Below are 288358 nucleotides of genomic sequence, written 5' to 3' on the forward strand. Positions count from 1 at the left end.
CACCCAGCTTGAAGTCACAGATCAGGATTCCAATTCAAGACCAAATCTGACCCTATAGCCTAAATTCTTTCTCCTAGATTCTCATCACATAGCTTCTGGGGGACTGTTTTTTCTCTTCTCCCAGATCCTCCCTTATTCAATGATAAACTCCTTAAGCAATGGAGCCACAGGGCAGGAGAGCTGGTCCATGGTCCATGAAAGGAATTTCACCCGGAGGGTGAAATCTTCAGAAAACCTACAGAGGAAGCCTCCAGCACCTCACACCCACCCTCCCACTTCCTAGGTACACCTTTGCTCTGCCATCTATGGCAGAGCCTGGACCTTCCCTGCCCAGCATCCCCACCCAGGCCTTGTCTCCTACAATACAAACTCAGCTCCTCCCAGTTGTTCTGCCACTGAACTGGAGCTCACCTGCCTTTCCAGGGGGTGCACCTGGAAAACACAGTGATTGTGACTAGCACAGCACCCACTGCATACAAGATAAGACCCCTTTAAAGTTCAAGTACATCTCATTTCAGCCAAATCTGCAGGGGCTAGTCCTATCAATACTATAATAAAAGCTTATGTTTAACTCCCTAGTGTGATCACCAGACACAGCTGCCTTGGGCCAGTATTTCTGCCGTCCTGGGACTGGTAGAGCTTTTATAGCCACAGAAAGAGGTTAGGAAGGAGAAGCTCAGAGCACAATGTCTGTAGGTATGGATGTTTAACTTTGTTTTGTTTTGTTTTGTTTCTGGTCCTGGGTATGAAACCCAGGACCTCGTACATACTAATCATGTGTTTTACCACTGGGCTACATGCTTAGCCCTACATGTTCACCTCTTAACCTTGTCCTGGCCCTCTTCTCTGAAATTGGAGTTTTGGGAATAGCTACTGGATATGGAGCACCTATTAGGGATAGTACCTGCCCTTTTCTCATTTGATCCTTAAAACCATCCCATAAAGTAGATTGCAAACCTCTAAATTTACAGATAAAGAAAATGAGACCCAGAGAGACAAGAAAAAGTTCCTACAAGGTACAAAGTATTTGGAGGTCAGTGTATTTGCTACTACACTACACTCTCTCTAACACTTAAAATTTTCCAAAACAAAACCCAGCTTTTACCTTCCCACACAATACTGGCTAGATCGATCAGAAAACCATTTATATGCAGCAGATAGTAGAGGCTGCATATGATGTACAAGTAAACATTTGTATTCTAATCTGTGATTAGAGCTCTGCTCTCAGCTCTGTGAGTTCTTGCTGTATAATTGTGCCCGCAAATCCATTTAGATTTGCTCTTGGGATTATCTATTCTTTGCATTAGAATTGCTTAAATTTGTTGGCTTAACCAAATTTATAAATGGCAAATTAAACAAGAGATGGATGTGCTCGCATACAGGCCATATCAATTAGTTTAGGGTGACATGGTGCACAGAACAAGTCTTTTAATGTACAGCCAAACTTTCCGAAACTATTGACAGTTTTTTCCAATGCCTTTTAATAATCACGTGTCTACTCTGGCTTTTGAATTGCCTAACCTTTGGGTGGTGAAATCATAGCATGTTATTTTAATCTCTTTATAATGGACTAGAGTTCAATTCAAATAAACATGTCTCCTAAGTGCTCATAGTAGGAGGCAGGAAAGGATGGGAAATAGGTCTCATAGCCACATGGGTCCCCAAAAAGCCTGCACTACATTCTCCACCTAAAACCACCCTGGCTGGTGGACCCACTGCTCTTGTCTCTTAAACATGGCTCCCAAAACATGGTCCCCAGAACACAGCGAACACAGCAGCAACTTTCCTTGGGAAATTGTTAGAAATGCAAATTGTCAGGCTCTTGCTCAGAGTAACTCTTCTATCCACATCACTTGAGAGTGGCTTGCCTGTAGTAGCCACCTAATAAAAATCTGCTTTTGATTGAGTAAATAACACAGATAGAGGGGACTGGAGTGTTAAGGAAGAATGAGTGTTATGGAGAACTGAATGGACCCTGGATACCATCTATTTCACATTTGCTCAGGGCTGCTTCTCTTCCCCAGCACAGTGGTTCTCTAACTTGAGTGTGCATCTAAATCATCATTGTAAACACCGATTTTTGGGCTCTAATTCCAGAATTTCTGATTGGGTAGGTCTGGCTTGGGGCCAAAAAGGTGCAGTTTAACAAGTTTCCAAGTGATGCTGATGCTGTTAGTACAAGAAAGGAACTCATTTGGAAAACCTGGGCCTGACAGCTAAGATGTGTTTGTTCCCACCTTCAGCCTCTCCTTTTGACCTTGGATGGTGTTTTTAAAGTCTTCTCTCTAAACTTCTCAGAACTTGGTTTAAAATATTACCAAAGGGCTGGTCCAGAGTAACTGATAGCAGAAGAATGAATTTCTTTCTCCTTAAAGAAACAGACCTTGATAATATAGCAGTTACTTTCTTCACTCAGAAAACAGAAGGAAAAATAAAAAGGATTACACAGTTGTTAGGATTTCATGGTACTTTTTTTTTTTTCTGCCAAGCAGGTAGAAGACATGGTATCTCAATGTCTAGTTTTTTGTTTTGGGGGGTTTTTTCCCCAAAGCTTATTCCAGTCACAGGTAGCCTTTGGAGTTTGCCCAGCCACAAGATGGCAGTGCTCTGTTGACATTTAGATGAAATGTAATGCCAGCCACTAAATCCTCTGCCTCTGAGGGTGATACCCACAGCAGGACAATTAACAGTAGATGATGAATTTGATGGAAACAAAATAGGCTCATTTCCCTCCCAGGAAACATAGCATTGAAGAAATTCTCCATCTGGCAAATGCAGACTCTGGAACAATGACCTGAAACAAGGTTGCATGCATTCCATTCAGGTCTCTAAAGGCAGTCAAAATTTCCCACACTTAAATTAGGAAACACAGGGCTAACTGGTCATGTGCTAGCACAACAATGGGGCAGAATAATCAATCTGTGGACCCGCAAAACATCTTGTAGTGGTGGCCATCTGTTATAAGGCAACTGATGGGGACCTAAAAATACATATGCATTGGAAGATGCATTCACCATTTTAAATCCTAAGCAAAATGGAAAATTGTCTCAAAATACATTCTCTGATGGTCAGCCAAAACATGGTTTATTATAAATAACAGGCATTGTTTTTCCATGTCAAAAGTGGAGATTCATGGTTTGTGAGCTGGAAGACTAATGAGCAATAAGCACATATGAAATGAAGAAGCTGTCCACACATCCAGAATGTATGGGAGCTACACTATGAGTGTGAAAAGTTCCTTTCTGCCCTACCTGTTCAACCTCTTTTATAAGTGAAACAATTGGGCTTCACAGAATGCTTCCTTTGCAAATGTCTCAGAAAGTTATTCATGATTCCCATAATTTTAATCAAAATACATTTTTATGCTGGGATTATCTGGAGAATTGCATCAACTTTTCTTGGCCTTCCTTAAACGTCCTTAAATTTAAAGAAAGAATCAAACTTTGTAAGTCCCTTTCCTACATCTACTGATCAGTTGTTTCCAAACTTGGCTGATTATCAAAATCACCTGCAGCCTTTGGTTTTGAAGTGCAGATGCCATGACACACTTCAGCCTACTGATTTCAAATCTTGGGATGAAGCAATAGAACTGGAAAGTAGTTTTGGTTCTTATCAGACACAGTCATCCCTCTGTATCTGTAGGAGATCAGTTCCAGGACCCCTAAGGATGCTTAAATTCTTTTATATTTGCATAGAACCTACCCCATAGACCATCCTCTTGTTTACTGTAAATCACCTCTAAACTACTTATTGTACCTAATACAATGTAAACACTATGGACATAGTTGTTACACTGTATTCTTTAGGGAATAATGATAAGAAAAGAGTCTATGTGTGTTTTCTCCCCCTGCCCCCAAGGTTAGTTGAATTTGTGGATGCAGAACCTATCCATCCAGAGGGCTACCTATATGGAGGACTCATAACTCAACAGACAAGTTTCCAATGAGGTTTAGAGACTAGGACTGCTCATAGAATGCTGTCCTTGACCCTGGAGCACTTTCTTACACCTTCAGAATGTCCTGCAGAGAGAAAATAGACCAAGTCTTGCTTTACAGAGGAAGGAAAAAAAAGAATCTTTGCCTAGGATCTGAGAGACTTCCATAGGAAGATGCAAACTCGGGTCCTCTACATACTAGTCCCTCTTGTTCTAGCTTAGAATTTTCTCCCTTCCTATGGGAACTGCAGACTCATATTTACCACAGTCCGTATGGTATAAGTATACAAAAACCATGAAACAGCTCTTTTCGGTTGCTCCCCCACCCAGCTAGACCCTCACAGAGGCCTTGTAATCCCTCCCAGAATTCTGGCAAAGCACCATGGACAGGAAATAAGTGAAAACAAAGCCATATGAGCAAAGGGTCAAGTTTCCAGAACTCTTTGAAGGAGAGAATCAAAGACTATGGGAGGAGTTAGTTGCCTCTGCTAGGGAACAGGAGCCTCCTGAGCAGGGCCCTGAGGCAGCTGCTGGGGACAGCAAAGCAGCACTCTACTGGCATTCATGCCCACATGGACATCTGTTCGCACCCAGAGAAGTGCAGGGAGCTTTGTTTTTCTTAAGTGAAGGAAGAAGAAGGCATTTGGTTAGGGTGGGGCTGGGAAAAGCAAGTAAATTGCACAGCTTGCATTGGCCCCTCTACCCCAACCAGTCAGGAGGTTGGAGCCTGTGATTGTAAGGGTGGGGGGTCAAAGTCTGGACATTTGTCTTTTAGCAAAACAAAGATTCTCCTAGGCCCAGGTGGCACAAAGTTGGGTGGAAATCCTGTCTTAGGGTTCAGAGAAGTGGAGCTATTGTGAATGATATAGAATAGGGGTCAGATTTTATGCAGTTGTGGGAGGTGATAGAGAATTCTGTGCATCCTAATGCTTTCTGGATCTAGTGGTAAACCTGAAGTTGCTATAGGTCAGCTGGACCAGCAGTCAGGAAAGAAACCTGGATGTGGATAAGAGCAAGATAAAACAGAGACCCCTAATGATGGAATGGGACCTGCATCTGTCTCTCATTACCTCCAACCTTAATGCCCTGGCTGATTAGAAGAAATCCTTTCACCACAGAGCCGCACATGGACCTAGCCACGGACATGAAGAAGCAGAAGATCCTGGTCAAAGCTGTCCCAGCCAAAGAGCAGACTGGTGCCAAACATGGGCAAGGTGCCACAATGCCCACACTGACCAACAGAGTGAAAGAATATGATCCCACTTTCCAAATGTCTTGAAAAATCTTTTGTGAGCAACGCTAACTTGGACCTATAATGAGAAGAGAATTCTCACTTGATCCAATGTAGATCAATGACAAGATTGTTTCCTTGGTCTGGCACCTGAAACTGGTGGCTCTGAGCACATCTCATGCTTTGTTGACCTTTGTATAAACTCTAGAATTCTCCCAGTGGGCACTTTGGACAGGGAAATTGGTGCAGCTCCCTGAGCAGTAGATGTCAGAAAATGTGAGTAGCAAAAGGAAAAAGGAGCATGGCAGACTCCGTTGTGGGCACACATAGGGATTTCTATTTGGGGCCTTCATCAAATAACTAGCAAATAGTTTGGGAAAGAATCATTGAAATTTGCACATAAATTGGAATCGTGATCCCATTTTGTATTCAGGTATAGGGATGCTGGAACAAGCTGATGACACAAGTAAGTGACACATAGCGGGAATTTCATAAACTCCAAGGGGGGAAGGAATCAGAATTGTTGCTTACCTCTCTCTTATTCATGAGAATCTGTTCTAATCATGCAAGCCACTTGAAGGTCTTTGAACACGTGATGCTCTGACATGCTTTGGAACTTTTACATTTATTTTAATATGAAAAGCTCTCTGCTGCTCCTGTCCTTCCTTACCCCTTTCCCTTGAATAACATCTATTCAATTTACAAATCTTAGGTCACTGATTGTCTTGGGCCTGAACTCTAGGTAGTTTCAGCAAAGGGAACCTCTCAGGTACTGTCTGTTGTTGGCACCTTGAACTTACCTCTTTCAAAGCACCTATCTGCCACCTTACTTTTATGTAGCCTTTTTGAAGTGTAATTGACCTACACTAAACTGCCTATTTACACTGAACAATTTGGTGATTTTTGATATAAGTGTATATCCCTGAAATCATCCCCACAATCAAGACGTAAACATATCCATTGCCTTAGCTACTTTCTCATGGCTGGGACAAAATACTTGACACCTGCAACCTAAAGAAGGAGAGATTTATTTTTTTTTTTTTTAGGAGAGGTTTATTTATGTATTTTTTTAATTAATTTTATTGGTACATTTTAGGTGTACAATATAATGACATTCATCATGATTGGAGATCTGTACCTTTATATGCTATATCATCATTCTTATTTTTTCCCCATTCCCTGCCCTCCCTTCAACCCCTCCACCCCTATTTACAAAGACTTTGTTTCGATTTTTTCTTTTTCTCATATTAATTCAATGCACTTCTTTATTTTCCCCTCCCCCTTCCCTTCCCCTTCCCCTTTGGACCTTTTCTTCCTATTTCATGTTATCTATTATACATTTTGATCCTTATTTACACTTTCAGTTTCTCACACCAGAGAAACTATTCAGTATTTGCACATGTGTGTCCTATTTATTTGACAAGAATATCACCTCATTGTGCATCCATTTAGCTATAAGTGCCTCTGATTTCTCATTCTTTAAGGCTGAGCAGTATTCCATTTTTTTTTTTTTTTAAACCCACATTTTCTTTATCCAGTCTCCAGTTGATGAACAGTTGGGCTGTTTCCAAGTTTTAGTTATTGCAAACTGTGCTGCTATGAACATGGGTGCACACATATTGCTGTGGAATGATTCTTTTAATTCTTTAGGGAAGATACCCAGCAGGGGAATAGCTGGGTCAAATGGGACTTCCACTCCTAGTTCTTTGAGGTATCTCCATACTGATTTCCACAGTGGTTGCACCAGTCTACACTCCCATCAACAGTGGAGCAGTGTTCCTCTTTCCCCACAGCCCCACCAGCATTTGTTATTGGTTGATTTCATGATAGCAGCCATTCTTTCTGGGGTGAGGTGGAATCTCAGCATTGTTTTCATTTGCATTTCTTGACTGACCACTGATGTTGAACCTATTTTCGTATGTTTATTTGTTGCTTCTATTTCTTTGTCTGAGAAATGTCTGTTCATTTCAGATGCCTATTTTTGGATTGGGTCTTTAAATTTGGGAGGTCTGATCTTTTTAGGTTCTTTATAGATTCGAGATAGTAGAGCTTTGTCTGAGGAACAGCTGGTGAAAATTTTTTCCCACATTGTGTTGTCTTTTCACTCTGTTGGTGGTTTCTCTTGCCATGGCAAGAAGCTTTTTAGTAAGAAGAGATCCCACTTGTTGATTGTTTGCACTAGTTCACAGGCAACTGGGGTTTCGTTCATAAAATCTTTTCCTACAACAATGTCTTCAAGAGTTCTACCTAACCTCTGTTCCAGCTAGTTCAGCATTTCTGCTTTAATATTTAGATCTTTAATCCATTTTGATTTTAGTTTAGTACATGGTGAGAGATATAGGTCTAGTTTTAATCTCTGGCAAGTTGAAATCCAATTTTTCCAGCACCACTTATCAAAGAGGCAATCTTTTCTCCAGTGAGGGTGTTTGACTCCTTTGTTAAAGATGAGGTGGCTGAGTGTGTCTGGAGTTGTTTCTGCATCTTCTGGTCTGTTCCACTGGTCCTCAGGTCTGTTTCTTTGCCAGTACCATGCTGTTTTTATCACAGTAGTTTTATAGTATAGTTTCAAGTTGGGGATTGTGATACCCCCTACCTTGTCTTTGTTGCCTAGAATTACTTTCGTTATTCTAGGTCTCTTCTTGTTTCAAATGAATTTTTGGATTGTTTTCTCAAGGTCCGTGAAGCATGCTGCTGGGATCTCAATTGGGATTGCATTGAATCTATATAGCAATTTTGGAAGTATGGCCATTTTCACTACATTGATTCTTCCTACCCAGAAGCAAGGGATGTCTTTGCATTTTCTGATATCCTCTTCCATCTCTCTTTTCAGAATGCTATAGTTTTCAGAGAAGAAGTCTTTGATTTCTTCTGTTAGGTTGATTTCTAGCTATTTCAGGTTTTTGGATGCTAATGTGAAAGGAATTGTTTGCCCTATTTCTCTCTCAGTGAGTCAGTCTGTTATTTGTGTAGAGGAAAGCTATTAATTTTTGTGTGTTGACCTTGTATCCAGCTATTTTACTGAATTTGGTTTTTAAGTCTAGAAGACTTTTGGTGGTTCTTGGGGTTATTGGGGTCTTCTATATAGAGTACCATGTCATCTGCAAATAATGGCATTTGATATCTTCATTTCCTATTTTTATTCTTTCTATTTCTTTCTCTCGTCTAATAGCTGTGGCTAATGTTTCCAAAACTATACTGGACAGGAGTGGTAATAGTGGACATCCTTGTCTTGTTCTGATTTTAGTGTGAAGGATTTCAGTTTTTGATCATTTAATATGATATTGGCTGTTGGTTTTTCATAGCTGGCTTTTATCTGATTGAGGTAGAGACCATCTATTCCAATTTTTTGTAGGGTTTTTATCATGAATGCATGTTGGATTTTGTCAAATGTTTTTTCTGCATCTATTGAGATGATCATATGATTTTTGTCCTTGGCTCTATTAACATAGTGTATTACATGTATTGATTTGTGTATGTTGAACCATCCTTGCATCCCTGGGATGAATCCCACTTAGTCAGGGTGTATGATCTTCTCGATGATCTTCTCCATTCTATTTGCCAGTATCTTCTTAAGGATTTTTTTCATTAGTGAGATTGGCCTATAGTTTTCTTTTTCAGTTGCATCTTTCTCTGCTTTGGGGATGAAGGTGATGCTTGCTTCCAGGAATGAATTTGGGAGTATCGCTTCCCTTTCAATTTTCTTGAAGAGTTTAAACAGTAGTGGCAGTAGTTCCTCTTTAAATGTCTTGTAGAATTCAGCAGTGAAGCCATCAGGACCTGAGCTTTTCTTAGTTGGTAAGTTTTTAATTACGTTTTCAATTTCATTGATTTTGGGTTGTTTAGAATTTTTAGGTCTTCTTCATTCAACTTTGGTAATTCATATGCATCTAGGAATCTGTCCATTTCTTCTGTGTTTTCCATCCTATTGGTGTATAAGTTCTTGAAGTAGGTATTGATGATCCTCTAGATTTCTGCTGGGTCTGTTGTAATTTCAACATTCCTACTGCATGGATTTGGGTCTATTCTTTCCTTTTTTGATAAGGTTGGCTAAGGGTTTGTCAATTTTGTTTATTATTTCAAAGAAGCAACTTTTTGCTTCATTTTTTTTGGTATCGTTCTCTTAGTCTCCTTTGCATTGATTCCTGCTCTGATCTTTATAATTTCCTCTCTTGCATGACCTTTGGGTTTGTCCTGCTCTTCTTTTTCTAGAAGCTTGAGGTTCACCATCAGGTTGCGTAATTGAGCTCGCTCTGTTTTCCTAATATGAGTATTCACAGCTATGAATTTCCCTCATAAGACTGCTTTCATTGTGTCCTATAGATTCCAATGTGTTGTATTGACATGGTCACTTAATTTAGAAACTGATTTCTTTCTTAATTTCCTCTGTGACCCATTGGTTATTAAGAATTGTGTTGTTCAATTTCAATGTATTTATGAAATTCTTGTGGTTTCTTTTGCTATTGACCTCCAATTTCATTGCACTATGGTCTGATAATATACAGGGGATAAGTTCAACTGCTTTGCACTTACTTAAACATGTTCTATGAGCAAGTATGTGGTTTATTTTCTAGAATGACCCATGTGCAGCCAAAAATAATGTGTATTCTGATTTTGTGGGGTGGAACACTCTGTAAACATCTGTTAAGTTCATTTGTTCAAGAGTTTGATTGAGTTCTAGTATTTTGTTGTTTATTTTTTGTCTAGTTGATCTATCTGTGACAGTGGGGTATTGAGCTCCCCCACTACTATTATATTAGTGCTTATTTGATTTTCCATGTCTGTAACCATCTGTCTTTTATAGCTGGGTGCACTGATATTTGGGGCATATATATTTATGATTGTCATCTCTTCCTGTTGGATTGTTCTCCTTACAAGGATGTAGTGTCCTTCTTTGTCTCTCTTAATCAGTATTGGTTTGATCTGCCAAGAGGATAGCTACTTCTGCTTTTTTTCGGGTTCCTATCACATGGAGTATTGTTTTCCACCCTTTAACTTTCAGTCTATGAGTTTCTTTTTTAATTAAGGGTGTTTCTTGTATCTAGCATATTGTTGGATCTTGCTTCTTGACCCATTCTGCCAGTCTATTTCTTTTGATTGATGAATTGAGACTAGTAACATTGTTGGTTATAACTGAAACATATTGACTTATCATTGTCATGACTTTTTATTCTTGTTAGATTCTTCCTCTTTGCATTTAGTTTCTTGTTGTGCCCAATGGATTCATTCTGCTGTGCTTCATTGGGTTGTGATCCTCTTTGTCTTTTCCTAGGATATTGTCTAAAATCTTTTGGAGTGCTGGTTTGGTATTCATGAAGTTCCTCAGGTTCTCTTTGTCATGAAAGTATCTTATTTCTCTATCAATTCTGAAAGATAGTTTTGCAGGGTACATCAATCTGTGTTGGAGGTTGTTTGCCTTTAGGGCTTTAAGTATTTCACTCTAGACTCTTCTTGCCTTGAGGGTTTGTGTTGAGAAGTCTGCGGAGATTCTCATGGGCTTTCCTTTCTATGTGATTTGTTTTTTTTCTCTAACTACTGCTTGTAGTTTTGTTCTTCTCTTGGGTTTCTGGAATCTTAACCATTATATGCCTATGTGTTGATTTTTTTTTTTTAATCATGGCTAGTTGGAGTCCTATATGCCTCACTTACCTTTATGTCAAATTCTTTTCCCCTGCTTGGGAAGTTTTCTGCGATTATTTTTGTGAACAGTTTTTTTATGTTGTGTGCACTCTCTCCTGTTTCTTCTTTGACTCTGATCAATCTTATGTTATTCTTTGCATCATCTAGCAGCTGCTGGATTGATTTCTTGTGGTCCCTTACTATTTTTAAGAAAAATTTTTTTTCCTGGTCACTAATTGCAATCCTATCTTCTACAGCTGAAATTCTGTTCTCACATTGGCTAATTCTGCTGTGTAAACTTTCAGTGGAGTTTTTACTCTTCTGGAAATCTGTTTGCATCTGTTTTATGGATTCCATTTGTTTCCTATGTTGGGATTCCATCATGTTCCTCAGATCCTCTATTTTTTAAAAATCTGTGTCTTCTCTAGGTTTATTAATCATGTCTTGCACTATGGACACAATCTCTGTTGTTATCTGAGAAATTACTTCTGATTTCATTTTTCCAGATCCTCTTTCATTGCCAGTTCATTGTGTCCAGGTGGTTGAGTATCAAATTGTTCCATCTCATTTCCCTTTGGGGTTGCCTTAGGTGATGTGGAAGTATGGTTTTTGAGACTTGTTTGTGTGTTTTCTCATTTCAACAGATGCAACCTGCTGTGCCTTTGTTCAGGTGACTTTTTGCTCACCCAGTGGTCTTCAATTCTCAGCAAGCCACTGAGAGGCCTTTTCTCTGCTGCTCCCCTGCACACCAATTCCTGGGTTCAGAATGGTGGTCTTTTGGATCCCTGCACTGCCCTGTTGTCCAGGCTGGTTTCTGGCCGGGGCCTGTGCACATTTGGGATGGTATCCGGCCATTCCTCTGGCTGGCGCCTGCTCCTCTACATAGCTGTTGTCTGGGAGGGTCTTTGGCTGGCAGCTGTGCACCCTAGTCTCTGGTGTCTGATCAAGCTTCTGGTTGGGGTCTGCATGCACTTACCAAAGGTATCTGGGCAGGCCTCTGACTATTGCTTGTGCACCTGTGCAGCTCTTTTTCAGGCAGGCCTTTGGCTGGGCCTGTGGGTCCAAGTTGCTGGGGTCAGAGTAGGGCCCTAGCTAGGACCTGCACACAACAGCACTGGCCCAATTGGAGGAGAAGTATATTTTGACTCACATTTCAATCCATGGTTGGCTGCCTTCCAAGAAGAAACAGCATGGCAGAGAGGCATGATGAAGGAAAAGCTGCTCACATCATGGCAGCCCAAAAGCAGAGAGAGAGAAGAAATGAGCCAGGGAGAGAGATACACCATTCCAGGTCACACTCTACTCATCTGTCTCTTCTAACCAGGCCATGCCTCCTAACAGGAAGCCAGCTATTCCACTCCATAATCCAATCACCTTCCAAAACCCTCACCTCTGCAGGACTTCAGGGGACATCTAGACATAAACTATAATATTCATTATCCCTAAAATTTCTGCACAACTTAGGTAATCCCTTCCCTGGACTTCCCCATACAGCCACTGCTTTCTGTCACTCTAGATAGTTTTCATTTTCTAGATTTTCAGGAAATCATATAGCATGTACTCTTTTGACTGTTTGCTTTCATGCTCAGTGCAATTATTTTGAGATTCATCCATCCTGGGTGTGTATCAACCATTCAATCCTTTTTATTGCTAAGTAGTATTCTGTCACGTGGATATACCCCACTTGATGTATCCATTCCAATATGGAAAGACATCTGAGTTGTTTTCAGTTTGGGGTTTTTATAAAGAAAGCTTCTATGAATGTTTGTGTACCAGTGTCTTTATGGATATTCTGTACAATTGCTTCCTTCCTGGTACCTAGCTAGGAGTGCAATGACTAGATATATAGTTGAAATATGTTTGATTTTTTTAAAGAATATGCTACCTTGTTTTCTGAAATGATCGTACCATTTTGCATTTTCACCTGCAGTATTTGAGAGCTCTGGTTTCTCCACATCCTACCCAACACTTGATGTGGTTAATCTTTTGACTTTTAACCATTCTAATATATTAGTGGTAGAATTTCATTGTAATTTTAATTTGCATTTTCCTGAAGACTAATGTTGAGCACCATTTAGTGTTTATTTGTCATGTATTTATCTTTAGTGAAATGTCTCTTCAGATCTTTTGCCTATTTTTAGATTGGGTACTTGTTTTCTTATTTTTAACTTTTGAGTGTTCTTCATACATTTTTGACATATGACATTTATGAGATAAATGGTTTACAAATATTCTCTCTACATCTGAGGTTTGTCTTCATTCTCTTAGCAGTATCTGTTGAGCTGGGGACTTAGCTCAGTGGTTTCACTGCCTGCTGCGCAAGCGCAAGGACCCAAGTTCAATCCCCGCTACCAAAAAAAACAGTATCTGTTGAAAAATGAGTTTTTAATTTTGATGAAGGTCAATTCAACAATATTTTATATTATAGTTTATGTCACTCTTAATTCTCTAGTGATTGTCTACTCACTTCCACCAGTCTGAGAATGATTGGAGGACAAAGACTATCTTCTTTTATCTCAGTATTCCTAGCATAATGTGCAATACTTAGTACTTAGGAAACACTGAAATTATAGTTCTTATGGCTATATCATTACTCCTGACTATCATGAGAGAATCATAATGGAATGTGCACTGTATTTTTTGCCATGATTTTCACAACAATTGTTCCATTTTATGGGAATAACATTTAATCAATGTGATCATTTTTTCTTAAGCAAGGCCTGCTATGACTTCTGTATCTTCCCGGATAAGATATTTGTGTATTTGGAGAGGAGACTAAATAACAGGAAAATCCTCTCCTGAAGTCCTCTCATTTGAGAAATCTGCTTGCTTTCTCTTTTGTTCAGGGAGACCTTTTTGTTTTAAATAAGCAAAAAAATTCTCCTAATGAGGTCTCTCCATAGGCAGAAGTCAAAAGAGACTTTACCAGGAAGTACTTTATACCAATTTCACCACAAGCCTGCTGTTTTTTCCCCTGGAAAAGGTATTTTTAAAAAGTAATATCTTCTCCATAAATGAGAACCACATCTTGGAGGTTTCTTCTAGTAGACCCATGACCAGCCAGTGGCTTCACCAAGATCTTCAGAGAGCAACAGACCAGCAATGATGCTAGCTTTTTCCAATTGGCAACAATGGAGATCCTATCAAAATATTATTAAGATGTTGAACTCAATAGAAAATGAACAGTTGAAACATTTCCACATGTGTCTATCTCCAGGTGTCCTGCAGCTTTGATCTTTCACAATTAAAAGGCCCTAAGGATGAATTTCACTTCTGGAAACAGAGAAGACTAAGATACCTATCAGTGACAACAACAACAAAGCTCTTGCTTCCAAAACCAAGCATTACTAATAAAAATGATTCTAAATAAGTGGTTAGACTTACAATAAAGGAAATGTTCAAGGGCCAAAGAGTAACTAGAGTAGTAACTTAAGAGCAGATAATATTGTAGTTACTAGAAGGTGTTAATGCAATGGCTTGAGTTTTTAAACTGTAAGAGAGAAGATGTTGGATTCATGTGAGGTAGACATTTGGAAATTGAGAGCTCTCACATTGGAACTCTCAAAAATATCAACCTATGTTTTCAAAATCCACAAGAAGAAATCAACCACAGATAAAAGGTAGATCACAATATAGAGAACACAAGAACTTGAAGTAAGAGAATTACAATCTGAGACAATTTAAAGAAAAACAATAGATAGTACTTAAAAATAATTAAATGTCTAATATGGTAAATAAATAGAAATCTTTAAGAAAGCATAATAGGCAGCCTGTAGAGGTTTCAAAGAACTTGATTAGCATGCTTGATCTCATAGACACATATGAATTTCTGCACCTAAGAATGAGAGAATACATAATATTAGAACTCACTGTATTTACAGATGCCAGACAACAAATATTTCAGGATTATGTTCTCTGATCATCATTTAATAAAAGTAAAAATCTATAACAAAAAGTAACCCCTCAAATTCCAATGCATTTGGAAATAATATATGGATCAAAAAAGGAATTTTAACAAATACTGTAAAACAGTTTGCACTGAAGGAAAATGAAAATACTAATCAAAATGTGAGCAATGCAGTTTAAGCAGCACTCAGAGGAAATTTTATTGAAGACATACACAATTTAAGGAAGAATTAATGAGCTAAGCATCTGATTTTAAAAGTTGGGAAAAGAAGAACAAAGTAAATCCTGTCCCATCAAAAATTGGATATCAGGCCGGGGATTTAGCTCAGTGGTTCCGCCACCTGCCTCACAAGCGCAAGGATCTGAGTTCGATCCCCGGTACCAAAAAAAAAAAAAAATTGGATATCAAAAGCTAGAAAGGAATTTTAATGTTTTCATCATAAAAATGATAAATGTTTAAGAAGAGAAATAAGATTAATTTGATTTAAACATTCCACAAGTATCAAAACATCACATTGTAATCCCATCAACATATCCTATTTTTATGTAGCAGTTAAAAACTAAATTTAGTTTAAATTGAAAGAAAAAGTTAAATAAGAAAGGAAGTTATAAAGATTAGTACAGAAATTAATAGTAAAGAGAAACCATAAAAAATCAATAAAGCCAAAAGTGATTATTTGAAAAATGACTAAAATTGATAAACCTCTGGCAAGACTAAGGGAACCTTGATAGATTTTAAAATTATACACATGAACACACATAAATCACAAGAAAAAAATGTCAAAAGGAATCTGATTACAAATGTAGTAAAGATTTTCAGAAGTTATAAGAAAATACTACAAATAATCATATTGGGGATATTTGGACATTTAGATTAAGGTACAACATTCTAGAAAAATATAATCTTTCATAACTGTTCCAAGAAGACATGTAATTTTGGATATACGTATCATTAACAAAAAAGCTGAATCAGTAACTTCAAATGCATTCACAGGCACATACATGTGCAAACATACTCACAGAAAAACTAACCTCAAATGATTCCACGAGTAAAGGCTACCAAACAATGTAGGAACAGCTATTTTCAATTTGATTCAAATTGTTTCAAAGCACAGAAAAAGAGGAAATGCTCCTCACTCATTTCATGAGAGCAACATATTCTTGGTATCAAAAGCAAACAGGGAAGTGTGGGAACCCAAAACCATAAGCCAATTTCACACACACACAGGTACACAAAAACAACTTCTGTAAACTGTTAGAAAAATAAGTCAAGCAATGTACCAAAAAAATTCTGAAAGTAGGTTTTACCATAAAAGGTTTTAATGTTTAAAAAGCTATTCATATAATCTGCAAAATAATAAATAAGAAATGAAAATTTATAGAAACAAAAAAAGCATATTATAAATTTTTTTTTTTTTGGTACCGGCGATCAAACTCGGGTCCTTGCGCTTGCGAGGCAGGCGACAGAACCACTGAGCTAAATCCCCAGCCCCTATATTATAACTTTTCATTCTTGGGGAGAAAGTTTTTTCTTTTCAACTTTATTGTGATACAGTCAACAAGTGACACTGTAGGTATTTAAGGTGTACATGATGTTTTGATATACATATTGTGAAATGATCCCCACGATCTAGTTAATTAAAACATCCATCATCACCTCACATAATTACCATATATTTGTAGATGCAGAGAACATCTTTCAGCAAATTTCAGATGTATAATACAATATGTACTAACCATAGTCACCATGCTGTACATTAGATTCCCAGAATCTACTCATCTCATAGCTCAGAGTTTGTACCCTTTGCCCAACATCTCCCCATTCCTTTTCCCCAACACCCCAGCTCACAGCATCTACCATTTTACTGTTTATTTGCATTCAACTGTTTTAGATTTCATATATAAGTGAGATCACAGAGTAATTCCTTTCTTTAGCTTATTTCATTTAACATAGTGCCCTCCAACTCCATCCATGTTGTCACAAATAGCAGGATTTTCTTCTTTTTAAGGCTAAATAATAATTGTATTGACAGTTATCATATTTTTTCCAGTCATCAATTGACATATAGTTTCCACCTCTTGCCTTTTGTGAAAAATAAGCATGGAAATGCAATCCCTTCAAAATATGTAATATGTACTAAGAGGTGTGACTGCTGGAACACATGGTAACTGTATACTTCATTTTTAGAGGAAACTCCATACTATTTTCCATAATGCCTGTGAACCAGTTTACATCTCCACAACAGTGTGTGAGGGTTCCTTTTTCTCCATAGCCTCATCAAAACTTTCTACCTCTTACCTTTTTAATAACAGTCATCCTAACAGGTGTAATGTGGTAGGTGATTGAGCATTTTGAATTGCATTCCCTGATGATTAGTGATGTTGAACTCCTTTTCATACATCCATTTTTGTGTATTCTCTGGAAATAGTTTCTTAACTGGATCATTTCATTTTGTTGCTGTTGCATTATACAGGTTCCTTACATATTTAGGATGTAATATACATCAAGTTTGAGGAAAGAGGGTTACAGGAGAAAAAGACACGGTGAGGTAATAAGTGGGTAGATATCAATGAATCATTTTTTAGGAACTCTAAATGGATGAGAAAAAATAACCATTATTTAAATTTTGTATCTGTTATATTATTTCTTCTTATCTTCTCTATATATATCTTTTCCCATTAAGTTTACTGGTACATTTCCAGTATAAAATACAGTTACATTCATCATTGGGAGCTTATACCATTACATGAGTCTCCTGGTTGTTATTTTTTTTCCCCTTCCCTTGCCCTCCCTTCACCCCGTCCACCCTTCCCTATTAGCAAAGACCTTGTTTCCATTTTTTTTCCTCTTTTCATATTTTTTCCTTTCCCTTTTTTCCCTTCCCCTACCCCTCCCAATTCCCATAGTCTTTTAGACCTTTTCTTCCTGTTACACAACATCAGTTATACATTTTTTAAATTACAATATTAAGATCTAGGAGACATTACCATAGATTTTACAGAATTTAAAAGGATATAGAAAGCATATTACAAAAATCTTTTTTGAAATAAATTTGACAACTTCTAAGAAGTACCTTGGAAGATAAATTACTGACACTAACTCTGGAGGAAATATAAAATTTGAATAGCACCTATTAAAGAAAGTGTATTCCTAGCTTGGAAACCTACCTATATGAAAACAGCAGGCTCATGAACATTTTAACTGATAAATAATATCAAACAATTAAAGCAGAAAAAAGAAGGAACACTTCTCCCCTCATTTTAGGAACTCAACATTGTGCTAATCCTAAAACTGGATAAAGATAATAGAAGAAAAAAGTATGAACATAGATAGAAATTTGTTTAAGAAAACAAACTATTAGAAGTCAGATCTGGCAGGATGTAGAAAGTGGTTTTGTTCTAGGGATGGCAGTGTTGGTTCAGCATTGGAAGATTCACCCCCAAAAGTCATCATTTTAACAGAGGAAAGGAAAAAGCCATATGATCCTGTCACTAGTTAGAGAAAAAGTATTGGACTAAATTCTACAGCTGTTCATGGTAAAAGCTATCAGGAGCCTGGAAGTAGAACAGAAACTTCTCAACAGATTAAAGACATGTACTCCATACTTCCAGCAAGAATACCTTGTATGAATGGAGAAGATACAATGGTTTCTCCTTAAGGTGGGGAACAAGGGCAGATATGCTTACTCTTTATCTGTCCATTAAACTTTGAAACCTAGTCCCCAACAAAATAGTCTGGCAATAAAATGACACAACTAGGATAGGATTGGCACAGCAGAAGCAAAATCTTTATATGTAGATGAAATGATCATCTACAGAGAAAATACTAAGAAATCTCTAGGATCCCCTAGAACTTGTACTTGAATTTAGCAGGATTAGAAAACACAAAGTATATATAAAAATTCAGTTCTGTGTATACTTGCTATAAATGAAGAACTGGATATTGAAATTTAAAAGTTATGTAGGAGTACAAAGGACCCAGAAAAGCCAAAAACGAAAACAAAAACAGTGTTGAAAGACGTTTAGCACCCAATTTTAAGACTTCTTCTAAAGCTACAGTAATCAAGGCAGTGTTGGTGTAAGGAAAGACATATAGCTCATTTGAATAAAACAGAGAATCTAGAAAGAGAACCACACATATATTTTTCCCGATTTTTGAAAGATTATTTGAAATTAGCATTTTATAGAATATAAACTCGATTCAAGAGCCGAGGAAGAGATAGTGTTTTCAGCAAACGGCACTAGAACACCTGGTATCTGTATATAAAAAATTAACCTCAACTCTTTTTTTCCATACATGAAAATAACTTGAAGGGATCTATGAACCTAAATAAGAAAGCCTAAAAGTATAAAACTTTAAGAAGAAATTATAAGGGAAAATATTTATGAATTCAGGGTAGGCAAGAACTACCTAGGATACAAAAAACATGACATATAAAAGAAAAAAATTGATAAATGAGATTCCATCAAAATTTAGAACTTTAAATGACATCATTAAAATGAAAAGTAGTCCTTAAACAGACCATATTTACAATACATATAACCTATGACCAGAATATATAAAGAATTCTTAGAGCTCATTAATAGATAACCCAATTAAAATGTAGACATAAGAAGATGATAAATAGCCAGTATAGCACAAGGAATGGTGTGCAACTCTAGAATCAGAAAAATACTTATCAGTAAAATAATAAGATTGAATTATACACTCATTAGGGAGAGGAAGTTAAAAGTTTTAAAAGCCTTGTCATGACTTTTTCTTTTTGTTGGATTCTCCCCCTTTGCGTTTAATTTGTCACACCCAATGGATTCATTCTGCTGGGTTTCCTGGGGTTGTGATCCTCATTGTCTTTTCTAGGGTATTGTCTAAAATTTTTTGGAGTGCCGTTTTGATATTCATGAAGTTCCTGAGGCGCTCTTTATCATGAAAGTATCTTATTTCTCCATCAACTTTGAAGGATAGTTTTGCAGGGTACATCAATCTGGGTTGGAGGCTGTTTTCCTTTAGGGCTTGAAATGCATCACTCCAAGCTCTTCTTGCCTTGAGGGCTTGCACTGAGAAGTCTGCTGTGATTCTGATGGGCTTTCCTTTGTATGTGATTTGTTTCTTTTCTCTCACTGCTTGTAGAATTTTGTTCTTCTGTTCGATTTCTGGAATCCTAACTATTATATGCCTATGTGTAGATTTTTTTTGATTAAGGCTAGCTGGAGTCCTATATGCCTCACTTATCTGTATGTCAAGTTCTTTTCCCCTCCTTGGGAAGTTTTCTGCCATCACTTCTGTGAACAGTTTTTATTATGTCATCTGCACTCTCTCCTCTTTCTTCATTGACTCCAATCAGTCTTACGTTATTCTTCTTTGCATCATCTAGCAGCTGCTGGATTGATTTCTCGTGTTCCCTTACAATTTTAAAGCAATTTTTCTTTTCCTCCTCACTAATTACAATCTTATCTTCTATATGTGAAATTCTATCCTTACATTGGTTCATTCTGCTGTGCAGACTTTCGATGGAGTTTTTAATCTCCTGGAAATCTGTTTGTATCTGTTTTATGGATTCCATTTGTTTCCTATGTTGGGATTCCATCATGTTCCTCAGATCCTCTATTTTTTTATCTGTGTCCTCTCTAGATTTATTAATCATGTCTTGCATCATGAGCACAATCTTTGCTGTTATTTGAGTAATTATTTCTGATTTCATTTTTCCCAGATCCTCTTTTGTTGCCAGTTCAGAGAGTCCAGGTGGTTGAGTATTAGATTGTTCCATCTCATTTCCATTTGGGGTTGCTGTAGGTGATCCAGAAGTCTGTTTTTGAGACTTGTTTACATGTCTTCTCATTTCCATGGGATGGGGTGCTTCTGGTGCCCACACGGCTCTCCTTCTCTGCCCTAGGAGCTTGGGATGGCAGTGGGGGAGCTTCCTTCCGGGTGCTGGGACCAGCTCAGCTTCTGTGCCCTAGGATCCTCGGATGGAGGCACAGGAGCTTCCTTTGGGGTGCTGGGACCGGCTGAGCTTCTCTGCCCTAGGAGCCTGGGATGGAGGCGGGGAGCTTCCTTCTGGGTCCTGGGACTGGCTGAGCTTCTCTGCCCTAGGAGCCTGGGATAGAGGCGGGGGATCTTCTATATTTTTGAAATGTTTCATAAATAACAAAAATGTTTCAATGTGTTAACACACATTTATCCTGAAAAGGTGAAGAATCTCCCGTGTATTGCACTGGCCTCATTGAAAGTTTCAATAATCTTCCTAATACCATATGACAAACTTGTGGCTGAAATGGGGCTAAAAGTCCATTTCCCTCCACCCCAATTGCCTACTGTCTTTGGAAACAGTACAAGCCTGCCATTCTGGACAAGTTTTCAAGTTATTTCCAGTCTAAAGTGTTATATGGATTTACTAAATCAACAAAAGTCAGGGGAAAAACTTACATCACTGTCTTTGCCAACTACTGTTTTCTGCTAGTACCGATAACTTATTCCAACATAAAATCAATGTGGGTGGGGGTAAGGGAGTGAAAGTGAAAAACTTTTATTCCTTCTAAGTGCAGAATATTACTCCTGAACACCACTGGGGCATTTTCTCTGCTTCCCTTCTCACCAGGGCAAACACAGATGCCTAGGCAAACATGTCCACCTGCAGGTGCTAAGTCAAGAAAGGAGGAAAGAAGAGAGAGGTGTCCATGCAACTGGGCCTTAAGCAGGAAGCCTACCAACAAAGGAGGGAGGCTTACAACCCTAAGGGAATTAGGGAATGCAGACTCGCTGGACTTTCTTCTTAGCCTCAGAACATGAAGGGAGCAGCTTTGGCAGAGGTTGTGAGCTCAGGATGATGCAGAGTAGGTTCTGGAGACCACATAAACATGCCTTAAGGTAGCAGTTCTTAATCCTACCCCCACACTGCAATAATTGAGGGACAATGATAACAAAAATATGGAAGAACAAGCCCCACCCCAAAATTCTGATGCAATTAGTTTGAAGCAGATCACTGTTGATATTTAAAAGCACACCAGATAATTCTATTGCACAAGCTCTTCCCTAAGGATCCATAGAAATATTTTGGGAGAATTTACAGAAGAAATGATTTCCTGGAAGCTGACCACAAATGGCTTATCTGGAATCAGATAAGCCCAGGCTCTAAACTCATGCTCTGCAACATGTTATGTGATTGGAGCAAGTTATTTAATTTGACTCAACCTTGATTTCCTCGTCTGAACCATAGAGACAATAATGCCTCCCATGTAGTGATGGTAGTTATTAAAATGTTATATGCAAAAGATCACTTGATGCAAGGCTATTGTTGGTGACAGTCGTCTTAACCCAGCCTTTGTGGATGAGATTCAGAACCAGAGAGAAACCAGCACCTTACACAACTCACTCATTCCCACCCACATCTGTGAAGAAAGGCACTCATCCCCAGCACCTACCTGGTTCCTTCTGGGTCAAACATTGGTCTTTGGTTTGAATGAAAAGCCCTAAGTCTGTTAATTGTCAGCTCTTCACAGGAGTTGAGAGTGTTGGGAAGGTAGTCAAAAGAGTCACTCCTTGGGACCTGAGATGTATCACAGGTTGTGGTAGGCAAAATAATGTTCCCCTTCCTGCCAAGATGTTCACATCTACTCCCCAGAATCTGTGACTATGTTAGGTACATGGCAAAGGAAAATTAAGGCTACAGGTGAAATTGAGGTTCTAATTAGCTAGTCTTTATATGAGGAGACTGTCTTGGATTTTGGGTGGTCCTAATCTAATCACAAGAATCTCTATGAACAGTAGGGGAATGCAGAAGAGAGGAAATGAGATGATAGTGTAAGAAGAACTCAACTGGCTGTAGAAGAAAAAGGAGAAGCAGAAAGAGAAGTGAAGGGAGATGGAGAAGGAGGAGAAGGAGAAGAAGAAGAGCGGGGTCAAGAAGGTGTGGAGGAGTCCTGAGCAAAAATATGGGCAGCCTCTAGAAGTCAAATTAGGAAGAGAAAAAAATTCTCCCCCAGAGCTTCAAAAAGGAGCACAGACTGCTACCTCTTTGGTATTAGTCCATCAAGACCTGTGTCCAACTTCTGACTTCTGGCATCCCAAGATAATAAACTCGTGCTGCTTTAAGACACTAAGCTTGCAGTAACTTGTTACAGCAGAAATAGGAGACTAACAAACCAAATACTCATATAACCCGAAGGTTTTCAGGCCCTCTCCATGGGTGTCCCTGGCTAAACTAGATGGCTGCATGTTGAGTCAGGAAGCCTTCTAGCAGGAATAAATGGTACTGGAGAAACAAAATAGAAGCCCTGAGGTTTAGCCCTTCATTCCTCAAAGAGCCATTGCTAAGTACCTTCTTTGAGTTGAACAATGCAAATATCAGGTGAGTATGCCGTGGTCTCAGAATTCAAGGACATTTCCACCTAGAAGTAGGAGTCAGACACAAACAGAGAATTAGGAGTGTTGTGACCTATGGCCAGTATCAGGAAATTTTCCCAGAGAGGCAATGTTGCAGCTGAATTTTAAAAAGATGTGTGTGGAGCAACTAAATTGCCAGAAAAGAGAGCAATATAAGCAAATGCAGGGTTCTTGCGTATACAATCACTCATAAACCATTCCTGCACTGCCCAAAATCAATAGTTATGACTTGTTCTCTGTGCCATGTCCCTCAGACTGAGGCATCCCCCGCTTGACCCTCCACAAGTTCTGAAAGCACAGGACCTGGACCCCAGCTCATGCATCTTTCATACACCAGTACCTTAATAGTCTCTGAAATGTAGCTGGGGCTCATTTAAACTGTTTTTAAAGTGATGTTGTAAATGGAGAGAATGAGAAAGGGGAAGAAGGTTAAGCACTAAATTCAGATCTGCCTTTCCCTTCACTCTCTTTGTACTCTCTCCAGAAGCCCCCATCCTAGCCCTCTACATTCCCCTTCCCAACTGACCACATTCCTCAGTCCTCTCAAGCCTTCCCTCCAGTATCCTGCCTGCTGCTGTCTAGGACTCAGCACTGATGAGAGACAGAAATGAAGATGGCAGTGCCCTCTCTGGAACCTTTCTATAGCTGTGGAGGAAACTAAGTCCATATGGTAAATCTGTATTCTAATAGGTGGGAGATTAGACCTTGTTTCCAAACCAGAAGAGGCATGTTTACCCTTTCAAGGGAAGAGAACATCTCCTATCAACAGTGATGGGCTTTACACTAATAATCCTAGCTTTTAAAAACTGGTAACATGGAGTGAAGCTCAGGTGGTCCCAGCACCCGGAAGGAAGCTCCCCCATCACCATCCCAGGATCCTAGGGCAGTGAAGCTCAGCTGGTCCCAGCACCCGGAAGGAAGCTCCCCACCTCCATCCCAGGATTCTAGGGCACAGAAGCTGAGCCAGTCCCAGCATCCAGAACGAAGCTCCCCCACTGCCATCCCAAGCTCCTAGGGCAGAGAAAGTGAGCCGCATGGGCACCAGAAGCACCCCATCCCATGGAAATGAGAAGACACGTAAACAAGTCTCAAAAACAGACTTCTGGATCACCTACAGCAACCCCAAGTGGAAATGAGATGGAACAATCTAATACTCAACCACCTGGACTCTCTGAACTGGCAACAAAAGAGGATCTGGGAAAAATGAAATCAGAAATAATTACTCAGATAACAGCAAAGATTGTGCTCATGATGCAAGACATGATTAATAAATCTAGAGAGGACACAGATAAAAAAATAGAGGATCTGAGGAACATGATGGAATCCCAACATAGGAAACAAATGGAATCCATAAAACAGATACAAACAGATTTCCAGGAGATTAAAAACTCCATCGAAAGTCTGCACAGCAGAATGAACCAATGTAAGGATAGAATTTCACATATAGAAGATAAGATTGTAATTAGTGAGGAGGAAAAGAAAAATTGCTTTAAAATTGTAAGGGAACACGAGAAATCAATCCAGCAGCTGCTAGATGATGCAAAGAAGAATAACGTAAGACTGATTGGAGTCAATGAAGAAAGAGGAGAGAGTGCAGATGACATAATAAAAACTGTTCACAGAAGTGATGGCAGAAAACTTCCCAAGCAGGGGAAAAGAACTTGACATACAGATAAGTGAGGCATATAGGACTCCAGCTAGCCTTAATCAAAAAAAATCTACACATAGGCATATAATAGTTAGGATTCCAGAAATCGAACAGAAGAACAAAATTCTACAAGCAGTGAGAGAAAAGAAACAAATCACATACAAAGGAAAGCCCATCAGAATCACAGCAGACTTCTCAGTGCAAGCCCTCAAGGCAAGAAGAGCTTGGAGTGATGCATTTCAAGCCCTAAAGGAAAACAGCCTCCAACCCAGATTGATGTACCCTGCAAAACTATCCTTCAAAGTTGATGGAGAAATAAGATACTTTCATGATAAAGAGCGCCTCAGGAACTTCATGAATATCAAAACGGCACTCCAAAAAATTTTAGACAATACCCTAGAAAAGACAATGAGGATCACAACCCCAGGAAACCCAGCAGAATGAATCCATTGGGTGTGACAAATTAAACGCAAAGGGGGAGAATCCAACAAAAAGAAAAAGTCATGACAAGGCTTTTAAAACTTTTAACTTCCTCTCCCTAATGAGTGTATAATTCAATCTTATTATTTTACTGATAAGTATTTTTCTGATTCTAGAGTTGCACACCATTCCTTGTGCTATACTGGCTATTTATCATCTTCTTATGTCTACATTTTAATTGGGTTATCTATTAATGAGCTCTAAGAATTCTTTATATATTCTGGTCATAGGTTATATGTATTGTAAATATGGTCTGTTTAAGGACTACTTTTCATTTTAATGATGTCATTTAAAGTTCTAAATTTTGATGGAATCTCATTTATCAATTTTTTTCTTTTATATGTCATGTTTTTTGTATCCTAGGTAGTTCTTGCCTACCCTGAATTCATAAATATTTTCCCTTATACTTTCTTCTTAAAGTTTTATACTTTTAGGCTTTCTTATTTAGGTTCATAGATCCCTTCAAGTTATTTTCATGTATGGAAAAAAAGAGTTGAGGTTAATTTTTTATATACAGATACCAGGTGTTCTAGTGCCGTTTGCTGAAAACACTATCTCTTCCTCGGCTCTTGAATCGAGTTTATATTCTATAAAATGCTAATTTCAAATAATCTTTCAAAAATCGGGAAAAATATATGTGTGGTTCTCTTTCTAGATTCTCTGTTTTATTCAAATGAGCTATATGTCTTTCCTTACACCAACACTGCCTTGATTACTGTAGCTTTAGAAGAAGTCTTAAAATTGGGTGCTAAACGTCTTTCAACACTGTTTTTGTTTTCGTTTTTGGCTTTTCTGGGTCCTTTGTACTCCTACATAACTTTTAAATTTCAATATCCAGTTCTTCATTTATAGCAAGTATACACAGACCTGAATTTTTATATATACTTTGTGTTTTCTAATCCTGCTAAATTCAAGTACAAGTTCTAGGGGATCCTAGAGATTTCTTAGTATTTTCTCTGTAGATGATCATTTCATCTACATATAAAGATTTTGCTTCTGCTGTGCCAATCCTATCCTAGTTGTGTCATTTTATTGCCAGACTATTTTGTTGGGGACTAGGTTTCAAAGTTTAATGGACAGATAAAGAGTAAGCATATCTGCCCTTGTTCCCCACCTTAAGGAGAAACCATTGTATCTTCTCCATTCATACAAGGTATTCTTGCTGGAAGTATGGAGTACATGTCTTTAATCTGTTGAGAAGTTTCTGTTCTACTTCCAGGCTCCTGATAGCTTTTACCATGAATAGCTGTAGAATTTAGTCCAATACTTTTTCTCTAACTAGTGACAGGATCATATGGCTTTTTCCTTTCCTCTGTTAAAATGATGACTTTTGGGGGTGAATCTTCCAATGCTGAACCAACACTGCCATCCCTAGAACAAAACCACTTTCTACATCCTGCCAGATCTGACTTCTAATAGTTTGTTTTCTTAAACAAATTTCTATCTATGTTCATACTTTTTTCTTCTATTATCTTTATCCAGTTTTAGGATTAGCACAATGTTGAGTTCCTAAAATGAGGGGAGAAGTGTTCCTTCTTTTTTCTGCTTTAATTGTTTGATATTATTTATCAGTTAAAATGTTTATGAGCCTGCTGTTTTCATATAGGTAGGTTTCCAAGCTAGGAATACACTTTCTTTAATAGGTGCTATTCAAATTTTATATTTCCTCCAGAGTTAGTGTCAGTAATTTATCTTCCAAGGTACTTCTTAGAAGTTGTCAAATTTATTTCAAAAAAGATTTTTGTAATATGCTTTCTATATCCTTTTAAATTCTGTAAAATCTATGGTAATGTCTCCTAGATCTTAATATTGTAATTTAAAAAATGTATAACTGATGTTGTGTAACAGGAAGAAAAGGTCTAAAAGACTATGGGAATTGGGAGGGGTAGGGGAAGGGAAAAAAGGGAAAGGAAAAACTATGAGAAGAGGAAAAAAATGGAAACAAGGTCTTTGCAAATAGGGAAGGGGGGAGGGGATGAAGGGAGGGCAAGGGAAGGGGAAAAAAAATAAGAACCAAGATACTCATGTAAGGGTACAAGATCCCAATGATGAATGTAACTGTATTGTATACCTAAAATGTACCAATAAAGTTAATGGGGGGGATAAAAAATTGGTAACATTGCCAGGGATTTAGCTCAGTGGTTTCGCTGCCTGCTGCGCAAGCGCAAGGACCCAAGTTTGATCCCTGATACCAAAAACAAAAAAAAAACCCACAGACAAAAAAAAATTGGTAACATTTTGTGACAGGTATGATTGCCATGTCGCCACTTTTATTTAAAATGCAGTTAAATATGTCTTAAGAAAATATCATTTCTTCCTTGATCAGTAATCTAAGTAATAATTTAGCTTAAAATTCTTTCAAACAGGTTCTTACTCTCCACCCCTTTTACTACTCTATAAGATCACTGTGTCTAGTGTTCCTATATGGTCCTAGATATAAATTCTAAAGCCTGCCAAACTTCTTACCATAGAAATGACTACGAACATGGGCTGAAATTTGCTTTAAACAACATTCGTGCTTATATGCCATTACCACTAGCCACTAGATGTCTTGACTTCGCATTAGAAAGACCTTCAGAACTAACTTGGTAGATAATCATACTAACATAAAGCACTGAAAATTCAGTTTTGAAGAGTGAAGGGTACAAAAACAAGTTTTAAATTAAAAACAATGTGTATTCGACTTCACAGTAAATAGCATCTAAGCACATTAACCTATGTGTGTCATTTTCCAATATACATTATTAGAATGGTAGTTCACGCTCACCTTAGATGGGTTTAAGGAAGAAAACTCACTTATTGCACAATTTTGCTGAGGTCTGCCTGACAGAAACCACAGAAGCAAAGGCTGATGTGAAAAAGCAGGTGCTTTACGCAAACCAAGATGGAAAAGATGAATCAAAGCAGGCTTCTCTTTATTTGTATGCTTGTTTGGGGATTTAATATTTCCTTCATAACTGAAAACCAGTAGTCACATAGTAGGATGGGGGCAGGCATGACCAACAAACCCTTCCTAGTACCACCAGCACTTTCTGTGCTGTAGCTGCTCAAGGGCAGAACTTCATTTGTGGTTGTAAACATTATTTACTCAGCTAGTTCACAGCTGTCTTTCTCACTTTACTTTTTACCACTCATCCAATAATTTACTATGTGTATAAATTACATGTGCTGGGCTGGCCACAAAGGTGGCTAGCCCACTCCTGCAAATGGTTTTCAGTTGTGGAAAGTTCTTTTAAAACATGCCAAGTAGCTGCACCTCTGGGTTGTAACTGCTACTTAACTTTCAAACTGTGCACACTTCACCTGCTCCCGTCTCCAGAACAGGCCTGGCAAGACTCCCACCTATATTAGTCAGCTCTGCATTACTGTAACAGAATACCTGAGGCTACACAAGAAATTTAAAAAGAAAAAAGTCTTAATTAACTCACAGTTCTGGAGGTTCAAGGATGTACATCACGTAATGGCCTTTTTCCTGGCAGAGTCCCAAATCAAATGATATAAACAAGGACCATGCACTTGGGTCTAGACTCTATGGTCTCTCTTTTCTTGTAAAGCCACCAGTATTCAATCGTGAGGCTCCACCATGATGACTTTATCTAATCCAAATCAGCTTCCACTTCTAGACACAATAGTCAGGTTAAGTTCCCAAACTGGATTAACTGGAATTAGTGAAAAATTAGAAGTCAGAACAAATGGATTAAAAAACTTGTTTACAGAAATACTAGCAAAAAATTTTCCAAATATGAAGAAAAAATTAATATACACATAAATGAGACATATAAAGCCCAAATAACCACAATTAGGGAAGACTATCTCTATGACATATCATAGTCAAAACCCTAGAAGTCCAATACAAAAACAGAATCTTAATAGTTGTTAGTAAAAAGTGATAAATCATTTATAAAGGTAAATCCAGTAGAATTAAAGTAGACTTCTCAGCACAAACCTTAAAGGCCAGGAGCACTTAAAGTGTTTCAAGCCCTAAAAGAACACAACTTCCAACCCAGACTGATATATCCTGCAAAACTATCTTTGAAAATTGATGGAGAAATAAGGTATTTCCATAACAAAGAGCACCTTAAGAAATTTATAACTACCAAACCAGTGCTCTGAAAACTTCTCAAGGATATACTTGAAAGAGACAATGAAACAAAAAATGCCAAAAAGTCTAATGGAATGGATATACTAGGCAGGGTGAGCAGTTAAGCAAAAAAGGGAAAAAAAAATCAGCAACAGGAAAAGAATGCAACAATGGAATAAATCAAAACCTTTCAATAATAATCCTCAATGTGAATGGTTTCAACCCTTCAACGAAAAACATACAGATTGGAGCAAAACCAAAACCTAATGGTATATTGTGTACAAGAAACATATTTATTACAAAAGACACTTATAGACTAAAAATCAAAGGATGAGAAACAATATTACATGCAATGGAAACTCAAAAACATGTAGGAGTACCTATTCTATTTCAAAGCGGACTTCAAGCCAAAACTGATTAGAAGTGTCAAAGAAGGTCACTACATATAGATTAAAGGAACAGGGTGGGGGATTTAGCTCAGTGGTTTCACCGCCTGCACCACAAGTGCAAGGACCCGAGTTCGATCCCTGGTACCAAAAAGAAAAAGGAACAATTAAAAAGGAGGAGACAACAATTATAAATATACACATACCAAACAATGGCACACTCAACTTCATAAAACAAACACTGCTGAATATAAAAGATCAGATGAACGTCAACACAATTACAGTGGGGTACTTCACTACCCCCACTATCACAAATAAACAGATCAATCAGACAAAAAAAAATCAACAAAAAATATCAGAGTTGAACTACTTCAAAAAATTGGACTTAATAGCTATCTGCCGACTGTTCCACAGAATACATACAGAACTTTCTCCAAATTGAAATACATATTAGCCCATAAAGCATACTTAAGTAAATGCAAAAGAATTAAAATTATTCTATGCATATTAGTAGATCATAGTGCAATGAACCTAGATATCAATGGCAAAAGAAACCACAAAAAGCTGGGCATGGTGGTGCATGCTTGTAATCCTAGCACTCAGGAGGCTGAGGCAGGAGAATCAATTCAAGTTTGAGACCAGCTTAGGCTACACAGTGACTTCAAGGCCAGTCTGAACTACACAGTGAGACCCTGTCTAAATAAAAGGGGGGGGGGCATCTGAAATGAATAGACATTTCTCAGACAAAGAAGTAGAAATAGCAAATAAATACATGAAAAAATGTTCAACATCACTGGTCATTCTAGAGATGCAGATGAAAACAACACTGAGATTCCACCTCACCCCAAAAAGAATGGCTGACATCAAAAAAACAACCAATAGCAAATGCTGGTGGGGTTGTGGAAAGGAACCCTTCTCCATTGTTGGTGGGAGTGTCGACTGGTGCAATCACTGTGGAAATCAGTATGGAGATACCTCAAAGAACTAGGACCAGAAGTCCCATTTGACCCAGCTACTCCCCTGATGGTTATCTTCCCAAAAGAATTAAAAGCATCATATCACAGTGTTATACGTGCACCCATGTTTATAGCGGCACAGTTTGTAATAGCTAGAGCTTGGAAACAGCTCAAATGCCCATCAACTGGAGACTGGATAAAGAAGATGTGTTGCTTTTTTTTTTTTTTTATAAAATGGAGTACTACTCAGTCATAAAGAACAGGAAACTAGAGACATTTATAGCTAAATGGATGTACATTGAGGCCATATTCTTAAGTGAAATAAATAGGACACACATGTGTAAATACCACATAGTTTCTCTGGCGTGAGAAACTAAAAGTGTAAATGAGGATCAAAATGTATAATAGATAATGTGAAATAGGAAGAAAAGGTCTAAAGAGGTAGGGGAAGTGGGAGGGGTAGGGGAAAAGAAAGAAAGGAAAGGAAAAAATATGAAAAAAGAAAAAAATGGAAACAAAGTCTTTTTTTTTTTAAATAAAGTCTTTATAAATATGGAGGGATGGTGAGGTTGAAGGGAGGGCAGGGGAATGGGGGAGAAATAAAAACCAAGATATATAATGTAAAGGTATAAGTTCCCAGTGATGAATGTAACTGTACTGTATACCTAAAATGTACCAATAAACTTTTTTAAAACCCTACAAACATTATGCAAACACATGGAAATGAAACAATACATTCTTGAATAATCAATGTGTGACAGAAGAAATCAGAGAATAAATAAGACGGTTCCTTGAATCAAACGATAATGCCAGTATAACATACCAGAATCTATGGGACCTAATGGAAGCAGTTGTAACAGGGAAGTTTATAGCTGCAAATGCCCACATCATAAAAATGGGGAGAGCCCAAATAAATAACCTAATGTACACCTCAAGATCCTAGAAAAATAAGAACAATCCAAACCCAAGACTAATGTAAGCAAGGAAAGCATAAAGTTCAGAGCACAAATTAATAAAATTGAGAATAAAAAAATGCAAAGAATTAATGAATCAAAGGGCTGTTTTTTTGAAAGAATAAGAAAAATAGACAAATCTCTAGCCAATCTTACCACAAAAAGAAATGAAAAGACCCGAGTCAATGCAATTAGAAATGAAAAAGCTGAAATCACAACAGACATCACTGAAATCCAGAAGATTATTATGAACTACTTCAAAAGCCTGCAGACCAATAAATTGGAGAATCTAGAAAAAACTGATATATACCTAGATATATATGAAATGCCAAAACTTAATTAAGAAGATATTAAAACCCTAAATAATCCAGTAAGTCACTGAAATTGAAGCAGTAATTAAAAAAAAAAAAACACCAACTAAGAAAAGCCCAGGACCTGATAGATTCACTGCTAAATTATACAAGACCATCAGTGGAGATCTAATGTCAACAGCCCTCAAACTTTTTAATGAAATAGAAAGGGAAAGAGTACTGACAAACTCATTCTTGGAAGCTAGAATTACCCTGAATCCAAAACTAGACAAGGACCCAACCAAAAAGAAAATTACAGGCCAATCTCTTTGAACATAGACACAAAAATCCTAAACAAGATACTGCCAAACAATGCAACAGATCATCAAAAATATTACACATCATGACCAAGTAGGCTTCATACCAAGAAAGCAAGGCTGGTTCAACATATGCAAATCTACAAATTTAATATATCACAAAAACAGAGGCAATGCTTTGACAAAATCCAACATCCATTCATGATAAAAACCGTGAAGAAAATATGTATAGAAGGACCTTATTGCAATCTGATAAAAGCCATTTGTAACAAATCTATTGCCAACTTCATATTACTGTGTTTCCCTGAAAATAAAACCTAACCAGAAAATGAGCAATGGTAATTACCATAGTGATGGCCAGTGTCATGCAGGAAATTATACCTCACTATTCTCTTGTTCAGTGCTACTCTGTAATGACGAGTAAGGCAAGGTGGTTGGGACTGGCATTTTTTATCTCTAATTTTCCAATTAGATGTTATTTTCAAGGAAAAATGGTAGATGAGGAAGAGCTGTACCATGAACAAGACAAGGATATCCACTATTCCCAATCCTATTCAATACAGTATTTTAGTCATTAGCCAGAGGAATCAGGCAAGAGAATGAAATAAAAGAGATATGTGTGGGAATAGAAGAAGTAAAATTGTCATTATTTGTAGATGACATGATCCTTTACATAAAAGACCCAAAAAATTCCACCAAAAGACTACTAGAATTAGTGACTAAATACAGCAATCTCTCAGGATAATAAATCAACATATAGAAATCAATAAATGACTTATTCTACCAAGAAATAACTTTGGAAAGCAATACCATTTACAATAGCATCAAGAAACATTAAATACTTAGGAATTAACCTAAGCAACTACAATGGAAACTCTAAAAAAGAAGTTTAAAGAGGTCATCAGAAAATAGAAAGACAACCCCTGTTCCTGAATAGGCAGAACCAACATTGTCAAAATGGCTATACTTCCAAAACTGGTATACAGATTTAGTCCAACCCTAATCAAAATGCCAATAGTATTCCTCACAGAACTAGAGAAAGCAACCCTAAAATTTATATAAAACCAGAAGATACTCTGAATAGCAAAAGCAATCTTGGGCAACAAGAGCAAAGCAGGAAGCATCAAAACCCCAGACTTCAAGTTATACTACAAAGCTACAGTAATAAAAACAGCATGTTATGGGCACAAAATCAGACACTTGGATCAATAGAACAAAATAGAGGATACAGAAATAATCCTAGGCACATTCCGCTATCTGATCTTTGACAAAGGAACCAAAAACATGTGCTGGAGGAAAGAGAGGCTCTTTAACAAATGGTTCTGAGAAAATTGGCTATACACACATGCAGAAGACTGAATCTAGATCCATATCACTCACTGTGTACTAAACTAGAAACAAAATGGATCAAAGACCTAAATATTAAAACAGAAACACTTAACCTCCTGGAAGATAAAATAGGTAAAACTCTTGAAGATATAGAATAGGCGTAGGCAAGGACTTAGCAACAGAACTCATAATAGCTAAATTTTGGAAATTTCCTATTTTTCCATCAACAAAAGAATGGATAAAGAAAATGTGGAATTTATACACAATGGAGTACTACTCTCCATAAAGAAGAATGAACTTCAATCATTTGTAGGAAAATGGATGCACCTTGAGGCCATAATGTTAAGTGAAATAAATCAGACACACAGGCTTAACTACTACAGTTTCTTTTTTTATGGGAAAGGTGAAGTATAACTAAATGAAAAAGAAAAATAAAAGAAAGATAACAGGAAACAGGAAAATAGAACTTTTACAAAAGGGAGGGGGATCAAGAGATGGAAAAGGGAGGGAGAAAGGGGAGAGGAAGAGGTTAAAAAAGAATTAGTATACGTTATGTACTAACTCCCCACAATGAATGTAATCATTATGTACTACAAACCTGTACCAATAAAAAATAAAAACAGGGCCAGGGATTTAGCTCAGTGGTTCCACCGCCTGTCTCACAAGCTCAAGGTCCCAAGTTCGATTCCCAGTACCAAAATAATAATAATAAATAAAAATAAAACAATAATACAAAAAGTTCCTACCCTTTTAATACCTCACAATGAGGATTAAATTTCAACACTTGAACCTTTGGAAGACACACTGAAACCACATCCGAACCATAGTACCACCATCACTCTAAGGTCCCCTTTTCCAGACTGGGTTGGGACTTCATGTCTGCATTCTCTTCACGGCCTGCATCTACTTCCCCTGTCACCATTCATTAGAATGGTATAGGGGTAATATGTTTTTTATATGTTGGCTTCCATGGATGGAACTATGTCTAGCATCTAATAGGGTCTCAATAGATGTGTGAGTAACACACCTTCTGTCATTGCTGAAGCCATCAAAGAAAAATTCATAAAGTCAAGTAAGCCCCACAAGGGCCTGAGCAAATCTTGTCCAGGCTGCCCAAGGGACGGGGAGACATCCCTTTCTGAAGCCCATGGATGCTCTTCTCCACTCAGGTGAGCTGCTCTGCTTATGTTATAATAGCAAGTGATGGAGGTCTAGGTCCATTCCAGCTACTGGTATACTTTTACTTTTCTCTTTAATACAGATGAGAAAAAGATACCCAGTCTGATGGGATCAACCATCAGTTTGGGAGTAAAAGAGTCTTTTGTCCAGAGCCTCACATGTGATGCTGATCAGGTCCCATCACCTCTCTGGCCATCAGCCTATTTATTTACTTATTTATTGTGACACTGGGGATTGAACCCTGGGCGTTTGCACTGACCTTTTTAGATTTAAACTTAAACCCCCAGCCCTTTTTAATTATTGTTTATTTTGAGAAAGGGTCTCTCTAAATCACAAAGTTGCCCAGGCTGGGTCCAGGCTTGTAACCCTCCTGCCTCAGGCTCCCATAGTTCTGGGATTATGGGCATGTGCCACCACACCCAGATTCAGTTTATTTATTCTTAAAATGAAATGGCTGCCACTTCACACTCGTGAAGTGGCCACAAAAATAACAGAAAAAACCAAGTGTTGGTGAGGCTATAGACAAACTGGATCCCTACTACAATACTGGTGAAAATGTAAAATGATGGCAGTTGCTCAAAAAGTTAAACTTGGAATCTCATTCAATTCAGAAATTTCACTCCTAAGTATATGCCCAAGAGAAACTTAAACAAATTTCCAGACAAAACCTTGTACACAAATGTTCATAGCAGCATTCCTTCTAATGGTCAAAAAGTGGAAACAATCCAATGTCCACCTACAGATGAATGGATAAACACAATGTAGTAGATCTATACAATGAAGTATTGTTTTGTCCAAAAAAGAATGAAGTACTAATACATGCTACATCGTGGATGAATCTTGACAACATTATGCTTGATGACAGAAAGAGTGGGAAGTGACTGTTTCCTGGGATCAAGGATCCTTAAGGAGTTATGACATTGTTTTGGAACTAGACAGGGGATGGTTGTGCAACACTGTAGATGTACTAAATCATACACTTGTAAATGGTTAATTTTGTTATATAAATTCAACTCAATTAAAACTTTGAGTTAAAACATGTTTTAATCTTTAATTAAAGAAACTGGCCTCATGAGGCAGACTCACTGGTATCTCAGGCTTGGCAGAGCATATCAAACACCATAGGGGATATGGAGGCTGGCCAGCCTTGTGTGAGAACACATGTAGATACCTCCTGGGGACTCCAAGAATCATCCCAGTGGGCTCTGCTGAGCTTCAGTCCTGAAATGGTAGATGCAAGTGAGAGCCATAGAAATGTAAGTTAGTGTGTTTGAAGTAACCTTAGTTTAACAGCAGGCTGAGGTGGAATGTAATTAGTAACAGTTTTCAGCTGGACACTGTGCTAGATATTCTATGGGCAAAGTAGATCTCACTATTTTACAGATGAGGAAACCACAGTCACTTAGGGAAAGTATTTACTATTGAAGTCACATGTGGGGAAGATAAGAAGAGTCAAAGAATCACGCCCAAATTTGTGTGCATGACTTTTCCCATCATATCATGTGGCCTCCTAAAAAAGGTAGCATTTTTTTCTCAAACAAAAGTGTCTGAGCTGTAGCAATCTCTGAATTTTGTGCCTTCAAGCCTGAGCTCAGCTTCTGGTAACAGTCACTCTGGGCTTCCTACAGCAAACATGAGGGCAGCACCTGCCATAGATAATCTCACAAGGACATCAAACCAATTTCATAGACGATGAAGAGGAACACAAATAGGATCAGAGAAATCTGTAGGCTGTAGTTGGGGTCATTTTCTTTCTTAGCCTCAAACCATCACTGATCAATTTTACTTGAAAACTGACAGTTAATCACTTCCTGATCTCATCAGCAGATTTAGGACTTAAGTATATTAGTGTGTCAGGGAGAGAAAGCAGGTTTAGCTTCAAATAGGAAAGGGATGGGGCAGAGAGTGTTTCTCACATATTTGGCTCTTTCTAGAAAGGTCCATGAAGATCAGTGAGCTCAAGATTTGCTTGAATAAAGGTAGGGAAGGGTATGCAAATCTGACTGAGAGGGTGGCCCTTTGGGAAGCAAGTGAAAAGAGGCAGGAGCACTTTGAGACCTGATTATGTAAGCAGAGGGCCTCCCTTCCAGGCCAACACCTTGAGGCAACTTGGCTGCAGATTGACCTTTCAGAGTCTGTGCCTAATTACCCAGGTAAACAAACAGAGCCCTGGGCTTCTCTCTGGATACTGCTTTTTATTATCTTTTGCTGAGTACAGTATTTCCAAGAAAGCTGTCCTGTTGAAAAATTGCTGGGCTCTGAGCGAAATCAGCAAAAGGTGCGTATTTGTAAACAGAATCTCTAATATTCATTATTTTTCCCAGAAGGGGTAAGGCCAATTCCACCGCCAATGGATAAAAATGGCTTTGACTGTTGTGGCTGTCATTCCAATGACAAATGTATTTTTCTCTGCTGCCCAGAGCAAGTCTCTTGACACACTGTGTAAGGGGGGCAGGATCTTAAATGCTGAGCCCCAGTGATAAAAGACAAGCTTGCTAGTGATGCACATATTTTAATGATAGGGTCTGCACCAGGAGGGTTGGTCTAGAGCCTTTCTTTGTGTGACTGCCTTTTCTCCAAGGAGGATTCTCTGTCTTGTGAAAAAAAAGAGGGGGCAATTAGAAAAGAGGCAATGGATTGCTGACCTGCACAGAGCTGATGAAGAATTGTCCTGGGGAACTGGTGATTTGGGGGCAGCAGTTTCTCAGGAAAGTAGCTGTTCCAAGAATGGAGCTGGTGGGAAAGGAAGACAGGCATGTATAAGAGCAAGCTGTAAGTTAGCTGTAAAAAGACCTCTGCCTTGTTCTAGTCTCCCTCCTTCTAACCCAGTTTCCTGAACCCAACACATCCCCTCCCACTCCATGTGAGGGTGTCTCAAATCTGGGACTTTGATCGCTGGGAAGGACCATGGGGACCGTCCAGTCAGTCAGCAAATATCTCCCACACTTCCTCCTGTCCTGTGCCCAGGGCAGACATCACTAATTGATCACAGGGCTTGTCCTTTTTGAGACTAAAAGCAGCCTTAAATTTTCTTTAGCTCAGCATTCCAGAAAGCCACCAACATTGTACACCAAATGAAAACCTGTTTCCCAATTTTAATTTTGTCTACCCTCATCTCATTGTTTTAAATTTAAGCACATTTTATTTTCATTTGGTTAAAGATTATATACTATTTTTTTTTCCTCTGTCCCTAACTTTTTTGTCTTAACGATAATAAAAACCAAAAGAAAGCTTTCTTGAGAAAATCCACATGCCATAAAATTTACCCTTTTAAAGCACACGATTTGGTGGTTGTTGTTTCGGTACTGGGGATGGAAACTTAGGCTCTTGTGCTTTCGAGGAAGACCCAGCACCATTGAGTTAAATCCCCGGCTCTAGGTTGTTTTTTGTTTTTAAATATTCACAAGGTTTTGCAACCTTCACCACTAATTCTAGAACATTTTCATTATCCCCCCCACCCCGAAGTTACCCCAAATCCACCCAGAGTCTTACTCCACTCTTCCCTTCTTCCCAACACCTGGAAACCACTCTCTGTCACTTTGGATTTGCCTGTTGGGACATTTCACATAAACAGGATCATGCAGTTTGTGACCTTTTGTATCTCACATGTTCAAGTAGTTTTGCTTCTGATTTTAAAAGAAAATAAAGTGTTTTTGTGGCCCCTACAAATCCCAGATACTATGTCTGCTGGATAAACTGGCCCTGGCTCCCAATAACCTCCCATCCTCCTGGGGAGCCTCCAGTGCTGTTGGTCACCACACTCTTCTGCCACCAATTTCTGACACCTTCCCACCATTACAAGAGTTCTCAGAGTCCTCATAGGACCAAATCATGAGTAGGGGGTACTGCCCTCTTCCTGCGTCCTGCCAAGCCTTCCCTCTTCCCGGCAGTCCTGTGCATGGTGCTGACCCAACACTTAGATCCAGGCTGTCCTTGTGCTCGGCCCACACTGTGGGGCCCACAGCTTTGATCCTAAAGCCAGGGTTGTCAGCTATCCATCATTAGGGCTGAATCCTGGGCTGAGCTGGGTAGGGCTGAGCTAAAGCTGCAATATAAGCTATCTCTTTTGTTTCTATCATTACCCGTGGTCTGGCTGGGAGGTGGCTCAGAGCCCTGGTGAGGCAGCAAGTACAGAGCACAAAAAACCTAAACTTGTGCCTTTTGTCACTTTTTATGGCTCCTCCTCCCCGGTCTGTTCCCAGAAAAGTCCTTCTGTTCCCTGAGCCTGTCCAGCTGGAGGGGTGGAAAAGGAAGACTGTCAGGCCCTCCAAAAGGGCTTCCAGAAATTTGGGTGGGGAACCAGCCTTTGAGGAGAGGACCACACAACAGGGCCTCGGGGAATTTACATCTTCTGCATGTGATTAAATGGCTGAGGGAGTTAGCGGGGGAGCTGAGGGCTGGAGGCCCTGGCTGGGAGCCTGGGAATCATAGGACAGTCCCAAGGCTTGCAACTCAACAAGAGGAGGGCCACCACTCCCTGGACCCTTGCAGCCTGACTGACCCCTCTCCATGTCTGCAGTCCTCCAATCCTTCCCTGAATTTCCACTGTGTACATGAGTTAACCTACCTCAAACTGTTGCTGGACCCCTTGCAGGAGCCCAGGACACCAACTAAGAGCTTAAAGTAGCCCTAAGTAGCCCTTTGTTCATTCATTCACGTTTCCCAAGGATGGGATGTATTCAGCATCACCCTACATGCTGGAAATAAGGGAATGAGCCAGGCATGGCTCTCAAGTAACTTCTGGCTCAAAGGGATGACAACCTAGAAAACAATTCAATAAGAGGATCCAGTGAGAGGACAAGAAAGGGATGTCAGTTCTACAACTGGGGGTAGGCTGGATACTGGAAAAAATTTAGGGAGGGTACTAGTCTGTTTTGGCTGATATATACATATATCAGTTGAAAGTATGTTTGACTTCTTCTAAAGCTATTCTCCTTGGTTTACAAACATCTTCTTGCTGTGTCCTAACATGATCTTTCCTCTGTATGAGGACATCCCTGGTGTCTCTATGTGTGTTTAAAGTTCTTCTTATGAGAACACCACCAGATTGAATTAGGGTCCACCCCAACAACTTCATTTTACCTTCATCACCTCTTTATAGACCTTCTGTTCGGCCATATGTGCTGCTATAATGAAACACTTGAGGCTGAGGAATTTAGAAAGAACAGAAATTTATTTTCTTGCAGCTTTGGAAGCCAAGACGTTCAAGGTATTGACAGGTTGGTGAAAGTTTGATCTCTGCTCCCAAAATGAGGCCTTAAACACTGCATCCTCCAGAGAGGAGGGATGCACATATGGCAGAAGAGGGAAGGGTATGTAGGACAAACTCTCTCTGCCAAGCCCTTTTATAAGGGCACCTAATCTCATTCATGACCTTAACACTCCTTATAGATTCTGCCTATTAATACCATTACATTGGCCATTAAATTCCAACACCTGAATTTTGAAGGGGGCACAGTGAAACCATAGCAGCCTCTATCTCCAAAACCAGTCATCTTTTGAGGTACTAGGGGTTAGAAATTCAACATAAATTTTAGGGGAATCAATTTAGCCCATATCAGAGAGGTTATGCTTGGGTTATGTCTTGGTAGCAGAGCCAAAAATAGCTGGATGGGTAGAACAAGGAACTATTACTGATGTCAAGGCTAGCAGAGCAAAGACACAGAAACATCAAACCTCTCTCCTACAAGGAGCAGAAAGAGGTTCTCAGAGGTAAAAACCCAGCAGAAAGTAACTCAAGCATTAACAAGGGCTGTATGTTTCCCTGGCAGTTGTCTAAGAGAAGGTAAAGGGATTTACATTAAGAATTCAGGTTCTGAAGTTTCTTATATGCAAAGCAGACTGTTTGAATTAACTAAGACAAGTTTATTACACACATAGTGTTTATAATAAGCACTATCACAAGTAGTTCTTTGCTTATTTCTCATTTTCTTTACCACTTTGTGTCCTTTAGAGACTATAAATTGGTTCTAAATTTTTTTTTTAAAAAAAGCTTTAAAAAGTAGTTGTGTTAAACAGCTTTCCTTCGCTGTGACAAATACCTAAGATAAACAGCTTAAAAGAGGAAAGGGCTGGTCACAGTATTGTGTACTTGTAATCCCAGCTACATGGGAGGCTGAGGCAGGAAGATCACAAGTTTGAGGCTAGCCTGAGCAACTTAGCAAAATTGCCTCAAAATTTAAAATTTAAAAAGTTTTAAAGGGGCCATGTGTGATGGCCCATGACTGTAACCCCGGTACTCAGGAAGCTAGGGCAGGAGGATTGCCACGATTTTGAGGCCAGCCTGGGCTACACAGTTAAGACCCTGTCTCAAAAAAAAAAAAAAAAAAAAGTTTTAAAACAGCTAGAGATGTAATTCAATGCACCTTGGGCTCAAAGAAATAAAAAAAGGTAGGGGGGTTTGTTAATGGTTTCAGAGGTTTCATTTCATAGTCATTTTGGACTGTGGTGGCAGAATACATTATGGTAGGGATGCATCGCAGAGGAGGCTATTCACAGTGGTCCAAGTGAAGCAGGAAACAGTGAAGGCCCCAGCTCAAATAACTCTTTTAACACAAACATAGGAGCAAAAAGTGACTTTTAATGATGCCAGCAGCTTAGCAAGTGACTCCTGTCAGTCTCGAGAACCCTGAATAGAAGTTTGTGCCTCATATACCTCTTTTTACATCTACGAAGCTTAATTCCCTTGGAGCTTACCTGAGAATACAGCAAGCAGGATTTACATAAAGCAGATCAGTGGAGAGGGAGAGAGCAGAGTTCTGGCTTTCTGAGTCTGTTACACTCCTTTCATGACAGATTACAGAAGTTGTCATTGCTACTCAGGTACATTCAACAAAGAGCATAGTTACCTAGCTAAGCTATAGTTGGTTATAACACAGTTAACCTATAGTTGCCCAATTCCATATGGAGGTGTCGTTTCCTCTCTCACAAGAAACAAAAAAAGAGAGAAGGAGCCAGGGATCTAATATGGTCTTCAAGGGCATGCCCCTGGTGACCTAACTTGCTTCCTCCACCTGGGCCCCACATCTTAAAAGTTCTACCACTTCCACAAAGTATCATGGGCTGGGGACTACATCTTTACCACATGAGCCTTTGGGGCACATTCAAGATCCAAACAATAACAGTGGCTATGAGTCAGCAGATGCTAGAGGAGGCAGAGAGTGAGAAATTTCATACTGGGCTTAACCATTAAGAGTTGACTGATCTTAGTTCTCTATGTAGTGCTGTATGGAGGGAAGAAAGCTCCAGGCAGCCTCCTGTTGTAGCAGAAGTGTCGCAAGCAGGTACCGTGGGTAAAGAGGACTCACTCAGATGGCAATTCACACGCTTATCTTATATTATCCTAATTCATTTCAATATAATTACCACACAATATTAAGTCTGCCGATTACCACGTCCCTGTACCTGTACTGCACAAGTCCTTAACGGGAGCGCGACGTGTCCTCCTGCAGGGTCAGAGGGTCCGATCCGTAGACGAAGGGCGTCGAGTCGGCGCTAGGCTATCCTCCTCTCCGCTTTCTTCGTCCTCTGGTCTCGTCTGGTCGGCGGCGATGCTCCTCCCAGCGGGATCAGGTGTGCAGATGTCTCGGTCGGTCGGTAGTCAGATCATCAGACTGACTGGTCGACTGGTCAGTGGATGGATCGTCGACTTGCTTGGGGTGTTCAGCTTCTTTTATACTATTCTAGCTGGGCGTTCGTGGTATTGGTTCAGACTTACCACACTGTCCAGCTTGGGGCATACTCTGCCCAATTCGGGGTACGCCCCGTCCAGTTCGGGCTACACCCTTATCAGTTCCATACCACTTAAGGTTCTACTTTCATTACTTTCATCTTATGGTTGCACATCACTCTTACGATTGTACTATACTTAGGTTACAGCACTCTTAAAGTCACAGCACACTTTAGGGTTACAGCACACTTAGGGTTATACAATTCCATCTTATTCCGAGGTGTTCTCCACATTAAGTCACTGTTCCTTCTGGAATGTTCCTTCAGAAGATGAGCCCACTCCACAAGATGTTGGCAGGAGCAGCATAGTTACAATCAGCTCTCTCTCCCCTAGTGCCCAGAAGGCACAACCCTCACAACTGGTAGCTAAATCAAAGCATGAAAGACAGAAAAACAGAAATGGCTTAAAAGACCTCACAGAAAGCAGCTGAAGGCCCTGAAGCATTGTTTTTCACATAAGTTCTGTGAAGGGCTTTGGGGCTCATGTGTAAGTTTCCCTGAACCCCTAATTGAAAGCAACCTGGAAAATCTCACTTCCAGCACCTCAGAGGGCAGTGGACAGAGTGTGGGCTTTGTGCTGGAAGAACAAGATTCAGTTCTGATTTTGCCTCCTCAAAGCTGTGCATCTTTGGTGGCATCACTCATCAGTGATTCTTTTCCAGCAGTCAGTTCCTTTATCTCTAAAATTAGGAGACTACTTCCTGCCCCCACCTGTGTTAGGGCTGGGTTTCCCTAAGGATCAAATGAGGTAATTGAAGTGAATTTGCTGTGAAACCACGAAGTTGTAACGTCTGTAGACCTTTGGCCACCTCCCAAACAGGAAAGGCCAATGGGCTTCCAAAGTGGATATAGGAGGACTCTGTGGTCCCCAGGCTGCTCAACATCTAGTTGCTGGTGGAATATAATCACCCCTGGGCTCTCCAGGATGGATCCTGGGTGATAGTAGTTTTCAGCGTTCCCCAGATGATTCCAACATGCATCCAGGGTGGAAAAATAACAACTTATAGGCCAATCCATGTAATTAGATTGTTTCACTCCATAGCTATGGTGGTAGATAAAAATCATGCCTTCTAAATGTTTCCTGAGCAAGGAATCTAATCCTCCCACCTAATTTGTAAGGGCTCTGAGTCTCAAAACTAAATATGCAAAAGATTTGCCTGAGTTGCATTTTAAAGAAGAATCCAGTGACCATAGCCCCTTAGAGGATCTGATATAGTCAGCCTAAGAAAGAGCTCTCAGGAAACTCAGATTTTAGTAAAATGTGGTATAAGGAGAATTCATAGGACTTAAAATGAAGAGGAGTAATTTCATTCTTACCCTTGCTCTCATAGTAACACAATTTGGGGCTTAACTATAAACAGCAGTAATAACTGCAGTAGCTGTTGTTTATTGGGCACATCTCATATGCTTGGTACCCTAAAAACAGTATGCAGAATCCTTAAAAGATGTAAATAGGACAGACATGTGTAAATACTGAATAGTTTCTCTGGTGTGAGACACTGAAAGTGTAAATAAGGGTCAAAAGGCATAATAGATAATGTGAAATAGGAAGAAAAGGGGCAAAGGGGAAGGGGAAGTGGGAGGGGCTGGGGAAAGGTAAAAGGGAATGGAATTTACATAAGAAAATGAAAAAATGGAAACAAAGTCTTTGTAAATAGGGAGCGGTGGAGGGGTTAAAGGGAGGGCAGGAGAATGGGGAAAAATTAAAAACAAGATATATTATGTAAAGGTACAAATTTCCAATGATGAATGTCATTATGTTGTATACCTAAAATCTATCAATAAAATTTTTTTTAAAAAGAGATGTGAGATGTGGGAAAAAATCTTCACCTGCTCTTCCTCAGACAAAGGTCTACTATCTCGAATCTATAAAGAACTTAAAAAGATCAGACCTCCCAAATATAAAGACCCAATCCGAAAATGGGCATCTGAAATGAACAGACATTTCTCAGACAAAGAAGTAGAAATAGCAAATAAATACATGAAAAAATGTTCAACATCACTGGTCATTTGAGAGATGCAAATAAAAACAACACTGAGATTCCACTTCACTCCAGAAAGAATGGCTGCTATCATGAAATCAACCAATAACAAATGCTAGCGGGGCTGTGGGGAAAGAGGAACCCTGCTCCACTGTTGGTGGGAGTGTAGACTGGTGCAAGCACTGTGGAAATCAGTATGGAGATACCTCAAAGAACTAGGACTGGAAGTCCCATTTGACCCTGCTATTCCACTGCTGGGGATCTTCCCCAAAGAATTCAAAGAATCATACCACAGTGATATATGTGCACCCATGTTCATAGCAGTACAGTTTGTAATAGCTAAAACTTGGAAACAGCCCAAGTGCCCATCAACTGGAGACTGGATCAAGAAAATGTGGGTTGTTTATAAAATGGAGTACTACTCAGCCATAAAAAATGAGAAATTAGAGACATTTATAGCTAAGTGGATGCACATTGAGGCGATCCCCTTAAGTGAAATAAATAGGACACACATGTATAAATACCAAATAGTTTCTCTGGTGTGAGAAACTGAAAGTGTAAATAAGGATGCAATGTATAATAGGTAATGTGAAATAGGAAGAAAAGGGGCAAAGGGGAAGGAAGTGGGAGGGCTAGGGGGAAGGATAGAAGGGAATGGGATTAATATGAGAAAATGGAAAAATAGGAACAAAATCTTTGTAAATAGGGAGGACTGGAGGGGTTGAAGGGAGGGCTGGGCAAGGGTGAAAAATAAGAACCAAGAGAGATTAAGCAAAGGTGCAAATTTCCAATGATGAATGTCATTATATTGTATACCTAAAATGTACCAATGATTAGAATGAATAATCGATAATGTAAAATAGGAAGAAAAGGTCCAAAGGGGTAGGGGTAGTGGAAGGGGCAGGGGAAAGGAAAGAAGGGAAAGGAAAAACAATGAGAAATGGAAAAAATGGAAATAAAGTCTTTGTAAATAGGGAAGGGTGGAGGGGGTGCAGGGAGGGCTAGGAATGGGGAAAAAATAAGAACCAAGATGCATTATGTAAAGGTACAATTTCCAATGAGAAATGTAATTGTGTTGTATACCTACAATGTACCAATAAAAGAATTTAATAAAAAGAGATGTGAGGGGGTATTCTGGTTTCATGTATAGGCATGACAGTACTTGTCCCTCTGGTAATAGTCCTCTCTGTGTTAAAGAAGTGGCTGTTCCTCATTTCTAGTAGAACTGACGATTAAACTGCATGGTATCACCGCTCTGCTGAGAGCAGGGGCCAGAGAAGGGCATTTCCTTAACTCCAGCCAGTCAGGTTTCACCTCCTGAGGACCAATTTGAGTGGAGGTGGATTAGGGCAGTTGGAGTCTGCTTTCCTTGGAATGAATCTGGAGCTCAGCCCTTGCAAAGATTCAGTTGTTTAGCTCGTTCTTCCATTTCCTAAGCTACCCAGGATCTTTCCTGTAAGGCTTTTTCTTGCTTAAGTTAATCAATTGGTTTTATTTATTAAAACTAAAGAAATACTCATTTTAGAGATAAGCTAAAGTTCAGAGGACTCAAATGGCTAACTCAAGGCCCTACAGCCAGAGAATGGCAAAGTGGAACTCACTGCCAGGCCTGGCTAGTTCCGGAGGCCACAGGCCTGTCATTACCTGCCTCGCCCTGCATCTCCAGAGAGCTCAAGAATTAGGGGAAGGAAGAGTAAAAGGAACACTTTTTATATAGTACTGAAAAAGAATAAAGAGAAATTTGGAAGTTACTATTAAAAAAAAAAATTCCTCGCCCATCCTTATGTAGGTTTAAAATTTGAATCAGAGAAATAGTATAATTATTCATTTAATTTAATTCTTTTCTATTAACTATCTCAACAACCTAGTCATCAAATTATGTATTATAATATTATATATATTATATATCATATTACAACACAAAGAAGAGAGGCATAAAAAAATTAACTGTGTTTAAAGCTGGGAAGATGTCAAAGAAAAACATTCCAACAAAGTAATAATTAAAACAAGAATTCACCACCGCCTTGGCCAAGTTTCTATTTTATTTTTTAACTCATGACTTAAATTTATGGATTCTTATAATCCTGAAATCACAAAACAAAGTCTAGACTTGTAACCAAAAATGTGACCAATTCATCTTTCAAGCATTAAATTTTCCAGCTGTTGTTTTCCTAAAAGATTTCTCTTTCTTAATCCAACCATACATATCAGGAGAAATAAAATGCATAGGACAGGCATTTGGTCAAATTGTGCACATGCTACTCCATAAAGCTTCTGTGCCAGTACCAGGCAGTACTTTATTGGCAAGCCACAAATTCTACTTTAAGAAATGTAATCTAAAATATGATCACCAGTGTACCTGAATATTTAGCCCTAAGGTGATTTATATCACAGCATTGTTTATAATTGAATAAAATGGAAACAATGTAAAATTCTAAAAGTAAAAGTTCCGAGCTTATGTTAGTTGACCTGATGATTTTTTTTAGGTTACAATGGTGTAGAAGTATGCCCACACAACCATTTAGTTTTTCACTTTTAGAACAATAATCAATTAACTGCACAAGCTATTCAATACTTTATTACAAAATAGACTTTGCCCAACACATTTTGTAGGCTAAGTGTTTTGAACATGTCTAAGATAGGTTAGGCCAACTATAATGTTCAGTAGATTGGGTATTAAATGTGCTTGCAACTTATTATTATTTCTAACTTGAAATTAATGTATTCAAATGTAATGCCTAAGTCGAGGAGCATCTGTAATTAAATACATCATGGCTTAGCATTTTAAAAATCCTTTCAGAGAATAGATAAATGTCCGTACAGAATGGCTGTTTGAATATGCTTTCACACAATTGTAAAGTCAAAAAATTGTTAAGGTAAACCATTACAAACCAGGGACAGTCTATAATCTTTTCTTTTTAGACATTTAGACATTTATGTGTTCATGGAAAATGTTCATGAGATACTATTAAATGCAAAAGCTCATTATAAAACAATGTGTCCACTGTGATCAATTTTATCCTGTAATATATATAACTATATAAATATAATATTTGTACATATATATCTTTGGGGGACAATATTTTACATATAATATTTATGCATACATATATATGTATAATATATCCCCCATAAAGATTAGAAGCGTGTTCACCAAAATTGTTTCTGATAACTACAATTACAAATTATTATTTTCTTACTGGTCCATACAGCTTAAATTTAAAAAGATAAATTTTAGCAAAATATTAGATTGGCCACACAATGTTCAAAATGGGTAAGTTTATGGTTCCTCATCTGATCTGAATTGGCTGCTAATAACCTACAGTGCTGGACATTTGGATTCTTACCTGCATATCATCTGGGGAGATCATTAGAATAATTGCAAGTATTGAGAATCATGTACAAAGCTGTCAAGAAAAAGTGCAAAGAGACAAGTAAATTCAAGGCATTAACAAGTAAGAAGAAAGAAAAGGGTAAGTTACTTTAGATAAAAATGTAACACTTCAAATTTATCAATTTGCTTTTTAAAATAACAAGAAAATAGCCTGAAGTAAGAGAGTTTGGCTGGGAAAGGTGAAGACTTGTCAACCTGGAAGACCAGCTACCACTCTGGTAGCCTAAAGGGGCCTAACAGAATCTGGGAAATGAAATAATTACCTGCTTTCCCTCAGGCTCCAAACACATTCTCAAATCCACTTCTGGGCAGCTTGCAGGCAATGTTTCAAAAGATGTAGTGATTTATCTTCTTCTCTAACAATGTTTGGATATAGAGATCACTTTCATTGCCATTTTGGTTTTGACCCAAAGCAGGATACAGAGAAAGTTCTTTGTCTGTCACTCCCTACCACCAAGATACAAAGGCTCAAGGGGAATTCTTCAGACTGCAGCACCACTCCCATTCCTGTAGTGTTGTCAGCCAGTTCTTCAAATTCTCAGTGTCCATTTACCATAACCTCAAAAGGCTCTGTGTTGTGGTTAATTTCAGAATAAGCACTTCATACAAAGGCAAATGGGTATATCTATGCTTGAAACACAGCCTCAGGATCCTTAGGTACTCATCTTTTCTGTGCTTGGCCTATGGAAGAGAGCAAAGGCCAGTGCCACCCATTTAACCATTATCCTCACTCTTTTTTCCTGAAGGTACACCCACCTTCCATAAGAGACTTGAAATACCAAACTTCATTACCAGCTTCCCTTGCAATAAGGTGGCCAGTTAATCCCACATTAGCCAATAAAGGATAAGAAAGATCTGCCCAAAAATGTAGGGAGCAGGGAAAGGGGACCTTACTAGAACCTCTGCAGTAAGTCCTAGTCTCCTGCGAGCCTCGGCAGCACAAGGTGAATTACAGGAAAGGTAGAAAAATGAGACTGAGAAGAAGCTGAGCTTTGGGTCTGATCAGTGCCGCTCTGGCTGGCAAAAACGAAAGGCCCCAGCTTACCGCACCTTTTATTCAGTACATTGGGAGAAACAAATGTAACAAATGACTTGCGGAGAGTTCAGTACATCTGCGTAAACAAGATGTAACAATCCAAGAACCATGAAGAACGGAGTAGATGTTTGTTTCTCCCAGGATGTTTTCAACTCCCAGGATGTTTCTTGTCCTGGAGAATCACAGCATCACTGGGATCATTGAGGTCTCAGTTGGGACCGGAGGCCAAAATGGGATTAAGTCTCGGAATTCCATAGCTGGGCTGTAGGCAGGAGAATTAGGCTAACCAAATGATTTTACCCTAAAATTATGTAGCATTGCTCCCGACACAAAAACTCCCGGGAAAATTTTCCTTTCCTCATAAATAAAGACACAACTTTTTCCCTACCATCTTCCCTTCCTCTTTGAAATGTCATTATAAGACAACTTGGAGCTGCAGCAGCCAACTTGAAATACTGTTAACTGTGGATGGCAGGAAGAAAAAGGGATAGAGCCTGAAATAAGATATGCACCGACCCTGTATTCATTTATTCCCAACTTCTTAAGAGAGATAGGTACCTGTGTTTCTTTTGCCGAAAGTCTCCTGCTTATATATTCTGCTATTTACAGTTAAAAGTAACCAATCTGCTATAATGTGAATGTATTATGTCCCCTCCAAAATTCGTATGATGAAATCCTAACCCTCTAGGTGACAATTAGGAATTGGAACCTTTGGGAGGAAATTAGGTCACAAAGGCAGCATACTCATGAATGGGATCAGTGTTCTTACAAACAAAGCCTCCCCAAAGTACCTTACCCCTTCTACCCTTTAAGGACACAGTGAAAAGGTGCTATGTAGGAACCATGAAGTTGACCCTCACCAGAATTTACTGGTACCTTGGTCTTGAACTTCCTAGCCTCCAGAACTGTGAAAAGTAAAATTCTGTTGTTTATGATATATTTATGGTATTTTGTTACAACCACCCAAATGGACTAAGACACTACCTAATTCTACCTAGAGATTCCTAAGTCCTTCCCATGTGTCAGAGGCTCCCCAACGTCCTTCAGATGCCTTCCTATGACTCAAAGCATAATATCCAAGTATTAAATATCACTTTTGAAATATTTTGCTAACTTCTGGGCCTTCCTGAAAATAATATATGAGTATTTATTTAACTCTCTGAAAGCTTTCCTATTATTGTTTAAAAGATAATAAATGTGTATCAGTTACCTATTACTGTGTAACAAATCACTCCCAAAGCTTAGTAGCTTAAAATGACTGTTACTTATTTATCCTCAACTTTTTAGGTCAGTAATTTGGGCTGAGTTCAGCTGGGAAAGCCCATATCTGCTCCATATGATCTCAGTTGGACTCGTGTGGCATTTCCAATCTGTTGGCAGATCTCGGTGGGTCAACTGGTGGCTGGTTGGACCTGGACAGTCTTGCTCACATGGCTGACAATTGGGCTGTCAATGAGAGCACCTTGATTTTCTTCCATGGCCTCTCCAGCAGGAGAGCTCAACTTCCACATACGGCATCTGGTATCCAAAAAAATGAGAATGAAAGCTGTGAAGTCCTCTGAGGCCTGAACTCCTAGTAGCACTTCATGTTTATCACATTCTATTTACTGCTTAAAGCAAGTCACAAGGCCAGCCCAGCTTCAAGTACTGTGGAAACAGACTCTGCCTTTTGATGTAAAGAGCTTCAAATAATTTGTGACCAAGTTTAACAACCACCTGCATTACTTCAGTCCACATAGTTAAAAATTGACAGCAAATGTAAATACAATTGTCCAACAACAGAAAATTCTTTTAGTTGTACATATTGATCTCATAGCAACAGATATATTAATATGTTTTTATGCAGATGAAGATGTTAACTAATTAGGTGGGGAGGTAGGGCAGTTATTTTTATTATTCTCCTATTAGAGAATGAGACTATAAAATAAATGAAAAGTTCACAGGAAACAAATTTTGTTTTAGAAGACATGCTTTTACATACATTAGAATTATTATTCTATTTTAATCCCAGTTTGCCTTTAGAAAATGTTACAGTGGTTGTCACAATTATGACTGCCTCTTTGAATCTCTCAGAGAATTTTGTAGAAGCCTAAAACTACAAATATCCAGGCCTCAACCCTAGAAATTCTGTTGTAAATGGCTAACATTAGAAAAATTTAGGACACATCTACCTTTTTCAGGTCTCCTTAAATTCACCAAAGGATGTACCTTCTCTGATTCCCAGACCTTGGAACAGCAAGGTTTTCTTTCTTTGCTGTGGAATTCTAAGCATAACTTGGGTTCTGAGTCAAAATGACATTTCCCGTGGTCATCTGAACCCAGAATTATCTACTTGGGCCCTAATAAATAATCCTTTTACCATCCTTCTAAATCTTTATGTTTAGAGGCTGAAAATGGTGACACCTGGGTTGGAAATGACCTATGTGTGGTTTGGTTTGTCTACCTGTTAGTGGCTTGTACAACACGTGTTTAAAAATGGACAGTGGAGTTAGGTGCCCACACTTGTAAATCAGTAGATTTTACCCTAAGACAGGGTTAGGCTGCCCCTGAAAGCGCTGCAGATTTCAGAACACAGCAAAGGTAACAGGCTCCGGGGAACCCTGATCTGTCTTCAGTCTGCGGTATTTTTTCTGCTGGCTGCCTCACTCATTACTGTTTTTCTCTCAACTGTGTAAACATTTGAGATTGTCCCCTTGATTTAGTTCAACCACAGCTACCTCTTAATAATTGAAGATTTCTGAGATCCAGAATCTTGGGTGGTATGTGTGGTATTGAGTTTCTCTGCTGTACTTGGTACTACATATATATTATTTTACTTGATTTTCCTTCTGATCACTGAAGGAAGGCTTCGATAGACCCATGTGATAGTAGGTGAAACTAAAGAACTTGACCCTAGGCAAACATACATAGCTGATAAGAAATAGAGCTGATCCTCAACCTAGGTCTTGTGAGTGTAAAGCCAGTGCTATTGCTCCTCCATAGCAATTCTTGCTGGCCATGACTATTGCTGCTTTGTGCCTCTTCTCCTTCCTCACCTTCCTTTTCCCCATCATCCTATTTACCATTAACACACGACACATTTCCTGTCTCCCTTCTCTCACCTCTTATTTTCCAAACCTGTTCCTGAACTTCCAGCTGCTTATTAGTCCCAAGACCCATATTTCTATATCATACACCATATCACAGTCATGAAATAACTCATTCAGCAACATGAAGCCCAATTACAACCCTTATAATGGTTAAAAGAGCATCATTCATCTTGGTGGTTCTGGGATTGGAGGTCATCAGAGCAATCCCATTTTTTGGACATTGCCTATTTGTTTCAGCTGTAGTTTCATCATGGTCCCTTACAGATCCCAGGGGACTCACTGGAACATTTCACAAGTTATCAAATGCATGCATTAAGGATTGTTAATAGCAGCCAAGGAGCAGAACTCATTATATGAGAATAAAATGCACTGCATAAAATGAAATTTTAGAGTGACAGAGTGGAAAAGGTGATTTTTTTTTTCCCCTTCCAAGCTGTCCAATCAGCCTAGAGCTGGGGCCCAGTGGAGTTCCCATCTTGCATGGAGGAAATCTTCTAGATCCTATAAACCTGAAAAATAATGTGTCGGGAGTCCTGTTGCCCTGGTCCTTGAGCAAATCTATCCACACTGTGTGTCAATTCTTTGTGTGTCATTGTGGAGAGAGCTGGTACTTTTCTATGGAGCAGACCTCACTGATCAGGTGGAGGAGGCAAATAAGATAGCCCAGTCCTTACCATTTAAGTCAACCTACTTGGTTTATGTTTGATGATTCTATTTGCTTCCCACTACAGGAAAGATAGAAGCAATTTAATGAAAGTTTAGAAGTTTAAAAGAGATTAGAACAGAACAGAAGAGAATTTTAGAGGGAGAGTATCTAGTCCAGGGGTCCTACCTGTCAGATCTGACTCACAGATGTTTTTGTCTGACCTGCAAGAGGGTTTTGTAAAAATGAGTCAATTACTAACAAAAATCAGGTGATTTCAAATCCCAGCACACAGAAGGAGGCTCCTGGCCCGCCATTCCACCTCACCCAGGGCAGAGGAGGTGAGCCAATCCCAGCACCCAGGAGGAGGCTCCCAGGCCACCATTCCACCACTCCCAGGGCAGAGGAGGTGAGCTGCGTGGGTGCCAGCAGCACCCCCACCCCCCCACACCCCACCCCGTGGAAATGAGAAGACACATAAAAAAGCCTCAAAAACAGACTTCCAGATCACCTACAGCAACCCCAAAGGGAAATGAAATGGAACAATCTAATACTCAACCATCTGGACTCCGTGAACTGGCAACAAAAGAGGATCTGGAAAAAATTAAATCAGAAATAATTTCTCAGATAACAGCAGAGATTGTGCCCATAGTGCAAGACATGATTTAATAAATCTAGAAAGGACACAAATAAAAAAAATACAGGAGCTGAGGAACATGATGGAATCCCAATTTAGGAAACAAATGGAATCCATAAAACATATACAAACAAATTTCCAGGAGATTAAAAACTCAACTGAAAGTCTACACAGCAGAATGAACCAATGTGAGGACAGAATTTCAGATATAGAAGATAAGATTGCAATTAGTGACCAGGAAAAGAAAAATGGATATTGTAAGGGACCACAAAAAATCAATCCAGCACCTGCTAAACGATGCAAAGAAGAATAACATAAGACTGATTGGAGTCAATGAAGAAAGAGGAGAGAGTGCAGATGACATAATAAAAACTGTTCACAGAAGTGATGGCAGAAAACTTCCCAAGCAGGGGAAAAGAACTTGACATATAGATAAGTGAGGCATATAGGACTCCAACTAGCCTTGATTCAAAAAAAATCTACACATAGGCATATCATAGTTAGGATTCCAGAAACCCAACAGAAGAACAAAATTCTACAAGCAGTGAGAGAAAAGAAACAAATCACATACAAAGGAAAGCCCATCAGAATCACAGCAGACTTCTCAATGCAAACCCTCAAGGCTAGAAGAGCTTGGAGTGATATATTTCAAGCCCTAAAGTACAACAGCCTTCAACCCAGATTGATGTACCCTGCAAAACTATCTTTCAAAATTGATGGAGAAATAAGATACTTTCATGACAAAGAGCACCTCAGGAACTTCATGAATACCAAACCGGCACTCCAAAAAATTTTAGACACTATCCTAGGAAAAGACAATGAAGATCACAACCCCAGGAAGCCCAGCAGAATGAATCCATTGTGCGTGACAAATTAAACACAAAGGGGGAGAATCGAACAAAAAGAAAAAGTCATGTCAAGGCTTTTAAAACTTTTAACTTCATCTTCCTAATGAGTGTATAATTCAATCTTATTATTGTACTGATTAGTATTTTTCTGATTCTAGAGTTGCACACCTTTCCTTGTGCTGTACTGGCTATTTATCAACTTCTTGTGTCTACTTTTTAATTGAGTTGTCTATTAATGAGCTGTAAGAGTTCTTTATATATTCTGGTCATAGGTTATATGCATTGTAAATATGTTCTGTTTAAGGACTACTTTTCATTTTAACGATGTCATTTAAAGTTCTAAATTTTTGTTGTTGTTGTTCCAGGGATTGAACTTGGAACCTTGCGCTTGCGAGGCAGGTGGCGGAACCACTGAGCTAAACCCCCAGCTAAAGTTCTAAATTTTGATGGAATCTCATTTATCAATTTTTTTCTTTTATACATCATATTTTTTGTATCCTGGGAAGTTCTTGCCTACCCAAAATTCATAAACATTTTCCCTTATAATTTCTTGTTCAAGTTTTATATATTTAGGCTTTTATATTTAGGTTCATAGATCCTTTCATGTTATTTTTATGTATGGAAATAAAGGGTTGAGGTTAATTTTTGACATACAGATATCAACTGTTCTAGTGTCACCTGCTGAAAATACTATCTTTTCCTCTGTTCTTGAATTGAGTTTATGTTCAACAAAATGTTATAATGTTAAATAATCTTTCAAAACTCAGTGGACCATATATGTGTGGTTCTATTTCTAGATTCTCTGTTCTATTCCAATGATCTATATGTCTTTCCTTATACCAACACTGCCTTGATTACTGTAGCTTGAGAGGAAGTCTTAAAATTAGGTACTAAATGTCTTCCAATACTGTTTTCTTTTTCTTTTTACTTTTCTAGGTCCTTTGTACACCTACATAACCTTTAAATTTCAATATCCAATTCTTCATTTATAGCAAATATACATACACCTGAATTTTTATATATACCTTGTGTTTTCTAATCCTACTAAATTCAAACACAAGTTCTAGGGGCTCCTAGAGATTTCTCAATATTTTCTCTGTAGATGGTCATTTCATCTACATATAAAGATTTTACTTCTGCCTTGCTAATCCTATCCTAATTGAGTCATTTTATTGCCAGACTATTTTGGTTTGGGCCTATGTTTCAAAGTTTAATGGACAGATGAAGAGTTGGCATATCTGCCCTTGTTCCCCACCTTAGGGAGAAACCATTGTATCTTCTCCATTTATATAAGACATTCTCGCTGGAAGTATGGAGTACATGTCTTTAATCTATTGAGAAGTTTCTGTTCTACTTCTAGTCTCCTGATAGCTTTTACCATGAATAGCTGTAGAATTTAGTCCAATACTTTTTCTCCAACTACTGACAGGATCATATAGCTTTTTCCTTTCCTCTGTTAAAATGATGACTTTTGGGGGTGAATCTTCCAATGCTGAACCAACACTGCCATCCCTATAATAAAACCACTTTCTACATCCTGCCAGATCTGACTTCTGATAGTTTGTTTTGTTAAACAAATTTCTTTCTATGTTCATACTTTTTCTTCTATTATCTTTATCCAGTTTTAAGATTAGCACAAGATTGAGTTCCTAAAATGAGGGGAGAAGTGTTCCTTCTTTTTTCTGCTTTAAATGTTTGATATAATTTGTCAGTTAAAATGTATATGAGCCTGTTGTTGTCATATAGGTAGGTTTTCAAGCTAGGAATATACTTTCTTTAATAGGTGCTATTCAAATTTTATATTTCCTCCAGAGTTAGTTTCATTAATTTGTCTTCCAAGGTGCTTCTTAGAAGTTGTCAAATTTATTTCAAAAAAGATTTTTGTAATATGATTTCTATGTCCTTTTAAATTCTATAAAATCTGTGGTAATGTGTCCTAGATCTTGATATTGTAATTTTTAAAATGTATAATTGATATTGTCTAATAGGAAGAAAAGGTCTAAAGGATCAGGGGAAGTGGGAGGCGTAGGGGAAAGAAGGGAAAAGAAAAAATATGAGAAAAGGAAAAAAATGGAAACAAAGTCTTTGCAAATAGGGAAGGGTGGAGGGGGTGAAGGGAGGGCAGGGGAAGCGGAAAAAAATAAAGAACCAAGATACTCATGTAAAGGTACAAGATCCCAATGATGAATGTAACTGTATTGTATACCAAAAATGTACCAATAAACTTAATGGGAAAAAAATCAGGTGATTTCGATTTTTTTTAATGCTGGCTTTTCCTTAAACACACACGCACAGACACAAAGAGTCTGGAAATACTGGGCAAACTTCCTTGTGACAAGTTTGCCAGCACTGAGGAGTGCCTGTCCCCTTAGACACAGGGAAGCTCCTATTCTCCGTAGTTCACCCCAGCCCCACCAACACCTCCTGTCTCCTCCATGCTCATGCTGAGGGTACCTTCCCACTTTATCCATTTATGTATCTTTATACACACAGAAAAGCTAACTAACATACACAAGGTCATACATTCAATTCATGCAACAGATATTTACTGAGGCACAGACACTGGCAGCACTAATCTAGGTACCACAGATATAGCAGTATACACAACCAACTAAAATCCTACCCCAACTGTGGGAGGTGGGTTACATTCCAGGGAGAGACCCAGGCAGTAAAGAAAATCAGGAAAATATATAATTCAACAAGTGGTAATAAGTATTATGGGGGAAAAGCAAGCAAGCAAAGGGGAGCAGGAGTGCTAAAAGGTTGTGATTTTAAAGAGGATGATGAGGAAGTCCTCACTAAGAAGGCAAGTGGTATCTGAGCACCAGTCCATATGGATGGATAGAGGAAGCCATATGCATATCTAGGGGGAAAGCATTCCAGGCAGGAGGAGCAACATACGAAAAGGACATGACATGTTAGCACCAGGACCCGGACTTAAACTGGGGCTGGGCTGCCCTTCCAATTAGAGATGATGGTCCTAGCTATTAACTGTGGGCTGAAGTTCCCGGGTATGTCATCTGGTTTCTCATGGAAACTCAAAATACCCCAAGTGAAAATCTAGATTTATGCCAAAGATAAAAAGGAAAGGGATTATTCATTTTACCCAAGGCTACACAATAGGAGTCTTTTATTCAGGAAACTCCCTGGCACATATAAAATGACTTTTAACACTGTGATTCTCATCATTTTTCAGGAACCCATTTACTGCACAAAGGAAGGTACCCCTACAGTGCTGATGCACTTGTTTGATCCAGCTATAGGCCCTTACTGAGACCTTGATCCTCCCACCCCCACCCCCTTGGTGGGAGGTCTTTGCAAGCTTCAAGCTAACATTAGGATCAGGACCCTCAGGGAAGCCAGAGCCAAGTGACACTGACTGGGCTGGTCTCCAAGTCTTGGGCTGCTGCTGTGAGTCACTGGGCCCAGCATTCCCCACCCCCATCACCACTATTGTAATAGGTCCTGTTAGAGCTGCCCTAACCCCTCTCACCTCTCCCCAGCCCACTGGGTTTCACTCAAAGCTACAGGGATGTCTCATTTTTTATTAGCACTTATTGTTTGGGTACTCAAGAGAAATATCCAATTTGGAGGATTTAGAGAACACATTGGAGAACAAAGAACTGTTTTTGAAAACCTCCATAATCCCACCCCCAGAGAAAACCACTGGTATCCATCCTGGCTGGATCCTCATTACTGAAGTCACAGAGGTTTAGACTGGTGGTTCTCTTTTGTGTCTCCAAAAAGCTGCTGTGCCACAATGTCATCCTCCTCATGATTTCTAAAAGCAAAATATCAGGTGTGGACAGTTAGAGAAGTAGCAAGGATGGGAGTCAACTTCAAGGCTTGTTAAATTCAAGTCACAACCTTCCACGTTTATATCCAGCTGCATAGATGATGAATCTACAAGTGATGTGAGAGGATGGCTAGATCTGCAGGTGTATCTTTAGAAACTCGGCTTCAGGCAGATGCTGGGACACCTCCCCCTGTGTGGGGAGACTGCAGCATGGTGCAAGATAGAAAGAGGACCAACCACTTTCCTTCCCAGGGCCTAGTGTGGACTAAGGAACCCAGCCAATGTGCAGATCTACCTAGCTTTAATTCCTCTAGTTCTCAGCATTCCTGAGCAGTAATGTAGTACTCATGGTGGAAAAGTAATAGAGGTGAACATAACAAGTACAGATGCAAAAGGCAGCAGTCAGCCACTGCTACAATGTTGATTGACAAGCCACCCCCAAATAGAGTGCCATGGCCCCCAAAATCAATTTTCTAAAGTATCTGTGGGTCAGCTATTGATCAGGTGATCCAGGCTGGGATTAGCTAGGTTGGGCTTCTGACTGCAGGTTGGGCCCATGTCATCTCCATGTCTCTCTATTCCACAGCGGAGTGATGGACTAGCTAGATTATGTTCTTCTCTTGGCAATGGTGGAAACATAGGAGCACAAGCTTGATTCAGAAGCACATTTTACTCTTTTGCTTATGCAATATCTGATAATGTTCAATTGGTCAACTAGTCAGTTGGCCATTCCCAATATCAGTGGGATGAGGTGATACTCTGCGTCTAAGAAGGAAGACCTAAAGAGATTAGCTTCTCTTTGTAGTGGGTGTAGCTTAGGGAGGGGTGAGGAATTGAGGACAACAAAACAATCTATCATGTGCATGATAATGTCAACCAGGAGAGTTATCAAGAGTTGGCAGCAGCTAAAGTAGGACCAAGAGGTAGTAGAGTGCCAGAATTATGGAATCTATGGGGTAAAGTCACTCCAGGCTCAGGGATAGACAAGATGCAACCAGTGTGGGGACTTCTCAAGATCCCAGTACTGCCTGTCCTGATTCTCCTTAGAGGTCTATAGGATCTGTTATCCTCCTAGTTGATGGAGGCAGGAAAATTTCCTCAGTTCTCTTCTTTATTGACAGATGGAAAACTTCTGAATTTTTCACCTCTCTCCACCTCCTTTCCTATCTTTATATTCCTTTTCCTGTCTTCCTCTTCATTGATGTTACCTCTCTAATGAGCACTTAGTCAAAGCTGATGAAATTGCAAGAACTCCCAGAAGCTGGGGAAGATGTTTCCATGTTGAGTGGGACCTTCGTGGACAAAGCAGTATAACTGAACCTAAATTGATCTGACTTTGGAGTCTGGCACAAACATGGCCCAGTCTCAGTTATATGCCCTCTGGCAGTGTGATAATTTTAGTGCTACCAAGCCTCAGTTTTTTCACCTATAAAATGGATAAAGTCATTTTTTTCTAAGTATTGCTGTGAGAATTAACTATGATATTAAGTAGATGGTGGGAATTTACCAGCACATCTTTGGATTAAATAAACATTATACTGGACGTCCTTATTTTCTTAAAAATAAATCTGACCCTGAACCCCATTCTGAAGGTTGGAAGTAAGTCATTTTGGGGTTCTCTCCTGTTCAGTGTCATGATTCACTTTCAAATACTTTCATTTTAGATGGTGTGAAATACACCTTTAAAATAATATGTACATAAATTATTATTATATTAATAAATATAAATGTGTTCATGCATGGATTTAAGCTGTGCCCTAGAGGCTGTCACTTGCTTTATCATGAAGTCATACACTAAGTCTGAATAGTCGGCAAGGAATTATTAGGCCACAATCAAGAGGCAGTTACTCCTCATGTGTCTGTTATATTTGTTGTGATCTGCTAAATTTCATACTGAATATCAGAAAAGTGACTCACTGTGCAATAGTTTGAATGGTGAGTCCCCAAAACATGTGCTCATGCCCTAATCCCTGTAATCATTATTTATGAATGTGAACGTGAGCCTTAAAAGGCTCTAGGCAGATGTAATTAACTTAAAGGTCTTAAAACAAGATTATTTTAGATTATCCTTATAGACCCTAAAGCCAGTGACAAGTGTGCTTTTAAGAGAAAACCAGAGGGAGTTTATACCAACAGAGGAAGAAGAGGTAATGTCAAAATAGGTAGAGATAGAGTGACGCAGCCACAAGCCAACCAATGTCTCTAGCTAACAGAGACTAACAAGGCAAGAAACAAATGTTCCCTTAGAGCCTCTGAAGGCAACGCAGTAACTTGTACCTCGATCCTAGACTTCTAGCCTTCAAAACTGTGAGAGAATAAAATGCTGTTGTTTGAAAGCACCAAGCTTATGACAATTTCTCACAGTAGCCGAAGAAACTAATGCAATTGGTAACGTTAGTGGTATGTTAGTCTGCATAAAGATGCTAGAAATAGGCTCTCATTGGGCTGATTGAAGTACCTGAGAGATACTCCCCATTTCTACCTGAACTGAGTACCTAATAAGGGGGGTCGGGGATTTAGCTCAGTGGTTCTGCTGCCTGCCTCGCAAGCGCAAGGTCCTGAGTTCGAACCCCAGTTCCAAAAAAAAAAAGAAAAGTGTCTTATTTTCTCATTGCTGGGACAAAAAAGAACCTAATAAGGCCTCTAGCTTGAATATACAGGGATGGTGCACAGAGCTGTCCTACTATCTCCTGTTGAGATTTTGGTCTGGAAAATTCTGGTTGTCTATGCAAACCATAAAAGAACTAGAATTCTATTTCTAGTCTACCACTATGTCTATATCAAGTGAATCTTGTATACCAGGTGATGGTCAAAGCACCTAAAAGGACAGAGCTGGGATTTAACCAAGTGAGTAAGAGCAGATAGCAGGAAGAGTGTGTTTTTTGCTTGCTAACTGGTGCTAGTTCAGTGATTGCGGTGTATCAAATTAAAAATTAAATCCGATTTAGATTTTGTTCTGATCTGTAGTGAGTTTATGTTGGCCCCTGTTATCTGACAAAGAAATCTTAAGATTGGTATGTGACCAAGTAGTTTCTACGAAGGGCCTAGGAGCCTCAACAATCATGAATCCTTGGGGCATTCTGTCATCGCTCCACACTGGTCAGCAAGCAAATGCCCACTGTCAAAGTCTTGAGTCAGGCAGCTCAGTTGTTCACCTCCACAGTGGGCGTATGATGGCCTTTACTGTTGCTGACAGCACAGGCACCTTGAGTCTTCTTCTTTTGTGTACTATCAGCTTCCCACACATACACTGAGGATCCCCAGGGAGAAGGATGCAAAGCCCCCAGCTTTCTGTCAGACTTTGTTTCCTTTCAGTTCTACAGAAATTTTTGGTTCTCTTAGCTTCCACCCATTTCTCTCACACCACACTCCTCTCTCTCCTCCTCTGGGACTCTAGTCACAGTGTCCTCCAAGTTAGAATACCAGGTGACTTCTACAAACTTAAGAAAGACAGAGGGTGTCTTCTGTCAACAGAGGTCTCACACACATGCACGGGCACATCAGTACAGGCTAGCCACCTTGGGATGGGGAGAAGGGAAAAATTCTGGAAGAACACAAAAACACCAAAGGAATTAAATTTTCCTATACATTCCATGAAACATATTGACAGTTGTCAATGTCCACATGATCACAACCTGAATGAACGGTGTGTATGTAAGTTTACCCACATCTGTCTGGTTCACTAATACATCCCCAAGGTCTGGCAGAGTTCCTGGCACATGCTTGGCATTTAATACACACGGCTCATTAAAGAGTTATTACACAAATGAACATTACATAGTTTTCTAGCCATTTGTCCAAAGTTGGAGACATGAGTAGCTGTGAGGTCTACAATTTTTGTGGGTAAAAACCAAGCAGTCACTGGAGAAAAATATAACCATTTCTGTTCCTGAAATCAGAGTGAAATTTTCTCCATTTATTTTTATGGACAAATTTTCATTCTTTCTATTTTTCTGTATTTTCTAAACTATCTATACAAGCAAGTAATTGTATTTGGGGAAAAACAAATTTTCCAAAAGCATAATTTCTCTCTGACTTCCTTTCCCTACTGCTTATTTTTTCTGTTAATTTTGGAAACAGAAAAATATATATGTTCCTCCATATTATGTGCTCTCATTTGGGCTGGAAAACCATTTGCAGAGAATGATAGAAGGCAAATCTAAGATGCTTCTAATAATAGTTACTCTTTCTAATCCTCTAAAAATTCATGGGTGAAATGCAAGTAAAGCTTACATTTTTTTAATTTGTTTATTCTGAGCTCCTGGATAATAGTAATTTTTATCCCAGTATTTTTGTATCTCCCATAAAACAGTAGAGTAAATTACCTTCACTAGGAATATTTGAATGCTGTGGGCCACCAGAAGAAGCTCAGAATCTGCACAAAAGCATGACATTTAAGGTGGCATCTCATAGGCCTGCCCAGAGATTGTCTATGTTGGACAGTCCTACTGAGAGCCTGGGCACATGTCCATGAGACTGTCTCTAGAGGAAATTGTCTCAGAGATGGGGATTCTAAGAGTTGTTGCCATTTATAAAGCTTCATAATGGGAGGCATGGCTGTGAGTATCAGGCCTAAGGGACTTTGCCAGTTTCTTCCTCTACCATGAAGATCCTCAGAGGGCATCTGAGGGGCTATACTCAACTGGGATCTGTTCCCTTCTAGAAAGAATAATGTAGATTTATCAAGCATCAGAGGGACCTGTTCACCTCAGCACTAATACACTTATGACCAATTCCCCTCTGTAGTATTCTTCAGTCTCCATTGCCCTTGTGGAGTGTGTTAGTCAGATTTCTGTTACTGGGACAAAATACCTGAGGTAATCAACTTAAAAGGAAGAAAGGTTTTTTGGCTCATAGTTTCAGGCTATGTCAGATTGGCCCTGTTGCTTTGAGCCCATGATAGCACAGTACATCATGCCAACATGGATTGGAAGAGTGCCTTCTAGTGTCTGGGAAGCATAGAAAAACAAGAAGGGGCTGGGGTCCTAATATCCCCTCAGTGACCTAACTTCATTCTACTAAGCTCCAATTGCTAAAGGTTCCAGAACCTCCCAATAGGGCCACAGGCTGTTAACTAAGCCTTTAGCATGTGGGCCTCTGGTAGGTATTTAACAGCCAAACCATAACAAAGAGTAAGTAACTTACTCTTCAGTCAGAAGAAACATTTAGGTCATTACAAGAAAAACTTCCTGGTCACGTGGAAGACGCCGAATCACCCCGCTGCAGACAGGCAGGTCTGTGCATGCCCTACTGAGATCCTGAGTCCCACAGAACACACTGAATCAGCCCGCTGCAGACAGGAAGGTCTGTGCATGCCCTACCGAGGTCCTGAGTCTCATAGAAGACACCGAATCACCCCGCTTTAGACAGGCAGCCACCTGGTTCCACACTACAAAGATGCAGAGGACACCAGACCACCAGACCAAGGTACTGAGCCCCCCTGTTCCCGACCTAGACGTAGGGGCTTCTGAGCCATCGTCCCACTGCTCCTGGTCCAGAGGAAGGGGCTCCCCAGTCACCATCCCTCCCACTGCTCCCAGCCCAGAGGAAAGGGCTTTGGGGCCTCCTTCTGTCCCACTGCTCCTGGCCCAGAGGAAGGGGCTTCCAGGCCACCATCCCTCCCACCGGTCCCAGCGCACAGGAAAGGGCTTTTGGGTCATCATCCCTACCAATGCTTGCGGACCCTGGCCCACCTCACCCAGCTCAGAGGAGGTAATCCGTGCAGGCGCTAACAGCCCCCCACCCTAGTCGAAATGAGAAAACACATAAATAAGTCTCAAAACCAGACTTCCAGATCACCTACAGCAACCCCAAAGGGATATGAGATGGAACACTCAGATACTCAACCACCTGGACCCACTGAACTGGCAACAAAAGGGAATCTGGAAAAAATGAAATCAGAAATAATTTCTCAGATAACAGGAGAAATTGTGCCCCTAGTGCAAGACATGATTAAGAAATCTAGAGAGGAGCTGAGGAACATGATGGAATCCCAACATAAGAAACAAATGGAATCCATAAAACAGATGCAAATAGATTTCCAGGACATGAAAAACTCCATTGAAAGTCTACACAGCAGAATGAGCCAATGTGAGGACAGAATTTCAGATATAGAAGATAAGATTGCAATTAGTGACCAGGAAAAGAAAAATTGCTTCAGAATTGTAAAGGACCACGAGAAATCATTCCAACAACTGCTAGATGATGCAAAGAAGAATAACATAAGACTGATTGGGCTCAATGAAGAAACAGGAGAGAGTGGAGATGACATAAAAAATCTCTTCACAGAAATAATGGCAGAAAACTTCCCAAGCAGGGGAAAAGAGCTTGACATACAGATAAGTGAGGCATATAGGACTCCAAATAGCCTTGATCAAAAAAAATCTACACATAGGCATATAATTGTTAAGATTCCAGAAACACAACAGAAGAACAAAGTTCTCCAAGCAGTCAGAGAAAAGAAACAAATCACATACAAAGGAAAGCACACCAGAATCACAGCAGACTTCTCAACACAAACCATCAAGGCAAGAAGAGCTTGGAGTGACATATTCCAAGCCCTAAAAGAAAACAGCCTCCAATCCAGATTGATGGACCCTGCAAAACTATCTTTCAAAATGGATGGACAAATAAGATACTTTCATGACAAAGAGGACCTTAGGAACTTCGTGAATACCAAACCAGCACTCCAAAGAATTTTACACAATATCCTAGGAACAGACATTGAGGATCACAACCCCAGGAAGCAAAGCAGAATGAACCCATCTGTCATGACAAGAAATTAAATGGAAAGGGGGAGAACCCAACAAAAAGAAAAAGTCATGGCAATGACAAGTCAATACGTTTCAGTTATAATCATCAATATTAATGGTCTCAATTCACCAATCAAAAGAAATAGACTGGCAGAATGAGTCAAGAAGCAAAATCCAACAATATGCTGCATACAAGAAACACACTTAATTCAAAAGGAAACTCATAGACTGAAAGTTAAAGGGTGGAAAACAATAATCCATGCAACAGGAACCCGAAAAAAAGCAGGAGTACCTATTCTCTTTGCAGATGAAGTAGATTTCAAACCAACACTGATTAAGAGAGATGAAGAAGGACACTACATCTTTGTAAAGGGAAGAATCCAAGAGGAAGAGATGACAATCATAAATATCTATGCACCAAACACTAGTGCACCCAACTATATAAAACAAATATTAATGGACATGAAAAGTCATATATGCACTAATACAATTGTAGTGGGGGACCTCAACACCCCACTGTCACAAATAGATAGATCAACTAGACTAAAAATGAGTAATGAAATACTAGAACTCAATCGAACTCTTGAACAAATGAACTTAACAGATGTTTACAGAGTCTTCCACCCCACAAAATCAGAATACACATTCTTCTCAGCTGCACATGGGTCATTCTGAAAAAAAAACACCACATACTCACCCATAGAACATGTTTAAGTAAGTGCAAAGGAATTGAAGTTATCCCCTGTACATTATCAGACCATAGTGCAATGAAATTGCAGATCCATAGGAAAAGAAACTCAAAAAATTTCATAAGCACGTGGAAATTGAACAACACATTTCGGAATAACCAATGGGTCACAGAGGAAATTAAAGAAGGAATCAGACAGTTCCTTCAATTAAATGACAATGACAATACAACATATCGGAATCTATGGGACACAATGAAAGCTGTCTTATGAGGGAAATTCATAGCAGTGAATACGCATATCAGGAAAACAGAACAAGCCCAATTAAACAACCTGATGCTGAACCTCAAGCTTCAAGAAAAAGAAGAGCAGGACAAACCCAAAGCTCATGCAAGGGAGGAAATTATAAAGATCAGAGGAGAAATCAATGCAATGGAGACTAAGAGAATGATACAAAAAATCAATGAAGCCAAGAGTTGGTTCTTAGAAAGAATCAACAAAATTGACAAACCTTTAGCCAACCTTGTCAGAAAAAGGAAAGAAAAGGCCCAAATCCATGCAATGAGGAATGAAAAGGGTGAAATGACAACAGACCCAGCAGAAATCCAGAGGATCATCAATAACTACTTCCAGAACCTATATGCCAATAAGATGGACAACACAGAAGAAATGGACAGATTTCTAGATACATATGAATTACCAAAGTTGAATGAAGAAGACCTAAAAATTCTGAACAACCCAATATCAACCAATGAAATTAAAAATGTAATTAAAAACTTACCAACTAAGAAAAGCCCAGGCCCTGATGTCTTCACTGCTGAATTCTACAAGACATTTAGAGAGGAACTGCTGCCACTACTGTTTAAACTCTTCAATGAAATCGAAAGGGAAGCAATACTCCCAAATTCATTCCTGGAAGCAAGCATCACCTTGATCCCCAAAGCAGAGAAAGACCCAACTGAAAAAGAGAACTATAGCCCAATCTCACTAATGAACATAGATGCAAAAATCCTTAATAAGATACTGGCAAACAGAATGCAGAAGATCATCAAGAAGATCATACACCCTGATCAAGTGGGATTCATCCCAGGGAGGCAGGGATGGTTCAATACACAAAAATCAATCAATGTAATACCCTATATCAATAGAGCCAAGGACAAAAACCATATGATTATCTCCATAGATGCAGAAAAAGCATTTGACAAAATCCAACATGCATTTATGATAAAAACCCTACAAAAACTTGGAATAGATGATCTCTACCTCAAACTGATAGAAGCCATCTATGAAAAACCAACAGCCAATATCATACTAAATGGTCAAAAACTGAAATCCTTCACACTAAAATCAGGAACAAGACAACGATATCCACTATCACCACTCTTGTTCAATATAGTTCTGGAAACATTAGCCATGGCAATTGCACAAGAGAAAGAAATAAAAGGAATAAAGATAGGTAATAAAGAAGTCAAATTGTCATTATTTGCAGATGACATGATACTCTATACAGAAGACCCCAAGAACTCCACCAAAAGTCTTCTAGACTTAATAACCAAATTCAGTCAAGTAGCTGGTTACAAGTCAACACACAAAAATCAATAGCTTTCTTCTATACCAATGACAGACTCACTGAGAGAGAAATAGAGCAAATAATTCCTTTCACAATAGCATCCAAAAAACTGAAATACCTAGGAATCAACCTAACAAAAGAAATCAAAGACCTCTTCTCTGAAAACTATGGCACTCTGAAAAGAGAGATTGAAGATGATATCAGAAAATGGAAAGACATCCCCTGCTCCTGGGTAGGAAGGATTAATATAGTGAAAATGGCCATACTTCCAAAACTGCTATATAGATTTAATGCAATTCCAATTGAGATCCCAGCAGCATACTTCATAGACCTTGAGAAAACAATCCAAAAATTCATTTGGAACAAGAAGAGACCCAGAATAGCAAAAGCAATTCTAGGTAACAGAGACATGGCAGGGGGTATCACTATCCCCAACCTGCAACTCTACTACAAAGCTACTGTGATAAAAACAGCATGGTACTGGCAAAGAAACAGACCTGAGGACCAGTGGAACAGATTAGAAGATGCAGAAACAACGCCAGACACACTCAGCCATCTCATCTTTGACAAAGGAGCCAAACACCCTCTCTGGAGGAAAGATAGCCTCTTTAATAAGTGGTGCTGGAAAAATTGGGCTTCAACTTGCCAAAGATTAAAACTAGACCTATACCTGTCACCATGCACTAAACTAAAATCAAAATGGATTAAAGATCTAAATATTAAAATAGAAACTCTGAACCAGTTGGAACAGAGGTTAGGTAGAACCGTTGAAGACATCGGTGTAGGAAAAGATTTTATGAACAAAACCTCAGTTGCCCATGAACTAGCACAAACAATCAACAAATGGGATCTCTTCTTATTAAAAGGCTTCTGCACAGCAAGAGAAACCACCAGCAGTGTGAAGAGACAACCCACAATGTGGGAAAAAATCTTCACCTGCTCTTCCTCAGACAAAGGTCTACTATCTCGAATCTATAAAGAACTTAAAAAGATCAGACCTCCCAAATATAAAGACCCAATCCAAAAATGGGCATCTGAAATGAACAGACATTTCTCAGACAAAGAAGTAGAAATAGCAAATAAATACATGAAAAAATGTTCAACATCACTGGTCATTCGAGAGATGCAAATAAAAACAACACTGAGATTCCACTTCACTCCAGAAAGAATGGCTGCTGTCATGAAATCAACCAATAACAAATGCTAGCGGGGCTGTGGGGAAAGAGGAACCCTGCTCCACTGCTGGTGGGAGTGTAGACTGGTGCAACCACTGTGGAAATCAGTATGGAGATACCTTAAAGAACTAGGACTGGAAGTCCCATTTGACCCTGCTATTCCACTGCTGGGGATCTTCCCCAAAGAATTCAAAGAATCATACCACAGTGATATATGTGCGCCCATGTTCATAGCAGTACAGTTTGTGATGGTTAAAACTTGGAAACAGCCCAAATGCTCATCAACTGGAGACTGGATAAAGAAAATGTGGGTTGTTTATAAAATGGAGTACTACTCAGCCATAAAAAATGAGAAATTGGAGACATTTATAGCTAAGTGGATGCACATTGAGGTGATCCCCTTAAGTGAAATAAATAGGACACACATGTATAAATACCAAATAGTTTCTCTGGTGTGAGAAACTGAAAGTGTAAATAAGGACGCAATGTATAATAGGTAATGTGAAATAGGAAGAAAAGGGGCAAAGGGGAAGGAAGTGGGAGGGCTAGGGGGAAGGATAGAAGGGAATGGGATTAATATGAGAAAATGGAAAAATAGGAACAAAATCTTTGTAAATAGGGAGGACTGGAGGGGTTGAAGGGAGGGCTGGGCAAGGGTGAAAAATAAGAACCAAGAGAGATTATGTAAAGGTGCAAATTTCCAATGATGAATGTCATTATATTGTATACCTAAAATGTACCAATGATTAGAATGAATAATCGATAATGTAAAATAGGAAGAAAAGGTCCAAAGGGGTAGGGGTAGTGGGAGGGGCAGGGGAAAGGAAAGAAGGGAAAGGAAAAATGATGAGAAATGGAAAAAATGGAAATAAAGTCTTTGTAAATAGGGAAGGGTGGAGGGTGTGAAGGGAGGGCTAGGAATGGGGAAAAAATAAGACCCAAGATGCATTATGTAAAGGTACAATTCCCAATGAGAAATGTAATTGTGTTGTATACCTACAATATACCAATAAAAGAATTTAATACAAAAAAATAAAAAAGAAAAAGAAAAACTTCCTGATGCTGAGATGCTGGAAGAAGTTGGATGGAACCCAAATCCACATTCTTGGGAGACAGAGGTGGAGGTGGGGCATGTTTTAATTTTTCTTAGTGGGGAAAACTGAGCCACCTGACCAACATGTGAGTTACCCAAGTTGAAAGTCTGCACTGAAAAATGGTCTTAAACTTGAAAACAGTAAGGGACACTGAGCTCAGAGGGACAGCAAAGCCAGGGTGCATTCAAGGCAGGAATATTGATGGTCAAAGTGCCAAAGAGGAATCAGAACATTCCCAACTCTGGAGGAATGGGAGTCAGACACAAGCATCTAAGTCTGAAGACGGAATGAGTACTGAGAGCCAGAACCAGCAACACAAGAGCAAACTTGGAGTGAAAGAGTACATCAGTAAATGAATGAAGGGAAGGTATGTGTCCTGAGAAGTGGCTGTGGAATATCCCCTAGCAAGTAGCTTTCACGCTCCAGCTGAAGGATAATGACAGGGTTTTGTTCTAGCATAAGGGGTCAGCCAACATTGAAATGGCTCAGTGTTACCACCTTCTCTGGCAATGCCCTGAGAGTTCCAAGGGTCCCCTCACAAATCCCTAGGTCTGAGAGTCAAGATCCCACCACCACTGCAGTGAACAGGTTTCCCCTCAAGCTGAGAGCCATCCAGAGAGCCCTACCTTAGCAATTTGCAAATGACACCAAGGCCTGTGCACTGTTCCAACAATGGCCCAATTAGCTGCCAATTGCACTTCACCAGCCTACAGGTTAATTGGCTCACGTGACAGATATTGAGAGCAAATTCTACCCCCTTAAATTAATCTGCTCTCCGTAATGATCTACTGTGCTTCCCATTCATTCTCACATCTTCAAAAAGCTTTCAAGAAACAAGTAAAGGACCTAGGCTTAAAGAAGAGGAATAGCTTGCCATTAGCCACCCTGTCTAAAAGCCTGCCCTTTCCCCATGCCCCCCTCACTCCCCCAGCAAACACATAGTCATCCCACCACTTCCAGAACCCTGATTCTGCCCACAAATTAATCAAATGGCCTGCATTTTTGTCATCCAGTGAATTCACATTGCTTTTTAATTTTTGCTTCTCTGTGCAAATATTTAGTCCCTATTTCTGGAAGCTGTAGCTTAGGGTTTTAGTTGTTTATTTTTCTTTTTTAAAAAAAAACCCATTTAGAGTCTCCCCAAGACTCCTCAAATAATTACCAAACCACTGAGTCTAACATGCCTTTTCATCATATTCAAACACTGACTGCCCAGGGAGAAATCTATATTCCCTCTAATACTTAAGAACCTATTTCCCCTGCATAATGTCTGCCCTGCTATTTTATTCTAGGTAATATTGATCTTCCTACTCTCCTCTGAACCCCCTTGCAGATTGCCAATAATTTTGTAATAGAAACCTTTTCTTAATGGACTCCCCACAGCTTAATTTTGTTTGGATAAGGTTTTTTGATTTGTTTTTTAAGAGGAGAAAGAGAGCAACAATTGACAAACTTTTACTTGCATCAAAAGTCAGGCTGCCTGTGGAGTGTTTTAAAGAGAGCTGGAGCACAGAGTGAGTGAGAGGCACTGCCATAAACAGAACTTAAGTCTGCTGCCCCAGAGCTCTGAGTCGCCCCAGAGCTCTGAGTCACCCAGAGCAAGCAGGATGTCCCACTAAGATAGACTATTCGATTGTACCCAGAGCAAGGTGGTACCCAGGATGCACTGGGAGTGGCTGTGGGTTGCTATGTCCTATATATTTGACATGAGAAGGAGTGTATTTTATCCCAAGATCAGCCTGTACACAGAGATTAAATCAGCCTCACACAGAGGAACTGGTTTTTCCGTGTTGACCCATGTCTGTCAAAGGCTGTCAAAAGTTCTTCAGAATGAAGCTAATCAGAGTGAAAGTAATGACAGTACAGATTGTGCCCACAATCCCAGTGACCTGACCACAGGAGGAGCCACCACTAAAACCTGGCAGAGGCCTCCACACCTGCAAACCTGGGCCTCCAGGCCTCAGCAGTAGAGCCTTTGCTGCCACAGAGAGGGGTTATTTCACATTCCAAAGCAACAGCAGTTAAGCTGAAGTGACTGCATACTGAGCACAACTAGCTTCAAATTTGCTTTGATCCTAACATTACAGATTTAAGATTAAGTAGTAAGCATAAGATAACTAAATCTGCCATATGTTTTCTCCAGACATTTTCTCTTCAGCCTGTTATGCAGGAAATTACCTCACCTGGCTAATGTTAAGGCTTTTAAGGACAATTAATTAACCTAAATGGGTTGGTGGGTGGATGGGTGGGTGGATGGGTGGATGATGGTGATAGACAGGATAATAAAAGGATAGACGGTGAATGAAGGTATGGAAAAATGGAGGAGTGGAAAACAGGCAGGCTTAGATTCCAGAAAATATAGGGGGGAAAAAGTAAAACACAAGGGGATGGGATGGTGCTCAATGGTAGAAGACCGGGGAAGCATGTACAAGACCCTGAGTTTCATTCCTCAGCAATGAAAAAAAAAAGAGAGAGAAAGGGAGAGAAACTAGGAACATGAGACACTGGCAAACAGGTCACATTTTGGAGGGCAGAGGGCAGGGAAATCCATGCTACTGGTAGAGAAAAACAAACAGAAGAAAATCCTGGGAGAGACAGAACAAGCATAAATATCTTCTTCAGAATGTTGGTAATTTATTTTATAGTTGAAACCTACACTGTATGTGTGTAGTTTTACACGGTCAATTTGTATCATTTCATTCTGCCATTCATTCAACTACTGCACTAATTCCTGCCCTTCTCCCACACATGGGATGTTAAAGGAAAAGGATCCAGAAGATGCTTTCTAGTTAAAAGTGTTTAGTGACTGGGCCCATGATGAGACTGTCAGAGACTTCATTTTTCTCAAGGGTTGCTGTGGGGGCATGTTGGAGCTCAAAGACTTCCATTTTCTGAGCCTTCAACTCCTCTGATGCACAGTACTAGCCTCTTCTCCTCGGAGTCCTTCACTCCACTCATCAATACTCTACTAATGATCAGGAAAAGAAAATACACTTCAAAACCATACCATTTTGTTATTTGTCAACAGTGGAGTTAGTAGAAAGGTTAAAGAGTTGGCTAGAACGGCACTGAGGGTCAAAGGCGAGCTTCCTTATATGAGCCCCACCTCTCTGAGCAGAGACAATCCCTTGATGGTGAAGCTCTGATTAGCTTCATTCTGAAGAACTTCCAACAGCCTTTTACAATTCGTGATTGTGATACCACAGTGCAGCATTTAATTTTAAAGTAATCCTCATCTCCAGCTGTTTGCTGCATACTAAAATGTCTCACATCTTCTACATCAATACCCCCTGGTGTCTGAGGTTTCACACACTAAATGGTCTTAAAGAAGTGCTTCTTAAACCGGCATGGCCATACAATTTTGGTGGAACTAAAGTTTGGAAAATAATTTGGCTTAAGCCTCCTAGCAGAGAATATAGATATACACAAAATCATTCTCTTCCCCTTCAAAATGAATCTCTGCATTTTAGCTAGGCCCATGTCCAAGCCAGTGACCCTATTTTGTAGCATTCTGATATCTCAATGTGTGGCCATGTAGCTAAGTCCTATCGGTGAGGTGTGAGTGGAAAATTGTGCCACTTCCGGGTCATGCCCTACTAGGGAAGACACAAGTGTCCTCTTGCCACTCACCTCCCTAGTTGGTTTCGACATGATGAGAGCTAGAGCAGCTATTCTAGAATGGAAGTGAGAACTGGGTGTGGACAATGGCAGTCAACCCTCTGGTTTGGAACCACTTACTTACAGTCTGTTGTATGAGAGAGAAATGAACTTCCTTCTTGGGTAACTCACTACTGCGGGGAGGGGGTCACACTGTATTTTAGGCTTAAGTTCTTAAGCATTATAAACACTAAAATTTTTAAAACATTCTTTGGCCAACTAATTCCACTCAGGGACATGATGATAAGGAAATAACACTAACAACAATAATAATCATAAATTAGACGACTATGATTTCTCATATAAAAACTGACAGTATCCTAAATGAAGAACACTAGGGAAACTTATGCCAACAGTGCAAACCAGATGCTCTGAGCCTTACCACATCAGCCCTAACTTTCTGTATTTCTGGGCCTGAGGACTTCCTCTGCCCAAGTGCTGGCAGGCTAAAAATGTGGGGGAACCAGAGCCTGCTCTCCATCATAACTTCAATCAAAGATTTACAGGAGTCAGTGGATACAGAACATACCGTACTTTAGGAAACATGCCCCACCCTTCACATCGGAGATCACAATACTGAACCAAGAATAACTTGTCTGTGGCAAGAACTGGATCTAAAACTCTAATCTCCTGTTTTGTTGTTTTGTTTTGCTTTGGTTTTTCCTACTACTGTATATCACGCTGCAGTACTAGGTAGGGATAAATAAAGACATGCTGGAGGGTTTGTAGGATGTCCCAGAAAACAGCAGAGACCCGTAAGGGAGAACAAAGTTAAGAGAGGCATGCACAGTAAATTAAACCCAGAGTTATGTTCAGAATGCGTAAATTAATTGCTGATTCAGCCACAGCCACATATAACTGTTGTTCACACTAATCACATTTAACTAACAGGTGCAGGCCCCAGTTCCCCTATAAGACTTCACTCAACTAAAAGGACTCTCAGGGACGTTCTTCTAGAAGATCTGCTAGTAAAATTCAGGTTTACTAACGCAGCGTCCATTATCTGGGGATAAGTTAAAAGGTCACTCGCCAGGGCTGCTCCTTCGGCTTTAACAGCCTCACAAGAGTCTCCCACAAAGCAAGAGGCTTTGCTCCACCTGGTCAGATCCAGCTGTACATTAGTTTGCCCTTCTCAAGAGTTGATGTCTTGTCACTAGGAAATAAATGCCTTGTTTACATTCATCCTCAACTCAGTCCTTTCTGCTTGAGGTTCCTCTTCTCTCTCATCTCCTCTGTCGAAATGTGTGGCTGGGGAAGGAAACACGTCAAAGAGAGAACAACTCACTTGCTGTTACTGGTCCTCAGCTCTTTGCGCACAGATGCTGGGCTGGTAATAAGATGGAAACTGGGCCTCTGAGAGCAAGAGAGAAACCAGACCCAAACACCAGACTCCCACGGGCAGAAGTTTGTCTCTTCTCATTGTCTGAGTTCTGCCCTGAGTTTATATTTAGAGATTCGGAAAACTGTGTTCACATCTTGCCTACAAAGTCTCCATAAGAGCATTAAGTAAACTGTCTAATCAAGTGGAGGAGAGTCATTTAGGGAATTCAATAATTCTCAGTGCTTTCTCTCAAGCAAGAAGGGAAATACAGCTAAGATCTCTCCCGTGTTTCTTTGATAACAAAGTCAGAAGGAGACATTCGAAACCAGCTAACTGTGTATTTAATCTAAAGGTGACAAGTTTACAGAATGGCACCTTGGGCTGTCTTCATTTCCTTTATTAGTCGTTTTTGTTTTTAAAGAACAAACAGCGGTCATTTCACCAAGTTTTGTCTTCAGATACTTGAACAGCCAGGATTTTGAGAAGCAACAAAAAAAAAGTGATGGATGAATGAAAAAAGAACTATTAGTCATGAAGAGAAATAAAGTTCTGACACATGCTACAACATGGTTGAACCTTGAAAATATCATACAATCTTATAAAACAGTAAAAAACAGACACAAAAGGTCATATATGGATATAGCATAATTGCATTTATATGTGTATCAACAATACTTAAATACTCAGAGAGAGTAAGTGGGTGTCTGTAGGAGTGGGAATGGGGAGTTGACTGCTTCTTGGGTATGGGGTTTTCTCTTCAGGTGACGAACACACTTTGAGCCTAAATAAAAGCTGCACAATATTGTGAATGTGCTAAATGTCACTGAATCAAACACTTTAATTTTGTGCCATGTGGATTTACCTCAATTTAATAAAATAAAGTAACAAATCAGATAGCTGCTTCTCTCCCCAAAGACAGCCAAGACCTGCCTGGATGCTTTCAAAAGAATTCACGAAAATTTCCTAACTAACAGAACATGCTACCATACAAAAGGCGAGGCCTAGACAAGCTTCCGCAAACGCCTGACCAGAAACCTCAGATAGGTTCAGAGCAGCCTCACTTGGAGGGAGTGGAGGATCAGTTGTCTGGGTTATTTCAACTCTTGACCCAGAACTGAAACCACCCTGAGACTGATATCATAGTGCAAATGGATTCCTCCCTCCCAGGTTGCTACTTTCTAAAGACTCACCAAGTAGCATCTGGTTTGTGGGCTGGCCCCAGCCTGGAAGACCTAGTTAGCACAACTTGAAAGAGTTGTCCTCAGGTACCTCCTAGTGACTCTGACCCTGAGATAGGCAGTGGGAGCGTAGGGAGGTTGTAAGGTTGAGCCAGGCACTGGAGAGCTTCCTTAAATTGCTTCCCATCCTTGCAACTACTATTCTAATGAGGGCCTCAGCAAGTTCCTCCTCTCAGAACACAACCAGACAGGTTTTAACGGCTTGACTGGCTCATGCCCTTTGTCTAGTCCCCTCTTCTTCCCAGCCCCGCTCTGTGGCCCTCCTCACGCATCTGTGTTCCTGCAGGAGATGAGTCCAGACCCCTGGCTGAGGGTCACCCACCTCCTGGCCACCCTGTGTCTTCACTTCTAGTAGAACTATTATCTCCCCAACTCACCCCATGTATTTTGCCAGTTCAGGGTTATCAGTCTAATATCTGAAATGAGGATTTCATGCTTTATAAGGGAGAATGGATTTTTAATCAGCTTCCTCTGTGACCTGCCCACTGAACTTCTCTGCCTATCACTGCGGGTAGGGCCTGAGTCTTGTAAAATGGTGTCTCTCTCACTATGCCTAGCACATGAAGACCTAGAAAGGTCATTAACACATGATTAAATGAGTGAAATTCAGAGACCGGGTTTTATATGAAGCACTGGAAAAGACATGGAGGGTAAAAGAAGAGAAGATACCCTAATATATTGGAAAGAGCTGCTGTGTGATGTGACAGATGCTAGACCACAAGGCTCTGGATCCCTGATGAGAGAGGAGTAGCTATGAGGGTGGGCGGGGACTTTCAGGGGTAGGGGAGAATGGTAGGAGTTGGGAACCCCAGAGGAAAAACAAACTAGGATCTCAAGATGAGGACAGGACACAGGATAGGGTCATTCTTAGAGATAACTCAGCTATCATTCAAGGTCAGATCTTCCTTCCATTGAGTCCTTTGGGCAGTTTCATTTGTTCCTTTATTTTTCTTTTTTTCCCCTTTTGAAATATACAGATGACTTTCACCAATGGATATGTTATTATCTCAATGGTTTAAATATGTAGAAAAAACAATAAGAAAGATAATTAAATGGGATCTTCTTTGTTGACATACATTAAAACAATATAGACTAACATCCAATCTACAAGATACACACTAATGATGTGTTTTTTTAGATCCTATTCTCGCCTCATCTGAACATATAGGCCCATGGTGATGAACTTATGACATCCATGCTACAGCCAGCTCTTTGTTATCATTGAAAATGCTAAAAGGTTCGCCATCACTCACACAGGACCTTGAAAAGCCCTGAGGTGATGTCTTGTATGCCTGGCCTCATGTGCCTGTTACCCACCTTTTCACTCTACCCAGTGTTGAGGCAACATTCAATTACCTGACTGCACTTTATCTCAGCTCCCAAGGGAACTCTGGCTTTCTGCCCAGGATTTCTCTGCTGGCCATGCATTTCTAAAATGTGCAGAAGTAGAGGAACGAATGTGAGTAACCCCAAGGGTTATGGGGCAGCCCTTGACTAACGGAGAAAGAGAAAGAGCAGATACACTGGATAAATACTCCTCTTTCATGTCTCCTTAGCAGGAAATTCTGAGGCACATACTGTATCCTGGGATCTCATGGAAATCAAGCCCCAGTGTTCCAAAGGAATGATCAACCCACTACCTGGGTGGCTGTCCTCTTGGATTAACTTTTGCTACTTGCCCATTATATTCTTTCCAGGCCTTGACACCTGTTTTTTGGAGTCACTTCCTAATATCAAAAACCCAGATGAAAGCCCTTGTCTCATGCTCATACTTTAGGAAGAAAACTCAGATTAACATACCAGATGCTAGAAATGACCCCTAAAAGTAAGATTTTGGAATTGTACCATTCACAGTTAGAGAACAATAAAGAACCTCTTCCTGGTAGTAAGGGACATGATAATCAGCTCTGGAATGCAATAACATCACAATTATGATGACTCTCACTGGTGATCCACTAGGATGAAGTACAGATGGAATGTGAAGCACTGGCTTGTGTAGTAATGGTGGCCACTTAATGGTAGATACAGTAGTAATTTTAAGAATTATGGGGTTCTACAACTTTTGTTCAAGGAATTTGATGCTTTGAAAAAAAAGAAAAGGAGAAGCTCAAGTTAGTCAACTTTCAAATTTAAAATATTCTGTAGATGTAAAAACGGCTCTTTGGTAGTGTTTAAAACAAATAATACAGCTTGTCACCTACAGCCAGAGGGCAGGCTGTGCTGAAAATCAAACTCATAATTTAATAACAAGGGAAGCAGAGCTACAAAGAAGACTGAATATACAACTTCAATATTTTTTCTATTCCAAAATCAGACTCTTGATAGAGAAAGAATGGGATCTAGAAAGCCAGGACTGGGAGCATGAGAACTTGGGACACTCAGAATCTTCTTTTTTTCTCTCTCTTTTTTGTACCAGGGATCAAACGAGGACCTCATGCTTGCCAGGCAGGTGCTACGCTGCTGAGCTACATCCCTAGTCCAGAAACTTCTTAATCTCCAGACTAGCAAAAGACTCTCTCCTCCTTGCTAGAAGACAGCCTACCCTCACTTGGAAACAGCAATAAGTGACTTGTAAGATGATGCTTATCTTCCTCAGAACTACCTTACCTCCCCTCATTGCCTGCAAACCAAAAAATAGATTCAGTTTATACCACACCTCAAGTGAGTAAATACAATTCCTGCCATGAGAGAAAATAACATACACAATCAAAACATTGCAAGATCTGGCTGTGTGCTGGTAGAGATTGGGAGAGAATGCAAGAATGACTCTCCAGAATTGAATACAAGGCTAAATAAGGGAGAACTCTACTGACATCAGAGCCTTGCCCCTGCATCTGGCTTCACGTCCTGGCACGGTCCCAGAGAACCAGTCCTACTGTGTGTTAAGATGGCCCTTTGAAGTGCAGACACGACAGGACTCAAATGCATTAGATATGCACCAGAAAAGAGTTTCCAAACATCTCAGAATTTATACATGAAAAACTATTCCCAATACCTTAAACAAGTGGAAATGTGGCATTATTGTTTATTTCTTCCTGTGTCATGAATTTGACTGCTTTCAGAAAGAGAGACTGGTTCCCAGATGTTATGGTTTATATCTAGATGTTACCCCAAAGTCTCATGCACTCATAGGTGGGGCTTTCAGGAGGTAACTGGATTATGGGGTCATGATATTCATCAGTGGATTAGTTCACTGATAAGTTTATAGCTAAATGTGTTAGGAGGTGAAGCCTTGTTGGAAGAGGTGGGTGGCTGGCAGCATGGCCTGGAGAGGTATATCTTCCTCCCTCCTCTCATGATCTCTCTCTTTCTCTCTCTCTCTCTCTTTCTTCCTGACTGTCATGCCTTGAGCTTCTTCTCCTCTGCAATGCCCCTCTGCCATGCTGCACTGCCATGGAGCAAGCCACCTATGAAATAAAACTTCTACAAACTGTGAGCCAAAATAAACCTTTTCCCCTTAGAGTTGTGCTTGTTGGGTGTTGCATCTCAGCAATAAGAAAGTAATTAAGACACCAGATAAAGAAGAGACTATAATAATCTATAGAGGGAAGAGTAGAAATTTCTAAAGCAATGCTATACATTTCAAATATGGGAACAAACAATCAACTTTACAATGCACTTATAACATGCCAAACAAAAATATAAGCCATCCCGTATAAATCAGGCAAATTCTGTCAGACTACCAACAGAGCACAGTTTTTTTAAAACTTTGTAGACATCTTCCTTTTCTCTGGCTCACTCTCCATTAAATGAAGTTAAGGATTCCAATCATCCGCTCTTCTGCTGGAGAATATTTATGAATGCATAGATTCCCAATACTCTGTCACTAAAACAGATTTAGAGCATCCCAATCAGTAGTACTCAGACAATAATGATAAAGAATAAGTTACAGAACTGTAAGAAAATGTACACATCTGAATCTAAACCCTGGAGATTTTGATATAATGCATTTGGGAGTGCTATGAGGTCTCCAAGCAATGTGAATGAACAGACAGGTTTGGGATCTGAATCTCTCAATCTTTAACTGTGAAGTCTTAAAGTTCATTAATTGTATAAATTTATGTTGTACCCCCACACACATTATTTGGAAAAGGACAAAAGCCAATTGAGTATGTGAGGAAAACTTAATTTGTATCTCTCTTAGTCTGAATTTCACCAAATTCAGAGCCTGTGACAAAGATTAGCATTGAGGTAGTTTATTTTAGGAAATAAATCCAGGAAACATAGGTGAGCAACTAGGAAAGAAGGAAACAGAGAAAAAGGGAAAACCTATACAATGAAGAATTTCCAAGCTGGTCACCACTGTGAATACCTGGAAGTTGATCCTGCTCGGGGCTCTCTGAGAATCTTAAATATCCAACTGAAGGAAAGAACATAGGAGCATTTATTCACAAGCATCCCTGGTCAAAGGTTGCCCCCGACGGTGATAACACCCTCAAATTTCCATAGTTTTAATTTATTAAAAGGGCTGAACATAGCAGTAGTAGAAAATTCCAGGGCAGAAAGCAAGAGAGATGGGAACACGTGAAGAAAAGTGCTCTTAGGTTATTTAAAGACCAGCCAAGATGATTTAAAGCAAGGCACATACATTGTGTTACTGTCCACCCCTTATACACTGCTCAACTCTGCTCAATCATTAGTTTAAATCAAAACTATCACATAGCCTTTAAGTGTAGCCAGCTAAAATCTCTACCAAAGCCTTAAAACCCAAGCTTCGGTGGTACAAATGCTGGTCCCTGATGTAGCTGATTCTAAGGCTATATTGATATTTTTCATCTTCCTTCTCTATTGTGTGTTTTAGATTTTTCTCACCATCACCCTACACTGCAATACAGCCAGAGTTTCATGCCTGTTGTGGTTTATATCTAGATGTCCCTCCAAAGCCTCAAGAGCTCATAAGAGGGGCTTTGGGAAAGTGATTGGATCATGGGGGCATGATACTCATTAGCAGATTGATCAGTCCACTGTTGAGTTCATAGCTAGCTAAATGTGATGCTGGGAGGTGAAGTCTGGTCAGAGGAGGTGGGTCACTGGGGGTGTGGCCTGGAAAGGTATATCTCTTTCTCTTCTCTCTTGATTTCTTTCTCTGCTTCCAGCCGCCATTCCCTGAGCTGTTTCTCCTCTGCCATGCCCCTCTGCCATACCACCCTGCCTTGAAGCCAGCTGAGACTGTGGACTGAAACATCTATAAACTGTGGGCCAAAATAAACCTCCCATCCTTTATCTTGTGAGTGTTGGGCTTTTGTCCCAGCAACAAAGAAAGTAACACAATGCCCAAAGAGCCAGAAGCCTCAGGTATTTTACTGCTCTAAGGTTGTGGTTTCTACACATGCCCGTTATACTTAGCTTTGGGTTTGGAAGTTCCCAGACACCCCAGGGAATCCCTTCAATTCAAGACATATTCCTTGTCCTGTTGTGTAGTTGCAATTCTAGTTCTTCATGATAATTGGGATCAGTCACTATCACCAGTGTGGGCATCAGCATAAAGGGGCTTAAACTGATGTGTGTGTGTGTATGTGGTGGGTAGAGCTTCAGATTTAAAAATATCTTTGCTGTATCCTTCGCTAGAAAAGGATCAGCAATGCTGATCCAGCAGAGCTTAAGTTTTCTAGGAAAAGAAGTATGAACCCTACAAGTAGATCACTAGGAGTGGTGATAAGAGGGACCAATAAACTTCTACCTCTTGATTTCTGGATCTATGCACTCTAACCATTAAAGACCAGAGACACAACATTACCACATGCTCTATGTCCTATTAATTTCTAAAACATTTTATGACTTTAGAAGATTTTATAAACAAGACTCTACTGTAAACATCAGGCTCTATGAACACAGCTCTCAAGAATCTATATAAATGTCAAAAACCAGGGAAAAAATTATATTGGTTCCATAAAATAAAAATTAAAAAATTCAATCAAAATAAATGTTTAATTCAATATCTATAAAGTTGATGTGACACTAATTGCTAATTTTAACATTTATAAAAATATAACTACATTTGAAAACAATTTGTACTTTAGGTTTTCCGCTCCTATTTTAGCGTATGTGATGCCAAAGCGAGCATGGTTTTCCTCTCCTTAATGGAATTTCTAAATTACAGTATATGTGAATCATCTTCATACAGTTAGAGCCAATTATAAATAAATGTTACAAGTAACAAAATAAGTTATTTTAAAATCCAATTTATAAAAATCAATCCAGGTAAGTATATGTGTTTAATGTGAAACATGGGTGCTTTGTAATATGTACGATTTGATGTGGTAAGAGAATTCTGGGAGTAGTAATTTGGCCCATAAAATTCTTAAACAAGTCTTGTTTATAAATATCATGGCAAGCTCACCATTCCTGTAATGATGTTCTAACTTATACATATTGTTGACTTAATATGGAAATATCTTTGAAAATTTATGGCACTTCACTATATAATCAAAACACACTTGGTAAAATGTGCTGTTAAAGTTAGGCTTGTAATAGACTTATGGAAAATAATTGACCAATATATTCCCTTTAATTTTCCTAAAGAAATGCACTCTAGTATCTATTCAATGAAAGTTCTACCAATGGCAAAACTGGCCCACAAAGTTTTCGCACTGGATAATACTAATTAGAAATTCAAGTCCCAGGACTTCAGTTCAACTTTGAACTGTTTAATCCAAGAGGAACAATTGGTCTTGCCTTATATTATCATAAATTATCATCTTTTTCAGATAATTCCTAGTTCTCTCAGGAGTTAACAGCCAGTTGGGAACATATTCATTTACAAAAGGATTATGAAAACTCAATAGTTTAAAATTTAACAGGCCAACATGGCAGACTTCTCCGAGATGAATGATGCTTTAGGGGAATAAAATTATAAAAGGCACATAGTGAAGCTGTCCTGAAGATCTGTTTACTAACCTGTATGGAAGGATGATGATATTTTCTTTTGGATAACTCCTTAGGAAAGAAGGGACAAATACTCTATTTTGTTTAACTATGGAAGTCAAAATACCAACTTCTCATCAGGCAGATCAGCAGCTCCCTCCTGAGAATGGACTGTAGGTTGCACAGCAAAATTTCCCCTTTTCTTTCATTCTGTGGGATTTCACAACAGTCTCTTAGTGGCAATGCTGAGGTGCTGTAGTCATTTTTACAAATAAACCATCAGAAAAAGATACCAGTAGATGACATAGCACATTTTCATGTGGAGACTGTGGAAAGGGTGGTATTGTTTCAATACCCTCACTAAGCTTTTACACCAATGTATTTCCTGTCTCTAAATCTTCTATGCAAAATCTGACCTTAAGTTGGGCTACCAGTACCAGCTCAAAGCTTTGCGGTTTTTCTTGAATAATTTGCACAGTTTTTGAAAGTTGGGGAGAAAGACAAGAGGATTTATGTATCTGAGGCTTATGGGAACTTGAAACCCTTGTCTCTTGAGGTCTGTAGGGACTAACAGTAAGAAACTAGTAGCCTCATTACTTAACCTTTCTTAAACACCAAGTCAGATGTGTTGCTTCCTTGTTACTCATTCCTGTCTTCAAGAGATGTTCCAGCTTCCCGCCTGTACTCTTCATCCTCGTTGCATGTTATCACCTCTGGCCCTGCCACCCAGGGAATCTGTTTATGAAGCCATCTGGCTAGTCTCTGAAAGTCACAACTCTGATCCAAGCTACCAGCAGCTCATTCTGCAGACAAAAGAAAAGCAGCTTTTTGTATTTGTCAGTGAAACTAGCAAGGCCAATGATTTCTCTGGAAAGCTGGGACTACAAAACAAATGAGAAATAAAAATATATAAAGATTTCCCCCAAAATTTCTCTTCCTTCTAGTTTTTTAAACTATAATCTATTCTTGTTTATATCAGTACTAATTGCAGAAATCACTTAGAAAAGTGACAATACCAAGGACCCACTGAGTCTCTTATCTTTGTTTTAAGAACCAGTAGAGCCCACAGTGGATTTCCCTTCATACATAATCCTGCTGAATTTTAGAACCTAGTGCTGTACACAGATTGAGAGAAATTAACCCCTAAATTTTGGCAGTGCTTGCAGAGGAAAAAAGCATGTGTAATATGTGAGAATCTTGTTGGTATTCACATTTCAGAAAAGAAGTGCATAAAGCAATGGAAAAGGTAGGGAGGGCAGAGACCTGAGTATCTCCTGGGTCCAGTTTCATACTTTCTGGGCTTACTACTTTCAGCATTCTCCTGATGAAACCTAGCTGCCCACACAAAGTCAAAACAGATTTGACGAAGATTTAACAAGTATGTAGGGGAACCCCTGTGGCCACTAACTGGAAATGTGTGCCTGAGATTTTCATGCCAGGCTAGGAGCCTTGCGTGGGGAACCTCTTGGGGAATGCACAGCAGTGTCCACAGTCTGCTGAGCCTGGGGATTTCCAGAGCTGGTGGTGGATAAGTGATTTTCCTAATGACGTTCTCCCATGGCCAGGGCCCCAGGTTCTCTTTTGGTCATGGGAATGAAGCTCCACAGCAGTGTCTCTGCAGATGCCAGTCATTGGTTCTAGCCCTTATCTGAATCTCCCTGCAGGCAGTTGAATTAAGAGGGGAAGAGGAACACAGAAATAGCTCTTCATAGGAAGTTTTACCACCTAGCTGACCCTGACTCTGCACCTTAACTACCCTTCTTTTAAATGGGGTAGTAATCCCTACATAACTAGTTTTAAGAAGTAAGAGTATGTAAAAGGGCTTTAAAAATGTACAACCCCACAAGCCTCAGTTCTGATTACTGACTAGTATGACCTAAGCAACTATGAATGTAATTGTAAAAATTCCTCTGGAAAAGTCAATGAAAACTGTGAAAAACTGAACAAAAATTTAAAACTGCCAAGTACTTTCTGTCTGGTTAATATGATGCTCCACCTAACTATGTTTCCTATACCTAATCACCTGCAGTTAGTTCTAATTTAAGTAGCATCCTCCATCTTCCCCCTTTCCCACTTTGGCAGTCTCAGTTCTACTTCAGAATTTTTCCACATGATATCCTGGCTTTGAAGGAGAAATATGACTGTTCAACTGTGATCCAGGTAGTTCTATTTCTCTTCATCAAGTCTTAATTCCATGAGCAAGTGAGCACTGGATAGGGTAGTTTGAACTGTGCTGGGTGCTTAACAAGCACGACCCAAATCACTGGAGCAACCAGAATCTGCTTCCATGTTTGCAGAAATAGGTATATCCAACCTTGCTTTTAGAGCACTTCTGTTAGAGTTGACCATCCCAATTAAAGCTGTAGCCCAGATACGGTCACCTCAACTCCAGAGAGTGATGTAATAAGCTCTGTGGGAAAGACAGTTTCCAGTTCAGGTGTTAAGTAGATTGACGGGAACCAAGCTCAGAGGTATAATGCAGTCAAGCCTAGGAGCAGGGAGGGGTGGCAATGCTCAAAAAGCGAAGGGGAATACAGACAAAGGCCTTGAGAGCTCCCAATCTGCCAAGTTCGGAGCTGTCCAGACACAAGCTGGCTCTCTAAGCCAGGCGACTATGTCCTCCTCAGCATAACAGGCAGCCTGTCTTCATGCCTCTGTTCTAGCTGAGCCTTCCCTTCCAGAATTGCCATCTGCCCTCTTTTCAGCTCCTCACTTGGTCATGCAACAAATATTTCTTGGACACATTTTGTGGTGCAGCACTGTGAAAAGTACTGTGGATCTGAAAATATAAATATGATATGATCAATGTTCCTAAAGAGCTTAATACAGAAAATAGGGCACATGCCCAAGAAATTCCAGTTGCAAATATCTCATGTTAATGGGGTCAATCCCTGCTAGAGTGGCTAGGAGAAAATGAGAGATCTTTTATGACTAAAAGGACTGAGGAAGACTTCTGGAGGAGGTGGCCATGGTGGCGGTCTTGATGCAGATTCCAAAGACTAAGATTGGAATAAGGTAATATGGCGGCAGGCATTGGCTGGGCCGGGCCTGCAGACTTGGCAGCTCTAAGAAGGATGGGAAGGGATAGTGACAAGGAAGGAAACCAACATCTTTGAAGCACTGATTTTGTGCAGTACATGCTTTTACACAATCTTTACCTTTACCCACAGTTTTATGATTCCTATTCTCTGAGAGGATAAACAAAACTTCAAAGAGAGTATGACTTGCTTTAGGTTCCAACAGCTAGTGTGTAGCACTAGACTTTTAACCTAACCTGCCCAACTCCAAAGCCTATCCACTTTTTCTATACTAAGATACCTGCCTGGATCTAAAAACCTCAAAAGGCAGATTAAGGCTCTACCCTAGATAACTGAAGAGCTTTGGTTTTTCCACCCTTTACGCCTGGTTAATGCTGTCCTAGGCTCAAATCAAGCTCTCTCCTTCTCACTAGGGATTTCTTAGGCATTACCGGTCTTCTGATATTCCCAGATACTATTGACAGGGTACCCTGATGTGTAACATTCCTTACTGGTTCATGTGGGTTCATTATGAATCCCCAGTAAAGATGCAAGTTTTTGAAGAAGCAAAATAGATCTTGCCCTTCTTCCTTACTTCTAGCTAAGTAATTGTGACATTAATTATCTGTTTTTGGAGCATATATATGGATCAGTAGTAGTAGCCCTCTTCCCAGTGGTGTCTCCCTCCACCTATGTTAGATGAGTTGGTACCCCCAAATTCCCAAACCTTAGCCACAGTCCTTTGTCTTCTCTGAAGAGTCTCTCTGCAGTGGGGTCACAAGGAAACATGCCCCACTCTGTCCAGAGCAGCCAACTCAACCAGCCACTGGGACACAATTAGCCACACTTAATCATTCACCCTGGAAAAGGCTAATGGAATTTTTACTGGACAGACCTAAAGCTCTGTACCTCTTTCCCTGCCTCAATGTGTAAGAAGACATACCCAGCCTAGCAAGACAGACTGCACATATGGCTCTAGCCCCCATGTGGAAAGGCCTGCAGATGGTGCCAGTTCACAGCTTGAGGATTTATTCAGAGATTGCTGAATTTAGTGCCTCAATGGACATGTCAAAGGGTTGAAGCAGGCTTACCTGCCTACTGCTGTTGCTTTGATGGCTCTGCTCATTTACAGACCATTTAACACTTCCATTCATGTAACAGTTGATTTTCCAGGTCACAAATTTCATAGGCATACTCAACTACTTACAGGATAAATATTGATTATTTAATTGCAAGGTAAGCACCAAAGAGAAGATGGGAAAATCACATGGTAAACAATTACAGCTTAAATGACGGGTTGTTTTGACTCTGCCTGGCTAACAGTCATTTATTTTCAAAGTTAAATTTCACTCCTAGAAAAATCCCTATTTATATATATACAGATGGCCAAAATGATAAATTCATACCTGTACTAGTAATTTATTAAGTATATTCTTATTTTATTTTCCCTGACCTCTAACATGGCCATTTTCTCTCTGTGGTGTATTTCCCCCATGTAACATATAGGAAAGTCAGTCATTCAACTGGCAAAGTATTCGGGTCCATCATTTACAAGTGATGATACCTCAGGAAAGATGTTCAAAGTCTCTAGACCTTAGTTTTTCATCTGTCAGATGGTGTTGAAATGCCTTCTTCATGCAGACATTGTTAGCAATAAATAATATAGCTTATGTAATGTCCCTGTGTATAGTAATACTATAGTAATTGTAAGTACTCATATGGCGCTTAATCCATGGCAGCCATTGTTTTAAGCACTCCATGTATTAACTCAAGTCTTCACAAAACCCCCATGAAGGAACAACTATAATCATCCTCATGTTGGGGATAGGAACCTGGGACACAGAGAGATTAAATAGCTTGTCCATAGCCAACAGCTAGCAAGCATAGGGGTTAGGTCCAAACTCAGGACACTGGACTGACTGGCCCACAGAAAGTTAGCACAAGTCACTTACACTTAGAAGGCACCATGTGATGAGGTGGATTCACAGAAAGTTAGGGTTAGAGGTTGTGGTAGGCGGACGTCAAGATGGCCCTCAGAAGTCCCTGCCTGTTAGTATTCACCACCCCTCACTTGAAATGTGAGCTAGACCTACTGACTAGATTCTAAAAATTAGAAAACAACAAAAGTGATAAACTATCATTACGAAGACTAGGTTGCAAGAAGATTGTGATTACACCTCAGTTGGCTCTCTCACTCTCACTTGCTCCCTCTGAGAGAAGCCAGCTGCCATGTTTGAGCTGCCCATTGGAAAGACCCCAATAGTGGGGAATTGAGGTCCCTGGTAATCAGGCAGCAAGAAGCCGAGTTCTGTCAACCTGAACTCCAGTGAGGTTGGAAGTGGATGCTCCCAGAGCTAAGCCTAAAGAAGACTGCAGTCAGCATTGCCAGTAGCATTAAGCTCAGCTCTCAGTTTCTAAACCCAGTAATCCAAGCAAAAAAAATGGTTCTGCACCAGCAAAAATCACCAAAGATAACTTTATCAAAGAGAAAGAAGAAAATAAGTTTCTCCATTGCTTTTCTTTTCTGAATAAGGTTCATTCATATTCCTGGAAGCATAAAGAAGTGGGTAAGAGTTCTATCTGCATCTGAAGAAGACCTGGGCCCCAGTCCTGTCTCCACCTCACTCCTCTCCCTCACTCTGCACTCAACAACTGCAAAGTATTGGAAAGCTTCTGAACCGTCTCTGTTCCTGTTGTCCTACCTCAAAAAAAGGATAAGATTTAGCCTAACTGAGCAAGCATGGAAACTGAACAAGTTCATCCAGCAAGAACATTTCCTGTTCTGAACTCTAGGACTCTCTGTGATGTTATTCAGACTGTTTTGACAGCTGTATTACTGTGGTTCTCAAACTTTTTGTTTCAGAACCCCTTTTCTACAAATCTGAAGAACCTAAAGAGCTTTCGTTTATTGTGAGATAGATATAGATGTCCGTCTTCACTGTATTAGAAAATAAAATGGAGAAATTTTTAAAATATTTCTTTAGTTCATTTAAAAATAATTAAGTCTATTACACCTTAACATAAAATATTATTTTATAGAAAGTAGGCATATTTTCAAAAATATGAGAAGAGGAGCATTGCTTTTTTTTTTTTTTTTGCAAATTTCTTCAATACCTAGCTTAATAGAAGACATCTAGTTTCTAATATCTGCTTCCACATTCATTCCATTCCAATATAACATGCCATGTAGCTTCTGAAAACGCCTCTGTATTCTGGTGGAAAAATTATGCTCAATTATTATAAAATTTGTTTTGACCTCATAGATAGTCTGAAAGGGTTTCTGAAACTCAAAGGAGTCCCTGGACCATATAGAAAACTGCTCTATTAATTCTTATTGGAAATGTTAACATGTCTTCTCAAACTTTCTGCCTTCCGACTATTTTAAAAATAAAATACAAACACAGATCACACACACACACACGCCCAATAGCAATTTCCATGCTCTGTTTTCCTAAACCCTCTCTGGGAAACTGCAAATCAAAATACTAACCCTGAGCGGATCCTCTGTAGGAACCTCACTCCTCAGTGTAGGGTGTCAGCTCATCCCTCCCAAATGGCAACTTCCTGCTTATCTACTCTCAACCCAAGGAAAGAAACAAATGGCTTCTTGAGGGAGAACACTCAGCTTTTTCAGCCAGATGAAGAGCTGAAGAATTCCAAATGTTGTTTGTCTTTGAAGCTTAGGCTTCAGAAACAAATGCTCTGAGGAAATCAGCAATGACCAGGACTGCTTCAAAAGCCACAACTGGCACATACAGCCCCATCCAACAGAAAAACAGGGACCCACTAAAGCCCCTACGGGTAGCCAATTAGGAAGCAGCCCAAACAGAGAGCAAGGGACAACACAGACCAATTTTTTTTCTTTTGGTACCAAGAATCGAACTCTGGACCTTGCGCTTGCAAGGCAGGCGGTGGAACCACTGAGCTAAATCCGGGGCCCAACACAGACCATTTTATCAAAAACGTCAGAAAACAAATCCCTAGGTCTGGTCATAGTAAGTGAGCAAGATGGGTCGGAAGACTCCCAGTTAAAGGGTGTCAGCTCTGGATCTGTCACCAGGTTGGTGTCACCAAAAGCAAGTGACTTGTTCTGAAAATGACAGAACATATAAGATGAGCTCTAAAGTTCTTTTCAACTTTATCATGCTATCTTTCTCATCGGTAACACACATGGATCACAGGATGAATTTCTAAACGAAAGATAAGGTACATCTCTTGTCCCATTTATACCTGAGATATATAATTGCTTTATTTATTCAACAATTATCAAGACCACAGTTTGTTGCAGACATTGTTCTAAAGCAGTGAACAAAATAGTGAAGTGTTTCTTGTCCTCATAGATTTATATTCTAGTGAAAGAGATAGACAAATAAAATATATGTCAGCTGGGTGTGGTGGCACACACCTATAATCCTAGCACTGTGAAAGGCTCAGACAGAGGATAGCAAGTTTTAGCCCAGCCTGAGCAACTCAGCCATTTAGTAAGATCTTGTCTCAAACTATAATGTAGGCCGGGGGATGTATCTCAGTGAAAACACCCTGGGCTCAAACCCCAGTGCCATTCCTCCCCAAATACATAATATGTCAGTGGTGATAAGTGTTAGGAGAATATGGACGGATGTGTTGAAGGTTATTTGCACTTTTAAATAGACTTGTCAATGTAGGCAACTCCATAAACATGGGAATTACATAACTTTGCTTGAATTTGAACATCATACAGTCAATCAGCATCCATTCTTTCAGTCAGTCAGCAAACATTTACATGGAATGTTGAAGATTTTACTTTAGGAGTTTGGGGAGATGGCCCCATTGGCTGGAGATCAGCTTTTATTGAAGAGACATACAAGTTAATGGTTAGCCAGGAGGGCTCAAAACCAGACAGCCTGAATGTGCATCCTGCCTTTCAGCTAGATCCTGGGCAACTGACTAAATCTGTCACTCCCCTCCCTCCCCATCTTCAAAGTAGGAATAACAAAATTCCTTACTTGAAGGTGTATTGTACGATATGAGCTTTACTCACATTGGACACTGGGCATAAAACCACTCACAAATGATGGCCATCACAATAGAAATCAGAAGGGAAGACCAGGCAGGAGCTACTTGTGGGCACAGTGGGAGACTCTCTTTGGCAGATCCCAGAATTAAATGGAGTCCAGTGAGTTTGGAGGCTTATTTGGGTCTCATTCGGCTGGTAGGGACTTGGGAAAATTAGACCACAATACACTTTTTCAGTAGATTCTGCTGGACTCTTGAAGCTGAAAATAAAACAGCTCCTATTGAGACCAGAATTGCCCATTAGAACTGGCCACAAAGGGAGTCATTCCAAACAGAAGGGGCTGATTTTATAAGAGAAAGAAGTGGTTTTGCATGAAATAAGGACCAATATCCCTCTGTCTACCTGGAGCCCAGTCTTTGCCTCTACCTTGGCAAGTACAGTCAACACCAACAGGGACAAGAGCACCCCCACTCCGGCCCCCAGAATGCAGCCACCAAATTATTTTAGCCTGTCATCCTCGTTTGCATAAGAATCCTGCTCCATCTGTTAGAAGGAGCAATATCCGTTCATGCTAATCTGATTGCTCCTATCGCTTGTATTAAAAAACATGGAGGTTACCACAAGCTTCGCTCTGACCTTTGATTTTCTAATATCGCATCTGGGGTAAGCACTTCCCTTTAATCTCTATGGACAATAGGCAAAATTTCACCAAAGGGACTGTGACAGAGGCAGAGATCATAGAGCATGTGCCCATGACCCCAGGTTAGATGATTATAATAACGCTTTTTAGGCTTTTCTAATAAAGAATATGCTGAACAGGCTCCAGTGTATGTGTGCAAAAGTCTAATTGCTGTTAACATGTCACTCCCATCACAGAAATGCAACAATGTACTGACGGCTTGTCAAATCCGGAATTGATTTTGAAATTGCTTTAATGAGGTGGTGAATAAGTTTGCAGGGGCCTGGCCATCTGAGAGGCCATCAGCCAAGATCACCTGCAGTTGCTTTGTTGACTGTTCATAAATGAGCATGAGGTACACAGAGGGTTGTTGTTTGATTGCTGAGGATTTGCAGGCTTTGAACTGGGATCTCAGCCCTTGTCTCCATCTCTGAGTCCCTTGCTTTTTAGATTTGTTTTGAGGTCTACATGAGTGCACACATGCCTCTCTATCTCTCAGTCCCTCTCTGTCTCTTTCTGTCTCTATCTCTGTCTCTCTATTTGTCTCTCTGTCTCTGTCTCCCTGTCTCTGTTTCTCTCTGTGTGTGTTTCTGTTTGAGTCTCTCTCTTTCTCTCTCTGTTTCCTCTCACCTTCATTCCTCTGGATAAATACCTCCAATTGAAAGCGTTGGGCTGGGTTTTCACAAAAGCTCAAGGAAAGTTACAAGTTCCTTCTTGTTCCTCATCCAGTATGTGTGAGAAGTGCTCTAAGAGCAATGTGCCTCTCCATTTTGAGCTTTGTCCTGTCCACAATGAAGTAGCTGAATGATTGTTATTCAGACTCCAAAATTACTGCCCCCATTTGACGGCGCTGAAGGAAAAGTTGAAAAAAACAGTTTCCGATTGTCAAAGGATAGAGACCTTCACATCCCTTCTCAATACACACTCAACTGAAACCTAACATGGTGGATATGGTCATAATCGGTTCAACACAGCAACTGTCACCAGGTATTTCCACCTGGTAAGGGAACAGGGAATGCACCCTTCCAGTTGCATCCAAATCTAAAGCAGCATTGACTAATTCCCCCTTCTGATGTGGTTTTGGACACATAATGAGAAAATGGTATTTTCCTAGCCAAGAGAACTGAATAAGTTTCTCTGCTTCCTTGTCTTTCACTTATAAACAATACCAGCACTTCGACAATGAAGACAAATGTATACCCAGCTTTAAGTAAAAACAAAGAAACTGCCAGTAACACTTCACAATTGTCAATTTTATTACCTGCCTCCCCCACCTGGAACATTATTTCATTCAGAGCCAAGGTAGAGAGCCAAATCATTTTATTTTCGAAGATGTGAGTATATTTTAGAAAAGCATCTGTGTGCATTATGTTCCATGAAGCATCATCTCATTTATATTGTCCGTGTGTTGATGAGGGCATGACCAGCATCCTTAGTAGCTACAGATGCCTTTAAGAAATTGGATGTTACAGGGTCCATACATCAATGTTATGATGATGTATTTTTCATGAAATCTGTAAATAAGGTCAACAGGATAGGGATATTTTAGATGACATAATCTCTAATAGTTCTTGAGGAATGGCCTGCTTCTCTATAAAAAGTCAATTTATTTATCATTTTTAATACTCTTGCTTATTAAGCAGTCTGATGTGGCTACTTTGGTGAAAATAAAGCACCCCTCACAGCATGTTGAGATAAAGAGGCAGTTATTTTCCACAAACTAATGAGAAGAAATGAAAGCTGTTAGTGTGAAAGGGGTAGATAATTAGCACTTTTGGGTTTTCTGATATTTTATCTTTTCTTATCACCTAAAATTTTACCTCAGAACCAAGGTAATGGTCTTCAAAGAATAGAATGACAAAAAGGAAAGAAGAAAATGGTCAGGGTTGTGGATGCTAGGATTTAAAGTTCAATAATGTCATTTTTATAGCCTCAGTGAAATTGGAAAGTAATCTCAGCTTCTCCCTAGATCTCCATTTATTCTGAGTATCAAATGCATGTCAAGGTCCATTATTGTAAGAAGCGTCTGATTGGCTTTTATGTGCTGCTGCCAGCTCCCCACTCGTCCAGGGCTGTTCAGGCTGAATCAAGGCACCCAGCACTGGACACAGGTCCTCTCACATCACTGAAAACCAAAAGGCCAAATTGGGTCACCAGGAAGAAGAGACTCAGAGAGAAAGGTGTAAGAAGTGAACCACATCTCAGAATAAAGCTGAAAACTTCGAGCAGAAATGGAAGACTGGAAGATTGTCACCATATCTGCTGCTGCAGCTTGGGTGACTTATTTCATTTTTCTGAGCCCTCATCTCTAGAGCTGCAAGACAGTAATAATGGTAGCTCTGTACAGCTGAGCATGAAGAATGAAATATTAGGGCTGCAGAGAGTTTAACAAAGAGCCAGTTCTGTGAAAGAATTAAATGTTGAACTCAAACTATAAGTACAGATCCTAATCTTCTCACCATATATACATTTTTTTAGGAGTGTCTTCACCATGTGTGATCAAAAATATAGTGAATGCTGCTGCTGACTGCAATGCAAATGCAGTCTTGTAAAACATTACAGTGGGTCCTCCTTCCCATTATTCACTGGATCTGGCACCATGCAACTTCTGGCTTTTTCTCAAAGTCAAAATGACCATGAAAGGTAAATGTTTTGAATCGATTCAGGACAGTGAGGCAGCCACAGCAGCACAAATGAAAACACTCAGGTGAGAGGACTTCCAGAACTGCTTCAGAAAGTGACATAAAAGATGATAAGTATATTTGAAGCAAGGGGGAGTACTTTGAGGGAGATTGGTAGCAATGTGTCTTTTACTGTAATATATTCTTAAAATTTAAACATTCATCAGATTTTTCTATCGCATCTCATATATTAGAGAGAAATATGAGTTTTAGAGATGATAATAGCAATTTTTAATCAACTGAAAAGGTAGGAAAATGCCCTTCTTTACTAAATATCTTATTTTCTTACTATTTTTATTCTTATTAGAAGGGTAGACAGTCTCTTCCAGATCAATGAGCATCCCCTCAGGCCTAAACACAAGAGCAAAAAGGAATCCTGAGTGACAGAGCCTGGAATTTCACTTGCTCCCACCACCTGCTCTTGGGGGTCAACTGTACTGTAGTGTGTAATTACCAACCTCGTCGCTGCCTCTTCGTTTCCTCTCTCCCCCTGTCTAATTGATGGCCTTGACACCAGTGAGGGGTCAGCCCCCTGGAAACACCTTGGGCACAATCCGTACCACCCAACAGATGCTGCTCACTCACAAAGCTAGCAGTGGCCAGATCCCAGGAACTCAGTGATGGCTTGTGTTTGCTCAGAGTTGAGGAAAGGGTGATAGGGCAAAGAACAAGATTACAAATCTACTCTAGGAAAAAGGAAAATTATCCACAGTTTGAGGATGGCCTTTGCTGCAGCATTTGCTCCATTCATTAATGTATCTGTTGGCACTCCTCCAGGTGAAGGACACTTGAGTTCTGTTCTTACCTTTCTTTTAGGTCTTGTTTTCCTCTGAAATCACACACAGACAGTGAAACTGTTGCTCTGTCAAATGCCAAAATAGTCTAAGGAGTCCATGGCAATGGACTGTTCACATCTGTCCACAGCTATAAAGAGAGCACTAGAATTGATAAAACAAAATATAAATCACCAGCCGAAACCTGAGACTGTGCCTAGGTGCAGGGCCCTGACATGACCTTCCTGAAGCCAGAACCAGCCTGGTGTCCAGGCAGACTGGAGGAGTTTTCCTGTTCATCTCTGTGCTACTAGAGAACAAAGCTCCTAGCTTACTTCTTCTAGAAACATGTCTCTTCTTTATTCCTAAGCACCAAGCCCTAACTCCCACAGGAGACACAGATCCTCTGTGACATGTCTAATTTCCATTCCAAACTCTTCTCTATTTCAGCCCATTATTGTGGCCCCCAATAATGGAAAGGAAACTTCAGCTGAAAAATGAAAAGGTATTACACCAAAAATACAGGTTACAAAAGCAAAAATAAATAAATGGAACTACATCAAACTGAAAAGCTTCTGCATAGCAAAGGAAATAATCAACAAAATGAAATGGTAGCCTACAGACTAAGAAATCAAATTTTCAAACAATATATCTGATAAGAATTTAATATCCAAAATTTATAAAGAACTCAAACAACACAATAATGCAAAAATAATCTGATTTTTAAAACGGGCAAAGGAAGATTGGGGCTGTGGCTCAGTGGTAGAGTGCTCACCTAGCAAGTGCAACATCCAGATTCTATCATCAGCACTGGAAAAAGAAAAAAAGGTAAAGAACCTGAATAGGCATTCCTCCAAAGAAGACATAAAAATACCCAACAAGCATATGAGAAGGTGCTCAACATTATTAATAATCAAGGAAATTCAAACAAAACTGCTATGAGACATCACCTTACACCCATTAAGATAGCTATTATCAAAAAATCAAGATATGACAAACATTGGCAAAAGTGCAGAGAAAAGGAAGCTCTTGTACAATGTTGGTAGGGCTGTGGATTGATATGAACATTATAGAAAACAGATGAAGGTTCCTGAAGAAATTAAAAAGCCATACAAGGCAGCAATCCGTCCTCCAGGCACATAGCCAAAAGAAATGAAATCTCCACCTCATAAAGATATATGATTTCCCATGTTTAGAGCAGATATCATTCACAGTAGCCAAGATATGGAAATAATCTAAGTGTCTATCAGCAGAAAAATGGGTAAAGAAGCTTTGGAATATTATTAAGCCTTAAAAAAGAAAGTGATCCTGGGGCTGGGGATTTAGCTCAGTGGTGCCACCACCTGCCTCAAAAACTCAAGGTCCTAAATTCGAGCCCTGGTACCAAAAAAAAAAAAAAGAAAGAAAGTGATCCTGCTATTTGTCACACACAGGTAGACCTGAAGACCATCATGCTAAATGAAAAGTAAAATAAACCAGATATAGAAAACAAAATATTGCATGATCTCACATATATGTGGACTCTAAAAAAGAAAAGCCAAAACAGATTGTGAAAATGAACAATTACTAAAAATGGGACTGGGAAGGGGGAGCATATGAGGAGATGTAGCATATACGTAGGGTGAACAAGCCCAGAGCATAACGTAGGATGAACCAGCCTGGAGATCATTAACATTAATTCAATACAAGGCTTATAGGTAATAAAACTGCATGATATTTGGGATTCCTGCTAAATAAGTAGATCTTAGCTGCTCTTTCCACTAAAACAAATAAGTGGGTAACTTTAGGTAAGATGATGGATATGTTAATTTGCTTCACAATTCTAACCATTTTACTACCTATATGTATTCCGTAACATAATGTTGTATACCTTAAATATATATAATAAAATTTATTTTCTTTAAAAATAGAAGGCATGGCCGGGGATTTAGCTCAGTGGTTCCAGCACCTGCCTTGCAAGTGCGAAGTCCAGAGCTCAATCCCTGGTTCCAAAAAAAAATTTTTTTTAAATAGAAGGCGCAGTGCCAGAGCTTCTGGTCACTGAGCACCTCTGCAAACAGTTTCACACTAATAAGCAATACCCACAGCTCATTCTACCTATTAACCTAAGCTCAAGAAGCCCAACCAAATACAGGTGCTAAGACAACCCAAAATGAAGGCTTCAAAGGCAAATGGATAAAACAGATAATTCTCACAGCTAAACTTTTGCTTCTGTCACTTGCAAACAGCCCACAGGCTAAATCTGGACCATTGCCTGTTTTTGTAAATAATTTTATTGGAACACAGCTTGCCCATTCAGTTATGTACTGTCTATAGTGATGCTGGAACTACAAAGTTGGATAATTATTTCTTATACTACCACCATATGACCCATAAAGCCTAAAGTATTTACAATCTGGTTCATTAAAGAAAATGTTTACTGACCTCTGCCCCTTTGGTTGTCTTGTCTTTGTATTACCCAGTTATTGAATTACTGTTGGTGGTAACACTTATTATTTTGCCTACTACTGACTATGTGGGCTTACTGCCGTGGCCCAAGCCTGAAGATGGCCTTTCTTCTCTTCCCTGCTCCCTTCTCCTCCCTACTCCCTTTCTCCTCCAAAGATTAGACTCATATTGTAGACCTAAGATGGCACAGCCTGGGGAAACAGTTACATTGTATCCTTCCCCATTCTCTTCCTGCGCATGCCCCAGTCACTATCATGAAACAATCATGCTGTGTTCCACCTAGGCCACTAGGCCATGTAGCACTGTTTGCCCCGCCTTCTCTTTCTGTTTGCCTTCCACTATAAATAAGGAGCGCACGTAGCTCCAGGCGGCCTTTAGCTCCCGACAAGCTGTGGTTCCACCTGGTCCCAGCTATCACGAGTAATCTTGGCCTCATCTTTGCTTCATCTCCCATTGCTCTCCCCGGCTTCAGACCCTACACTTTGTGGGTCACAGCAGCTTATGACAGAAAAGCTCACTTAATCCCATCAGAAAAAAATAGAAAACTGGTGGGCACTAGATCCTGATTATAAATGGGGAAAATCTAACAACTGCACATAAGCCAAAAGTCTGGTTATTTTTTTTAAAGTGACAAGACATGAGTTGTATATTTAAATTAAGCCCATCCTGTGGTTATTGAGCAAGTGCTTCAAGATCAAGGAGTAAATTCAAATAAAAAGGACTCTACTGTCTGAAATAGAAATGAATGTTATTCAAAATTGTTGCACATTGGGCTCAATTATGCAAAGTCTACAGATATGAAAAATGAAAGAAATCTCTAGGGATTTGCATAAGAGGACCTAGATTTGCCTCAATCAAATATAATATCAACTATTAAGTGCATCTTCACACAGAACCCTTTTAATAAGAAGTGCATTTAAAAATGAGAACAAAGATCTATCCCCAGTACCAAAAAAAAAAAAAAAATGAGAACAAAGACAAAGGTATTTGTTTTTCTATGTAACATGCAATGCCTAATCTAGCATACTTCCCAACTCTGCCCCATGCCTATGGGACATTTTAGAAGACACTGCTAAACCATCTCATTGAGTCTGCTATGAAGTAGACAAGGTCCCTGCAGAGCTCAGGGTGATAGGTAACTCAACTTTATGGCAAACTTACAAGTCTACAGCTCTCTCAGTCCCACACTCATTAGAAAGAACTTGATCCAGGTCCCTCTGGTTTGGGTGGGCAAGGTGTTAAAATCTTAGCTGGAGCTGAAAAAGATCACTCCTGGGGTGACTCCAACTTTTCCAGTTGTTGGATTGTATACCAAAAGAGTCGCGTGTCTAATATCATGAGGGTCAAGTGTTTGTCTGTACTGCAGTCCAGTTGGCTACACAGATGTTCCAGCCATCTTGACCAAGCCCCTTGGGGTGGTGGGCAAATAACTTTCAACCTCCCTATACTGACTCCCTATACTGACTCTCTATACTAACCTCCCTAGGATGGGGCAAGCAGAATCAGACAGACAGCACATACCTCTTCGCCCATACTTCTCACAATACACACACAGAGTAAACCCATTTCTTGCAATAAAATACAAATCACATTGGAGAGTGAAGGGTAGAGGTCTCTCACAGATGAAAAAGGTGGGTGCTATAAGATTCATCTCCCGATAGTATGCAGGGCCATTTCTCTGTGCATTTTCCTCACTATTTTACAATTAAACCACGTCTTCTTTATATGTCTGCATTCCCGGAATCTAGCATAGTAGGTAGCAAATAGATGCTCAATAAATATTTTTTCATGTTTATTCGTTGAATTAATAAACATTTATTGACTACCTACTATGTGACAAGTGTTTTACTAAGTATAATAAAAGAATAAGACATAACCTGTGTCCTCAACATGTCTCAAATCTAGAAGGAGAGCAAATAAACAAATAATTACAATGTGGAGTGGTTGTGTTATAGTCAAGACTTCTAGAGTTGGGCAGGTAACCCCGACTTGAGATGGATGGGTGTGGGAGTAGATAGGCCTGGGCAGAGAATGCCTCCTCCCTCTGGCAATGTAGATAAATGTTGTCACATTGAGACTGTGACCTTTACAGGGTACAATGAGGAGAAGAGTTTCTTTTTGACTATTAAATCCATGATATTCACCAGCAATCACCATTCACTGTGATGTGGGCTTGCTCTTCAAAATCAGAGCAATAGAACAGTAGGCGGTCCATGTGTGAAAACATAGCCAAGATTCTTGGGTCTTGCCTTGCTTTAGGCACATGGCAGTTAAAAATAACAACAAAAGAAAAAATCAATTAGTTGATAAGATAGAATCAGAGGATCATAGGATGTTAGAATCTCTAAAAGGGCATTTAAATGTGACTAGTGTCTGTTCCATGCCAGATGATGAGTGTGGCAGCCAGTTTTATTCTTCTGTTCAATTGATAAAGTGACTGATAGGTCATTTGGGCTTTGCCAGAAGGGAAAGTCTCACAGGAAGACTTGGCATACAGTAGTCATTTGATAAATGTGCTCTGAATGAATGTAGACAAGCACCTCAGGGTGTGTAGAGGAAAAGTAGGCCTCAAAATCCAGAAACTCAAATAACAGAACCACACCAACCTTCTCATCAATCATTAATCAACATCTAACTGTGTTGTGGGAGCAGTGGAGAAAGCACAAGAAATTACACCTGGCCTCTGATCTTAGACTCATACAAACAAGGCTAAGAGCAGGCAACTTATGGATGAGAGAAATCAAAATATATGAAGAGAAGGGTCAAGGATTTAACTCAGTGGCACCACACCTGCCTCACAAGTGCAAGGTCCTGAGTTCGATCCCTGGTACCAAAATGTAATAAATATATATATATATATATATGCACACACACATATATATGAATATATATATACATATGAAGAGAAGTTCAAACTAGTCAATTATCAGGAAAAATGCAAATGAAAATATTAAGGACAGCTCAGGTACAGCTCAGTGGTTAGAGTGTTTGCCTACCACGTGGGCCCTGGGTTTGATCCCCAACACCACAAAAAAAGAAAATATTAAAAGATATTAGTTCACATCAAATAACAACAAAAAATTTAAACCAGATAATAATATCAAGTGTTGGCCCAAATGTAAGATAACAAAACCCTTCATGCATGGCTGGTGGGAATGAAGACTAGTACAGCCTTACTATGAGTAATATGGCTCTTCCTAGTCAAACTAAGTATATGTGTGACCTACACATTATCAATTCCAGTTCTGGGTATGCATGTATCCCACAAACTCATAATGGGCCATGGATGATAACACTCATTGCAACACATTTGTGATGACTACATGGAGTTGGAAGTAATCAGGGTGGCCATCCCTGGGGGATTGGACAGATAAAATCTGAAACAAAGGGGTGTAAGCCATGCTGACCTACACACACTTGGAAACAGCAGACTAGATATCCACATAAGAATATGGGCCAATCTTGAAAACATACTGATGGTTGAGAAGACTGAGAAAGTAAATGAGAGATCCAAAACAATGCCATTTGGGAAAACAAAAAAGTTTGCTCTTAAAATAAGAGTATAATTTTGTAAGAAGTCTTCACAAACACAATGATATTTTCTACATATATGAGAATAGCTGTCCCTGGAAGTAAGATGAGCAAAGGGATAAATTCAGATTTTGGTACCTGGAGTGCTGCAGGAAATACTTAAGTACGTGGAAGTGCCTTTGGAACGAGCAACAAGCAAAAGACTGGTACAGCCTGAAAAGAATTTGAGGAATAGGCTGGAGAAAGGCTAATTGTCTTGAACATGCTATTAGGAGAAATCCTGACTTTGGGGACTTTGCTGGCTAAGAATCCAGAAAAGAGAAGGGAACATGGTATTGGAAATTGAAGAAAGGGGACCTTATGGTGTACTAGCAAAAAGTACAGCAACACCCATCTAGTTATGGTGAAAGGAGAAAAAATGTCTACTGAGCCGGGAGATCTAGGCAAGGAGTGTTTCAAAAGTGTTGATAGTGCTGCCTTGTCTCTTTCTGCTACTTACAGTAAAATGCATGAGAAAAAAAATAAACTGTGTAAAAGGGAAAAGGGAGTAAGAGAGGGAGGGAGGAAGGGAGGAAGGGCGGCAAGCAGACCAGGTTTTTAAAATGTTCAACCTCTCTGGACAGCAAACAACAGTAATTAAGAAATGGCTTCCAAGCAAATATAAGATCCTAGGCACTGCCAGGAAAACACAGCCTGAAGATGAAGCTGAAGACATGAAGATAAAACTTTCTGTTAAGACCTCAGAAAGCTCAAAGATGATGCCTTAGAATCTATATAGTCACATAAATGTCCATTTAAAGAGATTGAGGATGTGCCTCATAAATCCTCTTATCAAATAAATAGTGCCCACAGGGAGTTAGAGATGTTGGACATCAGCAGTTTCAGCAATCACCCAGGCAAAAATGGGCTTCTCTCAAAGACATTTTGGGGGATGGCTTTTGCCTTATGGAGTGAACCCCAAAGAGACTTACAGCAAACCTCTAAGTTTCTTAAAAGGAATATTTTCTTAAACATTGCCAACTTGGACCAAGAGGTTCAGAGATGGTACAAAATGAAGAGATGCCATTTGGGACACAAGAATTCGACTGGCAGGAAGCAGTCTGAGAGACATGCACCTGCAAACATGTGCTGCCTTCCATGAAAAAGAAAAGAACGGGATTGAGCCTGCAGATGGATCCCTTTCTAAATAAGCCTTGAAATGACTATAGCTCTGGTGACAACTTCATCAGAGCCTTGTAAAAGACTCAGAGCCAGAGATCGCAACTAAGTTGCACTTAGATTCCAGATGCTGAGATAATGTTTGTTCTTCTAGATTGATGAATTTTGGGGTATTTTGCAGATAACTGATACAGATTTTAATCCCATAATATAGATTTGCTTTCCTAGGAGATAAAAAATTAATGTAGATGTTTTTAAATATTGAGAAGTATACTAATTGAGTAATTTACATTGTAAACAGCCCACCACAGGTTCATTCAGATAGGGCCTCATTCAAACAATTTTTATCAGATTCTATGCAAGGACATGGTTATGATCTGAATGTTTGAGCCTCTTGCCCTCAAGTAATGACGAAATCCTCAACCTGAAGGTCATGATATTTGGAGGTAAGGCCTTTAGGTGGTGATCAGGTCAAGGGGGTAGATGGAATCTTCACAGATGAGATTAGTGCCCTCATAAAAGACTCCCCGGAGAGCTCCCTCAACCCTTCTTTCTACCATGTGAGGCTACAGTGAGAAGATAGCTGACAAGGAGGATGCAGAAGCAGGTCCTCACCAGATGCCAAGTCTGCTGACACCATTATCGTGGACTTCCCAGCCTCTAAAATAGTGAAAAGAATTTTTCTTTTGTTTGTAAGCCTCCCGGTCTACTGTATTTTATACAGCAGCCTAAATGGACCAAAACAGGTATCAGGAGGTATAGAGATTTTTTTTTTAAAGCAGAGACAGAGAGTAATCTTAATATGGTTTCCAGGGCATATTAAAGCAGAATAGAACCAGGTGATCCAGACCATCACGAAGGGAAGCACAGGGTAAAATGGGAACATAAGTGCTAGGGTTTCTGAGACTTGCTGGGGTCCCTGAGAGAGTGGTATGACTCAATACCCCATGTCAGAAAAACAAGATGTCTAATTGGCTTAAGCTCCACAATTAAAAGACCGGTATTGCACTCCTGCCCAGAGAGATTTAGGGGAGTCTGGGCTCTGCTTCCTCAGGGCTGGCTTCACTCTTAGGCAGGCTGTCATCAGGAGCTGAGCTGCCAGGTGTACAGTAGTCGATCAAGACAACATGCCAAAAGGAAAGAACGATCAAGACTGTACTCATTACTGTGATGGTCTGCACAGGAGATGAAACAGGGGACAGTGCTGGCTCCCCTAGGGTTCCACTGTACCTCACAGAACAGCAACTGAGGAGGGTCAGATATATCAGAGCAGATGAGACGATTGTCTCACCAAATAGGAGGCTGCTGCCTTCATACAGATCTGAGGTGGGGACAGTCTAAGAATGGAAAATAGTGACTACTGAGTCAGTGTGGGGAAAGTGCCTTTAGTGTCCCTCTTCTCCTGAGCAGGTATCAGCAGAAGCCTCTAGGGAAGTCTTTAGCCAAGGGCCCCCCAACAGAAAGGCTTCCAAACGGAGACACCTGGGCCAGCAGTGCAAACGTGGGTATGAACATGGCTGGTCAGTGGTTCTGAATCCTTGACTGCAACCCCTCCAGAAACCCACAGCAATGACTGAGTCCCAGGTCTGGTGGGAGATGGCAGTGCTCTCCATGTGGCCTGCAAGGGAAAGCCACTATAACCACCCACAGTCTCGCCCAAGAGATCACATACAGGCCAGGAGCTGATTCCCCATTTTTATGGGGTAAGATGGCTATCAACATCCTATTCCTCCTCAGCAGTGGGAAGAGGGTGCTCTACCTCAGTTTGGCAGAAATTCTGGGACTGACTCCAACTAGACTGGCTTGGGTCTTCACCAGTCCCTGAAGCAATCGCTGTGGCCAAGAGGATGGAATTAACCAATTACCCTGGATCTCCACACCTAATCTGAGGCTGGGGACAGGACCTTCCCAAACTAAATAGAGAATGAGGGAAGAGCACTTTTGACCAGAAACACAAGCGGATCTTGAGTAGGGAAAACTCACAGATGTCCATGCTCTAGTGGTGAAGTGAAAGTGTTCATGTATTCCTTCATCCATTCAATAAATATTTACTGCACATTATGTGCCAGGCACTGTTCTAGGCCCTGGAGAGACAGCAGAATAAAAATACTGTCAGAAAAAATCTCCTGGATTACACAATAAACACAACACAATCAGTAGGTAAAATGTATAACCTGTTATAGGGATAAGGGGAAGGGGTGTGTGTGTGTGTGTGTGTGTGTGTGTGTGTGTGTGTGTGTAATATATAGCCCTATAAAGACTTTATCAGGAGAAATTAAAGCAAGAAAGGAAGATAGAAATATGGGTATAAGAGGAGTAGTGTCTAGAAAGGCCCTACTGAAGGCAACCGAAGAATGAGTGCTAGAGTTTAAATCCCCTCAAAGTCTCATGTCTTCAGAGATAGGATTTTTGGAAGGTGATTGGATCATGGAGGTGCTATATACTTATCAGTAGATTAATCCATTGATGAGTTCATAGCTGAATGTGTTGTTAGCATGTCAGATCTGGTTGGAGGTGGGTCACTAGGGGCATGACCCAGAAGGGTGTATTCTTATCCCTGGCTTCTTTCTTCTCTCTCTGCTTCCTGGAAGCCAGAGGGTGAGCAGCCTTCCTCTGCCATGCCCTTCCACTGACTATTACTGCCTCAGAGCCAGCCGACCATGGACTGAACTTACTGAAACTATAAGCCAAAGTAAACCTCTCCTCCCTTAAATTGTTGGTGTTCAGTATTTTGTCCTAGTGATGGAAAAGCTAACTAATGCAATGAGTATCTTAGACTTCTAGGTAAAGAGCATTCTAAGCAGAGGAAACAGCAAGTACAAAGGCCTGGAGATAGAATGTGGTTGGTCTGTTCAAGGAACAAAGAGTAAACATTGCCAGATATAGTACTGGATGCCCAGTTAAATATGAATTTCAGGTAAACAACAAATATTTTATAGTATAAATATGTCCTAAATACTGAATTAGATATACTTAAAATATTCATGCAATATTTGAGACATATTTATACTAAGAAATTAAACAATGGTTTACCTGAAGTTCAAATTTAGCAGAGTATCCTATACTTGTATTTGCTAAATCTAGCAATTCTACATGAGTGTGACTGAAGCAAAATAAAGGAAGAGGGTGTTGTGGATTGAACTGTGACCCTCAAGATAAAATATTTTGAAATCCTAACCTCCTATACCCGTGGTGGCAAACCTATGGTTCACTCACAGCCCGCAGAAGGCTATTTGTTATCATTGCAAGCTCAAAATGTTCACTGTCACTCACTTCCTTATACCCTAAAATATGACTTTATTTGAAAGTAAGCTCATCACAGATGTAATTAGCTAAGTTAAATAGGGTGGCACCAAATCCAATATGACTTGTGTCCTTATAAGAAAATGACCATCTAAAAACACATAGGGATAAGGCCATGCAACAAAAGAGGAACAGATTGGAGTGGCATCAGCAAGTCAAAGGATATCAAACATACTGCCAAACACATAGAGGCTAGAATAAGACAAGGGAAGACCTTTCCCTTTTAGTTTTCAGAAGAATCATGGCCCTGCTGACCCCTTGATTTCAGATTTCTAGAACTGTGAGGCTACACATTTTTGTCGCTTAAGCGATGCGCCTTTCCCAGGAAACAAAGACAGAAGCTGTTAGAGAAAAGCAGTATATGAGGTCAGAGAGGCAAGGAGTATGGTGGACGAACTTCTAGGATCTGGTCAGTCACATGAGGACTTAGCTTGCATCCAAAGTGAGATGAAGAGTTGCCTGAGAGTTCTGGAGGAGCTATCCATTTAAAGAAATGTCAGAAGAGCCCAGGGGACATCAAAGAAAGATGTGGTAGGTGACATTCCAGGAATTGTATACAGCTTAACCCTGCTGGAGTGTGAGTGAGGTAATCAGAGTGGAGGCTGGAAAGGTGAGCCACAGTCTGATCTTGAAAAGTCTTTTGGTAACTTAAAATGTAAGGATGTGCTTCCCCCTGTAGGCCACAGAAAGCCAATGGAAGACTTTGAACAGAGGGTAGGGATCAAATTTATCTACTCGCATGGGTCTTTGTTATTCATCATACTAGAGGTGAGCACCAAGGAGTTTAAGAATGACCGGACAAGGACAGAATAGCAAGTACCATGTTTGGGAGACAGGGAGATGACGTGTTCATTAGACAGGGGATCCCAGTCCAAGTCCCTCAACTCCTACTATCAAGAAAGCTGCAGTCCCATACACCCCAAGGGAAACTTGGAAGATACCTGGAGTTTCTCTAGTACATTACAGAAACACACCACTACCACCCTCCAAACGATGCACACACCAGGCTGTTGACAGATTGAGGGAGATGGATTCCCATCCTGAGTGGGATCACAGGATCTGGAGGAGCAAATATCTGCTATAAAGAAAACCACAGCAGATTTGAGCCTGTACGTTTTACATTGAGAATCTAGGAACCCATGTTTATGCCTTTCAAACTTCAGTGCTGAGGAAAAACAAACCAGGAAACTTTTGAGAATGAAGATTCCTGGGTCCTATCCCCAGTATCTTACTTAAGTAAAAGTAGTCCTGGAACTACATTCTGAGAACCTATCCCAGAAGAGGGACTTGAGGATGCTTGTGCAAGAGTGATAAAGACCACAAAGGAAAAAACATCAAATAGGGAAGGAAAAGGGGAACTTGTACTGTAGAGGGATTATGTGCTGAAATCATGTGCAATATTTTGTATATGCATTCCTGGAGAAATGGATACACAACTTCCAGTAGATTTTTAAAGAGATTCTGAAAAAAATTAGGCCTCATAGTATAGTAGGAAACAGATGAAATTCAGAACACATTTGTATTTTGAATGTCCTAATACTCTGACTTTAAACAGTGGTTCTCAGTCTTGGCTCCACATTAGGATTATCTGAAGAGCTTTAATATAGATCTTTGGGTCGCATCCCCTGAAAGTCTGATTGAATTGGTCTAGGAATGTGGTCTGGGAACTGAGATGTTAAAATCTCTCCAGGAAATTCCAATGGCAGGAAAACCTGAGACGGACGGATCTAGGTAGGGTTTCAGATGAGCCTCATCTTGTGGTAGTTACTGCTGTGAACCTAACAAGAAACTGAGACTTCAGAGAATGAGTGACTGACCCAGACTGTCACAGCTGGGTAATAATTCAAGACTGGAGACCAGGCTATGCACTCTCAGTTCAGTGCTTTGACAACCATTCCATCAGGCGACAGAGGCCAGGGGGGCTTAATGAGTGAAAGTCTGAGCATGGGTTCCTGTACTAGACAGGTCAATCCAGGCTGAGCCCTCATGGGAAGAGGAAACAGAGTGAGGGGGGTGCGGCCCCAGGCACCCGGGGGCGGGGGGGGGGGGGCAAGGTGGCTCAGGCAAACAAAGTCAAGAGCTAACCAAGTCAGTGGCCACTTAACCGGCCAATGCAAAAGGTAGGGCCTCCGAACCCATCTCACAGCAACCCAGTCAATGCCAGCCCCCAGCTGGCCTAGGGCTGAATAAAATAACAACAATAAACTCTGAAATTAATGAGGTTGACAGCTTTGTGACCTCAGGGAGTCCTGTTCTTTCCTTGTTCCTTAATACTGGGCCAGGGTTGTGGAAATGTGAGATTAGAGTGGGGAGCAAGGTCCATCCGAAAACAGTCACTATCCAGAAAGTAATGCTTCCCTCCCGTGGCTCAGTGAGATGCCTTCAACTGGAACAAAGCGTTCCGTTGTCCAAGTGGTAATTAAGAACAACTTCAAAAGCAAGTGGCCCTCAGAGAGAGACCTTGGGCAGAAAGCTCAAGGCCTGGGTTTTCAAACATTTTTAAAACAAAACCCCTTGACAAGTCCATCTTTATATATATTTAGATAGTATTATATATTACACATGTAATAGGATATTATATAGTGTGTTACCGTGATATACATAATATTTATAACACAATGTGTGTGTGTATATATATACATATACATATACATATAAAACACACCGTTACCTGACGGGTGGGAGGCAGTGACACAGTAGAATATCCCCCCTCATTCCCTTCCTTTCCCAAGCTCGATTGTCCCTGAACCGCTCAACCAAATCCTAGGATATGAGAAAGAACAGCAGGCAGAATTCCTCAATTCACTAACGATGGGTGAAGGACATACCGCACTTGGCATTGTGTTCCACGCATGGAGGAATTAAAGCCTCTGTCTTCACGGATCTCACTACTTCTAAAGGGTCATGGACAGGAAGGTGATAATTAAGCAAAATGTAATAAAGGAGGAATAGGGGACATTGCAGAACATTGCTGGAAGAAGTATGGGTCCTGAGTAGGCAGGTGGAGTAGGACGTAGCAGGGCAGGCTCCCCCAAAGAGAAGACCTCAAAGCTAAGGTCAGTGTCTTCAAAAGCAGGTTTCCATGAGATCAACGGGGGCAGAGAGCAGGACTTTGGAAATGGGAACGTGAATGGAGCAGAGCCCAATGGGGAAAAATGACAGGGTATCTGAGGTGCCAGAGACCAGAGATATCAATAACAAACCTTAATATATCACAGGATCTCAGGCAGTCCCAGTGTGAAGATCCTGGCTCTCCTAACAGGACATAAAGAAGAGATCAAAAGCCTGGTGCAGACCCACAGCCCAAAAGGGCAGGTGTGGGGCCACTGAATTGGGCAAAGGGAATTACCTTTGAAGTAAAAACATCAAAACAGCTTTTGAGAAATCAGATCTCCTTGGCTGGATTTCAGTCATGAGAGCTGGTTTTGCCAAAGCCATGCAGTAAAAAGAGAGTAAAACCTGAATAAAGCTCTGAGGGACTGTTCGGAGCTGCTCCATCACTGGGCTGTCCTCTAAGAACCCTCCCACCACCAATGTACCAGCAAGGAGAAGCACATAGGAAAGAAACGAAGGCCACAGAGATACCCTGGGGCAGGGACATTGCAAGGCCACCACCCAGAAAAACTTGATCTAAGACTTCCCGCTGCATGCACAGGCTCCCACTGCAGGAATGATTGTGTTGTTCCCCTGCTGTACTGGGGACAATGCAGAAAAGCTGGCGTGTGAGGCCACTCATCCTTCACAGGGTTTCCTTTAAAGCAAAAAGAAAGCAAAAAGCACAGGCGAGTCTAGAGTTTTTTGCTTTTATTTCTTTCCTTTTTCATGATCTCTTGTCTAGTGTTTTAAAACTGCTTTTTGTCCCTCTGTTCCTACATCCTCCTCCTTCTTTCCTGGGCCTCTCCATCCTTCCATGACACCATGACAAAGAAAAATGCCAGCATGGGCCTTGTTTTCCAGATTCAATCAAAGCTCAAAGCTTTTATCTTGTTCTTAATAGTACCTTGCACTAATAGAATCCAGCAAGGCTTTCTGGGCCTTAATTATTTCCCTTAAGATTGATTGGCCCTTTGGCCCCCTAGGCAGCAGCATCCTACAGAGTTTTTCAGATAGATGAGCTTCATCCAAAGCTGCCGAGTAGACAGAGCCCAGGCCTGCCCAGCAGAGCCTGCAGCCAGCACAGTGTGCCACTTTGTGCCAGCTGCCTCCGAGACAGGTCTGGGCTGCCCTGTTTCTCAGGTACTCCATTCTATTTCCGAACCCCCACACATACACACACCGGGGGATTTTTCAATGAGGCTGATAAGACCCATCCAGTTCACAGGAGAGGAAACCGAGGTTAAGGGGACTTCCCAGTGCCCCAGCCCAAACTGTGACCAGAGCCTGGGATGAGGATTCCCCTGCTCAGGTTCTTACCTACTCTGTCACGACTCCTCTCAGAAAGGAGCAGGAGGCTTTCATGAGACTCAGCACATTTAAACAGCACATGGAAGCCCAAGGGTAGGCTAATGACCCAGGAAAAACACAAGAGGAGCCCTGGTTCTCCATCACCTGCCTCTGCAGCCAGCACACAGGCGGAAACCACAGCTCTGGTTAAGGCTGACTGAAAAACCTGTCATTCACACTAAGAAGCAAGTCATCAAGTACCTCAACATGCCAGGTGTCATCATGAGCAATGTGCAAGCTGCAACCTACAACCCTGGTGCCCACACCTGAGTGAGGGTGTGAAATGCTAAGAGACTGAGGGGGCTCGGAAGCTGAGCCTCTGATCATCTTTACTCGATAAGAAAAGGGCATGAAGAGCAGTGTAAATTGGTGATATATCTGCTTATACTGAATTCCTCTTCTGTACTTCTACAAGAACTTTCTCTTAAACCTCATAGCTGCCCAAGATGTAGACACAGAGAAGCTGAATATCTTGCCAATGGTCATCCAGCCAGAAAGTGGCAGAGCTGGGATTTAAAACAGGCAGTGGAGCACCAAAGCCCAAGCCCCTCTAACTTCTTTACCAGGCCATTTAGCAAAGCATTAGGTTTCCTGTGCTTCATAGCAGAAGGCACAAGACAGTGATTAATTTCTTTATTTACCCAAAGCTGTTTTCCAGCCTGGAGAGGAGGCATAGCTTCTATTATCTGGGGTAATCTTTCAGAAGGTGGAGACTATGTACTTCCTGAGACAGGGGCCAGATTTAACATTTCTTTACACCTATAGCACCTAGTATAGTGCCTGAATAAAATAAGATGCTCAAAAAGTGCTGATGAAGCCAGGTGTGGGGGTCCATACCTGAAATCCCAGCACTCTGGGAGGCTGAGGCAGGAGGATCACAAGTTTCACCCCAGTTTAGACAATTTTGTGTCTAAGGGAGACCCTGTCTCAAAATAAAAAGTAGAAAGGACTAGAAACGTAGCTCACATATATATTTTGATGACTCCTGGCTCAGCCATTTATAGGCTGTGCAGCCAGAGGCAAGCTATTAGATTTCTCTGGGTGCCAGTTCCCCATTTATAAAATGGAAGGGTAATGATGCAGCCCCCAGTGTAGCTGTGTGATCAGAAACCATTTGCCTGGTACACAGTGGGTGCTCAGTAAACAGTGGCTATCATAGCTATCTCCAAAGCCAAGGTACCAAGGATGTGGTGGGATTCGATAGAGCAGTGGCACAGAAAGAGGTAGCCATGGGTATTTCCAGCAGTGTTTTCTTTTTTTTTTTCTTTTCTTTTTTTTATCCATCAGTGTTTTCAAGCAGACTTGTCTAAAAGATCTCTTTTAGGACTCTGGGCAATAAGTTGTCAAGCATCTCAAAGAGAGAACATTCTGGAGAATGTCTCCCATGCCACATAGTTTGAGGAGTGCTCCCTCTCTCTTTCCCCAACAGAACTCCAATAGTTTGCCAGTATCTACATCTCTCAGTAGGGCCTGGTGCTCCCTGGAAGCCTGGCCCAGATTGCAGAGGATGAGACAAGATTGATCTAAACCTATCATGGGTGATTTACACACCATGTCAGGGATTAGCTTAGGCATGAACACAGAGCATGGTTATGGATAACAGACAATGTGATAAAGATATTAGGCTTAATAATATCTTTGTAATATTTTAATAATATGAGGCTCTGGAAATAATTTTTCTTGTAGAACAAGGGATGCAGAAGGACAAACATTCCATTTTTTCCCTTCGGATATTGTCACTGAGATACCTGAAGCAAGGCAGCTATCTTGTACTGATAAGGAAAACAGATGTAAAGTTAAAGACATTGAGTCTGAAAGCAAAGAAAAGACTTTCCCTTAGTGACAAGCTCAAGTCACTAAACTGACCAAACCTACAACACTCTCCCTCTGAACTTCCTGTTATATGAAATAAAAATTTGTTTGTGTTCAAGGCCGTTAAGTCAATGATTTCCTTTGCTAGCATCTAAACATATTCTGATAAAATTTGACATCTTAAGGAGATAATCTCTAAGAGGAAGTAAATCTTAAATTACTCTGGGAAAAAGCAAAATACCCTGAGTTAAATGAGAACCCCTAGGCTTAGGCTCAAACACAGATACTTCTGCAAGCATAAGGTGAAACCAGTCACAATACACCTAGGTCAATGTGGTCTTGGGAAGGAGCAAAGAAAGCTTCTGATTTCAAGGCAATCCTGATTTCCTGACCAATGATCCCAAAAACCTGAGGAGCAGAACATCTGAGGAATCCATGTCCTAGCTGGAGTCCCTACCTGGCTCAGGAGGATTTTGGCTTCTTCTCAATCAAGGAGTAGACATGCTTCACACTTGGTGAGCAGATCACAAAGACTACCACAAGCTTTGGTCAGAGAAACATGCTGAGCCAAGTGTGTGACCAACACAAGACACGCAATCACAGGTTGCAAGAACTCCACAAAGCACAAAGTAGTTTAAATGTCTCCACTTTCTTGGGTTCACCAGCAGGAGAGATAGGAGCCCAGTGGGGTACGTGAGGCATCCACTCAGTCAGCACCTCATTTACTACTGGTGTCACAGGCACTGTTCTGGATAAAGTGGTTGAAAGCTTGCTGCTCCTGCCCTAGGGGAACTCTCAGAATAGGAGGATGGGTTTCGGGAGGAAAGAGAATAGGAGAACATCCCTGACGTATACTTTAGATATTGAGAGACCAGAGTGACCATGGCCTGCAGGATCAAAAGAGAGTCTGAGGAGGTCACATGGCTCTTCAGACCTTACCCACTTTTTTCAAAGGGGCTACCTAGATCTAAGGCTCACTGCTGGGTTCCCACCATCGGATCCCAATGGCACCAGTATGTATAGCAAAACAGTTCAGTCCACTGTCATAGAATGTCACAAAAGGCAGTTATGGCCCCAGGGTCAAACCCAGTCTAAAGCTTATATTTTTACTGTCCACAAGCTACAAATGGTTTTCACATTTTTACCCAGCTGTTTAAACCACCACAAAAAAGAACATGAGGCAAAGAAGCAAAGCCTAAAATATTTGGCCCTTTAAAAAAATGAGTTTGCCATTGGTTGGATTAGAGGTTCAGCTGTGGCCAGAAATATGACCTTTAGTGTCAATCAAGAATTCCTTGGAGCCCTTTTGGGAAAAGTCGGTGCCCGTAGCTAGGAGGGGTTAATTACTTAAAGTTCTTCTCCTTGTTGGTACAGGTGCTGTGGATATGAGAGTGGCTAGTTTATGGGCCAAGGATCTGGGTTTCTCCTAATTCCCCTCTGCATGCCAGCCTATTTTGGAGCTCCTCAACATAAGGATTTGCAACATTCCAACATCGCTAAGGGTGAGGGCTTCCAAGAGGAGCTGGCATAGCAAGCTGCTCATCAAATACATGCCTCCTGTTCTAGATGGGCTGAGCAGATAAAGAGAAAACGGGGATCAAATGCCTGGAGGTCAAGATCACTCTCACCTCCTCTTGCCCAGGGGACCTGGCTGGAACTCCACAGGTCTCCAGGCCCTGCAGTGTACACTCTGGGCCCTGACACTGACTGCCCTGGCTAGAAGTCCTACCAAAGCTCAGTGTTGGGGCCACAGGTCTATTCTAGGGATACTTATCTTTCACGAGAAGGCTCTACAAAGAGAGACAACGTATTTTAAATTCAATTCAAATAAGGTAAGGTTTTGAAATCTTCCAGCTGGCCCATATTTCAAACAGCAACAGAGACAGCTCTTGTATCAACCCAAAGAAGGCATTTATATCATCAATGCAACTCATATTTATATACTGTCTTTCTGCCAATGTGCAATTTAAATAATCACTTCAAAGCAATTTGTTATATAATGATTGAGTCTTACATAATTATGACCTTCCCTGAAGATGCAGAAGCCATTTTTGAGGGGATGAGTGTCAAACTTGGCTAACAAAGAGACATTTAGTTGCCTGGATACCTGGCCAGAGGCAGAATTGATGATTGGAAGGGAGAGGCAGTGGCTCTATTTGAGGAGTTATTGGCTCTTTCGCCTATTCTACCTCATTGCTTTGAAGACTCTGCCAATAATCTAAGTGCGTATTCAGAGAAATATTTATTTTTGGCAAAATGTTAGCCTTCAAAGAATGTCCCTTCCAAATATTCAATAATAAGGATGTCTTTTACGGTGGAAAAAATTACACTCTATTGAAAGAGAAGTAAGTGTGTTTTCTTCAGGGGACATTTGACATGAACCTTGCTGAAAAGAACCCTCTTTTCTGGGGGTGGTGGATAATAAGATGAAGCCAGGCTGGGCCAGCAAAATTAGTCCTGAGTGCTTAGCTGGACCCCAGCATTCATGAAAAGGCTTTGCTTACTTAAATCCAGAGAAATTTGATTCTTTCTTTCAGTATAATTGTAAAATAAAACTATACATATATTTTTAAGGTATACAATATCATGTTTTGAGATACATATATATTGTGAAATGATTACTATAAATTATTATTACAACATATGCATCAAGGAGGAATTTAATTCTTTAAGATCCACATAAGATCAGTGGGATACAGTGGCTCAGGGAAGACTCCTCTTTCCATATCTTAAAACATTTAATTTTGTCAGGAAAAACTCAGGTGAGGTTAAGCAGGTAACATGAGTGAGGGAGGTGGTCAAATAAGAGTCAGTAGAAGTTCTAGGACTGTGGCAAACTGAAGAACTCTTCTCTCTAGAGCCATGGAGTAGCCATTATTCAGCCCCAGCCAACAGTCCTTTGTGCAAGAATAAAAGGCCAATGTTACAAGATCATCTAATTACTTAATAAAAGTTAGAAATTCAGATTTTATATTTTTGTATATTGACTTATTTTTTTTAAACACCGCACAAACCAATCACAATATGACGATGGTCTATCCAACCACAGCCTCTTGTCTTTCTACCCTGACAGTGATCTCTGTGAAATGGAGGAAACAGAGAGGACACTGTCATAGGCTGGGGACTCTGGAAGCAAATGCTGGGACAGTGAGAGGTGAGAATGTTCACTAGCCACCCACACCTGTGGGAGAAACAAGGCAGACACAGGACCGGGCAAAGGGAGTAGGTCAGTAGTAATGCAGGCCTGAGAGAGCTTCCACCAGCCTGACAGAAAGTTCTAGATAAAATACTGTCAGAGCTGCCAAGATGAGGCCAAAAATGGCTGGATTTTTATAACCCACCTTGCTTGGTCAACTGATAGACTGTCCCTACGAAGGGTTTGACCCAGGGTAAGGCAGCCCTCACCAGCTGAAGCTGACCCTGACATGGCTGAGTGCAGGAAGCTGTCTGCTGAACTTTCTTAAGGAAAAGTCTAGACATTTGCACAGTGCATCTCATGTGTCCCATAGGCACACATATACACAGAGGCACAGTGTCACAGGACCAACCAGGCAAGTAACAGCATCACAGGGTCCTAGGCTACCTTCTAAAGGTCATTTAGATGGCCTGGTCTATAAGAAGGAAACCTGAACCAACAGCCCAAAGGCCTGGAGATTAATCCCAGGGTCAACACTTGATTCTCTATTTTCTCATCTTCAAAATAGAGACTGTATTCTCTTCTTTTCGCCAGCTCCGTGATAAGGATCAACTGCTATCAAACTTTTGAGGAGAGTTAAAAGCACTTTCCAAGAGTCTATGAAGAATACTTTTGAGGGGAATTTTATATAACTTTAAACTACTTTATTGATGTATGATTGACATTCAAAAAACTCTACATATATAATATATACAGTAATACCTCAGTTCACAAATGCTTTTGTTCACAAACAATATAGTTCTCAAACAAAAGCATTTGACAGAATTTTGCTTCTATTCACAAACTCCACATCAGGTGACAAACACAAATCCAGATATCTTCCCCACTACCATAAAACAAATTAAGTTTATAAACCAAAGTACCACTGTACAGTATCTTACTGAGCTAAAGGATGAATATGCACCCCTAAAACCATCAAAGCCCTTCACATATCTTTCATCTCCCAAAGTTTCTTCCCTCTCCCTTTTTATGAAAATTAGGTTAACAGGGATGATTTTTTTTTGGTATGAACACTTAATATAAGATCTACCCTCTTAGAACTTTTGAGTACACAATACAATATTGTTAACTATAAGTGCTATAGTAAATATAACATGCACCTAATGTGTATATCTTGCATAACTGAAGCATATCCTTCAATCATCATGGCCCCCAACCCCAACAATCAACATTCTACTCGCTGTTTCTGTGAGCTTGACTATTTAAAATTTCACATATGGTGAGATCACACAGTACTATGTTTGTCTCTCTGTGTCTGGCTTGTTTCACTGAACAGAGTATTCATCCATATTATTGCAAATGGCAGTTTTTTCTTCTTTTTGAAGTCTAAATAATATTCTCTTCTATGTATATACTACAACTTCCTTATCCATTCATCCTCCCATGGACATTTAGGTTACTTCCAGGTCTTGGCCATTACAAATAATGCTGCAGCTTTCCACCAGCCACAAGGACAGGGTGAGGAGGACACCCCCCCACACCCCGGGCAGGCCCACCAGCTGACGGCTGGGCCATGCGGGCGCCTCCAACATTACTCCCCCACACACACACACCGCCCTCTGGCCTTTTGGCTGTGCAGCTACTTGATTACACACTGCAGAGGCACAGGGGGACATAAAAGCCATTGTCCTGAGCTCCAGAAGGGAACAGCAGAGAGAGCACCTGTCTCAGGCTCCCTGATGAAAACAAGCCCACTGCAAAGGTGAAGGGAATCTCTGCAATAAAGGAACACCAGACCACCGTGATTGGTAAGTTGGAGGGATCATCAGCTCAAACTGGAAACTGGACTTGCTTCAGGGGAAAAGCAGCTGGAACCTGCAGTAGAAACTTGCAGAGTGCGACCCTGCAGGAGGACAGGGAGCTCAACTTGGAACTTGCAACCAGAAATCTACCTGAATCTCACGAGTCTGGACTAGCTTACTGAGACTCACTGACTCATAACTGCACACTGCTCCCCACATTGTCTATTGTGACAGCAGAGACACACCTTGAAGGAGGCCCTTTATTTTTTAAAGGTGATAGATTAATAACTACCACAAATTGTCATTCTCTGAGAGGTATTTGATGCTATGGTGTTGCTGATTGTATGACTTGGGCTAAGATGTTGTGATTGATCTAATCAGTTGTCCCTCTTGGTATAATAAAAATGAGATAGCCTTAGAGTCATTAGAGACTCAAAACCTAAAGACCAGCTATATCTGGTAGACACCTCTGAGAAGCAATCATTCAATAAGGGTTTTAAATAGACCAACAAAGATACTTACAATAAACAACTTCATAATATCAACCCAGGAACTAAACCAGGGACAGTACCAAAAACAAAAATGAGAAGGCATTTAAGCAAGTCACAAACCCAGACTTCCACCCCACAAAAGGCAATTTCTGGGGGAAATGAGTTGCAAAAGTCTGATAATCAACCACCTGGACACCCTGAACTGATAGCACAGGAAGTAACAAAACAGATGAATGAGGCTCTAGAAAAATTCAAAGCAGAAATAATCACCCAGATAACTACAGAGATGGAGAGCAGAGTGAAAGACATGATTAGAGACTCTAGAACAGAAATTGATAAAAAAAAATAGATGAGCTCAGAAACATGCTGGAAGCCAGGAATACCCAGCATAAGAAAGAAATGGAAATGATGATCGCCCAACAGAAGGAAGAAATGGAATCCATGAAACAGATTCAAACAGATATTCAGGAGATTAAAAACTCCATTGAAAGCATGCAGAACACCATAAAAAAAAAAAAGAAAGCATGCAGAACAGATTAAGAGAATCTGAAGATAGAATATCAGATATAGAAGACAGGATTGCGGTAAAGGACCATGAAAACAGAGATTTCTTAAAAATAATAAGGGACCATGAGAAATCAATTCAACAGCTGCTAGATGATGCAAAGAAGAATAACATAAGACTGATAGGAGTCCATGAAAAGACAGGAGAAAGTACAATTGACATTAAAAAACTGTTCACAGAAGTAATAGTAGAAAACTTCCCAGACAGAGGAAGAGAATTGGACATACAGATAAGCAAGGCATATAGAACTCCACCCAGGCATGATCAAAAAAAATCTACACCTAGACATATAATAGTCAAGATCCCAGAAAGCCAACAGAAGAATAAAATCCTACAGGCAGTTAGAGAAAAGAAACAAATCACCTATAAATGAAAGCCCATCAGAATCACGGCAGACTTCTCAACACAAACCCTCAAATCAAGGAGAGCCTGGAGTGAAGTATTTTGAGCCCTAAAAGAAAATAACTTCCAACCTAGACTGTTGTATCCTGCAAAATTATCTTTCAAAATCAATGGGGAAATTGGATACTTCCACAACAAAGAACACCTGAGAAATTTCATGAACACCAAACCAGCACTCCAAACAATTCTAAGCAATATCCTAGAAAAAGGCAACAAAGGTCACAACTCCATGAGGCTCAACAGAGGGAAGCCACCAGACAAGGTAAGAAACTAAAGGGAAAGAGAGAAAAAGAAATAAGAGCCAACAACAGTAAAACATCATGACAAGGATGAGTCAATATCTCTCAATTATAACTATCAATGTTAATGGCCTCATTTCACCAATCAAAAGAAGTGGACTGACAGAATGGATTATGAAGCAAAATCCAGCAATATGCTGTATACAAGAAACAAACCTAACTCAAAAAGAAATTCAAAGGCTGAAAGTAAAAGGATGGAAAATGGCTCTCCACACGACAGGAACCCAGGAAAAAGCAGGGGCAGCAATCTTATTTGCAGACAAAGTAGATTTCAAACCAAAACTAATTCAGAGAGACAAAGATGGTCACTACATCCTTGTGAAGGGAACAATCCAAGAGGAAGAGATGACAATCTTAAATATATATACAGCAAATATGAATGCCCCCAACTATACAAAACAAATATTAATGGACATGAAAAACCAAATAAGCACTAATACAGTTGTAGTGGGGGACCTCAATACCCCACTATCACAAATAGACAGATCATCTAGACAAAAAATTAACAACTGAATTCTAGAACCAAACCAAGCAATTGAACAAATGGACTAAATGGATATTTAGAGTGTTCCACCCCACAAAATCAGAATACACATTCTTTTCAGCTACACATGGGTCATTCTCCAAAATAGACCACATCCTGGCTCACAGGACGTGTCTAAGTCCATGTAAAAGAACTGAAGTTATCCCCTGTATATTATCAGACCACAGTGCAATAAAATTGGAGATCAATAACATGAGAAACTGCAAAACTCCCACAAACACATGGAAATTGAATAACACCCTCCTGAACAACCAATGGGTCACAGAGGAAATTAAAGAAGAAATTACACAGTTTCTACAAGTAAATGATGATGCCAGCACAACATTTAGGAATCTATGGGACACAATGAAAGCAGTTCTACACAGGAAATTCATAGCAGTGAATACCCATATTAGGAAAACAGACAGAACTCAGATAAATCTAATGCAGAACCTCAAACTCCTAGAAAAAGAAGAGAATAACAAACCCAAAGCCCACACAAGAGAGGAAATTATAAAGATCAGAGCAAAAATTAGTGCAATGGAGACTAAGAGGACAATACAAAAAATTAATGAATCAAAGAATTGGTTTCTTGAAAGAATAAATAAAATCAATGAACCTTGAGCCAACCTTATCAAAAAAGGAAAGAAAGGACTCAAATCCCTGCAATTAAGAATGAAAAAGGGGAAGTCACAACAGAACCAGCAGAAATCCAGAGTATCCTCAATACCTACTTTGAGAACCTGTACTCTAATAAAATGAAAAACACAGAAGAAATGGACAGATTCCTAGACACATATGAATTGCCAAAGTTAAATGAAGAGGATATAGAAATTCTAAACACCCCAATTACAATGAGTGAAATTGAAAATGTAATAAAAAATTTACCAACAAAGAAAAGCCCAGGTCCTGATGGCTTCACTGCTGAATTCTACAAGACATTTAAAGAAGAACTAATGCCATTACTCTTTAAACTCATCAAGGAAATTGAAAGGGAAGCAAGGTGTCCAAACTCATTCCTGGAAGCAAGTGTGACTTTGATTCCAAAACCAGGGAAAGATCCAACCCAAAAAGAGAACTACGGGCCAATCTCCCTAATGAACATAGATGCAAAAATCCTCAACAAGATACTGGCAAACAGAATACAGAGGTCATCAAGAAGATCATACACCCCGACCAAGTCAGATTTATCCCAGGGATGCAAGGATGGTTCAACATTCATAAATCAATAAATGTAATACACTATATTAACAGAGTCAAGGTCAAAAACCATATGATCACCTCAATAGATGCAGAAAAGGCATTCGACAAAATCCAACACCCATTCATGATAAAAACCCTACAGAAAATTGGAATAGAAGGTCTTTATCTCAACCTGATTAAGGCTATCTATGAAAAACCAACAGCCAACATCATACTAAATGGTCAAAAACTGAAAACTTTCACACTAAAATCAGGAACAAGACAAGGACGCCCATTATCACCACTCCTGTTCAATATAGTTCTGGAAACATTAGCCACAGCAATTAGAAAAGAGAAAGAAATCAAAGGAATAAACATAGGAAAGGAAGAAGTTAAACTGTCATTATTTGCTGATGATATGATACTTTACATAGAAGACCCAAAAAAACTCTACCAAAAGACTTCTGGACTTAATTGACAGATTCAGTAGAGTAGCTGGATATAAGGTCAACTCAAAAAACAATAGTCTTCTTATACACAAATAGCAGACTCATTGAGAGAGAAATTAAGGAAACAATTCCTTTTAAAATAGCATCCAAAAAATGAAATATCTAGGAATCAGTCTGACAAAGGAAGCAAAAGACCTCTACACTGAAAATGACAGCACCCTCAAAAAGGAGATCAAGGAGGATATAAGAAAATGGAAAGACATCCCTTGTTCCTGGGTAGGAAGAATCAATATAGTGAAAGTGGCCATACTTTCAAAACTGCTATAGAGATTTAATGCAATGCCAATTGAAATTCCAACAATATACTTCACAGAGCTAGAGAAAACAATCCAAAAATTCATTTGGAACCAGAAGAGACCTAGAATAGCAAAAGCAATTCTGGGCAACAGAGACGTGGCTGGGGGTATCACAATACCCAACTTGAAGCTATACTACAAAGCTACTATGATAAAAACAGCATGGTACTGGCAAAGAAACAGACCCGAGGATCAGTGGAATAGATTAGAAGATGCAAAAACAATTTCAGACATACTCAGCCACCTCATCTTTGACAAAGAAGCCAACCACCCTCACTGGAGGAAAGATAGCCTATTTATTAAATGGTGTTGGAAAAACTGGACTTCAACCTGTCAGAGATTAAAACTAGAACCATATCTATCACCATGCACTAAACTGAGATCTAAGTGGATTAAAAATCTAAATATTAAGCCAGAAACACTAAACTTGCTGGAAGATAAGTTAGGTAGAACTCTTGAAGATATTGGCATAGGAAAAGACTTTATGAACAAAACCTCAGTAGCACGGGAACTAGCAGAAAGAATCAACAACTGGGATTTCATCTTATTGAAAAGCTTTTGCACAGCAAGAGAAACCACCAAGAGAGCTAACAGACAATTTACAATGTCGGAAAAAATTTTTAGCAGCTGTAACTCAGACAAAGGGCTACTATCTAGAATATATAAAGAACTGAAAAAAATCAGACCCCACAAATTCAAACACCCAATTCAAAAATGGGCATCTGAAATGAACAGACATTTCTCACACAAAGAAGTAAAAGCAGCAAATAAACATATGAAAAAATGTTCAACATCACTGGTCATTCAAGAGATGCACATGAAAACAACACTGAGATTCCACCTCACCCCAGAAAGAATGGCTGCTATGAAGAAATCAACCAATAACAAATGCTGGCGGGGGTGTGGAGAGAAAGGAACCCTTCTCCATTGTTGGTGGGAGTGCAGACTGGTGCAACCACTATGGAAATCAGTGTGGAGATACCTCAAAGAACTAGGACGACAGGTCCCATTTGACCCAGCTATTTCCTTGCTGGGCATTTTCCCAAAAGAATTAAAAGAATCATACCACAGAGATATATGTGTACCCATGTTTATAGTGGCACAGTTTGTAATAGCTAAAGCTTGGAAACAGCCCAAATGCCCATCAACTGGAAACTGGATAAGGAAGATGTGGTTTTTTTAATAAAACGGAGTACTACTCAGCCATAAAGAATGAGAAACTAGAGTCATTTATAGCTAAATGGATGCATATTGAGGCCATACTCTTAAGTGAAATAAATAAGACACACATGCGTAAATACTGAATAGTTTCTCTAGTGTGAGAAACTGAGGGTGTAAATAAGGACTAAAAGGATTAATAACTAATAATTGATACTTTGAAGTAGGAAAAGGTCCAAAGGGGTAGGGGTGGTGGGAGGGGAAGGGGAAAGGAAAGAATGGAAAGGAAAAATTATGAGAAAAGAAAAAAAATGGAAACAAATTATGTAAATAGGGAAGGGTTTAGGGGTGAAGGGCGCACAGGTAATGGGGAAAAAATGAGAACCAAGATACATCATGTACAGGTACAAGCACCCAAAGATAAATGTAAATGTATTGTATACCTAAAATGTACCAATAAAAGAATTTAAGAAAAAAACATGCTGCAATAAATATAGGAGTGCAGAAATCTCTTCTAGATCTTTGTATCAATTCCTTTGGATATATACCTCTCATTTTTTAATAACAGCCATGCTAAAATGGGAGGTGGTTTTGATCTGCCTTTTCCTGATGGATAGTGATGTCATACACCTTTGCATGTATATTGTCATATACAGTAAAAAATTGGCCATTTGCTAATTTATTTCTTTGAAGTGATGTCTATTCAGATCCTTTGTCCATTTTAACAATTCAGTTGTTATTTAGTCCTATGAGTTCCTTATATATTTTGAACATTAACCCTTCATCAAATACATGGTTTGAAAATATTTTTCTTCCATTCCACAGGTTAATTTTTAAATTTTGTTAGTTCTTTCTTTGGCTATGAAGAAGTTCTTATTTTGTTTTGTTTTGTTTTTGTTTTGTGATGTAGTACCACTCGCTTATTTTTACTTTATGTGAAACCAAAAGCCTATGGTTTGGGGGCCACATCCAAAAAGTGACCAAGACTAGCATCAAGGAGATTTTCCTTATGTTTTGCATAGGATTTTTACAGTTCCAGGTCCGATAAGTCTTCAACTCATTTTTCAGTTGATTTTTATATATGGTATAAGGTAATATAATACTCTGCCTTCATTCTTTTACATTTGAATATCTGGTTGGTTGGTTGGTTTGTTGCAGTGGTGGGGATTGAACCCAGAGCTTCACACATGCTAGGCAAGTGCTCTACTAATGGGCTACAACCCTAGCCCATCAACACCACTTATTAAAGAAACTATCCTTTCCTTTTTATGTATTCTTGGTAGCTTTGTTGAAAATTAACTGGTTATATATGCATAGATTTATTTCTCGGTGCTCTATTCTGATCCACTGGCCTATGTGTTTGTTTTTATGACTATAATTTTGGATAACTATAGTTTTGTAACATAATCTGAAATCTGGAAATATGCTGCTTTCAGAAATACGCTGCTTTCAGTTTTTTTGTTTTGTTTTGTTTTGTTTTTTTCCTGAGACAGGGTCTCACTATGTAGCTCAGGCTGGCCTTGAGCTCTCAATGATCTTCCTGCTTCAGCCTCCCAAGGGCTGGGAGATTACAGGTGTGTGCCACCACACCTGGCTCAGTTTTGTTTTTGTTTTTTTGGTTCCAGGGATCAAACTCGGGACCTTGTGCTTGCTGGGTAGGCAGTGGAACCACTGAGCTAAATTCCTGGCCCTCAGTTTTGTTCTTGCTCGAGATTGTTTTGGCTATTCAGGGCCTTTTGTAGTTTCTCATAAATTTTAAGATTTGTTTTCCAATTTCTATGAAAAAAGTCATTGAAATTTTGATAGGAATTATATTAAATCTGCAGATCACTTTGACTAGTATAAATACTTTAACAATATTAATTCTTCCAATATGAAAACAGGACATATTTCTACTTTAATTTCTTTCATCAATGTTTTATAGCTTTCAGAATACAGATCTTTTCCTCCTTGGTCAAATTTATGCCTATTTCATCTTTTTTTTTAAATATTACTGTGAGTGTGTAGGACTGCATAACTGTAATCATAAAACTCCCCTAGCCCCAACTGTGATTGAATGTGAGTAAATAGATAAAGATGCTTCTTAGTTTCAGGGCACTAGATAAGATCCAAATCAGCCATAATTATCTAACTCTTTGTTCCAGACACCACTATCTATAGAACAATCTACAAAGTATCTGCTGACTATCAGTACATGTCAGGCTAATTAACATACAAATGTAAGACCACTAACCTTTGTTCCTTCTTCTATAAATTTCGCCTGTTAACTTCCCTGCAAGCCCCTATAAAAAGAGCCTCGGACTCTGGACTGGGGCCTCTCTAAGCTACTTTGCTTTGGGAGTGCCCTCTGGCCAAACTAAGGTCTGTTTCACTTTCCAACTTATCCAGTGTGTTCCTTCCTAGGTGTTCTTCACTGCAGTCAGCTCCTTGGAGCATCTGGTAAGGACCTTGGCCTTACATTTTGGAGGCACCACTGGGATCCCCGGGTGTGCTCCACTTCAGCTCCTTGGAGCATTTGGTAAGGCCCTTGGTCTTACATTCTGGAGGCACCGCTGGGATCCCCGGGTGTGCTCCACTACAGTCAGCTCCTTGGAGCATCTGGTAAGGCCCTTGGCCTTACATTCTGGAGGCACCGCTGGGATCTCTGGGTGTGCTTCACCATAGTCAGCTCCTCGGAGCCTTTGGTAAGGACATCGGTCTTACAAGTGGGTTTATTTTCCTACTTTCTGTTTCACATAGTCATTGTTGGTGTATAAAAATAGAACTGACTTTTTAGTGGCTTAAGACAACTTTTAAATTTTTTCTCATTTCTTCATTATATTCTGGGTCAGCAGCCTATGCTGGTTTCTTTCACAGCTCCTCCTCTGATCCCACCCCAGGTTATTCATATAGCTGCAGCCATCTGGAGGCTTGACTAGCACTAGACAACCTAAAATGCCCCAAATAACCTCCTCTCCATGACTCAGGTGGGTGCTGGCTGGCACTGGTAGTCCCAGGAGTGGAGGTCTCAGCTGGATTGGCCCTTTCCTGGTCCATGTGGCCTCACTTCATCTGGTAAAGCAAAATTAGGCTTCTTTACATAGCAGACTGGGCTGCATTCCAGAACGCAATGGTGGACTCTACAAGGTCTCTGAAGAATTAAGCTCCAAAGTTGTACAATTTACACTGCATTCTATGGATAAAAGCAAATCACAAGGTCTCTACTGGTTCAAAGGATAAGACAACAGATTGTATCTCTTTATTCAAAGAAAAACAGAAACCACGGAAGCTGAACCTAAATTGTTTGCAGCTTATTCTGACATAATCTGCTGAGTTATCTCCACAACCCACTGATCACCAATACTAAATTATTCCAATTCCACTGATAATCCACCCTCATAGAGAAAACAAGATGTTTTAACTATGATTAGAGAATATGATTTAGTACAGGGAAGAAGTTTTTGGAAAAGTGCCTTCTTTTCCACATGTGAAATATATATATATATACACACACACACACACACACATATATATATTTGCTCCCATATCTTCATAGTTTTTACCAAACTATTTCAAAGAAAACAAGCACTTTTTGCAAGTGTGCAACCAAAGTCCAAAAGGTTTTGACTACAGTATTCCAAACCACTATTGGCTGTAGAAAAAGTAAGTTAAAAATGATACATTGAGAAAGACCAGCTGGTTCCTGAACAATACTAAATGTGTTTCAGGTCTCAAGACTAGGTAATTTTTTTTTTAATTCTTTTATTCGTACATTGTAGGTATACAACACAATTACATTTCTCATTAGGAACTTGTACCTTTACATGATGCATCTTGGTTCTTATTTTTTTCCCCATTCCTAGCCCTCTCTTCCCTATTTACAAAGACTTTATTTCCAGTTTTTCCATTTCTCATCATTTTTCCTTTCTCTTCTTTCCATTCCCCTGCCCCTCCCACTACCCCTATCCCTTTGGACCTTTTCTTCCTGTTTTGCATTATCGATTATTCATTCTAATCATTGGTACATTTTAGATATACAATATAATGACATTCATCGTTGGAAATTTGCACCTTTACATAATCTCTCTTGGTTCTTATTTTTCACCCTTGCCCAGCCCTGCCTTCAACCCCTCCATTCCTCCTTATTTACAAAGATTTTGTTCCTATTTTTCCATTTTCTCATATTAATTCCATACCCTCCTTTCCTTTTCCCTACCCCTCCCACTTCCTTCCCCTTTGCCCCTTTTCTTCCTATTTCACATTAAGGACTAGGTAATTTTTTACAGTTATCCTAGAACATCATATTACAAACAGGTCACCCGCAGCCCTGCCATAGGGACTATCCAATTATTGACATAATTTCTTAGGACTTTACCACTTTACAGTCTACCAAATATCTGCAGGCTATAATCCAAGTAGTAAGTCATAGATTGAGTTGCTCAGCAGTTCACAGATCTGAAACAACTCACAAATCAAAATTGACAAGATCCAACTGTCTTATATGGTAAAAATCTTGCCATCAAATCTTCCAACTCAGAGGCTGACAGCACCTTGCAAAGGCAGACCCTTGCCTTGACACTCAGGGCAATGAGTAACAAAGGGACTCATGTTACCATCTTTGCACGTCATGCTGAGCCAGCTTTGTCAAAATTCAGATCCTCCCAGTGACACTGTGCCCAAAACACCAGCAACTTCCTCAGCCTCTTATGAAGATAATAGGGTGGAAAAATAAGTTCAGACCTAGTTCAGTTGAAATTTACCACTTCCTCAAAATTTACTAAACTCATTACCTGGACAACTTCTCTTTCTAGTGTTTGGAATTTTTTCATTTCTATTCATTAAGGAGCATCTCCTTTGAGGGTTAAACAGAAAAGAAAAGAAAAATGAGTCTGCCTTCAAAACAGGAGAAGAAAGGTTAGACTGAGTTTGCTGTTTTCATGTAGGCCACATGCCATTTTATAATACAGGTATTATTGTCTCCATCTTAAAGACTGGAAAACTAAAGCTTCAGCTGGCAAGCAAAAGCCAAGAATCAAATTCAGAGGTGAGCAGAAGGAAAGAAGCAGCATTGAGAGGGAAGATGAAACTCAAATGAGACATTCTAGGTAAAACACTCTAAACTAGAAAGGACTTTGCAAACTCTGGTGATGTAATGATGATGAGTGTGAGGCACCCATAGATCAAACAAGTGGTGAAAATCACTTTGTTGGAAGAGAAAAGTGGAAGCTGGAGTGGAAAGTCACCAAGAAAACAAAAAATGAAGACAGGGCCCAAGGACAGACCCTGAGTGAGCCTAGGATAGATGAAAGGAAAAATGCCAATCAGAGAAGGTGCATCTGAATGGTGGAAAGAGAACCAGGAGCATCCATTAACCAGGAAGCCAAGTGTATTAAGCTTTAGCTAAAAGTCAAATGCAACCAAGGGATACAGTGAAATGAGGCTTAGGAAAAAAGTCACTGGATTTTGAATAGTGAGGCCTCTGGAGTCGATCAAGAGAGACTGAAGGAAGATAGGCGATGTAGGGGGTTAGACAGAATGTGGATAATGAGGAAGTGAGGAAATCAGTACAGAATCCTCTTTTGGGTTCTCAAGGAAAGAATGAAGAAACTTGTTATGGCTTGTGTTTAGATGTCCCCCCAAAGCCTCCTGCTTCTGTCAGAGGAGGCTGAATCTAGAATGTGCGATGGTGGGATTAAGGGTGTGTGATTATTAAATCACTACCCATGAGTGATTAGTTTGGCACCACCCTAATCCCAGTACTCTGGATGGAATAAAAGAGACAGAAAGACGCTGTTAAGGCCCCTTGTGGTTTTGCTTCCTTGTGGGTGCCATGAACTGTTTCTCCTCTGCAATGCCCCTCTGTCATGTGTCACTCTGCCTTGGAGCCAGCCAATTATGGACTGAAACTTCCACAAACTGTGAGCTAAATATAACCTTTCCCCTTTAACTTTGGGTGTTGGGTATTTTGTCTCAGGAACGAGAGAAAAGTAATTAAGACAAAACTAGAAGGCAATGATAGTACGGGAGATATTAAGATCAAAAGAAGGAATGAGGTCCTACTGTCCAGAAGGAATGGGGAGTATGGACAGAGTACCATCCCCAACATTTTGCCTGTATAACTTTAGGACTGTTTGTGTAAAGAGAAATTTCTATCATTGCTTCTGTGCTTTGCCACTACCTGCACAGAGTAGGGTCCAAAGCCAGGGAAAGTGGTAGGAGATGAAGAAAAGATAAAGAAGACCAAGATTACTCTTAGCTGGGACCAGGTGGAACCACAGCTTGTCGGGAGCTAAAGGCCACCTGGAGCACCACGCGCTCTTTATTTATAGTGGAAGGCAAATGGGAAGAGAAGGTGGGGCAAACAGTGCTACATGGCCTACGTGGCCTAGGTGGAACGTAGCATGATTGTTTTGTGATCATGATTGGGGCATACACAGGAAGGGGACAGGGAAGGATACAATGTAACTGTCTCCTGGGCCTGTGCTATCCAGGGACTATAATATGAGTCAAACAGACTGCGTCTCTAATCTGTGGAGGAGAAAGGGAGCAGGGGAGAGACAAAGGGCCATCTTCAGGCTCGGCCCACAGCAGCACTTGATTAGAAATACATCTTCACTTCTTTATCCTACCAAGTTCCGTTAATTCTTCCTATTCAGTGTCTCTCAGGTCTATCTTCTCTTTTCTGCTCAGCACCTGAGAGAAAGCCTCTCTCCTGGAACTTTGTACCATCTTACTAGCTGACTTTTCAAGCCTCCTACCCTTTCCTTCAGCTTGAATCTGAACCAGTTAACCTGCCATAAAACCTAGTTTGTGAATATGAAAATCACTGCAGGGTAAAATCACCCCAATATTCTACAGTTTAAGTAAAAAGCCCCTAACCAAAAATACAAGTTCCATCAGTAATATTCATTCTTCAAAGCCAGGCTTTCTTTTTACATCTCCTATACGACTTGACCCCCAAGACTGTCCTCAACCCTGACTGCACATTAGATTCATCTGGGAATTTACTGAGATTAGATTAAAAGTACTGAGGCCCAGGCCCATTCCAGAGATCCTTATTCATTTGGTCTCCCTGTTTCTCTTCACTACTCCATGGAATAGTCATAAACTCCATTCAAAGACTTTGCTCAGCAGAGTTCCCATGTCTGAAACCTTCCTTCTTCCTTTCCGTGAATCTAATTCCCATGTTTCTCAAAGGCCTAATACATGATGACTTTTCTTGAGGAAGTCTCCCCGACCACCCCTGCCAGAAATGATCTTCCTCATCTCTGAATCCTGACAACATTTACCAGAGGGCCCTGCAAAATCCAGTATTCAATTGAACAAACATGTGCTTTCAAGAAGTTTATAATCACAGTCAGGTATGATCAGGTGGGGTGGGGGTAATGGATGTCAGTGATTTTAATACAAGGCAGAGAGAGTCACCTGTTGAAGGGCAGGTTGGCATGAAGGCCCCAGCACAGTCAGGAAGCAAACCCCATAGGTTTGGTTTTAGATCTGTAGTCTCTGGGAAGGTTCAGAAAACTTTGTATGCCAGCAAAAGATTGGATCCTGTGGGCCTCAAACTGTGGTCCCTCTTTAGTTCTGGAGCTCTGTTCTAATGAAATCCTGCAGAAGAACAGCAAGTAGGGCCCCTCCTTTCTGTCCCACCCCTTAGGCAGCTCTTCAGGGTGTCACACAAAAACTAAAGCTTTGAAATCCCTTGTCATAGGTCATTGTAGAGTCCTTGGGGGGAGAAGGCATGGGGTGTTTATGATTATTTCATGTTCTCCAATAGGTTTATAAACACTAAAGCCAGAATCCTTCTTGTTATATGTTTGCCCCCCATCAGCACCTCATCATCGTTCTGGGCCCAATGTACAATGAAGAGTTAATACATGAGCTTGAGCATAGGAGGCTTCCCACAGTCAGAAAGCATGGATAACAATTTTCAAAGGGCTATTCATCATTTTAAGATGAATTTCAACATCTAAGTGGTACATGAGGAATAGAAGTCAGGTGATTTCCAAGAACTTGGAAATGCAATTGCCTTCACAAATTGGTTGTTAAAATTTATGCACAATGGATGGGTTAGCTATTATTTAAATGAAAGAAAAAATAATCTGAATGAGTTTCTGCAAGTATATGCTTAAAAAGTTTGGGAGCACATAAGATTCCTTCCAAGATGACAGGCTTGAAATACAATTGGATTTGGCAAATGGAGAACTGATCAGTGGTTTTGTATACTGCCTGGAGAAGTTCCATACACACAGAAAGAGGGTAAGCACTCAGAGAAAAGGCAATTGCAAGGTCAGGGTGTTAGTGCTCACTTGTGTCTTCCATGGGAGAGAGAGACAATAATCAGTAGGTGGACAGGAGCCACATCATTAGAGGACGAAACCTGTGCAAGGCAAAGAAGGCTCAGTCGAATCTTGCCAGGGCTTGTGTCTGTTGAGGTTTTTGATTGCACACATAGCAATGGATTCTGGACCGCTTCAGAAAAGAGTTGGGGTGGGAGTAAAGTATCCTCTACTGGAGAGACCATTATGCCAAGGCAAAGAGGATCAATGCAGGCTGCAAAGTGGGCTCAGTACAGATGAGAACCTGAAAGGCTTGGCCTGCAAAGATACTGTACAGTCTCACCTGGGTGCCCTCCCCAGCCCGAGTATACTACAAATATACTACATTCAAGACATCAAGTCTGGGAGAGATAATGATGGATGAAGCTGAAGTCACATGCCAGCCTCGGGGAAGGTTCCTTTAGGAAGAGCCTTTTACTTTTAATACAGGACACAAATTCTTCATTACATAATAAAGTGAAACTTTTCCAATCACTCCTGGACCACGTTGCTACCTGAGTAACTTGTCCATTGTCTGATTGTGACTCCCCATTTCATCCTGCAAATACAACACTCAGGCATGAGTAAATGGACCAATGGCCAGAGGCCAGCCTGCTGAGACTTCAGAACTAGTATTCTAAGGATTATATTTAGCCTTTGGATCATAGTTGTAGGGTCTTTTAACAAAACAGTCAACTTGATTTCCTTATTTTTCAGATTGAGGAAGCTGAAGCCCAGAGAAGGGAAGTGACTAGCTCAAAGTTACACAGCTCAGAAAGAGAAGACAAGATAAACCCTGATCTCATTTATGCTTTCCATTACATCATCAAATTGTCTTGAAAAGTGAGAAGTTTCACCAATTTTTCAGGTCTCCTAAAGATGAAGTGAGTGTACACATCATCCTTCAGCTGAAAATAACTCTGACCCTTTGTATCCAAATACCAAGTGTTGAAACCTCACCTGCCTCAGTGTGATGCTCAGTGAAAAGCTGATAATCAGAAAGTTCAAGAATTGTGATATCCTGAGAAATCAAGTTTCTGAATATCAACTGAAAATAAATAGTAAACAAAACCTTTTGAAGAAACACTTAGTACTGAAAACATTCCTAAATTGTGTCTATATGACAGAGAGCTTGGGGTGTGTGTGTGTGTGTGTGTGTGTGTGTGTGTGTGTGTGTAACTTTCCAACTCAGTAAATATCATCAGTGCCAAGTCAGGATGCCTTCAAATAATATTTCTGCTGCATTTCTTGAGCAAGTTCCTTAACTTCTTTGAAGGTCAGTTTCCTCTATTACAGATTAATAACCTATCTCACCGTGTTGTTTTGAAATTTTAATTAGATAATCCACAGAAAACATTTGGCATAGCACCTGGACAAGAGCAAACCCCCAACGGGTCTTAAGTTATTATTAACATAATGAAATCGCTGGCATTTGCTGCTTTTTCAAACAGCCCTAAAAGACCCTCCTAGTATTCCAAAAGTATAGCACTGGTCCTCCTGCTTGGTTTGTTCAGTATCATCCAGGATGTTTTAAAACTCCTAAAGACTCTGGTTCAATTGGTTCAAAGTCCATCTGGGACTCTTCTCCCATTTCACAAAGCTCCCAAAGGACCCTACAGGAAGAAAAGCTTGAGAACAGTTGTTACTATTGAGCAAGTAGCCAGAGAACAAACGAGACAAGGGCTGTCAAGCAGACAAGCTTACAGCTACTGCAGCACCATGACATCTCCCTACTTCATTGAGGCCACTGAGAAAGAGGCTACAGCTGCAGCCCCCATCCCAGGGAGCTCAAGTCTTCTCATTCCAAAACATTTAGAATTTTAAAAAATTAGACTAAAGCTGAACCTTACCCAGGCAGCTGATTCTTTTTTCCAAATCTTTTACCTTTTTCTTCTAAATGAGAAGCATCTTGGGGTCCAAGGGAGACTCAGCTCACCAAAAAAATACAGATGACCGTCCTGAGAATTAGGGGAATCACTGACTTACTTGCAAGATGGAGTAAGGAGTTCTCGTTTGCGCCTATAAAATATTTTTCTACCTGTTAGCTAGCCTTTGAGTTTGGCTACATTTTATTGGATACAAGAGAATCAGAAGAAGAGGAAGTTTTTTGTTTTGTTTTGTTGTTTTGGAGGGTTTGTTTTTGACATGGGACTTTCTTTTGCAGGATGACTGGGGCAGATGGGACAAGCATGTGACCTTCTTTTCTAGCTGATTTCACAGAAGAACTGAAAGAGAAGGGCACCCTGGAGGGTCCCCATGAGTCAGTGGCTCAGACCCTGATCTTCTGCTGGCCTGGCCATAAAGATTCCAGGGTGCTGCCACCAAGCGCACATGCTCCCATTTGGGGAAGTGAGGCCTGGGAAAGCGGCAGTACCCGGGCACATTTTAGCCCACATCGACAGAATTGTGCCCTGAGAGCCCAGCTTCCTCCTCTCTGAGCACACCGGTCCTGGCAAGTCTTTCCTGGCTGGTCACAAGACAGTCTTTCCAAAGATGAATGCCTGGGGTTTGGCGCCAGCTTCTCAGCTTTCTCTTTCTTCCCTTGTTCCCCTGCGAGACTGGCCAAGGAACTGATCCTCAGCAGCTCCAGAATGCACTGTGGTGCAAATCTTGAGAATGGGACATCAGAGCTGGTTTAAAAACCAGAGGGAGACTTGATTTCAGCTCAAAGTAAGCAGTAACTTCCCCAGAGTCCCACATAAGGAACCTCAGTGGTTAGAGATCCCCAACAAACCAGGTGTTTGCACAGAACTGTAGGCAAGTCACAAAAGAGGTTCTGGAACCAGGACAAGGTTAACCAGATGTTCTAGGCGGTCCCTACCTCAAACTACATGTCTGTGAATCTTCACATTAGCATCAATTATTCAGCACAAAAGTAGGTCTTAGAAATAGTTTTCTTTCTGTTTTAAATTTATAAATATGAAGCATTTCAAACATACCAGCAAACAGAAAATAATATACTAGATCTGTATAAGTAAATCATCAAGATAAACATACTGTTTTTTGTCATACTAGCTTCAGATAATATATTTTCTCTCTCTCCTCTCTCTCCTTTCTCTCTCTCTCTTTTGCTTCAAAGAAATAAAAATATTCTGGTATATATGATTTTAATTTCTTGTTTAATTTATTTTAACTGACACCGAAAACATAAAATTTGTACATGTTAATGGAGTGCTGTGTGAGGTTTTGGTACAGGTATATATATTATATAATCTTATATCAGGTTAAATATCTGTTTCCTCAAACATATCATCTCTTTATGGTAAAAACAAGTCCTTACTTCTAGCTTTTTGAAATACACAGTACATTACTGTTATGTATAATCACTCTACTGAGCAACACACCAGAATGTCTTGCTCCTAATTGTGATTTAGAAACTTTTCATCATCTCTCTCTCCCCATGAAATCTGCATTTCTTTATTCTCTCCCTCTCCTTCCTCAAAGGTAAAACCACTCATTCTGTACCATTCTTATGTATGTTTTTGTTTTTAATAGACATGAAAATAATATTGTTTCAATTTTAATTACATCTATCTATAAGTATGTATATATGTAACACACACTATTTTACAATTTTCTTTTTCACTCAACAGTGTCTTAAAATTTACAGATGTTCATAAAAAGTTGGCCCAGCACATTTATACAAACTTCTGTATAGTACAGTATTTGATTCCATTACACATTCCGTAAACTACAACAGAGGAGTTTTGTGTTTGTGCACATTTGCATGTGTGGACATGTATACACCAGTATTATGTATATGTGTGTATCGATATAAACAGACACGAGCTCAAATCTGTACAGCTATAGAATGGCTTCTCCAGACTATATACCCAAGGGTAGAATTGCTATCTCAATAGCAGAAATGCACCTTGAACTTCAATAGATATTGCCAAATTGTTTTCCAGTGCAACTGTACTAATTTACACTCCCATCAGAGAGTTCCCTTGTGCCCACATCTCACCATCCCTATTGTCATCAGACTTAATTAATTTTTATTTATCTGGCAAAAGTAAATGGCATTTCATTGTTTCAGTTTGCATTTCCCTTATCATTAGGAACCAGTTATAGATTTTGAGGCCAAAAAAAGAGTCTGACCCTCTGTATTACACACACACACACACACACACACACACACACACACAAACACACACACAGGAAGAGAAAGCATGGGGGTTGGGGATCAGCCCATATGGTGAGGTTCTAAAATCCAGGGTTAGAGTAGGAATTTTGCCCCTCAGGGTCAAGCACCAGTTGGAGTCAGAATTGAAGGCTGGATTCTAAGAGGAGGCCAAGGAGTGGTCAGAGACATGAACTGAACCAGGAACAGAAGCAGCTTGGAGAGAGTCCCAACTCTGAAATCAGAAGGTAAACATGTGCAAAATACATTAAGGTCAGTGGGGAAGGGTTCAAGTTATTTCCTCCAAATAAAGGTAGTGTTTGCAGGTGGCAGCTGGAGAGAGGACAAGATTAGGGTTGGTGCCGCTGGGCAGAAAGGAAGGGAGAGCAAGTGCCAAGGTCCCAGAACTCAGCCTTCTGCCACCACCAATTGGCCACCATTGCTGTTCACTGTGGACCCTAAGAACCCTCAGTAATTCTGCATATGTCTTCCCAAGCAAAACCTGGCAGGTCCAGGTTGACAGGCCATAAAATATGGGCCACTCTTTGGTCTTAGGGTTTGGGGTTTTCATTTCTTTACAGCAAATGACAAGCAAAGCCTTGCAGTGGAGAAGTGACTTATTTTTGGCAAATTGTTTCTCCTGGTGGCTTCTTTTCAAAACATGTTTTGGAAATATTTAACAATCCTTCCCATAGCACTGCTTCTCAGGGAAGTTAAACAAAGCCAGATTGATGGAATGACTTCAAGACATGTGTACTAAAATACGCCTCCCATATTAAAGACACTAGAGCTTTCTGGGAATAACTCATTTCCTTGGGGGGCAGTGGAGGGTGTGGGAATCCCACATATCTCCATGCCCTTTTACCAAGCAAATCTCTGAGAACCAGAGTCATCTATCAATGTATGTGACAGATATGATTATTCTTAATGGGGACAGGAAACCACTCTAACCTCAATAGGTCCACAGTTTCAAAGCCAACTTTCCCTTGAGCTCACTTTGCTTCTATTATGGCCAAGTACTAAGGACAACCAAGAAAATCTCCAAAGAACAAGCATAAAAGTGTGTCATGGTTGCCCAGTGGCATATTAAGGGACTAATAATCCAGGACCCTAGGACCTCATTTTCCTTAATTAGCATTCTACAAGTATAAAATGAGACGAAGGCCCCAGTCCAAAGTGGACAGGATTTTTTAAAACTCGAGAAACATGAAAAAGTATCGAGAATTGCTCTGCAAACCCAAATTGTAGTGAGGTCAATTCTCACTATTCTGACCTTTTTAATATTAAATATTTACAACATTTAATGATTCTTGAATGGCAAGGCCATGCATGATACCATTGGTCATTTCAAATTCCTCATAGCTTTGGAACCTATCATAGAATACCTCCAACTTTGAAGTAAATTTTAGAGCCATTTCTTCATACTTCTGGTATATCCAAATGCCTCAGAGCCATTCCATTCAATATTCTTGGTTAAACACCTTCTATGAGTTGATTAGAAGAGGTTATGAGTAAGTCAAGGTTATTAAATATTCAACTCACAAACCATCACAGATGGTTCAAATGAAAAGAGTTTAATGAATAGAGCCCTGATAGTGGTAGAGCCAGGCTGAGGGAACGGACCCACAATGGTAAGGTACCCAGGGGCCAGCCCCCTGTAGGAAGCCATAAGCATACCCAAGGCTGCAAGGACACAAGAATCAGTGTTACAGGTGCTCAATTAAAACTGAAGACCTCAAGGATGACTGCCCAGTAGGAAATGTAGTGCTGAAGGGGCACAGCTACTGCTGAGACCCAGAGCAATGAAGTTCTGAAACCTCACTCTCCTCCCACCCCTGGAGCTCCTGCTGGGTTCTCTTGTTTATTAACCCCTTCTGGGAGCCAGTCAGCGTGGGAGTCTGGGTAACGCAGTCTTTGGAGTCAGCCCTCACTGGGCCCAGAGCAGGCTGAGGAAGAAAAGAGCATGCATTAGGGGCTGAAGGGCGCTAAGGGGTGCCAGATAATTATCTCAGTGGCACTCTCTAGCTCAGTATTTCTTGTTTGAATGACTGCATCTCTCTCCCACAGATACATGCAGCAAAAATTCTCCCTAAATCTCTTGATAAAACACTTCACAAATCCTGATCCAGAGTCAGTCATTACATTTCTTAGGGGAAAGATAATCTAATGAAGAGTCACTTGATTCAGGAGTCAACCAAGTAAAAGTTTCCCTCACAATTTGAATAACATCATAGCCAATTACATGGGTGAGGACTCACACAGACTCAAGTAGCAAGTTCTGTAACTCCAGACAAAGTTGCTACTGGCTTTCACCAGAAGAGAGCTCCCAGGTCAGAGGATACAGTTACCATGGATGGGAATAATGTCCAGCACTTCCTTAGCCCTGATCACAGGGTGCTAGGAGAGAGCTTGGGTTATGGGTTCCTCTGGTCTCTTGCCATTGGGACAGTGGCTACATGCCACTATCTATGCCCATATCTCCTGTCTACGGCTCCTCTTTTAGGACAACCATCTTCTCTAGGCTTAGGAAAACACTCTCACTGCTCGCTTCTTCAGGCCTGAGTGATAGCAGCTTCTTATCCCTTGCTGTCTCCCTAACCCTACCCAAGTCTCTGAAGATTGTCTTTCACTAAAGCTCTTCTCCATTTTTCCCTCTGAGTGTGCCATCCGCCTCCCATTGGGTCACTGACTAATAGAATATATGTGAACACAGTTACTGATGCATGGCTCTCACCTGAAAGAGCCTCCTTCACAAGTACACCATAGGACTGATGTTGGGACAGACATAATAATCTATTTTGAACACACACAACTGAACTTCATCTTCACCTACTCACTAATTAACAAGGGCCTCAGTATCTTAGTTTGTTAGATGGGACTAAAAATACCTATGTTATAAGGCCATTAAAAGGCAAGAAATGTCAAATATCTGGTGCTGAATGTCTTTAATGAATCCAAATTCTTTCTTCCTTTACTTAAAGGATTCTACTGTTTTCACTTGGGTTTGGGTCTTCATTCCATAGCCTTTGAGCCTAACAATCTTTCTCCAGTTCCCCTCATTAACATGAGTTGAGTTCAGTGTACTACTCATCCATCTGGAATCCTTCAGTCCCACCAGCTTTATTCCTGGACCATTATGAGAGGATGACCTTCTTGATGAGACCTGAGATTCTGGGTACAGGCACCCTATCCTGTGCTGTAATGCTATGTGTCCAACCATGCACATATACACACACACACACACACACACACACACACAGAGGCAAACACTTAAGTACACACATGGAAACCTGATACCTGATCCAGGACAAACTCACTCCCACTATGACTCATGCTTCCATCCAGATAATATTAATTGGTCCCTGGAGAGCATTACAGAGGATAAAATGGCAGAGATAACAAGTGGGGGATCAGGGTAAGAACCCTTTTGGAAAATAATAGTCATTAAGGGCTTAGGGAGCATATGCTTGGCTTTGGTAGAATTTAGTAGATATTTCTTCTAAGGCTGTTCTGGATGGGTGCTCATAGCAAATTCAGAAGCATTTCCAATTTGTTTAGTCATGACCACGGGATGGAACAAGTCTGCGCTTCCTCATACAGTACTCACATCTGAAGTGATGAGGCCCACAACATTCTGATTTGGAGTTCTCCAATAAGCCCTTACTAGCCTACGTACTATAGGAACAGATTTCAGGCAGAGTTTCTCAAATTTTCATGGATATCAGAATCACATGCGCAGAATCTTTTGGGGGGGGGGTACTGGGGATCGAACTCAGGACCCTGCACTTTTGAGGCAGGCGCAGCATCACTGAGCTAAATCTTCGGCCCTTCATATCCAGAATGTTAATCTTAATCAGGTTCATCCACTGGTGTCAAAATCACCATGCATTTTTAAGAAGTTCCCCCAAATGATTGTGACAAATGTAAAAGATTTATAACAAATGATGTTAAATAACTTGATGAAGAGCCCTCAGGCCACCTGCCTGATGAACTGGAGAAAGTAGATCCTTCAGTGACTGGCAAACACACCCAAGCATGTTGCCACACAAGAGGCAGCAGCAGGGTAACCCAAAAGGCATTTCTATCTAACTTTCAAAAAGGCTTCTCTCTGTTACATTTCTTGCAAAATGTTCAATCAGTCATGCAATATGAATTTCCCACACATAAAATTTCTGGTGGGCAACTAATAATGTGTGGTGCTTGGTAAGGGAAGAGATAGGCAAAAAACAGACCTCAATTTGGAGAGTGAGTGAGAGAAATTCTGGATGAGGCAGAGAATGGAAATGGAAAAAGTACACAGATGTTTGACCTGAAAGGCTCTCTCCTGCAGAAATCCACATTCCACTTTCATAGTGTTGCCATGTGTGTTATTCCCATTACTATAACAAATACCCAAGACAATCAACTTATAAAGAAAAAATTCTATTTTGGCTCACAGTTTTGGAGGCTTCAGTACCTGGTTAGTTGGCCCTGTTATTTTAGGCTCTGCAGTAGCACATTACGGTGGAGCAAAATTGCTTACCTCATGGGAAGAAGTGAAAGGACAGAGGCTAGGTCTCACTGTCCCCTCAAGAGCAACCCCAATGACCTGAAGTCCTCCCACCCGGCCTTACCTCTTTAAGATTCCGTCACTTCCCAATAGTGTCAAGCTGAGGAGCTGGCCTTTACCACACTGACCTGTAAGGGACACTTAATCCAAACTGTAGCACCATGGCTGCATGGCACCTAGACCTGCACTCCTAACTACTTCAAGGCCCTAAAATGTGGTTGGGTCAAACTGAGATAGGTATAAAACACACACCAGATTTGAAAACATATTACATACATATCTATATGTATATGTAATCAGTCTCAATAGTTTTTCTAGGGGTTACACGTAAAAATGATATTTTAGATATACCAAGTTATGTAAAATCTCTATTATTAAAATTGTTTTCACCAGTTTGATTTTTTCAATTAACAGAGAATTTTTAATTAGACATGTGGTTCTCATTTTTGACTCCCATAGTATTTCTACTAATATTCATTTGATTTTTTTTCTTTACATTTGAATCATCTTTTTTACTTTAATAAACTTAGTCTTATCCCAGGCAATAATAATCATGAAGTTACAAGTTTGATGTACCAGTTAAGCATTAAAATAAATACATAAAATAACTTGGCTTGGCTTGTGTTTTGCTAGTGGTATGCAAAACATTTTTGGAAACATAAATGTAGTCTGAACCCTCTGACACCAGGAAGAAGGGAAATGATAGGTTCTGGTCACTCATGTGACCTAAGGCAGAGGCAGCAGGGCTCTGTGAGCAGGGTAGAGTGAAGGAGCCTGGGGCACCTGGCTGTGGAAACAGCCCCCACACAAACAAGCTCCTATGTCACTCAGAAGCATAGCCAGAGATTGCGTGACTGTCAGCACAGAGGGAGTGGCCTTGGTCACACTCTCTGGGTTTCCATCTGCCCCAACATTTCACAAGGGGCCTTTCTTAAAGGGCCAGTAGGAAGTACAGTTTGTGCCTTTGAATAATTGTAGGAGCAGGTCATGCCCTCCACTAATGCCTGCCATCCATGCTTACTGCTTGGCCACTATCACCTCTCCCTTCATGTCTCCACCCACCAGCCCTGCTGGGGGGGGGGTGGGCTAATGGTCATTACTCACAATTCCAGGCCTCACTGAGTCACAGCCTGGCTCTGTACCCCAACAACAACAACAACAACTGCCCTCCTGATCTCAGGGAGGATGTTGATTTTGTCCTTTGGGACAACAGTCCTCCTAAGAGGTGCCTTGGGAGCCTCTTGCTTTGGCCTGCAGTAAAGACCCTCCAATGAAGAGGAGTGGCTAGGCCAACTGTCTTTGTTCTTTAACTTTTTGTACCTTATCCTAGCCCACCAAGTGCTTCATAAATGCTGATGGCCCAGCCTGTGGTGTCAAAGTCCTACTATTTCCATCTAGTCCTTCTACTTTCAACTAGCAATATTTTCTCCTGAGGAGGGCAAGGAGGTTTTGGATTGACCCTAGCAGTCAATACCACATGGGTAAAAGTACTATGGCTTCCCTCAGAAGAAACTTTTAAAATATTTTGGGCCCATTAAATAGGCTGCTTCAGGAGGTACAAAACATCTTCCTCACAAACATCAATGTATGTATGCATGCCCTGGCTATTGTCTTAGACAGCTTCCCTTTTACTGTCTTGCTACTGCTCCTCCCCAGCATATAGATTCCTCAAAATCCCATAGCTGCCTTTGGCTTTCATACTTCACAGCCTGTCTGGATGGCTTTTTTAGCTGATTTTACCTTTTCGCCCTAGACTTACAGCTCCCTGTGGCCCCAGCTGAGATACCACCTCCCCAGAGCGTGCCTGAGGAGACTGGCCAATCAGACCTACTCTGACCCTTCCCACAAGACAGGAGAAAGAGCCAAAGAGGGGCTTGTTGTGTCTCTGCAGGGCACTAGGGTCACTGTGTCCATGCAGTGCTGGTGGGACTATGCAGTTGCTCGTGAGGCAATCTGAATACAAAGAGGGAAAACAGTGTCTAGTAGACCTGACTTCTATCCCTACCCCAGTCTCCGTTTGCTCATCTCCAAATAAGCCTTGGGATGTTTTAAGGTGAACTTAGAATGCTGCTGAAATGAGTGGAAACTAACAAGAAATTCAAACTGTTTTGTGCCTCGCCTGCATGAAAAAAATAACAGTGGATAATCATTGAGCAACAATGAGCCAGACTGTCCGAAGAAACAGAATCAGAGACATTAAACAATTTGCCCAAGGTCACACGAATTCTAAATGGCAGAGCCAAAGTGTGTCCTAAACCAACTGTATGCGCTGCCTCCTTCCAAATTCCCTATAAGAGATGGCAGAAAGCAAGAGAGGCAACCAAGAAGGTAAAGAGGGAAACATCCAGTGCAGCTGCCTAAATGTCCCTCAAGGACCAACACAAAGGCGTGGTACAGACTAGCACAATGGCAAATGGCCCAGGTGGCTTCTCATTTGTCCCCCTTATCACCACAGTCCCACACTCAGCAGAATCCCCTCAAGGTCATCCGCTGCATGCCTGTCCCCAGAGGTCTGTGACAGGCTTTCAGGGTCTGTACAGTTGACAGCTTGAATCTGACAAGATCTGTGCTGAAAACAGAACCCCATAGCTGACTCACAGACAACCACCCATAGCCCTCCCAGGGGGCCACCGTGATGGATGGGCCTCTCTGCAAGGGTCTCAGAGGGACAGCTGGGAAGGGCTGAGGTTTACAGGGCCTCACTCGAGCTGCTGAGAGGTCAACTGCCATTTTAATGACTACCCCATGCCAGCCACCTCCCACTTGATCAGAAGCTCAGCTCAGGCCAGTGTCAGCTTTTGGCTGAATCCACACTTCCTAGAGGGCCCGGCACTTCCCACCCCAACCCTCTCCTCAGTCCTTGCTGGACTCAGCTTCTGCCTCCCGTTTCTCCTCACAGACCAGGACCAGGAGGGAATGCCCTGGACTACAAAACCAGCATGGGGCTTCATGGCCACCTGCTACACACATACACAGCGTCACAAAACACAAGCTGGCTGGCACAGCACACACTTGAAGAAAATCAGGGAATGAATTCATTCATTCAACAAATATTTGCTAAGCACCTACGAGATGCCAGGCTCTGTTATAGCACTGGGGACACAATGGTGAGGAAAACAGATGTGTTCCTGTCCTCTGGGAGCCAACTCTCTGGGCAGTTTAATATACAGAGGCTTCTGGGAAGTACAGATTGTGGGGTTTTTAGAGGTCATTGAGGCCAAGTACAAAGGATAAGGGATAAGGTAGCAGATGCTCCCCCGTGGTTGCTCTCTGTCCTCAAATCTGTGCCTCCTTGGAGCTTTTGTTACACAATAAATTTGTAGATCAGAGGCTCCTTAAACCAGTTGTGTCTCAGAGTCCCTTGGTGAGCATCTTAAATACACCGGTTCCTATAACCTTGGGCCTAGAGATGCTGCTTCTGTAGGTCTCGGGAGCGGGGCAGGCATCTGTATTGGAAAGAACGTTTCTCACTAGTTCTGAGGCAAATCCAGGATTAGGAGACCCTGTGCTTAACTGTGAGTTCTCTATTTGTCTAGGTGTCTGAAGGACCTACACCAGTGTGGGGGAGAGAGGGAGGGGGGAGGGAGAGAGAGAGAAAGGCAGAGAGAGAGAGACAGAGACAGAGGGAAAGGAGAAGAAAGGGAAAAGAAAGGAAAGGAAAGGAAGGGAAGGGAAGGGAAGGGAAGGGAAGGGAAGGGAAGGGAAGGGAAGGGAAGGGAAAGGAAAGGAAAGGAAAGGAAAGGAAAGGAAAGGAAAGGAAAGGAAAGGAAAGGAAAGGAAAGGAAAGGAAAGGAAAGGAAAGGAAAGGAAAGGGGGCCAAGTGAACACATGTCTAAGGGCATGCTGAAAGCTTTCCTGTGGCTGTGGTCAGCTGTAGGGACACAGAGGAGAGGGGAACTGGTATGGTCAGAATCATCAGGCATCTTAGTACCACACAACGTGTGCAAAGGATGGAGGCAGGATCTGGACCCAGTACCCAGTACTCAGCCTGGGTCATCCTGCAAGTTGAGTGCTGATGACTCAAGGGAAAGCAGAATCCACATGTCATAGATGTCTCAGAATGTCCCTGGCAGCCCATCTAGGCCAGGCAATACAGAGATGGAGGTAGACAGACAGTGTGGGAAGGCCCTGAACCCCAAAACCCCCAGAGTCACCACCTTGCATTTATCAATCGCTAATTTTACACGCAATGGTCAGAGTTCTGCTGTCTGCCAGGCACTGTGGGTCTTGAGGTTCTGGAGGTTGGTGAGGGAGACGAGTATGAAAAGAGACAAAGATGACAGAGGTTAGAAGAGGAGGCCTCTAAACATTCTGGCTAAGGACAGAGCCACTCACCCTGAGAATGAAACTTGGAAATGTCAGACCTAAGGAGAAGGTAGGAACCCTGGGGTTGGGGTGAAATGTGCAGTTGGGGAATAACATGAAAGAGTTGCTACACTGGGACTTAAATCAGTTTCTACAACTTACTAGATGTATAACAAGCTGCTTAACCTCTCTGAGCCTCAGTTTCCTTATTCACCATAATGGAAATGATAATTCCTATGTTACAAGGTTATTGTGTTGATAAAATGAAAAATCAGGTATGAGAACACTGGACATACAGTAGGTACTTGATAAAAGGTAATAAGGACAACCACTAATGGAGTCCTCCTCATATAATTTTCAGGCATACAATATAATCTGAAGGAACTGATCTCAGCTCCAGCTTTCAGATAAGGAAGCAGAAATGGTGAAGCCAGAACACAAACCTACCTCTGTCTCACTCCAGAGGCTTCATGTAATAGTAAGCTAGTGTAAGAAAAGCAAAGCTGTTTAAATCACATGGAATCTGTGTTTAGCATAATAATCAAAAGTGGCAGTTCACTGCCATTTCCCACAGGATTAAGGAAATAGGACTGAGTTTATTGAGCAGGATGCTAATAAGAGCTCCCTTGTATTGAACATTTGCTAGGTGTCAGGAACCATGCAAACACTCTTAGAAAACCACACAAGACATCCATTCAACAGATATCCAAAAGGGTATAAAAAGATTACAACCTTAGGTTAAAGTCATCTAGTAAGTAAAACTGCCTGAGCCAAACTGGAATCCATGGCTCCTTATGTCCAGTACTACAGATTCCCACCAGAACAACCACTGGACAGCACATCCAAAAAACAAGAGTTCTTGCACACATGAGATACTTCTCAGGCAATATCCTCAATAGGACTAGAATCAGACCTGGAGAGGATGAGAAGGAAAAAAGAAGGTCAAAGGCAGAGTTGAGCCCAGGAGACACCTAGGGCCCTGGTGACATCTGCAGAGCTCCAGGGAGGGTGCAGAAGCAAGAATTAGGGAGACTCTAGAAGCCTCGTGTTATCCCCCCAGGGAGTTTGTCCCTTTCCAGAGGCATTGATGGCTTCCTGGTGGCCCTGTCTGCTCTGGATGGCTTCCCAGCACCTCCAGCCACATCTGAACCTTTGTCTATTTGGGTGCAAGGCTGTTTTCTGTTTTTTTGTTGGCTGGCTGGTTTGTCTGGTTTGGTTTCTTTTGCCAACTAAGAATGAAACAATCATTCTAAACCTACCCTCTCTGAAAGCTTGCTGACCTTGGATATGTCCCTGTCTGAAACCTCCCATCCATAAGTGATGCCTGTCCTCTTGACTTCATGGGATGCCTTCAGAGAAGAAATAAGGTCATTCAAGGCAACACACAGAAACAGGGGGTTTTTGGTTTGGGATTTTTTGGGAGGAGGTTCTTTTTTAAGTCATGACTCTGAACAATATTACCTCCTTCAAAGAGTATGTCCTTGCTTTTGGTGGAGAAATATAAAGGACTGAGTTCATCATACAATGGAGCATGTACACCTCACATCTACACATGTAGATTTACACGATGGGCCCGAAGGACTTCCAACATGCCTCTCTCCCCATCACCCAGACCAAAGACAAGTGGAGGGAGAATTCAGAGACGAAGGGGGGCTCTTCCTCATTCTTGGGCCAGTGTTCACAGAAACACCAGAGGCTTAGACATTTTCACAGCCCAGTGGTTCTTCACTTTGAGGTGAAAGTGCGGGAGGGAAAATTTAGTCTCCTGCTCTCATGACCCTGGGAAGCCAAGCAGTGGGAGACTCTACCCCTAGGAACTGAGCTCCAGGCTTGCGACATGCCATAGGGTGTGGCCACCATGTTTCTCCAGCCTTCACAGCTGCCATGTTTACCCACTGCCTCTGTTCAGCAAAGGCCTTACACAGAGAAAGCAGAATGTCAAGTTGCAAGAGTTTGTTCTGATATTTTTACTGATGTCCCCTCAAAAGATGCCACCACCTTTAAGTAGGACAAATCTCTCTCCCTAATTATCTCTGAAAATCCCCTGAATTCATTCCCCTTACTTTGACCAAAAGAGAAATAAGGTAAGTCTGCTCCAGCTTAGACCAGGAAAGCTTCTCTCCCCAGAGACCAGGAAGCTGTGTAAATACCCTCACAAACAGGTTCTATTTATTCTTGGGTATAAATGAGGCTTTGTCCCCTTCTCCAAAGTCATGCTATTCTGTGGAAAGGAAGGTTAAATGAAGTGAAAATTTAGTGACAAAAATGTTCCTCTTTCTTTGGTGAGAAAAAGCAAATCTTCATTTAGCAGCTTTACTGCTCCTCTGCCTAACAGCGTTTAGTTGGAGCTGATGACTGAATAAAGACAAAAAAGGGAGAATAGTGATCCCAAGGATTGGGAAAGAAGTGTGGTACCAGCAGTGTGGCTGAGCAGTCATGCCTGAAGCAGCCTAGTTCTGAAGGTCAGACCCATGGGAGCCAGAGCTCTCACTCTGGCACTCTGGGTGCCAGAGCCACTGTTGAATTGTCAGTGGGGGCAGAGACTCTGGTCACCCACCCCTACCACGTCCACATTAGGGGGAGAAAGTCCCAATGTCTGAAAAACAAAGGCTTAAAAATAGGGAAGTGTCTGGGGCTGAGAAAACCAGCAGACACCTGACAGCTTTCCTTACGCAAATCTTAATTAGTATACCAAAACAAGTGACTAAAGCCGGCGTCACTTATGAAAACGTTGACCCCTGGTTTCTACAGTCGGATGACTAGAGTCAGAGGCTTACAAAAAACAGGAAGCGCCAGATGTAATATCAAATGACCCAGACAGTGAAAAGCAAGACCAAAAACTAAATTGGAAGACAGGAAGTCACACTCATGCCACAAACGATACAGATATTTGTTTGAGATATGCTTGGCTAGGTGCCCTATCACAAATGGAGGAGTGTAGCCAAGATGGAAATATTGACAGGGGTATGGCTCGCAGAGATGGCCAGACTGATACCCTCCTTAAAAAATCTCACCTCTGCTGCTAAGTAAAATTCAGGGATTATGGTGGGGGAGGCGGTGAAAATGCAACCTGCAAACCAAAGACTCTGTGAGTCAGCTTCTACTATAAAAGCTCCCTAAGGCCTCCCTAAGGCCTCTCCTTGCTCACGGTAAGAGTAGTAGACCTATATTGTTTCTGCAATATTGTAACCTGCCCTTTCTCCACTCTCAGGACCCATTTAGCTGGGTTCAGTGGGCCCATCATGCTAATCACGCTGCCCTCCTCCCAACCACACTGACTGATTCAGGTCACTTTCTTTCATCTTATGAACATGAGTCCTGGATTCTGCTGGAACAATTGGGAAATACAAGCTCTTTATCAACTGGAATTATTAATCAGGTAGGATAAATCTTATCCAAGTGGATACCACATGCTGGAGAATGAAAAATAGAAAAGTATCCTGACAAAAGAAAGTATCCTGATAGGGGAAAAAAAGAAAACAGATGGAAGGAAGGAAGGAAGGGAAAGAAGGAATCAAATTTTGTCATTATGATGTAATTATGAACTCCTGGATCCAAACTTTGGAGCTGGACCACAATACTGAACTTTCATCTGTGAGCCCAAATGTCTTCTTTTGTTGCTACAGTTAGGAGTCCATAATTTGCAAACAGTCCTAATCCAGTAAGCAAACGGTGTGGCCTCTGTTCTCTATGAGGCATTCAGAGACATGCTTTCTTGTCTTCACTGGTACTGACAGCAGTCTGCCACTGTATTAGTCTGTCTGAATCTTTTCCCCTCTGAAATGAGAAGCTTCAACCATGAGCATTTCTCCTGAAATGTTTCAGATCCCTGAAAGCAGTATCAGAATACAGTCTGACTTTCCATTACAGCAAATAGCTTTAAAACCTTTTCTACATAACCCAGAGCCTGGAGGCTTTCTCAGTGTTACAAAATGCAAACAGAAAAAAGTTATCTGGAAAATCTTGGTTCAGAAAAGCTCTTCAACTAAATGGTCCCTCTAGCTCTTTCCTCTAAGTCTGATTGGCTGAAAATCACAGGTACTAGAGAGGTGAAAATACTGCCTTTCCTGCCTCTCAGGATTTCTGTGGTCCCTGGATGAGTGGTAAGTTGGATACCAGAGGCAGCTTCTGAGCTAAACGCAGAAGGCCCTGCCTTGGGGTACCATACGTCTCCTTCTACAAAGAGAGAGAGTTGTGCTTTTCTCAAGTGGGAGTAAAAATCTCTATAGTAGGGGAGAGAAGAAGACACAGGCTGGTATCCAAGGCTCAGCAAAGCCTTTGGCCCATCTTCAGCAGTAACCTTTGCTTAGCAGGGCTTGGAAGGGATTAGCCTTCACAGACAAAAAGGATTTAGTACCTTGAGGCAACTAATGTTCTCAAGATGGGAGGTTTGATGCTTCTCCTTTCTCTTTCATGGCCCCTCCCATGACTTCACACCACACTTCTCATGGGTATGGAGAGATGCCACTGTCATCTGTCTGGTTAGCCAATGCACCCCACAACAGCATGGTCCACTATGTCCGGTTCAATTCTACTGACCTTCCAGCTGGAGCAATGAACCATGAAGAGCTCTTAACAAAAGCAATAGCTGGGTCTAGCTTCTATGTATACCTGACTCACCATGAGTCACAGCCCCCAGGGACCTGCTTAGCTTACTATTGTTATTAATTAAAAAGAGTCATGCACATCTGGCACATATGAACGTTAGGTGGCAGCCAATTTGGGGATGTTGTCTTTTGACTTGAAATTTGATTCTCCACTAAGAAATCCACTGGTAATGGCACTCAAATATTATGCCTCCCAAAGGCCATTTTAATTAGGGATAATTTAAACCACAACATCCAAAGTAATGACTAACATTCTAAAAAGGGTAGGGCTCTGCATTTGATTTGCTTTGACAGTCTTGTCTTAGCAAGTCTAGTTATTCCTAATCTTCTTCAAGGACTCTCAAGGACTGGGTCTTAAATTTGGCTGAGCAGAAGTCACCCTGGTCCCTTCGAATTTTCTACCACCACCTTCTCCATGGCATAGAATTGTGTGACCATCATTACTCACATTCCCCCTTGTCCCTTACTTTCCTTCCTTCTACTCAAGAAGCTTAGTAGATAACCATGTTAAATGCTAATGGAATAGACGTTGTAACTAAATGTCAGTGTGTTTATATCTATGTGTGTCTTCTGTAATATAAAATAAACAGACTAGTCTTCCTCACCAAGCTTAAAGGGATAACGAACAAAAATTATAATAACCTGCCAACATAAATATTTCACAGAAGCTAAATGACAGTAAATAGAGCCAAGGTGTGAGATTTGAACAGGGCTTTCCAACAAAGACTGCCCTCAAGAACTCTCAAGTTTATCTCTGGAATAATAAAATAATTTCCAGTTGTTTTTAATATCTAGCTTTTTAAAATTACTACCATTTTTACCATATTGATGACATAAATATTAATACTCATTTATATACAGCAGCTGTTTATAAAGCTCATGCAATGGGCCAGACATTATGTTAAACACTTTATATATTCCCTCTTTTATCCTCAGAAGAATTCTGTGAGAAGGGACAATCGTGATCCCCATTTTGCAGGTGGAACTGAATCTCAAACAGGTAGCAAGACTTGCAGCCAGGAACTAAACCCAAGAAGCACCACCTTGAGCCACGTTCTTAACCATATTCATTTCATATTCCAATGCACAGGAAGAACCTTTGACCCTGGACAGTTACATTACATCCCTTCCTCTAAAAACCATACCACGGCTCCCCTACCACCACCCAGTTCAAGGCTCCATTTTTGTCCTCTTCTCACAGCCTCCTTGGACCTGGCTCTTCCCCACTCTCATCCTAATTCACCGTTTGCTGGATTTAGAATTTTTCACTCTATAGTGCACATTTTTTTCTGTTTCCATTGTCACTCTCTTCCCTGCCACCCCTCAATGAAACATGCAGGTTAGACTTACTCTTACCACCATTCTTTCTACAAGCTGCTTCCTTCCCTGGAAGGCCTGCCTCCTCTTCTCTGCTGCTGGAAAAGCTGGGTCAGGCTCCCTGTCAAGACACCACCTTCTTACACAGTGCTCGCTCGCTCTCTCTCTCTCTCTCCCTCTCTCTCTTTCTCCTCATTCATTCGAAACACAAATACTGCCCTGTGATGTTCGTTAGCACTGGATGCACACCAAGTATTACCCTAGCTGGATTACAAACTCCTAAAGAGCACAAACCACACATATCCTGGCTTCTTTGAGTCACTTTCATACCTAGCCCACGGCCTGGCCACATCATTCTGCGCAGGCCCCCATGAGGGCCCAGTCAGGATAACTGAGCTCCCACAAAACTCAGGAGGCTGAGGAGCAAGTTGGGAAGGCCAGCCTTGGCTACACAGTGAGGTCAAGGCCAGCCTGGGCTCCACACTGAGACCTTGCTTCAAACAAAAACAGGATAACTGAGCTCCTTCTAGCTGCCAGGACATGAAACATTCCATGTAGCTGTTGACTTATGCTTCGTTACCATAACACAGCTCAAATCAACCTCTGAAAAGGGACAACCCACAGTAGACCCAGTCACTAGCTCTGACACCCACACTACTTACCTGCCACAGCAGCATGGCCCAGGCTTCAGAAACAGCCCAAGAAAGAGCCAGAGAACACTTCAGTGTGTTTCAGTGAAAATCTATAAAACATATTTCTCAGATCCTGAGTGCTACAACAAACAAAACATTTATTGTTCTGAAGTTTTTATTTTTTTGATTCTCTAAGTAATACCTATTCTGGTTTAAAATAGAAACTATAAAAAGTATAGAGAATACATTTTTATTATCACCCATTACCTCATATTTTTATGTATTTCCTTCCAATTATTTTTATTATATATCTGCTTGCTACTGTGCTAAAAATGATTGAGACCAAAAATGTGAAGTCCATCCCAGCTTAAAGACTCTTGCCACCCAGTGAGGGTGGTACACAAGGTAGTAAGAAAGTATCTTGCAATATAAAGCCCAGGGCAAGGCTGTGGGACATTCCACACCAAGGCAGAAGAAGGAAGACAGAATTCCCAGAGGGCCTGGTACTCAGTACTCTCTAACTCAGCTCCTGAGGTCCTGCTGTGAGCTAGAATGGTGAGAAACTGATGAAGCTGAGAGGTGGGCAGGGACTTGTCCAAGATCTCTCAGCTCCTCCTCAGTACTTACTGAACCACATGTTTTAAAGTCACAAGATCCTACAGAACACTTAAAAGTCAGGAATCAACAAAATAAATATGTAGTCACCCTTTCTATCCATGGGTTTTACACAGTCAGAATAGCTGGGTTCCTTCTAGCTTCTGGGACATAAAACATTCCACATCCATGGATTTGACCTATCGTGGTTTGAAAATATTTGGAGGAAAAAAATTGTATCTGTACCACAAATGGACAGGCTTTTCCTGTTAGTAATCCCTAAACAGTACCATACAGTAGCTATTTATACAGCATTGACCCTGATTAGACAATATAAATAATCTACAGGTGATAACAGAAAGACAAGTATAGGTTCTATGCAAACATTACACCACTTTATGTGTGAGACCTGATTGTCCTTAAATTTTGGTATTCCTCCGTGGTCCTCAAACAAAATTTCTACAGATGACTGCATGTATATAAATACATGTCATTCATTAGACTCTGTGTGGGTACACAAAAGATGAACTACTTTTATTGAAAGACAAATAACATGAAAATGAGGACCATCCTGTAAAATCTGAGATACACAGTAGTTTGGTTGCTATAACAATACTACATGCTTTTTCTCAATCCAACAGGGATTTCTTAAAATAGCCTTACATTTCAGCAAGACATAAAACCTTATTAAAGATGTTCCACACTGGAATCAAAGAGTCAGGAATAGAACCATATCTAGTCCATTTCACTGTCCAACTGAAATCAGATGCAAAAGTTAACAGTGTCATTAAGGAGACAAAATTTCATTTCCCCCACACCACTCTTAACCTAGAAAGCAAAAGAGCCCAGGCCATTAGCAAGCTGAACAATTTCTTGCTATTTTGCATTTCCTTCCTTGAAACTACCTTTAATAGTTTGAGCCCCAAGGAGGAAGAGGGTTAACTGAAAGTAATTTTTCAGTTCAATAAAGTAACAAAAACAAGGCACAGGCAGAGACGGTCTCGGCCCCAGAATTCTACAGGGCTCGGACCATCCTGGCAAAAGGAATTAATTCAATTTGATTAATTCAACATTGTTAAGTAAAAGTTGGTCCAAATGGTTAGAACAACTAGATGACAATCACATAGCCCTCAGTCAGCAGTACAAATGAATTTTTTGATACATTCACAGTGTCTACTGAGCAACATCAAAGAACTCAAGGCAGAGTGAACTTTCTTGAGTAACTGGTTTTAGGTTGGGTAAAATATGAACATTTTCTTGCCTGCTAATGCTAAAACCCTAAATGTGTTCTCAGAGTCCTGGAGAATATATCATCCAAACAAAGAAATGAAGATGATGATGATGATGAGGAGGAGGAGGATGACGATGACAATGACAATATACGATGTGTTTCCCAAAAATCTACAGTGTCCCAGTCACCAATAGAAAGCTGACTATTAATCAGAACACTGATCACAGCCTTATCAAAGTTGTATGCCACCTTGTAGATCATAGGGAAAATACAGAAAATAAAATATATGAAATAAAATAAGAATCACACAATAAACTTCATGAAGATGAGAAAAGGATTTCTCTTAGCTAGAACAGAAAAAATGCTGATCGCCATCTTTTGACTGGAGGAACAAATTCAAATGCATTTTTCCTTCCTTTCTCTTTGCATAAATAATTTGTTAGGAAATCATTAAGGCATTACACTGGCAGCTCTCAAAGGATAATCTTCTTTCTACCTGCAGGACTTCCTAACACGGTGAAATCTATCCAACTCCTGGAGCAAGGAAGTGGGGCTATCTGGCTGGTTTCACAGCAGTGCTCAACACCCATCCAACTCACTAAACTTCCTACTTTGCTTCATTGCACATGCTGCTCTTTGCCACACATCAGTGGCTCCAACTTTTTTCTCCCCAGACCCCTTTCATCTCATCCACCTGCTCTATTACTTTCTGAGTGTTTGCTTTCCTTGCTAGCCCTAATTCCAGCAAATATATATTAAGCACCTACTCTTGCAATGTGCTACATCACTTTATCTCTGTAACACTCCAATACCCATTTTCCTTCCTCAGCAAATCTTCCCTCTTGATTCAGTATAGTCTAGATATATAGGAGAGAGTTGGTAAGTTCTCATGAAATATATCAGACTTTTACAAAAACCTATAAAGAGTAGCAAACAAAAATACCTGTGTATCTACTACCCACTGTAGAGGATAAAACATTAATGTGATTGACATCTCATGTATACTTCCTCCCTGCTCATATCTCTCTTCCCATCTCCCTAAAGATAACCACTAAACTGAATTTAGCTTCTATTATTCTCATGCATTTTAAAACATTTTTACTAGCTTTGCATATGTTCAAACACAAATAAATACATAATATACAGTATTTCCTTAAATTTTATGCACATTGTTTTGTACTATATATTTTTTTCAGTTTTCTCCTTTGCTCAACATTGTGTAGCTGAAAATCATCCATGTAATACCAATGACTGTAATTTATTCCATCGTCATCACTATTTACTCCATTGTATAAATTTATCCCAATTCATTTATCCCACCTCTCCTTTTTGTTGTCTTTTTTGGTTTTGTTTTGTGGTGTTTTGGTTTTTGTTTTTTTTCAGTGCTAGGAATGGAACCCAGGGCATCATGCATGCTAGCCAAGTGTTCTACCACTAAGCCACAACCCCAGTCCCTGGTCACTCTTTGATGGACATTTAAGTTAATTTTGGTGTATTAAGTTACTTTCACTGTATTACAGACCACATGACTGTGAGCACTCTCCTGGGATGCTCCTTGGGTACATTCACACCATCCTCTTTAGTTTCACTTATACATTAAGCATCAGAGGAATTGTTATTCCTTAAGGTGTCAGTGAAACTTCTAAGACTCAAATACATTTCCCTTGCCCTGAACTCTGACCCTCTTCCATCTCACCCATGACTTAAAAGGACATAGCCAGGCTACTTTGATCAGCAAGGTCTGAAGACAAATTCCACCAGATCCCACCCCAGTTCCACCCCAGTTCCCTGGCCTTCAGCTTTGCACCATATTGTGGAGTCACGAAGGTGCCTGAACCTCAGTGCAGAATCAAACTGGGGCTCTTGGGTTTTGTATTTGTACACTTCTGACCCCACTGTTTGTTCTCTTCCTCAAAAGAGTTGGTGGTCTCCTGAGAAATCAATCTGGATTTCTATTATACTTTACATTGTAAAGCAAGAATGAACATTTCAGTCTAGGCGGTCCGTTTCTTGGCTTATTTCTGCTAATCCCTTTTCCTACACTTAGGCTGACAGCGCCATGACCCATTCCTAGTCAAGGCCTAGGATGCCATGACCTCCACTTGTTCAGTTTACACGGCTCTTTTCTTTGTTTTCTCTCTCATCTGTGCTTCCAGATGTTAATAAATAATTCCATAGACATCCTTTTAGAATTGCTGCAAAGATACTTAAGGAAAAAGTAGCTCTCAGAATTAACCTGGTAAGAAAAAAATGGAAAATATTTGTTATAACAGTTGGGACTCTCCCTCTAACAACGACAATTATGCACGGACAAAATGGTTTTCAACTGAAGAGAGAACTTCTTCTATGTTTTCTTTCTCAGGACATTAAAATCGTCCCATACTTTCAAAAAGTCAAATCTCCATTTTCTCATTTGCCTGAATACTAACTGCTTTTTAAATGACTTTATAAGATGCATGATGGAAATAAGGATATTTGAGAAATAAGGATATTGAGAAGAAATATTCAGCTAATAAAAGTGTCATAAATTGTTAATAGCCATATCTTTGACATTCCAGGAACAAAAGACAAGGTTCTTTACAAAGAGTAGAATTGACAAAGACAACATAAAATCTACTAATGCTAAAGACCATATAAAACATACAACTGAAACATGTATTCCCAAATTCATTATATATTATAAAACCAGTACTGGGGAAAAAGGTCATATCTCTTAAAATCCTACTGGGAATTGAAGTAGACAGAGAATTTGTCACCATATTCAGTTAAGCATGTATTCTCTGATTTACACATATGCACACCTGTGCACATACACAGCTCCACACATACACAGCATGCTCACAGAGAATGAGCACACATATGCACATTCACAGGGTATATGTCTGAAATGTAAAAGTACATTGCATTTTTGCAAGTTAAACAATACTGAAACATTTCAGAAGAGCTTTGTCTCCAATTATGCTGGACCAATTATGCAACTATATTCTATTTAGTGAGCATTTATTATAATTACACATTGTGCCAGTTACTTTTGGGGGCATTTAACATACAGCTTGGCAAAAGGCAAAATATTTCACATGTATTATATCATTTGCTAATCTCAGAAGGATATTCTTATCTTCAATTTTCTGATGAGGAAACTGTGCTTCCACAGGTAAGCAGCCCACTGAAACCCCTCAGTCAGCAAATGAAGAGCAGAATTTTAATACTGTCAGATTCCAAAATCTAAAAAATTAAGTACATCCTAACAAAATACAACTATGGCACTTAGAACTTCTTAGTCCTCACAGTGCCTTGAGGTGGACGCACAACAGACAAATGAACAAATGAATACAAACTAAGGAGGTGCAAATCTTAGTGGAAAGAAACTGGGATTGTAGCTCAGTGGAAGAGCGCTTGTTTAGCATACATGAGTCCCTGGGCTTGATCTCCAGAACCACAAGAAAAAATATGGAGAGATGAGTGGTTTTTCTCTCCATGATAAGGGATGGAGAGATAGGTAGATAGATAGATAGATAGATAGATAGATAGATAGATAGATAGATAGATAGATAGATAGATAAGCTTATCTATATATATCTCCTTCTGGGTGACATGGAAACCTCTTTTATTATATACTAGATAAGGATAGATAGATACATAGATAGATAGATAGAATAAGTAATCAAAACATTCATTTTTTCACATTTCATGAATTTGATTTTCCCTTATGAATTTCCTTTAACCTCTGTATCTGAATCCACAGAACAGGAGGAATCTATACTTGGAAATGGGGATTTCCTGAACTATGAATGGGGATTTCTTGAACTAGTTCAAGAAGGCCAAGACTTAGCCCTTACATAGGTCTGTTGGTTTCACCAGTTCCTGTCATACCAAACCTTTGAGTACAACCAGCTGCCTCCTCTAGACAGAAGAAGTTTGATCACAGAAACCTCCAGGGAAAAAAGAGGGATGGAGCCACATGCCCATGTCTATTGTCTCCCAACTTTCATGGCCCCTGGGGATCCAAAAAAAATCTTCTCTGGAAAGAAAGCTCAGCATTTTCTCTGCATTGCCAAACCTTGACGATGGAACTGGGAAACTCAAGTAAGCAAAAACAAACGTGAAGGATTGTACAAATCCCATGTGCCAAGTCTGACACCAAAACTGGCAGAGCAAACACCATGCAAGTCACAGCCCCACACAAGTGCCCTGGTGGGGCATACAGAGAAGTACTACAAACCTTACTTACTAAATCTGCATTTTGCTGTAGTTTCCACTATGTTGATCCATTTTGCAGATGAGGAAACTGACTTTTTCAAGAGTTCAGGTCACTTAGAGGGCAGAACTAAGATAAAACCCTGATCTGTCTGATTTCAATGCTGGTGTTTCAAGCGCACTGAACTTGATGCTCCCTGGTGATCTAGTGGTTAGGATTTGGTGCTCTCAAACACACTGAACTCTTAATGGTCCCTTCCTGTTCCTGTTCCATCCATCTGTCACCCAGCTGCACAGTCCGGATCTCCCAGTGCACAGTAATGTGAAACTTAGTAACAGTAGTAAAGACCCATGTAAAATGTTTATAGCCGTATTAAATTTTCCTCAGTGCAGGATGACCGGGTGCTTCCTGAATCTGATAAGCATTTGACTCTGGGATTTTACCAAGACTGTTCAAAGTGCACAGACATGGCCAACAGAAGATCAGAAAAAATGACTGTGTGATCATTTTGCATGCAAGATGTAATTTCCCTAGACTTGGTTCAGTGGCAGGGATGGAAATAAGTCTCTAGCACTAAGTGTTGAGAGTGTTGATCCATGTTCTTTGGAACCTGGACCAAAGCTTTTACTCATTTCCTTAAAGAGGTCTATGACCCCAAAAAGATGGGGAGCACCATCCATGCAATCTCATTTAGTGGCTACTTTTTTGGATGCTGTCCGAGGGCAGCTGAGGTGGTTGGTGTCAGCACCTGTTTTGCATTTAAATCCAAACACAGGCTGTGTCCTAAGCCTTCTGCTCTTGGCCTTCCAAGACAGGAAATGCAGATTAATATCCTAACCAGGCCTTCTCCAAGCTGAATTCCAGATTCTTCTAAATCCCTGTCCAACCCACCCACAGTACTTCACCACAAGCTACAGTGAGTGCAAAGCTGGGTTTCTGGAGTCTGCCCATCACAAGAGCACACTTCACAGCTGATTTCAAATTTCCATGCACAACTGGGAAGGCAAGTAACCAGCCAGCCCTTAGCTCTTAGGCCAACAGCACAGATTCTCAAGAAAGAGAAGACAGGGATGAAGCCTCAACAAGATTGACACTCCGTATCACAACTGAAGTCGCTGAGGTCCAGAGGCCTCTAGGCCTAGTGTCCAGGCAGGCTGTTTCACTAAAACAGAGAAGAATGGCCCTTCCAGGTCAAGCAAATGTTTTCAGGAAATTGTGGGGTTCCCAGCCACATACTGTGTGTCAAAACAGACCTAGAAGGTGTTGGCATCAGGCAGAATTGATGGGAGACCAAGGGAGGCCAACAGGAAACTATGAGATAATAACCCTCACTGAAGCCTAGAAACCAAGAATAAACAAACACACACCCAGTGTCTTTGGGCTGTCATATCACTGACCTCCTAGCAAGTAATGCTGGGGGGTTCAGAGATGCCTCTCCCCTGCCATCTAGCTAAACCTCCTTCCTCAGAATTCTAGGCAAAGGCCACACTCCCCCATGGCTCAGCTGTAAGGGATAGAAATGTTTTTAAACTACTGCACCAGGAAAGTAGAGACTTCATGAACCAGTTTGAATAGCAGGGAAGATGACAGACCACATGAGGTGGGCATGCTTCCCCAGAAAGGTTCAGACAGGGCCAAGGTTTCATTCTTGGAAATCCAGGGAGCAGAAGATATGGCCTCAAAACATTTCAAATAAGAAAAACTACATTGTAGAACCCACATTATTTCTCATAAATATGCAAAAAAAAGTTTTATATTTCTTAAAATAGTCACTAAAAATAAAATATAGAAATTATTTTAGGTAGATATGACAGGTATTATTTTCACCATATTCTAAGCCTTACACAAGGGCAAAGTGGGGAACTAGAATCCAGGCCTTCTATTCATTATTTCTTCTGTTTACTCCACTAGGGATATCTATAATTGCTGCCTAAATTCCAACTTTTTGTAAAATTTTTGATAGCAATAAAGGTGGCTGCACAGCCCCAGGGGGGTGGAGAGACTTCCTTCAGAGCCAAGGTGTCTACCCTGATAGTCGAGGCTTATGTATACTCTGCAAACATGGATGGAAGCTCCCAAGCTCTGGACATTCCTCTAGGTTCTGGGAACACAAAGACATTAAGGAATAGTTCCCAGCCTCCGAGGTTCTCATGGAGCAGGGAGGGAGAGAACTAATATCACATGAGAGTACTGGGAGGTAGTGGGTGCAGGATGTAATGGCACCAGTTAGACAATATTTGAGTCCTAGATTAGGCCAGGCCCTGGGGATTCTGGAACAAATAAAAAGTCTTTATCTTTGAGGAGTTCTTTAGCCAGGGGAAGCAGATTAACTCAACATAATGTGATCAGCAAATAAGTGCTTTAGTGAGCATGTGACCAAAACTGAGAGGATGTGGGGGACAGGATTTCAAGTTTCTGGACAACTGGCATTCACTGAGTGACTCTGGCCTGGGCCAACTATTAGCCACCCCACAGGGTTACCCACGGTGGTGACCTCTCCTCTCCCATAGAGTCACCATTACGGAAGCAGCTCTCCTACAACCCAGAAGAGTTTGTCTTATGAGTAGGGAGCTGTGTCTCCATCTTTCAATTCAAATGTGGCAGAATAACTAAAAAAGTTCAGGGGTTCACTTCTTTTCAAAGCAGTTTTCCTCACTGTTGCATTGATGTTGTTGTTCCTGCAAACTCATCCTGCAGCTTTCTGTTTGCCTTCTCCTTGTTATTGTTTTCTCTGCCAGATCTAGTAGAGTTTCAGAGAGAAATCCATTCAGAGGAACCTTCTCCCAGAGAAGGCCATCAAAGGGAGCTCCTCCGGGTAAAAGGCTCCACAGGCTGAGGGCAGCTGTAAGAATCACACCAGCTGCTCTCCTGGGTCAATAGGTCAGGCCTAACAAAAAGCTGAGCTCATATTTCTGACCCTGAGTGTCTCAATAAACCTCAGAGGCCATTTTAGGTATTGAGGTAACACTTGTAAAAAGAATAAGAATGCCATCTCTCTGCCACTGTGTGATGGCAAAGTAAAATTCTAAATGGCTCACTGGTGACCACCTCTGAGTCAAGGAAATAAACTGAAAAATGTACTGGAAAAAAGAAAATTCTTCTTAGTCCCAAAGAGTGAGAGGCATGTATTCTAAATCTTCCAACACAAGGAGGCAGTTCAAATTTAGAAGTTATACATAAATCGAGAGATCCTCTGGAAGATGGGAAGGAAGAGAGATGCATGGGAACATTTGCAGGTCTCTCCAAATGTTCTTCATGTGGCAATAGCATAAAAGATAACAGTGAGAATTTTCAATAGCTTGTTTCTTTAAATTAAGTATAGTGTCTTGCTAAATAAAAGTAGAATGAATGAATTTATAGTATGATTATTTTCACTAGAAATGAGCTTTCACAGAAAGTGCAAGTGGGTTTATCAATGGGTCCTATATGTCTCCATGTTGTTTTTTTAAAAAATGTATAACTTTATTATCAAACACACACATATACAAAAATTAAAATTGGAGGTCCCGAGTCACGCAGAGGACGCTGAATCAGCCCGCTGCAGACAGGCAGGTCTACGCAGGCCCTACCGAGGTCCCAAGTCGAGCAAGAAGATGCCAAATCAGCCCGCACCCCAGCAAAAATCCACTGGACCCCCCAGCCCCCACTACTCTGTACAGCCACCTGGTTCCACACTACAAAGACGCAAAGAACACCAGACCACCAGACCACGGTACTGAGTCCCGCTGCTCCCAGCCCAGAGGTAGGGGCTTCTGAGCCACCATCCCACTGCTCCTGGTCCAGAGGAAGGGGCTTCCCAGTCACCATCCCTCCCGCTGCTCCCAGCCCAGAGGAAAGGGCTTTTGGGCCACCTTCTGTCCCACTGCTCCTGGCCCAGAGGAAGGGGCTTCCAGTAAACCATCCTCCCACCGCTCCCGGCCCAAAGGCAGGAGCTTCTGAGCCGCCATCCCACTGCTCCTGGTCCAGAGGAAGGGGCTTCCCAGACACCATCCCTCCTGCTGCTCCCAGCCCACAAGAAAGGGCTTTTGGGTCACCATCCCTACCGATGCTCGCGGACCCTGGCCCACCTCACCCAACATCAGAGGAGGTAATCCGTGCAGGCACTAACAGCCCCCTGGCCCAGTCAAAATGAGAAAACATGTAAATAAGTCTCAAAACCAGACTTCCAGATCACCTACAGCAATCCCAAAGGGAAATGAGATGGAACACTCTGATACTCAACCACCTGGACCCACTGAACTGGCAACAAAAGGGGATCTGGAAAAAATGAAATCAGAAATAATTTCTCAGATAACAGGAGAAATTGTGCCCCTAGTGCAAGATATGATTAATAAATCTAGAGAGGAGCTGAGGAACATGATGAAATCCCAACATAGGAAACAAATGGAATCCACAAAACAGATGCAAATAGATTTCCAGGACATCAAAAACTCCATTGAAAATCTACACAGCAGAATGAGCCAATGTGAGGACAGAATTTCAGATATAGAAGATAAGATTGCAATTAGTGACCAGGAAAAGAAAAATTGCTTCAGAATTGTAAAGGACCACGAGAAATCATTCCAGCAACTGCTAGATGATGCAAAGAAGAATAACATAAGACTGATTGGGCTCAATGAAGAAACAGGAGAGAGTGCAGATGACATAAAAAATCTCTTCACAGAAATAATGGCAGAAAACTTCCCAAGCATGGGAAAAGAGCTTGACATACAGATAAGTGAGGCATATAGGACTCCAAATAGCCTTGATCAAAAAAAAATCTACACATAGGCATATAATTGTTAAGATTCCAGAAACACAACAGAAGAAAAAAGTTCTCCAAGCAGTCAGAGAAAAGAAACAAACCATATACAAAGGAAAGCCCATCAGAATCACAGCAGACTTCTCAACACAAACCCTCAAGGCAAGAAGAGCTTGGAGTGACATATTCCAAGCCCTAAAAGAAAACAGCCTCCAACCCAGATTGATGGACCCTGCAAAACTATCTTTCAAAATGGATGGAGAAATAAGATACTTTCATGACAAAGAGCACCTTAGGAACTTCGTGAATACCAAACCAGCACTCCAAAGAATTTGACACAATATCCTAGGAACAGACATTGAGGATCACAACCCAGGAAGAAAAGCAGAATGAACCCATCTGGCATGACAAGAAATTCAATGTAAAGGGGGAGAACCCAACAAAAAGAAAAAGTCATGGCAATGACAAGTCAATACGTTTCAGTTATAACCATCAATGTTAATGGCCTCAATTCACCAATCAAAAGAAATAGACTGGCAGAATGGGTCAAGAAGCAAAATCCAACAATATGCTGCATACAAGAAACACACTTAATTCAAAAGGAAACTCATAGACTGAAAGTTAAAGGGTGGAAAACAATATTCCATGCAATGGAAACCCAAAAAAAAGCAGGAGTATCTATCCTCTTTGCAGATCAAGTAGATTTCAAATCAACACTGATTAAGAGAGACGAAGAAGGACACTACATCTTTGTAAAGGGAAGAATCCAAGAGGAAGAGATGACAATCATAAATATCCATGCACCAAACACTAGTGCACCCAACTATATAAAACAAATATTAATGGACATGAAAAGGCATATATGCACTAATACAATTGTAGTGGGGGACCTCAACACCCCACTGTCACAAATAGATAGATCAACTAGACTAAAAATGAGTAATGAAATACTAAAACTCAATCGAACTCTTGAACAAATGAACTTAACAGATGTTTACAGAGTCTTCCACCCCACAAAATCAGGATACACATTCTTCTCAGCTGCACATGGGTCATTCTCCAAAATAAACCACATACTCACACATAGAACATGTTTAAGTAGTGCAAAGGAATTGAAGTTATCCCCTGTATATTATCAGACCATAGTGCAATGAAATTGGAGATCCATAGCAAAAGAAACTCAAAAAATTTCATAAACACATGGAAATTGAACAACACACTTCTGAATAACTAATGGGTCACAGAGGAAATTAAAGAAGAAATCAGACAGTTCCTTCAATTAAATGACAATGACAATACAACATATCGGAATCTGTGGGACACAATGAAAGCAGTCTTATGAGGGAAATTCATAGCAGTGAATATGCATATTAGGAAAACAGAACAAGCCCAATTAAACAACCTGATGCTGAACCTCAAGCTTCTAGAAAAAGAAGAGCAGGACAACCCCAAAGCTCATACAAGGGAGGAAATTATAAAGATCAGAGGAGAAATCAATGCAATGGAGACTAAGAGAATGATACAAAAAAATCAATGAAGCCAAGAGTTGGTTCTTCGAAAGAATCAACAAAATTGACAAACTCTTAGCCAACCTTGTCAGAAAAAGGAAAGAAAAGGCCCAAATCCATGCAATTAGGAATGAAAAGGGTGAAATTACAACAGACCCAGCAGAAATCCAGAGCATCATCAATATCTACTTCCTGAACCTATACGCCAATAAATGGACAACACAGAAGAAATGGACAGATTTCTAGATACATATGAATTACCAAAGTTGAACGGAGAAGACTTAAAAATTCTGAACAACCCAATATCAACCAATGAAATTGAAAATGTAATTAAAAACTTATCAACTAAGAAAAGCCTGGGCCCTGATGGCTTCACTGCTGAATTCTACAAGACATTTAGAGAGGAACTGCTGCCACTACTATTTAAACTTTTCAATGAAATTGAAAGGGAAGCAATACTCCCAAATTCATTCCTGGAAGCAAGTATCATCTTGATCCCCAAAGCAGAGAAAGACCCAACCAAAAAGGAGAACTATAGGTCAATCTCACTAATGAACATAGATGCAAAACTCCTTAATAAGATACTGGCAAACAGAATGCAGAAGATCATCAAGAAGATCATACACCCTGACCAAGTGGGATTCATACCAGGGATGCAGGGATGGTTCAACACATGCAAATCAATCAGTGTAATACACTATATCAATAGAGCCAAGGACAAAAACCATATGATTATCTCCATAGATGCAGAAAAAGCATTTGACAAAATCCAACATGCATTTATGATAAAAACCCTCCAAAAAATTGGAATAGATGGTCTCTACCTCAAACTGATAGAAGCCACCTATGAAAAACCAACAGCCAATATCATACTAAATGGTCAAAAACTGAAATCCTTCACACTAAAATCAGGAACAAGACAAGGATGTCCACTAGCACCACTCTTGTTCAATATAGCTCTGGAAACATTAGCCACGGCAATTAGACAAGAGAAAGAAATAAAAGGAATAAAGATAGGAAATGAAGAAGTCAAATTGTCATTATTTGCAGATGACATGATACTCTATATAGAAGACCCCAAGAACTCCACCAAAAGTCTTCTAGACTTAATACCCAAATTCAGTCAAATAGCTGGTTACAAGGTCAACACACAAAAATCAATAGCTTTCCTCTACACAAATGACAGACTCACTGAGAGAGAAATAGGGCAAATAATTCCTTTCACAATAGCAGCCAAAAAACTGAAATACCTAGGAATCAACCAAGTGAAAGAAATCAAAGACCTCTTCTCTGAAAACTATGGCACTCTGAAAAGAGAGATTGAAGATGATATCAGAAAATGGACAGATATCCCCTGCTCCTGGGTAGGAAGGATTAATATAGTGAAAATGGCCATACTTCCAAAACTGCTATATAGATTTAATGCAATTCCAATTGAGATCCCAGCAGCATACTTCATGGACCTTGAGAAAACAATCCAAAAATTCATTTGGAACAAGAAGAGACCCAGATAGCAAAAGCAATTCTAGGTAACAGAGACATGGCAGGGGTATCACAATCCCCAACCTGCAACTCTGCTACAAAGCTACTGTGATAAAAACAGCATGGTACTGGCAAAGAAACAGACCTGAGGACCAGTGGAACAGATTAGAAGATGCAGAAACAATGCCAGACACACTCAGCCATCTCATCTTCGATAAAGGAGTCAAACACCCTCACTGGAGGAAAGATAGACTCTTTAATAAATGGTGCTGGAAAAATTGGGCTTCAACTTGCCAAAGATTAAAACTAGACCTATATCTCTCACCATGCACTAAACTAAAATCAAAATGGATTAAAGATCTAAATATTAAAATAGAAACTCTGAACCAGTTGGAACAGAGGCTAGGTAGAACCCTTGAAGACATCGGTGTAGGAAAAGATTTTATGAACAAAACCTCAGTTGCCAGTGAACTAGCACAAACAATCAACAAGTGGGATCTCTTCTTATTAAAAGGCTTCTGCACAGCAAGAGAAACCACCAGTAGTGTGAAGAGACAACCCACAATGTGGGAAAAAATCTTCACCTGCTCTTCCTCAGACAAAGGTCTACTATCTCGAATCTAGAAAGAACTTAAAAAGATCAGACCCCACATATTCAAACACCCAATCCAAAAATGGGCATCTGAAATGAACAGACATTTCTCAGACAAAGAAGTAGAAATAGCAAATAAATACATGAAAAAATGTTCAACATCACTGGTCATTCAAGAGATGCAAATGAAAACAATGCTGAGATTCCACTTCACTCCAGAAAGAATGGCTGCTATCATGAAATCAGCCAATAACAAATGCTGGTGGGGCTGTGGGGAAAGAGGAACCCTGCTCCACTGCTGGTGGGAGTGTAGACTGGTGCAACCACTGTGGAAATCAGGATGGAGATACCTTAAAGAACTAGGACTGGAAGTCCCATTTGACCCTGCTATTCCACTGCTGGGGATCTTCCCCAAAGAATTAAAAGAATCATACCACAGTGATATATGTGCACCCATGTTCATAGCAGCACAGTTTGTAATAGCTAAAACTTGGAAACAGCCCAAATGCCCATCAACTGGAGACTGGATCAAGAAAATGTGGGTTTTTTATAAAATGGAGTACTACTCAGCCATAAATAATGAGAAATTAGAGACATTTATAGCTAAGTGGATGCACATTGAGGAGATACTCTGAAGTGAAATAAATAGGACACACATATATAAATACCAAATAGTTTCTCTGGTGTGAGAAACTGAAAGTGTAAATGTGGACTAAATGTATAATAGGTCATGTGAAATAGGAAGAAAAGGGGCAAAGGGGAAGGAAGTGGGAGGGCTAGGGGGAAGGATAGAAGGGAATGGGATTAATATGAGAAAATGGAAAAATAGGAACAAAATCTTTGTAAATACAGAGGAATGGAGGGGTTGAAGGGAGGGCTGGGCAAGGGTGAAAAATAAGAACCAAGAGTGACTATGTAAAGGTGCAAATTTCCAATGATGGATGTCATTATATTGTATACCAAAAATGTACCAATGATTAGAATGAATAATCAATAATGCAAAATAGGAAGAAAAGGTCCAAAAGGGTAGGGGTAGTGGGAGGGGCAGGGGAATGGAAAGATGGGAAAGGAAAAATGATGAGAAATGGAAAAAATGGAAATAAAGTCTTTGTGAATAGGGAAGGGTGGAGGGGGTGAAGGGTGGGCTAGGAATGGGGAAAAAATAAGAACCAAGATGCATTATGTAAAGGTACAATTCCCAATGAGAAATGTAATTGTATTCCTACAATGTACCAATAAAAGAATTTAATTTAAAAAAAATTAAAATTATACAAAGAAAAACAATGCAAGGGGAAAAAACTATAATAATATTCAAATATAGTAGAACTCAACCAAAACAAAACTGAAAAGTACTTAAACATTTTTCCATATAATTTAAAAACTCATCTCAAGCATTAACAAGACATCAGAGGATATGATTTGTTTTAAAAAGATTTTCAAAACCAATATTGAACAATAATGGTCTGGAAAAAAATTCTCCACATAGGCCAAATTTTTTTTTAATTTAAATTTCAGTACAGTCATATGACACGTGATGGAAATATAATTTGAGAAATATGTTTTTACGCAATTTCATCCGTGTGTATCACAAAATACTACACAGAGTGCCAACTTCTAAGTGCAAACTGAAACGGTATATGTCAATCATCTGTGATGGCCCCTTGATATTATCCAAATACGCAGTTAAACAGGAGATACACGAGGCTACCACTGGCATAGCAGCACACTGTTTTACAGTAAACACTTTTATATAAGTAGGATTCTGCTCTAAAGGATGAAAAGCACAGCATGTTATGATAAGTACCTAAATCAGTAACAGTCATTTATCACACTATCAAGTACTGTGCACTGTACATAGTTATATGTGCTTCTTCTGAAAACATACCCTTTTCTTGTTTGATCTCAGTGACTCTTCATTCCCAACCCACTGATGAACAATGAACTCTGGGGATGACTCCAAGGGTCTCTGAAGAAGACTCCAACCAACAGCTCTTTTTGTCCTTTTCAGTGGCAGGAAAACCCAATTCATTGAGCCTGTGGCAAAGGCAACTAATCAATAGCTCAAGAAAGAAAAAGCCCATCTGGAGAAAGCAAGATAGCAGGCTCAACAGAAGGAAAGTTATAACACTTGCTTTGTGCCACATCTCTATTGGCTCAAAATACTGAGCTTTGGTAATTAATATGAGAAAAATGACCTGGTAGATCACTATAGCAGAATAAAAATGAGGTTCAGGAGGAGAGAGAGAAGTTTGGTGGAACTCAAGTACCTTTGATTAAACATCTTCTACAAAGACAAAGTGAAAGAGAATTCAGTCACATCATCAGCCATCAACCTTAAATAACTTGCTTCTTTCCCACCCTTTGTGGCCTCATTCTCCAAAATTTCACAGCTGGCTTTCTAAATCCTCCAGTAAACTCTACCAGAATCAACCTCATAGTTTTTTCAAACCTTCACAGATGAAGCCAAAGCTAAGGAATATGCTCAGTACTGTGAAGAACCAGTGATCACAGGTGGTTTATAGATAATGGAGCAACTGCAGATAGGAAAATCTGTCCATTTTCCAGCAAGTGTCAGAGTCCTCTACAGAAGTGAGAACTGAAGACATCCCATAGCACAAAAAGTGATCTGCAGAGTGGAATGATAATTGTTCTCAGAAAGAAGACAAAGCTGGGAACAATGGGCACATTAAAAACACTTATAAACAAAGACAATTGTCTCTTTCTGGGAAATGTGGGAAAAGACAGCTATTTAACTGGGTCCTCTGATTTTGGGGGGCTGGTTAAAGCTGTCCATATGTGGGCATTTTTTTAGAGGTAGTACATAACTGTCATTGAAGTCCCAAAATGGGCCTAGAATTTTCTCCCCCCACATACCCATCTCTCCCCCAAATTAGAGCCCATTAGGAGAATGCCCAGGGAACTAAGTCAAATACAAAACAATGCACAATGAGAGAATTCTAAAGTTGAACAACCATGAGGCCTGTCCTCTGCCTTCAGGCATATGTGGGTGGGATTCTTGGCTTAGGCCTCATTTGTCTCCTTTATTGCCCTCCCCTTCACTCCCATATCTCATATTCAGGAACTTTCTAAACTCTTCATTTAAACAGCTTGAAAACTGCATCCAGATTTCTAAAGACCTCATCCAAGGATTTCCCTCACATGAAGCCATCTCTTTCCAGCCCAACATAAAAACTTCACTCCCCTAAAGGGAGAGATTTAAGAGTCCCCAAGTCTGCAATCGGTTATTACCACAATTGAGAATTCATTGAGAACTGAACAATTTTAAACTTTTAAAATTTGAATAATTTTAGTTGTGGTCATTCAAATAATGAAATGTTAAAATTCTTTCCCATCCTTTATTTACTTTCTCATCAATCAACCATTTATTGATCTGAGCCCAGAGGATGGTCCAGAAAAACATCCTCCCTTCCCTCGGGAAGCTCATTATTCTGGACAGAGTCTACCTTCCCTATCCACAGAGGCCACTATAATGTTTACTATAAGGTCTAAATTAAGAATTCAACCATGGGGCTGGGGATTTAGCTCAGTGGTGCTGCTGCCTGCCTCACAAGTGCAAGGTTCCAAGTTCAATCCCCAGTACCAAAAAAAAAAGAATTTATCTGATAACTAAGGCAACTGTTCTACCCTTCAAAACCAGCTTTGAAACTTATTGGCTTTATTGGTCAGTTTTAATCATTGTGACCAAAATGCTTGACACACACACTTAAGGAAGTAAATGGTTTATTTGGCTCATAGTTTCAGAGATTTCAGTCCACGGTAAGCTTCACTTCATGGCTGCTGGGAAGCAGCTCACAGGGAAAGAATACTAATGAGAGATGAACCTTCCAAAGGCATCCTCCTAGTGACCACCTCCAACTAGGCCCCACCTCCTAACAGCACATTCAGCTCTGGCCATAAGTGGATTAATCCACTGATGAGTACAGCATCTGCATGATCCAATCACCTCTCTAGGAGTCTCTTAATCCACTCGAGTTGATAACTGGAAGCTTAGTGATTGGACTAGCCAATTCTAGATGGAGAATTCCAACAAGAACCACCTGGAGTTGTTGGGAGGATTAAGTGCAAAGATGTAGGTGACAGGTCTTTGCAAACTCTAAAACATTTTGATAATGTAATATAGCATAATAATGGCTTCCTCCCATCCAACTCAGCATTTACAGATGGTGGGGCTCATGATATGAAAAGAAAAGATTCACTGCCAGTAAAGCTGCGAAGATTTTGAAATTTGGAGAGCGTTAGAAAGCCTGGAATATTCACCCTTTTTTGCCACCATGACCACCAAGAGAAGAGAAGTAAATAGTTTCAGAGGGGGCATAGGACAGGAATGAGAGGGCAGTTTGAAGCATATAACCCAGAAGAATAGGTATGGGTGGTTGAAACACAGAGATGAGCAGAGGTGCAAGAAACCTCGAAGACAGATGATTTCAGTACTGAATTTCAGCAGAACAAGAAAATAGATGCTGCAAAAAGATTCAATGCCAATCTTGAGCAAGAATTGAGAACAGATTATAATAACAGTTACTAATATATGAATACTTCTTGTGTGCCAGACAACATGCTAAGTATTTGCCTTGTATTAATTATACCGTGTTAGAACTCAGTGATAAGAAATTAGCTATTACATATATAGGTTTGAAATTAATGCCTGGCATATAAGTACTAAACACAGTCATATTATTATTAGTTCATTTTATAGGTAGGGATACTAAATACTACAGAGAGATGAATTGATTTAACTAAATTTACATAGTGAATTTAATGGTAGAGATGAGCTGCCTGATCTTAGAGCACAAAGGAGAAACCATCTTCAAGGACCTCCTATATTTAAATGTTTATCTTTCTTTGGCTTACTAGTTCAATTCAGTAAACATCGTTAAGTATCTACTTTGAGTAAAACATTCCAAGTTCCAGGAGAAAAGGGACCTGGGTTATATCATTGCTCTATCCCCAGTCAATTAATTAACTGACTGTTGCAAGCATTTGGAAGAATAAGAAGAAAGGCATGGTACTGCAGATGCTCACAGGCCAGTGGAAATGACACCTGCTTAAATAATCTAATAACTGCCTGGGTGAGATGGGGACTAAAACAGAAAGATGGGAGGTGGGGCAATGAGAAACCACAGATCAAGGAGCACCAATCAGAGCCAGGTGTCCATCACAGTGCGTCAGTGTTGGAAAGCTCTGAAGCATAACCAGGCAGGAGGAAGCCATTGCCCCGTAGGCATAATAAGGCCAGAGTTATTAATCTGCTAGAAATAGGGTTAAGGTTACGTTAATAGGAAGAATATGAATTTCTCCTCTTGACCAGATGGGGGTCTTTGGAAAGAGATTAGAACTAAAGTGTATCTGAGTTCTCATACTTTGGGAGAAAGCTAATCTGGCCTGGAGTTAAAATCCTACTGTGTGTCCCCTCCATCTTCACCCCTAAAAATCCTCTGGCACCCTTGTATGGTGCCAGGTAGTCAAGTGCCTAGGTGAAGGATACAAAGCCCTACCTCCTCTGCCACCTTATTTCCCCTCCAGCCTTCCCCTTGACCAAGAAAATTTTGGGGAAACTCATGTAATTCCATGTAAAAAATAACTCCTTAAAAGGAAAAATGATGAGAAATGGAAAAAATAGAAATAAAGTCTTTGTAAATAGGGAAGGGTGGAGGGGGTGAAGGGAGGGCTAGGAATGGGGAAAAAATAAGAACCAAGATGCATCATGTAAAGGCACAAATTCCCAATGAGAAATATACATGTGTTGTATACCTACAATGTACCGATAAAAGAATTTAAGAAAAAAAATAATAATAACTCCTTAAACCCTCAACAAGTCTATGGGACTGGCTAGAGTCGATTGTCATTTGGCACATAACAGTCTTTCAGAAGAGCTTACCTTTTTCCAAAGTTTTTGTAGATTGCAGTGGCCACATGAAAGTTCTAACCTTTGAAATACATATGGAAGTTTATGGGCAGGCCCTCAAAGTGGGGAATAAGAAGGGATTCCCAGCTGGCATGTATTCATGCCCTGCAATCTTTCTCTATCCTCTTTCCTGAAACAGAGACACAGTAACTAGAGTTTTGGCAGCACTTTTGCAACCATGAGAGAAATTCCAAGAATCTCAGCTCTCTCCTGACAATCCCTGAGCCACTAAAACAATATCACAAAACTGAGTTCCCATTGCATTTAAGTGGTTATTACTTGGGTTTTTAGTTATCTGCAGCTGGACTCAAAACTCCAAGCAGCCTTGGACTATGAGAAAGCCAGTGAGGTAGAGTACAAAGAGCTTGGAGATCAGACTCAAGCTGGATCCCTAGTTCTCAATGAGCCTTATCTGTAAAAAAGGATGTCTCGCTGTGACTGCTCCCAAAAGCTAAGTCTAAATAACATGGATGGGACAAGATGGTTAGAAAGCCAGGGAGGTGATAAGATAGGAAAGGAAGGGAGATCAATAATTTGCTGTAAGCTGAATCCCACTGTGCACAATTCTGGTTCAAACCCCTGGGAGACCTTCAAAGGCACCCTATAGAAACTTTCTTCTGAAAGAATGGTGCATGGGTCAGCAGCAATGGCATCACCTGTGAGCAGATTAGAAAAAGAAGACTCTACTCTCCAGCCCAGACCTCCTGAGCCATCATTTGCATTTTAATGAAATCCATGTAATTCCTGTGTCTATACAAGTTCAAGATGTCCCAGTGTAGAACGCACTTCAGTGCTGAGCCTTGGAAAGACAGGAGGCTTTTATCCCTCCTTGATCCAGGAAGCAGTTGCTCTTCTGTATTTCTAGGCTAAACAAACTTCCAAAGCTTAGAAGTAAACCTTGAAGAAGGAAGCTAGGAGGCTCAGGAAGCACTAGAAGTAGAAAGCTTTTATGAGGGCAAAACTGATCACCCAGGCTGAAGGAATGAGCCACAGCATCTGCCGCAGGGGTAATAATAACACCCAGTTCATGTGGACATCAGAGACATTAAATGAGCTGCTGTGTAACAGGATAGCTGCTCAATAATCTATTGCCATCATAATCATAGTAACAACAACCAAAACCACTTGAAAAGACATAACTAATATAATAACACCTAAATTAGTTCCTATATCTTCAACTCACAGAGATAAGGAGAACAGTCACTAACCTCAAGGGACATGCAAACTTGACAGGGAAATAAGGCTTGAGGACATGAAGCAATACAAGATTGGTGCCACATGTCCTGTAATAACACACTCAAATCAGTATTAGCAAGGGTACCAGCTACCCTTCTAACAGTTATGAAATGTGGAAAGAGAGACTCACCTGATCCTTATAAGAACCCATTAAAATAGGTACCATTATTATTGCCATTTTACAGTTGACGAAATTGAGGCACAAAGAGGTTAAAAGTGATCTGTCCAGAGGCCATAGTTTAACCTATACATTGCCACTAAGACTAATCCAACTCCACCACTGTGCTTTTGGGTGTGTTCTTTTTTACCATGTTTAATTCTCCTTCAAGGTGAGCAAGATGCCTAATGCTGTCCTCATTCTATACACAGTGTAGGAACTAGAGTTCAAAGTGATTGCATTGAAGAGCAGAAAGTGGCAAGGACTCCCTTCTAGATTTCAGAAGAGCTGAAGCCAGAAGGCTGCTATCCACCAAGAAATCAGGGAGGTGGGATGGACAGTGTCAGATGTAGAAGCCAGAAGGCCTCAGATTCTGAGCTGAGTCTGGCCACTTCAACAAGCCATTTAGAAGTCATTGTTCTCATCTCTAACCCAAAGCAGTGGGATTAGCTCATCCCCAAATTCTTCCTTTAAGCTCTAAATCCCTACAGTTGGATGACCTGCTTAAGCCCCCTCCTCATTTCTCAACCTCCTGGGTAAACAGCTGTAATGCAAAATCTGAAAGTAAAGGGTTTTCCTAATCTTACTGGCTATGATGTTCTTTCACCAAAGATTTAAATATTGATTATTTAAGAATCTGCAAAGTCAAAGTCTTGCATGATACCTATAAGCATTCTGTCACTTCCCATCTAATTTCAAAGTACTCTGTACTTTTATAATTGTTATACAAAGCATTTTCACTTGGACTACCCTGGCCTTCCATTTTACAGTCTATGCATCTGATTGATTTACTCTCTGTGACCTGATGAGGACCTCGGCACTTCCCTGTGCCTTTCTTTAACTGTACCACATTATTTCATCAGGTATGCCACAATGTAGACTCCCCACCACCACTTCTATCTGCATGCCTGATTACTCTGTTGCTGCAGTGAAGCAATCTTCTACCAGCATGCAATTTTCTTAGTGGATCAAAGATCAGAGTTTGTCTTGAAAAGTTACCCTCCATGCTCTAATTTTCCAGAAATCCATCCTTTGAAAATACCAGTAGGACAACTTCTCTGCAAAAAGAAAAATACCACTCTGAGGGCTCTACAGAAAACATGTACAGTACTAAGGTGCCCATTCAGCCTTTGTTGACACACAACCCTCCTCCACCCTCAAGGGAGAGTCCTGTGAATTGACAGGAAGCTCTACTCAGGAAGAGGCTGGTGTGAATGGCACATTGTTATATTCTGCCAGTTGCTCTGAGTCAAGGGCCACAGGTTAATTTCATAATCTTCCCTTTCCACTCCCCTTTCTATTTTTACTTTAAAGCAAGCAAGCCATCATCAAGACTCTCAAAGCAACCCAAAGTAGACCGATGTCATACAGTATCTGTCATTCTGAAGAATACAGTGTCTAATAAATGCTGAACACTGTAGAGACACAAATAGCAACTCCTGAGATAAGGAGACGCACAGTTGCTGAACTGAAGGAACATACAACCTTGATAAGGAGATAAGGCTTGGGGACATGAAGCAATACAAGACTGGTCCCACCTGTTATGTAATAACACACTCACATGAGTACTAGCAAGTGTCCACAAGTGGAATTTCCCCTCCTCTCTTCCCCTACAGGGTCTTTTCTTAAAACAGTTATTTGCATCCAGATGAAAAGACTGCATCTTCTACAGCTGAGGAGCAAAGACAAGGACCCTACTTCTATGACCAGCCTGAAAAGCAGCAAAGGGGAGTTGTGGGCAGGGTTGATTACTTAACAAGCGAGAGAATAAAACAACATTCAAAATCAAGGGCTTTATTATCAGCACTTACTAACTTTAAGGCAAGAGAAGAAAAAGGAACTTCCCCACACCAGAGGTTCTTTGGAACATGCAACCCAACCATTTCTAGGACAAAACTGGCATTTTCTTAAAACACATACCACTCTTCTCCCCTCCTCCTCCCATGGTAGGCATCACTAATCAACGATATCACTCTTTCCTGCTGTGCACTGTGTCCTTAACACTGTTCTCAGCAGAGTATTCCAGGCAGCCATTCCCACCTCTCAGGATTGCCTTGTGAGATGAATTCTCTTTCTAGCCCAGTTAGTGACAGGGCAAGATGATCCCATCTTCTTCCCGAAAACACAAGGTGTTCAGTCACACCTCCTGGATATCACATGTTGGATCTTAGTACTCAAATGTTTTCCCTTCTACTTTTTTATAGCAGGGTCATCCTTCCAGGTTTGGCTCCAATTTTACTCCACACAGAAAGCCTCCAGGATGCTTCAACCTTCCCATCTGATCTCCCTCTCCTCCCATCTCCCAGGGCTGCCTTCTAAACTGCACAAGGGATCTCTGTCCTGTGACATCCAATTCTCTTTCCTTATTTCTCTTTCTTCTACTACTATACTTTAGGCCTCTGATAGTTTTTTAACTTTTTAAAAATTTTATTCAAAAGAAATCCAACACAGAACACTGGATACATGGTAGAGTTTCTGTTTAAGAGAGAATGTGTTTGTTTTTAATTCCAGTGAGGGAAATGATATTTGGGAGTAATTTTTACTTTTGGTTTCTAGAAGTTCATAGGCCATCAATGGAAAACAAGTCCCCGCCCATTGTGCCTGGAGAGAACTATGAGGTCTCCTTATATTTGCATGTATATACACAAAAAGGCATATAGTGATCTCCTGAGCAAAGCTGTTTACCTGAAAGCACAGCCTCTTTTCCTAGACAGAACTGCATGCTGGACTGCCAGTTCTCCCACTCCACTGGTTATGAACTAAATTTATGCACCCTGAAATGTACATGTTGAGATCCTAATCCCTCATGTGATGGCATTGGGATATGTAGGCTTTGAAAAGTGATTAGATCATAAGGATGGAGTGCTCATGAGTGGGATTAGCACCCTTATAAAAGAAGCCCCAGAGTGCTCACTCACTATGGTTTGTTCCGACTATGGTTTGTTCCCATCTAAACTCAGGTTGAGACTTGATCTTTAATACAAGGATGTTGAGAGGTGGTGGGACCTTCAAGAAGTAATTAGGTTATGGGACTCCACCCTCATGAAGAGATTAATGTAGGCCTTGTGACAGACCTCACAGGACTGGATTAGTTACCACAAAAGTAGGCCATCAAAAGCAAGTCAGCCTGGGCCGGAGATTTAGCTCAGCGGTTCCAGCACCTGCCTCACAAGCACAAGGTCTTGAGTTCAATCTCTCGTACAAAAAAAAAAGTCAACCTGCCCTCTGCCTGTCCCTCATACATGTGACCACCACATGTACCCATTTCCATTCCACTTTTCTGCCATCAGTTGACACAGCATAAGGCCCTTACCAGAAGCCTGGCAGATCCCAGCACTATGCTCTCTGACCTCTAGAACTGTGATCTAACTAAACCTCTTTTCTTCATAAAGCACCCAGCCTCAGAGATGTTGTTATAGCAACACAAAACAGATGAAGACACACTACTCTGTCATGTGAGGACATAGCCAAAAGATGGTCTGCTCTCAATAGACATGGAATTTGCCAACACCTTGGGCAAAGAACCACAGGAAAATGGGCTTCCCCGTGTGTCCATGCAATGAGGGGAGGTGGAGGCACAGGGTGAGAGTCATGTTAACTATTGAGAAAGAGAGAGGTAGAGACAGAGCTGCCATGGATGATTTGTTTCAAGCAGGCAACACTGATCTGGGGCTTTACCTCTTTGGACCTTCTCTCTTCTTACTTCCACTTTCCTCAAGGGCTCAACTTGAAAACTATAAATTCTAATCTAGCCCCATTATTTTATACCTAAAATAACCAGAGCACACAAAGATAAAGAAAATCATTCAAGAGCACATGCCAAGTCAAAAACTGTACCAAGAACAACATGCCATTACCTGACTTCCTATCTAGTGTTCCTCCAGTTCATCAAAGGGCACGTCTTTGGATTCTACTTGGCTGCAAGTCTTTGCTGAGTGCCCATCATGTTCCTGCTCAACCTGTGCTGCACAGTGGAACATGTAAATGTCCCCACTCAAGAAGTGCAGAATCAGATTAGGGAGATAAGGTAGAGACCCCCACCTTCATCCTTAGGTTCTTGGTGGCACAGGGAAGCAATCTGCTTACTTCAGATTTGTACCACTGCTATGGTCTGAATGTTGATGTTTCCCCAAAATTCATAAACAAATCACCTGCCAGGTGTGGTGGCACATGACTGTAGTCCCAGCACTCCGGAGGCTGAATCAGGAGGATTGCTGTGAGTTTGAGGCCTGGGCTGTGAGTTCAAGGCCAGCCTGAACTACATAGCAAGACCTGGTCTCAAAAAGAAAAAAAAAACTAATCACCAATGTGATGGTATTAAGAGGTGAGGTTGTTGGGAGTGATTGGATCAGGTGATAGTATTTCTGCCCTGAGAAAAGAGGTCCCAGAGGCCTTGCTCCTTCTAACATGTGAGGACACAACAAAAAAGTGTCATCTATAAGCCAGGAGACAGTCCTTAGCAAACACTGAATCTACAGGCACCTAAAGAAATAAATTCCTGTTACTTGTAAACCATCTAATCTGAGGTAGTTTATTAAAGAAGCCTGAATGTACTAAGACAACACATCTACCTTCAAGAAGAAGTAATATCATTGGAGTGGTAATGAACTGGCCTTGATCAAAAGATTTCTAACAACCCTCCCCCCACTCCAAGTACAACTGCTATGTAAAACATATGCATTAATGCATGGGGCATACTTACACACACACACACACACACACACACAATACATTGTTTATCCAAAATCCAAATCTATCCAGCCATCCTATATTTTCCCCTAAATCTAGCAACTCCATCTCTAAATCCATATTGTTGGGAAAATTTGCACAACTACTGGCCATATCTTGAAGTTAGCAGTATGCTAGAATAATTGCCCATGGTAATCAGTGGGGACTGAACAGATTTGGAACATAGATGGATGTCATTCTGGTAAGGAGTGATGGCCAGAGGTGCCAATTGTTGAAGGAAGGCATCATCAGATATCTACCATAATTTCTGGTGGCAGGAGTCTGGGCTTGTCTAAAGCGCTGTGATTCATTTCAACACTGTGTTTGTATAATACTCTTCTTGTTGGTCTTTTTCCAGCTCCATTCTTACAGTTCTACCCATACGACAGACCCTCTCCCTCCTTAAGAACTTTTCAGGCTATATCCCAGCTCCTAGGGCTGCCCTGTGCTGTCTTCCTTCCCCTTCTCTGAACCCATCCCCATATCCTCTCTGGATGAAATAATGATGAAATCCTTCTTTCTACAGAGGCACTTCCTTCCCTTTACCTCCTCCTCAAGCCCTCTTCTCTTGTTCCTTCTCAATAAACATGATAACCCATCACATCCAGAGCTCAGACAAGGGGGGAAAGCCTGCTTTCCTGAAAAGCAAGAAGGACAGAACCTCCACACCTTCCCTGAAGATCAGGGGTAGCATTTATACTGGCAAGAAAAGAGAAGGAATATGAAGTATTTCACTTATTTGTTAGTTTAAGTATAGGATATAAGCTGCTACAATGAAACCAAAATTACACAGGATAAAGCAAACCATGAATTTCACTCTTCTCACCATCAAGAGACACACAGGCTGTCCAGACCTAGTAGAAGATTATAATCTACAAAGCCAATTCAGAATTCAAATCCCCTCTCTTCTCCTAATACCACAATGGTATGTGCCCAGTTATATTCTAGTCAGGTCGAAAAGAAAGAAAGAGAAAGGAAAGGCAGGAAATTTCTTTTTAAGGAACAATTCTCTTCACAAGACTTCTATTCATCTTCCATCATCAGCCACACCTAGCTGCAAGAGAGGCTGAGGCATGTAGACTAGCTGGGTAGCCATGTACCCGCCACAAGGAGAAAGAAGATACCTTATTAAAAGTAAGATGGGAACAATTTTCATTTTTCGACAAAAGTCTCTATATTGGGGCAATCTGAAAATTAAAATCTCACCATAGTATACTACCAATACACAACCATACACAATGAAATACAAAGACGAATAGTGCAAATGAAAGGCTCTAGGGCTCCAGGGAGGGAGGATTTCCTGGAAGTTTGTAGTAGAAACAAAATTTCACCTGGGTCCTGGCAAGCCAACAATTACTAAACTGAGTAGATACAGAGAAGCTGTACTTTCACTAAAAGGTGGCTTAACCAGAGTTACAGTACCACTGGGTACATTCACTTCTTATCATAAGTCATTAGAAAAAAACTGGGTCCTTGATAAAGCTGAATTATATAGCTAAACTATTCATATCTTGAGTTACTTTATAAACAACATATTAAACCTCAGGCCTCTCTTTCTGGTTTTACAGGTATGTACTGAGAAGTTACCCAACTAAAACATCATAAAGAGATAAGAAATAAGTTCAATTTCCTCTTGTAGCCCTCCACTCCTCCCAAACAAAGTCACTTCCTGATGTATTGCAAGATGATGTTAATCATCTCCACCCCCATTAAATCTATTTGCTTTCCTTATGTGTTCCTATTCTAGGTGAAGATGTACAAAACATTCATTTTACTTCACGTGAATTTCACCTCTTATTTTAATAACTGCTTCCTTTGCCAATTTTCCCTGGCTTGCCTTTCATCTTCTCCTCCCCAATCTTTCAGCTTCCTCGTCATCATACAAAGGCCTCAGAGCTGTGATGATATCCTCTCTTCTCATGAGCTCCCTCTCACCTCCACCCGAGCTCAACATTATACCCACTCACTGGTTCACAGTAGTCTCATCTCAGGATCAGGAGCGTGGGAACCACAGAAAGGTATTTTTCAGACAGAAGCCCTGAGCGGTGGCAAGCTCCCTCATCCCTGCTTTAGTATTCTCTGTAACAACATTGTGAAGCAGATGTGAAAAGCCACACAAACCCATCTTCTTTCTGAAAGCACAAGGTCAAGAGGACAAAAATCAAAGGCTAGCATGATCCTAGTCATTCCCCTTGTTCACTCTCTTGCTGCTAGGGCAGGAGAAGCCAGGGAGAAATTAGGTTGAGAATTATAGTCTGAGCACCTTGGCCTTCTCTAAAATGAATGCTTCAGGAGTGCCCAGTAGGCAGATCATTAAAACCTCCTTAAGCATTGTTACAGGAAGGCCATTGAGAGCCACAAATCTTGCCACAGGGATACAGTATTTATCCAGTCAGCATTTCTACAGTGAGCTGATGGCTGGTGAAAGATTTAACAAGTTGGTTCTTCCAGCCTCCCCACTTTAGGAAGGGCCTGACCTTGATTTGGGTCATGCTTCTTCTCTGAACCTCAATTTTCTCATTTACAAATTGAAGGGATTAGACCAAAACCTCCAAATCTGGGCTGTAAAGAGATGATTTCAATGCTGGGGATTGAGCTCAGTGGCAGTACACTTACATCGAAAGCGCAAAGTCCTGAGTTCGATCCCCAGTACCAGAAAGAGAGAGAGAGAGCGAGAGAGATGGTTTCAAAAACATTGCTCCCTCTGTTTTTGTCAGGGGCCTAGATTCCCCTCCAGAATGCAATGGTAGTCCTGCCTGGGGAAAACGGACTAATAGACCCTAAACTTAAACAGACTATCTAGTTGTTGAAAGGCCTTTTAACCTGAATATTCAATCAGGCAACAACACCTGAATATTCTCTTAGATGTACGCTCAGCTTGCCACAAACCCTCTGCTCCCCAAAGCAGGTCACACAGGTGGCCCTCCAAAGTCACATAGATCAGAACACAGAGCTGACAAAGTTATAGCTGTAAGCCGCCCTGTCCCTGTAACAATGCCCAGAGATTTTCATGAAACCCTGTCCCAGCTTCCGCTTTTCTGTGCTTCAAGCAACCCTTTCACACCACACCAGTTTGCTATCACTAGTCTCCCTCTGTGGCACACAGAGCTATTAGCCAAAGAGCTCACATGTAACTTGGTACTGAAAGCAGTAAACTAGAGAGACAACCTAGTGGGTGGCACAGCTGAAAGGAAACTAGGGCTCAGGGCTGGAAGGAACAGCCAGCAGATGATCTGGATGCACTTGGGCAAGTCCCTTAACCTCTGTGGCTTGCAGTAATTCCTCTGTAAACAGAAAAGGAAGGATCAAGAAATCTACAAAATCCTACGGCCAGAGTGTATGGTTTCCCTCCCCTCTCCTCCCACAATATGTCCTGTGTCCTGGCCAGTTCCTAGGAGAATTACTCCCCAGAAAGGTGTCTGCTTTTCCAAAGCTTTTACCAGATGCTGCATGCTCAAAAGGCAGCCAGTTCTGATTGGGATTCACCCCACATTTCTTTCCTCTATCACCAGAAATGTTCATTTGAATTGATGAATTGAGGACCGCCAGTCAGGGTTGCTCTGGCAATAGACAGTTGAGTTTATTGGAAGTGAACACCAGGCTTTCAATTTACATCAGTCTGGGTCTTTGGATTTGCATGATTGCACATTCAGAGACAGGCACCTGCATCAGAGCATCCTTGGCTGCCCAAATGCTCTGCTGAGCCAACCCCAGCTGTTACAAGCCGCCTGTTTAAATAAGGCCTGCCGGGAGTTGAACACAGCCACCGAGGCAAAACTGCATGTTAGTGGTTGAGGCTGCTGGCACCAGAGAGTCCCCACTATTGGCCAGCCCTGTCTGGGCCACTCTTGGGGATAGCTGCAAAGGTTGTGCCGTCCCAGGGAGCCTCCTCCTTCATGAACTGAGGCATCTGCTAAGGCCTATTTGTTCTTTTTTTTTTAAGGCCTATTTGTTCTTTATTCTCTCCCGGCTTCAGAGCTGTGTCTTGAAATGCTCACTTTCCCCACTGAGGAAACTTCCCTGGGTCTCAGGCTTCCCTCAAGAGAGGGATCCATATGCAGAAGTCGGCCCCCATGAAATTTCACAATAGTGGACATCCATAGTTATTACAGTGTTTAAGCCCCAACATTAAATTTCCTAGCTGTGTAACCCCGGACCTTTCAGAGTGTCTCCAACTGTAATTGGGAATACTATTACTGCCTATTTCATTGGGTTTTTGAGGATTAAGTGAAGTAACACTTGTTAAGCACTTAGAATAGGGCCTGGCACATGGTAAATGTTCAATAATCTTAGTTATTATTGTTATCATTAATTTGCTCAACAGAGATCATATATGGAAAGTATTTGGAAAAAAGCAGTCTAACTTCATTGTTGAAAAGCAAGTCTTACTTATAAAATGTTCTGTGATAGAATTATTTAACTGTGACACTGGGTAGCATAAAATGCAATGTAATCTCTCATGAAAATTTATAGTTTTAATGTTAAAATGCACTGTTTAGAATGCATGCTGAGGAAAGGGTGGGAGAATGAGAGGAAGTTCTCCTCCTTTAACTCATCCTGGTCAACTCTAGACCCTCTCTCATGGAGTGACTTATGCTCAGCTCTGAGCAAGAAAACTGAAGAATAGAGAAGTTATAATTTGTCATTGACTTGTGACTCAAAACAAGATCTACAGAGATCAAAAAGCTTTGCTATTCCTACTTCTCAGTCCAGTCAAGCACCGTGCCAGGTAGACACTCTGGAGGAGACAGATATGATATGGCTCAAACCTATGGTGTCATGATGGACAGGAGCATCTAATGTTTACACAGAAGGGCTAGAATAGAGTTGAGACCTCCCAGCAATCAAGAGGGTTAGGGAGGGAGAGGAAGAATAAAAATTAGAGAAAAAGGGCTAGGGATTTATCTCAGTGGCACCACGCCTGCCTGGCAAGTACAAGGCCCTGAGTTCAATCTCTGTTACCAGAAATAAGAAAAAAAATTAGAGAAAAATTAGGAAGTTCAAAACAAGAGATCTAATTCACAACAAATAGGAACTCTAGTGTGGAAGGGAGGAAATCACTAGAGGAAAACATTAAAGTTCCTTAGAACTGAAGTTCATAGGCTTTATAAAAGAAAAGGATCTGTTAAGAATACAGAATGAGGGGGCCAGGGATTTAGCTCAGTGGTTCCACTACCTGCCTCGCAAGTGCAAGGTCCCAAGTTCAATCTCTGGTACCAAAAAAAAATAAAAAGAATATAGAATAAGAGGCCCAGGATTTAGCTCAGTGGTGCCGTGCCTGCCTCACAATTGCAAGGTCCTGTGTTTGAGCTCCAGTACCAAAAAGCAAAAGAATATAGACTGAGAGAGAGAAATCATTTTTACAAAAGGAAAAGGGTACGTACAAAAAGATGAGACCAGGATAGCACTAGAGTTCCGACTGGCAACACTAGAAACTTTAAAAAGTTCAAAAATACCCCCAAAATTTCGAGTAAAAAGCATTCCCCACCCAGATTTAAGTATCAAGACAAAGTTAATTGAATGCAGGAGTGAAAAAAGTCATTGAAAAAATGAAAGTTTTCAAAACATTTGCTACTCATGTATACTTTGTTTGGAAACTATTAGAAGATGTACTTTGTCTTAGTTACTTTTTCATCTCACAAGACCCAAAACCCACAACTTAAAAGAGAAGTTTATTTTGGTTCACAATTTGTAGAGGTTTCAGTCCCCAGTCACCTGGCTCAAGGCAGGCCAGCATGGCAGAGGGGGAATAGCAGAAGAGAATTGCTCATGGCATCACAGCCAGAAAGCAGTGATGAAGAAAGAAAGGACCCACAGTGACCCACCTCCTCAGACCAGGCTTCACTTCCCAACATCACATTTAACTATAAACTCATCGGTAAGTTAATCCACTAATGAGTAACACATCTCCATGATCCGATCACCTCCTAAAAAGCCCCACCTATAAGCACATGAGACTTTGGGGAGATATCTAGATATAAATCATAATACTCATCAAAATAAGAGTGTATCCCAGTAGTATGTTGTAGCTGGCTCATTCAGTTCACAAGAGCATCTCTTCCCATTTCACACTGGTCATTAACACCAGCCATGGTGGAAATATTGATACCCAGAAATCAGCCAACAATACAAGCTAGAACTTCCTGTCCCTCCCCATCCCCAAGAGGTTGTTACACATTTACCAGCACACCCCTGCAATAAATCAAGAAAGAGAAAGATGAGATTCTGCTATGGTCTGAAAGTTTGTGTTCCTCCAAAAACTGTATGTTGAAACCTAACCCACACTGTGTTATAAGAAGTAGGGACTTTGGGAAATCACTAGGTCAGGAGGTTGGAACCTTTATAAATAGGATTAGTGCCCTTGTAAAACAGGCTTGAGGGAGATTGTTAACAGCTTTTCCTCTTGTGCCATGTGAAGACACATGGAATGAGCCATCTATTAAGAAAGCCCTCATCAGACACCAAATCTGCTGGTGCTTTTACCTTGGACTTCCAGCGTCCAGAATTGTGATCAATAAATTTCTGTAGTTTATAAATTACTCAGTGTACAGTATTTTTGTATAGAAACCTGAACTAAGGCAGAAAAAGCTCAGAATTTCAAGATAATCATGACAGAAAATCTCATAACAGTTGAAGAGAAAGTGAGTGGGTATATAGAGTTCTAGGAAAAAAAATATCTTCTGAAAAGGGGCAAGAAAGACTGACAAAAGAAACTGTAACTGCAGTATGCTATTTGATTCTGATGAGAACAGTGTTTATACAGACATAATGATATAAATATTAATATTTATCTAACTAAAACTATAATTAACCTATCAACACAATATGAAGATGTTCAAAAAAATCTGGTCCCAATGTATAAGAACTAGCCCCAAGGGACTTCCAGGAAGATGGCAGAGTGGTGAGTAGCGGAGAAACAGCCTCTCCAAGATTTAGAGTCCAGATGCTGGAATATAGCAACGTGAGGAAGAAAAGAAGGAGGGAATTGCATCACCAGGACCCAGCAAGGATCTGAAGTGAGAATTGGAGCCTAAAGGAGAGCAAAGAGAGGGGCCTCAATTCATAAGAAGAAGGAGGCAAATGGTGCTTTCTCCCTGATCCCTGGCTCACAGCGTGGGAGGGGTAGCTCAAACCAGCAGATGCACAGTGACTACTGGTAACTTCAGAGGACTCCACAGAGAGACACATCAGTAGAACAGAGCAGTGGACACAGTTGACTGAAATGGCTGGTGAGTTATCCTGGTTCAGACTTCCCCCAAGAGAGGGTGATTGGCCAGTTGCCACTTTGGAAAGGGGCCAACTGAACTCAGAACTGAGAGCACCTGCAGGTTGGCTCCATCTGGAAGCTCCCAGTGTCAGGGTGAGTTGCAGCCGAGTTCAAGCCAGCAGGAGGCAACAGGAGTGCTGTAGGCTGAATATCTTGGATCCCAGCCTCACAGCCAGAAAGCAAAAGAGGCTGAACTTCAGTGGAACTAAAGGTGTAGGCTTAGCACAGAGGAGGTGAGCTGTGCCCAGAGAACAGGAGGAGGCTTCCAGGCCACCATACCAACCCCGCCAGCACAGAGGAGGTGAGCCGCTCCCGGCAAACAGAAGGAGGCTTCCAGGCCACTATACCACCCCCACCAGCACAGAGGAGGTGCCAGCAGCAATCACCACCACCTCCCACCCCCTGTTAAAATGAGAAGATGCATAAACAAGTTTCAAAACCAGACTTCCAGATCACCTAAAACAACCCTAAAGGGAAACAAGATGGAACATTGTGATACTCAACCACCTGGACTCCCTGAACTGGCAACAAAAGAGGATCTGGAAAGAATGAAATCTGAAATAATTTCTCAGATAACAGCAGAGATTGTGCTCATAGTGCAAGACATGATTAATAAATCTAGAGAGGACACAGATAAAAAAATAGAGGAGCTGAGGAACATGACGGAATCCCAACATAGGAAACAAATGGAATCCATAAAACATATACAAACATATTTCCAGTAGATTAAAAACTCCATTGAAAGTTTACCCAGCAGAATGAGCCAATGTGAGGACAGAATTTCAGATATATAAGATAAGATTGCTATTAGTGACCAGGAAGAGAAAAATTGCTTTAAAATTGTAAGGGACCAGGAGAAATCAATCCAGCAGCTGCTAGACGATGCAAAGAAGAATAACATAAGACTGATCAGAGTCAATGAAGAAAGAGGAGAGACTGCAGATGACATTAAAAAAAACTCTTCACAGAAGTGATAGCAGAAAACTTCCCAAGCAGGGGAAAAGAACTTCACATACAAATAAGCCATATAGGACTCCAAGTAGTCGTGATAAAAAAAAAAAAATCTACACATAGGCATATAATAGTTTAGATTCCAGAAACCCAACAGAAGAACAAAATTCAACAAGCAGTGAGATAAAAGAAACAAATCACACACAAAGGAAAGCCCATGAGAATCACAGCAGACTTCTCAATGCAAACCCTCAAGGCAAGAAGGGTTTGGAGTTATGTATTTCAAGCCCTAAAGGAAAACAGCCTCTAACCCAAATTGATGTACCCTGCAAAATTATCTTTCAAAACTGATGGAGAAACAAGATACTTTCATGACAGAGCATGTTAGGAACTTCATGAATACCAAACCAGCACTCCAAAAAATTTTACACAGTATCCTAGGAAAAGACAACGAGGATCACAACCCCAGGAAACTCAGCAGAATGAATCCAGTGGGCGCAACAAGAAATTAAATGCAAAGGGGGAGAATCCAACAAACAGAAAAAGTCAGGACAATGATAAGTCAATATGTATAAGTTATATCCATCAATGTTAATGGTCTCAATTTACCAAACAAAAGAAATAGACTGGCAGAATGGGTCAAGAAGCAAGATCCAACAATATCCTGCATACAAGAAACACATTTAATTCAAAAAGAAACTCATAGACTGAAAGTTAAAGGGTGGAAAACAATACTCCATGTGACAGGAACCCGGAAAAAAAAAAAGCAGGAGTAGCTATCCTCTTTGCAGATCAAGTGGATTTCAAATGAAAATCTGAAACACTCTGGTCCCAAGAATTTCAGATAAGAGATAGTCAACTTGTATGTACAAATCTATTGTGAACATGTGTTTTCATTCCTCTTAAGTAAAAACTTAAGAACGGAACTGTTGGTTCTTAACAGTAATACAAGAAATTTCTATATTGCTTTCCAAAATGGTTTTATCATTTTACATTCACATTAGCTGTATTAATAAGTTCTAACTGGTTCACACCTATTAAGCTATTCATTTGTTCTTTTAAAACTTTTAACTTCATCTCCCTAATGAGTGCATAATTCAATCTTATTATTGTTCTGATTAGTATTTTTCTGATTCTAGTGTTGCACACCTTTCCTTATGCTGTACTGGCTATCATCTTCTTGTGTCTACTTTTTAATTGGGTTGTCTATTCATGAGCTGTAAGAGTTCTTTATATATTCTGGTCTTAGGTTACATGCATTATAAATATGGTCTGTTTAAGGACTACTTTTCATTTTCTTAACAATGTCATTTAAAGTTCTAAATTTTGATGGAATCTCTTTATCAATTTTTTTCTTCTATACATCATGTTTTTTACATCCTAGGAAATTCTTACCTACCCTAAATTCATAAACATTTTCCCTTATAATTTCTTCTTCAAGTTTTATAGTTTTAGTCTTTCATATTTAGGTTCATAGATCCTTTCAAGTTATTTTTATGTATGGAAATAAAGGGTTGAAGTTAATTTTTTACATACGGATACCAGATGTTCTAGTGCCATTTGCTGAAAACACTATCTTTTCCTCTGCTTTTGAATTGAGTTTATGTTCTATAAAATGTTAATGTTAAATAATCTTTCAAAACTCAGTGGACCATATATTTATTCCAGTGACTTATATGTCTTTTCTTACACCAACACTGCCTTGATTACTGTAGCTTTAGAGGAAGTCTTAAAATTAGGTAATAAATGTCTTCCAACGCTGTTTTTTTTTTCTTTTTACTTTTCTAGGTCCTTTGTACTCCTACATAACTTGTATATTTCAATATCCAATTCTTCATTTATACCAAGTATACATACACCTGAATTTTTATATATACCTTGTATTTTCTAATCCTGCTAAATTCAAATACAAGTTCTAGGGGTTCCTAGAGATTTCTTAGTATTTTCTCTGTAGATGATCATTTGATCTACATATAAAGATTTTACTTGCCAATCCTATCCTAATTGTGTCATTTTATTGCCAGACTATTTGGGTTTGGGCCTATGTTTCAAAGTTTAATGGACAGATGAAGAGTAGGCATATCTGACCTTGTTCCCCACCTTAGGGAGAAAGCATTGTATCTTCTCCATTCATATAAGGCGTTTTTGCTGAAAGTATGGAGTACATGGCTTATCTGTTGAGAAGGTTCTGTTCTACTTCTAGTCTCCTGATAGCTTTTACCATGAACAGCTGTAGAATTTACTCCAATACTTTTTCTCCAACAACTGACAGGATCATATGGCTTTTTCCTTTCCTCTGTTAAAATGATGACTTTTGGGGATGGATCTTCCAATGCTGAACCAACACTGCCATCCCTATAATAACACCACTTTCTACATACTGCCAGATCTGACTTCTAATAGTTTGTTTTCTTAAACAAATTTCTATCTATGTTCATACTTTTTCCTTCTATTATCTTTATCCAGTTTTAGGATTAGCACAATGGTGATCTCCTAAAATGAGGGGAGAAGTGTTCCTTCTTTTTTCTGCTTTAAATGTTTGATATAATTTATCAGTTAAAATGTATATGAGCCTGTTACTGTCATATGGGTAGGTTTTCAAGCTAGGAATATACTTTGTTTAATACGTGCTATTCAAATTTTATATTTCCTCCAAAATCAGTTTCATTAATTTGTCTTCCAAGGTACTTCTTAGAAGTTATCAAATTTATTTCAAAAAAGATTTTTATAATATGCTTTCTATATCCTTTTAAATTCTGTAAAATCTGTGGTAATGTCTTCTAGATCTTGATATTGTAATTTTAAAAATGTATAATTGATATTGTGTTATAGGAAGAAAAGGTCTAAAGGAGTAGGGAAGTGGGAGGGGTAGGGAAAAGGAAAGAAGGGAAAAGAAAAAATATGAGAAAAGGAGAAAAATGGAAACAAGGTCTTTGCAAATAGGGAAGGATGGAGGGGATGAAGGGAAGGCTGGGGAATGGGGAAAAAAATAAGAACCAAGATACTCATATAAAGGTACAAGATCCCAATGATGAATGTAACTGTATTTTATACCTAAAATGTACCAATAAACTTAATGGAAAAAATAAATAAATAAAGGTGCAGGCTTTGCTGAGATTATCCACCATCCCACTGTAATTCTACTGCTGGATTACTGGGATCAATCAACATGATTCTGGCCTCTGTCTGCCCCCTCTGTCTACCAGCAACAGCAGAGACATGTCCTGAAGTGGACATTTTTTTCCTTTTTCTTATTTTCTTCATTTTTTTTTCTTCTCTTTTCTTGGCTGTTTGTTCTTATTTTTATATCAGTGTGAACATTGTATTAGTTTTGTTCTTTTTTTCTTTCTGTTACTTCCTGTTTCCTTTCCTCTGATCTTCTTCACCAGTTTCCCAAAGCTTGCATAATCTGCCTTTGTCCTCCAGCCTTGCTTATAATCTCTTTCTCTCCTTTATTTCTCAAATTTTTCCCCTAACCCCTTTTAAATGGTCTCCTGAGGGTAAAATCACCATATTGAAGGGATATTTGCTATATAGAATTTCTGGCCTGTTATGGGTTTTGTTATATAACTACAAAACTTATTCATACAGTTAAAGGTGACAAATTAATAAATGCCACAGTTTGTCATTTTCTAGGCTGTGTTTGATGCTATTGTAATTGCTGATTGTACTAATTTAGCCATGGTGACATAACTGTTCTAATCAGTTGCTCTTCCTGGTATGCCAAGACTGAGATTGCATAAAGGTCATAAACAGTACTATAGGCCAGTATCAAAAAACCAGGGGCTAGGCTAAATAGGCAGCAATTTCTCATCCCCAATAAACTGAAGAGGTAGGATCTTGAAACAGACTCAAAATCCAAAAGCTAGCTACACCTGGAAGACATCTCTGAGAAGTAGTCATTTTCTAAGAGTTCTCAATACTATCAATAAAGCTACCTACCATAAGCAATTTATAAGCATCAACAGAGGAATTAAACTAAAAAACTAGAAAATGAGAAGACATGGAAGCAAGATGCAACCCCAGACTTCTAACTTACCAAAGGCAAACCCAGGTGCTAATGAGGTGGATCAATTCAAAAGCTATCCACCTGGACTCTCTGAAGTGGTAGCAGGGAAGTAACAAAGAAGATGAATGAGGCTCTAGAAAAAAATCAAATCAGAAATAATTTCTTAGATAACTACAGCGATAATTACCCTAATGAAAAACATAGTGAATCTAGACTAGATATAGATTTTTTTAAATAGAGGAGTTTAGGGAAATGATGAAAACCATGAATGCCCAATATAGGAAAAAAATAAGAATCCATGAAATATATTGAACAGATAGCCAGGAGATTAAAATTCTATTGAAAGTGTACACAGCAGAATATCAGCTCTAGAAGACAAGATTGCAGTTAGCAATCATGTAAAGAAAGATTTCTTAAAAATAGCAAGAGACCATGAAAAATCAATCCAGTATCTCCCAGATGATGCAAAGAAGAATAACATAAGATTGATCAGAGTCAATGAAAAAGCAGTAGATAGTGCAAATGACATTTTTTTAAACCTGTTTACAGAAGTAAGAGCAGAAAACTTTCCAAGCATGGAAAAGGGATTTCACGTACACCTAAGTGAGCCATATAGAACTCCAATTAACCATGATCAAAAAAAAATCTACACCAAGGCATATAATAATCAAAGATTCTGCAATTAAAAGCTGTTAGAGAAAAAGAAACAATCACCCATAAAGGAAAGCTCATCAAAATCAGAGCAGACTTCTCAACACAAAGTCAAGGAGTGCTTCAAGTGAAGTATTTCAAGCCCCCCACAAAAAGCAACCTCCATCTCAGATTGATGTACACCACAAAACTGTGTTTCAAAATTGATGGAGAAGGGCCAGGGATTTAGCTCAGTGGCACCACACGTGCCTAACAAGCACAAGGTCCTGAGTTCAATCCCTGGCGTGAAAAGGAAGGAAGGAAGGAAGGAAGGAAGAAGAAAACTGATGGAGAAATAAGAAACCTCCATGACAAAGAACACCTGAAGAAATTCATGACCACCAGCATTCCAAAATGTTCTCAAGGACATTCTAGAAAGAAATACTGAGGACTACAACTGCATGAACCCAAACAGAATGAGTCCACCAGGCAAGACAAGCAATTAAGCAGAGGGGAAAGAAATGGAACCAACAACAGGAAAATAGCATGAGAAAAAAAAAAAAATATATATATATATATATATAATCAGTTATAACCATCAATGTAAATGGTCCCAATTCACCAATCAAAAGAAACAAACTGGCAGAACGGATCAAGAAGCAAGATCCAACAATATGCTGCAACTCATTTAACTCAAAAAGAAATTATTAGACTGAAAGTCAAAGGATGGAAATCAATACTCCATACAATAGGAACCCAGAAGAAAGCAGAAGTAGCTATTCTATCTGCAGAAAAGTGGATTTCAAGCCAAGCCTGATCAAGAAAGACAAAGAAAGTGACTACATCCTTGTAAAGACAATAATCCAAGAGGAAGAAATAAAAATCAAAAATATATATGCACCAAATACCAGCACACCCAACTATACACAACAAATATTAATGTACATGAAAAATCAAATAAGCACTAATACAATTGTAATGGGGGACCGCAATACCCCACTGTCACAAACAGACAAATCAACTAGACAAAAAGTCTAGAAAGTCTAAAAAAAACTAGGAAATATCAGAACAGAGCCAAACTTTTGAACAAAAGGACTTAAGAGATGTCTCCAGAATGTTCTACCCCACCAAGTCAGAACACACATTCTTCTCAACTGCCCACAGGACATTCTCCAAACTGAACCATATACTAGAGCTAATAAAAATGCTTAAGTAAATGCAAAGGAACTGAAATTATCCCATGCATATTATCAGACCACAGTGCAATGAAATTGGAAATCAATGGCAAAAGAAACCACAAAAACTTCATAAATACATGGAAATTAAATACCACCCTCCTGAACAACCAATGGGTCACAGATGAAATTAAAGAAGAAATTAGTTTCTACAATTAAATGATAACGTCAGTACAACATACTGGAACTTATGCGACTCAAGAAAAGCAGTACTGAGCTTGCTCCACCAGCTTGCCACCAGGACAGAGTGAGGAGGACCCCCAACCCACCCCGGGCAGGCCCACCAGCCGATGGCTTGGCAGCGCAGGCACCTCCAACAACACCCACCCACCCCCTCAACCCCAGCCTCTGGCCTTTGGCTGTGCAGCTACTTGGTTACACACTGCAGAGGCACAGGGGGACATAAAAGCCATTGTCCTGAGCTCCAGAAGGGAACAGCAGAGAGAGCACCTGTCTCAGGCTCCCTGATGAAAACAAGCCCACTGCAAAGGTGAAGGGAATCTCTGCAATAAAGGAACACCAGACCACCATGATTGGTAAGTTGGAGGGATCATCAGCTCAAACTGGAAACTGGACTTGCTTCAGGGGAAAAGCAGCTGGAACCTGCAGTAGAAACTTGCAGAATGCGACCCTGCAGGAGGACAGGGAGCTCAACTTGGGACTTGCAACCAGAAATTTGCCTGAATCTCACGAGTCTGGACTAGCTTACTGAGACTCATTGACACATAACTGCACAATGCTGCCCACGTTGTCTATTGTGACAGCAGAGACACACCTTGAAGGAGGCCCTTTATTTTTTAAAGGTGATAGATTAATAACTACCACAAATTGTCATTCTCTGAGAGGTATTTGATGCTATGGTGTTGCTGATTGTATGACTTGGGCTAAGGTGTTGTGATTGATCTAATCAGTTGTCCCTCCTGGTATAATAAAAATGAGATAGCCTCAGAGTCATTAGAGACTCAAAACCTAAAGACCAGACATATCTGGAAGACACCTCTGAGAAGCAGTCATTCCATAAGGGTTTTAAATACATCAACAAAGATATTTACAATAAACAACTTCAAAATATCAACCCAGGAACTAAACCAAGGACAGTATCAAAAACAAAAATGAGAAAGCATTTAAGCAAGTCACAAACCCAGACTTCCACCCCACAAAAGGCAATTTCTGGGGGAAATGAGGTGCAAAAGTCTAATAATCAACCACCTGGACACCCTGAACTGATAGCACAGGAAGTAACAAAACAGATGAATGAGGCTCTAGAAAAATTCAAAGGAGAAATAATCTCCCAGATAACTACAGAGATGGTGAGCAGAGTGAAAGACATGATTAGAGGCTCTAGAACAGAAACTGATAAAAAAAAAAAAAAATTGATGAGCTCAGAAACATGCTGGAAGCCATGAATGCCCAGCATAAGAAAGAAATGGAATCCATGAAACAGATTCAAACAGATATTCAGGAGATTAAAAACTCCATTGAAAGCATGCAGAGCACATTAAAAGAATCTGAAGACAGAATATCAGATATAGAAGACAGGATTGCAGTGAAGGACCATGAAAACAGAGATTTCTTAAAAATAGTAAGGGACCATGAGAAATCAATTCAACAGCTGCTAGATGATGCAAAGAAGAATAACATAAGACTGATAGGAGTCCATGAAAAAACAGGAGAAAGTACAATTGACATAAAAAAAACTGTTCACAGAAGTAATAGAAAACTTCCCAGACAGAGGTGGAGAATTGGAAATACACATAGGTGAGGCATATGGAACTCCACCCAGCCATGATCAAAAAAAATCTATACCTAGACATATAATAGTCAAGATCCCAGAAAGCCAACAGAAGAACAAAATCCTACAGGCAGTTAGAGAAAAGAAACAAATCACCTATGAAGGAAAGCCCATCAGAATCATGGCAGACTTCTCAACACAAACCCTCAAATCAAGGAGAGCCTGAAGTGAAGTATTTTGAGCCCTAAAAGAAAATAACTTCCAACCTAGATTGTTGTATCCTGCAAAATTATCTTTCAAAATCGATGGGGAAATTAGATACTTCCACAACAAAGAACACCTGAGAAATTTCATGAACACCAAACCAGCACTCCAAACAATTCTAAGCAATATCCTAGAAAAAGGCAACAAAGGTCACAACTCCATGAGGCTCAACAGAGGGAAGCCACCAGACAAGGTAAGAAACTAAAGGGAAAGGGGGAAAATGAAATAAGAGCCAACAACAGTAAAACATCATGACAAGGATGAGTCAATATCTCTCAATTATAACTATCAATGTTAATGGCCTCATTTCACCAATCAAAACAAGTAGACTGACAGAATGGATTAAGAAGCAAACTCCAGCAATATGCTGTATACAAGAAACACACCTAACTCAAAAAGAAATTCATAGACTGAAAGTAAAAGGATGGAAAATGGCTCTCCACACGACAGGAACCCAGGAAAAAGCAGCGGTAGCAATCTTATTTGCAGACAAAGTAGATTTCAAACCAAAACTAATTAAGAGAGACAAAGATGGTCACTACATCCTTGTGAAGGGAACAATCCAAGAAGAAGAGATGACAATCCTAAATATATATACACCAAATATGAATGCCCCCTACTATACAAAACAAATATTAATGGACATGGAAAACCAAATAAGCACTAATACAGTTGTAGTGGGGGACCTCGATACCCCACTATCACAAATAGACATATCATCTAGACAAAAAATTAACAACGGAATTCTAGAACCGAACCAAGCTATTGAACAAATGGACTTAATGGATATTTACAGAGTGTTCCACCCCACAAAATCAAAATACGCATTCTTTTCAGCTGCACATGGGTCATTCTCCAAAATAGACCACGTGCTACCTCACAGGACGTGTCTAAGTCCATGTATAAGAACTGAAGTTATCCCCTGTATATTATCAGACCACAGTGCAATAAAATTGGAGATCAATAACATGAGAAACTGCAAAACTCCCACAAACACATGGAAATTGAATAACACCCTCCTGAACAACCAATGGGTCACAGAGGAAATTAAAGAAGAAATTACACAGTTTCTACAAGTAAATGATGATGCCAGCACAACATTTAGGAATCTATGGGACACAATGAAAGCAGTTCTACACAGGAAATTCATAGCAGTGAATACCCATATTAGGAAAACAGACAGAACTCAGATAAATCTAATGCAGAACCTCAAACTCCTAGAAAAAGAAGAGAATAACAAACCCAAAGCCCACACAAGAGAGGAAATTATAAAGATCAGAGCAAAAATTAGTGCAATGGAGACTAAGAGGACAATACAAAAAATTAATGAATCAAAGAGTTGGTTTCTTGAAAGAATAAAGAAAATTGAAGAACCTTGAGCCAACCTTATCAAAAAAAGACTCAAATCCCTGCAATTAAGAATGAAAAAGGGGAAGTCACAACAGACCCAACAGAAATCCAGAGGATAATCAATACCTACTTCGAGAACCAGTACTCTAATAAAATGGAAAACACAGAAGAAATGGACAGATTCCTAGACACATATGAATTGCCAAAGTTAAATGAAGGGGATATAGAAATTCTAAACACCTCAATTACAATGAGTGAAATTGAAAATGTAATAAAAAAATTTACCAACAAAGAAAAGCCCAGGTCCTGATGGCTTCACTGCTGAATTCTACAAGACATTTAAAGAAGAACTAATGCCATTACTCTTTAAACTCATCAAGGAAATTGAAAGGGAAGCAAGGTGTCCAAACTCATTCCTGGAAGCAAGTGTGACTTTGATTCCAAAACCAGGGAGAGATCCAACCCAAAAAGAGAACTACAGACCAATCTCCCTAATGAACATAGATGCAAAAATCCTCAACAAGATACTGGCAAACAGAATACAGAGGGTCATCAAGAAGATCATACACCCCGACCAAGTCAGATTTATCCCAGGGATGCAAGGATGGTTCAACATTCGTAAATCAATAAATGTAATACACTATATTAACAGAGTCAAGGACAAAAACCATATGATCATCTCAATAGAAGCAGAAAAGGCATTCGACAAAATCCAACACCCATTCATGATAAAAACCCTACAGAAAATTGGAATAGAAGGTCTTTATCTCAACCTGATTAAGGCTATCTATGAAAAACCAACAGCCAACATCATACTAAATGGTCAAAAACTGAAAACTTTCACACTAAAATCAGGAACAAGACAAGGACGCCCATTATCACCACTCCTGTTCAATATAGTTCTGGAAACATTAGCCACAGCAATTAGAAAAGAGAAAGAAATCAAAGGAATAAAGATAGGAAAGGAAGAAGCTAAACTCTCATTATTTGCTGATGATATGATACTTTACATAGAAGACCCAAAAAACTCTACCAAAAGACTTCTGGGCTTAATTGACAGATTCAGTAGAGTAGCTGGATATAAGGTCAACACTCAAAAAACAATAGCCTTCTTTTTTTTTTGGTACTGGAGATCGAACTCGAGTCCTTGTGCTTGCGCAGCAGGCGGTGAAACCACTGAGCTAAATCCCCGGCCCCAATAGCCTTCTTATACACAAATAGCAGACTCATTGAGAGAGAAATTAGGGAAACAATTCCTTTTACAATAGCATCCAAAAAACTGAAATATCTAGGAATCAATCTGACAAAGGAAGCAAAAGACCTCTACACTGAAAACGACAGCACCCTCAAAAAAGGAGATCAAGGAGGATATAAGAAAATGGAAAGACATCCCTTGTTCCTGGGTAGGAAGAATCAATATAGTGAAAATGGCCATACTTCCAAAACTGCTATAGAGATTTAATGCAATGCCGATTGAAATTCCAACAATATACTTCACAGAGCTAGAGAAAATAATCCAAAAATTCTTTTGGAACCAGAAGAGACCTAGAATAGCAAAAGCAATTCTAGGCAACAGAGACATGGCTGGGGGTATCACAATATCCAACTTGAAGCTATACTACAAAGCTACTGTGGAAAAAAACAGCATGGTACTCGCAAAGAAACAGACCTGAGGATCAGTGGAATAGATTAGAAGATGCAAAAACAATTTCAGACATACTCAGCCACCTCATCTTTGACAAAGGAGCCAACCACCCTCATTGGAGGAAAGACAGCCTATTTAATAAATGCTGCTGGAAAAACTGGATTTCAACCTGTCAGAGATTAAAACTAGAACCATATCTATCACCATGCACTAAACTGAGATCTAAGTGGATTAAAGATCTAAATATTAAGCCAGAAACACTAAACTTGCTGGAAGATAAGTTAGGTAGAACTCTTGAAGATATTGGCATACGAAAAGACTTTATGAACAAAACCTCAGTAGCATGGGAACTAGCAGAAAGAATCAACAATTAGGATTTCATCTTATTAAAAAGCTTCTGCACTCCAAGAGAAACCACCATCAGAGCTAACAGACAACTTACAATGCGGGAAAAAAATTTTAGCACCTGTAACTCAGACAAAGGGCTACTATCTAGAATATATAAAGAACTGAAAAAAATCAGACCTCACAAATTCAAAGACCCAATTCAAAAATGGTCGTCTGAAATGAACAGACATTTCTCAGACAAACAAGTAAAAGCAGCAAATAAACATATGAAACAATGTTCAACATCACTGGTCATTCAAGAGATGCAGATGAAAACAACCCTGAGATTCCACCTCATCCCAGAAAGAATGGCTGCTATGAAGAAATCAACCAATAACAAATGCTGGCGGGGGTGTGGAGAGAAAGAAACCCTTCTCCATTGTTGGTGGGAGGGCAGACTGGTGCAACCACTATGGAAATCAGTGTGGAGATACCTCAAAGAACAAGGACAACAGGTCCCATTTGACCCAGCTATTTCCTTGCTGGGCATTTTCCCAAAAGAAGTAAAAGAATCATACCACAGAGATATATGTGTACCCATGTTTATAGTGGCACAGTTTGAAATAGCTAAAGCTTGGAAACGGCCCAAATGCCCATCAACTGGAAACTGGATAAAGAAGATGCAGTTTTTTTTATAAAATGGAGTACTACTCAGCCATAAAGAATGAGAAACTAGAGTCATTTATAGCTAAATGGATGCATACTGAGGTCATACTCTTAAGTGAAATAAATAAGACACACTTGTGTAAATACCAAATAGTTTCTCTAGTGTGAGAAACTGAGAGTGTAAATGAGGATTAAAAGGATTAATAACTAATAACTGATACTTTGAAATAGGAAAAAGTCCAAAGGGGTAGCGGTGGTGGGAGGAGATGGGGAAAGGAAAGAATGGAAAGGAAAAATTATGAGAAAAGAAAAAAAATGGAAACGAAGTATGTAAATAGGGAAGGGTAGAGGGGTGAAGGGGCACAGGTAATGAGGAAAAAATAAGAACCAAGATACATCATGTACAGGTACAAGCACCCAAAGATAAATGTGAATGTATTGTATACCTAAAATGTACCAATAAAAGAATTTAAGTGAAAAAAAAAGAAAGAAAAGCAGTACTATGGGGGAAATGTATAGTGATGAATTCCCATGTCAGAAAAACAGAATGAGCTCAAATAAAGGGCCTAATGTTGAACCTCAAGATTCTAGAACAAGAAGAGCAAGTGAAACTCAAAGCTTATATGAGGGAGGAAATTATAAAGATCAGAACAGAAATTAATGCAAATGAATTAAAAGGAAAGATTAAATAAAATTGACAAATCCTTAGCCAACTTTATCAAAAAAAAGGAAAGAAAAGACTCAAATCCATGCAATTAGAAATGAAAAAGGTAAAATCACAACAGATCTTGCAGAAATCAAAAGGTTAACAATACCTACTTTGAGGGCCTGTATTCTAATAAGATGGAAAACATAGAAGAAGTGCACACATTCCTAGATACATATGAATTACCAAAGCTGAATAGAGAAGATGTAAAAACTCTAAATAACCCAGTATGAGTCAATGAAACTGAAGATGTAATTTAAAACTACCAACAAAGAAAAGTCCATGAAATTGAAAGAAAAGCAATACTCCCAAGCTCATTCCTAGAAGCAAGCATCACCTTGATACCAAAACCAGAGAAGGACCCAACCAAAAAAGAGAACTACAGGCTAATATCTCAAATGAACACAGACAGAAAAATCCTTAATAAGATACTGGCAAACAATGCAAGAACTCATCAAGAAGATTATATACCATGACCAAGAAGGATTCGTCCCAAGCATGCAGGGATGGTTCAACACATGCAAATCAATAAATGTGATATACTATCTGTAATACACCATAGTTGAGTCAAGCACAAAAACCACATGATTATCTCAATAGATGCAGAAAAAGCATTTGACAAAGACAAATACTTCTTCACGATGAAAACTTTATAAAAATTGGAATAGATGGTCTTTATCTCAATCTGATAAAAGCCATCTATGACAAACCAACAACCCACATCATGCTAAATGGACAAAAAGTTTTCACTCTAAAATCAGGAACAAAACAAGGATCTCCACTGTCATTACTCTTATTTAACATAGCTCTGGAAACATTAGCCAGAGCAATTAGACAAGAGAAAGAAATAAAAGGAATAAGTATAGGAAAAGAAGTTAAATTATCATTATTTATAATGACACAATTTGCTATACAGAAAACTCCATCAAAAGACTTCTAGATTTTTTGAAATTAATTTTATTGGTACATTTAAGGTACACAGTATAATGACATTCATCATTGGAAATTTGAACCTTTATATAATCCAGCTTGGTTATTTTTTCCCTATTCACCTGCTCTCCTTTCAACCATTCCACCCTTCCCTATCTACAAAGACTATTTCCATTTTTTCTCTTTCTCATATTAATTCCATTCCTTTCTTTCTTTTCCCCTACTTCTCCCCCTTCCCCTTCCCCTTTGCACCTTTTCTTCATATTTCACATTATCTTTTATAACTTTTAGTCCTTATTTACACTTTCAGTTTCTCACACTAGAGAAACTATTTGGTATTTACATGTGTGTCCTATTTATTTCACTTAAGAGTATTGTCTCAATGTGCATCCATTTAACTATAAATGTCTCTATTTCTCATTTTTTATGGCTGAATAGTACTCCATTTTATTTAAAAACCACATTTTGTTTATCCAGTCTCCAGTTGATGGGGATTTGGGCTGTTACCAAATTTTAGCTATCACAAATTATGCTGCTATGAACATGGGTGCACACATATCACTGTGGTATGATTCTTCTAATTCTTTGGGGAAGATACCCAGCAGGGGAATAGCTAGGTCAAATGGGACTTCCACTCCTAATTCTTTGAGGTAGCTCCATGCTGATTTCCACAGTGGTTGCACCAGTCTACACTCCCACCAACAGTGGAGCAGGGTTCCTCTTTCCCCACAGCCCTGTCAGCATTTGTTATTGGTTGATTTCATGATAGCAGCCATTCTTTCTAGGGTGAGGTGGAATCTCAGGGTTGTTTTCATCTGCATCTCTTGAATGACCAGTGATGTTGAACATTTTTTCACATGTTTATTTGCTATTTCTACTTCTTTGTCTGAGAAATGTCTGTTCATTTCAGATACCCATTTTAGGATTGGGTCTTTAAATTTGGGAGGTCTGATTTTTTTAAGTTCTGTATAGATTTGAGATAGTAGCCCTTTGTCTGAGGGACTGCTGGTGAAAATTTTTTTCCCACATTGTGTGTTGTCTCTTCACACTGCTGGTGGTTTCTCTTGATGTGCAGAAGCTTTTTAGTAAGAAGAGATCCCACTTGTTGATGGTTTGTGCTAGTTCATGGGCAACTGAAGTCTATTTCTTTCTTTTGATTGATGAATTGAGACCATTAACATTGATGGTTATAACTGATGGGTATTGACTTATCCTTGTCATGACTATTTCTTTTTGTTGGATTCTCCCCATTTGTGTTTAATTTGTCATGCTCGATGGATTCATTCTGCTGGGCTTCCTGTGGTTGTAATCCTCATTGTCTTTTCCTAGGATATTGTCTAAAATTTTTTGGAGTTCTGGTTTGTTAGTCATGAAGTTCCTTGGGTGATCTTTTTCATGAAAGTATCTTATTTGTCCTTCAATTTTGAAAGATAGTCAATCGATAATGCAAAATAGGAAGAAAAGGTCCAAAGGGGTAGGGGTAGTGGGAGGGGAAGGGGAAAGGAAAGAAGTGAAAGGAAAAATGATGAGAAATGGAAAAATTGGAAATAAAGTCTTTGTAAATAGAGAAGGGTGGAGGGGGTGAAGGGAGGGCTAGGAATGGGGAACAAATAAAAACCAAGATCCATCATGTAAAGGTACAAGTTCCCAATGAGAAACGTAATTGTGTTGTATACCTAAAATGTACCAATAAAAGAATTGAGAAAAATAAATAAATAAATACATTTTGAAAGATAATTTTGCAGGGTACATCAATCTGGGTTGGAGGTTGTTTTCCTTTAAGGCTTGAAATACGTCACTCCAAGCTCTTCTTGCCTTGTGGGTTTGTGTTAAGAAGTGTGCTGTGATTCTGATAGACTTTCCTTTTCTATGTAGTTTGGTTTTTTCTCTACGTACTTGTAGAATTTTGTTCTTTTGTTGCATTTCTGGAATCTTAACTATTATATGCCTATGTGTAGATTTTTTTTTTGATTAAGGCTAGCTGGAGTCCTATATGCCTCCCTTATCTCTATGTCAAGTTCTTTTCTCCAGCTTGGGAAGTTTTCTGCCATCACTTCTGTGAACAGTTTTTTGATGTTGTCTTCACTTTCTCCTATTTCTTCAGTGACTCCAATCAGTCTTACATTATTCTTTTCGTTGTCTACCAGCTGCTGGATTGATTTCTTGTGGTCCCTTACTATTTTAAAGAAATTTTTCTTTTCCTGGTCACTAACTGCAATCCTATCTTCTGTATCTGAAATTCTGTCCTCACATTGGCTCATTCTGCTAGGTAAACTTTCAATGGAGTTTTTAATCTCCTGGAAATCTGTTTGCATCTGTTTTATGGATTCCATTTGTTTCCTATGTTGGGATTCCACCATGTTTCTCAGCTCCTCTATTTTCTATCTCTAGATTTATTAATCATGTCTTGTACTATGGGAACAATCTCTGCTGTTATCTGAGAAATTATTTCTGATTTCATTTTTTCCAGGTCCTATTTCATTGCCAGTTCAGGGAGTCCAGGTGGTTGTGTACCAGATTGTTCCATCTCATTGCCCTTTGGGGTTGCCTTAGGTGATCTAGAAGTCTGGTTTTGAGACTTATTTACATGTCTTCTCATTTCAACATGCAGCCTCCTGTGTGTTTGTTGAGGCGACTTTTTGGTCACCCAGTGGTCTTGAATTCTCAGCAAGCCACTGAGCAGCCTTTACTCTACTGCTAACCAGTACACCAATTCCTGGGTTCAGAGTGGTGGCTTTCTGGATCCCTGAGCTGACCTGTTGTCTGGGCAGGCTTTTGGCTGTGGCCTGTGCACACTTGGGATGGTATCTAGGCATGGCTCTCACTGGGGCCCCTATGTATCTGTTGTCTGGGAGGGCATTTGGCTGGGGGCTATGAACCCCAGTTCCTGTTGTCTGCGCAGGCTTCTGGCTAGGGTCTCCATTCACTTACCAATGGTATCAGGGCAAGCCTCTAGCTGAAGCTTGTGCACCTGCATATCTCTTTTCTGGGTGGGCCTTTGGCTTGGGCAGGTGTGCCCAAGCCTCTGGGGTCAGGGAGTAGCCCTGGCTGGAATCCGCCTGCAGCCGCACCTCTCTGGTCCACATAGCTGCTGCCCAGGATCTGCATGCACTTACAGATGGTAAGGCAGGCCTCTGCAAGACTTCTAGATTTAATGACCAAATGCAGTAGCATAGCTGGATACAAATTTAACACTCAAAAATCAATAGCATTCCTGTAACCAAATAACAAACTCACTGAGAGAGAAATTAGGGAAACCCTATCTTTCACAATAGCATCCAAAAAAATGAAATACTTAGGAATCAATCTAATGAAGGAAGTAAACGACCTCTACATTGAAAACTACAGTGCTCTGAAAAGGGAGATCAAAGAAGATATCAGAAAATGGGACGATATCCCTTCTTCTTGGGTAGGAAGAACCAATACAGTTAAAATGGCCATAGTTCCAAAATTTTTACACAGATTTAATGTAATCCCAATCAAAATACCAATAGCATACCTCACAGAATTAGAGAAAACAATCCTAAAATTCATTTAGAACCAGAAGAAACCTAGAATTGAAGTGTGACCACTTGGGGGGCTCTGGACTGACCACCAAACACACTGAGTAGGAGCAAAGAATCAGCTTTTATTCCTGGTGGCTTCAGTGGATTCAAATCGCCTTGAAAGCATCAAACAGAAGTTTATTCCCATTTTTATACCTTTATGTTTCTATGGGAGGGGTAAACAGCAACCATAATCACTGGGGAAACAGCTATCAATCTAAACAGAATTGCATAAGCAAAGGGGCAATGAAGAGAGGAACAGGGGGTTTGGCAGGGCCTTCTGAGATAGTCTTGCTCTTGTGAGTTTGCATTACAGTAGTGACTATAGTTATATCTTTTTCAGCAAGCATAATTACACAGTTAACCCATAGTTGCCCATTTTTATACCAGGAGACAGTTTTCCCCCTCAGAATAGCAAAAGCAATTCTGGGCAACAAAGGGAAGCCAGGGGGCATCACAATCCCTGACTTGAAATTATGCTACAAGCTACCATGATAAAAACAGCATGGTACTAGCAAACACACACACACACACACACACACACACACACACACACTCGCGGATGCAAACATCAATGGAACAGATTAGAAGATGCAGAAACAATTCCAAACACACTCAGCCACCTTATCTTTGACAAAGGGGCCAAACACCTTCACTGGAAGAAAGATAGCCTCTTTAATAAATAGTGCTAGAAAAACTGGCTTTCCACATGATGAAGATTAAAACTAGACTTATATCTTTCATCATTCACTAAACTAAAATTGAAATGGATCAAATATGTAAATATTAAAACAGAAACACTAAATCTGCTGGAAGATAGAATAGGGAGAACTCTTTTTTTTTTGGTACCGGTAATTGAACTCAGGTCCTCGCACTTGTGAGGCAGGCAGCAGAACCACTGAGCTAAATCCCCAGCCCTGGGAGAACTCTTGAAGACACAGCTGTAGGCAAAGACTTTATCAACAAAACTCTGATCACATGGAAACAAAGTCTTTGTAAACAGGGAGGGGTGAAGGGGTTGAAGGGAGGGCAGGGAAATGGGGAAAAAATAAGAATCAATATATATTATGTAAAGGTACAAATCTCCTATGATGAATGTCATCATATCATATACCTAAAATGTACCAATAAAATTAATTTTTAAAAAAGAAATATCACAAAGAATTGACAACTGAGATCTCATCTTATTAAGAAGACTTTGCACAGAAAAAGAAACCACCAACGGAGTGAAAAAAATTTTTCCAGCTTTTCCTCAAAGGACTAATATCTAGAATATATAAAGAACTCAAAAAAATCAGATCCCTCAAATTTAAACACCCAATCCAAAAATGGGCATCTGGAATGAATAGACACTTCTCAGATGAGGAAGTACAAACAGCAAATAAATATATAAAAAATGTTCAACATCACTGGTCACTTGAGAGATGCAAATTAAAACAACACTGAGATTCCATTCACTCCAGAAAGAATGGCTATGCTGGCAGGGCTGTGGGGAAAAAGGAAGCCTTCTCCACTGTTGGTGGAAGTATAAATTGGTGCAACCATTTTTGCAGTCAGTGTGGAGATTTCTCAAAAAACTGAAACTAGAGGTTTTATTTGACCCATTGACCTATTTCCCTTCTTGGTATCTTTCTGAAAGAATTAAAATCATCATACCACAGTGACATATGCACACCCATGTTCATGGCAGCACAGTTCGTAATAGCTAAATCTTGGAAACAACCCAAATGCCCGTGAACGGATGAACTGATAACGAAGATGTGATTTTTTTCACACAATAGAGTACTACTCTGCCATAAATAAGGATAAATTTGAGACATTTCTAGGTAACTGCATACACCTTGAGCCCGTACTCTTAAGTGAAATAAATCAGACACACGTTTAAATATTGCATTGTTTCTCTGGTGTAAGAAACTGAAAGGGTAAATAAGGACCAAAATGTATAATAAATATTGTGAAATAGGAAGAATGTGTTCAAATGGGAAGGGCAACTAGGAAGGGGGGAGAGGGAAAGAAAGGAAGGGAAAAGAAAAAAAGGAGAATAGAAAGGAAAAATGGAAACAAGGATTTTGTAAATAAGAAGGGGAAGATGGGTTAAAGGGAGTGGAGGGGAATGGGAATAAAAGAATTAAGATGTATCATGTACAGGTATAAATTCCCTATGAGGAAAGTTATCATTATGTATATCTAAAATGTACCAATAAAATTAATTTTAAAAAACGAACTGACTCCGAGATGCTGTGAAACTGAAGGAGACAGACAGATCCCAGGATTGCACAAAATGTACAAGTTTATTGGGACTTACTGGCAAAAGCACAGTGCTATGTGGCAGCAAGACCAGTGCATCTTGACAGTTTGGGTCAGAGTAAGGCAGCTCATGAAGTAGTCAGGACAAAAGTGATTTTTTCCAAGCCAGAATGTACTTGGTTTATCTCAAGCTAATACTAATGATGTCAGACACATTCCTGGCACTTGACGGTGCTGCAGCCCAGTCATAAAGCTTCACGTAACACTCTCATGGTTTTGCCTATATTTAGTAGGCTGGGAAACTGTAGGGAAAACCCACCAGGGTTACTCAAGGGCAGCCACGATAGTTACAATTCAAGATAGCTACAGTCAGGTCAAGCTAAATCCCTACAGAAGGAGCTGCGAGATGTTAGTAGTAGAATATTCAAAATCTATAGTACAAAAACAATAGATAAAATACAATATAGAAAATTTTGTAGCATAAGCATGTTACAGGAGACAGCTAAAAAAACAAATAAAAATGGATGTAAATGGTTACTTCTGGGGAGTGACAGATAATTGGGAGGTAGACAGCGGTAAGGGAGGCAATTGTCATTTCTTATTCTAATCTACCTAGTACTATATTACTATTCAGTCCTGCCCTAATTACTTTGAACACACAAGGAGAGAAGACACAATGGTACAGACCAGTGGTAGCAAACATATGGCCAGGTGGTATTGTGTTTTTATTTTAAGACAAAAGATTTTAATGTAGAGTTGTTTTTCTAAATTAAAACCTCACTATTCAGATTTAATTGCAGTGTTCGCACTTTGTGATAAAGAAGTAGGTTTTGGGTTGCAGTTTGGCACTTGGTTTCTAAAAGGTTCGCCATCACTGCTTTACACAATCTAAACTTTTTGCTCTGTGGGCTCCTGAAATGAAGAGCAAGATAGAGTGAGCTAGAGGAAGATGGAGAGTCCTGTATTTCCCTGTGCTGCAGACCTATGAAAAGAAGAGAGAACAATCAGCGAGGAAGAAGAGCTGGAGGGCGCAAGCACAACCATCCATCTTGAAGTCAGCCAGCTGAGACTTTCTAAGACTGAGTCAGCCTCTCTCTGAACTGCTCACAAACAAGGCTGCTACTTCTAAAACCCAAGAGTTGAGTGAATAAAAAGTGTTGCTGACAATAATATAAAACACATGATGTGAAACTGTTCCACAATAAGGGATGACTTCAACAAAAATAGTACATCCATATATAGGATTCTGGGCAGATCTTAAAAAGGATGTCTAAAAGGCTATTAGATGACATGGAAAGGTGTTTACACTCTATTAGGTTTAAGGGGAGTGGAAGGAGAGAAGAAAAAAAGGAAAGCATACCACAAAATATACAGCATGCCTTTTTGACTTAAAATTACATATGCCCAAAATAGAAACTATACACAAGTGCACAGGAAAAAAATACTGGAAGAATATAGCTAATAAGTAATGTTTATTTTAAACTGACTATTTTGAAATTGCACTAAACATATATTCTTTTCTAATAAGGATAGAACAAAATGTGCTGTTGTTATTTTAAAATTTTAATCAGTGAAGGGTGCAACCTTAGATTCATCCACTCACTCATTCCTGCTTCTCACTCCTCAATCCTATTACTGCCCAGGATGGGAGAAAAGTGTCTCCAGTAAAATAATAACTGAGGGGGCATAGCTCAGTGGTAGAGTAAGTGCCTAGCACATACAAAGACCTGGTTTGATACCCAGAAGTATAAAAAAAAAATAACTAAATAAGGAATTGTAATTAATTACTCCAGGCACCACTGCTGTGGAAAAACCATGTGTCACTTTCATTCATAGGATCATATACCCAAATTTCAAATTTGATTGCAATGCATTCAAATTACAAAAGATTGGCACATTAAGACAGAATGAATATTATTTTTATTTAAGTTGGCCAACCTCCACCAGAAGAGCTTCAGAGTTGGCTTGATATCAAATTTTTTTAGTTACACTCCAAATTTGGTCATCTCCATCTAAAGTTATCAGCAACAAACAGACATCCAAATGAACATGTCATACTTCTAAGTTAAAACAGTGCTCTTAATTTGGCGAGTACAGTGACTAAGATCAAAAGGAGTTCTAAAAAAAAAAAATGAAAAAAAATGTACCAAAAGAAACCAAAAAAAACAGAAGGAGTTCTTCCTTTCCAATGGGGGGAATATAAATTACTACCAAGATTTTGGAAAATAATGTGAAAACATGTACTTACGCCTCAAAAACTGACCCAGCAATTCTACTTCTGAGGATATAATCTAAGAAGTCAATTAAAATATAGAAGAAAAGAACTCATTATTTTGCAACGTATTATAATATGGATCAAATAAAGTGTTTGATCCCAAGGATGGGATATTATATATCTGTTAAAAATACTGTCAAATAATTTTAATGACACCAAATACTGCTTATAATAACCATTATAATAATGGTTGAAAATATACAATTTTCAAATATTTAATCATCAACTTTACTCATGATTATCTTTTATATTTTCTGAATTTTGCATGATGATAGCCAAAAAACATTCCCAAATTTATACAAACAAGTAAGTGGCAATGTTGATTTAAATATATTCATTCAGAGGTGTGTTCATTAACTGACTTCCTAAAAGAGAGAAGAGGGGCTGGGGGTATAGCTCAGTGGTGCTGCACCTGCCTGGCAAGTGCAAGGTCCTGAGTTTGAACCCTGGCACCAAAAAAATAAAATAAAAGAGAGAAGAGAAAAAATATATATATTTGTAGCTTTTGTATATTCATGGTGCAAATATTTCCACTGTGGCCAATTTCATGCTACTCCTATCCTGGTGAAATGGGCTGGGGCAGGACAGAGGTGATGAACAAAAGGAAATTAGGAGGAACTGGGAAGGAACTGCTCACCAAACACTTTATCCAAACCCCCACCTCCACCCCTGATCCCACTCTCCTGAAGAATCCTTTGGGGCAGTCTAAACACCAAGACAAGACAAAAAGGGCTCAAAACTATTATCACCAAGGTCAAACAAGAGCAAGTAGATATCTAACAAGGAGTCACTTCGGTGGAGAGACAAGCTGCCCCGAAGTTACAACTTTGACTCCCACAGTAAGCAGTGAGACTGGGTGTGATTTAAGCTCAGGCCCTACACTTTAAAGAACACTGAAATCACCCATGAGCCTTGGTAAACACAGATCACTGGCCCATCCTCATTGTTTCAGACTCGCAGCAGGCAAGGAGTGGAGCAGGAGACCTTGCATTCGTAACAAGCTACCAGGTGATGCCTGTGCTCCTGTCCACACATCGAAAACCACTGACCTGGATGGCTCAAGTGGCCCACACAAACAGAGGATGATCTTAATAGATGAATTAGTGGATGAAGTTCAAATGTAGAGCAAAGAAAGAAAGGTTTTGTTCCTTCTAAATGTACAATTAATGCACAGCTTTTAGTTTATGCCTTAATAATGTACAGACCTCAAGAACTAAGAGTATGACCCAGTGGCTGGGTACTTGTGAGCATGTGCAAGGCCCTGGGTTCAATTCCAAGTAATGAAGGGAAAGAAATACAGACTTATTAAGTAACTATTTTTTAATAGGATTGAAATATATTTGGGAATGATTATAAATTCTCTGTGGCCTTCAACTTAGCCCAAAAGGGAAGTTTGAGGACATTTTCAGTAATGTGGGTAGGATGCAGTCAACCCTTCTAGAAACAATGAGGTTAAGGTTATTATTGCGACCATTTTAGAAAGCAGCACAAATGGCCTCAGAGAGTGTGTGTCCCCCACCCTGTCACCTGCCCCTCCCCTCTCTGATGTCCTCACCACAACTGTCCCACCTATGCCACCAACTATAGAGAGGGAATTAAGATTTAGCACCTATAGTTCTTTATACCCTTTCTTAGCCCGGTATCTCTGAACCTCCTCTCAAAATAGTGTTTTTCAGTGTTTGAGTAGAGGCCTCTGAAGGTTTGATCTTTGAGTCTGCTGAAGTAAACTGACATGGATAGACTAACAGGTAATAAGGCATACAAATGTATATAGTACACATGCCTGGGGCAGGAGAGCCACACAAACCAAGAGATTCAAAGAAGGGCCAGATGGTGAAGCTCAAATAGCATTTTGAGTTACAGAAAGACATACAAGCTTGGGACTTCTGAAGGAGGAATGGAATAAATTATTTTGGGGGAAGATGAATTGGCTTAAAGAACAACAATAACCTGAGACAAGAGTCAACCAGTTAATCGTCCCTGTCGGTCAGAAAGGGAACTTCACAGAAAGCTGCCCCCTATGATGGAGCTCCCAGGTGCTCGAGGTTTAGAATCCAAAGTAGCATGCTTTGAGATATCACTTCCTGAGCCCCAACACTTGCAGCAAAATATCCAGAGTAATAGAGGAAACCAACCACATTGAAATATATCAAAAAACTAATTTTTGATACAGTGACATGTAGCCATGACAGATATTATTATATATTAAGATACTCTAACAAAATGCAGGGCCAGGCCTAGTAACTGCCATAACTTTGAAGTACTGAGGTAAATAAGATTCTGAGATTCTGCAGCAATTTCAGTGTGCTATGAAAATACCGGTGGTTTCTATCGGTGACAAAGTCATAGATCTGCTAATGCTACTGTGGTTTGTCACTGTTCAAGCTCACAACACAATACTCCCAAGACATGACCTGAGAGACCAGAATACACCACCTCAAAATATACTTTTTGGCATATTTTGAACTGGTTATTCTGAAAAAGTGCAGACAAAGGAATAGGCTATAAAGCTACTTTTCGTTTGTAAAAGAAATTTACAACTATAAAGTAAAAGTGTCTATATCAGAAAGAATATAAACAACTTGTATTACCTGGGGGACTTTATCTGCAAAACAAGACAAACTTTATTCACCATACATTGCCTCCCCTCATGCACCCATCCCTCCTAGAAGCCACAAGCCCCTATTTGTTTCTGTAGCTTTAATGATAAGATTTCTCCTTGAGTCTTGTATTTTGTGAGACATCTGTGCATATTTTGGAGACTCAGAAAACACTACCCTCCCTCCAAAATATGGCAGTCTTTGGCACGCTGAGCAATTTGATCTAAAGAAAATTAAAAGGTTTTAAAAGCAGCCTCAGATTCAAAGATCTAGCCTTTGTTGATCCTCTTTCCCCCAGGTGCAGGGAGAAGGCTCTCCATAATTCCCCTTATCTGCATTAAGACCAGGCTAGAAACACAATCACCTTCTTTCCCCACCCTGATACCCCATTATCTATCTCAGAAAAGAAGCCTGGGGACTAAACTGTTCAAGGATGGACTTCCTTTTCAAGATAACATTTGTGACTTGGTATCATTCAGACTCCAAGGAGAATCTTTTTACAAGCTAATCTGTTTCCTAGACCATTCATTCCTGGTTTTCCCTCTCCCCTACAAAATAAATGGGTATAGGGTGTGGGGTATAGCTCAATGGTAAAACACCTACCTAGCATGTGCAATGTTCTGAATCTCTAGCCCTAAAATAAAGGGGAGTAAGTTTCTAAGTAATAGTTAGTAGGTGATTTCCCACCACCACTCTCCTGTGATTCTTTTTCCCATCTTAATAAATGTGTATGCCTTCTCTCCTATTTAATCTTTGTCAATGAACCTTCAGAGGGAAGAGGGAAAATTTCCATTTACCTGTACAGTATGTATATAGTTATTTTTCTCCTATTAATCAGTCTTGCCAATTTAATACATAATCGAGCCAAAGAACCTAGATGGATGGAGGAAAACCATTGTTTCTTTCCATATGTCATCTACCTGACATAAATAAAAGACATGCCAACTTCTAACTAGAGATGTGATTTCTTTTTCCTACCCAAGTTCATGTGCCCTCTGAAGTCTAAACGTGCACTCCTAAGGGTTAAGGGTTGGGTACACGGACCTCAGTTTAAGTCAGGCTCAACAAGTCTTGGTCAGGTGTGGTGCACACCTGTAGTCCCAGCACTCAGGAGGTTAAAGCTGGAGAATTGCAAGTTCAAGGCCAGCCTGGGCAACACAGCAAGATCCTGTCTCAAAAAAAAGTCTAAGATCCCAGGTTCCTAGGGCCAAGAAGGTGAGCCCGTCCCAGCACCTGGAAGGAAGCTCCCCCACCACCATCCCAAGCTCCTAGGGCAGAGAAGGTGAGCCGCGTGGGTGCCAGAAGCACCCCCCACCGTGGAAATGAGAAGACACATAAACAAGCCTCAAAAACAGACTTCCAGATCACCTACAGCAACCTCAAAGGGAAACGAGATGGAACAATCTAATACTCAACCACCTGGACTCCGTGAACTGGCAACAAAAGAGGATCTGGAAAAAATTAAATCAGAAATAATTTCTCAGATAACAGCAGAGATTGTGCCCATAGTGCAAGACATGATTTAATAAATCTAGAGAGGACACAGATAAAAAAAATACAGGAGCTGAGGAACATGATGGAATCCGAATTTAGGAAACAAATGGAATCCATAAAACAGATACAAACAAATTTCCAGGAGATTAAAAACTCAATTGAAAGTCTACACAGTAGAATGAACCAATGTGAGGACAGAATTTCAGATATAGAAGATAAGATTGCAATTAGTGACCAGGAAAAGAAAAATGGTTATTGTAAGGGACCACAAGAAATCAATCCAGCATCTGCTAGACGATGCAAAGAAGAACAACGTAAGACTGATTGGAGTCAATGAAGAATGAGAGAAGAGAGTGCAGATGACATAAAAAAAACTCTTCACAGAAGTGATGGAAGAAAACTTCCCAAGGAGGGGAAAAGAACTTGACATACAGGTAAGTGAGGCATATAGGACTCCAGCTAACCTTAATCAAAAAAAATCTACACATAGGCATATAATAGTTAGGATTCCAGAAATCCAACAGAAGAATAAAATTCTACAAGCAGTGAGAGAAAAGAAACAAATCACATACAAAGGAAAGCCCATCAGAATCACAGCAGACTTCTCAATGCAAACCCTCAAGGCAAGAAGAGCTTGGAGTGATGTATTCCAAGCCCTAAAGGAAAACAGCCTCCAACCTAGATTGATGTACCCTGTAAAACTATCTTTCAAAATTGATGGAGAAATAAGATGCTCTCATGATAAAGAGCACCTCAGGAACTTCATGAATACCAAAATGGCACTCCAAAAAATTTTAGACAATATCCTAGGAACAGACAATGAGGATCACAACCCCAGGAAACCCAGCAGAATGAATCCATTGGGCGTGACAAATTAAACGCAAAGGTGGAGAATCCAACAAAAAGAAAACGTCATGACAAGGCTTTTAAAACTTTTGACTTCCTCTCCCTAATGAGTGTATAATTCAATCTTATTATTGTACTGATTAGTATTTTTCTGATTCTAGAATTGCACACCATTCCTTATGCTATACTGGCTATTTATCACCTTATGTCTACATTTTAATTGGGTTGTCTATTAATGAGCTCTAAGAATTCTTTATATATTCTGCTCATAGGTTATATGCATTGTAAATATGGTCTGTTTAAGGACTACTTTTCATTTTAATGATGTCATTTAAAGTTCTAAATTTTGATGGAATCTCATCAATTTTTTTTTATACATCATGGTTTTTGTATCCTAGGTAGTTCTTGCCTACCCTGAATTCATAAATATTTTCCCTTATAATTTCTTCTTAAAGTTTTATACTTTTAGGCTTTCTTATTTAGGTTCATAGATCCCTTCAAGTTATTTTCATGTATGGGGATAAAAGGGTTGAGGCTAATTTTTTATATACAGATACCAGGTGTTCTAGTGCCATTTGCTGAAGACATCTCTTCCTCGGCTCTTGAATTGAGTTTATATTCTATAAAATGCTAATGTTAAATAATCTTTCAAAACTCAGTGGACCATATATGTGTGGTTCTATTTCTAGATTCTCTGTTTTATTCAAATGATCTATATGTCTTTCCTTATACCAACACTGCCTTGATTACTGTAGCTTTAGAAGAAGTCTTAAAATTGGGTGCTAAACATCTTCCAACACTGTTTTTGTTTTTGTTTTTGTTTTTGGCTTTTCTGGGTCCTTTGTACTCCTACATAACTTTTAAATTTCAATATCCAGTTCTTCATTTATAGCAAGTATACACAGACCTGAATTTTTATATATACCTTGTGTTTTCCTATCCTGCTAAATTCAAGCACAAGTTCTAAGGGCTCCTAGAGGTTTCTTAGTATTTTCTCTGTAGATGATCATTTCATCTACATATAAAGATTTTGCTTCTGCCGTGCCAATCCTATCCTAGTTGTGTCATTTTATTGCCAGACTATTTTGGTTTAGACCTATGTTTCAAAGTTTAATGGACAGATATAGAGTAGGCATATATGCCCTTATTCCCCACTTTAGGGAGACAGCATTGTATCGTTTCCATTCATAGAAGAAGTTTTTGTTGGAAGTATGGAGTACCTGGTCTTTGATCTGTTCAGAAGGTTCTGTTCTACTTCTAGTCTCCTGATAGCTTTTACCATGAACAGCTGTAGAATTTAGTCCAATACTTTTTCTCCAACTAGTGACAGGATCATATGGCTTTTTCCTTTCCTCTGTTCAAATGATGACTTTTGGGGGGTGGATCTTCCAATGCTGAACCAACACTGCCATCCCTAGAACAAAACCACTTTCTACATCCTGCCAGATCTGACTTCTAATAGTTTGTTTTCTTAAACAAATTTCTATCTATGTTCATACTTTTTTCTTCTATTATCTTTATCCAGTTTTAGGATTAGCACAATGTTGAGTTCCTAAAATGAGGGGAGAAGTGTTCCTTCTTTTTTCTGCTTTAATTGTTTGATATAATTTATCAGTTAAAATGTTTATGAGCCTGCTGTTGTCATATAGGTAGGTTTTCAAGCTAGGAATATACTTTCTTTAATAGGTGGTATTCAAATTTTATATTTCCTCCAGAGTTAGTTTCATTAATTTGTCTTCTAAGTTACTTCTTAGAAGTTGTCAAATTTATTTCAAAAAAGATTTTTGTAATATGCTTTCTATATCCTTTTAAATTCTGTAAAATCTGTGGTAATGTCTCCTAGATCTTAATATTGTAATTTAAAAAATGTATAACTGATATTGTGTAACAGGAAGGAAAGGTCTAAAAGAGCAGGGGAATTGGGAGGGGTAGGGGAAGGGAAAAAAGGGAAAGGAAAAAATATGAGAAGAGGAAAAAAATGGAAACAAGGTCTTTGCTAATAGGGAAGGGTGGAGGGGGTGAGGGAAGGGCAAGGGAAGGGAAATAAAATAACAACCAAGAGACTCATGTAATGGTACAAGATCCCAATGATAAATGTAACTGTATTGTATATCTAAAATGTACCAATAAAGTTAATGGGGGGCGGGGGGAAAGTCTAAAAAGCTTTCAAGACACTCAATTTACATTCCCATCTTATTTTTCATACTCCCTTTAAAATGGCAAGATGATTTCTTGTTTCTTTTTCATTTAAAAACTTGGAATGATATTTGTTCATTAATTACCCCAGGATCCACTATAGGAAACACAAAGCACACTCATGTTCATGCCTCAACATGACTTATAAGTGTCATAGATCCAGTGTGCTTTCTAAATAATATAAAACATCATTGGTGTAAAACAAATTGTATTTGGACCCAGGGGCCCATCTTTTCAGAATCATAAACTCAGAGATCTTGCCTATAGCTATAGGGTGCTCTGTACCAAATCAGATCCAGCACTAGCCGCAGAACATTTTTGGCTCATTAGAACATCTCACTTCATTGCTTAGTGTGTCTTAATTAATGGACAAAATTTCCCCCACATCCAGAAAAAACATTACGCACATGCACACACACACAAACTATTCTCTTCTGGAAAACCAAAAGCCAATAACGATGTCCTTTGTTATAGCTGAGAAGGTAAGGGGGAAATCACAGCATCTATTCTCTTCCAAGATTCCATAACTGCACATGAACACACTGAGGTGGCTAGAAGTTAAATTTCTACGTTTTAATAGTCATGGGCATCTCTGCAGAGCATGCAATCCCTGACATTCATGGGCCTTTATCATCACATTCCCCAAGCTCCTGCCCTTTCAAACATGTATGTAAATGAAGGGGCCCAAAGAGCTATTAATGCAAATTTCTTTAAATAAGGCTCCTGCAAACCAAAAGGCTGTTAGAGGTTTCAGAAAATATCTTGCAGGAAAATGCTGTGTCCATAGTGCACTGTTGCTGCATGACCCTGGGAAAGCTAATTTGTGTGGAGGGAAAAACAAAAAGACCTGAAGTCAAACACCTCAGTCAGTCTTTAACCACAAAACCCTGCCACTCAGTTGGTGGGGAGGAAGGTTTTGAAAGGCAGTTAGGAGTGGCACAGATTCTTTTTCACACACTTGAGGATTAGTCTTTAACAGGAAAATGTCTCTAAACATCACGCTTAATAATTTATTAATAAACGTGTAAAAGGGTCATCATTGAAGGAATGAAATCCCACCACCCATCCCTGGAACCTGACACCACTGCACTAATATTACTACAAGGCCCTGAAAGCAAAGGTCCCACTGGCCTTGACCCACATGGCCCCTCCCAAGACTCCCCTCCCAGCAGGAAGCTATGCTGCCAGTTCCAGGAAACCGTCAGAACTGCCTGCTACCTAGGCTTTTCTGAGTAAAGGGACTGAGTAGAGAACGTCACAACAAGGAATCTTCTGGGAATTGTGTTCTCCAATGCATTTTCTTAACAGCATATTCTTAGATCAAGAAAGGTATCTTCTGTAACCAAGACCTTGAGAATAGAAGAGAAAAGAAACCAGCATGTTGGTGAAACACACTGGCTTCCATTACTCAACCTCTCAGTGCCTGTTTCTCATTTGTGAAGAGAAGGATAACAGCACCCACAGGGTCAGGCCTAGAAAGGGCAGGTACGTCAGTAAGTATTTAAGACATCAAAGTCGATGGATTTCATCTCTTAACTCAGCCCAAAACACCTGCGAACACACAGTTTTATGGAAAAGTATTGAGTTTGTGAACATGTATCCATTGGCCTGGAAAGTAAGGAACCTTGCCAGGGATTTAGCTCAGTGGTTCTGGTGCCTGCCTAGCAAGTGCAAGGTCCCGAGTTTAATCCCTGGTACAAAAAAAAAAAAAAAAAAAAAAAGTAAGAAACTTTGTTTATTAGAACAATTGGTCATTTTCCAGAAACTTGAATTTCTACACTTTTCAAAGCAGTAGAAAAGGAAAATGAGTGCTACTGGAAATACTTTCTCCCACCTGGAACCACAGGTAGCTGCTGGCCTGGAATCCAAACTGACACATTTAAGAGGCTTGGAGCTGGATGTGGTGGTCTACACTTGTAATCTCAGCTACTCAGGAGGCTGATGCAAGAGGACTGCAAGTTTGAGACCAGTCTGGGCAACCTAGTGAGACCCTGTCTCAAAACAAAAAATAAAAAGGGCTGGGTATGTAGCTCAGTCCCCTTGGGTTTAAGGCCAGTACTGCAAATAAATGAGAAGAGAGGTAGGCTTGGAGAATGCAGTCACGGAAACACCATGGGGCCAGAAACATCCATCTAACTCTGGGCACCGAGCAGAGCCCAAACTGCACTCAGCATCCCAAACTCCAGGCCCAGAGCTCATCTTTGGCTCCAAAGGACCCCCTCCTACAAGGTGGCCCTGATCCTCCTTCCTCCCCCTCATTACATTCCACCAAAGCTGCTGACAGTTGGGGGTGCAATTTAAACCTTTAAGATGCCTTTGAATTTATAACCTAGTGAAGGCACCTGCACTTAGAAGCTAGCACTGGAAACCAGAAACTCAGGGATTTGAAGGCGAAAGTTTTTCCTGAATGCTGTTAGCACATATGTATTATTAAGGTCCCAGTAATTCTCCTTACTCTCTCAGAACTCCCTGCTCCATTAACTTTGTTGCCTTTGAAAGTTTTAAATGCAATCCTACATTCTCTCCTCTAAATAACCCTTTAAGAACAGCAACTCCAAAGAGTCAAGGTATTGAGCACAATCTGGCTTGAACCCACATGGGGTGCAAGTTCACAAGCAGTCCAACAAACCCATCACACACCTGCCAGCCTCTAAATTCACATATCAAAGCCCACACACATACTTGCACTCTACACACTGCCCTCAAATATAAACTCCCCTAGTACATGTTATACACACAAACCTTATGCACATACAGACACCATAATTAGCCTAAAAATGTGTTCACATATGCACACACATGAATACCAATATTCTCTCTCTCAGTGCTAACTCAATTGCCTTATTTTTCATGAAATTGGCAACATCTGTGCTCTACCTATAATGAATCCAAATTCAGACACACGTTCACCCAACCACCCCAATATTGTGCAGCCTACCCCTTCATCCACCACCATCTTGCTCACAAAGTCAAGGAGGAACCGATCAGGCAGGAAAGAGAGCCCGAGAACATCAAAGAACAAACCTTGCCCACCAGAGCCCCTTGCTCAATTCAGTCAGCCTAGAATTCTACATCCACAGAGTGACTATAAACTCATCACAGGACCGTAGGGCACCATCCCACACCAAAAAAGCCACAGGAAATTGCCCATCATTGTATATCTTGAGCTGATTCCTGATACTGCGATTTTAGTGGGGGTTTTTTCAACGATGAGCCCACCAGTTCATCTTTTCCCGCGCATGTTTCAGAGGAGGTTTAGCAGCCATTCAGCAGCAGCCAGGCACAGCCTGGTAGAGTCTCTTCTGGCTGCCTCAGCTGGCAGGCAGAGCATGGTTGAACTGGGCATGGCCTTAAAGACATTCACAGCCCATCCATTTCTTGATCTTGTCCTCATACCCCACTCCCAGGGTCTAGCTCAAGGCACTACACATATCTGAAGTCTCCAAGCACATCACCACTAAAGTTTGGCTACTTTCTCCTCTACTGTTACAAGGGTTGAGTCTATGAATCCAGACAAGGCACAGGGTGAGAGGCAGGGGGAGTGAACTTGGATCCCAAACCAGGAACATTCATTTCCAATGACGCCTCTGCTGCCCACTCTTAAACCCACTCCCAGAAGAAAACAGAGACTGGAGCTCAAGCTCTACAAAACAGCCATAGGCATTTCACATGCACACAAGTGAGTCACCCTCCCCCACAAACTCCAGTCTTCTTAATAGCCCATTACTTCATTTTAATTGAAACTCATCCACTATTGCAGTGAGGCAAAATGGACTTGGGAAAAACAGTCCAATCCCATTCCCCTTTCCCATTCCCTCTGTGGAGGAAGAGTGTCACACTGGTGAGCTAGTGATTCAGGTGAGCTATTAGTACCCAGAACAAGTGGATCCCATCCCCAGACTGCCTTTACTGCATATGAAATTAAGAACCTAGGACTGGCTCAGCAGCACAGTGCCTGCCTGGTACTCGCGAGGTCCTGAGTTCAATCCCCAGCACAAAAAAAAAAAAACCACTTATTATTTGAGCACAAAATTATAACATTTTATCTTTGTTGATCATTGTATAAAATTATACACCCCCCCATACCTATATTCAGGAGAGAGAAAGAACCCCTCTATCTACCACCCTACAAGTTCATTTCTTATGTGGGCTCACTGGCTGCATCTAGGAGCCAAATTAACATAAGACAGATTAACAAGAGAAAAGCATATAAATTTAATTTGTACAAGAGAATCTTCTCAAGATAATAAAGTCCAATGATAACCGAGGAAAGATGATTTTACACTTTTTAGACAAAGGATGATAGATTTGTGAAAAAAATGATTGGATAAAGGGATCTTTGGCTAAGGGCAGTAAATTCTAGAGAAGTCACTAAGATATACAGGGGGGAATGTAAAGCTAATAGAAGATAAGCATGACTTCAATGAGTTTATTTATGCAAGCCTATTGCAGACCCCATTAACAGTGTCTGGTGATAAAGGCTATTTTCTTGCCCTGGTACAGGGAGAACACCCCTCCCAAAAGAAAGTTTATGGCAAGTCATATAACCCTTTCTATAACTATAGTTTCTCCAATATTTTTTGGCTTCAAATAATCAGTGGTATATATTTTTGCAATGCTACATCCTTAACTCTTTCACATATATATAGACTTAAAAATTATAATTGGCTGTGTTCTACCTTATGACAAAAAGAATTTGAGATGACTGAGAGCTATATACAATACAAAGTATACTTTTAAAAATAAAGAAATAGCATATATGTCCATCAACTAATGAATGCACAAATAAAATGTGGCATATACATTAAAATGGAATATTATTCAGCTATAAAAAGAAATGAAGGACTGATACACACTACAAAATGGATAAAACTTGAAAGCATTGCACTAAGTGAAAGAAGATACAAATATGTATATATCCATTTATAGTAAATGTCCAGAATAAGAAAATGCATAGAGCTAGAAAACAGATTAGTGGTTGCCATGGAATGGCAAGGAGAGGGGTTAGTGAATGACTGCTCACTGGGTGAAGGGTTTCTTTTTGGAATGATGTAATGTTCTCGAATCAGAGAGTAGTGACAGTTGCACAACACTATGAATATACTAAAAGCCACCTTTCAAATGGTTTAAAATGGATAATTTAATGTTATCTGAACTTTACTAAAATTTTTTTTTAAATATTCATGAGACTTAAAGGAAAAACAAAAGATAAGAGATTAACATAGGCCTAGAAGTGAGGGGGGTAGTGATTATTACACAAATACAAACCAGTTACTAGTGATGAGCCATACTGATTTAGCCATGGTTCCCAGAGGAGAGAGCAGACCAAGAAACCAAATCAATATAAAAGGCCCATTTTACATAAGATTAGAGCAAACCAGTTAGTGAGGAGAAGCACAAATACCCCAGAGCTGGGATGAGCAGGACACTGGTCCATGGATCTCCAGAAGGAAACTCTATGATGTTCCAAGCTGGGTCCTCCTAATACCCTCCAGCAAATACAACAGTGTGTTTCCCCAGCATCTGTCTGAGTAGACTGAAATCAAAATGCCAAAGCACTGTTCAACAAAGATATGCCCATTATTAAACATTCATATATGGTGACCTAGGTCCTTTGGACACTAAGGGTAATGTTTCTCAGAGGATGTTTTATCTTTATCTTAAATGTGTCTTTTACTGTATACCTGTGTTGTATATATCTTTGAAACCATTTTGAATGCTGCATTGGTAACACAGATTCCAGGGCCTTATGCTAAACTAATATATATTCCAAATTTTTAAGGGGTCATGAATATGAAGTAAAATAAACTCTCCAGTTGGTTTCTATGGACAGCAAGTTTGAGAGTCCCCAACTTTCATTCCTGGGGACACTGAAGAAGGCCATACTATACAGCTTGACAGAGGTAGCCATGAAAAATCTCCTTCCTCTTTCCCCTCACCCCTTTCAGAAGCCATCCAAGCTCTTCAATTCCTGTTTAGAGATAATGTCACTTAAAGAAATGCAATCTTGTGGTGTTCTCCAAGGTCCACGTGGCCTCAGCCCTTTCAGAACCTTCTGCTTTGGGCCAGACACTCAGGGGTCTCCAGGGCTCTGCCCTTAGATGTGGGAGGATATTCACATCAAGGTCTTAGGATTCCTCCTGGGGACCTTAACCAAGCCAGGAGGAGACACATCTCACTCCCAGTCCACACCCTTCCACTTACTGGAGTAGCTAATGCTCAGGGCAAAGTTTAGCTTCTCTCTGAGCTAAGCGACGGCCCATAGTCACCACTCTGTGCTGGACAGTTCCAAACAGAGGTCCCCAGGGCACCTCAAACCCAACAGTCCCAAAGTGACCATTCTCCTTCCATTACTTTTTTTTTTTTTTTTTTGTACTGGGGATCAAACTTAGGACCTTGCACTTGTGAGGCAGGAGCAGTGCCACTGAACTAAATCCCCAGCCCTCCTTCTATTACTTTTAAAGGCAAAATTGATTGACTCTCCAGATCTCCACAAGCAGACAATCCTTCTATTACTTCATTTAGAATGTTTAAGTTCTTCTTAAACCTCAAAAGCAAAGATATATATAGATATATATATCTATAGATACATATAGATATATATATATAGATATATATAGATATAGAGAGAGAGATAGAGCGAGATAGAGAGAGATAGAGAGAGATATAGATATAGATATATATGATCATGTACAATTGTCCTCCATGTCCACAGGGGACAGGTTCCAGAACCCTTGTGGATACCAAAACTCACAAATGCTCAAGACCCTTATATAAAACAGCATAGTATTTATAATACCCTACAGACCTCCTTTCATATATTGTAAATCATCCCCACATGTCTTAATACCTAATACTAGGGAAATGCTACATAAATAGTTGTAATACTGCATGGTTTAGGGAATAATGACAAGGAAAAAAAGATTATCCACATGGTCAGTACAGATGCAATTTTTTTTCTTTTTTTCCTCCAGTACTAGGGATCGAACTCAGGACCTTGTGCTTTTGAGGCAGGTGTGGCACCACTGAGCTAAATCCCTGGACTTTTTTCTCATATTTTTGACCCACCATAGGTTAACTACGCATATGTAGAACCAGTAGATACAGAGGGCTAACTGTATACCATTCTTAGATCTAAGGACCTATTAAGAGCTATTTTGACCAATGATGTTTGCTGTCAATCAAACTTCAGAAACTGGTTCATAAAATGTGCTTCTTCTATTTCTGTTTCTTTTTACAACACTTATATAAACATTTATAAATTTGTTCTCCTCTCTGGTTAAAATCTAAATCCAAAGAAAGGGCCTTTTATTCTGGGAATAACCTGTTACTTTTCTTTGCCCATTCTCCTATGAGATGTATCATTTTCTTATTGATTTATGGGTGCTCTTTACATATTATGCACATGGCCTCATATATTGACATATATGGTATATTGTTTTCTCCTACTCTGTTAATTTTAATGTTGTTTGTAACATTTTCAGTATATCACAGTTGTTAATGCTGATGTTATCAAATCTATTCTTTTGTGTGTATGTGTGTCTGTGTCCTTGTAGCTCAACATATAGAAGAAGTACCTAGCACGTGGAAGTTTCTCAGTCAGCAGCTATGGATTGAACTAAATTGTGGGAGACTTCTAAAGTTTTTGGAAATGCAAAGACTTTAGTTTGTATCACACAAACAATACATGCTAATATCTAATTTCCAAACTTATGGGTGATATTTTTCTTCTCACCTCATCTGGCCAGTCCTGTCCCTTGAACTTGACAGGAAATTTACACATGAGACTAAAACCCACCACCTATGCACATCCACAACATGTTTCAATTCCAGAACTGTCCTAAGAGCACGGTGCTGACATGGGCTTCTTACAGCAATTACCCAGACACACTTCCAAAATCCTGACTCTGTCACTCACTAGCTACTTAATCCCAACATGACCTTACTTCATTGTGCCTCATCATCGGTAAAACCCAATCTTTCAGGATTGCTGAGAGGATTAACTGAGTAAATATGTATCTAGTGTTTGCAGTCCTGGCTAAGGAGAAGCCTTGAAAACTTGGATATTCTGAATATACACTTGCTGTCTTGAGTCTTATCTAAAGAGGAAAATTTTGGTAGTGGTCCTGGGGGATTCTGTAAATTAAAGTCTTCCAGTCTAAGGAGAGATATGGTAGCTGGACACACCCTCCGGGCTAATTTGGTTATTATCCCTCTTACTTGAAGAAGCTGTTATCATAGATCCTATTTCCTGGGGTAAACTGGGGAAAAAATATATGGTGTGAGGGTTTAACAGAGCCTCGGACAAGAAGGCTGCCAGACCTAGGGTCACCTGGGGAAAGGACTGGGATTTCTGCCTCAGTCTATAGCATTCTGTACTCATGATGAATTACCACACTGACCTGAAGTTGGATGCTGAAACTTCCCCAGGTCCTCCCTGCCACAGGCCGGGACACAGGACCTGCTAAACCCTTGTAGTTTCTTCACCCTATCCATCCCATTCAAGTTTTCCCCCTGGGCTCCCTGCATCCAAGGTTATGGATAGACAAGAATCCAGGCCAGATTTTACCTGAGCCTTTTTCTGCCCCAGGTCAGAACAGAGTTTTCTCTAAGTTTTATCCATTTTTCATTTAAAAGTTGATATACAACTTAAGACAGAGAAACCTCACTCCCCTGAGGAATAGAAAAATAAGCCACCCAAATCCTATTCAATAGGGTAAATATTGGGATAAGATAAACATCTGAGCTGCCTTAAAAAGACCATTGTATTTGAGCAAACTGCCATTTCCTTACCTTGAGGAAGACTTGGAACTTAGAAAGTAGAGGTCCCAGCTGTGGTCAGAAAATGCTAGTTTTATAGTCTGCCTCCTAGTACAAGGTTGCAACCAAGAATTTTCTATTTTGCTCATCCCTTTAATAAGCCTAAGAGATTGGTGTCTCTATCCCCATTTTCCAAAGGTAAAGGCATTTATCTCTCTTGCTCCTGTTCCATCAAGATTGTGGCCAGAGGAGGCTTCAAGGCCACCTTAACACTGCTCCCTGCACAGAGGAGGGGGTTTCCAGGTCACCTTTCCACCACTCCCAGCAAAGAGGAGGCTTGCAGGCCAACTTAACACTGCTCCCTGCACAAAGAAGGGGGCTTACAGGCCGCCATACCACTGCTCCAAGAAAACAGGAGGCTTCTGGGCCACCCTACCACCGTTCAAGCACAGAGAAGGTGAGCCATGCTGGAACCAGCAGCACAAACACACACACACACACACACACACACACCCCAGTCGAAATGAGAAGACACATAAACAAGTCTCAAAACCAGCCTTCCAGATCACCTACAGCAACCCCAAAGGGAAATGAGATGGAACACTCTGATACTCAACCACCTGGACTCTCTGAACTGGCAACAAAAGAGGATCTGGAAAAAATGAAATCAGAAATAATTTCTCACATAACAGCAGATATTGTGGCCATAGTGCAAGACATGATTAATAAATCTAGAGAAGAGCTGAGGAACATGATGGAATCCCAACATAGGAAACAAATGGAATCCATAAAACAGATACAGACAGATTTCCGGGAGATTAAAAACTCCATCAAAAGTCTACCCAGCAGAATGAGCCAATGTGAGCACAGAATTTCAGACAGAGAAGATAAGATTGCAATTAGTGACCAGGAAAAGAAAAATTGCTTTAAAATACTAAGGGGCCATGAGAAATCAATCCAGCAGCTGATAGACAATGCAAAGAAGAAAAAAATAAGACTGATTGGAGTCAATGAAGAAACAGGAGAGAGTGCAGATGACATAAAAAGACTGTTCACAGAAGTGGTGACAGAAAACTTCCTAAGCAGGGGAAAAGAACTTGACATACAGATAAGTGAGGCATATAGGACTCCAAGTAGCCATGATCAAAAAAAAATCTACACATAGGCATATAATTGTTAAGATTCCAGAAACTCAACATAAGAAAAAAATTCTACAAGCACTTAGAGAAAAGAAACAAATTACATACAAAGGAAAGCCCATCAGTATCACAGCAGACTTGTCAACACAAACCCTCAAGGCGAGAAGAGCTTGGAGTGACGTATTGCAAGCCTTAAAGGAAAACAGCCTCCAACCCAGACTGATGTACCCTGCAAAATTATCTTTCAAAATTGATGGAGAAATAAGATACTTTCATGACAAAGAGCACCTGAGAAACTACATGAATACAAAACCAGCACTCCAAAAAATTTTAAACAATGTCCTACAAAAGGACAACAAGGATCACAACCCCAGGAAACCCAGCAGAATGAAGCCATCAGGCAAGACAAGAAATTAAACACAAATGAGGAGAAGTCGAAAAAAAGAAAAAGTCATGACAATGATAAGTCAATATGTATCAGTTATAACTATCAATGTTAATAGTCTCAACTGACCAATCAAAAGAAATAGACTGGCAGAATGGATCAAGAAGCAAGATCCAACAATATGCTGCATACAAGAAACACAATTCAAAAAGAAACTCATAGACTGAAAGGTAAAGGGTGGAAAACAATACTCCATGTGACAGGAAGCTGAAAAAAAGCAGGAGTAGCTATCCTGTTTGCACATCAAGTGGATTTCAAACCAACACTGATTAAGAGAGACAAAGAAGGACACTACATTCTTGTAAAGGGAACAGTCCAACAGAAAGAGATGCCAATCATAAATATATATGTACCAAACACTAGTGCACCCAACTATATAAAACAAATACTAATGGACATAAAAAGTCACATAGGCACTAATACAATAGTACTGGGCGAACTCAATACCCCACTGTCACAAACAGATAGATCAACTAGACAAAAAAAAAGTAAGGAAATACTAGAACACAATCAAACTCTTGAACAAATGAACTTAAAAAATGTTTACAGAGCATTCCACCCCACCAAATCAGAATACACATCTTTTCAGCTGCACATAGGTCGTTCTCCAAAATAGACCACATACTCACTCAATGAACATGTTTAAGTAAGTGCAAAGGAATTGAAGTTATCCCCTGTATATTATCAGACCATAGTGCAATGAAATTGAAGATCAATAGCAAAAGAAATCCCAAAAATTGCATAAACACATGGAAACTGAACAACATATTTCTGAATAACCAATGGGTCACAGCCGAAATTAAAGAAGAAATCAGACAGTTCCTTCAATTAAATGACAATGATAATACAACAGATCAGAATCTAGGGGAAATGAAAGCAGTCTTATGAGGGAAATTCATAGCAGTGAATACTCATTTTAGGAAAACAGAGTGAGCCCAATTAATCTGATGCTGAACCTCAAGCTTCTGAAAAAGAAGAGCAGGACAACCCCAAAGCTCATACAAGGGAGGAAATTACAAAGAACAGAGCAGAAATCAATGCAATGGAAACTAAGAGAATGATACAAAAAATCAATGAAGCCATGAGTTGGTTCTTTGAGAGAATAAACACAATTGACAAACCCTTAGCCAACCTTATCAGAAAAAGGAAAGCAGTTATGATAAAAACCCTACAAAAACTTGGAATAAATAGTCTCTACCTCAATCTGATAAAAGCCATCTATGAAAAACCAACAGCCAATCTCATACTAAATGGTCAAAAACTGAAATCCTTCACACTAAAATCAGGAACAAGACAAGGATGTCCACTATCACCACTGTTGTTCAATATAGTTTTGGAAACATTAGCCACGGCAATTAGACAAGAGAAAGAAATAAAAGGAATAAAGAGAGGAACTGAAGAAGTCAAATTGTTATTATTTGCAGATGACATGATACTCTATATAGAAGACCCCAAGAACTCCACCAAAAGTCTTCTAGACTTAATAACCAAATTCAGTAGAGTAGCTGGATACAAGGTCAACACACAAAAATCAATAGCTTTCCTCTACATGAACAACAGACTCTGAGACAGAAATAGGGCAAACTGGGCTGGGGATTTAGCTCAGTGGTTCCGGCTCTTGCCTTGCAAATGTAAGGACCCGAGTTCGATCCCCGGTACCAAAAATAAAAAGAAAGAGGGTAAACAATTCCTTTCACAATAGCATTCAAAAAACTGAAATACCTAGGAATCAACCTAACAAAAGAAATCAAAGACTTCTTCTCTGAAAACTATAACACTCTGAAAAGAGAGATTGAAAATGATATCAGAAAATGGAAAGACATCCCCTCCTCCTGGGTAGGAAGGATCAACATAGTGAAAATGGCCATACTTCCAAAACTGCTATATAGATTCAATGCAATCTCAATTGAAATCCCAGCAGCATACTTCATGGACCTTGAGAAAACAATCCAAAAATTCATTTGGAATAAGAAGAGACCCAGAATAGCAAAAGCAATTCTAGGCAACAGAGACATGGCAGGGGGTATCACAACCCCAACTTGAAACTATACTACAAAGGTTCAGTGATAAAAACAGCATGGTACTGGCAAAGCAACAGACCTGAGGACCAGTGGAACAGATTAGAAGATGCAAAACATCTCCAGACACACTCAACTACCTCATCTTCGACAAAGGAGCCAAACACCCTCACTGGAGGAAAGATAGCCTCTTTAATAAATGGTGCTGGAAAAATTGGATTTCAACTTGCCAAAGATTAAAACTAGACCTATATCTCTCACCATGTACTAAACTAAAATCAAAATGGATTAAAGATCTAAATATTAATATACAAATGCTGAAATGGCTGGAAGAGGTTAAGTAGAACTCTTGAAGACATTGGTGTAGGAAAAGATTTTATGAACAAAACCTCAGTTGTCCATGAACTAGCACAAACAATCAACAAGTGGAATCCGTTCTTATTAAGAAGCTTCTGCACAGCAAGAGAAACCACCAGCAGTGTGAAGAGACAACACACAATGTGGGAAAAAATTTTCACCTTCTGTTCCTCAGACAAAGGTCTACGCTCTCAAATCTATAAAGAACTTAAAAAAAATCAGACCTCCCAAATTTAAAGACCCAATCTGAAAATGGGCATCTGAAATGAACAGACATTTCTCAGACAAAGAAGTAGCAATAGCAAAGAAATACATGAAAAAATGCTCAACATCACTGGTCATTTGAGAGATGCAAATGAAAACAACACTGAGATTTCACCTCACTCCAGAAAGAATGGCTGCTATCATGAAATCAACCAATAACAAATGCTGGTGGGGCTGCGGAAACAGAGGAACACTGCTCCACTGCTGGGGGGAGTGTAGACTGGTGCAACCACTGAGGAAATCAGTATGGAACTACCTCAAAAAACTAGGACTGGAAGTCCCATTTGACCCAGCTATTCCCCTGCTGGGGATCTTCCCCAAAGAATTTAAAAAATCATACCACAGTGATATATGTGCACCCATGTTCATAGCAGCATAATTTGTACTAGCTAAAACTTGGAAGCAGCCCAATTGCCCATCAACTAGAGACTGGATAAAGGAAATGTGGTTTTTTCATAAAATGGAGTACTACTCAGCCATAAAAAATGAGAAATTAGAGACATTTATAGCTAAATGGATGCACATTGAAGCAATACTCTTAAGTGAAATAAATAGGACATATATGTGTAAATACCAAAGTGTCTCTAGTGTGAGAAGGACTAAAAGGTATAATAGATAATGTGAAATAGGAAGAAAAGGGGCAAAGGGGAAGGGGAAGTGGGAGGGGTAGGGGAAAGGAAAGAAGGGAATGGAATTAATATGAGAAAATAAAGAAATGGAAACAAAATCTTTGTAAATAGGGAGGGATGGAGGGGTTGAAGGGAGGGCAGGGGAAGGGGGAAAAACAAGAACCAAGAGAGTTTATGTAAAGGTGCAAATTCCAATGATGAATGTCATTATATTGTATACCTAAATTGTACCAATAAAATAAAATTTAAAAAGAAAAAAGAGAAAAAAAAGAAAAGAAAATGTTTAGAAACAAGAAAGCATTTGAGAATCTGTGCCTTTAACTATTTAATAAAAGTGCTTGTTATTTAAATAAAGGTAATTAAAAGTGTAATGCTCTGGAACTATAACATACCCAAAAAAAAAAAAAATGATTGTGTGGCATCCTGTCTCACATCCTGTTAAGGCTGGATGGACAGGCTAGGTTATAGGATCTCATACCTTCTTGGTTTTTTTCCTCAAATGGCCTCAGGCAAGTGATTGTTCTTTAGCTTCATTCTATCTCCATCTTTGAATTTGTCACTTTCTTCCTAAAATAATGAACAGTTCCACACTAACCTTACTGGCTGCCCTTTACTGAATAACATACCATGTATTGTAAACATTTTCTATGTGTTATATGTTATATATATAACTTAATTCTATAGATCCCCTACCATTATTAACCACATTTTTACAGAGGCATGCAGGCTCAGTGACATGTACAACTTACTGACCCCAAGTCTGTGATCTTAACCAAAATTGAAGGCAGATAACAGCTGGAAAGCCTGGGAAAGAAGCCTTGACTTCAAGCCAAAGCTGCCTCCATGACCCTTCAGACTGTTATTTTCCCTAAGGGGCTTCCTCCTCCAGTGTTGATCAGGCCCTTGTTCCAGACTGAAGGAAGCATTTGGAAAGACATAGACTTTACAAGAGCCATAGATCTCAGGAGAAAAGTTACTGAGTATTACAGGAGTTTCCTTAGGTGCAAAGGACAAGGCAGAATTATCTGTTAAAACATAGAAAGAGAGAAACATCTTCCAATTAACTCTGGATAACATAAAGTGTTTCAATAGAACTTGCTGAATGTTCCAACCCCCCACCCACCCACCCACCCACCCACACACACAGAGCACAGTCCCAAGGAGGCCTCTGGTGAGTGGGGGCTCCTCTAGGAAAAGTAAACTCAAGGGCTGGCAGTCTGAAAATGGGTTAAATGGGAGGTCACATGTTGGTATTTTGTTTGGGGCTGGGTGGTGGGCTCTGTTTGTTGTCCTGTTTTCAGTTTCTCCTGAAGTTTGTGTTTCTAGATGCCTATCTGTTAAGCAGTCAAGCAAAGGCACAAACACATTAGGGCAAAAACAAACATTTACCTAGGCAGGGAAGTTGTTTCTCCCAAGTCCCCTCACTCACAGGACAGCATCCATTTAGGGATTAAAACAAACTGGGTGTTGTTTTGTTTTGTTTTGTTTAGCTTCTCCCTGAGAAAAGTGGATTCTTTCCAGAATTCCCATACTCGGGAATGACCTTCAATGACAGGATTATTACTTCTCTTTCCACAAATGAAAGCCCAAATCCAATGAGTAATGAACATTTTTACCCTTTGTAGCCTCATCATGCTCCAGCAAATGAATCCCAACAATTAGCCTCCTCTTTTCCTTTAAACCATGTCCTTGAATTCTAGGAAGCCGATATGGGAGCCAACCATATATACAATTTTTAAATTTAATCTAGCTGGGCTCTCACCAGTTATTACCCTAGGAGATTAATTATTCCTTCTTCTTTTAAACCCGTCCAGCCCCTGTAGATCTAAAATTGCATAAAGTTCAGGTTGAAAGGCCCCTGAGGAAACATCTAGTCCAGGATTTGTCAGACTGAATCATTAGGGTCAGCAAGTCAATATGACGGGTTATAGCTGAGTTTTAAAGGAAATAGACAACCCAGAGAATTTCATGTAGTAAGGGCAAGTATTGTTTGGCAAAATTTTTGTTTCAGTTATACGCATGGTTATGAGGATCACAATGAAAAATTGTGGACACTTCTTACTGTCAATGCTAGTCTAAAATTTTGAAAAATGCTAAGCAGCTCCATGGCTTTACAGACAGGAAAAGAGATCCTAGAAGGGCAGTGGCGTACCTAGAGTTCTAATGCATAGCAGAGGAGAAACGCAGTTCTTCTCCACGTCTTTCCTAATACAGACTCTCCTCTACAGGTTAGCATATAGAATCACCAAATCATATCCTACTGAGGTAGGAAGGTAGGGTATGGCTAAAACTGGATGACAAAGTAGGCGCAATCTAGTAATCCCAGGACACATGCGCAGAACAGTTCTCAACGGCTGGCATTTGAACTTCTCGCGAGAACTCGATCGGTTTTTGATAAGATGATCTGGATGTGACTCCAGCAGGGGAAATATAAAAGAGTGGCAGTCGCCATTAAGCATTGGCTATGGGCTCTTCACCATACCCCCAACCCTACGCTGTATTTTTTTCTCTCTTTTTTACCTAGTCCAAACTCACTCTGCAGATCTTTTTTCTTACCTTTAATAAACGTTAAATTTTGCCACTGTTTACGCTTCTTTTGTTCAATTCTTTGTTCCAGACAGAAAGAACCTAGAAATCACCTCTAGAAGTGACCACCAAAGCCCAGTAACTACCTGGTGTTGGATATGTCTACACTCAGTTCCCTTCCAACAAAAGACTCCCTAGAAAAACCAGTGAGTCTTTTTGTCACCCCACAGCATTGAACTACTGCAAGCCACCTGACAGGTGTTGAATGTCCACTTAAAGACCCACTGAGGCGAGCAGAGATAAACTTAGAAAAGAATAAAAAATGTAAAGAAATCCTTGGAAAGGAGAACCTCATGATAGAACTACTGTGCTGATGAGTCCCTGAGCACTAATGGCAATGATAATATCAACAACAGTGATTCTAACTGGGCTGAACTCTGTGTATGCAGTGCCTTCAATCCTCGCAAAAAGGTCGGTGCTGTTATGCCAGGGCCTGCAGAGGTTTAGTAACTGAGCTAGCCAGTGTTAAACCTCAATCAGACTTCAGGCTCCAAGCTCTTTACCACTCCACTCCACCCCTCCTAATGAGAAAACAGAATGTCAGCTGTTGCAATCATGATTGGCACTTAGTGAATTTGTTGAAAGACCGAATGAGTGGATAAGGCAGAAAGAACCCATTCTGGCTTACTAAAAGACTGAAGGTTAAAACAGAGAAGTGCTGGGGCAGAGCAGGCCTAGTCTGAAAAAATGAGCTAGGATACAAAAATATTCCTCAAAGGGGAAGCAGATGCTTCTGGGACAACAATAATCTGAGATAATCCCATCTTTCCTTCCACCCTCTTACTGTCAGCCATTTATTCTGCCATCACTGAAAGGCAGCAGCCACATCCTCTGTCTAGTGACCTGGCATCTGTGTTTGTAACCCAATTAAAAAGCCTCCTAGGACTGGTCCCTAAATAAATGTCTTTCCAAAATTCCTACTTAAAAAAAAAAAAAAGGCCTTAATATGAGGTTGAGTTGTAGAAGAGAAAATTAACTCAGCTTTTCATCAGCTTGGTCTCCTAGGGTTGTCAAAGACAGAGTGTCAAGCTAAAACATACAGCAAAAATAAGGAAGAAAAGGCTGTCGCTGGAAGAGAGTCTTTTCTTTCTATTCTTCACTGTCAAGGAGGCAAAGTTGGTTTGGTTATTCTTGTTCACTGCCCTTGAGAAATTCTCAGTATGATTGGCAAAAAATCAGGAATAACAAGATAAAGTAGTGATGTAAATGCCAGTGGAAACAGTAGATCCTTTGTGCTGACCTTGTCTAAGAAGACTCAGAGTGGGAAGAAAAGCTAGGATTTGGGCTTTGATGCAGAGCCTCCGAGTGTAAAATTTACAATATCCTTCCTATCGGAAATGCTTAAATACTTTCCCTACAGGTATTTACAATCTGTCTCAACATTTGGCTGACTCCTGGCAATTTTCTGCTTTTGTTCAAGTAACCACTTAAAGAAAAGCTCCAGCCTTTTGACTATCATATTAAATTAAAACAAAAGATAAGTCACCAAAGAAACATTGGTGGGTCTGAAATGCAATCATCATCTAAGGGGAGAAAAAATCCATATTCTTCACAAGTACAAAACAATGGCAAGACATTGGCAAGGACTTAGAAAGTTGAGAAAACCAGTCCCAACAAAACTGTATTTGAAACCACTTGAATACTCTTCTCTTTAAAACTTCCAAAGCTCTGACATTCCATTGTCCAGTCTCTCTGCCAGTTTAGATTCTGTAATAATCACAATAGATACAATCCCTTCTTGTGTCTAACTTAATCACACCAATTACAGTTTAGAATTAGATTATTGGTGTTCAACAAAAGAAAGAATAACACTGTTTATTTGCATCTTTGAATATTCCCAAGGTCTGAGATCCTTGCCTAGGAGCAGTCTTAAGATCTTCTTTTATCTCATGAATTTTATTCTCTGTACCAATATCCATATCTGTTTTCACATGAAAGTACTTTTAAGCTATCATCGAGGTAAATGGACACTCTAGGAAAATACACCATGTTTATCCATTTGCTGGAAGTCTCCCCCAACATTCTTGCCCCTGCCCCCCCATTAGAAGCCCAGCTCTGGATGAAGTCTCTATCCATTACTAAGCTTTCAACAGCAAATAACAGAATACTCAACTTAAAGTTGCTTAATCAGTGAGGAAAACGTATTACTCTACATTAAATATCCCAGAGGTAGATAGTGCAAGCCTGCTTTCATGCCTCAAAAAATGCATTAAGAAAAAAACAAGGCATTAAGGACTCCAGCTCTGGGCAGCCTTCCTCTGGCTGGTCCTTAGGTTGTCCTCACACAAGCACAAGATGGGTGTCATGGTTTAGTTGTTCTGCAGATACTCCCTTTCATGACCCATGCTTGTTTAGGGAAGAAAATCTTTCCACAAAGTCCCTCACCAAACTGTCGCTCGATCCCATTGCCCAGAATTGAGTCCTAGGCATTGCCCTTTTCCAAGACAGAATTGAAAGCAGAAAATCTGATATTTTCAATTTCTATAGTAGGAGGTTGTATCAGTCAGCTATTCATCACTGGGACCAAATACTAAACATACACAACTTAAAAGAAGATGGGTTTATTCTTTCTCACAGTTTCAGAATTCTCAGTCCATAGTTACTAGCTGGCTCCAAAGCAGAAACATCATGGTAAGAACATGGTAGAACAAAGCTGCTTAGTTCATGGTATCTGGGGAACAGTCAGGAAATAGTACCATGGAGGAAGGGACAAGGGACCAGACATAAACTCCCAAATTCACACTTCCATGACCCACCCATACACACCCTCACTATGTTCCACCAGTCTCTATGGCCCTTCTTGGAGTCAGGGATTTAGCTCAGTGGTTCCACTGCCTGCCTTGCAAACAAAAGGTCCTGAGTTCAATCCCTGGTACAAAAAAAAAAAATCTATGTCCCTTCTCTACCTGGTACTAGGGCCAAGAAGTGCTCCTGGGACAACTAGCATCCTCTCTTCCACCACTTGGTAAGAGCCCAGCTTCACTGGTACAGCTCTTGCTCCAAATCAAGGTCACTAATTCAAATGCATTCAGGTGTATATTTCTATACACACATAGAAATATTTTCCTACCATAGACAATTCAAGGATAGTTTTTAAATTACATTTAACATCAAGGCTGGGAATCAACAGGGGACAATGGAGAGTGTGGCAAACTTAAGTTATTATCCCCTTCTAAAGAGAACAGTGAAGTAGCCATTCAGGAATACGGGAATACAGACACAGGGTTTCCAGATAATCCTACTCTATAGTAACCAGAAATCAAGATTTTTTTTCATTAAAAGATTTAAGTGATGGCCCAATTTTTTAAAAAATTAACTGGGGCCAGGGATTTAGCTCAGTGGTGCCACCACCTGCCTCACAAGCACAAGGTCCTGAGTTCCCCCTGGTACAAATAAATAAATAAATAAATAAATAAATAAATAAATAAATAAAGTTCAAGCCAAATACAATGTGCTCGTCTCTGTTCAAGATCTTGCCCTCCATATCCCCCATCAGAACATATCCCTCTCCCTGGTGGACATGCTAACTCTAGCAAGGCCAGCTCTTCACATCATGGCTTTTCTTGACCACTGACCCTCCTAATGGCCTCATTCTTCATCCTTGGATAACTTCAGTCCATATCATCTCTGGCCAGCCAGGGATTCTCAAGACCTCAGAATCCCTATTGACAACACATCAGACCCTGTGACCTTGCAGACCCTGGATCACAGCCTCCTTTCGCATTAGCATTTCTGGGCTGCTTCCCTGCTGAGCTCCCAGCTGAGGTCTCTCCCTCTTAATAGTATCCTCCTACTCCCCAACAAGGTAACAGCTCTTTGTCACCAAGATCTCGCTGGACTTGACCCCTCTTTCTTCCCCTTGTACAGCTGTTGGCAATGCAGATAGCAGGTGCCGCCTGTTCTTTGTAGTCCTGTAATCATACACTGGGCTAGAAAATCAGGCCCTGTTTCACAATGCCCTCACCAGGCTCTGTGTTCTCTGCTCCCAATCCTGGGATGGGGATGATGTTGGACGTCACCTGATGCTGGGCTTAATCTATGCCACCCCACTTCCACTGAACCCTTGTGGCTCTTGCTATTGCCATCCTATAGTGGTCCCTGTCTGAGTCCCCAGGCCACTCCATTCTCCCACTGTTAGCTAACAATGAGAATGAAGATGGAGAGGATATGCAGAGGGTCATCTACCAAGACCATGTGTGTTCTGGGCATTGTGCAGTATCTGCTTTAATCAGTTCTTTAAATTAGATATTATTGTCCCCATTTATATATGTGGAAAGTGACAATCATTGGAAATACATTAATTGTTCAGGATAAAATGAAGTGTCTAAGACAAGGAGCACATCTGTGTCTACTTGCTCCAAAGCTTCTCACTTTTACCCTCTAACTTGCTGAGCTGCTTTAGCCAGTGTCCTTTCCTCCCTGGATTCAATCATATTCTCTCTCTCTCTCTCTCTCTCTCTCTCTCTCTCTCTCTCTCTCTCTCTCCTTTCATTTTCTCCTTCCCTTTGTTTCTCAAATGAAGTGTTTCCTCCTTTCTGGAGTTAACAGCCATACAGCATCCATCATTGCCTCTGTTGTGTTCCCTTCCCATCTTCTCATGATTCTTAACTCTTCAATTTCTCTCTGTATCCAACACTTCCCTGCATTTTCTTCCCACTGATGTTTTCCCTCCACCCCAAGCCCAGAATGGGGATCCCTGGGCTGGAAAACGGTTAACTTGTCTTCTCTCTGCTGCCCATTTTTGCTTGTTATTCTCTTTTTTGGTACCCGGCATCGAACTCGGGACCTTGCACTTGCAAGGCAGGCGGTGGCACCACTGAGCTAAATCCCTGGCCCTATGCTTGTTATTCTTTGTTATCATCAACCTAGGTAGTCCCTAAACTAATTCAAGATAAGGTGTTAATGGATAATATCCCTTCTAAAGACTATATTTGTTTTATTAATTGAAGCCTTTGAAACTTTCCTTCAGAAAGAACAAGTTTAGAAGAAAAGTTAGTGGACAAGAATTTGAGTTAGGCAATGATAGGCTAAATGGATGAAGCCTTTGCATCTCTCACATTATAGAAGGAATCCCCAGTTTGATCATACATAAGAGACTCATTTCAGCTTCTTCTCAGACATGCCACAGATTTTGATCTCCAAAACAACCCATTTGATGCAGGTATTATAGATCCTGCTTTTCAGCATAGGAAACTAAGGTTCAAAAAGCTTTAAAAACTTGCCCAGACTCATGCAGTTAAGTAGCAAAATAAACTGGGATTTAAACCCAGGCCACGCCTGACTCCATAGTTTCTGATATTTTTATAAAGCAAAACAACTTCACCGGGAAGGCTAAGGTCTTATGATTGCAAGTGCCAATCTAGATCCACAGGGCAGAACACAAAACCTACACCCCTCACTTCTGAGTTCTTCAAGTAACTCTTAGCCCCCCTCCTTTCCCAGCTACCCTCATTTGTCTAAAAGGTAGACAAATGACTACCTTTTAAGAGTGTGTCTGGAGCTTGTCTCCTCCTTGGACTTCCATTTGCACCTTCCATGATTCAAACGTTTCCAGGTGGTACCTGATCCTTTTATTACTTGATGCTGGCAAGGTCCATGGGCAGGGCCCCAAGAGGTCATGGCAACTCTGATTCAATCCAAGAGAAGAGGAAGACCTTACATGTTGTGCAGGCTATGAAGCCATGTGAAATATGTGCTCTGGGGTATTATTTGAACACATTTTTAATATGGTCCTAACTTCTTACAATCCTACTTGCCAAAGGACTGAGAAGTTATTTCAAGGTTCATTTAGCCCTTGTGCTGATTAAGCTTATTGGGAGCTATGGTAGTCTTGAATCCTCTGAAGGAGCTTTTTTAAATACTCGTGTAAATTCAACAGAACCAGTTTTCATACAGCCTAAAAAACATAAAAAGTCAAAAATGTTCTTAATGCCTGTATATGTGTTTTTATGCTAAAAGCAGAAGCAGATCAGACAAAGCATTAGAGCAGTGTTCCTATTGCAAGTCCTTGGAGATAACATCTTCAGATAACACTGAGGTAAGCAACACAGAACACAATTCTGAAATAATTGCAATCCTGAAATAATAATTGTTGCTGGGAAGCCCAGAGCGATTAAAAAGAAGAAAGAAAAGACTCTGGACTGTACCAGCAAACTTCCAAGGCTGGCCTGCTGCAGGGACTTCAGCTCAGCCTTCCAGCCTTTGTGTGAAGCTCATTGTTAAACAGGGCAGCTACTCTAGCAAAAGCATCTCTGTCGGAATTCCAACTCCCATTGAAAGGGTTATCAGCAGCTATTGTTTTGATGTTTCTCAATTTGCAGTGTTCAGGGGAGGAAACCGTCCTCTCCTTTATGGCACCAATCCATTATAACATAATGGCCCCTTTCCTGGGTTCCAGAATAATTTGCCACTTATGAAATGTCCTCTCTTCAAACTGTCTGTGAAAATCCCAAGTTATACATTTGAAGTTCATGACCCCTTTTTCCTCTTTACGCTCCCAGCTTTCCCTCTCTCTCTCCCACAGTTTGCTGAGCTGTAGTTCAGGGAAAACCCCTGTGAATCGCTCAAGCATCCAAGCTTCCCCTTTCTTCCTCCTCCCAAGCATAGGAAGGTCTGTTACAACAAATAATCCAAAACTCTCCACTTGGCTCCCACCCCCACGCACACAGCCCAGCTCTTCTACATTCCCTTATTAAGGAAACAATGAAGCTAACCTTCCAGGATATGCTGGTGCAGACAGTGATCTCTAGCAATAAATTACTTCCTCACTTAGAGACTTTTATGGGTCAGGGAAACCATATGCCCCATGCAGCTGACTCCAGGTCAAATCCTGCAAACGGGCTCGTCCATCTCACCCTGGTGGTCTTGAAAGACTGCGGGGGTGCACAATGCTAACATTTTTCATCCCCTCACTCCCCCATCCTCCAAATCCATGCAATTCACGCCCTATGGCTGGGCTGCCTTCCTGCCTCATTCTGTGGCCACTACTTCTGGGCCTATAGACTCTACTGCTTGGTTTATTCTCTGGTCCTGCCTCTGCAACTATCATGGCAGTACACCCTGGTGTGGGCAGTGTTCCCCTGGGATATGTCAACCTGGCTGATGTACTTCTACACATCTTTATCTCACTCTTTTCTTTCTTCATCCTGGGGAAAGGAATCATGTAACATATGTTGCCTCTTTCACAAATTTACCAAATTAGGCAAAGACAGCTTGCCCTGGGTCCTCTTGCCCCTGTTCCCATTCCTGCTGCGGGGAGGGGCGCTCAAGGCCACTCCTTTGTGAAACAGCATTGACTGGGGCATTCATTCCTTACCCTGTGCTTCTCACCCCAGGAGCAAAGAGCTTCAGTGGGGGCTGAGAAGGGCACACAGGATGGCAGGGAGGGAGCCACATAAAATTTTAGGGTACACCAGCCATTTCCTACTGGAATGTCAGGTGCAGAGAAGAGGACTGGAAGTAATTCATCTGGTAGTTAATTTTAAACAACTGCAGGCCTAAATTCACCATAGACTGTGATGCAACATATATACGTTTACACAAATTGATTTCTCATTTGCAGGAGGCCACTTTGGGTCATTACCTTCTCCCAAATTCCACCTTCAAAATAATTTTCTCTCCTTTTCCCAGAAACACTGAAGTTATGAGTACTAGGTTAGGTGAAGATTCAGAATGCTATTTACAAAATAATAATAGTTATTATCATTTCCCCTGAGATTGCTTTTCTCAATGTTATCAAGTCAGGGTAAATAATAATAAACTCCGTATTATATCCTTTCTCCAGGAAGGCATGATTATTCCACTTTACATGTTACAGATGAGTAAACTGAGACTCAGAAAAGTTAGTTATTGGACCAAAGTCTAGGAAGTAAGTAGAAGAAATAGGACATTAACCAATTCTATCTGACCTCCATCATTCTTGCCACTTTCAGTAGCAGTTCTGAAAATCTTTTCTGTCTTGGTTTGAACTGTTGTGGCTGCCTCAGTGTCCTGAATTGATTCAAAACTTTGATGGCAATTTTTGTCAAGGCAGTGTGTCCTCATCCACCTTGTTCACCAAATCTGGTACCCAGCAACTCCTGGCTTTTCCCCAAAGTCTCAATGATTATGAAAGGTAAACATTTTGAATCGATTTAGGACAAGGAGGCTGCCACGAGGGAGCAACTGAAGACATTCACAAAAAAGGATTTCCAGAACTGCTTCCAAAAATGGCAAGAATAATGCAGATAAGTTAGTTTGAAACAAGGGAAAGTATTTTGAGGAGGATTAATGACAATGTGTTTTTTAATGATAATTTTTTTAATTAGTAAGTATTCACCATATTTTTGAATTATATATATATCATGATCATAACAGTAGGTATAGGTTAACCATTCCCAATGCAAAAATCCAAAATCTGAAACACTCTCAAATCTGAAACCTTTTGACAGCCAAAATGACACCATAAATGGAAAATTCTGCCCCAATTTTATGTGATAGTTCATGGTCAAAACATAAGCACACTAAAAATAATTATATAAAATTGCTTTCTAGCTACGTATATACGAAACATAAATGAATTTTCTGTTTAGGCTTGGGTCCTATGTCTTAGATACCTTATTATATTTATGCAAGTATTCCAAAAACCAAACAAATCCAAAATCTAAAGTGCTTCTAGTCTCAAGCTTATTTTTTCTTTTCTTTCTTTTTTTTATGATACTGGGGATTGAACCCAGGGCCTTATACATACTAGCCAAGAACTCTACCACTGAGCTTTTTCTAGTCCTTTGCATTTTACTTTGAGACAGTGTCTTGCTAAATTGCCCAGGCTGGCCTTGTACTTGAAATCCTCCTGCCTCAGCCTCAAAATAACTGGGATTACAAGTATGAGTCACTTCCCCAACCCAAGTATTTCAATTAAGGGATACTCAACCTGTACTACTAATACAGGGGAAATAATACAACTCCCAACCTGCTGGATGTCAGATACATTGAGTTCATGTTCCCTAAAACCAAATATGGCTGGAGGTGCATCTGAAGGCCAGGTCTCAAAATAAAGACAGTTTACCAGGCCTACGTACCTCCCCAAGGGATAAGATAAGTGGTATCATCTGGTCCAATAAAGTCTAGATAGACATCAGTCACCCAAGTGGGTGATCAGGATGTCCTAATTCCTCCCTTCCTGAAAAGGTCTTTGTTAATTCCATGTACACTTGCTATGTGACCTGCTTTCCCATTAGATCAATATTACCTAAGCGGTATACTTGCAATCTTATTGGTTGATCATAGTTTTGACCCACGTTGTACCCACCTCGTGATTTTGTGCTCACCTTGTGATTTTGCTCTACAAAACTTCCTTTGAGAAGTGGGCATGTTGGCAACCCACTTTCAGGTCCCCTCCTATCTCTCAGGAGCTATCTCTCTCAATAAATTTGTCCAATTCTTAACCTCTGTTGCTCCTTAGAATTCATTCTTTGATTTTGGGGGGACATAAACTTGTTGTATCTGACATCTAGCAGGTTGGAAGTTATATTTATTTCACCTATATCACTATTATACTCATTTTATAGATGGTAAAACTGAAGCAGCAAGTCACATTTTGTGAGGATAGAAATCTTATCTATTTTGTTCACTGTTTTATGGTAGCATTATCCTGGCATATAGTAAACAATAGTTCAGTGAATTATTTGAAAGTTCTAGTACATAATATTTAATTTAGTATTAATAAGACCAATAAGTAAGTAGACCATATTATCTGTCTTGTTTGTAGTTTGATTCCTAGTGTCTAGCATAGTTTTGAGACATAGTATATATTCACACAATACTTAATTCACTATTAGTATACTTAATACATGGTATTTACCTGTTTAGTATTAGATACACACATAATGTGTTGTATTAATGACGATTCTTTTGGGGGGAGGTACCAGGGATCGAACTCAGGACCTTGCCCTTACGAAACAGCCGCTGTGCCACTAGGCTAAATCCCTGGCCCATTAATCAGGATTCTTTTAGTAGAAATGCAAAAGCAGCTTAAAATAGCTCAAGATAAAAAGAAAAATAAGGATGAAGGAAGAAAAAAATAGAAGAAATCAGCACATGTAACTAAAAAGTTCAGAGGTGGATTTCAGGTAAGACTGACACTATGCCCTTCAACTCAAGAGCTCATCTGTCCTGCTTACATTTGTGTTCCATTTCCCCAGTTCTCTCTCTGGATGCATGTGATTGTCTACTCTGATACCACTTTTCAGCCTTTATAATGGACCTTCCCCTTGTTACTCACTTAGTGTAAATTTAAGTATGTTAGAGCATCAATTATGGTCCTGCAATGGGCTGAGAGATGGCCTCAATTCTCACTCATTATCACAAACTCAGTAATGCATGCAGAGAAGGCAGGTCCATTTATGAGAGGCTATGATCTATAACAGACTAAATGACACACTTCCAAGTATTCTTTCAGGGTGGATAGGGAGGGAGGCAGAGCCACTGAAGTCCAGTTTGGCACTAGGTCCTATTCCCTATGTGTGGATTCTAACAACCACAATAACACTTGGTACCTCAATTGAGTAACTTTTAAAAGGGACAAGGCAGGGCTTAATTTTACATGCAGTGATGCAAGAACATTCTAAATGTCTTCTAAATCTTTAATAAAGAACCTAATAAGTTGCTTATCATGGTTTGCAATGGAAGCCTAACTAGCTCAAAAGGATGACACAGAATAGCCTATCCAAGGGCTACAAACTGATGGGCTTCTGGTTAATAATGATTCACAGACATGTTTTGTTGGGTTCTGCTAGTGCTTATAGATGCAGGAATTCGTGTGTGTGTGTGTGTGTTTATTTTTGTTTTGTTTTTTTCTTTGTTGTTTTTGAAACTGGATCTTGCTATGTAGTCCAAGCTGGCCTTGAACTCACTATCCTCCTGTCTCATCTTCCCAAATGCTGGGAGATGTGCACCACTACACCATGCTTGGCTTCTTCTTATCTTAAAATACCAAAGATCTGACAGACTAGACCCACAACCCAGCATGGTAACAGTCAGCTGAGTCTGAAGCAAAAGCTGCTCTCTTTAGGCAGGAGTAAACTCACTAGTTCTCCACAGTATCCAGCACTCCCTCTTGTTTTCCATTTAGATTTCCCACTCACCCCATGGGCATTTGCATTTGCAGGTCTTCCATTTCACAAAGAAGTCAAAGAGGCCCAAAGGATTAGAATGACTTGCCCCATTTGGATAAAAATTCTGTTTTTGTTTTTTCACAATATGCTGACTTTTCTTCTTTGAAAACAAATTCCCATACAGTGAAGTTGACCTTTAGGGCAGGGGATATATGGTTCTATGAATTGTGAAACATGTGCAATACAAGTAATCACCACCCCTAACAAGTCACAGAATAGTCCCATCATTCAAAAATTCCTCTTGAGCTGTCCCTTTCCTCCTGCCACCCCTAACTTGTACCAACCACTGATCTGTTCTGCACCATAATCATTTTGTCTCTCAAGACTTTCATAAAAGTGGAGTCTCATATAGTATGTATCCTTTGAGGATGGGCTTCTTTAATTTGTCATAATACCTTAAGATTCATTTGAGGTATTGGATGTATCAGGTCATTCTTGTTTATTAACAAGTGCTGTTCTTCTGCACAGAAGTACTACAGTTACACACAGGGTGAAGTCCTTGATTTGAAGTTCAGATGGATTTTTCTGAGCAGTGGGGCAGTGGAATGTTAGAGTTGGCTCAAACTGACTCTCAAGAGCCAATTGTTAACTTGTCAAAAATTGTGCTGGCTGGTTGTTAAACACAACCATTAAAAAGTTAAATTAAATTAAAATACAGTATTTGAAAAGTCATCAATTTCTGATTGTTACTACACTTTACAATTACCTGAGCTTGTGAGGTTGTTTCGTTGCATCAGTGTGGTGGGAATAATATATTATGATATACAAGTGTACATCTGTTTCCAATTTGGAGTTCAGTGACTTCAATTCAGTGTCATTAAATCCATCAGGATAGACCGATGTACAATGAAGAAATATACAAATGCTACAGGGTCCCTCCCCTTGCTTGCCTTCCCTTCCTTTCTTCCTTCCTTCCTTCCTTCCTTCCTTCCTTTCTTCTTTCTCCCTTTGAACCAACTGTCTAATATTTACTTACACAAAGTGGGAAAGTTAGAGAGATCCTAGATTCCTCTGCAGAGAAGTCCCCATTATCGCCTTCCCCCAACCCTATACCCTGGTATGGTTTATAGATTCATGTTAGGTCAAAACATGTCCTCTTTTGGGGTGTGTCTTACATCGCTTTCTACTATAACAGAATATCTGAGACTAGGTAGTTTATAAAGAACAGAGATTTGTTTGGGTCACATTTCTGGAGGCTGAGAAGTCCAAAACCACAGAGGGTCTATGTGCTATGTTATCCCATGGCAGAAGGCAGAAGAAAGAGTAAAAGAAGAAGCACAAAGAGAACTAAGCTCACTTTCACTAATCTACTTCTGCAATAATGACATTAATCCACTTATGGGGGAAGAGCCCTCGTGACCCACTCACCTTTTCAAGGTCCTGCTTACCAATACTGTTGTTGCACTGGGGATGAAGTTTCCAACACATGAACTTGGGGGATACATTCAAACCGTAACAGGGAAAGTAGGGGGAGTAGGATAAAAACCTAACATAACAACTTGATCTAAAAGCTCCCAGAAGCAGTGTAGTGCAGTGGGAAGTGCCCTGAGCTGGAGCACAGGTACAGGGGTGTTGCTTCATCTTCTCCACAGAGTCTCTCCTCACAGGGATATAGAATATGATTCTTTTTTCTACCCCTCCATCTTTTCTCACAGCATCAACCCCACCTGAGAAACCCTCCTACACAAATTCCTCTCTCTGTCCGCCTCCTTCCCTGCACTGAATCTGCTCAGTTGAAACGGGATCAGTTTTCACATGGTGGCCAACAGAGCCCCAAGTTCAAAGACACATTTCTGGGGATTACCAGGGAGGCAGTAGGGATGAGGGGAGTGGCATAGGACCTCTGGACTCCCTACCACCTACTTCAACTGAAGCCACTTCACTTTTATGTTTCAATTTAATGTTTTATAGATGAAGAAAGGAAGTAGGATTTTTTTTTTGGAAGAGGGTTTTTGCTGCTAATTAAAACTCTGAACACCAGTGATTAATCCTGGAGTCCTCATCTGGACCATAGTAAAATCCTCTTAACTGTTCTCCAACCTTCATCTCTTGCCTTCCTATCCCTCCTTGTCCCCCTTCCCTACCACCACCACTCCCCTTATATGTAAGATAGGATGTGGCAAAGGTGGCTGGGGAAAAGAGCAGGACTTGTCAATCACAAAATCCTAGGGCAACGTGAGCACTAGGGCAATGTGAGCACTCATATGTAGAACTTCTCACGAGCTCACAGGAGATGTGAATGGCATAAAAAAGAGCAGCCATCACAGAAAGCAGTTATTGTGTGTGAGTTTGCACAGCAGCCTGTGCCACATTTCTCAGATGTGGGGTGTACTTTTATTTTTGCTTATATCCTCTTTTTTTCCTTTGTTCAGCCAGTGTTAGCTCTGTAGAGCTAGTTTCTTCCATACCCATTTACCCTGCACTTTTCAAATAAACTTTTTGTCAGTTATTGGCTTGTCTTGTCCAATTTGTTTGAGGCAAGAAGAAACTGGAATATTTTTGATTGGTGAGCCATTTCTAAAGGAATTACCTATAAAACTCCCACAGCAACCACAAGGTTCAAATGAAAAAGATTATGTCACTTTTTTCCTGAAAACCCCAACAACTTTCTACAATTATCAGAATAAAATTTGAAGTCTTTAAAATATCCTATAAGGTTCTACAAGGTCTGAACCCAGCCCCTCTCTGACTTCATCTTCTCTCAACCTCCACATGTATCATACATCTTTCTAGAATGTTCTTCCTCTGAGTTTACTTGGTTTACTCAGAGATATAGCCAAGTGTCACTGTCAAATCCTTCCCAAATCCTATCAAAACTACTACCTATCACTGTCATTCTCTATCCCCTTAACTTCAAATGTGTTTTGTAATATTAAAAGTAAGCCATGTTCATTTTTTAAATGTAGAAAATATGAAATATTTAAAAGAAAATTAAAGTGAGCTGGGGATTTATCTCAGTGGCACCTCACCCGCCTTGCAAGTGCAAGGTCCAGAGTTAGATCTCAGTTGCAAAAAAAAAAGTTAAAGTGATTGATTACCATAAACAACTGACATTTTGCTATATTTATTTCTAGCACTTTAAATTTCTTTTCTTTTTCATACTATTCTTCATCGTTAATCATGCACAAAGTTTAAAGAATCAACTAGATCTATAGAGTTTATCATGAGAAGCACCTATTTCTTACCCCTTTTGTGTTCTCTACTCAGAGTCAGCTACACTCAGTGGCTTCAACTGATTTTTTTCTTATTATTATTACTTTCAAATCTCTAAAAATAATAATAGTAGGAAATAATTTGTAGACCTTATCTACTGATTTTTCCATTACAGAAGGTGAAGATTTTGGTTCTCTCTTCCCTCTGCCTCCAGCACACATCCACACACTTTCCATCCTTCTATCTTCCTAATGCACAGGATAGTATTTTTTAATAAGTCAGCATTCAGTGTTACATAATTATAAAATACAATCAACAAGCCATAGTTTATCTATTATTTCTTTTCTCTTCCAGTTATTTCTGTTTTGACTGGAGTTATTAATATTTTTGTGTCCTATTTGTTCTTATTAGTAATAAAAGCCAAATTTCTCCAGTTGTCCAAATTGTCTGAACAGAATTTAGACATACTATGCATCCTATCATTTTAATTTCTTAGAAGAGAGCACTTACTTGCCTGTGCTTTCTGGCATGTTCCAATCTAAAATGATTGGCCTATGTATCTGGCATATTGATGACATCCTTCAATCCCCTAAAGAGCTTCTGTTTCCTAGTTCTAGTGTTTTTATTTTCTTTGGTTTACTCTAAGCATGTGCTCCACCAGCTTCCTGAGAAGGCTGTGCAGAAGACACATATTTTGAGGCATGTCACATCTGAAAATGCTTTTCTTTTATATTCACAGCTCATTGATAATATGGCTGGCAGTAGACTCTGAAGTCTGAAATCATTTTCCTTCAGAATTTTGAATACACTCTTGGTACCGGGGATCGAACTCAGAGCCTTGCACTTTTGGGGCAGGCGGGGCAGAACCACTGAGCTAAACTTATGGCCCTACACTCTTCTATTGTGTTTCAGCTCCCAAACTTTCTTTTGAAAACTAAAACTGCTCTAATTAATGATGCGTTGTAAGTGACAGGTTTTTGCTCTCTGCAAGATTTTCTTTCTTTGGATCAATATACTGAAAGCACGTGATTGTAGGATTTTAATTTATCATGATGGGCATCACAATTGTGATGGGCACATGGTGGCCTTTTAAGTTTGAAAATTCATATTTTTCAAGTCTGGGAATTTTCTTAAATTCTTTCTTTGACAACCTCCCTCTGTTTTGTTTTCTATCATATTTCTTTCTGAAGTCCACATTATTTAGACTTCCGGGTCTAAAAACTGAATTGTATTGGACTGGTAATATGTGTATGTTTTCATTCTACTTTGGGGGAAGTTTCTGCAACTTTCCAATATCTTATATTTTGCTATCATATTTGAAATTTTTAACACATCCTTCTTGTTCTCTGAATCTTACTCTTTAGCATTCTGTTCTCATTTCATTGTTGCAATATCTTCTTTTATTTCTGAGTAGTTAATGATAATTTTCTCTCCCTGTGTAATGTTTTTTCCAAGTTATTTTTTCTTTTCCTGTTTACTTGGTTTTTGTTTGATTTTTCCTGTTAGGAACTTTCTTCAGATGTCTGGTAATCCTTGGCCATCTGTTCGTCTGAGGAATGGGGAACTAAAACGTTGATTTGTATTGGAGCTCCAAATGTACAGGTGGGGCTTGTTGACTGGCGAGTTTCACTAGAAGGTACAGTTGCCCTGCATCATTTGTTGGAAAACCCCAATTCCAGGATCCTTTAGGGCTTTCTCCCTTGAGATGTCACACTCTCCAGAGAAGACTCCTTCAATGTTCTTCTGGAAGGCATAGGCCTGGCTGCCATCTTTCTTGGGAAGGTAAGGGTTTGACTACACATGCACTCACTTATTCCCCCTTTGGTATCTAATCCTCCATCCTCAGCAGAGCCTAAGGCCATCTCCAGAGAATAAAACTCCAGTCTTCTGGATGAGTGCCTGGCTCTTTCCTATGGAGAAGAAAAACCTGGAGAGCCAACTGCTTCTTCAATACACTCTTTTTTTTTCCTAACTAAATTCTTTTATTGGTACATTGTAGGTATACAACACAATTACATTTCTCATTGGGAATTGTACCTTTACATAATGCATCTTGGTTCTTATTTTTTCCCCATTCCTAGCCCTCCCTTCACCCCCTCCACCCTTCCCTATTTACAAAGACTTTATTTCCAGTTTTTCCATTTCTCATCATTTTTCCTTTCCCATCTTTCCTTTGCCCTGCCCCTCCCACTACCCCTACCCCTTTGGACCTTTTCTTCCTATTTTGCATTATCGATTATTCATTCTAATCATTGGTACATTTTAGGTATACAGTATAATGACATTCATCATTGGAAATTTGCACCTTTACATAATCTCTCTTGGTTCTTATTTTTCACCCTTGCCCAGCCCTCCCTTCAACCCCTCCAGTCCTCCCTATTTACAAAGATTTTGTTCCTATTTTTCCATTTTCTCATATTAATCCCATTCCCTCATATTAATCCCATTCCCTTCTATCCTTTCCCCTAGCCCTCCCACTTCCTTCCCCTTTGCCCCTTTTCTTCCTATTTCACATTACCTATTATACATTTAGTCCACATTTACACTTTCAGAGAAACTATTCAGAATTTATACATGTGTGTCCTATTTATTTCACTTCAGAGTATCTCCTCAATGTGCATCCACTTAGCTATAAATGTCTCTAATTTCTCATTATTTATGGCTGAGTAGTACTCCATTTTATTTTTTAAAAAAAACATATTTTCTTTGTCCAGTCTCCAGTTGATGGGTATTTGGGCTGTTTCCAAGTTTTAGCTATTACAAACTGTGCTGCTATGAACATGGGTGCACATATATCACTGTGGTATGATTCTTTTAATTCTTTGGGGAAGATAACCAGCAGTGGAATAGCAGGGTCAAATGGGACTTCCAGTCCTAGTTCTTTGAGGTATCTCCATACTTATTTCCACAGTGCTTGCACCAGTCTACACTCCCACCAGCAGTGGAGCAGGATTCCTCTTTCCCCACAGCCCTGCCACCATTTGTTATTGGTTGATTTCATGACAGCAGCCATTCTTCCTGGAGTGAAGTGGAATCCCAGCATTGTTTTCATTTGCATCTCTCGAATGACCAGTGATGTTGAACATGTTTTCATGTATTTATTTGCTATTTCTACTTCTTTGTCTGAGAAATGTCTGTTCATATCAGATGCCCATTTGCAGATTGGATCTTTAAATTGGGGAGGTCTGATCTTTTTAAGTTCTTTATAGATTCAAGATAGTAGACCATTGTCTGAGGAAGAGCAGGTGAAGATTTTTTCCCACATTGTGTGTTGTCTCTTCACACTGCTGGTGGTTTCCCTTGCTGTGCAGAAGCCTTTTAATAAGAAGAGATCCCACTTGTTGATTGTTTGTGCTAGTTCATGGGCAACTGAGGTTTTGTTCATAAAATCTTTTCCTACACCGATGTCTTCAAGGGTTCTATCTAACCTCTGTTCCAACTGGTTCAGAGTTTCTATTTTAATATTTAGATCGTTAATCCATTTTGATTTTAGTTTAGTGCATGATGAGAGATACAGGTCTAGTTTTAATCTTTGTCAAGTTGAAGCCCAATTTTTCCAGCACCATTTATTAAAGAGGCTATCTTTACTCCAGTGAGGGTGTTTGACTCCTTTATCGAAGATGAGATGGCTGAGTGTGTCTGGCGTTGTTTCTGCATCTTCTAATCTGTTCCACTGGTCCTCAAGTCTGTTTCTTAGCCAGTACCATGCTGTTTTTATCACAGTAGCTTTGTAGTATAGTTGCAGGTTGGGGATTGTGATACCCCCTGCCATGTCTCTGTTACCTAGAATTGCTTTTGCTATTCTGGGTCTCTTCTTGTTCTAAATGAATTTTTGGATTGTTTTCTGAAGGTCTGTGAAGTATGCTGCTGGGATTTCAATTGGGATTGCATTTAATCTATATAGCAGTTTTGGAAGTATAGCCATTTTCACTATGTTGATCCTTTCTACCCCAGAGCAGGGGATGTCTTTCCATTTTCTGATATCATCTTAAATCTCTCTTTTCAGAGTGCTATAAGTTTCAGAGAAGAAGCCTTTCATTTCCTTTGTTAGGTTGATTCCTAGGTATTTCAGTTTTTTGCATGCTATTGTGAAAGGAATTATTTGCCCTATTTCTCTCTCAGTGAGTCTGTCATTTGTGTAGAGGAAAGCTATTGATTTTTGTGTGTTGACCTTGTAACCAGCTACTTGACTGAATTTGGTTATTAAGTCTAGAAGACTTTTGGTGGAGTTCTTGGGGTCTTCTATATAGAGTATCATGTCATCTGCAAATAATGACAATTTGACTTCTTCATTTCCTATCTTTATTCCTTTTATTTCTTTCTCTTGTCTAATTGCCGTGGCTAATGTTTCCAGAGCTATATTGAACAAGAGTGGTGCTAGTGGACATCCTTGTCTTGTTCCTGATTTTAGTGTGAAGGATTTCAGTTTTTGACCATTTAGTATGATATTGGCTGTTGGTTTTTCATAGATGGCTTCTATCAGTTTGAGATAGAGACCATCTATTCCAATTTTTTGTAGGGTTTTTATCATAAATGCATGTTGGACTTTGTCAAATGCTTTTTCTGTGTCTATAGAGATAATCATATGGTTTTTGTCCTTGGCTCTATTGATATAGTGTATTACATTGATTGATTTTCATATATTGAACCATCCCTGCCTCCCTTGGATGAATCCCACTTGATCAGGGTGTATGATCTTCTTGATGATCTTCTGCATTCTATTTGCCAGTATCTTATTAAGGATTTTTGTATCTATGTTCATTAGTGAGATTGGCCTATAGTTCTCCTTTTTGGTTGGGTCTTTCTCTGCTTTGGGGATCAAGGTGATGCTTGCTTCTAGGAATGAATTTGGGAGTGTTGCTTCCCTTTCAATTTCATTGAAGAGTTTAAACAGTAGTGACAGCAGTTCCTCTCTAAATGTCTTGTAGAATTCAGCAGTGAAGCCATCAGGGCCCGGGCTTTTCTTAGTTGATAAGTTTTTAATTACATTTTCAATTTCATTGGTTGATATTGGGTTGTTCAGAATTTTTAAGTCTTCTTCATTCAACTTTGGTAATTCATATGTATCTAGGAATCTGTCCATTTCTTCTGTGTTGTCCATCTTATTGGCACATATGTTCTGGAAGTAGGTATTGATGATCCTCTGTATTTCTGCTGGGTCTGTTGTAATTTCATCCTTTTCATTCCTAACTGCATGGATTTAGGGCTTTTCTTTCCTTTTTCTGACAAGATTGGCTAAGGGTTTGTCAATTTTGTTGATTCTTTCGAAGAACCAACTCTTGGCTTCATTGATTTTTTTTCTATCATTCTCTTAGTCTCCATTGCATTGATTTCTGCTCTGATCTTTATAATTTCCTCCCTTGTATGAGCTTTGGGTTTGTCCTGTTCTTCTTTTTCTAGAAGGTTCATCATCAGGTTGTTTAATTGGGCTCGTTCTGTTTTCCTAATATGTGTATTCACTGCTATGAATTTCCTTCATAAGACTGTTTTCATTGTGTCCCACAGATTCCAATATGTTGTATTGTCATTGTCATTTAATTGAAGGAACTGTCTGATTTCTTCTTTAATTTCCTCTGTGACCCATTGGTTATTCAGAAGTGTGTTGCTCAATTTCCTCGTGTTTATAAAATTTTTTGAGTTTCTTTTCTATGGATCTCCAATTTCATCACATTATGGTCTGATAATATACAGGGGATAACTTCACTTCCTTTGCACTTGTTTAAACATGTTCTATGTGTAAGTATGTGGTCTATTTTAGAGAATGACCCATGTGCAGCTGAGAAGAATGTGTATTCTGATTTTGTGGGGTGGAAGACTCTGTAAACATCTGTTAAGTTCATTTGTTCAAGAGTTCGATTGAGTTCTAGTATGTCATTACTTATTTTTTGTCTAGTTGATCTATCTATTTGTGACAGTGGGGTGTTGACGTCCCCCACTACAATTGTCTTAGTGCATATATGACTTTTCATGTCTGTTAGTATTTGTTTTATATAGTTGGGTGCACTAGTGTTTGGTGCATAGATATTTATGCTTGTCATCTCTTCCTCTTGGATTCTTCCCTTTACAAGGATGTAGTGTCCTTCTTCGTCTCTCTTGATCAGTGTTGGTTTGAAATCTACTTGATCTGCAAAGAGGATAGATACTCCTGCTTTTGTTCGGGTTTCTGTTGCATGGATTATTGTTTTCCACCCTTTAACTTTCAGTCTATGAGTTTCCTTTTGAATGAAGTGTGCTTCTTGTATGCAGCATATTGTTGGATTTTGCTTCTTGACCCATTCTACCAGTCTCTTTCTTTTGATTGGTGAATTGAGACCATTAACGTTGATGGTTATAACTGAAACGTATTGACTTGTCATTGCCATGACTTTTTCTTTTTGTTGCATTCTCCTCCTTTACATTTAATTTCTTGTCATGCCAGATGGGTTCATTCTGCTTTGCTTCCTGGGGTTGTGATCCTCAATGTCTGTTCCTAGGATATTGTGTCAAATTCTTTGGAGTGCTGGTTTGGTATTCACGAAGTTCCTAAGGTGCTCTTTGTCATGAAAGTATCTTATTTCTCCATCCATTTTGAAAGATAGTTTTGCAGGGTCCATCAATCTGGGTTGCAGGCTGTTTTCTTTTAGGGCTTGAAATATGTCACTCCAAGCTCTTCTTGCCTTGATGGTTTGTGTTGAGAAGTCTGCTGTGATTCTGATGGGCTTTCCTTTGTATGTGATTTGTTTCTTTTCTCTAACTGCTTGTAGAACTTTGTTCTTCTGTTGAGTTTCTGGAATCTTAACAATTATATGCCTATGTGTAGATTTTTTTTTGATCAAGGCTATTTGGAGTCCTATATGCCTCACTTCTCTGTATGTCAAGCTCTTTTCCCCTGCTTGGGAAGTTTTCTGCCATTATTTCTGTGAAGAGTTTTTTTATGTCATCTGCACTGTCTCCTGTTTCTTCATTGACTCCTATCAGTCTTATGTTATTCTTCTTTGCATCATCTAGCAGCTACTGGATTGATTTCTCATGTTCTCTTATAATTTTGAAGCGATTTTTCTTTTCCTGGTCACTAATTGCAATCTTATCTTCTATATCTGAAATTCTGTCCTCACATTGGCTCATTCTGCTCTGTAGACTTTCAATGGAGTTTTTGATGTCCTGTAAATCTATTTGCATCTGTTTTATGGATTCCATTTGCTTCCTATGTTGGGATTACATCATGTTCCTCAGCTCCTCTCTAGATTTATTAATCATATCTTGCACTAGGGGCACAATTTCTCCTGTTATCTGAGAAATTATTTCTGATTTTTTCCAGATCCCCTTTTGTTGCCAGTTCAGTGGGTCCAGGTGGTTGAGTATCAGAGTGTTCCATCTCATTTCCCTTTGGGGTTGCTGTAGGTGATCTGGGAGTCTGGTTTTGAGACTTATTTACGTGTTTTCTCATTTCAGTGGGGGGGGGGGGTTTGGCACCTGCACGGATTACCTCCTCTGAGCTGGGAGAGGTGGGATAGGGGCTGGGAGCAGCGGTAGGGATGGTGGCCTGAAAGCCCTTTCCTGTGGGCTGGGAGCAGTGGGAGGGATGGTGGCCAGGAAGCCCCTTCCTCTGGTCCAGGAGCAGTGGGATGGTGGCTCAGAAGCCTCTACCTCTGGGCCAGGAGCAGTGGGAGGGATGGTGGCCCAGAAGCCCCTTCCTCTGGGCCAGGAGCAGTGGGACAGAAGGTGGCCCAAAAGCCCTTTCCTCTGGGCTGGGAGCAGCGGGACAGATGGTGACTGGGAAGCCCCTTCCTCTGGACCAGGAGCAGTGGGATGGTGGCTCAGAAGCCCCTACCTCTGGGCCAGGAGCAGCGGTGCTCAGTACCGTGGTCTGGTGGTCTGGTGTCCTCTGCGTCTTTGTAGTGTGGAACCAGGTGGCTGTACAGAGTAGTGGGGGGTGGGGGGGTCCAGTGGATTGTTGCTGGGGCACAGGCTGATTCGGCGTGTTCCCTGCCACTCAGGACCTTGGTAGGGCATAGGCAGACCTGCCTGTCTGCAGCGGGGTGATTCGGCATCTTCCACGTGACTCAGAACCTTGGTAGGGCGTGCACAGACCTGCCTGTCTGCAGTGGGCTGATTTGGTGTGTTCTGCATGACTCGGAACCTTAATAGGGCATGGGCAGACCTGCCTGTCTGGAGCAGGCTGATTCAGCATCTTCCGTGCGACCTCTTCAATAAACTCTTAACTGACTCTCTTCATTTATCTTCTGTTTCCTACACACACACGCACGCACACACACATTTCAGATTCACCTTACCTACTAATCCTGAACTTTGGAAAGTCATTATTGTAACCTAGGGCTGTTCTTAGCTTTCTCCCCTACCTACTTTGGGTCAAGTTTTCTTAAATTTGCCTCCGAACTCCCACCCTGTTACTGTTGTCTTCTCTCACCTTTTCCTTATTCATATGGATGGCTGGTGTCTTTTACTGGCATTCTGTGGAGTTTCTATTTTCACAAGGAACTGTGTTTTTTCAGTTTGATATATATCCAGCAGTGCTTGTACTATATCTACTTATCTGCTTATTGTCTATCTTGCTGGTTAGAATATGAGCTCCCTAATGGCAGAGACCAGCATGTTTTAGTCACCTATGTACCCTCAACTCCTGAAATAGAGCCCTTGGCACATAATGAGTCTTCAATAATTGTTCAACAAATGGATAAAAGTAAGAAAGAAGGAAGCCTCTTCTACCTCTTTCTATATTTTGTAAGCTCTTTATCTTTAATTCCCAAATTTATCATGGGATTCCTTCTCTTGAGCTATGCTCCTTTCACCTAAAGACCTTCCCACCTCAGTGTTTTCCTTTTTCTTCTTCTTTTTTTTTTTAAGTTTTCCCTGACCTGCTCCTAACTTTCCTCTTTCATTATATTGCTTGGCTTTGTCTTCCATTAGGGAAATGTATTTTTCACTCAATAAAGCACACCTAATACACATGTACGAGTTAGGAGGACACAAAAAAAGGGAGGATTGAACCTGAGATTCTCTAAAAAAATATTATTTAACTAACTCTCTTTTAAAAAGCAAGAGTTCTGAGCCAGGGATTTAGCTCAGTGGTTCCACTGCCTGCCTCGCAGGCGCAAGGTCCCGAGTTCAATCCCCAGTACTAAAAAAAAAAAAAGCAAGAGTCCTATTGAGAGTCTAATTAAAGCTGGTGGGGAGGCTGCAAATTAATTACCAGAGAGCCAGGAGCAGATTTGGTGCAAGGGAATTGGGAGAATTATTAGAAGGGAAAGAAAGAGAGAAAAAAAAACAAAGCCAAATTAACACTCACAGTGCTCATGTTCATCCTTCTTCCAAGCCCTTCTCTCCTGCCTTTCTTAGTAAACACTTGGCCTAAATAGGAACAGAAGAAAATTGTTCAGTTTTTTTCTTTCACTGAGAATACTTACTAAACTTTTTCTAATAGGTTCCAGTACTAGGTGAACAAATCATATCTGCTCTTATGAAATTAGAGCCTAGTGGGAGATTCAGATCATAAACCAATGAACAAGTAAAATAAATATTAACAGATAGTAACAAGTGGTGTGAGAAAAATAAGCAGAATTCAGTAATAAAAGATAAAAGAGGACTCTACCTTAGATGAGGTGGACAGTGAAGGTACCTCCGAGAAAGTGTGTGAGATTTTTTTGGTGTGTGTGAGGATACACTCTCAATGTTCAATTTTCACTTTTCCCAACAAAAGTACCCTTCATCTTTGGAGAATTAAATCCTCCCCCATATGACCCCAAGTTTTCATGTACAATTCTATCCTCAGCTAGTGGGTGTCTTGATTCACTTAAACAAATCTACCCCACTTCCTCACATTTATCTCATTCCAAAGGGACTGGTTTAGACATGGGCATTTGATGCAGTTCAGGCCAATGAGAAGAATGAATCCCTGAACTTCAGAAGGTGCTACCAGAGAAACCCCTCTTTCTTCCTCTGGAGGTTATGGTATGGGGATATGGTCCTAGGATGTGGCAGCAATTTTGTTACCATGAGAAAAGAGGCATAGCTGAAGAGCAAATGAGAGAAATAGGTGTCCCTGAAGACATAGTTCAAGCTTTTTTTGGTACCGGGGATCAAATTCAGAACCTTGCACTTGTGAGGCAGGTGGCAGAACCACTGAGCTAAATCCATGGCCCATCTCAAGCTTTTCTTGAAGCCAACACTATTTCTGCACTCATAAATTAGATGAATTAGTAGATTTCTTTTATTATTTAAGGTATACTAAGTGGGAGTTTCTCACTTGCAATCAAAATAAAATAATCATAACTACTAGAGAAATGACATGTAAGCCAAAGCCAGAGAAAGAACTAATCAGGAGACAAGAATGGTCAGAGCCATTCTACATAATTTTGGGGGAAAAAATCATTTCATAATTAAAGTATGACTACAGCTGTCTAAGGCCCAGTGTCACCTTGAGCTGGCTATGGCTTAAGGAAACATAACTCCATTTTGCCTCCAGTCACAAGTTGAGTCCTCAATGGTCTGATGATACTGTGATACTCAAGGGCAAGAGTACAACAGCTGAAGACATCCTGATTCTTCAAGAACTGAGAAGTAATTTTAAAAAAGAGAGAAAAGTTTCACCTGGGGGAGGATAACTTCTTTATTAACCTGCTATCTTGTCCTACCTACTATTTTATTTTATTTTTTTATTTATTTTTTGGTACCGGGGATCAAACTCGGGACCTTGTGCTTGTGAGGCAGGCAGTGGAACCACTGACCTCTACCTACTATTTTAGGAATGGTCTCCTTACTGCCCTCATCAATATAAGATCCTCAGCTACCTAAGATCCTCATCAACATAGGATTACTGCCACCCCCTAAGTCACTTGATACTCCCTCCAATTATTCTGTGTACCCAATAAATAATGGCTAACTTGGAGTGTCTTTGTCTTTGCCCACTCTGAGGCACTGACCTCCCAGCCTCTCATGTACTTTGAAATTGTGCAAGTTTCTATTGTCTTTCTTTCTTTAACCCTCATCAACTCCCTTTCAAGGCAGTCAGAGAATTGATCACCTTCTGATACAAAAAGAAGTAGGAAAACTCTAGGCACAGGAAGCAGCTCTGGGAAAGTTCTGGGAGAAAAATTTTAAGAGAAATTAAGAAAATTAAGAAGAAGCCCCAATGTGAGGACCACAGGAAAAGAAAGTGAGTGGAGGGCCTGGGATTTAGCTCAGTGGTTCTGCTGCTTGACTCGCAAGCACACCAAGTGTAAGATCCTGAGTTCGATCCCTAGTACCAAAAAAAAAAAAAAAAGAAAGTGAGTGGAAGCCAGATTGGCAGGAGGGACCAGATCATTCATGTCTAATGGGTCATGGAAAGAAATCTGGCTATTTGAATTTTTATTCTAAGGAAGTAAGAAGTCCTACAATGATGTGGTTATTGAGTGAAGAGTGCATAGGACAGAGGATGGAATGGAAGAGTAATCCCTAAATGGGATCTATGCAAGAGAAGATAGTATCTAAGTTAGGGAAGTGGTAGTTGAGATGAAATATAACAAGAAACTAGATATTTCATAGTCATTTGTTTCATTTATTTGTTCATTCAGTTTTTCAACAATAAGCACACATAGTCTCTATGTGTCTCTATGTGTCACTGTGTAAAAACTGAGGATCTAAAGATGAGAGTACACTTTCTCTATCTATAAGATTTCAGTTTACAGGAAAATAGCCAGACAAATGATTATGACACACACAAAAAAAGTCCTGTGAAGAAAATAACTTCAAAATGTGGTAGGGACACTGAAGAATGAACCCACAAGTTGGCATGGAAAAATTGGGATTAGTGTCTTAGAAGTAGAGGCTTGGGGCCCGTGCCCTGCCCCCCAGTGACCAGTGAGCAGATGGTGAGGACCTTGGCCACATGGAACAGGGCTCCCTCCCACTTGCCCCCCCCACCTGGTTCCACACTACAGAGGCACAGGGGATCATAAAGGCCATTGTCTCGAGCTCCAGAAGATAGAGCAGAAGTGACAACAGAAAGAGGGCCTCTCTCAGGCTCCTTGATGAAAACTGAAGCCTACTGGAAAAGTAAAGAGAATCTCTGCAATAAAGGCACACCAGACCACCACAGTTGGTAAGTTGGAGGGATCATCACCTCCCATCAGAACCTAGACTATGTTTAGGGGAAAGGCAGCTAGAACCTGCAATAGAACCTTACAGAGTTCAACCCTGCAGGAGGACAGGGAGCTCAGCTTGAAACTTGCAGCCAGAAATCTGCCTGAATCTCACGGATCTGCTACTGGCTTGCTGAGACTCATTGACTTAAATCTGCATACTGCTATCTGCATTGTCTATTGTGACAGCAGAGACATACCCTGAAGGAAGCCCTTTGTTTTTATTTTTTATTTGTCATTTTCAAAATTATTATTTTTTTGCTCTTATTTTTATTTTTTATTTTTTATTTTTTTCCACTCATTTCAATTTTTTCTTTTTTCTTCTTTTTCTTTTTTCATTCTTTTTTCTTTCTCTCTCTCTCTCTCTCTCTCTCTCTCTCTCTCACACACACACACACACACATTGTTCATCATCTCCCTTTTTATTCCTGTTGTGGTCCTAATTCGGATTTCTTCTTTATTTTTCTTTTCTTCTCTTTTTCCTTCTCTCAATTGTCATTAGTTTTAAAAGAAAGTAAATACAGTTTCCAGCCTCCCTATTGCTCTTAGGTTGTTCTGTTCTCATCTTTGTTCTTTCATTCTGTCTTTTTCTCTTGGCTTCAACAGTTCCCTAGAGTTTGCATGATCTTCTTGTGTCCCCTGGCCTCACTGCTAACCTTTCCCTATCCTTCTACCTATCTATCCTGCCCTCCCCAACTCCTTTTAACTCCTCATCCCAAAGGGTAAAGTTGCTATATTGAAGAGTTTATTCACCATAAACATATGTTGGGCTGGTCCTCAATTTTGATTTAATTCACACAGTTAAAGGTGATAGATTAATAACTATAATTAATATAGCTATTATATTAATATATTATATTAATATAATTAATAGTAAATCATCATTTTCTAAACTGTGCTTGATGCTATGTTGTTGTTGATTGTACCACTTGGGCTAAGGTATTGTGATTGATCTAATCAGTTGTCCTCCCTGGTGTAATAAAAATGAGATAACCTTAGAGTCATTAGAGACTCAAAACCTAAAGACCAGCTCTATCTGGAAGACACCTCTGAGAAGCAATCATTCCATAAGTGTTCTAAATACAAGCAACAAAGATACTTACAATAAGCAATTTCAAAGTATCAACCCAGGAATTAAACCAAGGACAGTACCAAAAACAAAAATGAAAAGACATTTAACCAAGGCACAAACCCACACTTCCACCCCAACAAAGGCAAATTCTGGGGGAAATGAGGTGCAAAAGTCTAATAATCAGCCACCTGGACACCCTGAACTGATAGCACAGGAAGTAACAAAACAGATGAATGAGGCTCTAGAAAAATTCAAAACAGAAATAATTTCCCAGGTAACTACAGAGATGGTGAACAGAATGAAAGACATAATTAGAGCACAGAGGAGGAGGCTTCCAGGTCAACATGCCACAGCTCCCAGTGCAGAGTAGGAGGCTTCCTGGCTAATCTACCACCACTCCCAGCACAGAGGAGGCTTCTGGATCGATGTGCGACAGCTGCCAGTGTAGACTAGGAGGCTTCCAGGCCAACCTACCATCACTCCAAGCACAGAGGAGGTGAGGTGCACAGGTGCCAACAGCAACAACCTCCCCCCCACCCCCTGCAGATGAAATGAAAACACATGTAAACAAGCCTCAAAACTAAACTTCCAGACCACCTACAGCAATCCCAAGGGGAAACGAGATGGAACAATCTGATACTCAACCACCTGGACTCCCTGAACTAGCAACAAAAGAGGATCTGGGAAAAGTGAAATCAGAAATAATTTCTCACAAAACAGCAGAGATTGTGCCCATAGTGCAAGACATGATTAATAAATCTAGAGAGGACACATAAAAAAAATAGAGGAGCTAAGGAACATGATGGAATCCCAACATAGGAAACAAATGGAATCCATAAAACAGATGCAAACAGATTTCCAGGAGATTAAAAACTCCACTGAAACTCTACATAGCAGAATGAGCCAATGTGAGGACAGACTTTCAGATAGAGAAGATAAGATTGCAATTAGTGACCAGGAAAAGAAAAATTGCTTCAGAATTGTAAAGGACCACGAGAAATCATTCCAGCAGCTGCTAAATGATGCAAAGAAGAAAAACATAAGACTGATTGGAATCAACGAAGAAACAGGAGACAGTGAAGATGACATAAAAAGACTGTTCACAGAAGTGATGACAGAAAACTTCCCCAGCAGGGGAAAAGAACTTGACATACAGATAAATGAGGCATATAGGACTCCAAGTAGCCATAATCAAAAAAAAATCCACACATAGGCATTATAATAGTTAAGATTCCAGAAACCTAACAGAAGAACAAAATTCTACAAGCACTTAGAGAAAAGAAACAAATCACATACAAAGGAAAGCCCATCAGAATCACAGCAGACTTCTCAACACAAACCATCAAGGCAAGAAGAGCTTGGAGTGATGTCTTTCAAGCCCTAAAGGAAAACAGCCTCCAACCCAGATTGATGTACCCTGCAAAACTATCTTTCAAAATTGATGGAGAAATAAGATACTTTCATAACAAAAATCACCTTAGGAAATTCATGAATACCAAACTAGCACTCCAAAAAATTTTAGACAATATCCTATGAAAAGACAACAAGGATCACAACCTCAGGAAACCCAGCACAGTGAATCCATCTGGCACAACAAGAAATTGAATGTAAAGGGGGAGAATCCAACAAACAGAAAAAGTCATGACAATGATAAGTCAATATGTATCAGTTATAACCATCAATGTTAATGGTCTCAATTCACCAACCAAAAGAAATAGCCTGGCAGAAGGGGTCAAGAAGCAAGATCCAACAATATGCTGCATACAAGAAACACACTTAATTCAAAAAGAAACTCATAGACTGAAAGAGGGTGGAAAACAATACTCCATGTGATGGGAACCTGAAAAAAAACAGGAGTAGCTATCCTCTTTTCAGATCAAATGGATTTCAATCCAACCCTGATTAAGAGAGACAAAGAAGGACACTACATCCTTGTAAAGGGAAAAATCCAACAGGAAAAGATGACAATCATAAATATCTACGCACCAAACACTAGTGCACCCAACTATATAAAACAAATACTAACAGACATGGAAAATTATATAAGCACTAATACAATAGTACTGGGGGACTTCAATACCCCACTGTCACAAACAGATATGTGAACTAAACAAAAAGCAAGCAACAAAATACTGTAACTCAATCAAACTCTGGAACAAATGAACTTAACAGATGTTTGCAGAGTGTTCTACCCCCACCAAATCAGAATAGACATCCTTTTCAGCTGCACATGGGTCGTTCTCCAAAATAAACCACATACTTGCTCATAGAACATATTTAGGTAAGTCCAAAGGAATTGAAGTTATCCCCTGTATATTATCAGACCATAGTGCGATGAAATTGGAGATCCATAGCAAAAGAAACTGAAAAAATTTCATAAACACGTGGAAATTGAACAACACACTTCTGAATAACCAATGGGTCACAGAGGAAATTAAAGAAGAAATCAGACAGTTCCTTCAACTAAATGACAATGACAATACAACATATTGGAATCTATGGGACACAATGAAAGCAGTCTTACAAGGGAAATTCATAGCAGTGAATACACATATTAGGAAAACAGAGCAAGCCCAATTAAACAACCTGATGATGAACCTTCTAGAAAAAGAAGAACAGGACAAACCCAAAGCTCATACAAGGGAGGAAATTATAAAGATCAGAGCACAAATCAATGCAACGGAGACTAAGAGAACAATACAGAAAATCAGTGAAGCCAAGAATTGGTTCTTTGAAAGAATAAACAGAGTTGACAAACCCTTAGCCAACCTTATCAGAAAAAGGAAAGAAAAGGCCCAAATCCATGCAGTTAGGAATGAAAAGGATGAAATTACAACAGACCCAGCAGAAATCCAGAGGAACATCATTACCTACTTCAAGAACCTACATGCCAATAAGATGGAAAAGACAGAAGAAATGGACAGATGCCTAGATATGTATGAATTACCAAAGTTGAACAAAGAAGACCTAAAAATTCTAGGGCTGGGGATTTAGCTCAGTGGTTTTGCTGCCTGCTGCACAACTGCAAGGACCTGAGTTTGATCCCCAGTACCAAAAAAAATTTCTGAACAACCCAATATCAATCAATGAAATTGAAAATTAATTAAAAACTTACCAACTAAGCAAAGCCCAAGTCCTGATGGCTTCACTGCCAAATTCTACAAGACATTAGAGAAGAACTACTCCCACTACTGTTTAAACTCTTCAATGAAATTGAAAGGGAAGCAATACCCTCAAATTCGTTCCTGGAAGCAAGCATCACCTTGATCCCCAAAGCAGAGAAAGACCCAACTGAAAAATAGGCCAATATCACTAATGAACATAGATGCAAAAATCCTCAATAAGATACTAGGAAATAGAACACAGAAGATCATCAAGATCATACACCCTGACCAAGTGGGATTCATCCCACGGATGCAGGGGTGGTTCAACATATGCAAATCAATCAATGTTATACCATATGACCATCTCAATAGATGCAGAAAAAGCATTTGACAAAATCCAACACCCATTCATGATAAAAAAAAAATCCTACAAAAAATTGGAATAGACAGTTTCTACCCCAATCTGGTAAAAGCCATCTATGAAAAACCAACAGCCAACATCATACTAAATGGTCAAAAACTGAAAACTTTCACGCTAAAATCAAGAACAAGACAAGGATGCCCATTATCACCACTCCTGTTCAATATAGTTCTGGAAACATTAGCCACAGAAATTAGAAAAGAGAAAGAAATAAAAGAAATAAAGATAGGAAAGGAAGAAGTTAAACTGTCATTATTTGCTGATGATATGATACTTTACATAGAAGACCCAAAAAACTCTGCCAAAAGACTTCTAGACTTAATGGACAGATTCAGTAGAGTAGCTGGATACAAGGTCAAGACTCAAAAAACAATGGCCTTCTTGTACACAAAATAACAGACTCACTGAGAGAGAAATTAGGGAAAAAATTCTTTTTACAATAGCATCCAAAAAAATGAAATATCTAGGAATCAATCTAAGAAAGGAAGCAAAAGACCTCTACACTGAAAACTACAGAACTCTGAAAAAAGATATCGAAGAGGATATAAGAAAATGGAAAGACATCCCTTGTTCCTGGATAGGAAGAACCAATATAGTGAAAATGGCCATACTTCCAAAACTGCTATATAGATTTAATGCAATGCCGATTGAAATTCCAACAGTATATTTCACAGAACTAGAGAAAACAATCCAAAAATTCATTAGGAGCCATAAGAGACCTAGAATAGCAAAAGCAATTCTAGGCAACAGAGACATGGCAGGGGATATCACAATCCCCAACTTGAAACTATACTATAAAGCCACTGTGATAAAAACAACATGGAACTGGCAAAGAAACAGACCCAAGGATCAGTGGAATAGATTAGAAGATGCAAAAACAACTCCAGACATACTACTCATCCTCATCTTTGACAAAGAAGCCAACCACCCTCACTGGAGGAAAGATAGCCTATTTAATAGATGGTGGAAAAACTGGATTTCATCCTGCCAAAGATTAAAACTAGACCCATATCTATCACCAGGCACTAAACTAAGATCTAAGTGGATTAAAGATCTAAATATTAAAACAGAAACACTAAAATTGCTAAAGATAAGTTGAGTAGAAGTCTTGAAGACATTGGCATAGGAAATGACTTTATGAACAAAACCTCAGTAGCATGGAAACTAGCAGAAAGAATCAACAACTGGGATCTCATCTTATTAAAAAGCTTCTCCACTGCAAGAGAAACCACCAACAGAGCTAATAGACAACTTACAATGTGGGAAAAAATTTTTAGCAGCTGTAACTCAGACAAAGGGCTACTATCTAGAATATATAAAGAACTGAAAAAAATCAGACCCTCCAAATTTAAAGACCCAATTCAAAAATGGGCATCTGAAATGAACAGACATTTCTCAGACAAGGAAGTAAAAGCAGCAAAGAAACATTTGAAAAAATGTTCAGCGTCACTGGTCATTCTAGAGATGCAGATGAAAACAACACTGAGATTCCACTTCACCCCAGAAAGAATGGCTGCTATCAAGAAATCAGCCAGTAACAAATGCTGGTGGGGTTGTAGGGAGAAAGGAACCCTTCTCTATTGCTGGTGGGAGTGCAGACTGGTGCAACCACTGTGGAAATCAGTATGTAGATACCTCAAAGAACTAAGACTAGAGGTCCCATTTGACCCAGCTATTCCCTTGCTGGGTATCTTCTCAAAAGAATTAAAAGAATCATACCACAGCGATATATGGGCACCTATGTTTATAGCAGCACAGTTTGTAATAGCTAAAGCTTGGAAACAGCCCAAGTGCCCATCAACTGGAAACTGGATAAAGAAGATGTGGTTTTGGGCCAGGGATTTAGCTCAGTGGTTCTGGCGCCTGCCTTGCAAACACAAGGTCCCGTGGTCAATCCCCGGTACCCAAAAAAAAATGTGGTTTTTTTATAAATTGAGTACTACTCAGCCGTAAAGAACGACAAACGAGAGATGTTTGTGGCTAAATGGATGCATATTGAGGCCATACCCTTAAGTGATATAAATAGGACACACGTGTAAATACCGAATATTTTCTCTGGTGTGAGAAACTGAAAGTGTAAATAAGGATTAAAATTATTAAAATGAATAATTGATAATTTGAAAAGGGAAGAAAAGGTCCAAAGGGGCAGGGGAAATGGGAGGGGAAGGGGAAAGGAAAGAAGGGAATGGAAAAATTATGAGAAAATGAAAAAATGAAAACAAAGTCTTTGTAAATTGGAAAAGGTGGAAGGGGTGAAGGGACGACAGGGAATGGGGAAAAAATAAGAACCAAGATGCATCATGTGCAGGTACAAGTACCTAATGATAAATGTAAATGTATTGTGTACCTAAAATGTACCAATAAAAGAATTTAAAGGAAAAAATAAATGCAAACAATAGATCACCTTTTGTAAATCTTTGATAGAGATCTTGGGGAAAGAGTTAATGGTAGAGCAATAAAAACACAGTATAAAACAAAAAAAAGAAGTAGATATTTGGGTTTGTAGGAATTTGTCTGGTCAGCAAGAAGGGTACGCTAGGCAAGGTGGAATGCCTCCATGGAAAGACACAGAGGCTTAAAAGTGTCAACACTTAGGGAACAAGTCACTAGTCAATATTTCCAGAGCTCTGGTTACAAGGAACTGGAGAAACAGTAGTGCTCAGCAAACATTCTTTGTGTTTCTTGGCCTCTTTGTATTTAGGTGATACACTCTGGACAATGAAGGTGGGTACCATTTTCAGGCTAAACCGCAAAAGAACTCATGCCCTAACTGCAGCTCTCTACTTCCTCCATGGCAAGAAGGAAGTCTGGTGAAATGGAAAAATCATAAAGCTAAACTAATTACTCTGGAGGCTTACTCAGACCTGCAATGGACTTTGCACAAATAAATAATTTTTTCTGTGTGTGAGGCCATTGAGACTTTGTAGATGTTTGTTAATATGTCATAAATTAGCCTGACTAGTACCCAGATGGATGGGCATAAGACTAGACAGCAGGGTAGGGGCTAAAACACAGAAACTTGATTGTCATGTGCCCTGCTAACATTGGATTTCATCATGTAGAGAATTGAGAGTCACCAAAGAATAAACAAAGAACTGGCATTATCAAACCATTCTGGAAGTAGTGAGTGGTTGGATGGCTGGATGAATGGAAGGACAGAAATGTAGATTTCATGCTTGGAGGACAGGGTAATTCTTAAAATCAGAGAGACTAGAAAAAAAGGTTGTTGAAATAGATGGAAGAAAGACGGTGACATTTTGAGCTAAGGCCATGATACCAGTATAAAAAGGAATATGTGAGATGGACAGATATTTTAGGAAAGAGACTGTACAGAGATTGTGGATGACTAAATAATTGGTGGGACATAGTGGGAGAGAAGATAGAAAAGTTTTGAATTCTTTAAACTCTTACTTTCTTAACCCTGATAACAAACAACCTCAATCACTTTGGGTCCACACCTTGTCAATGTTAAGAGAAATAGGAAGATCTGAAGGAGAAGGCCTGGTGGCTGCAAGGTAAAACAGAAAAATCCTTGACCCTGAGTCAGGGAAACCAGGAGACCAGATCTGGTTCCTCTGATTTGGCTAAGTTCATTGTACCTCTCTAGATTTCAGTTTTCTCACCTGCACAAGGAGGTGAGAAGTCTAAAGACTGCTACGATTTCCAAGGTCTCTTTCCATTTTAAAGTTTTATAACTCTCAAAAAAGAAACAAAGGAACAAGAAGGAAAGAAGGGGGGAAAGGGACATAAGGAATCCACCAAATGGTTCATCCAAGCCAACACTAAGCTACAGGGTATAGATTTTGTCTCAGCTAACATCTATCACAGTTTTCAATTATTGAATTTGTATTTTTAGTTGTTAATATTATAATTAGCCTTACTTTACAAAAATGTATCAATGGCTCAATAATGTTAATGATGGAAACAGTAATGTAAATCCCATAACTCAGGAAAACATCTTAACTGTAGGCAGAGAACATATTTAAGGACAAATGAGGGGGAGGTAAAGCAATGTATGCAAGGAGAAGTAAGAATATGACTGCAATTTTATATAAGCTCACAAAAATGTAAGCCTATAAGTTGACCACAGGAAGTATGACCAGAAAAATCTAAAAACTGGATCGTATTGGACTGGTAATGTATTTGCCCTTAGACCTCCAGGGTGGCATCTGTTATAAAAATGTTTTTCAGTAATGGCAGAAAGCCATGAAAGCTTCAGTATCATTTTCCAATAAAGTACAATAACTTCTCTGATAGAACAACAAAGTCTCTCTAAAACAAGTGCAAACATTACAAGTGCTTCCCAACACAAAATTAATGCATTTTGCTGCTAAAGATAATGGAGAAACCAACACTATTGAGGTATCATAAAATATGTATGGGCAAGAAGTTTGTGAAACCAGCTACAAAGATAATGATAAATATTATCTTTGGAAAGGGCAGATGTATCAGCAAAATTTCTTTATAAAAGGACATTGGTAGCAGTTGCATACTATCAGTAATACTCAATGAGGGAGAAAGGTAGTAGTATGGTGTCTGTGTATTTATGGAATTTTATATGAGGCAAAAATTCAGTTCTGATGAGGCAAATATATGAAAGAAATACTGATTTCCCACTTTCAAAACTCTTTTTTAAAAAATAGTTTTATTGCTGGATGTGGTGGCCCACACCTGTAATCCCAGCATTGTGACTTCGAGGCCAGCCTAACTACATAGCAAGACCCTGTCTCAAAAAAAGATAGCTTTATTGACATACAGCTCACATACTGTACAGTTCATCTACATAAAGTATACAAGTCAATGGCTTTGATGTAGTGCATTAATGTTGCATATATATTGATCTTTTTTAATTGTAGTAATGTAAATAACATAATTTTTCTATTTTAACCATTTGTAAGCAAAAATCCAGTTATATTTCTGTATTTATAGTGTTATTCAACTATCACCACTACCTATAAAATTCTCTTTTTCTCATGAAGATATAATTTAATCAATTGAAAATCCATTAAGTGAATATTATTGCCATTTGGCCAACACTTATTTTGTGACCCATTCTGTAAAGTGGGAAAATACATTAGCATTAATTCTGACAAAACTCTATCTCTGTGCATTAAGGCAAGCATTCTCTGAGAATTGAAGAGGACATATCTAAAAACTAGTTGATTCACAGCTTCTCTCAAAAACACCAGTTGTATGATTGCAATGTGGGTTTTGGTATTGATTCCATTCTGAAGATATTTCCATGGAGCAGTCTCAGATGCAGATTAACACACAGACTGCTTATCCAGTCACAGGCTTGAGAATCAACACCTGCTGAAGAGAAAGAAAGGAAGCAGGATTGGGAGAAGTTGAGCTGTCGTACATTCAACAATGTCCTCAGCCAATCTCTCCAAACACACACACCAGGAGTTATAAATCTAATGGCTGGCTCCTCAGAGTTGACTTGAACTGAGATGAGAGAACCAAAATTTCATACTTCCTTGTTCCTAAGCCATTGGATTTATTGTCCCTTGGGCAAGGATGTTTTCTTAGCCAAGGAAATCCCCTTATAAACCTGACAGCTGAGAGACATCTTCCCAGCAGCAAGAGGAATTTGCCCTTCAGTCCTCAAGTATTGGAACCCTACCTTGAGCCCCTGTCTCCTGCAAGGCAATACGACTACGCAAGGTGAAAGAAAGACACAGAAACATGGCTTAAACAGATAGCAGGGAACTGGGATGGGCCACACCAAACATGCAGTAATGAGGCTGAGCATGTAACAAGGACCACAGCAACCAGGTTCCTCAGTATTTATTGATTATACAGGTGTGGGTAAGAATAGGTTAAAGGGACTCATGTGGCAGCTGGTGATATCAGCTGACACAGGAAAGGCTTGTAAAAGGAGGATCAGATATACTTGTGGAACTGACCAAAAGTCAGTTATGGTTAACTAGTAAATTACTGAGAACAAGGGATGGGCAGGTTTGGAGAAGGAATGTGGACTGGAACCATGCAGTCCTCAGCTACAGTGTTATCTCACTAGGAGCCCTGCGACTTCACAGATCAAGACAGATTCCAGCAGCAGCCATTGGTGTGGAAGCTGCACTAGCCCATGGTGCCATCCAACATGCTCCTGTGAGTTACGTAGGCTTTGGTCCAGCTTTGGATACTTTATAGCCAATTATGAGGGGAAAATACCTGCTCCATATTACAGCCTCCTCTGACTTTAGTCATGGTGGTCTGCCACACTAAAGGAAGATCTGGAAAGTGAATCACATGTCTAGCCCACTTTATCTTTTACACTGCCAGATCCGCTTCTTCATATGCGCTCTAGAAGCATCTTCTACAAGATTCCTGGGGGAGACTTAAGAGAGGAAAGTTAAATGAATATGTGATGTTGTAGCCCCCTGAATCTATAGGGTTTATCTCTCACCCTCTAGAGTGTGTCTTACCAAGGTATCCATAGTTCTGGACAGTTTTTTGTTTATACAATTTGATTCAACCTTATCATTGATACAGTGAGCCAAAATGATCTTCTTTGGGACATCCAGAAAGTTCAAGTTATCTTATGACAGAGGGCAGGACAGTTAACATAGCCATGGGACTAAACTGTAAGTGACTGTTCTTTCCAACTCAGGGTTAATTTTTTTTTATGCTCTTTACCAATAGGGTTGGAAAAGAAAGCATTAGCTAGATAAATGACCATATATCATGTAGCCAAGGCCATGCTAATCTATTTAACAAAAATGTGACAGTTGGGACAGCTATTTGATTAACTTTGCAGTTATCAGTTGTCATTTTGAGGGTCCATCTTCTGTCTTAAGGTACCATATTGGTGCCTTAGATATAGATAGGCTAGAGACCTATTTACCACCTTCCATCTTTGAGTGGTACTAATATCTGCATTCTCCCCACCTTTAGAACACAACATTATTTTTAATTTGCTGTCTTGTTAGTTGGAAATATAGAGAAAGGCCACTTCAATGACTTTCATTTGAACTCCTCTATGCTTTCACTTACTCAGTGTGGGGGTTATGCCAAATACCAAATATATTGAATTATACTTGTAGGGACTAGGGAAATGACCAAGATGAGTTTATGTATCTGTGAACCCGGGACTCCACTTGTTTCCTAGCTTTCATATACCTTCCTCTAAGAGAGGGCCCACCATGATTATTTATGTCTCCAGCTATCATTGTCAACTCTTACCCTGTGTCCAACAGTCTTCAAAAATGTTTAGGATTTCCTCTTCTCCCAGGGTAAAGTTATCAGAGCAAATGATCATAGGTTCTTTGGGGGAAGAACTAGGAGACTTTTTTAGGAATGGACTATGATATTTCAGGATACTTCCTCATGGGGACCTGAACTTTCTTTCAGTTAATGGGATCTTGGTCCAGAAACTCAGGTCCAGAAATTGGAGAAGGAATCCTGAATTTTACTGGGTAATGGCTTTCAGCTTTCTGATCATCAACCCATGATTCTCTTGAGCAGTACACTTACTTACGTGCCATCCACCTATTTTGTTCCTAAAGATGTAAGTTCTATCCATCTCCTAGTTCTTCCCCAACTTCCCTTTCTCCAGCACATTCCTTACTGCCATGGTCAATAGTATGTCCTCCAAACCCTTCTGTAGAACCTATAGTCACTTTGTTTTTCATCTCTATATAGTATATCTATTCTCAAGTGGTCATAGTGCTGAGCTTTTTCCATTATTCCTGTGTTTGCCACCTACCGCAGAAATTCTTTCATCTTACTCCAAATGATGTAAATCACCACTTTTTCCATGTCTTGAAGTGCCATCCTAGCACCATGTCTGCACCATTTTCTGGAAATTCTTGCAAGAAGGTTAAAATCCTATATCTTATGCCAATAAGATCCCTTTTGACAAATTAATAATCTTCCCTCTTTGGTTATGTACCCTTATAATCTAGTTCTTTCCTGGGTTGTGCTGGTATGAGATGGCTAGGTCTTACAGTACCTTCAGAAGGTAACCTACCTCTTCCTTGGACAGGCCCAGCATGTCCTCAGCTTATATTGTGATTTAGCCCTAATCACTGACCTAGTGGACAGGAAAGGAGCAGAGGGTAGAATCTATGAGAAAGGCACAAAGAGAGGCCTCTGCATATTATCTTCAGGCAGTAGGGAAATGCCAATCCTTAGTAGGGAGATGTGGCCCATGTCTGCATGTTCAGAGGGTTTGGCTAAATCTCAGGATTCAAGATTTTTTTTATGTATTAATCCATATATTCCCTTCCCATTTCTCAATATTCCATTCTTTCCCAACCAAGGCCTTAATTTTGTATTAGCAAACCAGCCTTGGCTGAGAGTTTAGTCTTTGAAACTTATCTATTCTTACAATTAAGTCCTGAGCTCAATCCTCTTCTGCTGAAGGAAATGAAAACTTTTTCACATGCTACCTCTGAATTTCATACTTATACATCAGTTGCCAGTTAATTGTGATCAGCTTTTCATTGTCTTTTATGGGAGTAGAGTTTAGTTACTATCATAAAAATCCACTGTCCTTCAAGTCATCATTTCCCTTTATTTCTCAAAAACCTAACACATTACATAAGCTCTCTCATTCTGTTTCACATGTGTGCCACCCCACTTCATGACTAGTAAAGTTTTAACCGTTATGCTGTCATATTGAAACAGGGGCTACCTATGTTTTTCCTACCACCAGTGATGGGATCCTCATTATCACAAGATACACTGGAATCTAGAACCAAAATCTTGTTCCAATGACTTCTATCCCCAATCTTTTCTGGTACTGGTTATACAGGTTGGGTTCCCAGACATGAGACAGAAACTAACATGCAAGATATTTTTAGGGCTTATTCTTTTAGGGTTTTTTTCTTAAATTCTTTTATTGGTACATTTTAGGTGTACAACACATTTACATTTCTCATTGGGAACTTGTACCTTTATATGACACGTCTTGGTTCTTATTTTTTCCCCATTCCTAGCCCTCCCTTCACCCCCTCCACCTTTCCCTATTTACAAAGACTTTGTTTCCATTTTTTCCATTTCTCATCATTTTTCCTTTCCCTCCTTTCCTTTCCCCTGTGCCTCCCACTACCCCTACCCCTTTGGACCTTTTCTTCCTATTTTACATTATTGATTATTCATTCTAATCATTGGTACATTTTAGGTATACAATATAATGACATTCATCATTGGAAATTTGCACCTTTACATAGTCTCTCTTGGTTCTTATTTTTCACCCTTGCCCAGCCCTCCCTTCAACCCCTCCATCCCTCCCTATTTACAAAGACTTTGTTTCCATTTTTCCATTTTCTCATATTAATCCCATTCCCTTCTATCCTTTCCCCTACCCCTCCCACTTCCCCTTCCCCTTCGCCCCTTTTCTTCCTATTTCACATTATCTATTATACATTCTAGTCCTTATTTACACTTTCAGTTTCTCACACCAGAGAAACTATTCGGTATTTACACATGTGTGTCCTGTTTATTTCACTTAAGAGTACTGCTTCAATGTGCATCCATTTAGCTATAAATGTCTCTAATTTTTCATTTTTTATGGCTGAGTAGTACTCCATTTTATTAAAAAACCCACATTTTCTTTATCATCTCCAGTTGATGGGCAATTGGGCTGTTTCCAAGTTTTAGCTATTACAAACTGTGCTGCTATGAACATGGGTGCACATATATCACTGTGGTATGATTCTTTTAATTCTTTTGGGAAGATCCCCAGCAGGGGAATAGCTGGGTCAAATGGGACTTGCAGTCCTAGTTCTTTGAGGTATCTCCATACTGATTGCCACAGTGGTTGCACCAGTCTACACTCTTTAGGGCTTATTCTTGAACCAACATCCATGGAAAGGAGAGAAAGGAAATAGGATTGATCATAGGAAGAACCTGAACTGTGGTCCAGACCTAAGCCAATCTCTTGGGGAGTCCTGAAGCTGGATGATCCGTCAGAATTGATCTGAGTTGGGGTGAAAGGGCTGGGCATCGCTTCTCTCAGACTAATCAGTCACCCCCTGGAAAAAAGAATAACCTTGGGTGAGGCACTTTTCTTCACCAAGGCACTTCCAAAGATGTCTGACAGCTGAGCACTGTCTTCCAGTAGCACTTCCAGCAAATTGGGAGGAGGTGGAGAACCCATCTGTCATCCTCAGAGGGTTATGGGGTGATGAATGTCACAGCACCCACCACCATGAAGAAAATGATGCCAACCAGGAACAGGGTAACATTGTAGTCACTACTATATAATGACATATTTTGGCTTTTTGTGAGGAAAGAGGTTGTAAAATGAGAGATAAGATAAAAAGTAATTTCTTCATGACCATTTTCATTATTTCATTATTTCATGACCATTTTATTATTATTACTATGCAGTCTTATTAATATATTGAGTTTGAATAACCTGAACCAAAAGGGCCACAAGAAAGATAAAAGTAATTTATTTTAAGACTGAACCATGGTATAAATACTCAAAAATGCCCCCCAGAAAGGTTATCCTCACTTGTTAGAAACAAACCTATTATGCATTATTTTATGTATATAAAAACACACCTAAATTTGACAATAGAACATAGACACTTTCAAAGCCAAATGGAACCCAAGAATAGACTAGGAATCCATCTGCTGTGATCTCCTGATGTGCAGCACCCAACTGTCCCTCATTTGAGAGTGATAAGCTCATCTGCAGAGCATCTGACAAAGCACTGGACCCAGTCTCCAGAGAGAGTCCTTGCTTTGCTTTCTGGATTCGTGTGTGGCAGAGTTCTCCAGAACCAAACATATGTGCCTTTGCTACACCTTCATCATTGTGATAGGATTTTCTTATCTAATAAAATAAAAAAGAAAAATAAAAAATTCAAAAAAACAAAGAATAAGTAAAGAATTGACCTAGTACAGACCATTATTGACAATTTAAGTGGATGATTCAGATCATAGATGCTTTAATGAGAGATTGCCAGCAGAACCATCCATCTCATTACAATGAGACAATTATCACTTGATTTTTAACATTGTGCTTTATTTCTATCTTGTGATGAATACAATTTTGTAATCAATTTGTTATTATTTAGCTAAACTGATAGAGAAGGCTGTGACAACACACACATACACACACACATACAGTCCTCTACGTATCAACTAGAGTAGATATGTTTTTACATCTATCGTACATTATTTCCACATAAAACATGTATTTTCAATTGAAAAAATATAGGTCTTGTTGTTGGTACCAAGTTTTAAGACCAGAACATTAAATTACCTAGAGTCTTATTGTTGGACTATAAATGTATCTAATTATTCTGTCATTTCTATCACATTACCACCGTTTATTGTCTCCATAGTTCTTCCTTGCCACTATCACATACATATATTATGTAATCTTACTAAAATACCAGCTCCCTGTGTACAGAACACTTATCTCCACACCCACGTACTCATGTCTCCTAGAACGATGCCAAGCACATGGCACATAATTACTAAATGTTTGTTGAATCCATAAATGAATGAAATCTTTACTTATCTATCCAGCTATGCTTACCTAAAATGTACCTATTATATCCATTCATTATATGAGAAAGCCAGGTATACTAATGAGTTTCTTTGTGTACCTTTAAAACTATTTAACAGATTAAATGTGGTCTACATATCAATATATATTATGTAAAATAACATTCAGGAGGAATCTTTAGGTAAAGGTCCATAAATCCAACAAACTGGTAACCAGGAGTCATCTTTTACTTTCATTCCCAGTCTTCCCAAGCAGTGACAGAAGGAGAGCCAGCAAAAGCAAGAAAGAGGACCTAGAGAAGGCCTGCTGGGAACTTATTTGGCCAATTCTATTATGCTTTGTACTGCCTTCATATTTTAATAACCTCCTTCCAAATACTTTGTTAACCCATCCTAAATCACTCCTTTGTACAATAATGGTGAATACCTGGCGCTCAATAATAACTTCTTTGTTTTGCTCTCTCTGTCCAATATAGTTCTATTTATTATCTAAACTTACATAGGCATTTCCAACAATCTTTTTGTGTTCTTCCACATATATTTTCAAAGAGCCAGCTGTGCAATTTTGACCATCCCTGGAGATTATTGACCAACCTGGGTTTCCATTTATGAGCACACACTGAAGCTGACACAACCCTTATAAGAATTAATAGTTCTTGGAACAATTTGCTTTCACAGCATTTTATAAACAGCTTCATAAATCTTAGGGCAAGGCAGATTTTAATTAGTGTCACTAAAGCTAAGTAATCAGAGGTAAAATAATTAAGTGACTGGACCAATAGGAGTAAGAGGTAGAAGGTGAACTTGAAGCCTGTGCGGGTTCAAGGTGATAGAAATTTCTAGCCTTGGGGTGATATGGCAAATCTTCTGTTAGCGCTGACCAGGAATTACTGACTGCTGGCAGACTTGGTTTGTATGTGTGCAGTATCATTTTAAAACACCCGGTGTTTCCTTCCTCCCACCCCCTCTTTAGTTTCTCCTCTTATTTAATTGTGGTTGCTCTATTTTATAAGCTAAGCAGCTGCCAGAGTGGGAGAAAGGTGCACCACTCGGCGTCATGGTTTACAGTTTTCTGAATGTAAGCCTGTCTAATCCTAGGGTATCATTGGATTACTCTTTCTAAGCAAATTTTCCCAGCTTTCATCATAAGAATGGGCTCCCTGCCAAGAAAGCACTCATCCCAGCTCAGGTCCACCTGGTCCTTCCTGATTGTGGATTCCCCCACCCAAGGCCATTAACAGCCTGAATATTTATTTGCACAACCATTTCTGCAAGTCGAATACAATCTTTGTTGTATAAAATCACTAACATCTATGCAGGATTCTGTTCTAAATTAGTGTCAAGAAAAGAGAGAAAAAAATGCCTTTGATCATTTGATCAGTTTTCTCTTAATATTATGTAATTGTGTAAAATAAATTTATACTTTATTTAAATAACTTTAAATAACAACCAATGTTAGATCGGAAGATTTAGAGAAAACCAAGCATCTATGAGGATTAATGCTACTCTACAGGTTGCTGTATTTGTAAGGTAAGTTAAAAAGCCATCGTGAAATTCCTAAACACTTCATAAACTCTACATCAATTAAAGTTTTAGCCAATTAAAAAAATGTTCATGGTCATTTGATGCCTAATTCCCTCCACAAGCCTACAGAAGGGGACCTTCTTGGATTTCAAAGGAAAAAAAGTTCTTTGTGGCTTCAAAAACGAACAACAGGTTTGAGTCACACACATACACACAACATCTGTCAATCACACCTAATATTCTGAGCACATGTAAACTCTCTCACAGAGCGTGGACAATAGCACCTTGCCATTTGATCACTGATTTTGATCCCTCCTTAGCTAAACTTTAACAGCTCTGAGCAAGCAATTGGGTTGGGGGGATTGAAAGAACCCCTGGGAACCCTTCAGGTACCCAGATTCAAAAGATTAGAGAATCTTAGTGTCACATTCACTGCACAGGCAAGCACCTGGAATTCTACCTTGAACACTAAATCTTTTTAAGTATTATGAAAATGAAAGGTTCCTCTGTATGTTTTCCACTCTTACATAAAACTTTCAGGAACCTGAGTGAAGGAAGCACTTAACAAGTTGAATGTGCACTTAGGTGCCAAACACTAGGTGGATTTTCTTCATACCACATAGTTCCCCTCTTAACCATGTTCCAAGCTCTCTGACAGATGCCTTAAACCACAGGTAGTACCAAAACCAACACATCCAGATAGTATGCATACATTCCTATAATAGAGTTTACTTTATAAATTAAGCGCAGATATAAATTAATGATAATAATAAAGCAGACCAATGGTAATAATATATAAGTTATGTGAATGTAGTCTCTCTCTCGGGCAAAATATAATTTTTGTTTTTGTTTTTGACAGCTCATGGATTCTTTGCTTGGTACACCGTGCCTAGCTCTATCATGTATCCTGCACCATTGCCACAGGGTACTAGAATTAATCTGTCCTAGTGTCTCTTTTGTACTTTTATGAATATAGTTTCTACTGAGATCTTCCAGAAGTGCCCAGTTTCATCTCAATTGAAGACTTGCTTTGAATGATATCCTCTCTCCTTAATCAACTTCTTCAGCTCTGTCAGAAATGTGACAGCAGCTTCTTCATTAACAGAGCCAGCTTCTCTATAAATTTTATATTTTTCTGTCCAAACCTATTTCTAAATCCATTTAACCATTCCTTACTGCAGTAAGCAGTGTGGTGTCACTCGTTTCAGGGGATCCCTTTTTGAAGTCTTCCTATAGGCTTAATGCTTTCTGGCACAATATTCTTGTCAATCAGAACACATTTTCTATTCATATTTTCCACAATAAATTTAATGCTTATTCCATCTTGAACACTCATTATACACTATGGCTGTAACTTTTGCAGTTCAACATATGACAGCCAAACTAGCACAAAGTTCTTTTTTCTTCTTCACAATTTCACGGATAGAAAATTCATTCTTACGGTAGTTTTTAGCAACTTGATAACCAAGTAAGTGACTAACAGGTGGTAGTGGGTACAATGTGTATACGCTGGAAGATGAGATGGTTCACATTCTGATCAGGATGGAGAGGGACAGTATGACATTTTATTATGCTACTCAGAATTGCACATAATTTAAAATTTTTGAATTGTTTATTTCTGGAATTTTCCACTGAATATTTTCAGACCATGGTTAGCTAAGAGTAACTGAAACCTCAAAAAGCAAACCACAGATAAGGGGAAACTACTGTACTTAATTGATTTACTCGAACTCAGCATATTAAAAGTGTCAAGATTAAAAGAACACAGTTTTTGACGAGCCAGAGCCTCTCTTCCTTCACACTTTCTAGCCTTTCCCTTGCTTTCCAGAGCTGCTCTAGCCGGTGAGGGCCAGATGGTCCTTTTCATGTACCCTTACCCAGACAGAGATAATGTTAGGGCAAGTGTGCTGTCGGCCTCACTCCTCCCACTCTTTGAATCTTCCAGAAAACAAAGGGCAGGAAGGTCTTGCAGCCCAGTTTCAAAAGATAGGCTTCAAGTAGTCCAGATGAACATGGAACTTTGAAGAGAAGAGTTAGAAAATGCCATGATGTTCGGTACCAACAATATACCTTATTTCAAACATAAAATCTTAAAGACAAGGGACCATATTTTTTATGAAGAATGAAGGGTGATATCCAATAAATGTGCAGCTGATAAGAAGCTTAACTGGAACTCAGCTTCCATTCATAGAAGTCTGCTTGATACGCACTCACACTCCCAAGTTTCACTTTGCATTTCTGGGTTCAGCAAACCCTCAGAATCAATACTGAAAGTCAAAGTGAAACCCCCCATGAAGAAAACCACATTGATTTAACCTGACTTAATGTCAATATTTTGAGAAACTCCGACAATAAATCAGACCTGTTCACTCCATGCTTGTCTTGAAAGTATATAAAAAACCTCCAATAAAGTGTGAGCAAGTTTGACTTGTCTCAGAAATGTTTACCAATGCAAGGATTTTAAATGAAATCTTTTATACATATCTAAAAATGTCTTTATAGAATTCTGCCTGAATGTCTCAATTTCTCCATGTACCGTATTTAATGGTTGAGAGAGGAAAAACAGAGCACTTCTAAATTTTAACCTATTGTAAATGTTCCGTGAAAACAAGAATACCCTACATCCTCCAAAACAAAGGAAAGCAACTATGAAAATTTCTCTATTAATATGCATAGAATAATAAAGGTAAAAAAAGCAGCCCAAAGAAGGCAATTAGCCATAGGGTAGATGAGAAGAGAGGAAAAAGACCAAAAGACAGATTTCTTTTTTACTCATTACTGGAATCTATAGAATTTTCACCTGCTACTGGAATAGGTCTGATTTTAAATGCTCATCAGCTTTGAAATGTTCAGCTCAGTCCTGGGGCCAGATTGATCCACTCAGTTTATCTGAGGCTGAACTTGGTCAGTTCTTTTCTCTAGGAGCCATCTTAATCATACCTGGACAGCATCATTTGGTGCTTTTCTTTCTGTCACCCCTGGACAGATGCCAGCCCAGGTTCTGTGAGGCAGAAAACCAAGATGCTGGGAATGTGCAAACAGCAGAGCAGTTAAGGACCAAGGTCATGGTGAGAGAGCCAGAGCTGGGTCAGGTGAGAACTCAGGAAGACTGGAGTGTGGTAGGGGAGGTGGTGAGTAGTTAGATGATACTAACAATACAACCAAATCTCACCCTTGAAATCAAAACCTGGCAAGTTTTAAGGCCAAAAAAGTTCTCTTCTTTTGTGGAAATAGGAACACATGAATGTTTTCCATCCTTTTTTTCTTAAGAAAATGATAATCCTGCACTTTATTTTGCCGATGAAATTCAAAAGGCCCCAAGTGGGAATTCCACGAAGGTGAGGATGAGAAGAAACAGGTAGCTTATTGACTCACTATACCCTTTTAGTCATTTTCTTCCCAACTGGTGACTATATCCTTGTAGATGGTAGCTTCTCTCTATCCTCAGGTCCTAGTCCAGTACCTGTCACTTGGTAGACAGTCAGTAAAAGTAATTAATTTGATGTTTCAGCAGAGGCATGGCCATATCATTTGATATGCTTTTTTTCAGTGCTGGGCATTGAACCCATGGCCTCATGACTCAGCTGTACTCGCAGCCACCATTTGGTACCTTCAATCTGGATAGTCTTCAGATATGTTTGAAGCAATTGCCTGGGGAATCAACTAAAAGTCATCAGTCTCCAGGAAGGTGCCACTCTTAGGGCTCGGTTTGCCTTCTTAGAATGAAAGTGGCTGTTTCTCTTCTGGAAACACATGAGGAAGTATCTTATGGGCAATCCATTTTCCCGCCTTTTTGCTGGTAAAACAAAGTCACCTCTCTTTGCTTCAAAAAAAATATAGTATGTGTATTTCCTAGCTGCAAAGAAACCGTTGAAAATTAAACCACAGAACAGCATTTTAATGAGAACATGATTACCTAACACCCCACTGTGGTTTCAGATGGCCTTGTGCCAACCTTCCAAGCAGCTACCAGAAGGCCAGAAGAGGGAAGGAGAGAGAGAGAGAATATGAAAGGAAAAAGAAGTTATTAGCGTCCCCTTAGTGAAGGTAGCTTTCTTGGATGGCTTCCACATAGATCTCTCTAGAAGGACATAGGTTATTATTGGTGCTATAGTTGAAGAAAACTTTCTTCCTGTTTTGAAAAATTTGAGAGAGAAAAAGGGGGGCCACCCTTGATTTAGTACATGATGTTCTGAACTAGGTGTTTTCAGCACTGGGTCTCCGCAGTGAGCAGCTGTCCCCAGCACTGTCTACCTCATCACTTGTCTTCTGTGTAACCAACCACTTGCTATTTCTGTAGCCTAGGTTACAAGACCGCAGATGCCAATGCTACCAGGCGGAAGCATTGCCAGCCCTCAGAACATTTTCCTCCCTGGTTGATAACCTGCCCCAACCAGGTCAAGTACTCCACACAGAGAAGACAAGCACTGGAACTACGTGAGGGTCATTTCTCAGGGACATTCTTTCATCTGTCTCCACCCAGCCAGCACTTAAGCTTTCAGGGCCATGATTTCAATTCCACCTAGGGTTTCTTGTTTAACCCCTGAACTGCCTTCTGCAGCTGCCTTGCCACCAGTTCAATGACAACCTGATGGCCCTGAGAGGCAGTAGGAAGAAGAGGATCACAGAACTGGAAGATTCTAGAGTAGAATCCCTTCATTCCACAGATGAGCCAATTAAGGCCCACAGGAAGTTCAGAGTTTCACCACAAATCACACACTACTCAGCAGTAGAAACAAAAATACACTATCACTACCATTCTGATACTAAGGCTAGTCTCCTATCTCCAGTTCCTTTCAAAGTAATTTAAATGACCTCCTGCTGAGTGCAGAGCAGTCCCTTCATTAACGCTACTCCTCTTCCTGGCAAAGTACTCCTGCACAGAGCTAAATCTTGATAAGGATAACTAGAAAAGTCCCATGCTCTTTCCCTCTCAGAGTTACATTATCTGTAAGGTAATAAACAACATGGGCATATTAGGCACAGAAACAGTCCACATAAAGCAGATAGCAAAGAAGATTCTTTTTTTTAATTCTTTTATTGGTACATTTTAGGTATACAACACATTTACATTTCTCATTGGGAACTTGTACCTTTACATGATGCATCTTGGTTCTTATTTTTTCCCCATTCCTAGCCCTCCCTTCACCCCCTCCACCTTTCCCTATTTACAGACTTTGTTTCCATTTTTCCATTTCTCATAATTTTTCCTTTCCCATCTTTCCTTTCCCCTGCCCCTCCCACTACCCCTACCTCTTTGGACCTTTTCTTCCTATTTCACATTATCAATTATTCATTCTAATCATTGGTACATTTTAGGTATACAACATAATGACACTCATCATTGGAAATTTGCACCTTTGCATAATCTCTCTTAGTTCTTATTTTTCACCGTTCCCCTGCCCTCCTCCAATCCCTCCATCCCTCTCTATTTACAAAGACTTTGTTTCCATTTTTCCATTTTCTCATATTAATTCCATTCCCTACAAAGAAGATTCTTAATGGGATGAATGCAATGGAAAGTAAAATTCTCTCTCTTTACTCCCCTCACCTGGTTAGTTTGGTTTAGGTTGGACTGAAAGTAACTGCACTTGTCTGGGTCCTCATGAGCCCCATGGGCACAGTTCTTAGACTGCTCTGTGCATTGTTGCAATGCAATACAATGCTCAGTAAGTATGTGTGAAGGAAGGAGATGAATATTTATCAGGAAGCATTTAGCCAGGACCTGGGATTGAAGAAGGGTCTCAAACGGGAAGAATTTCTATCAATGCAGAAAGTGGTCTAGAAATAGGTGGATGATACCATGGAAAATCACCACAATCTGGGCTGGTGAGAAGTAACTAAGGAGACTTCTACCAAGAGTGTGACAATCTTATCTAAGGAAGAAGAGTAGGAAGATTCTATTGGGTAAGCCAAGCAAGGCCAGGCCTGGTCTACCTCATCACTTGCCTTCTGAGTATCCACTTGCTATTTCTGTAGCCTAGGTTACAAGACTGCAGGTGTTGATACCATTTCTAACGCCCTGGGAAGTCAGGAATGCTGAGGATAATGACAATTAAAAGGAAGATGACTTTAAAAGAAAAGAATTTAGAGTCAAAAATCCAATCCACTGGGTTTTAGAATCTGATCTGGGGACACATTTTTTTAATGCTAGAAAAGAAAGCGTTCAGACTTCCCTGTGGTAGCTGAGGTTCCCTACCCCCAACTTTCAAGTGTTGACTCTTTCTCAACACCTGAAAAGAAGGGCTGAGTTTCACCTTTGGAAAATGCAAAACAGTCAGCTGCAGGGAAGAAAAACAAACGATTTACAACCTCACAGATCCTCCTGAAACACTCCTGTAAAGAGAATTCAGAAAGGACCACAGACTCATTTCAGCCAATGAGGTGACCATAGAATGTGGTGAGATGGTGACTGAGGAAACCACTCCTCTTTGGGAATTGTTCACTCTGAATTTGGGGAGCTGTTCACTCTGACTCATATCTGGTCCCCTTGCCAAAAAACTGAATATCATCTTTCACTTTGGGGCACCTGGTAGGCATTTACCAGAAACAAAGATGTTCCAAGAAGAACTGTAATTATAACAGCAGAGAGGGCACTGTTTCTACTACTTTGGGGTCATCCACAGGGTAATCATATCAAGGAGCAAAGTGATTCATCTGAGAAGGGAGTATGACAAAGAAACAGAATAATCATAGGGAATAATGGGACTTGAGATCATAAAATATGCCCTGCCTCCCGTGTCCTAGCTAGAAAGTGCCACCTCAAGGGCAGCCAGATGCTACATGAAATACAGATTTAGTCTCAACTCAAACCATCCTAGCAAGATGCTAACTTGGAAGAGAAGCCTAGAAAATGAGAGGCTAGAAGAAAAAGGAGACATATTCTGATGGACAGCTAGGTTCCTGGCAGTCCTGGACTGTTGCTGGCATATTCTACTCCAACTGGATAGAAAATTATGACTTGTTGGTACCCAGATTCCCTGGATAGGTGCCTGATATTCTGCTGCTCCCCAGGAAATGTCATCTCAAGGTTATAACTTTAGTGACTTTACCAGGCAGGCCCATGGGCTGAGCTACTGTTGGGCAGGACAGCAAGGTCCCAGTTGAATGAAAACAGTCCACATGATTGACCTTACTGTGTGAGCCAGCCATCTCTCAGGAGCCATCTGGAAGTGGATTTGAACTTCTAAACGGCACCCCAAACAGCCCAAATACTAGTGATCTTTAAGATGTCTGTGACCAAGAAAAGATCTCTCTAATCAGATGAGCACTCCTTAGGAGCCAAATAGGATACATGGGGGTTAGATTATCACTAGCTTTGTCATTCCCACACTGTAACAGCTCTAAGAAATGAGAAGCTGCCATCTTTCTGCCTCTGGGGGACCCACTTGCTGCAGGGTACAGTGGAGAGCATGGAGTGTCTGAATTCCCTGGTCTTATGCTCCTTCACTTCATGTATAAAATGAGCCCATGCACATCAGTGCCTGCCTGTAATCCCAGCTACTTGGGAGGCTGAGGCTAGAGGATCACAAGTCCAAGCCCAGCCTAGGCAACTTGGTGAGATCCTGTCACAAAACAGAAGGGATTGAGCATGTAGCTCAATGGTAGAGTGCCCCAGAGTAGTTGGATCCTCAGAACAAAAAGAAAGGGGGGGGGGGGGGGAGAAAGGCATGTAAAGGGAAGGGGAGAGGGAGAGGAGGGATGTGAAGAGGGAGGAGAAGAAGAGGAAGTGGAGGAAGAGGAAAAGGAGGAAGGAGTAGGAGGAAGAAAAGAAGAATAGGAAACAGGGAGATAAATCTTCTGCAAAGGAGAAGGGAAATAAAAGATGGGTAAGAGGGGAGGGAGGTAAAAAGAAAGTGTTTTGTATGTGTACCAACTCCCATGATGAATGTAATCATTATGTACAGCAAACGTACTAATGAAAACTAATTTTTTTAAAAGAAGAATGAGATGAGCTTCAGATGCCCTTGACCTCCTCCTCAGTATAGGCTTCTATCAAGTTTAGGCAGTGGCATACACAGCCCAGAACTGGCATGGGACAAGGGTGCCACAAGTGTTGGCAGTAATGACAAGCATGGCAAAATATAGGCATCATCATTATTTCTACTTTTCAGATCCACTAAAACATGTAATTTGCCCATGGACCCTCAGCTAGTGAGCCCAGGTCTCCTAGGATGGGTGGTAGAATTGGGTGTGTAAGCTTTTTTTTTTTTTTTTCGGTACCGGGATCGAACTCAGAACCTTGTACTTGTGAGGCAGGCGCAGTGTCACTGAGCTAAATCATGGCCCAAGAAGCTTTTCAAAAGCACCACTCTGCCCCGATTCTTGCAACCTCACTCTCCTGTCACTTGCCCTGCACTAGTTTTGTACTTGAAATCTCAACTGTGGGTTAGAGGTCATAACTGTCGCTCCACAAGAGGGGACACACCCACTGTTCCCTGGTTTCAGTTGTACATTGGGGTTCCAACTGTCAGTCCCCAGCCACCACACTGGTTTCACTTCCCTGAGCCCTAATTCACTCATTTCTGAAATACGGATCTATCTACCGGGGTATATGTGAGAAATGTGAAAAGGGGCTTAAATATAAAGCTGACAGGAGCCTCACCATGACACTGTTCATGCATCAGTGAATATCTCACAAACAAAAAGCATTGTGATGAAGTATTTTTATCCTTTCATAACAGTCTTCTGTCTCAATTCTGGCTGACATCAGAATCAGAGAATTTTTTAAAAATATAAATGCTCAAGGCCCCACCCCATCCCTGCCAAATTAGAAACACCAAAATTGAGGCCCAGGGATCTGAATTTTACCTAAGTTCCTTGTGGTATAGGGGTTAAGGCCAACCTAATGTTTATCCTTCTATGAGGCTCCATAAAGGATTCTTGTCCAGGTTAGGAGGTGGTTTAGAGGACCTGAAAGCTTCCTCCCATATAACAACTCTTTGATTTGATTGGTTCTTGGTTGGTAGCTCCCTGCTGCAAGTTGAGTAGAGAAATTTTTCATCTTTCCCATTCCACATGGGTTATTTCCAAAACTCATCTCTCTGACAGTCAGAGTAGGGAAAGGCTCTAGGCATCAGATAAAAGCTATACCTCCTCCAGGGCTACACTTCCTCTGCCAAACATGAATATCACTTTTAAAAACCACAAACTTTCATGAATCACCAAATGTAAGCTGGTAATACTGGTAATGTGATGATGAACAACATTTTTAAACACACAAAAAACTAAATAATTCTGCCAGGATGCTGTTCCACCATCCCAGAGGAAGGGGCTTCTGGGTCACCTTTCCACAGCCCCCAGCCCAGAAGAGGTGAGCTGCGCAGGTGCCAATAGCATCCCCCACACACCCCCAGTCGAAATGAGAACACACGTAAACATGTCTCAAAACCAACCTTCCAGATCACCTACAGCAACCCTAAAGGGAAATGAGATGGAACACTCTGATACTCAACCACCTGGACTCCCTGAACCAGCAACAAAAGAGGATCTGGGAAAAATGAAATCAGAAATAATTTCTCACATAACAGAAGAGATTGTGCCCATAGTGCAAGACATGATTAATAAATCTAGAGTGGACACAGATTAAAAAAAAAAATAGAGGAGCTCAGGAACATGATGGAATCCCAACATAGGAAACAAATGGAATCCATAAAACAGATACAAACAGATTTCCAAGAGACTAAAAACTCCATTGACAGTCTACACAGCAGAATGAGCCAATGTGAGGAAATAATTTCAGAAATAGAAGGCAAGATTGCAATTATTGACCAGGAATAGAAAAATTGCTCCAAGATTGTAAAGGACCATGAGAAATCAATGCAGAAGCTGCTAGACAATGAAAAGAAGAATAACATAAGACTGATTGGAGTCAATGAAGAAACAGGAGAGAGTGCAGAAGACATAAAAAAACTGTTCACAGAAGTAATGGCAGAAAACTTCCCAAGCAGGGGAAAAGAACTTGACATACAGATAAATGAGGTATATAGGACTTCAAATAGCCTTGATCAAAAATAATCAACACATAGGCATATAATTGTTAAGATTCCAGAAACCCAACATAAGAACAAAGTTCTACAAGAACTCAAAGAAAAGAAACAAATCACATACAAAGGAAACCCTATCAGAATCACAGCAGACTTCTCAATCCAAACCCTCAAGGCAAGAAGAGCTTGGAGTGATGTATTTCAAGCCCTAAAGGAAAACAGCCTCCAACCCAGATTGATGGACCCTGCAAAACTATCTTTCAAAATGGATGGAGAAATAAGACACTTTCATGACAAAGAGCACCTTAGGAACTTCGTGAATACCAAACCAGCACTCCAAAGAATTTTACACAATATCCTAGGAACAGACAATGAGAATCACAACCCCAGGAAGCAAAGCAGAATGAATATATCAGGTGAGACAAGAAATCAAATGTAAAGGGGAAGAGTCCAACAAAAACAAAAAGTCATGACAATGGTAAGTTAATACGTGTCAGTTATAACCATCAATGTCAATGATCTCAATTCACCAATCAAAAGAAATAGACTGGCAGAATGGGTTAAGAAGCAAGATCCAACAATATGCCACATACAAGAAACACATTTAATTCAAAAAGAAACTCATAGATTGAAAGTTAAAGGGTGGAAAACAATACTCCATGTGATGGGAACATGAAAAAAAGCAGGAGTAGCTATCCTCTTTGCAGATCAAGTGAATTTCAAACCAACACTGATTAAGAGAGACAAAGAAGGACACTACATCTTTGTAAAGGGAACAATCCAAGAGGAAGAGATGACAAACATAAATATATATGCACAAATACTAGTGCACCCAACTACATAAAACAAATACTAACAGACATGAAAAGTCATATATGCACTAATACAATAGTAGTGGGGGACCTCAATACCCCAATGTCACAAATACATAGGTCAACTAGACAAAAATAAGCAATGAAATACTAGAACTCAATTGAACTCTTGAACAAATGAACTTAACAGATGTTTACAGAGTGTTCCACCCCGCAAAATCAGAATACACATTCTTTTCAGCTGCACAAGGGTCATTCTCCAAAATAGACCATATACTTGCTCATAGAACATGTTGAAGTAAGTGCAAAGGAATTGAAGTTATCCCTGTATATTATTAGACTATAGTGCCATGAAATTGGAGACCATAGTGCCATGAAAAAGAAACCTCAAAAATTTCATAAACACATGGAAATTGAACAACACCCTTCTGAATAACCAATGGGTCACAGAGGAAATTAAAGAAGAAATCAGACAGTTCCTTCAACTAAATGACAATGATAATACAACATATCAGAATCTAGGGGACACAATGAAAACAGCCTTACGAGGGAAATTCATAGCACTGAATACTCATATTAGGAAAACAGAGCAAGCCCAATTAAACAGCCTGATGCTGAACCTTAAGCTTCTAGAAAAAGAAGAGAAGGACAATCCCAAAGCTCATACAAGGGAGGAAATTATAAAGATAAGAGCAGAAATCAATGTGATGGAGACTAAGAGAACAATACAGAAAATCAATGAAGCCAAGAATAAACACAATTTGAAAATAAATTTTATTTGGAAGAATAAACACAATTGACAAACCCTTAGCCAACCTTATCAGAAAAAGGAAAGAAAAGGCCCAAATACATGCAATTGGGAATGAAAAGGGTGAAATTAAAATGGACCCAGAAGAAATGATCCAGAGGATCATCAACACCTACTTCCAGAACCTGTACACCAATAAGATGGAAAACACAGAAGAAATGGACAGATTCCTAGATACATATGAATTACCAAAGTTGAACAAAGAAGACCTAAAAATTCTCAATGACCCAATATCAATCAATAAAATTGAAAATGTAATTAAAAACTTACCAACTAAGAAAAGCCCGGCCCCTAATGGCTTCACTGCTGAATTCTACAAGACATTTAGAGAGGAACTGCTGTCACTACTGTTTAAACTCTTCAATGAAATTGAAAGGGAAACAATACTCCCAAATTCATCCCTGGAAGCAAGCATCACCTTGATCCCCAAAGCAGAGAAAGACCCAAATGAAAAAGAGAATTATAGGCCAATCTCACTAATGAACATAGATGCAAAAATCCTTAATAAGATACTGGCAAATAGAATGCAGGAGATCATCAAGAAGATCATACACCCGGACCAAGTGGGATTCATCCCAGGGATGCAGGGATGGTTAAACATATGCAAATCAATCAATGTAATACACTATATCAATAGAGCCAAGGACAAAAACCATAAGATCATTTCAATAGATGCAGATAAAGCATCTGACAAAATCCAACATGCATTTATGATAAAAACCCAACAAAAAATTGGAATAGATGGTCTCTACCTCAAACTGATAGAAGCCATCTATGAAAAACCAACAGCCAATGTCATACTAAATGGTCTAAAACTGAAATTCTTCACACTAAAACCAGGAATAAGACAAGGATGTCCACTATCACCACTGTTGTTCAATATAGTTTTGGAAACATTAGCCATGGCCATTAGATAAGAGAAAGAAATAAAAGGAATAAAGATAGGAAATGAAGAAGTCAAATTGTCATTATTTGCAGATGACATGATACTCTATATAGAAGACCCCAAGAATTCCACCAAAAGTCTTCTAGACTTAATAACCAAATTGAGTAAAGTAGCTGGATACAAGGTCAACATGCAAAACTCAATAGCTTTCCTCTACACGAACAACAGATTCTCTGAGACAGAAATAGAGCAGACAATTACTTTCACAATAGCATCCAAAAAACTGAAATACCAAGGAATCAACCTAACAAAAGAAATCAAAGACCTCTTCTCTGAAACTTATAGCACTCTGAAAAGAGAGATTGAAGATGATATCAGAAAATGGAAAGACATCCCCTGCTCCGGGGTAGAAAGGATCAACATAGTGAAAATGGCCATACTTCCAAAACTGCTATATAGATTAAATGCAATCCCAATTGAAATCCCAGCAGCATACTTCACAGACCTTCAGAAAACAATCCAAAAATTCATTTGGAACAAGAAGAGACCCAGAATAGCAAAAGCAATTGTAGGCAACAGAGACATGGCAGGGGGTATCACAACCCCAACTCGAAACTATACTACAAAGGTTCAGTGATAAAAACAGCATGGTACTGGCAAAGAAACAGACCTGAGGACCAGTGGAACAGATTAGAAGATGCTGAAACAACTCCAGACACACTCAGCCATCTCATCTTCGAAAAAGGAGCCAAACACCCTCACTGGAGGAAAGATAGCCTCTTTAATGAATGATGATGGAAAAATTGGATTTCAACTTGCCAAAGATTAAAACTAGACCTATATCTCTCACCATGTACTAAACTAAAATGGAAATGGATTAAAGATCTAAATATTAAAATAGAAACACTGAATTGGGTAAAACAGAAGTTAGGTAGAACCCTTGAAGACATCGATGTAGGAAAAGATTTTATGAACAAAACCTCAGTTGCCTGTGAACTAGCACAAACAATCAACAAGTGGGATCTCTTCTTATTAAAAAGCTTCTGCACAACAAGAGAAACCACCAACAGTGTGAAGAGACAACCCACAGTGTGGGAAAGAAACTTAACCTTCTGTTCTTCAGACAAAGGTCTACTATCTTGAATCTATAAAGAACTCAAAAAGATCAGACCTCCCAAATTTAAAGACCCAATCCGAAAATAGGCATCTGAAATGAACAGACATTTCTCAGACAAAGAAGAAGAAATAGCAAATAAACATATGAAAAAATGCTCAACATCACTGGTCCTTTGAGAGATGCAAATGAAAACAACCCTGAGATTCCACCTCACTCCAGAAGGAATGGCTGTTATCATGAAATCAACCAATGACTAATGCTGGCGGGGCTGTGGAAACAGAGCAACCCTGTTCCACTGCTGGTGGGAGTGTAGACTGGTGCAAGCACTGTGGAAATCAGTATGGAGATACCTCAAAGAACTAGGACTGGAAGTCCCATTTGACCCCGCTATTCCACTGCTGGGGATCTTCCCCAAAGAATTAAAAGAATCATGTAACAGTGATATATGTGCACCCATGTTCATAGCAGCACAGTTTGTGATAGCTAAAACTTGGAAACAGCCCAAATGCCCATCAACTGGAGACTGGATAAAGAAAATGTAGATTTTTTTATATAATGGAGTACTACTGAGCCATAAAAAATGAAAAATTAGAGACATTTATAGCTAAGTGGATGCACATTGAGGTGATACTCTTAAGTGAAATAAATAGGACACACATATGTAAACACCAAAGAGTTTCTCTGGTGTGAGAAACTGAAAGTGTAAATAAGGACTAAAAGGTATAATAGATAATGTGAAATAGGAAGAAAAGGAGCAAAGGGGAAGGGGACGTGGGAGGGGTAGGGGAAATGAAAGGGGATGGAATTCATATGAGAAAATGAAAAAATTGAAACAAAGTCTTTGTAAATAGGGAGGGATGGAATGGTTGAAGGGAGGGCAGGGGAAGGATGAAAAATAAGAACCAAGAGAGATTATGTAAAGGTGCAAATTTCCAATGATGAATGTCACATTGTATACCTAAAATGTACCAATAAAATAATATTTTAAATAAATAAATAAATAATTCTGATGAATCTAAGACAATTCCAAATAAATTCAGCATTTTATTAAGCACAACAGCATCCACATGCATTTCCAAGTTTATAGTACACTATTCAGTCTGAAGAAAAATTCGGGATTTGGGAATATTGGGACCCTTTACAATAACCATGCGGGTCTATTGCCCCCAAACTTGGAACAAGATTGTACTATTCTGTTAGGGTCAAACTTCAGTGGACTGAGCTTACTTATTTCTGCTTAGTAAATATCACTCCCAAAAACTTCAACTGTAGAAACAGCGATGTATGAGATGAACTGCCAGTGAGTAATCAAAGAACTAGAAATGTAATCCAAAGCCAAGGAGAGAGAAAATGAATCAGAAAACAAACTCTTCCGATAGCAAATTATATGGCCAACTTGGAGCCACACTCTGTAAACCAAAGATGATCACCCAAAAAATAAACCAGAACACTCAGCAAAGCAAGTGCTACAATGGAGTAAAGGCCTGGAAGCCCAACGTGGCTACTTTCTTTAAGAATGATTATGGCAGGCCGGGTATGGTGGTGCATGCCTGTAATCCCAGCACTCGGGAGGCAGAGGCAGGAGGATCACTGTGAGTTCAAAGCCACCCTGGGCTACATAGTGAGTTCAAGGTCAGCCTGAACTACATAGTGAGACCCTGTCTCCAAAAAAAAAAAAAAAAAAAAAAGATTATGGCACAATTTACAAGTAAAAGCACAAGTGTAGAGCAAATCATTTCCAATGTCCTGCTGAAATTATGCTTGCAGTTGAGGGATTTTTTTAACTTCAGGTGTTCTGGGTATGACATGCTAACAATGCATCCAAATAAGAGGCATGGTGTGGTGGTGTGTACCCTCTCTATGAAGCTCAGCTCAGATTCCATCTCTTTGGGAAATCTTTCCCCAGGTACATTGGTTTGAAATGACTTCTTCCTCATTTGAACCTCTGAGGCCCAGTCCTGGTCATTCTAATTCTGTAGGTCTGAGGAGAGTGGATAC

The 288358-nt window shown here is 40.0% G+C and overlaps 1 long non-coding RNA gene across 1 annotated transcript; it reads right to left on the minus strand.

Annotated features, from left to right (window-relative positions):
• Positions 1 to 92032: 92032 nt before the first annotated feature.
• LOC110344312 (uncharacterized) lies at positions 92033 to 228788 on the minus strand. Its single transcript, XR_002386802.2, has 6 exons — positions 228300 to 228788; positions 226626 to 226714; positions 103463 to 103563; positions 95118 to 95152; positions 94375 to 94507; positions 92033 to 92402 (listed from the first exon to the last, which is right to left on the minus strand). It is a non-coding gene; the product is annotated as an uncharacterized LOC110344312 (long non-coding RNA).
• Positions 228789 to 288358: the final 59570 nt, after the last annotated feature.

Source organism: Heterocephalus glaber, unplaced genomic scaffold (genome assembly GCF_053883595.1).
Source record: "Heterocephalus glaber isolate CG9 unplaced genomic scaffold, H.glaber_assembly_v1.0 deba00000347, whole genome shotgun sequence".
In the NCBI taxonomy this organism is placed as follows: domain Eukaryota; kingdom Metazoa; phylum Chordata; class Mammalia; order Rodentia; family Bathyergidae; genus Heterocephalus; species Heterocephalus glaber.